This window comes from Capra hircus, chromosome 3 (assembly GCF_001704415.2).
Source record: "Capra hircus breed San Clemente chromosome 3, ASM170441v1, whole genome shotgun sequence".
NCBI classification, from domain to species: Eukaryota; Metazoa; Chordata; class Mammalia; order Artiodactyla; family Bovidae; genus Capra; species Capra hircus.
In genome coordinates, this window is record NC_030810.1 from 3,462,760 (window position 1) to 3,694,529 (window position 231,770).

General features: G+C 47.3%; 2 protein-coding genes and 1 non-coding gene across 35 annotated transcripts; all 3 read right to left on the reverse strand.

Moving 5' to 3' along the window:
* On the reverse strand, nucleotides 8,153-29,088 carry RBM44 (RNA binding motif protein 44). The gene is made up of 14 exons (XM_018046553.1): nucleotides 29,016-29,088; nucleotides 26,349-27,952; nucleotides 26,008-26,063; nucleotides 23,995-24,171; nucleotides 23,188-23,371; nucleotides 23,075-23,097; nucleotides 22,863-22,944; nucleotides 20,451-20,565; nucleotides 19,451-19,579; nucleotides 17,387-17,466; nucleotides 17,225-17,298; nucleotides 14,794-15,082; nucleotides 8,416-8,561; nucleotides 8,153-8,276 (listed from the first exon to the last, which is right to left on the reverse strand). The coding sequence occupies exons 1-14, from the start codon at nucleotides 29,086-29,088 to the stop codon at nucleotides 8,153-8,155; spliced, it is 3,156 nt and encodes a 1,051-aa protein (XP_017902042.1).
* On the reverse strand, nucleotides 40,450-199,881 carry LRRFIP1 (LRR binding FLII interacting protein 1). 33 transcript variants are annotated; one of them, XM_018040644.1, is made up of 26 exons: nucleotides 199,719-199,881; nucleotides 112,565-112,651; nucleotides 106,339-106,356; nucleotides 102,250-102,297; nucleotides 100,662-100,706; nucleotides 100,003-100,053; nucleotides 96,890-96,928; nucleotides 93,009-93,068; nucleotides 89,887-89,949; nucleotides 87,073-87,150; nucleotides 85,657-85,701; nucleotides 84,412-84,477; nucleotides 79,004-79,093; nucleotides 70,134-70,169; nucleotides 69,572-69,697; nucleotides 68,011-68,082; nucleotides 66,104-66,274; nucleotides 62,336-62,428; nucleotides 61,316-61,408; nucleotides 60,037-60,129; nucleotides 58,380-58,521; nucleotides 48,050-48,099; nucleotides 45,819-45,936; nucleotides 44,685-44,764; nucleotides 43,094-43,198; nucleotides 40,450-41,310 (listed from the first exon to the last, which is right to left on the reverse strand). In XM_018040644.1, exons 1-26 carry the CDS (start codon nucleotides 199,812-199,814, stop codon nucleotides 41,200-41,202), a joined length of 2,076 nt encoding a protein of 691 aa, XP_017896133.1. In that variant the 5' UTR covers nucleotides 199,815-199,881; the 3' UTR covers nucleotides 40,450-41,199. The 33 variants fall into 33 exon arrangements, with proteins under 33 accessions (XP_017896133.1, XP_017896144.1, XP_005678825.1 ...); XM_018040655.1 differs by lacking the exon at nucleotides 96,890-96,928; XM_018040411.1 differs by lacking the exons at nucleotides 40,450-41,310; nucleotides 43,094-43,198; nucleotides 44,685-44,764; nucleotides 45,819-45,936; nucleotides 48,050-48,099 and adding an exon at nucleotides 53,263-56,189.
* TRNAG-CCC lies at nucleotides 217,646-217,718 on the reverse strand. Its single transcript has one exon. It is a non-coding gene; the product is annotated as a tRNA-Gly (tRNA).

The window sequence follows — 231,770 nt, forward strand, 5'->3', positions numbered from 1 at the left end:
GTTTCTATGCAATATTGCTCTTTACAGCATCACCTTGCTTCTGTCACCGGTCACATCCACAGCTGGGTATTGTTTTTGCTTTGGCTCCATCCCTTCATTCTTTCTGGAGTTATTTCTCCACTGATCTCCAGTAGTATATTGGGCACCTACTGACCTGGGGAGTTCCTCTTTCAGTATTCTATCATTTTGCCTTTTCATACTGTTCATGGGGTTCTCAAGGCAAGAATACTGAAGTGGTTTGCCATTCCCTTCTCCAGTGGACCGCGTTCTACCAGACCTCTCCACCATGACCTACCCATCTTGGGTGGCCCCAAAGGGCATGGCTTAATTTCATTGAGTTAGACAAGGCTGTGGTCCTAGTGTGATTAGATTGACTAGTTTTCTGTGATTATGGTTTCAGTGTGTCTGCCCTCTGATGCCCTCTTGCAATACCTAGCGTCTTACTTGGGTTTCTCTTACCTCGGACGTGGGGTATCTCTTCACGGCTGCTCCAGCAAAGTGCAGCCGCTGCTCCTTACCTTGGACGAGGGGTATCTCCACACCGACACCCCTCCTGACCTTGAACGTGGAGTAGCTCCTCTAGGCCCTCCTGCGCCCACGCACGGGTAGCTAGTCAAAGCTATGGTTTTTCCAGTAGTCATGTATGGATGTGAGAGTTGAACCATAAAGAAGGCTGAACACTGTTTTGAACTGTGGTGTTGGAGAAGACCACTAAGAGCCCCTTGGACTGCAAGGAGATCAAACCAGTCTATCCTAAAGGAAATCAATCCTGAATATTCACTGGAAGGACTGATGCTGAAGATGAAGCTCCAATCCTTCGGCCACCTGATGTGAAGAGCCAACTCGTTGGAAAAGACCCTGATGGAGGGAAAGCTGAGGGCAGGAGGCTAAAGTGATGACAGAGGATGAGATGGTTTGATGCATCCCTGACTCAATGGACACGAGTTTGAGCAAACTCCAGGAGATAGTGAAGCACAGGGAACTCTGGGATGCTGCAGTCCATGTGGTTGCAAATAGGCAGACAAGACTTAGCACCTGAACAATAAAGCTAGAGGGTTATTTAATACTCACAGCTCATAACCGCTTTGTCCCCAAGAATCAATATTGAGGCAGGAATCTCATATTGTTCCCAGCAGCTCTTGAGAGATAACCCTTATAGCTGTATTAGTTTTCTATTGCTGATGTCACACACTACCACAAGTTTGGTGGCATAAACAACACAGACCTATTATCTTATAATTCTAGAAGTCAAAAGTTGGAGATGGGTTTCACCCGGCTAAAATTAAGATGTCCGCGGGGCTGCATTCCTGCTGGTAGCTCCAGTGGACCAGCACTTTCCAGCTTCCAGAAGCCACTTGCAATCCCTTGGCTCCTAGCCACCTTCCTCCATCTTCAAAGACAGTACAGTGGTGGAGCCCTTCTCGAGATGCCATTTCTCTGGTTCTCTCTTCTGCCTGCTCAGATAATCCAGGATCATCTTCCCATCTAAAGGTCAGCTGATTAGCAATCTTACTTGCTCCTGTAACCTTAACTCCCTTTTGCCATGTGACATATTCACTGGTTTGAGCATGAAGACTGGTCAGTTTGGAGGGCCATTACTTTACTGACCACAAGAGCTAACAGTATTAAACATTTTACTATTATGCCAGATAGATACTTTGTAATAAGTAACTTATCAATAATGAAAAAGAAGTTACGTCAACATATACAGAACTCTGGCTGAAATACTTTTTTTTTTTTTTTTTAAAAAAAGAAACTACCTGAAATATTGAGCTTCTCAGTTACACATATTATCTCTTTTGACCAGAATTAACACCGGCATTAGGCAGAGCCAATTTAGAATTTTTACTCCCACTTTTTGGGGGATAGTCTCAGGGCATTTTACAACATTCTAGGTCTTTGGTTATCTCTAAACATAACTATCTGTATATCGTAGCTGATATAGTTAAAGCACTCTTTGGTGACCCAGTAATACAGTATGAAATAAAAAAATGATTCTGAGCAACAATTAATCATATTGAAATTATCTGAAACTTTGCTGAAGATATTTACAAACCTGGACAATCTGACCAGTCTTTTAAATTCTTTAACAATTTTATATAATTAACCAATATCAAATTAGAGGTCTTAGAAAATAAACATTGCTTTTTCACTTGTAGTTCTAAAGATTCATGAATTATTCTAGTTTCTACATTTTACTTGGGAAGTTTAATAACAGGGATCAATTTACATGGTCATTGTTAAAAACCTGTTGATCTAAAAGTTGCCTGATCTTTCCTTTACGTTTTGAAGAGGACATCTTTTTCCAAAAAATCTCAAAGTTAGAATTTCAAGTGATCCTGTCTATATTTCCCCTCAAATGAATTCATTAATTTGGTCTCTATGTTTTTTAAAAGCGGATTCCACTTCATTAAATCCTTTTAGAAACAAATGACTAGAGGCAAAAACTCCATGGACAGAGAGGAGCTGGGTCAGCTACAGTCATGGGGTTGCAAACAGTCAGACACGACTGAGCACAGGAGCACATACATATACTCCTCACTGCCACTAGTATGTTAAAAATGTCTGATCCATGTTTCAACCTTATTTAAAAAGGTTACTTTGAATGTAGCCTTTTAATATAAATAATCATTATAGGAAGCAATTTGCGTAATTCTAGGATTCTACTAACTTGATGTACAGCCCAAAGAATCACTCACTAACCTGATGATTTTCAAGTTTCAGTTAATAGTGTGCTTTTAAATCATTATTATTACTTTCTACATCCTGGAACTCAATTTCTCGTAAACATTTGGAGTGGATCTGGTAATAACGAGACAAATTAATATATGAAATAAACCCAGAAATTCCATGAAGAGAAAAAATTTGAAACCCAATAGTTTGATATGTAGTTTTACTGTCCATGTGTATTTCATATAAACACTGGTAGTTTAATTTACACTTGGAATGCCATCAAACATGCAGAAAGTATTAAAGTTTACTATAGATTCTACCTTTATTAAATATAATACACCAAATGTAAATGTTAAATAGGTAACTTTTAATCAAGCAATACCAGCTACATGTTAATGCTATAAAGATTTTAAACATTTGAAGAAAATGCATATTTAAGTGTTCATCTTACTATTATTAGTAAGACTCTAAACAATATGTTACCTTTAAAAGTAAGCAATTAAAGGAATTTATGTTATCAGATAAAGCCAAAGAATAGGTCTTGAAAAGTGTTCCAATGTACACTCTAACCTAATATAACAGAACTTCTTATAAAATGAACATAATCAATACAGTGACCATTTTACATTTAAGTAAACGGTCTACCAGAGCACAAATGGGTTCACTGTTCCTAGTGAAAACAGGGTACATACATCTAAACCTATTAATGCATCACAACAGTAATTATTTTGGAAACTTAAAAACATACACATTACAAAATGAGTATCTGTAGATCCAGTTTATTTATCTGTTATCCTATGGTCCAATGTAAGAGTCTTAAGATAACTGAAAACTGAAACTAAGAACTTCAGGCAAATTATATTTTTCCCATATAAAATAATACTTTCTATTGGTCAATATTTTAAAAACTGACTTAACATAGATTTTTGAAATTGACACCATTTTTGTCTCTGCTCCAAAACATGCAGCTTCAAGTCTCTAAGTGACAAGTTTGAAATACAAAGTCTATAAACATTAAAAAGTATCTTTTAATTTATAGAGATCTTTATATTGTCGAAACAACAGTTGCTAGATTTTAAGAGACGGCTATATAAAGGAGAATATTATAAACAGATAACCCCATTTATCGAGCCTATTTAATTATATCGTTTTGCTGTTACCACAATTTTTTCCTAAGTGCTGGAGAACATTCTCTGCAGAAAGGAACTCATGCTTTCCAAGGAAATTCTAGAGGTCAAGAAAAGAAGGAAGAAACCAACAATAAAATGTTACACTAAATCCAAAATTCCGTAAAAGTACATAGTTATCAGTACACCCTATTACTAAACCAATCATTGTTAGTTAACTCATTTATCATATCAATTAAAACTATATGTACTTATATGCTTATATATGCTTGCCTGGTGGCTCAGGTGGTAAAGAATCCACTGGCAATGCAGACCTGGGTTCGATCCCTGGGTCAGGAAGATCCCCCAGAGAAGGGAATGGCAACCCACTCCAGTCTTCCTGCCTGGAGAACTCCATGGACAGAGGAGCCTGGTGGGCTACAACAGTCCATGGGGTCACAAAGAGCGGGACACAACTGAGTGACTAACACTTTCACTTTTCATACTTATTTGCCATTAATTTCTACGCCCTACTAGGCATATCACTAAACTCAGTAAATACTGAGACATGGAAATACTGGATCATATAATTCTATTTTAATATTTGGAGGAACAGTCATACCATTTTCCACAATGGCTGCACTATTTTACATTCCTATCAGCAACGCACAAAGTTTCCAATTTCTCCACATCCTCACCAACACTTGTTATCTTCTGGTTTTGGCAGGAGGATAACAGTCATTCTAATGGGTGTGGAACCCTATTGTGGTTTTGGTTGCATTTCCCTAATGATTAGTGATAATGAGCCCATTTTCATACGCTTATTGACTATTTGCATATCTTCTACAGAGAAACGTCTATTCAAATCCTTCGTGCGTTTTTAAACTGGGCTGTTGTTGAGTTGCAGGCGTTCTTTATTATGTTTTGGATGTTAGTCCTTGTCAGAGAAATGATGTACAGACACTCCCTCCTGTTCTGTAGGGTGCCTTTTTACCGCTGATAGTGATGCATGAAAGGTTTAAATTCTGATGCAGGTTATCTATCTTTTCTTGTCTGTGTTTTTGGTGTCATATCCAAGAAATCAATGCCAAATACAACAGTGTGAGGCTTTTCCTCTATCCTTAGATTTTACTTCTAGCTCTCGGGGGTGGTGCTGGGGACCGCCAACACAGTACATTTTACTCTCTTCCCAAGTTACAGTGCTTCGAACAGTTGCAGTACTTAATTCTCTCAACTTACATGCTATTATTGTCATACGTTAATTATATTAGACCCTATAAAATACCATTATTCTTGTTTTATATAGTATACATTTTATTCTTCAATTTGTCTGCATCTCTGACCTTTCATTTGAAATGTTTCCTTCTTTCTAGAAAACACTCTTTAGTATTTTCTTTACTACAATGGGTCTTCTAAGTAACAAATTATCTTAGCTTTTAATTGAGCAAAAATAAATTTATTTCACATTTACTCTTGAAGGCTCTTTTTGTGAGTACAGAATCCTAGGTTGGCAGACTTATTTGACAGCTTCTGTTGAAAATCACATGTCAGTTTAATTGTACTTTTTTTTCTCTAGTTGCTTTATAGCGTTTCTTTTTGTTTTCAGTTTTCCTATGTGTTTATGTCTGGGTGTGCAGGTGTGTACCGCTTTTTAAAATTTCTCTTGCTTATCCCCTTATTCATAAAGCTTTGGGGCTCATTAAATGGTTTCATTGACTTCCAGTAGCTTTGCACAATGGTTACCAGGATCACGTTCAGGCAGTTTTTCTGAGGTCTCTTTATTTTTCCTGCTTGGCATTTGAAAGTTTTACTAAATTTCTGACATGTTTTATCATCAAAAATTTTTTCAAATATTGTGTCTACTCTATTTCCTCCCTTTTTATTTTTTGGTTAAAATTCCAGTTGCACAAATTATTAGAGGTTTTCTTGGTATACCTTTGTTTCTTCTCTTTTGTGTTTTTCACCCCTTTATCTCTGTGCTTCATTCCATAATTTTTCTGACCTTTCCAACTGTCTAATATGCTATAGAACTTATTAATTGAATTATTCATCTAAGTTATTCTGTTTTTCATTAACGGAATTTCCTTTAAAATATTTCCAGTTCTACACTAAAATTTTTAACCCTGTTTTCTATCTCTTTGAACATAATACATCTGAATTAATTAATTTTGCTGTGCAACAAATAACTTTCACAGCTTAGTAGCTTAAAACAGTGAGCATCTGTTTAGCCTCTGATTCTGCACTTAGCAATGGGCTAGACTCCTCTGGGTGATTCAGCTCCCCTTGCTTGGGCTCACTCATGCATCTGTGGATAGCTGCCAGGTTGGTAGGTTATCTGCCGATCTGTGCTAGGTTCTGTCACGTGTTCAAGGGAAGCTGGATGCAGGATGGAATGCCTCGGCTAGCCTCCATGTACAGCTGGCCCTGCATATCTTCAAGTTCTGCACTTGCAGATTCAACCAACAATGGACTGAAAACATTTGAAAAAAATTCAAGGAGGCTCCAAAAAGCAAAACTTGAAATCTACTGTGCTCTGGTAACTATTTATAGCATTTATATTGTATTTACTATTCAGTTATTTACAATTGTATTACATATTAGAAATAATCTAGAGATGATCTAAAGTATACAGGAGGATGTGAGTAGGTTATATGCATGTCCCTTGGAAAGCAACGAGAGCAAACCAGTCAATCCTAAAGGAAACCAACCCTGAATACTCAATGGAAGGACTGATGCTGTAGTTGAAGCTCCAAGACCTTGGCCACTGATGTGAACAGCCGACTCACTGGAAAAGACTGGGATGCTTGGAAAAATTAAAAGCAGAAGAGGGCAATGGGACGAAATGGTTGGATGGTATCACTGATTCAACGGACATAAACTTGGGCAAACTCCGGGAGACGGTGAGGGACCGGGAGGCCTAGCATGCTGCAGTCCATGGGGTCACAAAGAGCTGGATATGACTTGATGACTGAATAATGCTATTTTATACAAGAGGTTTGGGTGACCTCTAATTTTGGTATCTGTGGGGGTTTCTGAAACCAATCTCCCATGGATGCTGAGGGGTGACTAGTCTCTTGTCCTCTAGCAGGCATCCTGGGTATCCCTACGTGGCTGCAGTAAATTTCTGAGAGAGCAGAGTGAGTGATCAAGGTCTCTTGAGGGCTAGGCTTGGAAATGGTACAAGCAACTGAAAAGGTCAGTCTAGATTCAAGCGGTGGGAAAAGAGACACCACTTCTTGATCAGAGGAGCTTCCAAGTCATACTGCAAAGGGGGCATGGTTATGGGGAAGGGAATAATTGTGGCTGTTTTTGCAAACCATCTATCACATGCTGTTAAGGTTCAGTCACTCAGTTGTGTCTGACTCTTTTCAACCCCATGGACTGCAGGATGCCAGGCCTCCTTGTGCATGGGATTTCCCAGGCCAGAATACCAGAGTGGGTTGCCCTTTCTTTCTCTAGGGATCTTCTTGACCCAGGAATCGAACCTATGCCTCCTGCATTGGCAGGCAAATTCTTTACCACTGAACCACCAGGGAAGCCCCAATTTTCTCTTACCCTGGCCCAATAACTCATAGTATCTTGATAGCTCTCTTGTGTCTTCAAGCAGGCACAGTCTTTATGTTTATTCAGCTTTTCTAACTATTTGCTGTGGAATGCTGGCTTTACTCACCCAGACAGCTATAAATAGGAACGAGACCTCATCCATTATTTTATAAACAGGGATTCTATGTTTGTATGTGGTAATTTAAAGTACATACACAAATTCCTTGTAACACCTTTCTTCAAGAGTGTGAATTCACATAGTGACTTGCATCGGACAGAATGTGGTAGAAATGATGGAGTATGACTCCTGAGGGTGGGGTCATAAAAGACACTGCAGCTTCCATCTCGCTCTCTCTCTGATGGCTCTTGCTCTGAAGAGGCCAGACGCCACGCTGCAAAGACACTCAAGCAGCCCTACAGCAAGGCCCATGTGGTGAGAAACAGAGGCCCCTGCCAACAGCCGTGGGAAGGAGCGGTCTCAGGAGCGGTCTCCAGTCTCGATCAAGCCCCCTGATGACCACAGCCCATGCCAGCACCTTGATGCAACATCACGAGAGTCACTAAGCTAAAAACACCCAGCTATGCCATTCCTGAATTCTGACCTGCAAACTAGGTGATGATAAAGGTTGCTTAAGTCAATAAATTTTGGGTTAACTAGTTTTGCATTAACAGTGAACCAAATCACTATGCTTGTTTTAGAGTTTGTAATATTATCTTATTATTTTCAATATAATTTTTATTTGAAAAGGAAATGGAATCCATCGCTTAAAATGTTTACTGTTTAAATATGAAAGATATGACTGACTTACCTTTTATTGCTTCTTTTATTCCTAACTGGAAGCAGAGTTTTCCAAAACAGAGGAAGTCATTTCCACAATAGAATTAATAGATAAGCCATTCAGAAAACCTTTATGATTTACTCTTACTTCCTGAAGAGCATCTATAATGTGATCTCTATGCCAAAGGAAAACATACATGAGCATTTGTCTTTTCCAAAGTAGCACATTCTAAGTATGGCTAAGTTATTTATTGAAAGGAACTCTATTTTTATACAAACTTTTAAAACCAGTTAAAATATAACTGTAGTCATTACCTGCTAACTTCTGGATGTAGTTCAGCCAGTCTCTTTATGATCTTGGTAAAACTACGCAGGTTCAATGTTTTTGGAGGTATGAATTGAATAGGTGTATCAGGTAATAATTTAGTAGACTCAATCTGTTTACAATTCTTCTTTACACCCTAAATAAACATTTTAAAGTTTTATTTAAATCAGTGATGATTACAGATACAATTCAGCCTATTCTAAATTAAAAAGTTACAAATAGTAAAATCAAAATTTCTAAAACATTTACTTCAAGATTATTTTTTTCCTACCAAGTAGACTTACTTGAGATGTATTCAGGGCCACTTATTTTTAAAAATGCCAAACACATGGCAAGTATATGGGCTATGTTGAAATTAGCCTTTCTCAAAAAGGATTACTCATCTGATCCACAGGACTCAGAAAATAATGTTAACTATTTTCTCAATTTTCCCTAAGATAGGACATAACCAGTTCTAGATGCACAGGAGAGAGGTTCATTCATTACATACAATGGATATCTTAGGCTTAGGGCATGAAGGCTTAATTCTTTTAGCCAACCTGATAGAGAAAGGCTAGTCTACATGGTAATTATATATACATATTTATATCTTACAATCTATGTCTTATTTACTAAACATTTAATGAACAACCTATATGCCCAGAACATGCTGGGGAGGGGGGAAACTAGTGCTATAAAATAGAACCATCAGTTATATATCTTATAATCAGACTGAAGAGACAAAATTAAAATGATCAATTAATTACTATTAACCATCCAAAATAATCATTTACTTCTGCTTCACTGACTATGCTAAAGCCTTTGACTGTGTGGATCACAACAAACTGTGTAATATCCTTAAAGAGATGGGAATACCAGACCACCTTACCTGCCTCCTGAGAAACTTGTATGCAGGACAAGAAGCAACAGTGAGAACCAGGCATGGAACAAGATGGGTTCAAACTTGGGAAAGGAGTAGGACAAGGCTGCGTATTGTCACCCTACTTACTTAACTTATATGCAGAGTACATCATGCAAAATGTTGGGCTGGATGAATCCCAAGCTGGAATTAGGATTACACAGAGAAATATCAACAACCTCAGATATGCAGATGACACCACCCTAATGGCAAAAAGTAAAGAGGAACTAAAGAGCTTCTGGATGAGGGTGAAAGAGTGAAAAAGCTGGCTTACAACTCCACATTCAAAAAACTAAGATCATGGCCTCTGGTTCCTATTACATCATGGCAAACAGATGGGGAAAATGTGGAAACAGTGTCAGATTTTATTTTGTTGGGTCCAAAATCAATGTGGATGGTGACTGCAGCCACGAAATGAAAAGACGTTTACTCCTTGGAAGAACAGCTTTGTCAATCCTAGACATTTTGCAGACAAAGGTCCATACAGTCAAGGCTATGTTTTTTCCAGTACTCATGTATGGATGTGAAAGCTGGATCATAAAGAAGGCTGAGCACTGAAGACTTGACGCTTTCAAACTGTGGTGCTAGAAAAGACTCTTGAGAGTCCCTTGGACTGCAAGGAGATCCAACCAGTTCATCGTAAAGGAAATCAACCCTGAATATTCATTGGAAAGACTGATGCTGAAGCTGAAGCTCCAATACTTTGGCCACTTGAGGTGTAGAGCCAATTCACTGGAAAGGACCCTGATGCTGGGAAAAATCGAGAGCATGAAAAGCGGGCAACAGAGGATGAGATGCTTGGATGGCATCACTGACTCAACGGACATGAGTTTGACGAAACTCAGGGAGATACTGAAGGACAGGGAAGCCTGGCATGCTGCAGTTCATGGGTTGCAGAGTCAGACACGCCTTAGTGACTGAACAATAACAACAATGCAAGTAGGCTATAAATTGTATGAAACCACTGTACATCCCATAAAAGTTCAACAAGGAAAGAGCTGGCACTTTCCTACCTAGAAGAAAATTCAAGGTAAGATATATAAAATATGAGATCTCCCAAATCAGAATGTTATATGTTTTAAACATTTGCCTATTTCCTTATCTCCTTCATTAGACTTAAGGTCTTTGAGTGAGTGAAGTTGATCAGTCCTGTCTGACTCTTTGTGACCAGGCTCTTTGTAGTCTACCAGGCTCCTCTGTCCATGGGATTTTCCAGGCAAGAATACTGGAGCGGGTTGCCATTTCCTTCTCCAGGGGATCTTCCTGACCCAGGGATCGAACCTGAGTCTCTAGCATTGCAGGCAGACACTTTACTGCCTGAGGCACCAGGGAATCACCTTAAGCTCTTTAACAGCACAGATTTTTGTCTGTTTTGTTCATTGCTACTTTCCTACTGCCTACAACAGTGTACACAGTTGGTATACTATTTGATAAATAAATAATTCTGATATAATAGTTTAGGTAGCAGTTGAAACCTCAGAGAAAATGGGTTTTCCAAGAAAGCCAAGTTACTCGTAAATAACAGTGTGTGTTGTCGTTGTGTGTTATTCAATATTGTGTCCGACTCTTTGCGAATCCGTGGACTGTAGCCTCTGTCCATGGGATTCTCCAGGCAAGAATACTGGAGTGGGTTGCCATTTCCTTATTCACTGAGTACACACTCCATGACAGGTATTGTTCTGAGGAATTTTCTGTATTAAACTCATTTAATGGCAGAAAGTGAAGAGGAACTAAAAAGCCTCTTGATGAAAGTGAAAGAGGAGAGTGAAAAAGTTGGCTTAAAGCTAAACATTCAGAAAATGAAGATCATGGCATCTGGTTCCATCACTTCATGGGAAATAGATGGGGAAACAGTGGAAACAGTGTCAGACTTTATTTTTTGGGGCTCCAAAATCACTGCAGATGGTGACTGCAGCCATGAAATTAAAAGATGCTTACTCCTTAGAAGGAAAGTTATGACCAATCTAGATAGCTGGAGAAAGCAATGGCACCCCACTCCAGTACTCCTGCCTAGAAAATCCCATGGACGGAGGAGCCTGCTAGACTGCAGTCCATGGGGTCTCTAAGAGTCAGGCATGACTGAGTGACTTCACTTTCACTTTTTACTTTCATGCACTGGAAAAGGAAATGGTAACCCACTCTAGTATTCTTGCCTGGAGAATCCCAGGGACAGAGGAGCCTAGTGGGCTGCCGTCTATGGGGTCGCATAGTCGGACACGACTGAAGTGACTTAGCAGCAGCAGATAGAATATTAAAAAGCAGAGACATTACTTTGCCAACAAAGGTCCGTCTAGTCAAGGCTATGGATTTTCCAGTAGTCATATATGGATGTGAGAGTTGGACTGTGAAGAAAGCTGAGCGCCGAAGAATTGATGCTTCTGAACTGTGGTGCTGGAGAAGACTCTTAAGAGTCCCTTGGACTGCAAGGAGATCCAACCAGTTCATTCTAAAGGAGATCAGCCCTGTGTATTCTTTGAAGGAATGATGCTAAAGCTCAAACTCCAGTAGTTTGGCCACCTCATGCGAAGAGTTGACTCATTGGAAAAGACTCTGATGCTGGGAGGGATTGGGGGCAGGAGGAGGAGGGGACGACAGAGGATGAGATGGCTGGATGGCATCACGGACTCGATGGACGTGAGTTTGAGTGAACTCCGGGAGTTGGTGATGGACAGGGAGGCCTGGCATGCTGCAATTCATGGGGTCGAAAAGAGTTGGACACGACTGAGCAACTGAACTGAACTGAACTGAAAGCTCCCAACATTCATGAGGCAGGAACACTTATCCCCATTTTAAAATAAGGATGCTCAGACACGGAGGGTGGTAACATGCCCAGCCCATGATGAGTAGGTAGCAAAGCTAGGTTATGAATCTGTTCTTCTTAATCATCACTCTCTAACTCTTGTTATAGACAATAAATACTTTATAAATGAATATAATGAAAAAATGTTAAGAATCTGAGAATAAAGGTGACAGGAAGCTGCTAGAAAAGTAAGAGTACAATTTAACGAAGATGCAACAAGAGCTGCCCTGTCCACAGACTACAGGACAGCAGACTCCTGGCCCAGCCCATGGCGCCCTGTTTACAACACATGACCTTCCCTCTACCAGCTCCATAGCCTGCTGCCTCTGCTGACAGGACCAAGAGTGCTGTTATTACCTGAACCCATGAACACCAAAATCAGGCTGGATCAGATTCCCTGTCTAAAGAATGTGGAACTGGAACACAGAGCAATGAGTTAGTCAAATGATGACAGGAGCTTGAACTGAAAAACTCTGTAGAGTCAGAATTAAGCAAAATAAAGCCTCCTGGAGGGTGAGAAGTCATGAGCAGACAGAGAAAGCCAGTGTGCAGAGAGAAGCAAAGGCACTTACAGGGATGTAGAGGCAAGAGACCAGGTGAGGGGCAGGGAGGAGCCAGAGCTCCAAAGCTCCAGGTCAAGTCCCCCTGTAACCCACTGTAGTTTTTGCTTCCTTCCTTCCTATTATGGATTCACGCTACACACCAAAAACCCACCCTAAACACCGAGTGTCACTGAGATGAATGGAAACGAGTTGAAAGAAAGGAATGACCAACATCCAATGGGCTCAATGGTCAAAATGGAGGGCGACAGGGAGAAAGACCAATGACAACGTCACTAGTGACTGCAGGAAGAGCACTGTAAGTAAAATTTTAAGAGACTGAAGTCAGATTATTAGGATGAAGAAAAGGAACAATTAAAGAAACCCAGACATTGGATATAACTACTTGTTTGGGAGGTTTGACAGGAAAAATCACAGAACAAATAAGGATGTTCATGTCAAAATGAAAAGTCAAGTGGAAATGTTGGCAGGATTAGGAAGAGCTGTGCATAACTCTAAGTGGAGAAAGGCCTGTGAGTAGAAACAGAGTCACTAATGGTACAGAAAAACAATGGGATAACTCCAGAATTAGTGGAAAGAATGGGATATGGACACAGGGAGAAGAGATCCCTTTATCTTACTTTCAAGGGAAAAAACCTCAATTCATTTATTCAACAAATATGTTTTCCTTTCATCCATTTATTACAAAGGGATTTTCTCTGATCTGTAGAATCCAACTAACTCCAGTAAAAATCCAAGTAGGATTTTTTAATAGACAGTGACAAGCAGAATTATGAGATTTATGGGCAAAGACAGTGGAATAGCCCAAACAATTCTGGAAAAGAATAAAGTTGGAGGACTAATTCTACTTGATTTCAAGGCTCACTGAAAGCTATAATAATCAAGATATGTAGTACTGGTGGAAAATCTGAGAGAGATAGAAGAGGACACTCTAGAAATAGATCCACACAAATATGGTCAATTGATTTTGGATGAAGGCACAAAGACAATTCAGTGGAGATTGGCTAGTCTTTTCAACAATGATGCTAGAACAATTCCACACACAAAACAAAAACACAAACCAAAAGCGTCCTCAATTTATATCTCACATATCATATAAAAATGAACTCAAAATCTTTGTGACCATGGGTTATGCAGAGGTTTATGTGTAGAAATGCAGAAACAACACTAAAAACACTCTTTAAAAAAATTGATAATTGCAATCTGTCAACATTTAAAACTTCTTCTCTGAGAATACACTATTAAAAGAATGCAAACTATAGGCTGGGAAAAGTATTTGAGAATTTCATATCTATCTGATAGATGATTTATCTTCAGAATATGAAAACCTCTTAGAACTCAGTAATAAAATGCATTAAGCTAAGTGAAAGAAGCCAGACTAATAAGGCTATATAATATTCTATTCATAGGACATTCTATAAAAGGTAAAATTAGATTAAAAGAAACAGGAAACAGAGCAGAGCACAAGAGAATGTTTTGAAATGATAGAACAGATCTATACCTTGATTGTGGTGGTGGTTACATGCCTATGTACATATGTCTAAACTCAAGACAGCAAAAAGAGCGAATTTTACTGCAGGTAACTTGAAAAAAAAAAACCTATGGCATGCCTATAGGATGCCAGCTATTTTGTTGAGCAGTACAGAGATAAGAATGAGTAAGTCAATTTTATCACCTTCCATGTGCCATTTAAAACCTCAATGAGGTAAAGAGGAGAGCATACAAAATAAAAATGACTATATTTTATGGTTTTAATAATTATGAGATAAGGTTAGCTGTGAAAAAAAGAGAATGATGAAAGTGTAAGTAGACACTTGCAGAGTAATACTGTCCAAGATAAAGAGATAAAAAGACTGCACAGAACTGGCCAAGAGCCTAGGTAAGGAGAAATGAATTTCTCTGCAGCAAGGTTTGCAAAGATCTGTTTCCTCCAGGAGCAACTGGAGTTGTACAGAAGTGGCCTAGTTTGGAGTCAATATTAGAAACTATTCAGGTTAATGTCCTTATTCCCATTTCATGATGCTATCCTAGAGTTATTTGTCCTACAGAGATACTTATTGAAATATAGCATATGAGAAGACCATTTAAGGGCTTGATCAAGAAAACTAACCTTTTGGTCAAAAGGGAAGAACTCACTGTCTTGCTCAGATCCCAGCTGTCTCGGCCGAGTTCTGGGCAGTCTAGAAATAGAGGAGGGTGGGCTGATTTCTTTGCTGGTACTTTTTTCCAAATTACTGAAACTAACTTTATTTCCATTTTTGGAGGAAAGTGGTGATGTATATTCTCCAGGAGTTTTGACAAGTCGCACATTTACTGATTTCCCTTTTATTTCTATACCATTCATTTCTTTCACAGCCATCTTTGCATCACTGTTTTTTTTAAAAGCAAGAGATGCATATCTAAAACATAAAAGCAGAAAACCAAAAGGTTCTTGTTAATGACTTTAAATGGCCTTAAACATCATTGTGTAACTATTGGCTAGCAGGTATCTTTCAGAAGAATAACTGCTCTTAAAAACAAAAGTCACTACACTTACCTTGGGATCAGGAAGAATACTTAAGACAACTAAAAAAACAACAACTCAAAGATGGGAAATAAAAGACAGCATTTCTCCTGAATTATCTATTAATTTTATATAAAAATTTAATGTAAAACATTTGCAAAGCTAATATTTGACAGTTATTACACAGATTAGTGTTCTCAGGACAATTAGCTATCCACATTAAAAAATTAAAATTAATCCCTATATACATAAATGTATCTGAAAGATACATTGAATACATTGAAGGCTTAAATGTGAAAGGAAAAATTCCAAAACATTTAGCAGAAAATAGAAGAGAAGGCAATGGCACCCCACTCCAGCGCTCTTTGCCTGGAAAATCCCATGGACGGAGGAGCCTGGTGGGCTGCAGTCCATGGGGTCTTGAAGAGTCGGACACGACTGAGTGACTTCACTTTCACTTTTCACTTTCATGCACTGGAGAAGGAAATGTCAACCCCCTCCAGTGTTCTTGCCTGGAGAATCCCAGGGACGGGGGAGCCGGGTGGGCTGCCGTCTATGGGGCCGCACAGAGTCAGACACGACTGAAGCGACTTAGCAGCAGCAGCAGTAGCAGCAGAAGAGAATGTCCTATGGTCTTGTACTGAAAAAATATGTAGTCCAAAAAGAGTTGGAAAATCTAACCAGAATTTTAACTTTTTAAGTGAGAAGGCTGGGCAAGAGCCCTCCTTGAAAGAGCCAGCTCTAGACAGTGTAAATAGACAGTGTAAATGGAAGAACATATCAACTCTGAAGGGCAGATGTCTTCAAAAGATGGGACCATGATAAATCTTTGTAACCTCCTTATATTTTTGTATTTAATTATATTTCCTAAATTTTCACATAGAATGTATAATACTTCAAGGAATAAAAATACATAGTTTCTCTTTTTCAAAGGATTCAATAAGACACTGAAAGAATCTTTCACATCAAGTATAACGGTAATAATACTCCTAGGAACACAACACCACTTTTAATATACTGAAATATATTAATGTATTAATGGGTCAAAAAAAGCATATGCTCTTTAAGTCTATATATTTAAGACAAAATGAAACACTTTCAATAAATTTCAACCCAACTACAAAAGGGATCCTTTTAAAATGTATTTTAATTTTTATATCTGAAATAAAAAGCTATACTTTTTTGTGATAAAACAGTAAAGGCATTTCTATTAAGCTATCACCATTCTTATTTGATACTTTTGAATGCTCTGATGATACCACAAAAAAGGACGTAGCAACATATGTATTAGAAATGACTGTCTGTAGATAATATAGCCATATACCTAAAAAATAAAGTATCAACTGAAAAGTAATTAAAATAAAAAATAATAAAACTGAATATAATTTCTGAGTGCCCATTACATGCCAGGCTTTATTTCTAAAGGCTTACTTATTTACCTCATAACAGTTTCACAGCAATGCTATGTAGGTATCATCATTATCCTCACTTAATCAATGAAGAGTCTGAGATACAGAAAGGTTAAGTAACTTGACCAAACTTATTCATCAAGTTGCTAATGGAGCTGGGAAGTGAGTCCAAGCCATCTAACTGAGGAGCTTGTTCTGTTAACTAATGTACTCTACTGCCCCCATGAAATGGTATGGAACAAGGTAACTGCAGAAAACTCAGAAATTCTCCTGTATCTCCTTAGTAACATGTTAAAAAGTATAATGAAAGAAAGACTTGATTAAGAACAGCACCAACTAATGACTGCAGCTATGTGTATTCCTCTTCTGGGCTAAGAAAGTGTTAGCAGTAATCGCTTGGTTGTGTCCAACTCTTTGTGACCCCATGGACTGTAGCCCACCAGGCTCCTCTGTCCATGGAATTCTCCAGGCAAGAATACCAGAGTGGGTTGACATTTCCTATTCTGGGCTGAAAAACTCCTGGCTTAATCACCAAAGTGGTTGACATTTAGTACAGAGCAGACCGCCAATTAGACCTACACACAGCAGATACCCAGCAAAGGTACATTTGTTGAATTTGGGAAACATACCTGTAATTAGGAGAAGAATCATAAATTGAAATGTCAGAAATTTCATATTTTTGGAAATAAGACCTTAAATCAGCCTAAAAGAAGATAAAGAAAGGCAGAACAATCAAAATATGAACATTGATAGATCTGAAAGTGAAGCTCAAAAAATAGACCCTGGCATACCTCAGACACTGAAGGGCAGAGGCCACCAACGTGCATCAAGTAACCTTTATCTCTTCGTAAGGGCTCCACATTCTTTATTTCTGCTTGTAGATAAACATGATATACAGCAGAACATAATCATTATTGTATCAATATTTTAAAGAGAGAATGTAAAAATTGTTAAAGATTTCATTTTTTATTACCATAAAGATGATTATAAAGCTATTAGCAAGTATCAGTACTAGGCTAAAGAGTAACAGCCTGAAGCACAGTTTCAAAATTTCTGGGATTTAATCATACCATGTTAAAAATAAAGAGGTTGGATTGGTTGATATTTAGTCCCTTATGGCTCAAAAATGGATCAATAACACCTAATTAATTACATCAACCACTAAAGAAAGTATCTCCATTTATCTCTGGTTCAGAGAGTGCTATCTAGGATGCTGGATGCACCCAGGATGCTGTCTGCATGCTGGTGAGGGCTCTCTTTACATACACTCCTTGCTAGGACAACATACCAAGGAAACCTTTAAATCAGGCAAAAATATCAACAGCAGGCATACTGCTTGTGGTAATGGTAACTGCATATAAGAAAAAAAGGGTGGACACATGACTCAGTATTATTTAAAAACCAAAATATCAGAATTATAGTTTTCTCATTTGATGAAAAAATTCAAAGTTATTAAGACGACATTTTCATGATCTCTGTTTTGAAGCAAACCTGGTCTGAAATCAAAAAGAATTTAGTGAACTGAGATTCTTTCAAGTTATCACCAAAATCTAAACCTGGCACATAGAGGGCGAACAATAAATATCTGAGGAATAAATCCTTAGAGTGGTTCTATTTACGTTTTATTATGAAATAGGGTATTTTTAAGTTTTATTTTTTTCATTAAGTATTACGAGTAGCATAACGCTTCTTGAGTGCTCTCCATGTTTGTGCAATGTGCTAACACTGGGTGTCTGTCATCTCTTGCAATGCGCACAGCCACCCTGTTAAGCTGCAACCATTGCCGTGTCCACTTCCCAGGTAAGGACACTGAGGTCTGGAGTTTACGCCACCAATCTAATAAGCCATGGTGCTGAAATTTAGGCAGAGTCCTTCATCTCTAGGCAATTAATACCTAACCTTCTTCATTAAGTTACTTTATTTAACTTGTTATAATCTCTTTGGTTTATAATGTACAGAGAGAAAATGTATAATGTATAATGTTTATAATGTATAGAGAGAATGAATTACTTATCTTTATAATTTTACATTGGGGTGTGGAGGGAGCAAGGAGCTACAATATTAGTAGAAAAGGCAATAAATAAGAATCAGGAGATATACATTGTACCCATCACCTCACCTTCATAAGTTTAGCATATCTACTAAATACCCCACGGGTAGAATGCTGTACCTGGCACTGGGTGTAGGCAGTGAACAAAACCTCACTGAGTTGATATTTTGAGTGTGGGAAGGCAGTTAAAATATCGAGTAAGCAAACTACACAGCATTTGATAAGTGATACAGAGAAAAATAATGCAAAGAAAGAAAAAAGCAGTTACAATAAAACTAGACAATATGATGCCATTTATTTTAAACTATATATGTATATTAAATATAAGTATAAAGAAACACATTGAAGAATGGTAATGAATATTAGTAGTTATTGCAGGTTAGAGACACTTCAGATAATTTTAACTTTTATATTTTGCTTAAAAATCTTAAACATTATATATCAAGCAGGGAAAAAATAAAAGTATCCTATTATGTTGAATAAAACAAAAATCCATAGAAATATATAAAATAAATAGGAGAAAACAGCATATCATTAGAAATGACAGAGGGGCAGTAATCTCAGATACTAGAGGAAATTCCAACCTTCATAAGCAATTAAATGCCATCTAAAGATGAAAACATTCTTGAAGCAGACTAAGTTATTAACATGTGGGAAAGCAAATAGGAATAAAATGTTACAACAGTACAGCACCTGCCCGCCGCCCCCCCCGCCCCACCGCCCACCCAAATACTACAGAAGAAGGTAAGCACTATTTTATGAATGAGCTAGGTTAGGGTTTCTTAGTAAACTTTTAAGAACCAACCGAGGGTAAACTTCGGGTCCCCTTTGTCTTGTTCTATCTGATTTTCTTGTATTCCTGAGAAGTCTGCTCCAGTCAGGTTCTCTTTAGCATCAAACCAGTCTTCACTTACTTCTCGGTAATTTTTGCAGTCTGAGAAATTGAAGAGAATTAGCAATGAGTTATGTACAGCGTTTAACATTGAGATGGTAGCTGTGTGATCTGCCTCCGTTTTAATTAACACAGATTCCTAGCTTATTAAGTCTTATTTCCTGATAAAAAAATCATTCATTTATGTTTGGCTGTACTGGGCCCCTGTTGCTGCATGCGGGCTTTTCCAGCTGCAGTGGGCAGGGCTCCTCTTCGCTGCGGTGAGTGAGCTGCTCATTGTGGTGGCTTCTCCTGCCGTGGTGCACGGGCTCTAGAGCTTGGGTCTCGGTGGCTGAGGCACACAGGTTCAGCTGCTCTGCAGCATGTGGGATCCTCCCAGACCAGGGAGCAAACCTCTGTCCCCTGCAGTGGCAGGCAGATTGTTAACCACCGGACAACCAGAAAATTTCCGTATTTTTCTGAATTATCCTTTACTGAAGAAGAAACATTATAGATAGAATAATAGTAAACATCTGTAAAAAGGGGTTAAGCAGTGCTACAGGTCTTTATTTCATTAAAAATTGAATTAATGATCTTCCTGGAATGATCATAATCTTTTCATAGAGAAAACTAAAGAAAAAAAAGAAAAACCACACAGTTTACAGAGATATAAACTGGACAGAAAAAAGAATTTTTTGAATTGGAAAACATGAACCAGAAGAAAAAATGTGTATTATTATTTGGCATTATCAGATATATTAAGTAACCTTAAAGGTATCAAGTAGATGTAACAAGAACATACCTAACACTCATAATCAGAATTGTGTCATTCAGTTAATTAAAAAGTTTAACTTAATAGATGGGCAGAAGGGATATTTTAAATTTTGTCATTTACTTTCTGGCAATAACACAAGACAAATATTTTTATACTAACCTTTATCATCAAGTTTTAGTTGACTCAAGTCTACATCTATATCATCATTTTGTAAACCACCCTCTCTGGGTGATTTATCTTGTTTAGGATGACCATTGTCAAGTAACAGAGATGTCTAAGGATTAATAACAAGAACAAAAATAATAAATAAGGACTAATAGTTATTATGCGCTCTTACTATGTGGCAGGTACGCTTTACTGGCATTATTTATCCTTCACAATAGCAAAGGCTATGAGACAAAATCATTACCAACCCAGTTTACAGACGAGCAAACTGAACCTAAGTAATCTGTTTATTCAGTGTCATGTCTGTCACACATGAGAATTATGATTTGAAACTAGCTATACAGTGACTGTATGTGAGGTGGTAGTGGTTTAGTCACTATGTTGTGCTCGACTCTTGCGATCCCATGAACTACAGCCTGCCAGACTCGTCTGTCCATGGGATTTTCCAGGCAAGAATACTGGAATGAGTTGCCATTTCCTTCTCCGGGGGATCTTCCTGACCCAGGGATGGAACCCAGGCCGCCTGCTCTGCGGGTGGTCTCTTGCACTGCAGGCGGATCCTTTACTGCCTGGGCCACCAGGGAAGCCCCTGTATGTGAACACCATCACTATTTAGCAAAGTGTGACAGCCACACACCAGAAGTACCTGAGAAGATTTCTGGAGGTATACATGTAAGTATTTTTCACATTAACATTTAAGTTATATGTTTAATGTATGCTTATTTATACCTTTTATTTATGGGGAGTCTAATATTTCTTTCCCACACATGTTACTCTTCACATATACTTTTTTTTAAAAAAGGAGAATCATTTAAAAAAATACAAAGCAAACAACATTATAGGTAGTACAAGACTAAGAAAAATTATAAAGAGGTACATAAGTAGCTGAAATACTTTCATGTGTAACTTAGTGAGACAGGTATTAAAAAGTAATCCTAACTTAAAGAAGATACTGTTTCAGAATCAAAATTAAGGTTATAAATATGTTATATCTGCATCTTGTACTTTTAAAGATTGTTCTGCCCAAATAAGCAGGTTACACCATTGCTACCTTTATAATGATGAAAAACAAAATCCCTCCAGAACATCACATATCATTAAATGGACAAGTTGTTCAAGCAAACTATGTAAGTTATAAAAATCTGATTTTAGACCTGTTAATTCTTTGTGGATAATTGAGACTTTCTCTTTTTAAAGAACAGAATGATGGAATAACTAATTTGCTAATTTATTTTTCATCATTTGTCTTAAGAGAAAGGAATATAAACCAATCAAGTATTTATTTCACTTCTGGCTTTGGGATGCATCTTACCGTTTATAACTACCCAAATAATAATATAACCACAGGGTTAAGACCAAAGTCGGAAAGCAGAAACAAACTTCAGTTTTCTAACTCTGTTGATAGTGAATATAACTCATGTTTCTCTATCACTTCAGTTTTCAAAGTACTCTTACACAGATTGTCATCTGACAAACATCAATTAAGAAAACCTATGAAAGGCATTTAAAAACTATCTTCATCATTTTAGCAAGGAAGCAATGAAACTTTGCTCCATCTAAAATGAACTAGATATTATACTACCTCATGAGATAAAGGCATAGCACATTAGTTTTCACTACACTGGATTAACATGATGGGGACCATAAACTATGATCTGCCAGAGACAGTCAAGTTTTATATTAATTGTCATGGTGAATTATTAAATCACTACCTTTCATCCTCATGGAGAAGGAAATGGCAACCCACTCCAGTGTTCTTGCCTGGAGAATCTCATGGATGGGGGAGCCTGGTAGGCTACAGTCCAAGGGGTTGCAAAGAGTTGGACACGACTGAGCGACTTCACTTTCATCCTCAAAGTCTCCTGATTTGATGACAATCTGTGTGGTCATCTTACTCAACATATGCTGTTGCTGCTGCTGCTAAGTCGCTTCAGTTGTGTCCGACTCTGTGCAACCCCATAGACGGCAGCCCACCAGGCTCCACCACCCCTGGGATTCTCCAGGCAAGAATACTAGAGTGGCTTGCCATTTCCTTCTCCAATGCATGAAAGTAAAGAGTGAAAGTGAAGTCACTCAGTCATGCCCGACTCTTAGCGACCCCATGGACTGCAGCCTACCAGGCTCCTCCTCCATGGGATTTTCCAGGCAGGAGTACTGGAGTGGGGTGTCATTGCCTTCTCTGCAACATACGCTACTGACATCCATTTGGTCAGGACACTATGTTCCTTCTAATCAGCCACAGTCCTCAAATGGTAGTATGATTCTTTACTATCTGAGCCAGCAGGGAAGCCCCAAAGCAAGCCAGCTGAATGAAAAGAAGGATGTGAGAGCTCCTAAAAATGAGTCTGTGCAAGCCATAAAATTAAAGACTTATACTTGATGAACGGCTTAAAAAAAAAATCTCACTTGAGAGAGTGTCTTCTTTAGGCTGGAAGAACCATCATCATGTGTACTTTGATGATCTAGTTCAGAATCTGCTCCTGAAAAGCTAAACAGATTAACATTTCATTAAAGCATTTATCAATATTCTGAATACAGAATAAAACAAAACAAAGTTAACTGAATTAACCAATTTTTAAAATTCAATAAATTTCAAACTAGATGAATACATAACTTACATATGTGACTCTTCTTTCATTAGCTGCAAAGAGAAAGAAGGGAAGAAAAAGCTTTTAAAGTGTTTCCTGTCCAAACGAAGTAAAAATTTCATTTGTAAAACATAAATACATACCCTGAAAGCAAAAGTAGAGAAGGCAGATAATAATCTTGATTCTATTGACAAGGGAGGCAGTTCTTCTAGTGGTATACCCTTGTTTATCTTTTCTTTCAAATTCATGTATCTAACTTTTAAGTCTCCTAAAACCGACAGTAGTGCTGATCCTAAATCCTTCTTAGTAGAATTACTTGATAAATTCCTGTTCAAAAGTTAAGTTCACAAAAACTAAATTATTTAGGCCCAAGCCACCCATTTAAAACTAATATCAAATTACACATCTATATACATTTACTTCTAATAGATCTCTAAAAAATTTTTTTAATGTTTAATAACAGAAAATGAATCACAGAAGATATGCTTTTCTTGGGGCAGTAAAAGCAAACCTCAGTATACAAATAAGCCAGAAAGAATGTGGTAGAATGTCATAAAAAACACTCCAACTGACTTTATCCATATTTGGACTTTATAAACACTGAATCTGTCTTTTTACTGGATCCATTATCCCAACATGCACTGTTGCCTGTCCATGAAATTAAAATATACTACATTCTAATTACCCTTAGGCTAGTTAAAAACCCAGTTACAATCTACCCTCTTTTTGCCCTTCAAAAATGAAAACTAAAGAAATTTTCTAGAGTAAATTTATAATGATAGGTTTCTAGGAAGATACAGATTTAAAATTAACAATCACCTATAACTATAAATGAAGTATAATCTTTAAAAACTGTGAATCACTATGATATATCCCTGAAACATATATTATAAATCAACTATACTTCAATTTAAAGAACAGGTAATAAACAAAAAAGCCTTAACAGTCACCTATTTAGTCCTTCTCTGTCTTCCATCACAAGTCTGTAAATGTCACTGCAATGGCGACGGCACAACTGATAGTGAACGTTTAAGAGATGCGACTCGGCTTGGATGGCTCTCTGCATTATCTGCTGACAGCACTTCGATGGCAAATTCTTCTCTACCTCTTTAGGAAGCTGAGATTCCCTTTGAAATAAAAAATCGGATTAGGTAAGATTCCAAATATTTTTCTGTGTTAATGACAAAGAAAGCCTCCAGAAACAGGTTTTAAATTTCTAACATTTCTCTGTTAAGTTTAAATCAATTTCCACTAAACAAATTGATTTAAAACAAGGATGTCAAGAGTCAAAGCTACATATATTCTTTTTCAAAGTTAAGAGAGTAAATAATTCTCAAATTCATACTTCTTTTTTTAACCAAGAAAAAAATTCTAAAATAAAGTACTAACATATATCCAGAATCAACAGATTTTCAACTTAAATCAAACACTGGTTTTTAAAAGTTATAAATATTCTGGAGGAAATGATTTTTACATATTACCATTTAAACAGAAAATATAATTTATACTTCAAAAATAATAATGCTTATGTTATTATAAGTAAATATTTTGCTGTTATCATATCAAAAAGCTAAAAAATCACTACTTCTTTTGAATGTTAATAGCTCTTCCCTTCCTACTAGCTGCCACTTCTAACTGTTCCCAAATACTTCTGTCTCTTGAAACCAACTATTTAATTGTATAGGACTGGACACCAGATTAAACTCATTAGGAGAATAAGGATAAATGAAGGAAAAAGTAAATGGCCTCAGAACATGAAAACTATTTGACTTCTGAGACCTCCCATTTTCTCTCCTCTTCCCCACCATCTAGTTCTCCATGATTGCAAAGTAAATTATACACTGAATTAAAATCAAGACTAAAATACTCCAGTATAAGTATTTATTTATCCAATATATGATTTTTTATCCAAATGTGCTATCTTGTTTTGGTCTACAGGGGATCCAATGAAAGAAAACAAAGTAATTAAATTAGTGTGAGTCTGGGTTGGATAAACAAAGATGACATTAGCTTTCTGAAGGAATTAGTCAGACTTAAATTTCAATAAGCGAAAAGCTTTAATGTTCTGTATTATTCTAATATTTATGTGTTTCAAGAAAAATGGCTGAAGTGGATGATCTCTTCGAATCCTTCTCAGCTATCATTCTATATGGTTAAGTACCCTTCGGGCTTTCCAGGTGGCACAGTGGTAAAGAATTTGCCTGCCAATGAAAGAGTCACAGGTTTAATCCTTGGGTTGGGAAGATCCCCTAGAGTAGGAAATGGCAACCTGCTCCAGTATTCTTGCCTGGAAAATTCCATGGACAGAGGATTTTGGTAGGCTACAGTCCATGGGGTCACAGAGTCAAATACAACTGAGTGACTGAGCATGAAAGTACCCTACACAAAAAGCAAATTACTACTTTATTTCCTCCTGTGTTTCTTGGGCCACCTGATGTGAAGAACTGACTCAATGGAAAAGACCCTGATGCTGGGAAAGATTGAAGGCAGGAGAAGGGGACGACAGAGGATGAGATGGTTGGATGGCATCACCAACTTGATGGATATGAGTCTGAACAAGCTCCAGGAGTTGGTGATGGACAGGGAAGCCTGGCATGCTGCAGTTCATGGGGTTGCAAAGAATTGGATACGACTGAGTGGATGACCTAAACTGATGTATCTGCAAGCATTTATCCATTGGAAGGACTGACCCTGAAGCTCCAATACTTTGGCCACCTGACACAAAGAGGTGACTCATTGGAAAAGACCCTGATGCCGACAAAGAATGAGGGTAAGAGAAGGGGGTGACAGAGGATGAGATGGTTGGATGGCATCACCAACACAATGGGCATGAGTTTGAGCAAACTCTGGGAGATAAGTGAAGGAAGAAAGCCTGGCATGCTGTAGTTCATGGGGTTGCAAAGAGTCAGACACAATTCAGTGACTGAACAACGACAATCTGGAAGTATATACATCTGACTTACCTTTCAGAATGTTTCTTTAAGTCTGTGAACTCAAATGTTTTTAACTCCAGGGAATCCTGAAAACATTATTTAAAATAAAATTAGACATATATGACAAACAATACATGTTGTATCTGTTAAGATGCAAAATCCAAACTCTAACTGATTTTGTGGTAATAACTGCCCCCAGAGAAGAACACAGTTGGTAACAATCTAGTCACCTTTTCCCTTCATCCAGCATTTTCTCACCAAAGCCTCAGAAATCCCTGATACAAATCAATAAACCAAAACGTTTACTTTAGCAAACAGTACCTTTATAAAGTCTATATATACATTTTTATTATTAATCATATTGGTTTTACCTTATTTAGGACATTTCCATTAGATTTTAAATTGTCAACAGAGAGAGATTTCCCTGCGGGCCCTTTTGTCATAGCCATCTGCGGATCTTCAGTATCTTGAATATATGACCAATCTGTGTTACAAGCCACACTTCTTTGTTTCTCACTTTGCCATTCACTAGGCCGTTTTTTATTCATCATTGTTATCTCTGTGTTGCTTGATGTGGATACTACAGAGGATCTTGCACTTGTTGCCTTGCTTGCTGTGAAACAAGCCCTAAAATCAGTGCTAACATCCACCATCTGATCAATTGTGACTGTACAACTTGCTGCATCTGTCACTGATTTGGGACACGGTCGTTCCATATTGTGAAAGTGTGCTTTACTGATGGTATTGCCATTAGCAACTTTTAGGGAGCCACTTTCTTCTACTGCCCGATTATCTCTGATTGCAGACCGTGGTAGAGTAATAGAAACATCCAAGGCTGGGTTAGGGGTGCTTTGTAGGCTTTCATAATGTGAATACCCACAGGCAGAAATTACTGAATCATCAAAAACAGAGGAAGTCTGACAATCTTTACAAGACTGGAGTAATGTCTCTAAATCTTTGTCCTGAGGCAATGTGCCTGGATTGTCAAGGTGCTGCAACATTTTGTCCTCAACAATTACATTTCCAATAGAATCTTTACTTTCAGTTAATTGAGGGTTCATTTTGCGAGTATAAATTTTAGTTTTTAATGCTTTTTGAGGGTTTAGGAAACCCTTAGATTGAGATTCCTTGTGTTCAAGATGACTACTCCTGAGTACAACTTCATCCAATACTGTGTGAAGCATTACACTAGTCTCTTGCTCCTTACGCTTTCCATATTTAGGTTCATGAAATGCTCTTAACATAACAGAATTCTGAAATGTGGAGACATGAGGTGAATCTTCTCGTCCATAAACATCAACTGAATCTAAAGAGATGCTGGAATTACTTTCCAGTTTAACATGACTGTCTTCTAGATTGCTAGCACATTTAACTTCACAGCCTGAATTTCTTAATCGCAAAACTTCCAGATTAGGTATGTCTAATGTTTTTGCCTGGTCAAATGATAAATGGTTATTTATACACTCTTGTTCTTCTGCACTGTGATATTCCTGCTGTGAGTCTTCATCTATATCAGGCTTTTGCACATCTTCAGCAGCTTTTTTATAATCATCATATGAAATCTTGTAGATTCTTTCCAAGTCAGTAGTCTTATTACCTTCATGTTCCAAAATATCAAAAAACACCTCTTCTCTTTTCTGCATTTCAGAATCTAACTCTGAATTTAAATGAATAAGACTTTCACTCTTTAGTTTTGACTCTGAATAATGTATAGTGTAGGTTTCATTCAGGAAAGCATAGTCAATACTATCTTCAAATTCACTTGACTGAGAGTGAGCACTCTCTATGTTAGTGTCTGAACTCATAGTAAAAGATGGCTCCAATAAATCTATTTTATCAATACTGCTGATTTCTTTATCATTAGCTCTTCTTTTGAATGCCAAGGAATCATAGTAATCATTAGGAAAAGTCAATTTGGCTTCTTTACAACCATTAGGAGATAACAAATTTTCTTTCTTATGTTGAGAAGGCTCATCTGATTAAAAAAAATGATAAAATGTTAGCAACATCACAGAATTTAAACATAAGACCTTAGATATAGTCTGGCCCAAGCTCTTCCCAATGGAGGAATACTTTTTATATTATTCATGACAAATATCCCTAAGTAATTGCTACTATGGACTGAATTATGTTTCCCTCAATTTCATATGTGTTCAAGCCCTAACTTCCTATGTAGAGATGGGACACTGGGAGGTAACTAGGCTAGATGAGGTCATGACCCTCAAAATAGGATAAGTGCACATAAGAGAGAAGAGACAGCAGACAGCTGCTTTCTTTTTCTCTCCACCATGTGAGGACATTGCAAGAAGGTGGTCGTCCACTGATACAAGGCTGGAGAGAGCCCTTATCAGATCTGACCATGCTGACACTCTGATTTGGACTTCCAGCTTCCAGAAGTGTGAAAAAATAAGTACCTGTTGTTAAAGGCACTTCAATGGTATTGTGCTATATGAGCCCCAGCTGACTAAGCAGAATGACTAAGGTTACTATTTGCTGAAAAATCCACTATTTCCCTTCTGACTTGAAAAAGAATTTTTATCATAAAGTCCTCTTAACTACATGTATTCATAAACACTTAAAGCTTAATCATCTTGCTTTTTATGCCCTTGTTATTTTCTCTTCTACCTTATGACAGAAAGAGAAATTTTAGATCAATATAAAGAAAAAATCTTTCCTTGGGTAGCTGAGGTCAACCTGCCCACTTTCCACTTATTACCCTGAAGGCAACTGTACCTGTCAGTAGTTCCTGAAAGCCTGGCTGGACATAAATCCTCTCTTCTAGCTCACTTCTATTTCTTAAATTTTCCATCTACCTGAGAGATCCTGTTTAGGCTGCTCACATTTGCCAGAAATCACCTGAGTGATCTGTCAAGTTAAAAACATGCTGCATCTCACCTTACTGGTAGGAAGGCTTAACATATAGCAACACTGAGGAGGGAACTATTAATATTAAGTCTGCTGCTGCTGCTAAGTCACTTTATACATTTAATTACTTCTGTCCATCCAGAATAAAGCCAACCAAAGGTAAGGCCTCTTACCTTTCTGAATGTTTCTTCCATTATTGTTGTAGCCTTTATCAGAAGCTGTTTCAACCACTGCAGTGGCTTGCATCACTCAAGGATGTATATCCTAGAAGAGGTATAAATATTGAACTATGATAATCAGCATATATTTTAAAAACTATTAGAAAAACAAGAATTTGACAGAGTAGTAATCATAGTCAAGGATTCTAATATCAGAGGGCTAATAAAACAGCAAGACATTTGAATAATTTTTTAAGATATGAACAGAGAGCTACAATAAAAGATTATATCATTTAAATATCGTGCATGCACGCGTGATCAGTCGCTCAGTCGTTTCTGACTCTGTGACCCCCATGGACTGTAGCCCGCCAGGCTCCTCTGTCCATTGGATTTCCCAAGCAAGAATACTGGAGTGGGTTGCCATTTCCTCCCCTAGGAGATCTTCCCGACCCAGGGATCAAATGCATGTCTCCTGCAGCTCCTGCATTGGCAGGTTGATTCTCTACCACTAAGCCAACTTGGAAGCCCATTATTTAAACAGATAAGACATATTCTTTCAGGATTTCCAAGGAACATTTGGAAAATGTATTAGGCTACCAAAAAAGAAATGTATTAGGCTACCAAAAGCAGAAAAGTTCTAGGTCAAGTGAACAAAACTCTAACCTGAATCATACAAATAAGAGTCATGGCTCCTCAATCAATTCCCAGACTTGTGTCAGAGTAGAGACCTAGAACTCCTTAAATGAAGGGGAGGCTGGGTCTTCTTAAGAACCCCAAATATGCTACTAAAAATACTCTTCCCTAAATGGTCTCTATAGCTTCTTCTAGGGTAACAGTACACTGAGGAAACGGTTGTTAAACTTTGGGGTTATAGACTTTCTGCAGATTTGATAAATTTTGAGAAAATGCACATACATACACAACACATATAATTAAAGGATTTATGGACGTCTATATTACATTTAAAAGCAGAAAGTTTATAATTCCTGGCTTAAGGGATTTTAATTAAGTCAGTAAAGACTCTACTCTAAGAATGCCAGGTAAATATTTAAAATAAAGAGTAGATGTAAAGAAAGCCAGTTTATCAAAATAATTAACATTAAATAAGAAAAGTGATTTCTTTTCCTACTTTGCATTCTCAGGAATTGTTCACATTATTAAAAAGTATTGAGAATCCCAAGGAGTATTTGTTTATGTGGGTAATATTTATTAACACTTATCATATTATAGAGTAAAACAAAAACTTTCAAAATTTCAAATACTTAAAATTTATTCATAAACAACCCACTACTTAATATAGTGTGTGCTCAGTTGCTTCAGTGGTATCTGACTCTGAGACCCTATGGACTGTGGCCCACCTGGCTCCTCTGTCCATGGGATTCTCCAGGCAAGAATACTGGTGTGGGTTGCCATTTCCTCCTCCAGGGAATCCTCCCTATCCAGGAATCGATCCCACGACTCTTACGTCTCCTATGTCTCCTGCATTGGCAGGCAGGGTCTTTACCACTAGCATCACCTGGGAAGCCCTCTACTTAATATAAGTAACATTTTAAATTAAAAAAAAAGTATATGTTAAATTATCAAGAAGAACATACTTATTTTGCAAATCTCTTTACTGTCTTTACAAGCTGGATTCTCATTCACATCTGATTCTGCACTCAGCTCTACGTTCAATGTTTTGTTTCATTCTTAAATGTTCACAGACATCCAAGTTCAAGAACTTTGAAAAAAGGAAAAATTCTAGTATGACAAAAACACTTGTAAATCATACATATGATATGGGTCTATCATCCAGAATATATAAACAACTCTTACAGGTCTAACTAAAAGACACATGACCCAATTTTTAGAATGATTAGAGGATGTGAATAAACATTTCTCCAAAGATTTACAAGTGGTTAATAAATTTATGAAAGCATGCTCAATCTATCACCATGCACTGAAGTAAAAGTGTTAGTAACTCAGTCGTGTCTGACTCTTTGCAACCCCCTGGACTGTAGCCCACCAGGCTCCTCTCTTCATGGGATTCTTCAGGCAAGAATACTGGAGTGGGTTGCCATTTCCTTCTCCAGGGGATCTTCCTAACCCAGGGATCAAACCTGTGTTTCCTGCATTGCAGGCAGATTCTTTACAGGCTGAGCCACCACCATGCATTAGGGAAAGGAAAATCAAAACCACAATGAGATAGCACTTTACACCTACTAGGATGGCTATTAAAAAAAAGAGAGAGAGAGAGAGAGTTAAGTATTGGCAAGGAATGGGGCTTCTCAGATGGCTCAGTGGTAAAGAATCCACCTGCCAAGCCAAGGCAGGTTTGATCCCTGGGTCGGGAAGATACCCTGGAGAAGGAAATGGCAACCCACTCCAGTATTCTTGCCTGGAGAATCCCATGGACAGAAGAGCCTGGCGGGCTACAGTCCATGGGATACAAGAGTGGACAGAACTGAGTAACTGAGCCTGTGCGTGCACACACACAGGCAAGGAAATGGAGAAACTGAACCCTCTTACATTGCTGGTGAGAATGTAAAATGGTACAGCCATTTTGGAAAACAATCTGGCAGTTCTTTAAAAAAAAAAAAAAAAAAAAAAAAAAAGAATAACTACATGATCCAACAACTCCACTCCTAGGCATATACTCCTTTTTATTCTGCTCTCCCAGCTCTTATTTACCAAACCATTCCCTCCTTCCTGTGTTTTCAATCCCAGAACCAAACCAGCAATTGCTCTCCTTTGATACTTCCCTCATCCATACCAGGTCCTGTCAGTGACCTACCAGAGCCTGACACCTTTTAGTCCAGGGACTGCTGATTCTTAACATGGATCTGGGCAACAACCTCTACCCGGCCAGAATAATCTTTCCTAAATGCAGATCCGATCAGTTCACCCTCCTACTTAAAGCCAAGCAACAGACTGGCATCATTCCTTGGAGAGTGAGTGAAATCTCAGTACCTTCTACGGCCCTCCACGGGCCTGGGCCCCGCATTCACCTTGGCACTTGTGGGTTACACACACACTTCCTCACACAGGCTGCGCCAAGCGCTTTCACCTTGGCACTTGTGGGTTTCACACACACACACACTTCCTTACACAGGCTGCGCCAAGCGCGTTCTTCTGCTGTGCCCCGGCCCCAACCACCTACAATTCTTGCTCAACCTTCCGATCTCACTCCCAGTAACCGTTTCTTAGGGAAAATTTCCTGGCCCTTCACACAGCATCAGGAACTTTTGTCAGTCTGGACAACACCCCCACGCTTTTGCCGTCCAACCCCCGTATTTCGGACACTAATTAACGTCCAGCGTCCACCTCTCGCTCTGGACAGTGTCTCCCTTGCCGCCGTACCCTGTCCGCCTGCTCTAGAGACCCTGCTCGTGTTTGTCACAACGATAAACACACGAGTGAATTTTCACCTTTTTCCGGAGAAATCAGCGTCCAGCCCCGCCACTCGGCTCTAAAAGAGCTTTGGGAGCGCAAGACGCCGTCTCGGGGCCTACGAAGTGAGGTTGGGGGACTCACTTGGAACCGAATGCAAAGGTACAAAATTGGGTGATTCTAGAACTCCAAGGCCATCCGACGGACTCGCAAACCCCGCGGACCACGGCAGCACCCCCGGACCTCAGCCGCTTCCCCTCAGGGCCCGCCCCTCACACCGCGCAACCCTGGGCGGGGACGCACCCTCGGCGGGGACCCGCCTCAACTAGGCTTCGCCTCCCCGTCTGTTCAAGCCCCAGCCTCCGCTCTGGCCGGCCGCAGCAACCCGCCGCGTCCACGCCCGTCGCACCTCAGAACCGCGCTGTTGTCGCCGCCACGCGTAAAGCCTCCAGTCGCGAGCGCCGCTTCAGAGCAAGTGGCGCTTCGCGTGCAGCCGCGGGGCCGGTCGGGTAACGGCCGGCTGCTCCAGCCCGCCTCCTGGTGGGGCGCTCCCATTGGTCATCGTGCACAGGGGCGGCGCCGTGATTGGCCGGGCGCGCGGGCAGGAAGGCGGGAACGGGGTCGCCCGCTGTGATGGTGCACTGGCTGGCGGCGGGAGAAGAGGTGCGGCCCGCGGGCTCAGCTCGCAGCGACGCCCAGCGGAACCTTAACTGCTCTGTAGCCCGTGACCCTTGACTCTCGTGTGCACGGCGCGGCTGTGCAAAGCCACCAGGGGAAAGAGCTGGGCGACGCCACACCCTCGCGCATAGGCCTCACGGCGGTCTCTGGTTTGGGCTCGGTACTGTCCGAGTCGCGCGCCCACAGAATCGGGACAGTCACGCCTGACCGCCGTCCTCGGGCAGCTGTCCCCACCGACCCCTGTCCTTTAGTGTCTAACTCAACCTGCTCTCCCACGAGCAGTCTTCATTAGCCGGAACAGGGTTGGGGTGAGAGAATTTACTTGGCCTCGGGCTCAAAATTTAGGGGGGGGCATCAAAACCCTCAATAATCAAGATAAATGATATTTTAACGCGTCGGTTAAGGAAATCAAACCTAATGAAAAATCCAAATTGGACGAAATAGCCATATCAGTACTCCTAATTTTTCCTTTTGCCTCCAGCTCTAATATGGCTCCTCAAGGGATCGTTACCCTGTCTTTAAAATGAGCATTTTCCCATCATTTTGTGTGTGTTGATTTTGACTTTTGGTTAAATCATTTCATTTAAAATCGTTTGATGTTGCAGTGGCTTCCCGGGTGGCGCTAGTGGTAAAGAATCTGCCCTCTTATGCAGGAGACGCCAAAGAGGTGGGTTGGGTCCCTGGGTCAGGAAGATCCCCTGGAGGAGGAAATGGCAACCCACTCCAGTATTGTTGCCTGGAAAATTTCATGGACAGAGGAGCCTGGCGGGCTACAGTCCGTGGGGTCGCAAAAAGACAGGACTGTACGCACAGCTCCCCACCCCCCACATAGATTTCATTAAAATCAGTTTTTTGATGCCATCTCCAGATATTCCCCTAGCCTTGGGGCAGCAGGATTCTTGCTCCTAGTAGTTTCTGGTGTCTGTGTGTGTAGCCTACAGCAGTGCCTTTCCTGTCAGGGAATTCTTATATAATCAATTTGGGGCTTCCATAATTTTCATGTGAAGTGTTACATTTTAATGAAATTTGTCAATCCGTTTGTGATTTAATGTAGTGATTTTACCCCATTCCAAGTACAGATAATGGTATTTGCAGAATAGTTTTTACTTGCCTTTTATGATTTGATTACTTTAACATTTCCTTTATTTCTTATAACTGAAACACTTAAACTTATTGAAGTTGCATGAATTTAATGCAGAAAAATGTAAAGAAGAGAATAGAAATTCCTTGTAATGTTGCTTCTCACGGAGCCTCCGTTTGATTGTTTTTCTGGAGTGCTACATAGAAAGCTATAATTGGAATCTTTTCCCATGTGGACTTTCCTGTCCTTATGCATATTTATCTCTCTATTCAGGAGCTGCTAACATTTTTTTTTCTTATTCCACAAACACCTGCTGAGGTCTCACTGTGTATCTGGCAGGCCAAGTAGTACGAAACTTAAGGCAGTTTGTCTGAAGGACCATACAGTCTAGCCGATACCAGAGAGAAGTCACTGGGAGCTGAAATGTGTGGAATAGACGGAGACACACAAGAGTGGGGCTAATTTGTAGAGTTCCTTTAATGGCATGGAAGCCACACTCTGGGAATTCTCAGGAAATGCAGTGGGAAAATATGGCAGAGAAAAACAGTGTGTGCCCTTGTGAGTTAGATTGGCTGTCCAGGGACCTGTCTGTCATTTCACTTTTGTATCCATAACACCTGGCATGGGCTACTCACTGCCCCAAACTGTCTCTTATCAAAATTATCTAGGTTTGCAGTATGACAGATGACAATTAGAATAATTTTGTGAGCTGCGCGCTGCTAAGTCGCTTCAGTCGTGTCCGACTCTGTGCGACCCCATCGACGGCAGCCCACCAGGCTCCCCTGTCCCTGGGATTCTCTAGGCAAGAACACTGGAGTGGGTTGCCATATTTTGTGAGAGTACCTCCCAAAAACTCAAAGTGATTTTCATAAGAAACATGTTAAATCTATAAATTTAGGAGAAAGTTACATCTTTATGATATTTATTCTTACTGTACATCTTTGTAGTTTTTCATGTCTTACATTTCTGAGCAGAATGTATAGATTTCCTTGGGCTTCCCAGGTGGTGCCATGGCAAAGAATCCTCCTGCCAATGCAGGAGATGCAGGAGACATGAATTCAGTCTCTGGGTTGGAAGATCCCCTGGAGCAGGAAATGGCAACCCACTCCAGTATTCTTGCCTGGAAAATTTCATGGACAGAGGAGCCTAGCAGGCTACAGTCTCTGGGGTTGAAAAGAGCTGGACATGACTGAGCACACACACACACACACACACACACACACACACACACACACACTCACACACAGATTTCCTTAATATAGGTCCTTATATTTTTAAGGCTATTACTGTTTTGTTGTGGGGAGAGTTACTTTTCACCATTATGAATGAGATCCCCAATGAAATTATCTAAATCAAACTAGTCAGTGGTGATATATAGGAAAGCTATTGATTTCTGTGCATGCATAACATATCTTAATATTTGAAAGAACTTAATTTTCTTGGGCTCCAAAACCACTGCAAATGGTGACTGCAGCTATGAAATTAAAAGGTGCTTGCTTTTTGAACAAAAAACTGACAAATGTAGACAGCATATTAAAAAGCAGAGACATTACTTTGGTGACAAAGGTCTGTCTAGTCAAAACTATGGTTTTGTCAATAATCACGTATGGACGTGAGAGTTGGACCATAAAGAAGGCTGAGCACCAAAGAATTGATGCTTTTGAACTGTGGTGTTGAAGAAGACTCTTGAGAGTCCCTTGGACTGCAAGGAGATCCAACCAGTCAATCCTAAAGGAAATCAGTCCTGAATATTCATTGGAAGGACTGATGCTGAAGCTGAAGTTTCAATACTTTTGCCACCTGATTCGAAGAACTGACTCATTTGAAAAGACCCTGATGCTGGGAAAAATTGAAGGCAAGAGAAGGGGATGACAGAAGATGAGATGAGATGGTTGGATGGCATCACTGACTCAATGGACATGAATTTGAGCAAACTCTAGGAGATGGTGAAGGACAGGGAAGCCTGGCGTGCTGCAGTCCATGGGGTCCCAAAGAGTTGGACATGACTGGGTGATTAAACAGCAACTACTCATTAAATTCTATAGTTTTGCAACTGAGGACAAATAATATTTTACCTCTTTTCCAATATATATACCTTATTAGTGCTTCATGTTTTACTGTATCGCCTAAACATTGCTGACTAAGCATCTTTGTTTTCTCCTGTTAAATGAAAATGCTTCTAATTGTGGTTTTACTATAGAATATGATGTTAACTGTTTGAAATAGTATTTTTAATGATGCTGAGGAATTATCCTATTCCTCAGTCTAAGAATTTTGTCATTAGACATCTTCAAAGGATCTAATGAGAGATCAAATGTTTTTTCATAATTGATCTAGTATTAGCTTTTGTAATATTAAAGTGAAAGTGAAAGTCACTCAATCATGTCCAACTCTTTACGACCCCATCAACTATACAGTCCACGGGATTCTCCAGGCCAGAATACTGGAGTGGGTAGCCGTTCCCTTCTCCAAGGAATCTTCCTAACCCAGGGATCGAACCCAGGTTTCCCACATTTCAGGCAGATTCTTTATCAACTGAGTCATTACACGGGAATCTGTGTAATGCTAGAAAAGTATTAGCTTTTCTAATATTAAGCCATCTACAAACTCTGTTTGTTGAATAGTCTTTTACTATGTTGCAGAATCTGACTTTAAAATTTTACTTACAATTTTCCATCTATACTGATAAATAAGATTGAACTGTAGCAGATAGTAGGCCATGAAATTGTATTCTCTGTTCTGTCCCCTGTTCTCATAAGCACTGTAATGAGTAGTCAAAAGCATTATGAAGGTTGTGATCAAAGTTTGTAACATAATGAGAATATTATTTTCATTAATGATTAGAAACAGTCTTGTTAATCTTTTAAAAGTGGGGAAAATTATCTATCGTCATAAATTTGGATAACTGGCCTTTAGGCTTCCTAGACGGTGCTAGTGGTAAAGAATCTGCCCACCAGTGAGACGAGAGTTGACCCCTGGGGAAGATCCCCTGGAGTAGGGAATGGCAACCCACTCCAGTAATCTTGCCTGGAAAATTCCATGTTCAGAGGAGGCTGGGAGAATACAGTCCATGGTGCCACAAAGAGTTGGAGACAATGGAGTGACTAAGCATAGGACTCTGAAAGAAAGAAGACTAGCGGAGCAAGAAAATTCTATGAATAAGATGGTGAGGAGTGAGCGGTTTGATGAATTAGGGTTTTGCTGATGGGCTCATAATGTGGTGACCACACTTGAAGAACACCTGGAGACGGTCTAGGTTGGTCCCCTCAAGCAGAAATGAGCCTCAAACACCCAAATTTGCAACTTCAAAGGCCTTCTGTAAAGATAAAAGCATGGAATCTTGCTCTCCGGACTGTGCAGGGTCAAGATATTGAAGAACATCGTGGAAAGGGATGCTGGGCTGCATCTGGAGGCAGGCTTGGAGGAGAGGACTCAGGCAAGGAACCCATACGCTTGTGCCTGGTCTTGTAGCTACAGCAGTCCTTTCGAAATTGTGCTCCGCGGAGTCCTTGTCCCGGAAGGTTCTGCAAAAAGCAGGGTTCCATGATCAAACAGTTCGGGAAACTGCACCTTGTCCATTTCTCTTTTAAGAACTCCCAATGACATTCACAAGTAAATGCTCCTCGACAAGCAAACTCTTTGACTGTTATCACTATTACTAAGGAATATTTATTTATAGAAGTCTCTGCATTTGGAGCCCTTGCTAACATTCCCAGGAATGAGTGGTTATGGCTCGGGAAACACGACTTAAAGGAATAGTTGTAGTCGGAATAATGAAGAAGCAACATGTACTACCATTTGTTGAATGCTGTGCAGCAGACACTTCTGAGCATCGGACCCCTGGTGCTGAACTAGCCTTGATCTCATGGCGGAGCAGAATGATTATGGGGAGGGGCTGGAGTCTACTTCTAATCCAGGGCCCTCCATTTCCTTGTTGTGTCCCTTTAAGGAAGGTACCTGATTTTTCTGTGCCTTGGTGCCCTTATTTACAAAATGGAGGCAGCAAGAGAACCCACCTCAGTGGATGATTGCAAAGACTAAATATGATTCTAGATGTGGTGGAGGTGGTGACATAATCAGACTTTTAAAAAATTTTAGCCTAATAGATTGGAAGTGTCAGGAAGACTGGAGCAGGGACCCGGGAAAGGGTAGGCTGCCTGTGACAATGGCTTGGCCCAGAGGAATAGCTTGGTCCAGATGGGAAAAGGATGGACTTGTGACAACCTTTATAAGCAGAATTGATAGAGCTGTGTGTCTGAGATGAGCATGGAGATGGGTGAGGAAGAAGGAGGGATCAAAAATGACACTTGGGTTTCTGACTAGAGTGGTGGCCTGGATAATGGTGCCGTTGCAGTGATTAGAACCTGGGGAAGAGAAGTGTGCGGGTGGAACTGGAAGTGGAGGGGGGAAAGGAATTCAGTTTATATCAGAAGACTTGGCTTTGCAGGGTGAACTAGGTTTTGTATTTCTAGACTCTGTTTATTGCCTTTTGTAATCTCTTCAGTAAGTAACCCTTTGGTGATCCTCCTTGGTGCACTCTGCTGGCCCCTTCTCCTCCACTCAATGCCCATCAGATTGTTCCCTCTAATTATTTACACTCTTTCCTGAGGCACGTCCATGAAGAAGGCTGAGCACCGAAGAATTGATGCTTTTGGATTGTGGTGCTGGAGAAGAGTCTTGAGAGTCCCTTGGACTGCAAGAAGATCAAACCAGTCAGTCCTAAAGGAAATCAACCTTGAATATTCATTGGAAGGACTGATACTGAAGTTGAAGCTCCAATACTTTGGTCACCTGATTTGAAGAGTCGACTCACTGGAAAAGATCCTGATGCTGGGACAGATTGAGGGCAAGAGGAAAAGGGGTAAGAGAGGAGGAGATGGTTGGATAGTATCATCGACTCAGTCTACAAGTTTGAGCGAACTCCGGGAGATAGTGAAGGATGGGGAAGTCTGCAGTGCTGCAGTCCATGGGGTTGCAAGGAGTTGGATATGACTTAGCAACTGAACAACAACTGGGCTAGTCCCAAGATTTGAAAAATCCCCTCCCTGCGGATGACTCCTAAATCTATACCTTCACCCAGGTCTCTTGCCTGAGTTCCACACAGTTCCCTGCCATCCTGGAGCTTACATTCCAGTGGGGGATGAAAGTAAAAGTGAAAGTTGCTCAGTCGTGTCCAACTCTTTGCGATTCTGTGGACTATACAGTCCATGGAATCCTCCGGGCCAGAATACTGGAGTGGGTAGCCTTTCCCTTCTCCAGAGGATCTTCCCAACCCAGGGATCAAACCCAGGTCTCCTGTATTGCAGGCAGATTCTTTACCAGCTGAGCCACAAGGGAAGCCCAGTGAGAGATGGTAAATAAAATGAGATATCTTGTTTCTTAGACAGTAAGTTGAGAAAAATGAGTCAGGAAAGGGAATGGGGATTGTTGAAAGCTGATTTTAAACAGAGTGGTCAGGAAGTACTCACTCCTCCACCACACAGCTGTTTTTACGTTTCTGTAGCTTCTCAAAATCTATGAGGCCTAAACGGAACCCCTTGGCCTTCCTCTTTGACGTCCTGTCTTGACCGCATTTCGCTTTCCCTGTTTCATCAGGCAAGATCTTACCGCTGTGCTGTGTGCGCGCCTCAGGCGTGGGGGTCACTTCTGTTACTACACATTAGCACATCTGCGTGGTGTCAACAGATTGATTCTGCTCAAATGATTTCTTCTATGTACTCCTATAATACCTCAATGTGTTTATTTGAATATTTCATGCAGATAGCACTGTAAAATATTCTCGGCACAAGGAGACCAAATTTCTCTTACCCAGTGAAATGCAGCCTTGTGTACCCCAGACCTCTAGCACCCTGTTCAGAATGTTTTCTTAATTATATACACACAACTTGTGTCTCCTACCTCAGCACTCTCCAACTGTCAACACTAGGGATACATACGGATGATATTATCTTGGTTTGCACTTGCTAATACCCTGAAGGCTGGCCTGCTAAACTAGCATTATCTGAAACCCAACATATACAAAGAATAACCCCAAATTAGCAAGTATCGAAATGACTTCTACTTTTGTCCTTGAAGATGTTAGAGTTGTCTCTACTCTAGTCTGTAACTTCTTCAGTTAACTCTTTATTCTAAGAGTGTTGATTCTTATTGTGTTCTATTCCTATTTACTGTGAATACACCTTCTTTATTAAAGAGGGAAAGAAATATGGGATGATTTGATAATGCTGAGAAAATGAAAAAGTGTCCCAAAATATACAGAAAAATTAGTATAAAATAGTTAAAGATCTTCTTTCTCAGTGGGAAAAATAAAAACCACATTGCTGAAGTCTTTCAACATTTCAATTTTTAATTTTTCTAATAGTACATTCTTTAAAAGAAGTTAACAACTTCAATTTTCCAAATATAAGGATTCAATAATGCGAATGAAAAGCTGTCATTTTTCAGTGAAGCTGTTGCCTAATTACCCTGGGAAGAAGTATTCTTTTGATTGAACTGATGCAAAAATCCCTTAGAAAAGCTTCATTGTTGCCTGGAAAGAGTCTTCTTAAGGTCACTTTTACTTCTAGACCATCCACTTGTTTCTAGTGAAAGAGTTTTGCTTGGTAATGGCTTGTGGTTCCACAGTGTTTTGTGTATGAAAAGCATAGACTAAGAGATACTACTGAAGTCACTCAAATTGCAGATTCTGCCACGAAAGGAAGTCCCAACACTGAAACATTTCCCCTTAATGTTCAGCAAGACACATGGAAAAAGAACTCGAGTCCCACATTTGTCTTTATTCCAATCACCATTTTAAACGGCGTGAAGAGGCTGCTGCATTGTCGGAAACAGAGCTCCATGGCCCAGTGTGCTAACTAAACGGCCTGCAGGTGCAGAGTGGCTGCCCCGGACCAGGTCTCAGTCTGCAGACAGAGGCATCTCATGGCTGCTTGGGCTCCAGGCAAAAGCAGGGTGCTCCCCGGGGTGTTCTCTGAGAAGCAGGGGAAGAAGCAGCGCTCCTGGGCAGCAACAGACCAGCCGACGAACCCATGCTCTCCACCCACCCATCCGTGTCCTGTTCAGAACCGGCCTTCACTGCTGGGACAAGAGGACGCTCCTGTTGGCTTTCATCTTCTCCAGACGCTTCACTAAGTGGCCGTTGCTCACCTCGAGCTCTTCTGTTTTGTCCAGTGCAGAGCGAAGCTGAAAACAAAGGTGAAAGTCAGCAAGCTTTGATTCCAACCCCACTGAAAATCATAATGATGACCCAGACCCACCAAGATCCTGAAAATATACACAGACCTACAGGTGTGTATATGTATATTTCTTAATTTAAGAAGTAACACACGGCACGAGATTCTAGCTTCATGAGTAACTTAGGGACCCTCCCTCGGGAACTAGACCCAGACATGGCACAGTCTTGGGGATCCTGGTGGTCTCACAGAAGGTGAGGCAAACACACACATAATCAAGAGCTGAGCCAGACCAGCTGGAAGGGGCACTCCCCACAGCCCTGTGCAGCTGGGTTTCTGGGTTCTGCAGCCAGAAACCAAAGCGAGAATGCCTGAGGCCAGGATGGTCGTACCCAGGAGCCAGGGCCACAGAGCCTGGGAGACAGAGCAGCGGCCACGTCAGTAGGGAGCTGCCTGGATCAGCAGGCAGCGTGCAGAGCGAGGGTGCCCCAAGGTGGGGGTTCACAGCCCTGTGACTGTGGAGACACGCATCGTCCGAACAGAGTCTGTGGTTCTGGTTCTGATCCAAAACCCTCCAGGTGGCTGGGTGGGGTTCTGAGACAGGTGAAACTCCCCTGCCCTGGCTTTCACCAGCAGACACAGAAGCAAGCCCCTCAGTGGAAATTTCCCCAAGGCGAGCCTGGAGTATTCCTATACATTCAAATCAAGCATGAGACAACCTCATGAGACACCAAAGACAGGATGGGACGAACCATTTGAGTCAACAGAAGCAATAAACAACAGAAACAGACCTCAAAGACTGAACATGCTTTGGTCATCAGTGTGGAAAACAGACCAGCTGCATACGAAATCTTTCATGAAATGAGGCTATGATCAACAAAGGAACTATCAGGAATGAGTCTACTTCAGAGCACAGAAGGAGGCGAACTGGAAGATCTCTAAAAATGGTACATTTTGCAACATTGGGAAGTAAGGAGACAGGAAATGGAAATGACAAATGGGGCAGAGATATACCAGAGGGTCCATGAGCAGGTCTGGTATCCTCTGATCAGAGTCCCAGGGGGAAGGTGGACTTGCGGCAAGAGGAGTCACTTAAGGAGATCATGGTTGAGTATTTTCCAACATTTATTTAGAAAAGAGATGTCACAGATGAAAAGAAACACAACACATCTCAAGCAGAATACATAGCAGTAAACCCACACGTATTTGTGTGAGATGTAGAAAATCAAAGGAAAGGGAACAGCAGAGCAGCTAGAGGGAAAAAAAAAAATCACCCAAAAGCCAAAAAATCCTGAGCTTCCTCGGTGGCTCAGTGGCAAAGAATCCACCTGCAATGCAGGAAAGGCAGGAGACATGGGTTTGATCCCTGGGTTGGGAAGATTCCCTGGAGAAGGAAATGGCAACCCACTCCAGTATTCTTGCAGGGGAAATCCCATGGGCAGAGGAGCCTGGTGGGCTATAGTCTATGGGGTCGCAAAAGAGTGGGAACGACTAAGCACACGTGTGAGCAAAAAACAGAATGAGAGATTCTTTAGGGGAACCCAGAGGATGGCAGCATGATAGCTGCAGTCACTGCAGACAGAAAAATGACTGATGGTTGATTCTGGCCCTAAGCGCCTAACTGACTGAACTACAGTTTCCTTTACGATGGGAGCAAGGCCCCTCAGAGTGGCCCGGAAGACGTGACAATGAATGGTTTAGCAGCAGACTTCCGGGCAGCACATCCTCACCCTGCTTTCCCAACCAGAATATTGTTACCCATTCTTTTCCTAGAAATAGCCTAGAAAATTTACCTCTCTTTGGAGTTTCCGTTTTTCAGCCTTAAGTTCATCTTCTATTTTTTCAGCATTTTCAGCAGCCTGTTTATAACGTGATACTTGACTTTCTAACCTTATGACCTGGAAGGAAAGGAAAAAAAAAAAAAATCACGTGTATAAACTGATAGGCCTGTTTTCTCTCCCTGACTGCTTGCTTATATTTGTGATCTGAGGGTGTAAAGTAATAAAAGGAAAGAAGACACTGCAGCAGGGTGTGGAGCTGTCCCGTAAGTTCTAGCCATGCAAGCTGTTTGTTCACACTTACGAGCAACCCAGTACTGGCACCTATCAGGGACTCATTTCCTCTCTGACCCTTGTCCCAAGTGCGGTTCCCACCGTGCTGACCCTGGGACACCGTCCTCTCTGATGAGGGTCGATCCTGCAGAACAGCCTGGCAAAGCAACGGCTCCCTCAGGACCTCAGCTCCTGTCCGATCTCTCCCAGAGGTGGTGGGGTGAGGAAGCAGGAAGGGAGGAGAGAGACAAGGGACACAGAGAGTGGGGGACAGGAGGCGGCTTCGGGTGGCATCTGGGGCTGGAGATGGATTCTGCTGCCCTCAAAGGCATGCTTCCAAACACACATTGCTTTGGAGGTGGGCTTCTCATTTTCGTTTCTACAAAAATTCTCAGAAGTTCCAGCCACGTATACCCCCGATGGAGGGGGCAAGAGGACCTGTTTTTATTTCTCCCTTCTGTTAGGACACAGTCTGTCCCAGGGCCCAGCACACTAGAGGTATGAATGCCCCAATCAGGAGATCAGAGCGAGCCCCGGGCTGGGAGGGAAAGAGGGAAAACCCAGGCAACAGGGAGACACCTGCATCAAGTGTTTGGTAATTAACCTTTTGTTTTTGTTTGTTTTTCTAAAGAACTTTCAAGAAAACTCCCCAGCCACATTAGGTACTTTCTTCAGCTAACCTTGTTTATAAAGGACTGTAAGTCATGCCTGACTCTTGCAACCCCGTGGACTGTAGCCCACCAGGCTTCTCTGACCATGGGATTTCTCAGGCAAGAATACAGGAGTGGGTTGCCAGTTCCTTCTCCAGGGGATTGTCGTGACCCTGGGATTAAACCCACATCTCCTGCACTCGCAGATGGATTCTTCACCTCTGAGTTACCAGGGAAGCCCTGTCAAGGATTGGCATCGATTGTAAGTGTCTGACTCTGGGACCCCATGGGCTGTAGCCCACAAGGCTCCTCCACCTGTGGCATTCTCCAGGCAAGACTACTGGAGTGGGTTGCCATTCCCTTCTCTAGGGGATCTTCCCGACCCAGAGATGGAACCAGGGTCTCCCACACTGCAGGCCGACTTTTTACAGTCGGAGCCATAGGGAAGGCCCGATAACAGCCCAGATCCTAGCAGTGACCTCTCCTCCCTATGTCCTCTCCTTGCGGGAAACGCTTGGAGAGACTTGCTGCCTTGTTTATCCTCCTTTGGACCTTTTTTGGTTCTAAAATTCTCTGCCTCTTTCTGTCCTCAGCCTTTGAAGGGTGAGTTCTTTCTAGCAAATAAAAAACTTCAGTTAATCACTGGCTGGGCTGCCCGTGATGGCTTAAAAGTGCGCACGTACATTTTGTTCTAATGCAGTTATCTCTTGCTCAGATTTTGCAAGTTTAAATTTGAGGTCGCTGATCTGTCTGTTGGCATCCCCTAAAGGTTGAAAGAGAAGGAAAATTTGTTAAGCTCTCGGGGCTTTTAAAATGTTAAAACAATAGTTACTGGGAACCAAGCCCTTAACCATGTAATCTTCTTGCCTGTGGCCCCACAACTCAGGAGGCGCTCTCACCCTGCAGGGAGAGCACCCTGGAGCAAAGAAGACAAAGAAACGGTGGGGGAACGGGGAGTAGGCAGAGAGACTGGGCACGCTTTTATCCCTTTAACGCTCTTTCTCATTTTGTTGTTGCTGTTGTTCAGCCGCTAAGTCGTGTCTGACTTTGCGACCTCATGGACTGCAGCCCTCCATTCTTCCCTGTCCTTCACTGTCTCCTGGAGTTTGCTCAAGCTCATGTTTATTGAGTCGGTGATGCTATCCAACCATCTCATCCTGTCACACCTTTTCCTCCTGCCCTCAATCTTTCCCAGCACTACGGTCTTTTCCAAAGAGTCAGCTCTTCACTGATATATTTACAGTATCAGGCATGCATTATTTTGTAACTCTGGGTGAAAAATTATCTCTAAGGTTGAAATTCCTCTTGAGTTCAGGAGATTTTTCCATAAATAGTTTTAGTGTTTATCTGTGGGAGCGTGCGTACTCAGTCACGTCCGACTCTTTGCAACACTTTGGACTGTAGCCCACCAGGCTCCTCTGTCCATGGGATTTCCCAGGCAAGAATACTGGAGCAGACTGCCATTTCTACTCAGTTTACTGACATGGAAAAATACCTTCTGACTTCCCCATACAGTCAGCAGATCCGAAGACTGTCCAGCATAGCAAATGTGGTTTCTAGCCACGAGTCATCTGGTGGTACCCTGGTGCTCATTCTGGGGCACCTGCTCTGTTTCCTAGGCTCAGACAGAGACATGCTTGTCCTGCCCACTTACCACCCTTGTCCTGCCCACAAAGAAACAGCTTTCTGCTTCTGAACTCAAGGGCTTCTGGGGAACACTGGCCACTCCTTGCCACAACAGTTTTCTCCACCTGCACTAGTACAATAGAAACCACACACGGCTAAGGGATTCCTTCCACACGAGGATTGACATTTACTCTGTAGATCCATCACGTGCACGTCCGTCCCATTTTGTAAGACACCGTCTTCCGGGTGCAGAGTGTCTAATCTGATATTCTTCTGTCTCTCTTCCAGCTGCCCCTTGAGTTTCTTAATCTGAAAACATCCACCAAAAAAGGACATTAATTTCTCTATTTTAAATGAAACTAGAGCCTATCAGAAAGGAAGGAACATGTTAGGTCAAACCCCATGCCCCACACGCACAGTCTGATGTTGTCCTGCCATGATTTCGCATTTCTCTAAGGTAAAGGGTTATGTAAAGAAGCAGGAGAGAAATTCAGTAAAATGCTACAACCCACCGGGAAGATGGGGAGTCTCTCTCGTTTGATTTGTTTGTCAAGAAACAAACCCAAATAATAAGTAAATGAAAAACCTTCCGCCAGCGAGCACTCTTCTTCGAAAGTAGTAGTACAATGGATGAAAATATATTCACTGTATATTCACTGTATATTCACAGTATGAAGCATGCATTATTGTGTTACTCTGGGTGAAAAATCATCTCTAAGGCTGAAATTCCTCCTGAGTTCAGGAGATCTTTCCATGAATAGTTTTAGTGTTTATCTGTGTATGCGTATGCACTCAGTCATGCTCTGACTCTTCGTGACACTTTGGACTGGAGCCCACCAGGCTCCTCTGTCCACCGGATTCCCCAGGCAAGAATACTGGAGCAGACTGCCATTTCCTACTCCAGGGGATCTTCCCAATGCAAGGATCGAACCTGCATCTCCTGCTTTGGCAGGCAGATTCTTTACCAGCTGAGCCACCAGGGAAATGTTTATCTACAAGTTAATAAATCTGTATACAATTATGTTTGCTTTATTCACTAGAAAGCCACATAGGCCACCAGGAGCCTTCCAGGCACAGAAGCACTGTCCCCAACAGAACCCCATCAGGTTGCAGGTTTGCCACCTGCAAGGGGTTGGCCTCTGCATGGCTTTCTTCCCTCTGAGAGAGACACACACACATAGCAGTTAGGACTGCAATGAACAGCTGTGCGTGTGTAGAATTTTCTGTTGTGCAATGGGGAGTCTCCCAGCCCTGGTCCTGTTAGCCTCCAATCTCTGTGGACTTGTTGGAAGTCCTCCCCACTGCCCCTGACAGGAGCAGAACAGACCCACATTGATATACAGACCATCGGTGCACACTACTTTGGAAAGTAAGTACAGAGTTACCATGGAGACAGGGTTACAGAAGATCACAGACACTTCAAGAGAATCCTCTCACCACATTTAGTGGTTTACCCAATTTTGAGAGAAATCTTCAAAACTTGAAAAAAGTGAGGCAGATACCTTTGATGAGGCTTACGAGGGAAAATGAGAAGAATCGAGTTTCCTTAGAAAGTGATTGTGGAATAATTTCTTAATAATACTACCTTGCATATGAAAAAGGGCTTCCCTGGTAGCTCAGTTGACAAAGAATCTGTCTGGAATGTGGGAGATCTGGGTTTGATCCCTGGGTTGGGAAGATCCCCTGGAGAAAGGAAGGCTACCCACTCCAGTATTCTGGCCTGGAGAATCCCATGGACTGTATAGTCCATGGGGCCACAAAGAGTCAGACACAACTGAGTGACTTTCACCATCCCACTATGAAAAAGACCAAAGTGTACAACTGTGTAGGATTTCTTGAGGCAGAAGAGATCAAGGTAGGTAAACAGCAGTGAAAATAAGTTGGATCAGCTATAAGCAAGAAATATCTGCAGGACAGGGGTGCTGATCACTGAGAGATTACAAAACTGACTTAAAAAAAATTTTTTTTTGCATGTGGGACCTTAATTCCCTGACCCTGGATTGATAGTGCACCCCTTGCATTAGAAGGTGGATTCTTAACCACTGGACCACCAGGGAAGCCCCTAAAGCTGACCTTTATGGGCAGGCAGATGAGAAAGGGTGTTGGAATGTCTCAGGAACACCCTCGCCTCTCAATGTTTATTCAAGGTCTTCTACCCAAATCTTTTATTTAAGCAGCAATTCATGTAGCGTGTGCCAAATTCAGAACTTGGCCTTGAACCTCTGGGACATCCTCTCTAAGTCCGATATGACTTCTGATGTCTTACTTGGATAAAAACATTAAGAACACTGGTTGGCTTAATGATTGTCTTCAGGCATGATGTATCAGGGGTTTCCTGATGAAGCAAAAAGCTAGAGTGGGAAGGGTCCCAGTTTCAGGTGCCCCATTCCAGAACTCGAAAAGTAATAAAAAAGATTGTTACCTGTTCCAATAAGCATTCCCGTTCATCAACAAGCTTTTTCAACCTAATATCTAAAGAAATCAGAAAGATAACAGGTTTAGGTGACTCAGTGAATGCCTCTTTCAGCAGATGGCTAAACCGCAGAATGAGCACTGGGGTTAGTGAAACTGATGATGGTATTACGCACGTACCACAGTGAATGAGGCCACAGACAGGATGGGGAGAAATTCAGCCAAGGGAGGGCTGAGCCGCGTCAACCTCCCACACATGCTTGTCTCGTAGGGCAGTATCCGGCTGCATGCAAGCAGGCTAATCTTCTACTTTGGGTTAGCATGCAAGAGCTCTAAGGCCAAACCACACTGCAACACAAGATCTCACAGGCTTCATGGTTTAACATCATTAGCAAGGTATTACAAACACACCAAGTATCATGACCAGATATAACCAGCATTTTCATTAGCCTTGACTCTCCGAGTTTCTACCCCAGATGTGTGTATCTTCTTCATTTCTCTCAAAGACTCACCCACGTCAGAGTTGTTTACGGGCCCTAAGTGTGCTGATGACACACCGGCTAACCAACTTGTGAGGAGCTGCTCTTCTTTTGAGGAAGAACGAAGCAATAGCTCAGGTTTCTGTCATTCCTCCCACCCCAGACACAGAAGTTTGCATGTACGTAAGCACCCAGAGTTGGAGCAAGCTCTGGGAGATGGTGGAGGACAGGGAAGCCTGGCGTGCTGCAGTCCATGGAGTTGCAAAGAGTCGGACTCGACTGAGCGACTGAGCTGAACGGAAGCACCCAGAAATCCCCCCAACGTCTCTGTGAAGGGGCATCGAGGAATACAGTCTCCAGAGTACAGAAGGGGAAACTAAGACTGGGGAGAATTTTAGGGGCAACATTCTACCCCAGTTTCCCAGGCAACATCAGGATGAGGTGGTGCTGATGGACGCCCGTGTGTGCTGTGGTGTGCCCCAGAGACTCACACCACCACCCAGAAGCCCCATGGGGGCCGTTGCTGCCACACTCCCCCTCTACAGATGAGGACCCCGGCCCAACAGGTTTCCTGAGGCCCCGGGCTACACCCCTGACCACTGCGCTCACTGTTTGCCTAGACCTGGCCGTCTGAGTCAGACCGACTCCTGGCCTGAGGCTCCTATTCCCAAGGGGCAGTGCTCTCACACTGCCCAGATTTTGATTAGATGTGTGAAACGGAAATAATGCATAAAAGAGACACCTTTGTTTTCATTCTTGCAAAGTCATCTATCCTCATTTTAATCCAAATTATACGCTTTCTCAATTGCTTTTCCCAACATCCTAAGTTGCTCTTTTGAAAGGCATAACAACAAAATAAATGAAAACAGAAAATGTTATGTGTAAGATACGTTTATCGTCCTTCTGAGTTCCATTTTAATTGACATACAAATTGCTTCTGACAGATGTTTTATTCTGTCCTTTCCATAAATGCACCCAACACTGAAACAAAAATTAAAAAAAATTAAAAACCTGGCTCTATCACTTTTCATTTTATCCTGTATATTTAATACTCCTATATACAATAACCATAGGCATAAGAGACACTGAATATAACAGAAAGGGATTTGAGGCTCATGGGTCCATTTACAATTTTATTATTATTTTTTCTATTAGAAGTTTTCAAATAGCAAGTAAAAAAATGCTAAAATGTAATAATATTGCTAGCAATAAAAACACAAGGGTAATGTGACCTTTAGTCTTACAGTGGAAACATGAAAAATAAAGAGAGAGAAATGTGGGAAATTTTAAAGCAGAATTGGAGAAGATTAAAATTAGATAGTTTTAGGAAACTGGAGAAGAGAAAGAAGCAAGATTGTCTGATATAAAGAAAATGAGCACTATAGTCAGAGAAAGACAAACAGTGTGTGTTATCACATATATGGGATCTGCAAGAACCAAGCAGATGAGTGAATTTAACAAAATGGAAACACTCACAGGTGGTTACCACTGGGGAGAGGGAAGGGAGAGGAGCAAGACGGAGAAGAAAAGAGGTACGAAATACTAGCATAAAAAGGCTTAAAGGATATACTGTATAGGTCAGGAAGTAAAGTGCAACCTATAAAATACTGAACTATGTTTTTATATATGTTATACATCTGGAACTAATATAATATTGTAACTCAACTGTACTTCAATAAACAAAGAAAAGGAGTACCGCTTTTTTACAGCTTTAAAAATCAGGGGAATAGCGAGGCCTGACTGGTAATCACTGATACTCAGCAAGAATGTCTCAGACTCATGCTCACTAAGCAATCCTACTCATCACTAGTCTCTGACACCCGAACGATGAGCATTTAAGAAAAGTAAGTCACAAAGTCTAAGACTCAAGAGTGTTCTTTTACATTAGGAAGTTAAAAATAACTGGAAATTAGAGTTATTTTTAGTAACACTGTCAACAGTTTACCTTTTAAAAAAGATCTGGTTTTTATATTGGGTTGGCCAAAAAGTTCGCTTGGGGTTTTCCGTACACAAATGAGATTTTTGGCCCACTCACCCGATATATTAAATCCCAACACACTTTCTGGTGTGAACTTTAGAGACCTGTGAAATGAGGAACAAAGTGGCGAGACCATATAGACAGTCAAGGGGGCAGGAAGCAAGCACTGGGCCCCCAGCCCTGCCCTGGGGGACCCGAGTGCTGTGACTGCGTCTGTCGGGGCTACAGCAAGGTCGACCACCAGCAACAGTCACTCCTCTCTTTCGTGCGTTACTTGGATCTAATCCCCATCACCACTCTAAAAGGCAGGTTCTAACCCCAATTTCAGACAGTACAGTGAGGCTCAGAGAGGGTAGATAGCTTACTTATAATAATATACACTCAGGAGGATAATCTTCATCCTTAGGCTAATTTCTCCCATCCTTAGGCCTCCCCGCCCCACCTCAGAGAAAAGTCATCTCCCCCCATATTTGTGAAGATAACGATCATAAGACAGGTCTCGAGAAATCCACTGAGTGTGGTCCTCTCTCTGCTTCCTTCTTGCACTGACTTAGTTTGATCTTAATCCATGTGGTCAGTTTCCATCTTGCCCGGGCCTGGCCTCCCACGCCAGGATCACCCCTCCTTCCTATAAAAGGGGGAACTGGGCAGGACAGGCTGCTGATGGCGATTCTTTTTTTCTCCTGCTTAGCAACTTCCCTTTCACTTTTCACTTTCATGCATTGGAGAAGGAAATGGCAACCCACTCCAGCGTTCTTGCCCGGAGAATCCCAGGGACGGGGGAGCCTGGTGGGCTGCCGTCTATGGGGTCACACAGAGTCGGACACGACTGAACTGACTTAGCAGCAGTAGCAGTACGGGGCCAAAGAGGTCTGTACAGATTCCTTGCATCGGCCGCTGTTTCAGTTCAGTTGAACAGCGGAAGCATTTCATGTCTTGAAAAATACACACGTCTTTGAAATAAGAGGGGCAGAAAGGGTGAAAGGGGTTTTTCTCCTGATAGTTTTCCCTATGTAAGATCACACCGAGTAAGTACGTTTTCCGAATGTAACACTCACAAACACCCCTTCCTTTCCTTTTGGGGCCAGCGCTTGGAATGAGTCTTACTGTTGTTTCGAATCTCGTTTCGACAGTCATGCTGGCATGTTGCACAAAGGGGTCTCCTGGGGAAGGAATCTATCAACAGAAAACAGGAACCCTAAACTAAGTACACCCCCAGAAGCGGCAGTCCAGGGTCCCAGTGACAGTGGAAATTTGAACGCTGAGGTCACTAGGTTTTCCACTAACTAGAAATACTCAAGTGTTACAGAAAGTAATTCTTGAACACTCTTTTCAAAAATTTTACTGCTTCCCAACCCTTGTATGTGATAAAATAGCCTATAATTCAAAATTCTCAGTACCTTTCTCTTTTAAAGTAAACTCAAAATTATACTTACTTATACTTTGAAAGGAAGATTAACATTTTACACACAGCCAATATATTCTGGTTTGAGGCTGAAAAATATTCCAGCTTTTTGATTTAAAGAATCAGTGACCCATGTTTTTCTCTGTCCACATTATAGTGAAACCTCAGCGGTCCAGGTTACTCTGGGGATGTGTTTGGCGGGTAACCTTTGGATTCTTTTCTGAGTGTGACTCATTTGACATTGCGATCTTTCCAAATTGCCTTATATATTAGGTTGGGCGAAAAGTTCATTCCAGTTTTTCCATAAGACGGTATAGAAAAACTCAAATGAACTTTTGGGCCAACTCACTACTCCCATGCCTTCCAACACCAAATATGCCAGAGGCAACCATTTCTTGGTAATTCAGGGGCCTTCACATCAATTACTGGGTGGGGCTGTAACATCATCTCGTCCTCGGAGTAGAGTCATTGATGTTCATAATGCATGCTCTTAGATGATCAAGACTCGTTTGACTCTTTAGAATCCTTGTCTTCTCTTTTGCTCCCTTTCAAATTCTCAGCTCCTGTACCCCTAGAGGCTGGTCCTATGTGCTTGCTCCCAGCACCTTCCATATAGGAGGTGATCTACATGTTCACTGATTAAATGCAGGAGTGAACAGTTGAGACAGATGCGGGATGGGAAGTGCATTGCAGTGCCCTTAAATGTGCTGTTGAATAACACGAGAAGCAGAGGAAAGACCTTAAAAGGCTTTTACGAGCTCACCATGGAGTGAGTTCAGCTCTTGAATCACTTCCCCAGAGGCCTTAAAAGGTAGGAAAGAGGGCTGCTTCACAGAGTGCATTCCAGTCCGAGCACAGCTTTGCTAAAGTTAGAGACACCAACTTGCAAGTCTGTGGCGGCCCTCGGTCCTGACAGTCTAGAAGGCCTCCTAGTTTCCTATGCATGCGGCCTAAGTGGACAGAACTGGTCCGTCCCATTGTCCCCTGCTTCAGGAGAGGATGCAGAAATAGTCAGTGTTTATTTGAAATTCCCATCACCCTCTTCGAAACAGTCTAAATGTCGGCACCTGTAAGCATCCCTAAGCACGGGATGGAGACTTTTCTCAACTGAGCTCTTCATCAGAACCACAGATCACAGGAGATGCTCTGAGGAAAAGATCTTGCTCAAGGACGGTCCAACACCGGCTCCAGGTTGGATGCCAGGAGCAGAGCTGTTCACTACCGGCAAAGGCCATGAAGCAGGAGTTCTCCACGGAACCCCGACTGGGAATTAGCAACCCAGAAATAGATAAAAGTAGGTTAAAGATAGCATTATGTAGCCACAACCAGAATTCAAGTAGCACAAGAGTGAAATCACAGGCTTGTAAAATTATAAAATGTCTTTATTTCAATGACATCGTAACACTTCCGTTTGCCTCAAGTTTTGTAGAGGGTTTTGGTCTTTTTTGCACTCAGTTATACCTTGTAACAACAATACGAAGTCATGTGATCTCATAAAGTGTCAACAGCATTCATACCGTACATCCCTTTGTAAAATTTTACAATGATTTTTATTTAACTTTACAATTATTTTTAAATGTTTCTTCATATAGAAAATATATATTTTGTTTAGGAGGATCAAAACAACAAATTTTCACTAAGAATATACTGAAAAACAACAAATGAAAATATTTATACCAAAATACCCAAAGTGATTCAACTATTGAAAATATCCTGTTAGACTCTACTCAGCAGTTTGCACAAGGGTCCTTTTGTGTTGCTCTACTGAATAATGATTAGACAAATACAAAGAGAACTAATTTTAAGGTTAAAAAAATAAATTTCAGAAATGATTCTCCCTGCCCAAATACTGCAGTAGGAAATGCAATTACAACATATAACTCTTCCAGAACAAAAAAAGTCTTTGTATAAAATAACTTTGGTACATAATTGGCACAAAGTCAAAATCTCCTACAAAATAAATTCAGGTATCCTCAAGAATGAAATCGAAAAGTATTGGTCCAATATAAGATACTTGTACGAGGTAAAGGCAAGTAAGCTATTTGTTATCCCTCATGTGATAAATTATTTTCCTAAGGTGCAAATCTCACGTCTCAGTGACCTATACACTGCTTTGCTGTTTATGTTTTTTTTAAATAAAATAGCATACAGGTTATATTATACATATCAAAATCAAATATGAACGCACATATGTTTAAACGAGACCACTTAAATTATAATGTGGAAATCTCAGGATACTATTTGGTCCTTTGAGTTAGATGCTGATACATTTGGTCAAGAATATGCACATTCACATCAGCTTAAGGCAAAAGCTAAATGTTTGGATTTTGATTTTAAGCAGAAACAGAACAGTATACATCTCTGTCTGACACTTCTGGAATGCTCCCCGTTAGAACTTGCTCTGATAACAGAAGAGTCCTTCTCATTGGGGTGATCATTTTAATGATGAAATAGAAATCTACAGGTAACAGTCTATATAGCTTGAAGGGGTGGATAACCTGGTGGCTGATTGTCATTCGGTGGATCTACACCGGTCTAGAACATTCTCCGAGTCTCTCCCAGCTGACTTGCTGTGCAGTCCTGGCCCCTCCCCAGGACCCTGCCCGGACCTACGACATGGTGCAGTCCTCTTTGCTTCTGCCCTTCCCGGTCCCACCTGTCTTCTCTTCCTTGCTTTCTGAATTAAAGTCCCCCACCTCGTCTGCTGCTGCCAGGCCATTGTTCTCTAGATCAATGCTGTCTGAAAACTCTCTGACTGTCTGACCTAGATTCTCTGACGTCACGTGCCCTTCTGCACTTTCTGTTTGAGAGGCATCGTTAATGTCCTTCGCGGGACTTCCATCTTCCAGCGGGGCGCTGCTGGGCACCTCTATATTCTCTGGACCTGGAGGACTGCTGGGAGCACTGTCATCTCCCTCAGCCTCATCTTTTACAGCACCTTCGTCTAATTCTTTATTACTGGTGCCTGACGACTGAATCATATTATCTTCAAAATCCAACGTGTCTCCACCAGCCTTAGTGTTCACAGCAGCATCGTCTTGGTCAAGTTTGCCATCCAATTCAACTTTAGGATTTTCTGGACCATCACTGTTTTCACTGCTCTCTGCTACACTGTTCTGGTTTGGGTTCTCAGTGACCTCGTTCTGGGCATCTACAACCGGTTTTTCATCAGTGTCTTTCTCCTGCTCTTCTTTTACTTCACTTAAACCCGGGTTCTGAAATGTTAACTCATTCTGAACATCTTTGATCTCTACAGGCGCCGGTGATTTTTTCTTCTTGTTTTTCTTTTTCTTGTTCTTTGTCTTCTTCTGCGACGAATCCGGTGCCTCTCCCCGTTGGTCATTCTCCTCGTTGGGGTCTTTCACATCCAGGGGCTCACTTTCAGCATCTTCCACCCTCGGGTCCGTCACCTCCTGGGGACTGCTTTCGGCTTCTGGAGAACGAGGGCTGGTTTGGACCTCTGGCTCAATTGGTTTCTCTTCCCTTAAGTTCCTTCCTTCATCCTCCTCCTCCTCCTTGTTCTCCCCGCCTGCCTCTGTGCTCTGAACTGGGGCCTCCCTGGGCTCAGCCACCTCCTGGTTGGCAAGTTCTTTCTCTACATCCTGCCCTGCGCTGGGGTCTGACCCCTCCAGGGCGTCTACCAGGCATTTTTCATGGTGACTCCCTGGGTCATCAGTACTGCTTAGAGGACTTGAGGCTGCAGTGCCCCCCTGCGCCCCCAGCCCAGTGAGCCCTGCCTCGGGCTCAGCCTTTGTGGGGCTCCCACTCTGCTTGCTAGGGTCTGCACTGCCCTCCCTTCCAGCCTCAGATATCTGCGGAGGAGCAGACTCCTGACATGGTTTTGTGCTCATCTCTTCCAAGTTGGCCTCCAAATCTTCCTGTTTTCCTTTTTCCTGTTCCTTAGCAGATTCTTCCCTTTGGTTTTCGATATCCAAAGCATTACCACTGCCCTGCCCGATCCCAGGATCTGGGATTTCACCAACTGGTTCGCGGTCTATGACCTCACTTGACTCAACCTGCTGGGTGTCTGCAGGAAAGGAAGCGGCTTCTAGAATTCGGCTTTGAGCCTCTCCCTCACTCTCGGAATTGACTAATGTTCCCGGGGAGGGGGCTCCGTCCGCAGAGGCGCTCTGGTCCTCGGCACTGTCACCAGGATGTGACGCCTCTGGGTCCGCACAGCTCTCTCCCGGGTCCTCCTTGTGCTGTCTTTGCTCAGTGCTCTGCAAGACTGCTCTTTTCCCCTCACGCTCCACCATTTCATTTTTCACCTCCACTTCATTGGCTCTTCCTAAAAGACCATTGAGAAAATTGAAGGGACCCCATGATGTGGTTGACCATACAATACAAATTACAGCGTAAACACACGTTCTCTTTCCCAGCCAACCCCGCTCCTAGAGAGAGAGCCATCAGAGAAGCACGTGGACAGAAGCCTTTGCCAGTTCTGGGCGGCAAAGCAGCCATCGCGTGAGCAAACGCTGGGTCAGCGGAGGCCACTGCCGCCACATCAGGGGCCAGAAGGGCTGCTGGTGCCATGTGGGGTGAACGGACTCTCGAAGGGGAACTTTTAACAGACAAGGAAGCGCTCCGGATCAGACAGCCCAGCTGTCCAAGATGAGGGGTTTCAGAATGACTCAAGGTTTGTGGTCCCTGTTCTCCTTTCTGGATGCACAAGGGGACCACGCCTACTCTTCCAGCTGTTGAACTGCACTGCACATCACCCAGCTCTAAGAGCAGCCTTCAGATCATTTCTAAAAGAAACGTTCAGTTCACCTGAAGAAACTCAGCCTCGAGGTCCATCTCCAGGGAGCCACTTTGGAAACAGCTCGTGGAGGTAAAGAGAACTCCACCTCTGCCCCTAATCCCTGTCTTCCTGGGGAAGCAGGCTGTGCCTCCCACATCTCTGCTCCTTTCCTGGGGGGCGGCAGCCAATGCCTCCAATCAAGAGACCACTTAGTCACACATAAACCATTCATCAATTAAAGACTTAGGAATGAAAGAATCTGTTACTGCTTTGAAATGAAGAATTACCTTTTGGGTTCCCAACACAAACAACACCCCAGTGTAGGAGCTGCCACGTCACTGAAAGTCACAGCTTGGTGACTTAGGACCAGCAGTCTCCAGGGAAAGTGGACAGACAAGCAGGATGCCATTTACAGTCACCTTTGCTTCACCCCTTAAAAATCTCTAGCATTGTGTCTGTTTTATAATGTACATTTTATGTTAATTAAATATTACACATAGAAATGAAAAATAAATGTTACATATTTGGGAGTTCCCACAATTCTTTACTAACAGGGATATACGATGCAAAACTATGTGGATACACAAAATAGATGTTTCTAGTTCTTTAAGTGTTTGTTACACAGCAGTTATCAAGGATTTATAAAATGTATAAGAGCAGCAGGATGAATCCTAGCTGCTCAGGTAGGAACGTAAAGGGAGGATGGACATTCATCAGTTTACTTTCTTTCAGTAACTTCAACACAATGAAAAGAGCGGTGGTTCTTGAATAGCCATCAGATAATGAAGCACCTTCTGGAAAGGCAGACCTGGGAAGCTGGGCCTACAGTTTTCTCCACTTCCATGGAGAACCTTCCAAATGGAAATGAAAGCCCTGGTCCCTGACCTTGTCCCAGCCTCACTGTGAGAAGCTGAAACGCAACTGATCACCGGTTGCAAGGGAGACCTTATTTGCCAGCTACAATTTCAGGCTGTCCATCAGATGCTGACCAAAGCCAGGTATTATGACAAATACTAACTGGTGAATCTTTCCAGATATCTGCAAACTGTATTACACATTCCTACCATCTGGTCCTCAGTTTAGACTCTTTCAGAAGTAAAAACAGGACATACAAAGGAACATCACCTCTGACAAACGGGCAGACAACTCAGAGACTCTTGTTTATAAGGAAAGCCGTCCGCACCGACCACACTGACACCCCAGGGCTCTCTTTCCACCTCTCCACCACCCAGGGCTCCCTGTCCATCTATACTGTCCACAGGCACCTCAGGCTCTCCAAACGCTTAACGGTGCGCAGGACTTGCAGCATCGGCTTGCAGACACGGTCAACTAACTCACTGTACAGCCGCTGCTATCTGCTCTTTTGAGAATTCTGTAACAGAGTAAGTCACAACGCCATATTCGGCACATAACCGAGGAGAACCTAGTAGAAATGTCAACACTGTCACTGAATTTTGAGATTATTTTCCGTGTATTCACAGTCTCACTGGTAGCTTTGAGAAGCAAAAGAAACATATTCTTGAGCCTTTGGTGGTGAGCAATGAACAGAAGTACACGCCAGACAGCACGCGTGGGTGGCAGCACTGGGTGGTGAGGAGGTTCCCGTGAAGGACAGAACGCAGGGCATGCTGGGTGACGGTTAATTGATCAGTGGTGACCGCGTCAGCTCCACCAGTGCACGGAGGTGGACCAGGGCTGACTGGAAGGCGGAAGGGTCAGAGGGAAGCACGAACTTACCGAGGGCCCCGTCCCCCGTCGCCGTGAGGGCGCTCAGCTCTTCCTTCGTCATTTTTGTGGAACCTTGCGAGGCAATGCTGTTCAGAGTGTCTGGCGTCTCTCCGTTGGTAGCTATTTCTGAATTTAGTATTATTCCATGTTTCTGGGAATAAAAACAGGCTCATCGTAATACTCACTAAGTGATACACAGTTAAACTTTATTTTATAAATAGTAATTGTAAGAAACCTCACTTTTCCCTAAGCAGAGAAAAATGCTACAGAAATAGAGAATTGCTAGGCTCCACCCCTGGAAATATTCCATCAACACACACAAGTCTGGGAAGTCTTCCTCCAAGGGCCCTTCTTTCTTACATGTTCCCATCCATGTCTTAATGGCCTGGTGACAAAACGCTTTCAGCCAGCATCCCTTTTTAACTGCAGGCGGCCAGAAAGTGGAACGTGAAGCACGTCGCCGTAAAAGGGTCTTGACCTCTAGAACCCCGGTTGTGTTCTTTAAAAGGAGGCACAGAGGTAAAGAAAGATATATGTACGTGTTTCGAAAGGAGTGGTGAACCTTGGCTGGAATGTCTGCTGTATTCCAAAGAAATACAATTTGTGCTCACTTCATAGCTTCCCTTGTGGCTCAGCTGGTAAAGAATCTGCCTGCAATGTGGGAGACCTGGGTTGGGAAGACCCCCTGGAGAAGGGAAAGGCTACCACTCCAGTATTCTGGCCTGGAGAATTCCACGGACTGTATCGTCCATGAGTCACAAAGAGTCAGACACTACTGAGTAACTTTCACTTTCACACTTTCTTTCACATAGCAAAGCACTTTAAACTCAGCTGCACTTCACAATGCCAGGATACCCGCTTTACCCTGAACCACCTTCTCCCTCCTGCCCTCCTGCCATCTACAGCACTTTCTCTTCTGCTTTGGAGGAATTCCCCAACCCTCCATGTGTATGCACACCCTGGTGAGGAGGAGCTCTGTGACTCTGAGCTCTGACCCTGCTGGCTTACAGTTCTGGCCTTGACCTTTGATTTTAAGTAGCTGACACTGATGTTTCTGTTGGCAACGCAGGAGCCAGTCCGTGACCACAACCCCTAGACTCAATACTGCCTCCTATGGTGCTGAGAGTCCACCCAGAGCTCTGACCCCACTGCTGCCTATTGGTTTATTTCACTCAGCATCCAGCCAGCAGCAGAAGACCCTAGACGTGGCCCAGACAGGATGTAGAGCTTCCAACAGTCCATGAGATCTCCCAGTCTGACTAGTGACACCTATACACTGTTCAGCTAGAAAGGTCCTTACGGTCCAGCCTTGATATGTGTATTTATATGGAACAAAGAGCTACTCTAACTTGGAGTAATGTTGTGGAGAATTTACTAATGAGTTTGAGAAAAAATTTAGACAGCTTATCAAAAGAAATTCTTGGAAATCAGAATTGCTTTGATATGCTTGTAAACATTGACAGGCAATGGGAATGCCCCCACAGGATGTACAGACTTCACTTGTCTCTCTGGAGTCAGTCAACCCACGATTTGATTTTACTAACGGAACAAAAATCAATGTTATAAAATTAATGAACACCACTGTCCACACACACTCATTCTTGAGAATCTTGGAGCTGCTGCTGTTGCCTTTTTTTTCTTTTTAAACCATACTTTGGCTTCATACCTTTAATTCCTCTTTCAGCGTGACTACTTCTTCTCTAAGATCGTCTCGTTCACTCCTTACGGAATCAAAGAACTCTTTCTGTCTCTCTAACGCCTGAGTGTGTAGCGGAGCAGAGAGAGGGAAGATAGATAGGCACAGGTGAGCAGATGACCTCAGAAGCAGGACTAGGAGGGAGGCTTCTATGAGCACTAAGGAAAACGCTGACATCGGCAAGACATTCCACAGACCATGCTTAGAGACACAAGCACAGTGCGAGCCTGAAGCTTTTCACGTAGTTTATGCCGGCCAAGCAATGTCGCTGTGCATGCTGCCCTGAAGGACATGAGTATTTTGAAGGATGCTCTCTTTTTCGCATCCTCTCCTGGCTCAGTCTGTGGTTTCACAGCATCGTCAGAGAAGTAACAGAAGCAACACACCCATTTCAGGGAGGGGTAAATGGAGACGTGCTTATGAACCCCCAGGGACAACTGTTTCATTTAATAGCAATTTGACTATTTTCGTATGTTGCTTCTCGGTGTCTGCTGTCACAGGTAAGCATAGCGTGGTCCTGAAGCAAGCACAGCACACACAGACACGCCCACAAAGTCCTCAGTGAGTGTCGGTGAGTGCATCAGAGTGAAGGCAAGGCGCAGCTTCACGACGGAGAAGCGCCGAGCTCTGCTCTAACGGCTAGAGATGGTTGTCAGAGCCGCGAGGTGTGAGTCGCTGTGGTCTGGAAGCTGCCTGGCATCACAGAGCACAGCCGTCCCTTAACTAAGTGGGCTCCTCTCTGCCCACCCAGCACTGCTGAAAAGAGGCAGATGGACTGCCTCTTTCCTTGGGGAGGGAGACGGTGACACCTCCCCGGGGAGACCCGAGGTGGGGCTTCGAGCGGCACCGTCCCTGCCGCCTTGCAGCTTCCTCAAAGCCCTTTGAGAAGGAGCCCAGGCGACACCGACAGGGCGTCCCAAGAGGTCTGAGCCCCACGTGGGCCCGCCAGGTGCACTTCCTCACCCCTCTGACCTCGTGCATCTGGCTGCTCACAGGCAGGCCGGAGGCCCAGAGTGTCAACAAAATGAGAATCTCCCAGCTGGAAGTCAGCTTCCAGTTTGGAGTTAATGTCCATTTGGGTGAGTTCGTGCAGTCTCTCTTTTATTCATTTCGTGTCACGTTGGGGGTCACGTTGGGGGTCGCATGCAAACTCAAACAAGCCTTTTTGGGAAACCAAAGAATCTGAGAGCGCTCAGTCTGCTGGGCAGACTGCCCACTTGCACAGATGCCAAAGGCTTGGGGGTCCTACCCCTATTTTTCTGTCTTTCCACTCTATTGTTTCCTGAAGATCAGAAATCTCCCTGATACAACTCGCCTGTTTCTGCTGTAGCTGTCGGATTTCCTGAAGAATAGGGACAGACAGAAAGAAAGCAGACACAGGGTTAGACAGGGAGGCACTCTGCGGCGCGGACAGCCCCGCAGCCAGCACGCACCCCAGCGAGCCCTGCGCCAGGCCTGCTCACTGGTCCCGAGTTTGTTCTCAGGATGCTCCCCAGCTCCCAGCGCAGGAAGAAAACCCGGAGTGAAATCCCCACTGACAGGTGCGAAAGTTCTAATCAAGTTAAAAAGATAAAAAAAAAAAAATCAAGCCTGGATTAATTTCCTATTGTCACTGCAACAAATAAGCACACATCCAGTGGCTTAGAACAACACAGATTTATTTTCTTACAGCTCTAGGGCTCGGAAGTTCAGAAGTCTTGCAGTGCCCTCAAGGTGTGGGCAGGCCTGGGGTCTTTGCTGGAGACCAGGGATGGGGCAGGGCGAGGACAGAATCTATTCCCCGCTTCCTTTCAGCTCCTAGGGGTGCCCACAGTTTGGCTTGTGGCCCCTCCCTCACATGGCTCTGACCTCCAACCCCGTGGTCACGTCTCCTAATATGCCTTTGACTCTGCTTCCCTCTTATAAGGACTCCCAGCATCACACTGGGCCCATCCGGACAACACGGGATCGACTCTCATCGCACGGTCCTCAATCACATCTACAAAGTCCTCTTTGCTGAGACTTACAGTTCCAGGGATTAGGACGCGGACAGCTTAGGGGGCCATTATTCTCTCTGCCACACATCCCCGAACAAACCCAAAACCACCAACGAAAGAGAATCTGCTCTAATGAAAGCAGCTGCCTCCTTATACGGGCATAGAGAATTCACCTGAAGTCAAGAAAACTGTCCAAGAAAACTGATTAACTTCAGTAGTAAACCAACAAAATGCTCCCAAGTTAAAAAAAAAAATAGGAAGGAAGGAAAAGAAAAAAAGGAAAAGCTACTCACCTCAAGCATTTCTTCTCTTTGCTTCAGGGCCTCTTTCACTTCAGCAAACTGAAACTGGAGTATACTGTGGGCATGCTTTTCCCTTTCAAATTCCTGTAAAAGAGGAGGGGAACATTCAAGTTGCAGTGGAATCACATTCTTCTGTCCCCCTAGTTCACATTCTTACCATTGACCTTCACCTGCTACTATGTCAACACAGTTTTCAAGGCTTTTTTTAACGACAGGAGCCCATTTCTCTGGATTTTCTAGGAGACACCCCTATGATTTACTGTAAAATTAACCTGAGGAGCTGATGCAACTGACAGTGTCTCCTGATTTCTTTAAGGTAAGCAGTGCCCTGGAAGGGGTCCCTCTCCAGGGTGTCTGCTGAAGTCCACAGGGTTGTCTGGGCTGAAGACCTGGAGGAGGCACCATTGCAAAAGACTGACAATTAAATTTGTAAAAGGCTGATGATAAAAATAAAAATCAGTGCAGATGGTGACTGCAGCCAACAAATTAAAAGAATGCTTGTTCCTTGGAAGAAAAGCTATGATAAACCTAGACAACATATTAAAAAGCAGAGGCATCACTTTGCCAACAAAGTCCCAAAAATCAAAGCTCTGGTTTCTCCAGCAGTCACATACAAATGTGAGAGGTGGACCATAAAGAAAGCTGAGCGCCAAAGAATTGACGCTTTCAAATTATGGTGCTGGAGAAGACTCTTGAGGGTCCCTTGGCTGAAAGGAGATCAAACCCATTGACTAAGGAGTCCCTTAGTCAATCCTAAAGGGAAGAAACCCCGAGTATTGGATGCTGAAGCTGAAGCTCCAATACTTTGGCCCCCTGATGCAAAGAACCAAAAAGACTCTGATGGAAAAGACCCTGATGCTGAGAAAGACTGAAGGCAGGAGGAGAAGAAGGTGACAGAGGATGAGATGGTTGGATGGCATCACAGACACAATGGACAGGAGTTTGAGCAAACTCTGGGAGATTGTGAAGGACAGGGAAGCCTGGCGTGCTGCAGTCCATGGGGTCACTGAAGAGTCTAACACAACTTATCGTTTGACTAAACAACAATAGATAATAAAATTATCCCTGATTTTGAAATATGCCAGTGAATACTCTTTGGGATAAAAAGGGGGTAAATGTGGTCTACTTTGGCAAGTTTATCTCACCAACAATAGATAGCCAGCTCTGTACCCTAGAGACAAAGTAGCGGCAAGGGGACATAGAACACTTGTCAACATGAAGCCACTCCCCCAGTGTGACTCTCGCCTGTACGAAACGCACCCCCACATCCAGGCACTATGGCTCTTGTGTCTTCTGCTCAGCCCAGCACAGCAGCACAGTCCCTGATGATGGTCTGGTACCCAACCAGCTGCGTGCCCAACTCTCGCAGCCCCATGGACCCGGCAGGCTCCTCTGTCCATGGTGTTTCCCAGGATTTCAGGGATAGCAGGGGACACCTTCCGTAGATGTGTTTACCTGGCTATTCTAGAAGGGACTGGACCTTAGCTCACTGTGGCATCCTGAGCACACTCATTTTCTGGAGTTCAGGGGTGACTGGACCCTCCAAACCATGACAAGGACCTGTCTGTTGGGTTTTGCTTGGTTTGTGATCCCCAGTTTGGGGCAATGTTCCAGGGTCATTCCACTTCTCTGGAATTAGATTTGGGGTCTCTTAGTCTACTTCCCGATGCCTAAGTGAGGGCATACTAGGAGTATTTGGAATGTGTTAAGTACTCGTCCACCTGAGTGGGGTTCAGAATATGCTCTCTGTTCCTAAATTGTCAGTCAGTTTCAAAGGAAGCTTTCATGACATCAGGTCTCATGGAAAGTTTCTCCTTCATTTCAGCACTCAGTTATCAGGGACTTCATAGGCAAAATTCTTCTTCAGCTTCTAACTCAACCACAGCAGTGAAATAAAGAGGCCTTGGAGCTGTTAACGGCACCTTGGGTTTAACTCCTGGATTTAGAGGATATTTTTGTTGTCATTTTGTCGCTAAGTCAGGTCTGAAGCTTTTGCAACCCTCTGGACTGTAGCCCACCAGGCTCCTCTGTCCACAGGATTTTCCAGGCAAGAGTACTGGAGTGGGTTGCCATTTCCTTCTGCAGGGGAACTTCCCGACCCAGGGATTGAACCCATATCTCCTGCATTGGCAGGCGGATTCTTTATAGCTGAGCCACTGGGGAAGCCCTTTAGAGGATATAACCAGTTAGAAAAAGATGGTGACACTCACAAACTAGATTTTCTATTTATCTCAGCAACTCTTAGAAGCTGGTCAATACTCTAGGATTTGAGAAGATAACTAATTCCTTAAAATATGAAAAACAAGTATTCGTATTCTCTGTCTCACAAAGAACAATTAAGTTTGGCCTTTACCAAGTCAAACCTGTTGTCATTAATTTCCACACATGCTTATGCCTTTTGTTGATGTCATAAATTAACTCATTAACTCCAGTGCCTCTTAATGAAAGCCCAAATAAGATTCTCCTCTTTTTTGAGATTGATGAAGGTGTTTAATTCTTAAATGGAGTACCTGTGTTTTTTTCCAATCAGCAGAAAATTAGTGAATATAATTTCCTTAAAATCCTTGATACCTGCAACTATTTCTCTCTGGTGTTGAGATAACAAAATAAAAATCCAGAAATAAATATTAACAGGAAAATCTTGAAGCATCTAATTATGCCTCATTCAAGCATTCTGGGTCTTTTGGAGGCAGGTTTTTTCCACGGTTATGATTTTACCTTACATGCAAAAAGCACAAGTGTCCTCCTAGTAAAATTGTTTCTAGTTTACATATAGAAATTTTGCATATCAATATATCAAGTACCTCAGCAAAGAGCATGGTATTCTTATTCTTAGATGTTTGAGCTTCCAGGGAAAGTAGAGAATGACTGTTTTTTAAAAAACTATATACACACAAATATATACATAAACATGTATATATACACACATAAAATATATGCATGTAGATTCATACTATATATCAAATATATACATGTACACACATATATCTTTTGATTCTTAAATATACCATATATATATATATTCTCCAATTCTTACATATATCATATATATATTCTCCCCTCCTTATATATATTAATACCATCAGTTCGGTTCAGTTCAGTCGCTCAGTCGTGTCCGATATGCATATATTCTACCATAATTACATACACCATATATATGTGTGTATATATATATTCTCCCATTCTTACATAGACCATTTACACATATACTCTATCCTCACATATATCATTTATATATATTCTACCATCCTTATATATGCCAAATATATGTATATATATTCTTGCTGTTGTTTAGTCGCTAAGTCATGTCCAACTCCTTGTGACCCCATGGACTGTAGTCTGCCAGGCTCCTCTGTCCCTGGGATTTCCCAGGCAAGAATACTGGAGTGGGCTGCCATTCATTCCCTTCTCCAGGGCATCTTCCTGATCCAGGGATCAAACTCCCATCTCCGGCACTGCAGGCAGATTCTTTACCACTGAGCCACTTGGAAAGCCTTATATTTATGTGTGTGTGTATACATATGTATTGGAGAAGGGAAAGGCTACCCACTCCAGTATTCTGGCCTGGAGAATTCCAGGGACTGTATATAGTCCATGGGGTCGCAAAGAGTCGGACACGACTGAGTGACTTTCACTATACATATACATGGACACACATATACATTCTCCCATCCTTGCGTGTATCACTTATGTGTATGCTCCCCCCCCACACAACATTTACACACACACAGTCACTCTTCCCTGCACGGGGGCACGTACTTTGCTCTTCTCCTCATACTGCCGCCTGGACTCGGCCAGCTGCTCTTCCAGCTCCAGCAGCATGTCCTTTAGCGTGTCGACCTGGTACATGAAGTTCGTCTTCTCATTGTCTAGCTGAGCGTTGGAAACCATAGCCTTCTTATATTTCTCCTCAACTTCTGCTAGTGAGTCCTGCAGAAACCAGGTCAGGTTTTGAAATTGTAGAAAGAAAACAAAAACACGGATCAGCTCAGCATTTTTAGCAACACCCCAAAAACTCAGCTCTAAATTTACATTTTATTTCTTAGAGCAAATGAATCAGAAGAAGAAACACAGCAAGTTTTGATTGCCCAGAAAGTCCTCCTTTTAATTTGCTCAAATTCTCGAGGCTTGGAAAATTAGTTATTAACTGTGTCTAGAGATGAAAGTAATTTACAGTCCTTAGGACAAGGGGGACCCCAGGTGGAAGGGGCGCTGGTCACAGAGGCAGCAGAGTCCAACTGTGGGTTCTGAACTGGGCTGGGCTGTTCAACAGGTGCCTGACGTGACCACTCCAGACACGTGATCAGCACCTGGGACAGCGCCAGTGTGAGGTGGGAGGGGCGAGAGAACCCCTGCCACCAGCTACCCACTGTCGCCATGGCGACTGAGGAACCAGGAGAGGCTTAAGGGCAATTTCACATCTGCAACGCAGAGGAAAACTCAACAAGCTCCTCAGGCCTCCCTGGGCAGGTCCTGGAAAGGCAAACGCCGTTCCTTTGAAACGACAATGAAGGAAAGAGCCTCCAAAATAAACAGGCTCACACCCTGGCAGGGCAGGCCACAGGGGCAGCGTGTGGGTCCCGGAACACAGATCAGGGGAAAGCGACCCCAGGAGACAGAGGGCAGCAAAGGACCCTGAGCTGCAGAAGGGCGGGCACCTCCGGGACTCCAGGAGACAGAGGGCAGCAAAGGACCCTGAGCTGCAGAAGGGCCGGCACCTCCGGGTGGGGCCTGTGATCCCTGGGCTGCTTCCCTGGCTCCCCTCTCAGCCCCACCAGGAGCTGAAAGCCAGAATCTTAATCCCCACCCTACAGAGAGGTCACAGGGCTTCCCAGGGGATGCTAGTGGTAAAGAGCCCGCCTGCAATGCAGGAGACATACTGAGATGTGGGTTCCATCCCTGGGTCGGGAAGATCCCCTGGAGGAGGGCCTGGCAACCCACTCTAGTATTCTTGCCTGCAGAATCCTGTCGACAGAGGAGCCTGGCATGCTACAATCCACGGGGTCACAAACAGCTGGACATAACTGAAGCGACTTAGTACACACACACAAAGAGAGGTCACAAACAAACAAGTGATAAGTCATGTGGTTTGGCCCCCCTGGGATACTGAACTCAGACTGTCTCAGGGGTACTTTCCTGGGCGTTGAAAAGGAAGGCACAGATTTACCCTCTCTCATTGCCCAGTGAAGTCAGAGAACAGCCCCTGACTCCCTACCTCACCTTCAGGGAGCCTGGCAACTCAATTTCCTGTTGGCACAACACAGTAACTCCACCTTCTAAAAGTATTGGGTATTTACTCAAACAAATTCAAGATGATACATATTCAGACATTGCTTCCATTAGTAAAATGGCTCAGGATGCAAATAATTTGTGTGGGAAATGAGAAGGTGGTTTTAACTCAGGTGGGAGGACAGTGAGTAAAGGACATGCATCAGGAAAACGAGTTAGTAAGTTTTTCTAGTGAGTTACGATTTTCAGGTCTTGGCCTAAAAGCTGCTTTTGGGTAAACGAGGAACACACACACCCAGGCTTCCAGCACTGCCGCCACCTTGAGGTCTGCAGTCTGGAGCCCCTTCAGAGCAAGCACGCAATCTGAAGGCTTTCTGGAGGGTTTTTACAGTTAAGTTGGGTTAATTCCATAAGCCCACACTTCTGTAAGCTGGTACCTTCATCTCTTTCAATCCCTGCATGTATTTGCCTTCTACATCCTGAATCTGGTCCTTTAACTCATTGAGTTCCTGGGGGAAATGGCAAAAAAGGCAAATGATGTCAAAGGGGAAAAAAAAAAAGGACAGAGACCACAGAGAAGGAGAGGCAGCTCCCTTAGTTGGGTAGTCTTAGCAGCAATCTTCTCTTCATCTTTTTAAATATTAAAAGAAAAATAAGATGAATTTCAATACTACAAAGATGAAAATTTCCATGTGCCTCATATAATGTTATGCAACTTTATCAGATGTAGATGTCTTCATATATTTTGACGCAACTTTATAAAACAGGCAAATGAGCTTCTGAGAATGGAACAAGTTAATTTGCTCATGTTTAACAGTTCATTCAAGCTCTTTTGAGATCTACTCTGTGCTACATACAGAGCAAGATACTGAAGATGGAAACCAGCAAAGCCTTGCCCCAATCCTTATGGAGTGCCAGGTCTCTGCCTTCCTGCCTGGTCCACCCCCACATTCCTGGGGGTTGGTGTCCGGTATGAGCTGGAATCTCAGTAAATCCTCGTTGATCAAGGGGATGAGGCTCGAGCCAAGCACAGAGACAGAGTGTGACTGCAGCAAACGCTGCCTCAGGGCAGGGAAGGACGCCCCAGGCTGCAGGAGCCAAGGAGGGGTGGTTCGGGGGTGGGGACATTTCAGGAAGAGCGATCGGAAACTTCTAGAAAGCAGGGGAGATGGAAGGGGTCTGCAGGGAAGCTGGTCCCCTGCCGGCCTCGATGCTCAGGCTCCCTGGCAAATGACACCCCGCAGTTCAGACAGCAGCAGGGGTGGCTGGTTCTCTCACAGCCAGCTTTCATTACTAGAGAGCGTGTCCATAACCGAGGCCAAGCCTGACCTGGAAGCACCTCGCTGGCCTTGGCTCTCTCTCCGGGGGACACGAGGTCTGGTGGCTCAGCCTTCCTTCGGCCCGGCCTCCTGTCTAGATGGGGCTTCCCCAGGTGCTCTGACAAGCAGAAGCCATTTCTCTGTCACATGCTCCGTTTTGAGATGTAACAGAGAACAGTGTACACATTCCAGTGGGAGCAGGAAAAAACCGCTAAAATGCCGTGCCGGGTAGGCTGGAAGTCAGTTACAGTGGGGGAGGGAGGGCGTGTTACAGGCAGAGGGCGCGGGTGCTCCAAGGGCAGGGTGGGGCCCCTGGGAGTGATGAGGACTCTGTGACCGGCATGTTCCAGCGCTGAAGACGGAGTGTCTGCGCCTGCCCTGCGTGCAGAGGGGGCTGAGCGCCTCTGGGCAGCGTGGTACGGCTCCCGCCCAGCTGTACCCGGGGAGCTGAGGAATCCCAGTGCAGGTGAGAGCTGCTGGGGCAGGAAATTCAGGGGCGGCTCCCTGCAGGACACCAGAACTGGGCTGGACCCTGCTGTTACTGGAACACGGAGCTTAGGAGAGCCAGGGAAGACCTAACCGAGAAGAGCTGGGAATTTACAAACTCGCTCTTGTTTTACTTCAAGACTGCTTTCCACAAATGGTTTCTCTGGCTCACGTGTTAAGCAGAGAGCCTTACCTTGATCTCCCGGATGGAAGCCTCGGTGTCAATGGAGATGGAGGTGTCCCCACTGCCCCTCCGAGAGGAAGTCCCACCCAGGGAGGCCAGCGTGGCTGCAGACAGGCCGGGCAGGCTACGAGACCCCTGCGACGTGGCAAAGAGCAAATGGGATTTCAGCCAAAACCAGAACAGCTTCTCAGTCTACCAGGATGGTTCCTTTACTTGGAGTCAATCTCCAAATTGGAAAATCTTTGCTGAGTTTATGGCGAGCCACAAAGAAAGGGGCCTCATCTCTAGGGGCCTCATGAATGCTGGAGGTTTGTCTGGATTAACTGTGAGCTTCACGCCTGGGCCCATGATTGAATTCCTTCACTGTTCTGCAAGATTTAAACACGCACTGGGAAGGGACCCCCAAAGGTGGTGATGCTGGTTGGGGAGTCACTCACTAGTCCACTTTACTCCGTGGTGAAATTCTTTACTCAAGATCAAGCAATATATTCTCTGGTCAGTTTCACGCATAAATTTGGGGGCCCTCTGGTTTCTACAGGACATCACAGAAAGCTCTACAGAAATTCTCTACCTTTTCAGTGAAGTCTTTTTCTGGTCTCTCTTCAACCTGGAGGAGAAAATGGACGCATGTTAAATATGGAAACACATTAAACGGAGAATCTGGATTTACGGGGAAAGAGAATAAGAAGATAAAGCACTGGCTTCTTTTGTGATTCAAACGCTAGGTGCTGTGGGACTCGCGGACACTCTCGGTGCTACACGGGTGCTCACAGTGCCTGGCTGAGGTCCGTTGTGTGGTGTTTCAACTTTCAGTTTCCACAGGAAGGTGGTTTGTGAATGATCTGAATCTGAACAGGTTGATTTGACAGGTTTTTTCCACACTGCGTACAGAACCGGGTGTAGACCGGACGACACCAGCCTCGTTCACCCACCACAGTAACTGTGACCAGAACGTGAGGGTACAACCAGGGCTCCAGGGGCTGGAAGGCGCAACCACGCAGGGTTTTACTTTTGCCTGTCACTAACCTTGAACTCTGGGAGTTGGTGATGGCCAGGGAGGCCTGGCGTGCTGCGATTCATGGGGTCGCAGAGTCAGACATGACTGAGCGACTGAACTGAACTGAACTGAACCTTGGCCTCCAAGCAAGAGAAAGCAGTAGAGACAATGGCTGTAATTTTTCCACCGCTCATGAGTAACTGAGTCATGTCCTACTCTTTGCAACTTTATAGACTATAGTCTACCAGGCTCCTCTGTCCTTGGAATTTTCCAGGCAAGAATACTGGAGTGCTTTGCCATTTCCTCCTCTAGGGTACCTTCTCAACCTAGAGATTGAACCCACATCTCCTGTGTCTCCTGCATTGGCAGGCAGGTTCTTTCCCAGTGAGCCAGCTGGGAAGCCCCTACTGTAGACAACTAAACTGCATTCAATAGTTTTGGAAAAGAACATGAAAAAGAATATATATATATATAAAATATAAAAGAATATATATATAATACACATATAAAACAATCACTTTTCTGTACAGCAGAAATTAACACAACAGTGTAAATCAACTACACTTCAATAAAATTTTTTTAAAAATGAGAAAACAATCTTATAGTTACCAAAAGGGAAATGTGGTGGGTAGGAATAAATTCGGAGGTTGGGATTAACATACACACATGCTACTATATACAAAATGGATAACAAGTATCTACTGCATAGCACAGGGACCTATTCTCAGCACCTTATAATAACAAGGGAAAAGAATCTGAAAAAAAATATATGCATATATAACTGAATCACTGTTGCTCAGCAGAAATTAACACAACAATGTAAATCAACTGTACATCAATTAAAGAGAGAAAAGTGGTGCTGATTTTTTCCAGGAGTCATGTATGGATGTGAGAGTTGGACCATAGGAAGGCTGAGCACTGAAGAATTGATGCTTTTGAACCGTGGTGTTGGAGAAAACCCTTGAGAGTATCTTGGACTGCAAGGAGATCCAACCAGTCCAACCTAAAGGAAATCAACCCTGAATCTTCACTGGGAGGACTGACGCTGAAGCTGAAGCTCCAATACTTTGGCCACCTGAATATGAAGAGCCAATTCATTAGAAAAGACCCTGATGCTGGGAAAGATTGAAGGCAGGAGGAGAAGGGGGTGCCAGAGGATGAGATGGCTGGATGGCATCACTGACTCCATGGACACGAGTCTGAGCAAGCTCCGGGAGACGGTGCAGGACAGGGAGGCCTGGCGTGCTGCAGTCCATGGGGTCACAAGCGACTGGACTAGTGTGCTGCCACTGCAGCCCCTCGAGTGGCCACCAGGTGGCAGCCTGTGTCGCACGGAGGAGGACGTGCCCAGGGAGGCTTGGCGGGGCAGGGCACCTCTGACCGCCCCTAAAAAAACGAACAGGCAAGCAAGGAACCCCAACAGTGAGTTTAAGTTGACATAAAGCATAGCACTTTATCTTTTAAAGCAATATACAAAGAAACAGAATAGATGGAGGGCTTTCAAATACCGCTGTGGCTGCTGCACACGGTGACCAGAGGATGTTGTGGGCAACACACACCCCAACATGCCTCAGCCATGGCCGCACGGAACCCGGGACAAGCCATGGGACCCTGCGGACTTCACCTCCTCGTCCCAGACAGGGTGGCGGCACCACGGATCTTGCAGCCTATTAACTCTCTTATTCTCATTTCCTGAGCAATACTAAACACCTTAGGCGGAGGTGAAAACGTCACAGGAACAGGCTTTGAAATATGCATATCACAATAGAGTGTATAGAAGGGCACCTTTTAAAATCTACGGGAGAGAACAAACATATGGGCACCAAGGAAGGAAAGGGGGGTGGGAAGAACTGGGAGATGAGGCTGACGTATATGCACTCACGCACACCACTAGGTCCCACCACTTCATGGGAAATAGGCAGGGAGACAGTGGAAACAGGGAGAGACTTTATTTTTGGGGTTTCAAAATCACTGCAGATGGTGACTGCAGCCATGAAATTAAAAGATGCTTGCTCCTTGGAAGGAAAGTTATGACCAACCTGCTGCTGCTGCCAAGTCGCTTTAGTCGTGTCCGACTCTGCGCAACGCCATAGACAAGACGGCAGCCCACCAGGCTTCCCCATCCCTGGGATTCTCCAGGCAAGAATACTGGAGTGGGTTGCCATTTCCTTCTCCTAGATAGCATATTAAAAAGCAGAGACATTACTTTGCCAACAAAGGTCCGTTTAGTCAAGGCTATGGTTTTTCCAGGGGTCATGTATGGATGTGAGAGTTGGACTGTGAAGAAAGCTGAGCGCCGAAGAATTGATGCTTTTGAACTGTGGTGCTGGAGAAGACTCTTGAGAGTCCCTTGGACTGCAAGGAGATCCAACCAGTCCATTCTAAAGGAGATCAGTCCTGGGTGCTCATTGGAAGGACTGATGTTGAAGCTGAAACTCCAACACTTTGGCCATCTGATGCAAAGAGCTGACTCATTGGAAAAGACAATGATGCTGGGAAAGACTGAAGGCAGGAAGAGAAGGGGATGACAGAGGATGAGATGGCTGGATGGCATCACTGACTCGATGGACATAGGTTTGGGTAGACTCCGGGACTTGGTGATGGACAGGGAGGCCTGGCGTGCTGTGGTTCATGGGGTTGCAAAGAGTCGGACACGACTGAGCGACTGAGCTGAACTGAACACTACTCTGTATAAAACAGAGAACTGATGAGAACCTATTGCAAAGAACAGAGAACTCTTCTCCATGCTGTGACCTAAACAGGAAGAAAACCCACCCCCCAAAAAGGAGCTATAGTCATAGCTGATTCACTATACTGTACAGCAGAAACTCATACAACATTGTAAAGCAACAGCATTTCAATAACAATTAAAAAAAATCTTTGGGAGATAATCACTTCGGAAAAATTTCTTTGACATTTTAAATTATGTCAACTCTCCCTTCCCTGGCAGCTCAGACAGTAAAGAGCCTGCCTGTAAGGCAGGAGACCTGGCTTCCATCCCTGAGTTGGGAAGATCTCCTGGAGAAGGGAATGTCTACCCACTCCAGTATTCTTGCCTGGAGAGTCCCACGGACAGAGGAGCCCAGCAAGCTACAGTCCACAGGGTCTCAAAGAGCTGGATGTGACTGAGCGACTAACACTTTCACTTTTTCCTTTCAAAAACAAAAGCTTAAAGTAGCACAGTAAATACTTTCTTAATTCCAACCTTCTAAAACGGTGTCTAGGGGACTTCCCTGGTGGCCCAGTGGCTAAGACTCTGTACTCCCAATGCAGGGGGCCCAGGTTCAATCCCTGCTCAGAGAACTAAACCCCACATGCTGCAACTGAGAGCTCCCATGCCACAATGAAGACTGAAGATTCCATGAGCTGCAACTAAGACCTGGTGCAGCCAAATAAATAAGTAACAATAAATAAATATTTTAAAAAAAATAAATAAAACGGTGTCTAAGTGAGCTTGCCATGTAGCCTCACTTAAGTATCGTGTCTGGTGAGGTTTTAAATTCCAGGTTTGGCATATCGCCACCTGACTTGCCCACCTTCCTGGAGACAGAGCCCAGTACGTGGGCGCAGGGCGACCCGAGTCAATAGTTTGGGGACAAAGGAACTTCTCCTCGTGGTGTCCAGCCCCCAGGCAGGAAATGGAACACAGACAGAAGCAGGTCACCACAGGTTCCCTCTCGAGAAACCAGCGGACAGCAGTGAACACCGCTCAGAAAACAGCCCGCAAACGTGAACAGCAGTGGAGCCTACCGCTAGACTGGAGACCTCTGGCTTTCAATCCAATAATATCGACCTCATCCGGATGACTCGTCCTTCAGCTATTGTGTTCATAACTCAAGACCTGTTTTTTCCACCCGGTTCCTGCCCTCACCTCTTTACGAGACTTGAACATGAGTCACTACAGCCTTTTGTTTTCCTGGCTCATGGGGGGCCGAGGTTCCCGTTCGCCACTCAGCTTCTCTGTGAGCACAGCGGCACGTGAAGCTGGGCTCCGTGCAGGACACCCCGAGGGTGCTTCAGAGCCCTGGCAGCCCCACGGGGTCCACGTGGGGCCCTGAGGCGCGGGGGACACAGCTGCACTGGCCCCTCCAGGCCTGGCTCATCCAGCCTCCTGAGTCCACGTCTCCAGAAGCACCCTCTCCCCGCCACCCCCACCTCGGAGCCTGTGCCCTGAGTCCTATAGTGCATCTCGCCCACGCGCTGAGGTCTGCCTCCCCGGCCTGTGCGTCCCTGCTGGGGACAGGCGTATGTCTTCCCCCTGCAGCCCTGTGCCTGGAACGTTCAATAAACACCGGCTGAATGAACAGACCCCAGCTTCCTCAAGAGGAAGAGTCCAGGCTCATCAGAGAAGGAAACACAGCTCGCCCACAGAATGTGACAGTGAGCGTGAGGTCCAGAAGCGGGTGCCCTCCTGAGACGGGGCGGGGGTCCTCTCTGCTCCCCCTGAGGCTGGAGGACCGGCGGGTGGGGCACCCTTGGGATGTGGACACATCTCTGTTTTCTCAAAGCGGGACAAGCCGTCGCCTCCCTCATTCTGGTTACTTTGCTTTCGGATGGTGCTCCCCTCGCCCACCCCCCAGGGCACCAGCCTGCCACCCACACTTAGAGCCGCCGAGAGCCGCCCCTACACGGCTCCTGCTTCCTTCCTGTCCCCTGCCCTGGCTCATGCCACCCTCCTGGGGCCATATTGCTGTGGATCACAGCTGGGGACATTCCCCATGAGCCATGGTGGACAGCACTCCCACCCCTGGAAAATTCACCCCAGGAGAAACAGGTTATCAGCTCAAATCTCTTCTTGTTTTTATGTTTCAAGCGTATCAATTACCCATCTTTCCAGGCGGAGCTCAGGCAGGTATGCCTGACCAGGTGTCCCCAGCCAGGAATGAGAGCTGTGAACTTCAGCCTGGGTTCCTGGAATCCCTCCTCCCTTCCTGCCCTGCGTCCCTCTGAGAGGCCAGGTGGGGACAGTCAGTCACCCCTAGGGTCCTCTCCCTGGGGCCCCGCCTGCCCCCGCGGCTCCTCCTTGCCAGGCAGAAGCGCCAGAGGAGTCTGAGCACAAGTTTCCTGGCCTCTTTCCAGTCAACGCAGCCAAGTACACCCACTTACACCCTGCCAGTCTCGCAAGCCCAAAATACAAACACCCACCCCTTTCCAGTGATGGGACCGCCCAGAACTCAGAAAATAGAAACGAGCCGATTCCAAGGAAGAGACTGAGCTCTGGAAACACAGAGCCAAGGGCTAGCTCAGCTGCATCCTCCGGACTCTGCAGAGGCCAAGGGTGCTGCCCATGTTCTGGCCTTCCCATGGCCAAGAGCCACTGTAACCACATGCCCTGGGGAACCGCCCCGCACAGCCAGAGTGTCTCTGCCGCCTGAGGGCCTCACACAGAGGCGTCCTCAGCTCTGAGGTCCCCCTGCATCGGGAGGGCCCAGATGCTGGCCTTTGCTCACTGACTGTGCCAACCTGAGTCAGTGACCTTTATAAGTGAGCAGATGACTCAGGGGAGAGCAGAGACTGGACCGATGACCTGTGTGCAGTGAACTCAAGGTTCAGCTCAGTCAAGTCCCTGGGAGTCTCGCAAACCCAGGGCTCTCAAAAGACCAAGAGGCGGTGGGGCAGGCGTGGCCAGGTCCCGCAGTTACCAAGAGACGCCCACCTCTCGTTATCAGGCCCCAGGGGCACCGGTGAGGTGAACGCTCACCTCTCTTGGGTCCACTAAACCCATATTCTGAGTAAACTGTTTTCAGGTTTAGGAAGCAGATGACAGAAGAACTTGTATCTGGTTTCCATCTCTTGGGGCTTCTGTGATAGCTCAGCTGGAAAAGAATCAGCCAGCTGTGCAGGAGACCTGAGTTCGATTCCTGGGTGGGGAAGCTCCCCTGGAGAAGGGAAAGGGTACCCACTCCAGTGTTCTGGCCTGGAGAATCCCATGGACTGTGTAGTCCACGGGATCACAAAGAGTTGGGCACGACCGAGCGGCTTTCACTGTTGTTCTCGGGTCTGGGGAGCTTGAATGAGCTGCTACTCTGTGGCTTCATCCTGAAGCCCGAATAAACCCGAAGTGGTCAGACCAGCACTGTTCACAGCCACCTGCCCCACCAAGCCGTGTCGGGCAGGCCAGACCTCAGCCTCTTCTGACAACCGGGAACTTACATTTTTCCCAAAAGGGGAGCACAAGGGAGTATCACACCCGGTGACAAGAGTCTCCACATTAGAGTCATCATGCAAAACGTGACTCCTGCCAGGTTGCAGGTTTCCGGCTGGGTGTGTCTGAAACGCGCGATCGCGGCCCGGAGGTGGAGGCGGGCCGGCGCTCAAAGGCACGGGCTGCTGCCGGTGGAGTCCTGAGCTCACAAACGCTGCCCTCCGCTCACGTCTGTCACATCAGGAGAAGCGACCCTCCATGTCTGACCACTGTACTCACATGTCACTGAGCAGCTCAAAGTCTTCCTGTCCCTGCCTGACGGGTCCTGGGCGCGGCAGTAAGCAGGGGGCTCTGGGGGTGTCCGTCACCCCACGTTCCCTCTGCCCCACCTCAGCACGGTCAGGACATGGCTTCTATTCCCCTCCCTGCTGGGGGTACGGGGGGCTCATAGGACTGTGAGGACGGTGGGGGCGTCTCACAGAGGGGGTGGCCTCACTGCTGGGGGGACGGGGGCTCACAGAGGGGGTAGCCTTCATTTCCACAGAGAAACAGGCTCTTCTGTTCTAACACTCAGGTTCCTTATCTGCCTTCTGCTTCTGCACCCTTGATATGCAAACGGTGGAGCGAACATTCCTATCAGGAAAGCACCCGTACAGCCCAGTGAGGGACGCCTCCAGCCTTGGCCTTGGCAGCAGGCAGAGCCGGGCAGGCGTGGGGGTATGGAGGTCCCCGACTCAGCAACATGCGCTCGGTCTGCAAAAGTGATCCCTTGGCCTGCTCCCCCAGGAGCTGCAGATAAGCTGCATGGGGTGAGAAACCTCCTGGCTTTCAAAGGCAGCATCTAGTTTAAAAAACAAAGCAGCAAAGCCCACAGGCACACCTGGGCAAGGAGGTGACTCGCCCCCACGTCTTTTCTTGATGACCAGGAAGACTCCGTAAACTTTAGACAGGTAACAGCAGGGTTGTGTGAGTCTTAAGAGCCTCAGTCAAGCTCCTCCAGGATGCAGGGGTGAGGAAAGAGACCAGCTTTGCCAATCTGCGCCTCTTCCGCCTAGGATCTGTTGGGAGGGGCCCTGGCCCTCAGTGTGGCAGCCCCAAGGTGTGGCTCAGCAGGCAGCCCTGGCCGCTGCCCACGGAGCGCCCCTCCCCTGGTCACTGCGTCAGCCCCCACCCTACGTGTCCCTCGCACAAAACTGGCCTGCCAATCGCTTGTGGTCAAAAGAACAACACAGTTGCCTCCTACAAACCATCAGATGCAGTGACACTGTCTAAAATTCCCAAGACTCGGGGAAACACACACAACAGCGAGACTTAAGTGATGGGGGACTAGATGGCAGGGCCCCTGTTCTCTGATGGGGCCCTGGGCTCATCTCGTGCCGAGTGACAGACAGCAGAGCAGCTCTGAGGTCGGTTTCCCAGGCTCTGAACAGAGGACCCAGGGTGTCGAGGGGGATGGAGCAGGGCCAGGGTGCGCGGCACTCACTCTACCCTAAAAACCGCCAGGTCCAAGAATGGACAACGTTCCAAACAGAGGTTAAAGGTGAATCCTCCAATCTAAAAAAGTGGTACAAACAAACTTATGTACAAAGCAGAAACAGACTCACAGATGTGGAATACAAACCTTGGGTTACTGGCGGGGAAAGCTGGGCAGAGGGAGAAACTGAGAGTTTGAGATTGACATACACACACCACTACCTATAAAACGGATGACTAATAAGGGCCTCCCGCGTAGCACAGGGAGCGCCACTCAGCACTGTGTAATGACCTGTATGGAAACAAATCTAACCAAGAATAGATACAGGTACATGCATAACTGATTCACTTTGCTGTACAGCAGAAACTGACACCACATTGTAAAAAATCAACTATAATAAAAGTTAAAAAAAAAGTTAACTTGGACAAATACAAAAAAAATAAAAAAGTGAATCCTTCCCATTTTTAAATCATAAAAAACAACACATCCATGCACACGGCTGCCTTTCTTCCCCACCACACAAAGCTCCCCCTTCCCAGGAAGGCCCGTCAGAGGCTTCCGAGATGGTCCTTCAGAAGCCTGAGCAGGGCAGTTCTGATCTCACTGAACCGTCCTTTTCTAAATTTGGAAGGATCTTCCCCGATCCCACGTTTTAAACTGAGACCTGGACTAAATCATGGAACGCCTTCCGGCTTGCTCACGGGTTCAGGTGTCTGGAGGCTGGGGTGGAGGGGTCTTCTTGGGGGTCAGAGGATGAGGGTCTGAGGGCAGGAGGCAGGGAAGGAAGGGAGGGGACAGGGGCCAGAGAGAGAGAGACCCACTCACCACTGGGCTGGCCCGTGCAGAGCTGGCTCTGGAGGAGGCGCGGGAGCTGGACTTGAAGTGGCCGCTGAGCTCTGAAGCCTGCCCACCCAGCTGGCCGTGGGACACAGAGACAGAAACAGAGGAACAGGTCAGCGAGGAGAAGGGGGGCCACATGACAGACGCCCCGGTTAGTGGCGAGGTCAGCCGGGTGCAGCTCAGGGAGGAAGGAGAGGTTAGTGCGGCCAGCGGCGGCCCCCCTGCAAGAAGGCAGTGTTGTCCCAGCTCCCGACCCGTGGCCACTCAGAACACACAACTTAATCATCCTCTGGAGGAACATGGGGTTCCTGCTCGGTCGGGTGCGGGTCACACACAGCACCTGCTCGGCCGGGGGTTGGGGGGACGCCCAGTTTCTATGCAGAGAACCCTGGATGACATGGAAGAGGCTGGTGGGGGCCCGGGACTGTGAGCTGCCTCCCAGCATGGTCACAGGAAAGCGGGGGACAGGGGCCTGACTTCAGGGCAACGGAGAAGTCTGCTTCTCTACTATCTCTGCAAATGGATACAAAACAAGACCAGGGCCGACACAGAACCAGCCCTGGCTTGTTCCAGCTCCGGGGCCCTCGGTCTGGATGCCTGCAAGTGCATACAAAACAAGACCCAGGGCCGACACAGAATCAGCCGTGGCTTGTTCCAGCTCCGGGACCCTCGGTCTGGTTGCCTGCGTATGTGTCTATGTTGCTGCTCGTCAGTCGCTCAGTCATGTCCGATTCTTTGCGACCCCATGGACTGTAGCCCAAGCTCCTCTGTCCGTGGGATTTTCCAGGCAAGAAGACCGGAGTGGGTTGCCATTTCCTTCTCCAGCAGATCTTCCTGGCCCAGGGACTGAACTCGAGTCTCCTGCGCTTCCTGCATTGCAGGCGAATTCTTAACCACTGAGACACAAGGGAAGCCTGTATCCATCAACACGTATCCATCTTCCCTAAACTTTCTCTCTTCAGGTACAGGAAAACACCAGGAACTCCTTTATTCAGAGGTTCTGCCCTCCTAATTTTGACCTGTATTCACATTTGTTCCAGCCCTACAACAAGATCTTACCTGCCTCTTAAACAAGGCAGGGTAGGGGTGGGCGGGAGGGAAGGCAGGATTTGAACACCATTTAGGACCCAGGGCGTCAGCAGACCGGGCAGTGGTCAAGAGACCTCCGCTGACTGTCCCCTCCCTGCCCCTCACCCCACCCCCACTCTGAGACCCGCAGGCATGATCCCAACTGCAGGCTACGAGGAGCCATGGCTTCAGGGCTTCTCCTGATCCTTATCGCAAATACCATTGCTCCCTCTGCCTGTTTTCCATCAGCGTGGAATTCTCGAGGGCAGAGTCTGTGTGTGTTTTGTTCCCTGCTGAGTCCCTGGCCAGAAGAGGAGGCCTGGCAGACAGGAGGTTCTTGAGAAATACCTGCTGAACGAACCACTTCAACGTTAGACTGTAAATAGCCTTGATCGAGACGAGGGAGTTCCCCAGAGTGGTTCTGCCTGGGCTCACCCCTCAGCTGCATAAACACTTCAGGTGTATTTACACGGAGGTGAAAGATGCTTTCTCAGACGCACAGACACAATATGGCTGCACGTACACCATGTGTAAGAATTACTGCCACATAGGGCACATACAAGAAATTCACCAGTATCACTAGCCTTACTTTTCAGCTTTCTTGTTCAAAACAAAGAAAAACTCTTGACATCAGCACTGTAAAGCGTATTTTGCCTTTTGGGTTTTGCTGATGTACAAATGAGGAAAACTTTCTCGTGTAGATAAATCCTACTATATTCTACGTCATTCACATCCCGGTTTATGGTGCAGAGATGTGATGGGTTATTGTTAATAAGGCTTCTTTCTGATCCAAGTTTCCCCAATTCCTGAGTCAAAAACTGCTCTCATATCATCTGATCTGAGCTGGTGAGGAAAAGAATGAAGTTTAAAGTCTGTGTCATGTGGACCATGCGGCACCTTTGGAGCCACCTGTGCTCTGGAGTCAATGTGGTTAATTGCGGGCTGACGTAAGGTAGACAGATCTGAGTCCACGGTCCATTTCTAATCAGCCGGGAGACCTTGGGAAAGTTACGTGTCACTGGTGGCATCAAGTAGGGCGGCTGACCACACGGGTGGGGAGGATGACGCAGAGAATGCAAGCTGGGTTTTCCCCTGCTGTCTCTTCCTGATAAAACAATTTGCATGGCTCCTGGACAGGGTGGTATTGGTGGTGATGACCGAGGGTCAGAACAACTTAGAAGGTCATGTCACACAGGGCCAGGAGCCCTCCCTACAACATACAAACAGCTTACGAATGGTAAGGAAGGTACAAAATAGAAAGGTTTCAAGGGATGGGATGGGGAGAGAGGTGGGAGGGGGTTCTGGATGGGGAAGAGATGGACACCCATGGCTGATTCATGTCAATGTGTAGCAAAAGCCACGACAATATTGTAAAGTAATTAGCCTCCAATTAAAATAAATAAATTTAAAAAACCTGTTAATACTTTTAAGAACTAGTCATTAAAAAAAGAATCATTTAACTGTAACTGTGATGAGTCATTTATGAATAAGCGGGGTTTCCCAGTTGGTGCCAGTGGTAAAGAACACGCCTGTCAGTGCAGGAGACACAAGAGATGTGAATTCGATCCCTGGTTCGGGAAGATCCCCTGGAGGAGGGCATGTCAACCCGTTCCAGAATTCTTGCCCGGAGAATCCCATGGACAGAGGAGCTGGGCAGACTATGGTCCATAGGGTTGCAAAGAGTCGGACATGACTGAAGCGACTTATTTAGCTGCAAACACATCCTGTGTCTGAGGCAAACTTTCTGGGAGAAGGAAGACGGGGGCATGTCTTTCAAAGGGGATTCAGGGCTGGCTTATGCGGGCTTGGGGTCAGCCTGGACTCTGAGGTCAGAGCACTACGGGTCAGGACAGGAGGGACCCCAGAGGTGCAGTGTCCTCACATCTTTGTATGTGTATTTATCAGCGGCCACAGCTCCTATCTGGAGGGAGAACCTGGGAAGCTGCATTCCTGGGCGTGGGGAACTCCGTACCCTGGAGTGCTATTGTGATGGTGTGAGCGGAGCTGGCGGAGAACAAGAGGTCAGTGAACTCCCCTCCCGCTCAGCCCACTGACCTGCAGCCAGCCGGCACAGAAGTCTCTCCTGAGGGATTGTGTCCCAGGGTTCAATCTGTCCCATTTAACCTAGCAAACACGTGCAGTGCTCTTTCTGCATAGGAATACAGCGTTAGGTGCAGAAAAACGTTCTCTTATTGCCGCAGGAGCCCTATTCTAGGCTTTCTGCTGCCAGGACCAGATCTTTCACCTCCTTAACTCCCTAAAGCCATCCCTCCCTAGTGGTTCCTCCAGGAGGCTGAAAGCATGAAAGAACTGCCGCACACAAGAGTAATCGGCAATGCTGATCGCCGCACTCTGAAGGCCAGGAATCAGCTACGGGGAAAGTCCATCTACAGAGGTAACATCAAAGAGAATCTATGAGACGAACATCCCGCCAGACAGTAAGAGTTCTGCCTTGGTGTTTCAGAAGTTTCCTTCTCTTAAAGAGTTAGGATGCTGTCTCTTACTGATGAAAGAAAAGCATTTAGTTGCATTTTATCTGTCAGACAGGCCAGAGCTATTTTATCCAGCATGCATAGTTTGTGAGCTTTGTAAGGGCCTACAAAAATATTTAAGAACTGGGGAAAAGACTTAGTATAGTGTGCTCCACTGCATCAAAATTTTATGCAGTATAAAAGTGTTCAATGCAAGTGTTTAATCAGATGTCAGCAAAAACTCATGCTGCATGGGACTGACATATACACACTGCTGTATATAAAACAGAAAACGGATGAGGACCTCCTGCAGGGCACAGGAAGCTCTGCTCAACACTCTGTAACAACCTACATGGGAAAAGAATCTAAAAAAGAGTGTATGTGTGTGTGTGTGTGTGTGTATTAGATTCCTTTTGCTATACCTCTGAAACTATCACAACATCGTAAATCAACTGTGTTGCTGGGGTTTAGTTGCTAAGTCATGTCCGACTCTTTTGTGACCCCTCCCCCCATGGACTGTAGCCCACCAGGCTCCTCTGTCCATGGGACTGCTATACTCCGATAAAAAAATTTTAAAAACTCATGCTATCTCTATTAGATTTAATATTTTAAAAATTACGTTCTGAAGAAAACTGTAAGTTATGCTGGCTTTCTTCACAGGAATTCCTGAATATTCATGATGATTAGAGAAATATAATAAATCATAAAGTTGGATCGTTTGGCCAGTCAACCAAGTAGTGAAAGTGTTAGTCGTTCAGTTGTGTCGAACTCTTTGTGACCCCACGGACTGTAGCCTGTCAGGCTCCTCTGTCCATGGAATTCTCCAGGCAAGAATACTGGAGTGGGGTGCCATTTCTTTCTCCTGGGGATCTTCCCAATCCAGGGATCGAACCCGAGTCTCCCGCTTTGCAGGCAGATTCTTTACCATCTGAGCCACCAGAGAAGCCCCTAATTAAGTAGTCAATTATTTCCCAAAGCAAAATTATAAGAGCACGTTCAAGTATTTCCTACGCCATCATATTTCACGTGAGGCTTGAATGCATCTTTCCAGGATTTGTGGAGGAAACCCGGGAGGCAGAAACTTTTGCCCCTGGGGAGGGCCGAGCTGGGGCTCATGCTCAGTTTCAGCCAGTCTCAGGGCAGGCCACCAGCCTCCTCACTGCCATGGGCTGGTCTCATCTTTCCATTTTGTCTACCTTTATCCTTCACTCATTCACTCATATTTTCCATGCAACAAGTATTTCTTATACAACTACTACACCTTTATCGAGGAAGCCCGTCACTTCAAATCCTTTGAAAACGTGAAAGGACAATAAAATAAGGAGATTCCATATGTGTAATATTCCAAGTCCTTAACTTTGTCCATCTTCCTCGAGTATCGAGAGGCGAGAATATTTTGCGGCCTGCGGAATTCCCTTCTGTCTTCTTTTATTATTTTAAGATCACTCCAGCTTTGTTGCAGGAAAAGAGCGGGTGCAACTCAGTGAAGGTCGGTCTTTCTCCCCTTGACGTCAACATACATTGATGAATGAGGACATTAATATAAACTGATGAGTGAGGACTCCAGGAGTTGGTGATGGAGGGGGAAGCCTGGCGGGCTGCAGTCCATGGGGTGGGCTCACCAAGAGCTGGACGTGACTGAGCAACTGAACTGACCGTCTGAGGACATGAAACTAACCACTAAAGGCTACGTGACTCATGTTGTCCATGACCCTTACTAGCATGGAAACCTGGGATGAGATAGTGCTTCCTCCCTATAACTCTGGTTAGTTATGTCCCAGGACTGGAGCTGCGCAGAGTGAGTCACCCTGGGTCATGCAGCAGAAAGCTCGGGAAACACAGAAAGTGCCTTACAGCCTGAGAACCGCAGGCGCCGCCCCGCCGAGCCCCACCGAGACTGCTCTCGTCGGACACAGACGCCTGTGACGGAAACACACTGTCAGGACAGGGTGCCTTCCTCTCCATCAGCACCCGGGAAACATTGAAACGTAAGCTAGGGAAGAGTGACACGTGCGGGGAACAAGTCCTGAAAACATCATGATGGCAGACGTGCAGCAAAGGCTCAAAACTGCCTCCACAGGCAAAGACGGCAGCCAAAGAGGGTCATGCAGACATCTGGGAGAGAGGAGTTTCAGTTGCTGTCAACTGGCATGTGACAGAGTTTCCAACAGATCCTTTAAACAGGATTCTGAAAAATATTCCTTGCTAAGTAAAAAGTTGTTAATACAGACTTAAAATGAGCAGATAGTTCAAACACGCTGAATTTTATCAAGGCATCCTCATACTTGACCCTTAGAAAGTTACTCCAATATCGGAATAAAAACAGCATGGTGATTAGAGCTCAGCATTTTATCATTCTTTAAGAAGTGCTAACTAAGGGACAGAACATTTCATCAACTGGAAAATCCTGTGTAATTAACCACTGAGGGCAAACAGGAGTTTACAATAGGATAAATGGAACTTTAATTTCTCCCATTTTCCCTGGAGGACCCAGTGGGTTTGCTGGGCCAGTTATACATCTAATTCATAAATGTGCAATCAGATGGTGATTCAGAAAGTTATTAACAAGAAGAACATAGCTACTTTGAATACTTAAGTTTCCTGCAGGGTACTAATACCTTGTATTTAAAACTGCAAATTTCCCAAAGTAATGCAGAATAATGGATTCATATCTGTTAAGGTTACCAAAGGAATAAAGAGCTTTGTTTTTGCCCACTGATTAAGTAAACGTTGCCAATGATTTTTTTCATGCCTACCCATCCTATGCAGACACGTGTCTTCCCCAGCTATTGCCGCCTGTCAAGAGAAATAAACCCCGGATCTGGACAGTGGGGACTCCGTGTAAAGCTCCCAGTGTAAGCTCCGAGTAAAGGGGTGAGTCACCCTCCGAAGGGAGGCAAACAGGTCAGTCGAGGCACTCAGAGCAGGCCCTCGGCCGGGGGAGGGGGGTGGGGAGAGGGGGGGTGGATGGGGGGAGGAGTGCGCATGCGCAGTGAGGGCACGGAGTTGGGGGGGGCAGGGGTGCTTAAGCAGGACTGAGTGGGGTCTGGGGAGAGGCCAAGGGGGCGGCAGAAAGGCCGGGATGGGAGAAACACGCACCAGGTTACTCCCCGCCGGCCGGGCAGCGCTGTACAGGTAGGAGGGCTGGAGGATGAAAGCAAATGGCAGGTTTTTAAACCCTTGAAAAAACAGCAACAGATAATAGTGACAAGGTCGTCACGATGTTTCCAGTGATCGTCACAGCCAAGCAGCTGCACAACTGTCAGAAGGAAGAGAGTCCCAGGAGGCACCCTGTTTTCAGCAAATCTGACAGAGGGAAATCCACATTTACAAGGAAAATAAATGAGAGGATTTCTGGCTTTAAAAATAGTACACTTCCTCCAGAACCTTTGAAACTATGGCTGTTTTCTCATCACTTCATTTCAGGCATTCCTGGAAGAAAGGGTCGGGGAAGGAGACAGAATGGTGACAAGGTCAACAGCACCCACAAGAGCCCAACCCCGCAACCCAAAGTCCCCGGGGAAGAAAGCATGTCGGGTGCTTGATACACAGACGTCCCCGGAGGAGGAGCGGGGTGGTGGGAGGAAGGTGCTTCTTTGTGTTGGAGGATCCGAGTGACGGGCTCCAAGATACAGAAGGAGCTGTGAAGCTCTCCGCTGCTCCGGCGTGGGGGGTGGGGGGCACGTCCTTGTCACAGGGGAGCCCACACCTGCAGCAGAGACAAAGTCCGCGGGGTGCGCTGGGACACACAGGTGGTGTGCTGGTGTGGCCTGAGCCTCGCCTCTGAAGGGCATGCTGACCCGTTTGCAGGCAGAGAGGACCGGGAGAGCCCGAGGCTCGGGGCCACCGGTGGGTCAGGGGATGTGCAGGACCAGGGAGGAATCACTCAGGGGACACGGCAATGTGAGGACAGGGCAGCTCAACCTCTGTGACGTGATCTGTTCCTGGGGCCCTGACTCTGACATCCTCCCAGAGCGCCGGCCTCCTGTACCTGGGGCTGAAAACGCCGAGCACCTCAGCCAGCCTTGTACAAACAGGAAACACGGCCTGGAGCCAGCCAGAGAAATAAGGCCGCTCTCCCCACTATCCGGGACGGAGGAGTCCGATTATGTACAGAAACCTTCCAAATTGCTTCCTGGACACATTTACAAGAGAAAAATGTTTTTTTAAAAAAAAACAAAGGAAACCCTAAATGGGGAACAATTGCTGGAAAAGGAGGAGAGACCCAAGAGACCAATTTTTTGGACTAGAGCTCTTGAAAATATACATTCAGTAGATCCTCCTTTTTCCTAAGCTTCTTAAAAAAAAAGAAATGTAAGGCCTTAAATTATTTTTGATAATGTTTTAAATGGTTTGAGAAAAGTCTTCGGCAGTTAGGCCAGTGGAAACACACTATTAAGCTTGGCTCCTTGGACATCACATGGAAGAGGTTGAAGCGTCCATGTCCATTCACTCAGAATTAAAGTCACAACAGAAGGGAGAAGAGGGAAGAGTGAGGTCAAAAGCAGAACAGACCCGGTTTCCATTCTGGGCAGACAGGGGTTTGGGAGCCAGGCCAAGACTGCGAAGCCCGAGGTCTGAGCAGGAAAGTCCCTGGAATCAGAGAAAATGGGCTGGAGGTGGGGAAAAAGCTTACAGCTTCATTTCATCTCAAAGGCATCATCAAGGCACACAAAACCGGCTTCCGCAACAACATCGGGAAAGGACATGTGCTTGGGTGGTGGGCGAGAGAGCGGGGAGAACACGGGGACAGTTCAGTGAGGTGGCAGCTGTGCCAAGGGCCCAAATCAGGACTTCGGAGTCTATGCACAGGCAAAAGCAGAGCTCACCACTCTGAACTGACAGCTAGGCCCTAGGGGCTCTGAAGGTCTGTTTTAATGCAAACTCTAATATTCAACATTTGGTGGGAAAAACTCAAAATCAGGAGTTTACAGAGACAGTAATCTCCGTTCTATGCAGCCAGTGGGAGACGATCTGCAGCTTGGAGTGCTTGGTTAGGTACGGACATGCTGCAAGTGCTCAGGACTCGCAGAAGACATGACTGACTCAGTGGCACAGTTCTGAGGCCAGCAGTCTATACAGCATTTCTGGGGAATATTACTAGATAGATGAATAGTTTCTATCCAAAGCATTCTATCCAAAAGGAAGGATCCTTGACGAGGCTGCCAGCGGTTTCTGATCCCCACGTCAGCAGTATTCTCCTGATGGTACAAACCCAGGGCAGTGCTTGAAGGGGATGAAGCGATGCTGTTGAAATAGCCTGATGGTCCCTAAGATATTCCACTGGGCCTTGGGGATCCCATAACTGGAGCCTGTCACGTGTGCGCCTTGAAGGAACTACCCTAGAATGACTGGAAGGACAGGCGAGTGGAATTCTGGGGTGGGCCGGTAGAAAGTTTCTAACATTGAACATGAATCAGAAAACCTGTTCCAGAGGTTGAGAGAATGCCCTTTGTGGAAGCCACCCTGTCAGCCCGTCTGGGTCACAGAAAGAGCCCAAGGCCTCCACCTGACACGGCACGGCCACGCCCAGGGCTTGCTTCTGGCAAGTCTAAGGCGAGAGAGGGTCTTCAGAAGGGAAGACAGTACCGCACACCGCATGGTTCCTTCCCAGCGTTTGAGTGAAGTCAAATCAAACCGGCCAGTATGTTCGCAGGAACAGCTATTGCTGGAGCTCAGGAATTACCAGAAGCCTCCGAGGCTGCTGAGTAAATCGTGATCTCAGGCAGCTGCATGGTGGGGACACACGGCCTTCGGGAAGTTCTGATGTTTTGGGTTTTGAACGGGCCAGCTCTACTTTTTATATGAGTAAGTGTGTCAGTCGCTCAGTCGTGTCCGACTCTGTGATCTCATGGACTTTAGCCCACCAGGCGCCTTTGTCCGTGAAATTCTCTAGGCAAGCATACTCAAGTGGGTTTCCCTTTCCTTCTCTAGAAGATCTTCCCGACCCAGGGTTTGAACCCAGTTCTCCCCCGTTGCAGGCAGATTCTTTACCATCTGAGCTACCAGGGAAACCCCTTATATGAGTAAACTTTTTATTTAATTAATTTATTTTTGGACAGCTCTACTTTTGACCTTAATATTTTGGATGTGGGTTATTTCAACTGAGTTTAAAGGAGTCAGATATATGCTGAACTTTGGTGACTAAATCACATCTGAGTATTAAGATTTATCTCATTGTCTTCTATTTTACAGAAAGTATTTAAGCTTGGAAAGTGTGGAGAAGTTAAGTTTTCTGAATGACAAAGTGCTCTTTTTGGAAGCAAAATCTCCCACTGAATTAAGAAAATGCCCCCAATACACAAAAAACTCATGGTGTCAAACCCCACCAGTCCTTGGGTATTGACAGTTGATCCTGTACTCAGTCGGAATTCACCTCCTTGGGGAAGGAAAGGATGGATATCCATCATTAGAGAGGGCTCGGGGGCAGCAGTGGGGGACTGGGAAATGGGCAAGCTGATGGGATGATGGAGGAGCTGGAGGCCCTGCCTCCCTCACAGCAGGAGCAGAAAGTGGGAGGGGCTGAGGACAGCGATGAGGACCATGGTTAGAATGCTGTGGCTCTGCCAAGTTAGTTTCTATTTATTTTCCCCCTCCCCATGTATTCTTTAAGAGTCAGTTGACATCCTTGTGTTATGACACTTCCTGGCAAAACTAGTTTCTGCTCCAGTGTATCCCATACAGGGATCTGTCCTCTGTTATAGAAGTAAATGCTTCCAGAGGACCTAACGCACCTGCTTGTCTCTGTGACTGTCCCACTTAAGCTAGTCCCCTAATGCTGAGTGAATACAAGCCTTACCCAGGATAAACGAGCCTTACTCATTAGGGCTCTTCAATAATTGAGAAATACATGTGTATCAAGGCTGATTGTGCTCTGAAAGTATGGGAAGGAACGCTCCTGTGCAGACACTGGGATTGGATTTTCATTTCAAGTCTAGTCTGTTCCTGTAAAATTACTCCGTGCGTGCCTGTACCCTGCAAGGTCAGTCTGCTTTCAGGAAAGAATTTCAAGGCTTCTTCTTTTTTTCCCCTTTGATTAATTCTGACTACTAAATATCCACCTATTTTCTTTCACTGTACCTCGCCTGACACCACAATGCGTATTCCAACATTCGAATCTGAAATCAAAGGCAAGATAGTGAGGTAAATCTGAATTAAATATATCATGTTAATTACTGCTCCTCAATGGACCTTGACAGTTATCCGAATGAAACTTCATAGAACAGACATTAAAAGAGAAAGAGAGCTGAGTTTACACATACAAGAGCGCATGCTACAAAACCTGCAGTTTCTGAAGCGAGGATGGGAAAGATTCAAGGGGAAACCAACCAAGGTGTCCTCTCTGGATGATGACAAAGTGGAGAATCGGCCGTCACCGCTGTAGCTGGAATTCTGAGCGGCAAAGAAGACAGTGTAAGCGATGAGCCCTTTCTCACTCCCCACAAAGCACCACCAGTCTCGGTTAAAAGGCAACTATGCGATCACACAGCCAGACCAGTGTTAGTACTCCCGGGCTGATGGGCAGCGAGAGAACAGACATGCTCCATGACAGCAGAAGCCCTTAACCATTAGGCGCCCAAGCTTTGTTTTACATTCCAGGGTTTATGTCTCAGTGACGTCGTGTGATTTAACTATTATCATTAGGGTTTCACTCTTTATATTTCAGTGTACCTGTTTATTATTATTTGTAACTACCAACTAAATCTCATGGTGGACTGTCTATAACCTCTTAGTCCAGACTTTCTGTGTTACTGGGTTGGCCAAAAAGTTCACTTGGGTTTTTCTGTCAGATGGTACGAACTTTTTGGCCAACCCAATGCACCTCTTTGTCGATAACTGAAATTCCACTTATTGCAGAGTTTTCACTCTTTGCTCAGCTCAGCACATCTGAGGGCTACAGCTCAAGCTCTAAAGCTCCAGGGAGGCTTTGGAGGGAGGCGAGTGGAGCCTGAGGGAAGCGGCACCCTCTTGCAGCTGAGAACCATCCACAGGAGGCTGGGCCCTGTTGTCGCCCTGTGGGGTCTCAACACACACTTTTTAAACAGAAGATCCTGCCAAGATTGTGGCTGGTGTGTGTGCTTACAACGCTTGCAGGCTTGGTTGCTTCGGGCGTGTCAGACTCTTGGTGACCCCACAGACTGCAGCCCGCCAGGCTCCTCTGTCCATGGGATTCTCCAGGCAAGAATACTGGAGTGGGTTGCCGTGCCTCCTCCAGGGGGTCTTCCTGACCCAGGGATTGAACCCAGGTCTCTTACGTCTCCTGCATGGCAGGTGGGTTCTTTACCACTAGTGCCCCCTGGGAAGCCCAAGATGCTGCTTAAGATGTAGGCTATTTGGTAGTTGGGTCATTCTATTTCATGATTATTAAATCAATTTTATACTCAGTTTTGCTCTGCAGTGAACAGTTTGACAGTCAAGTTCTTTCTATTTAATTTCTAGAGGCATTACTTAATCATGAAAGCACAAGGCACACTTGTATTGTTTCAATATAAAAATCAAAGATTAAAATATGTGGATATATGCAAGCTAGAGCTTGATGCCACCTGTACATTCACAAACATGCTGCCAACTACGCGTTTGGGATGTTCTAGAGAAGACTGTAATATTGGGTAGAAGCCGGACTAAGGAACTTCTAAAGTAACTTTCAACTCTAAACTATGAATCTTTGTGATCAACACAGTGGAATACGCATCTAGGGTGTTAAGTTACTAACTAGTCAATTTAACCCCAACAAGCAGTCTGGGGCCATCAGAGTTCCTGTCCTGGGATGCCAGCACTAGACAGCCTGCAGGGATGCTGAGCACAGAAAGCAAAATTGTCAACGTCAACAGAACACGAGAACAGAATGGCTGCAACCTGCTTCTGTCTCCTGAGTGCTGTATTATTACCTAAAAGGAAAACAGAGCTCGAGAAAGTCCAAAGGCTGTCAGTGCAAAAAGCAACATAAACAGGAAGACAGAACCTTTAAAGTGGGAGGATCTTTTAGCTTGGAATGAGAAAAACTTAGATAAAACAGAAGTGTATGCAATCCTTAATAGGGATGAGGCAGTAAAACCTGATCAGCCAGTTTCAGAAAGCTAAGAGGGTGTTGAGTTACTACTCCTTTGGAACCTGAAAATGTGATTTTAAAAAGTAAAATATTTCCTAATAAAATATAACTAAGATAAATTTAAAAAATACTATTTTACACAACTAGTAAAATTTATTGCTGTTAATTCACTTTAGTCGTGTCCAGCTTTTTGTGACCCTACGGACCGTAGCCCACTAGGCTCCTCTATACATGGGATTCTCCAGGCAAGAACACTGAAGTGTGTTGTTGCCATGCCCTCCTCCAGAGGGTCTTCCTGACCCAGGGAATGAACCGGAGTATCTTAGGTCTCCTGTATTGGCAGGTGGGTTCTTTACCACCAGTGCCACCTGGGAAGCCCCAAAAGCCCCCTGGACTGCAAGGAGACCCAACCAGTCCATCCTAAAGGAGACCAGTCCTGAGTGTTCATTGGAGCGACTGATGTTGAAGCTGAAACTCCAGTACTGTGGCCACCTGATGCGAAGAGCTGACTCATTTGAAAAGACCCTGATGCTGGGAAAGATTGAAGGCAGGAGGAGAAGGGGACGACAGAGGATGAGATGGTTGGATGGCATCACTGACTCAATGGACATGAGTTTGAGTAAACTCTGGGAGTTGGTGATGGACAGAGAGGCCTGGTGTGCTGCGGTCCATGGGGTCACAAAGAGTTGGACACGACTGAGTGACTGAACTGAACTGAACAAGAAAATAAATGAAGTCAAGAAGAACAGGAAGATTTTAGATAATTTAATGTATAAGAGATGTGCAGCAGGTCAGGAAAACTAAATTCAAATGTGCCCAGTTTAAGCACCTGAATTCCCCATGGTCTCCTTGACCAGTCCCGAGGCCTCCCCCACTTCTTTCTGCCTGCTCTGCTCTCGATGCCTTCCTTCTCTCTCCTCATGTACAGCCTTTCTCTGCTGCTCTCCCGCTTCCTACCCCAGAGCTGTGAGCACTGCAAGCATCAGTGTTTAGCAAAACACAGGCTCCAGTACCTGTGTCTTTGAAATTACAAAGGACTGATGTGGAGAACTGTGAAAATGTCGGATTGAAGTGTCTTAGAGAGCTGAATATGTTCACATGCACATCACACACATATACCCAGGGCAATAAAATAGAGAGCTAATATTTAATTCGACCTTTTAGTACCTAAGAGATTCCTTTCAATATTGATCTCTCAAACTAACATTTTGAATGTTAGAAGACAAACAAAGACCGTTAATCAGTTGAAAAACATTAGCTTTCATTCCGTCATGCACGCACACACAAAAGAGGACTACTATAACACAGAAAAGAACCAAAGAAGCTAAATTTAGCAGACTTTTAAAAAAGGCTTCGCAGCAACCTGTTTGAGTCTTGCGTCACGCACATTTACTATACGAACCCTGCCAGATCGTCTACTCAGGGACTGTGATCCGTATAAGTCTCCATCATATCCATTTGTCTGTGTCAAGGAAGAAAAGGAGAGAAGCTGACATCAGTACCCAAATGAAGAGACAGGGACAGATTGGCAAGGAAGAACTAGCCAGGTGCAGGCTGAGTTTTTGGAGTGGAGTGGATGGGCATGCCTGGCAGAGCACGTGTCCCAGCAGGCACCCCACTGGCTCCATGCTTCTGAGCTGTAGCTCAGGAGAAGCCAGCCCTGTTCGAGAGTCAAAGCTGTCCTCTTAGTATCCCTGGAGACTACAAGGCACTCACTCAGGGATAGGAAGCAACGCCACGTCTTAGTGGAGTGAGTTGCACTGGCGGGACGCACTTGTGTTCCAGTTTTGCGGTGGTACTGCGGGAATCCCAGCCTTGGAGAAGCCTGAATGCCAGCCAAGCGGGCTGATGCCTCCGTCTGAGTCAACTAGTTTTCAGCTCTTGGTTTGGCATGACACCCTTAAAACTACGGTTCATTATGAAGCTGTGTTCAGAAGATTCAAAGAGAGCGGTCTACTCAATTTGTAATTAAATGCAAACGTTCATCATGGGAAAACTAATCTATATTAGGCTTTCATTCATCCAGTTTTCCTACTTTTCCAAAGTGAAATCTGAGGGCGTATTTCATAACTTGTTCTCCAGGAAAGAAAAGAGAGAATGATTAAGAGTGTGTCTGTCTCCCTTTTCCTCCCACGTCCTAGTCAAAGCTCGCTTGGGCTTCTATAGCTGCTCTCATTCACCTATAAGGAAATTTCTGCTGCTTCAGGATGAGAGCTGTCAGCTGTCAGGACACAGCCAGCTCTCGAGTGGGAAAAAGGAGGCGCAGCGGCTAAAAGTGGAAGGAGATGCCGGGGGGTCCCACGCGAGTCCAGACTCCAAGTAGAAGCTCTGTCACGTGACCTTAAGTAAGTTACTTCATCCACTGGAATTCCACCGCTGTGGCTGTGAAAATGTGCAGAGTAATAAATACTTTACAAGGCCCTTGTAAGGATTAAATCTGATTAAAATGAGGGCCTTGATAAATCTGATCAGGGCTGACTGTGAAGGATGTGCTGACCAGATGGGGAAGCGCCCAGCACACAGGAAAAACCAGAATATGTTTCCTTGTTGGAAGGGTGGGGGTAGGCAGACATACTATGCAGCTGTGATGCTGATGAACAAAAATACACGGATTTCCAGATATTATAAAGCCAGGGTCAGGAAACCTTGACTATAAAACTATGTATTTACTTGTGTTACAACTCAAAAGCAAGTCAATATGAGGTTTCCGAATGAGGAGGAGTGTGTAGAAATCCTTCAAAAGGAAAATTTAAAACTATGAGTACGTTAAAACATTTCTGAAATAAATTTGATAATAAAAAACCTTTGGAGGTTGGCAGACATCTTATTCAGTCTCCTTTTTTTCTCTTGACTGATGAGATTATTTGAAACAATCTTAAATGTCAAGGACTTTACATTTCAGATCGCAATCTTATTCCTTTGATATCTGTTTAGAAAGTAGTTTCTGGAAAAAAAATTAATATAATATTGAAGGCTGCTGCTGCTGCTGCTGAGTCGCTTCAGTCGTGTCCGACTCTGTGTGACCCCATAGACGGCAGCCCACCAGGCTCCTCCGTCCCTGGGATTCTCCAGGCAAGAACACTGGAGTGGGTTGCCATTTCCTTCTCCAATGCATGAAAGTGAAAAGGGAAAGTGAAGTCGCTCAGCATCAATCAATTTTAGGTGACTTTTACTTTGCTAATAAACAAGGAAGAAAACGTACTGCACACATAAACCCGCTGGCTGTCCACTCTTGTTTATAACACACATAGTGCTTTAGATGAACCTTTCCTTTCCTCTTCTCTGTCTCCTGTCTAGCCTGCAGCATGAAGCAGAGGGCGGGTGGGGCCTGGGAGGGCAAATGCGCTCCTTCGGGTGTCCCTGTCTACTCTGGCTTTCCATGAAAATGCGGGGAAAACCCTTCTTTTGAAGGCTTTGCGGAATATCCACACTTCTCTGTTGTAATGAAATTCTGTCACAGAGAATGTATCCCTACAACATATCCTCCACCCAGAGACCTCACTGACAACATCTCTAGAGAGGATCTCTCTGACCTTCTTAGCAAACACACCACCTTTCTCCTCTTGGGTAGTTTTTCCGTGTTGAATTCAGCTTGGTGGAACCGTTTCTAGCGGCATAAGAGGATAATAAGAAGAGTTGAAAATTAACGGTCACGGCATTAGAACAAAAAGCCCACGGGAGGCATGTCAGCCTCATCGGGCCTCTGATGTTCACCTAGCTTTGCTCTACAGCAATTGTTTTCAGCTCTCCTCACTGCATCCTGGTCGCCCCTAAGACATCGGAATCCCCAGAGGCCTGGGAATTAGCATCTTAACAAGTTCGGGTGAATCTTTCATACAGTAGCATTGGGAAGCACTGCTCTTAAGAGAGAACAGAGTAGAGAGACATTTACCAACCTGCATTTTCTGGAAAAGGACGAGCGAGATACAAAAACAGATGCCCCATCAAAACCAATGAGTCTGATGGTAACTTCTAATTAGTCATCTAATAACATGCAGTGCTGTCAAAGCATCAACCAATTCCACACGAGACCGTGCAAAAGGCAACTGTTATTAGACAGCTTTTTAAAAATCAATGTGCATGTGTGTTTAGTTGGTCATTCACGTCTGGCTCTTTGTGATCCCATGGACGGTAGCCCGCCAGGCTCCCTCTGTCCATGGGATTTCCCAGGCAAAGAATATTGGAGTGGGTAGCCAGTCCCTTTTCCAGGGGCTCTTCCCAACCCAAGGATTGAACCAGGGTCGCCTGCATTCCAGGCTGATTCTTGACCATCTGTTTCTACTAAGTCAGAAGATAGAGCACCTTCAAGGGCATCAGAGATGGGAAACAAACAACGAAAGGCAAAATCCAGCTCTGAGGGGCACTGGACGCACTCAACTGAGTTTTGAAGTGGAGAACAGCCGCCCCACGGGAGGCTCTGGGGACAAATGTCTGTGCAGATGAGCTGTGCTGTGCCCTGTTAATCATCACCTTAAGGGTATACGTGTATTTTAAAAACAGGAGTTTGCTAAATAATTTTTCAGCACAATGGGATGAATGAAGCACAAAATCCTTTTGGAGAAAAAATCCTTCAAGCAGAGAAGTGTATAATCCGATTTAATTTCAGTGCTGAGTCACTTTAATGCTGAGTGTGAATGATGCTGATGAGATTACATTTTTCTACCTTGGAGTGTAATTTAAATGTATAGGTTTAAAGATGCAGAAACTCTTCTAGACAGACGTTAGAAGGGAAACGCTGAATTTCAAGGCTTCGTTTTTGTTACTGGATTTGGGGTCTTTCTCAAAGAGCACTCTCTAGCCAAAGAGCCATCTGGGATATTTAATTTGAAAGGATACAGATTAGGAAATAATAGATTTTTCATTAGATAAAATGACTTTAAATTTAATCTGTTACAGGAAATGTAGAGGCTTGGGAATTCTTGATCTGATTTTGGGTTTCCTGCAAGAAGACCCTGTCTCTTCCATCTGGTGCCACGGCTGCTGCCCCAGAGCCTGGCAAGCAGTGGTGCTCACAGGCTGCCAGGTGAGGGAGATGGTCAAGTACCCACACCTGGACTCCGAACACAGGAGGAGGGTCAGAGCTGCAAGGAGCCTCTGGGAAGCACAGCTGCGGGCATGCCTGCCCTCTGGCCTCAGTCTCCAGGAAAGGACTAGAGGGCGGCACATGTGTCTCTTCACACCAAGATGAACTTGGCTTTTTTAGACAAACACCCGCAATATTAGTGGACACACCACAGGTTATTATCTGCCAGGCAACACTATCAGGATCAGAGCACATCTCACCCAGGCGTAGGGACCCCCGTACTCCAAGTCAGGCTGCGACTGTCGGAGGAAGGATGGAAGAGAAAAACAACAGAAAAGAGTTGCCCAAAATCAGGTAAAAAGCTAAGTACAATATAACAGAAACATAAAGCAAGCGATCTCGAAAATCTTAAAATTAATTTTCTTCATGACTTCTAGGATCTCACATGTCTTTATAAACGCAACTACAATAGCATGGCAGCTGCCATAAAATCCATTAACAAATAAAACCTCCATGGTAGAAGTTGCTGTAATTCATGAAATCTGAAGCAGTCTGAACAATCCTGCTTCCTCCCCCACCTAGTGCACGCCATTTACATTAGACAGAGCGTCAGCAGATGCAGCACTATCCATTTTTAAATAAAGAAAACTTAGACTTACAATATCTAAATCTAGATTTTCTGAGGATGTCCATACAAACACTAGAAAAAAAATTTATTCCATTTTTAAGGGCTTATCATCACTGTGAATGGAATGAAGATGGCCTGTGTTTTGAGAAAGTCAGGAGATAAAAGATATGGTTTTTGAACTTTGCAAACTATAAAGATGTTCAAATATTAAAATATGCAAAACAGCAGAAATTGGTCCTACCCAGAGATGGACTGAGACGAGCCGCCCTCAGGGGGCAGTGGGGAGCCTTGCTCGCCCACCAACCTGGAGAGACCAGAGCTTCTGGGCCCCCGCGGGGCTTGAGGGGTGATGCTGTCACAAAGCCCTAGCCCTGAGCGGCCTCCTCAATTGCTCTGGGCTTTTTCTATAGTGATAGAAATTAGAAGGTTTGACTCTTATTCCCAGGATCCAGGTTCTCAAGGTCTTCGGTTTTTATCTTTAAAATCTTTAAGCTATTCCTTTAGATCAAGAGCATCATGGGAAAGCGTCAGGGAACATACACCCCGGCTAATGACAACCACCACCCACCACCAGCTTTCCACCTTCTCCCCTCTCGTACTCAGCGTCCTAACTGTGGAGGTCCTCTAAAATTTTATATCCTAAAACAAACACGTTTGATATCTTGGCAGAGACAGGTGTTCAGCATAAAAGCTTAGCTCATTTCTGGTTAAAATCCTTAAAAGTGAAATAAATGCTGTAAACAGCCAAACAGTAACTAACAGTACAACAGTTTTTAAGGGGGTCAGGAAACCCTCTGAGAATCTTAAAGTGAACTGATTATTTCCCCAGAAAAATGCAAGTACATAAAAAATCTTGAATACAAGTTCAAGGAGTATCACAGATGGAAAACGCTATTTTGATAGAGAGATTTGAGCCCCCAAATAATCAGGTTTTGCTCTATTTCCATCAGAAGCTCCCTTGTGGACCTCCTCATGGTGTGGAGGTCATGTGAGTCCTATGCTCACGTGCTCACCCCTCTCCTCCTTGAGAAAGTATCCTCTTCTCTTGGTTTTAAGGACCTGATCTCCTGGGTCTGCTCAACAGCTGTAATTTCTGTCCCGTGTCTGCAGATTCTATAAACAGTTCTGCGCTGATACTGTTTGTGTTACATGAATCTTACTTCCTCTTGCATGAATCATGTCACAGCACAGATGAGGAATTTACAAATAGGTGGCTAAGGAGAAAGTTTCAAAATGAAAGGAAGCTCTTTGACTTCACCTTGAAACTGTAACTTTCTGGCAAGGTCACCATGTATCTGCTTTTAAGGACAATGACCACTGCTAACCCCAGAGCAACAATATACAGCTGTCCTTCAGCATCTGGGCGGGAGGTGGTGGGGGCGGGGTCGGTTTCAGGACCCCACAGACACCAGCATCTGCACACGCTCCAGTTCCTAATTCAAAATTGCCTGGCTTTTGCACACAACCCATGTGCACCTCCTGTATACACTCAGTCGTCTCTAGAGTCCCTACAACACCGCACACACTGTGAATGCTATGCTGTTGTCGTTCAGATGCAAAGTCGCAAAGTCGCAAAGTCACGTCTGACTCTTCGCTATGTGAACAGTTGTAAATACAATGTCAAATGCTATATAAATAGTTGCCAGTGCGGCAAATTCAAGCTTTGTGTTTTTGTAACTCTCTGGAAAATTTTCTCCTTGACTATTTTTAATCTGTGGTTGGTTGGATCATGCAGAACTTGGGGATAAGAAAGGCTAACTGTTATCACCTTTGTAGCTTTCTGTTACAAACAGCCAAATTAAATGCACATTTAGTGGGAATATAAGAAGGCTAGGAGTGATATCACAACTTAGTCGCCACAGAGATTAAGAGCGAGCCTTCTGCTCCATACAGCCCTTCAGTAAAATGAGAGGCTGTGTTGAGACTGAATTACCAGGGAGATGCAGCTTTAACCCAGTGGCAAATGACACTGACTCCATGTCGGAGCAAATTCCAGGAGATGGCGAAGGACAGGGAAGCCTGGCGTGCTGCAGCCTATGGGGTCGCAAAGAGCCGAGCACGAATGAACCACTGGGCAACAAATGACACTGCACGCTGCGTTTACTCGCTGAGTTGTAGACCCATAAGCCAAACACATTTTCTCTGCTTAACTTCCCAAAGCACACCATGTTTTCAAGTATAATTAAGATTTCTGGAATGTTTAAGGAAGGATGTGTATTTGTGTTTATCAACCATCAAGCTGTCCGTGATGCAGAGATTTCATTACAGTTGATGAAAGGGGAGGCTGCCGAAGGCCCCGGGCTGGATAGACTCAATGTGCTCCAACTTTTTACCAGGCAGCCCACAGCAGCTTTCAAGGAGCCATGCAAAGCGTCACTGCATAACAGTTACTCTAACTCGTAGTTACTTCACTGAGATTCCAACTGGATGGGAGCCTGCACTTCTGTAAGGACAGAATGTGTCTTCATGCTCCTCTCATCATACTAGCGATGAGACGGCCTGATCTAAATGGGGCGGTTTGGTGACGTGGACCCAACATGAAAAAACGATGACGTCCACGTTGGGGAGAAAGACACAGCGAAAGTGCACGTCAATCAACTCTGCGTCACAAAGAAACATCCCGCCGTTGGACAGATTTTAAACAAGCATCTTGACAATGAACGAGGACTTTGAACGCAGGGGTGGGAGGGCACGGACCACGGATGCAGACTCTACCATGCAAACCCAACCGTCCTGGTTACTGACCCTCAGGCTTCCGCGGCTACCCACTGACATGCGCTCATCTTCATCAGACGCCTAGTGAAAGAAAGACGGAAACAGCCGTGAGATGCGGTAACAGACTCGACGCGCCCAGCTCTCAGAGGAAACCGGCTGACCTGACACACGGCCGGGGGAGGTCAGGCCCCTCTGGGAATCTCAGTGCCCGTGAACCCGTGCATTCCCCAAAAGGGCTCTGTTTGTGGGAAGTATCAGAGGACTGTTTCTGGATGACATGGCTTTACATTAACTTCATTAAAGTGGTGGTGTCCACTTTGGTGGTCATGTACAAATATAGAGCTTAATGCACATGACAGCAAATTATTCACGAACATTCAACAGCAAAGAAAGCACTAAAACTGTAATGAACATATTAATACTCGTTAAAACGCTCATAAATACTGAGGAAATTCTCAAAGTTTCCTCTCACTAAAGTCAAGTCAAAATGCTAAATGCTGAGTTCACAGTCTGTATAGCTAATAGTATCAGTGTTAATTTCTTAGATAAAGACACAGATCTGTAGACAGATATATACACTTATAGGAAGGTGGGCGGATAGAGAGTTAATTAATGTTATTTCAGCCACTAGAACGGCCAAGCAGACTTCAGCCGAAATGCCGCGGTAACAGGAGGGAGACAGTACTAACCGACGTGTTTCTTCTGGATCTGTGAGAGTAGCGCTCACTGTCTTCCTACCAAAGCAATGAGGAGACAGCACAGAAAGGTTAGAGGCAGACAGGAGAAGCCTTAAGACCGTCCAACCGCATCTCAATACAGTATTTCTGATATAAATGTCAAACAAATATTTACTTTGCTTACAGGCCTCAATTAAACCACTAGGGGAAAATGCTTTCTTCTAAAGCAGGTGGGGGTGGAGGGTGGAACTTCAGCACACAAATCATTGGGATGTTTCATTCTGGCTTTAAAAACAAGCCTGTGTTCGGTGAAAAGCAGGCTCTTACTTTTTTTTTTTTCTAATTGAATCTGGTGCATTTAAATCAAACTACTTCTGACATTCAAAACCTACTTACTTCTGTTCAGGAATCAGAGAAGAAACCATTTCTGGAAGAGATCCAACATGGATGCCACCCTGTATACGATGTTCTGTGCATCCTAAGATGCTTCATTTTGCGTCTGGACTTCTCTGAAGTCGGGGCAAATCTTATAATCAAAGTTGCTCACAATTATAATTAGCATTTTCTTTCTCAGTGGTATATAAAACACTGACGTCTCTTTTAACTGTGTCTTAAGATTTGGCAAATTTATATCTATGCCATATAAGCGTTAAAATGATGGTTTACACATAACAGAGGTTGAAGTTAACTGTTTAAATAGAGGAATTGTGTGCTCTTGGTATTTCAACAACTGTTTTCTTTTATATTGTACACAGATCTCTAAGATGTAGGTAATTTCCTGTTTCCTTGGGTCATTTTATGTATAAGGGACATTTAATGGGACAGCTGCATACTGGCCTGGTTCTCAAATGCTGGAAGGATGCGATGACATCTGTGAGGCCAGTGAGCAATGTGACAGGGACAAAGGGGGTGGGGGCACTCGGGGGTGGACCGATGACCAGTGGGTGGCTCTCAGAGCCCACTCCCCTTCCAAGCCTCCCACTGTGGGGCAACATCTCCACTCAAAAGGCTTGTAGGACGGGGGGTGGTATGGTGAAGGGCAGGCCAGCTCTTAAATGACGAAGGACAGATAAGTTGTGCCAGGAAACAGGGTGAGAAGGTAAAGGAATTTTCTCCTCCAAGAACCATGGTTTCTCAGGGACAGGGCACAAGGTAAGCAGGGCCCAGCAGTGAAGGATAAAGGTCGGAAGCAGAGTGGCCAGGCAGCTGACCGCAGCTGGGAACTGAGACCATACAGCACAGTGTCCTCTGGCTTCCGGCTAGAGCTGCTGGCTAGGCGGGCCGTTCTGGGAAGGTTCTCACGCTGGGGGGCCCTGGCCCAGCCTGAGTGTCCCCAGGGGGGGATCCTGCTGAGAGGAGACCCCCCCCCATGCTAGCCTGGGGGGCTCCAGGAGCCAGCCGCCTCACCAGACTCCTGGCCGGACCGTTTCTAAGCAGCCTTCCCGGGGGCTGTAAACAAGCAGACCAGATGGAAACATCCCCGGAAGGCAGCCTCTCAGTATTAAATTAGGGGTGGCCGGGACCTAGCTATGCAATTACAGTGTGGGAGAATGAAATCACAAACCATTTCAAGCTTTGAAAAATCATATTGGAGGCCTACCATCCATTGCTCGATGTCGCCCCATTTTGTATCCAGCCCATAATATTTCTGTAGACAGAAGGGAAAGAAGATGAGGCAAGAAGTGACACGCGCTCTGCGTAGGACACTGTTCCGACATGCATTTCCAAGCTGCTGCCCAAGCCCCAGGGTCAAGGGAACATGCCAAGGCAAAGCGAGGAGGAACAGGCGGGGCTCTGCGGGGGGCTGCAGACCCCCACGCCACCTGTGAGCCCGGGAAGACAACCCTCCCCACCCAGGCGAGACAGGTCAGGAGAAAGCACTGCTGGGGTGAGGGGAAGACCTCCGTAGAGACCAGGAATTTCAACAGGCCGGCAGCATGTCAAGCCCCTCTGTCAAGATGGTTGTGCCCTCAGAGAAAATGTACTGCAGCAATAAAGCACTGTGTGTGTGCGTCTGTCTGCAGGTGTGCGTGCGCTCAGTGGCACAGGCGTGTCCGGCTCTTTTCGATCCCTGTTTAAGAGAAGCCAAACCGGAGAGCCATTTCTGTGTTGCTACAACAGGGATGAGGAAACCAGAGGCAAGGGGCAGAAAGGATGTCCTGACCCCTAGATTTCTGATACACTTGCTCCAGCCATCTGATATCTATGCTAAATTTAGGCCCTCGAGAATTTCTGGGCTGTGGACGTCTTTATCATATGCTGCTAATGGCAGGATGGCCAAGCAGCCTGTTGTAGAAGTGGTCTTGATACAGGGAAAAAACAAACAAACAAACAAACAACTGTTTGGCTTTTTCTTTAGCCAATATCGCTATGCTTTCACCTCGCCTATCTATTTAGCAACTGCCCAAGTTAGAATTACAAAAGCAGATTCAGGATGGCTATTATTGCCACCAAAATACAGCAATTCCTAATTTAGGTGGGAACCCCGGTGGAGTCTTAAATAAAGGGGCTTTGCTTTTCTCCTCACTTTTCCCTCGATTTCCAATAAGAAAACCAAGAAACTGCCATGTAAACCTCTGTATCATATAACACAGAGATGATTTTCCTTTTGCACACGAAAAACTTAAAGTCAGAGGGAAAAAACCGCGTGTGAGAAGAGCACGGCAGCACTTGAAGTTGTCGTACAACGACCCAAACAGGCTGCTGCTGTTACGTTTGGTTTTATATTTGATTTAGTTTCTGTTTATTTTGAAAGTCGGCCAGATTTAAAACATATGGCTCTTCAGTGGTCTCGCCCCTTTCTCTTAGGAATGGTGGTAAGCGGAAAACTTGAAGAAGAAAATTAGGAGAGAACTTACCAGTGTTTAAAAATTCAACCAATATAGAACCTGAGCAGCTAAAGCACATGAGCCAAACACTTTTCTGTAAGTTCCTTACCTGAGTCTATAAATTGAGAAGGGAAATAAAAGGGAATACTTCCCACAGTCATGCTGCAACAACAGCATAAATCAAACACAGCAGCGTAAATTAAATACAACAGCTTAAGGCTATTTTGCGTTCAATTCATGCTAGCCCCACTTTCACTGTCAAACTCCAGGTATAAAAAGTTCGATGCCATCAACCCTTCTTTATCTCATGCCTTGACTACAAAGATAGAAAATGTGGCTTTTAAAAAGGAATGGGCCTATAGAAACTGACAAAAAGTAGATTCCAAAAGAGGTCTGGGTTATCCGTTTTTCTATGTCCGCCTTTTCCTTTTTGGCCAATTCTATACCCGTATCAAATACCGCATTCTACCTGTTGCACTTTTTAGGACAAAAATAAGAACCAGTATTTAAAATCTTCCGCTGAGTTCACAGGTGGCCTTATAAACAGCTACAGTAACTCTAGCTACGCTTCCAAGCCATCCGTGGGGAGAGGACACCCCTGACAAAGCGCGGTTAAGGAGTTGTCCTGGTGTTAGTAGCAGGGGCGGCACAGCAAACTCTAGAAAGGGCACAACGCCGCACACGCAGGCTGTGAGGAGCCGGTGAGCCATGCAGAGGGAAGCGAGAGCCAGGCGGGCGCACATGTGCTCGACTTTCAGAAACAGCTTTGATTCAACACAAGAGACCCTGCTGGAGACAGCCCGCGGGCTGGCAGCAAGCCTTACTGCCTCCTTCTCCTGCGCCCCGGGTCACATCTGGGTGATAATAATGGACACCTGCTTTTCCGTGGGGGGCTCCCTGAGCTCCCTTTAGTTGTGTGTGCTGGGTGTGCGTGCTGTGCTAAGTCGCCTCAGTCGTGTCTGACTCTTGGTGACCCCACGGACTGTAACCCTCCAGGCTCCTCTGTCCATGGGATTCTCCAGGCAAGAACACTGGAGTGGGTTGCTGTGCCCTCCTCCAGGGGACCTTCCCGACCCCGGGCTCGAACCCAGGTCTCTTGTATCTCCTGCATCGGCAGGTGGGTTCTTTACCACTAAGGGCCACCTGGGACGCCTGTACGGTGTGCAGACATGACCACCTGACAAGGTTCTAACAGCGCGTCCCTGGTAGTGAGGAGGGATATTCTTGATCCAGCACCAGATGGGAATGAGTCAAGTAGAAACGACTGGAGAGGAGTCCCTGGCTAGGTTTTAGTTGACCGTGTCCTATTCTGCCGGTTACTGTGATGGTTCCCAGCCTTGCCTTTCGCCTGTGAAATTCTGACCTGGATTCTCTATGTGTGGTTTGGAACTCTAGCCTCAGTATACAGGTCCAAGTGGACTCTGCAAAAACTAACAAAGTTCAAATAGATCCTGGCACCTTCTTAACTGGTTTCTTGACACTTTGGGGGATAATATTTATGCAGAGTGAGGGGGGCAGGGGGAAAGGCCATTTGGAACTGCACCTGGTAAAGGAATCCAGAAACAATTTTATTGTTTTTCAAAATTAACACTGCATTTGATATTCTTATAAAGTGCCAGGTGGCTCCTGGAGGGCTAGTGAAGGCTGAGGAGACAAGTGCGGAAGGAAACGGAGATGTTACTCATTTTGTTTGTCGGGTGTACGCTTCTTAGAACTCTAAATCCTGGTGAACGGGCATTTTCATTGAAGAATACCAAATGGAAATTTGGGAAATTGCTATTTGAGGCAATTCAGACTCTCCAGCCTGGAGAATCCCAGGGACGACGGAGCCTGGTGGGCTGCATCTGTGGGGTCGCACAGAGTCAGACACGACTGAATGACTTAGCAGCAGACTCTCTAGAGGTTATGATTCTAAAGAAGTCAGAAGTGGCTCCAGGTTGGGGTCTAACCAGACAGCAGCACCAGGAGCTGGAGCCTCTGGAAATGTAAACATACTGATGTTCTGTAAGGGCTTGCATTTTCTAACCCATGAGATTAGGTCACCTTGTTTTGATTCTCTTAGCTGCTCTCAAAGACAACGATAACTCTTCCTTATAAACTAAATAGGTTTGTAAACAAGAAATTATTTCAATTTGTTTATGGGAAAGACTCCCTGTAAACACTTTTCTATAAATTCTCAGGGAACTGTTCGCACCCTCCTTCATTACTGCTGGATCAGGAGTCACTGAACTGGCTGCTCTTATTTTCTGTATTGGGACAGCTCAGCGCATTTATTTCTAAACCTCACTGCCTTTACAAAATACCCTTAGAAAACAGAGATGCATGTTAGCAATCTGAATATTAGGGATGGAAGGCGGGTTTGTTTTAAGCTACTGGGTTTTATTGTTATACCATCATTTTCTTGTTTTACTCAGTTTTAATTCTGTATGTAATCATCTCAATGTATGGTAATATGTACTGAAATTTTCAACACTTACTATTAATAATACAATTACATGCAAGGATGCTCTTTCTTTTCAAATGTCTGATTCTAAATGGTTTTCCAGACTCTGAAGTGTGATTTTATTTTGTCTTAGAGTTAATTTTTTTCTTAAAGGAACAATTTTCCAATTTCTTGAGAAAAATGGAGATAGGAAAAGCATTCAGTACTCAGAAATGTGTGCTGACGGCTGCCTTTCGTGGGGGCTAACGTGAACCCCTGAGCGTTCGTGCTCAAACCAACTCGCAAACACGACAGCAAAAGCGGCAGCAGGAACTTTAGTGAGTTCTCAGTCAAAGGCATTATTTCTGAAAGGTGACCAGGTCCTTGGCAAGGGAAAAAGAGTACATGCAAACCAGAAAATAAATACGGAAGAGCCTACCTTTTGAACCTGATAGATCTTCAGAGAAGGGCAAAAGAAATCGGGAAAGAAATACAAAATCCAATTACAGAAGTAGAAAAATCAGAAAGAAAGGTTCTATAAGGACCTAGAAATATGAATAAAAGCCATATTGAAACAAAGCAAAAACTGGTAAAATGGGAATGAAAAAAACTCTCTTGTAGTCTCATTGAAAAAATCAGTAATTTCGTAACAGATCTTACATTCTATTTTAGTTACATTGATGAAATATAGGCACGTCCACACGAGTCTATGAGAATCCTGCTATTGGTCTAATGCAAAAGTTTGTGTTAACTAATACCACTAATGGGAAAAAGAACTTCATCCTCAATATAAAATTTCTTTTCACATGACCAAAATGTAGCAAAGAAGTGCAGAAGTTTAATTGGAAAGTCAGCTGGTCAAAGTCACAAAGAGTTAAAAAACATTCTTTCATGTTTGGATTCATGCAGATATAGATCAGGAAAACTTCAGCCAAACAGGCAAATCACGAGGGTCTAACTGGAACAAATTTTGAAACGCTTATTATCATACCGGGACACACTGGTTTGCTCTAGAGGTTCCTCCTGATTTTGTAGTAATCCCTAGGTAAGACCGAGATGCCTATTCTATCACTCAATCACTCATTCATTCTTCATTCATCCAACAAAACTAGTGAGGCATGGTCCAAGGCATCGCTACAGCTGTAAGACTTCAGACCCCATGCTTCTATTCCTACAGAGGTGAGCAGATACCAATATATCCAACACCGGTACTACATCAAACGTTAGTCTCCAATAGAAATGTTGATCAGGTCAGTAACAGGAGACACACCCTGATCATCAGATCGCCCGGTCATCACACCAGAATTTTTTTCCCATTAGTATAGGCTCTCAGACAGAGTTAAAGTTTCACTCAGATTTCCCAAAGAACATCTGCATATTCTCCCTAATAAATCCATTAAGAAGGAGCTCATAGTCCTCTGAGACAGCCCCAAAGCATAGCCACGCAGTCAGTTCTCAGCATCCGCAGGGGTGAAGAGAACCTCTGAACCATTTGGCTGCAAGGCTGGGGCTGTGACCTAGATGGATCGCCAGCCTGCTCCCAGCCCCCGTGTCCTCAGGGTCTGCTAGGTCTTGCTGACGGCGGAGGGGGTGGGGGGGGGAACACTTGGCTCACCTCTCCTCTGTGGGCACTCTCCATGCTGGCCTTGGAGGGGCCCAGGCACCAGCGTGGCTTCAGCCACCACCCACCTCTGACACCCTCCGGTGGTGTCGTCAGCTTCGAGCTCTCATGAGCTTCCAGGGACCTCACTGCTCTCCAGGCATTCACAGGCTCCGTCCACCTGCTGCCAAGCCCACCTCCGTGTCAAGGAAGGCCTTGGCCCTGCTCAGAAGCAGTGGTGTGGTAGCTCGCCACCACATGGAAAGAGGGGTCACGTTTCTCAATTTTTATATCGAAATACCAACACTACAGGTTAAACACGGGTCTCCAAAGCATATTCATTTCCACTTCATCAACAACTTAAAATGCCAGTGTGCCGGGCTGTCAGATTGTGTAACACAGATTGTGAGGCTGGATCTAATTATAGGCAGGCCCAGAGACGTGATATGTGAAGGGGAGACCCAGGAGTATGCCTGCATGCCACCCCTGCCACTAAGAGTACGGCCCCAAACCTGAAAGCCGTTTGCCTCCTCTCTCCAGATGGGCACACACCGTGGGCACCCCTGTGCACACCCCCCAGCCCTGGACTTGGGTCACATTAAGAATCAGCCAGACCAACAGCTGCTGTTCGTGTCTCTGTAACACACGGGCGGACACCATGGTCTGTTCCCATGATGTGCCTTGAATCAGCACCAAGTAAAAAAAAATGGTTTTTCAAGGTGTGCTTCCGCTTGTGAACCACTGAGGATCACGCGGGTGTTGGCACTCCCGAGCGCATGAGCGCCAGTGTGCGCCCTGCTGGTGTTAATCCCAAGGTTAACACACTGGCGAGGCCCTTTGTTTTCACCGGTGATGACACGCCTGCTTTGGAGGCAGAGGGGTGAGGATTACCGGCTCTGCAGCTTTTTCGGTTCTAGGTTTGAATCTTGGCTTGGCCACCTTCGCAGCTTCTGTCTAATTAACTGTCTAATTAAGGCCTGCTTTCCTCACCTGTCAATAAAACCTGGAGAGACCCTGTTCCAGATGGTGAGGGCACCCAGTCCCAGCACCGCCACACGCTGGGGGGCTCCGGGAGGTCCCTGCCGACCCCCTGCCCCAACCCAGTCCGCTTTGACTATTAATACATATCCACATGTTTTATCTTAAACCTTCCAAATCCCTTAGTTGAGGAAGTCGACAGAAACGGTCCCTGGCAATGCTCTCCTGCCCCAAGGACGCTGGATTTACGTGAGCGAAGCTGTCCTTGGTGTGAGTGACCACTGGAGGGCTCACAGGTCAATACAAACCTTGGGCCAAGCCAGAGCCCCCCCGTCCGCCCTCACCGCCATCCAGCTCTCTGCCCACAAAGCCTCCTTGCCTGTCCTGCCTTTCTCCACTGGCAGCTTCTTCACTCGGTGACCACACTCGCTGTGCTGGCCAGAGTTAGTGCCTCTGCTTCCTCCCTGACACATGCAGGGCCCCCCACTCAGGGTGTCCTTCTGCACCCAGATAATTCGCAGTGTGGGGTGCAGTCGCCAGGCACGTGGTCTGACCCCGAGAAAGGCGTGCGTTCAGCAGAGAAGGCGCCCTCGCAGTCTACTTGGCCTGTCCCTGAGCTCATGGCAGGGAGAAGGGTCCCGCAGAGGAGATCCACACAGGGCTCATTTTAAAAGCTGACGTTTACCAAAGGCACCTTCCAGGCAATGAAGGTACCCTTTCCTCTGGGTCCTTGCACTCAGACCCACACGCCCTGGAAACCTGTTCCCACACGTGAAAGCATCCCTGTGGGGGCCGCATGCTAAGAACCCCCTGGTCAGCACACTGCTTTTGTGCAAGACCTTCCCCGGAACCTGAATCACAACACAGTTTCACCCTGTGACCACGTATGCGTCTCTACTGTAAGAATACAGAGTTTCAGTAGAAACTGCCACATAAAGAATGGATAAACAAGGTCCTACTGTGTACCATAGGGAGCTATAATCAGATCCTAATCACTATGGGGAAAAAGACAAAAAAGAATGTATAGATAAAACAGAATCTCTGCCATACAGCAGAAATTTAATACAATGTTATTAATCAACTGTACCTCAATAAAATTAAAAAAATTTTTTTGAAATTCTAATGGGATCTACTAACCAACGGCACTTGTGTGTCCGACTGAGGGAGGCAAACTGTGGCATTTTTAAACCAGGTTTCCCAGGTTTTAATCAAATTTTCTCTGCAAAGCCTGAGGTCCTTAGCAGTCACCAGACACCCGAGGGCAGGCCACGCTGCACAGGAGCTGGACAGGTTGCTCAAGTCCTCGGGCTCCTCTGTCCTGGGAGCACTGTGCCTGGCGGGGGTGGGATGGGGGAAGACTCCACAAGGTCACTCCCCTGCTGGCACCCAAGGCCCATTTAATGATACTGAGATCAAATGGCCCAGGTAGCAGCTGCAGTTTTGCAGCTTGAGGTATTGCAACTGCAGTGCAGGAGTTCAGCAAGAGATCACTCTGCAGAATTAACGTGGAATGGAAGGGGACTGCCCTTGACTCAAAAGAGAAAGGGGTGCTTTGCTTTTAAAAGAGGCACTTCAAATAATTTCTTACTTAGCTTAATTCCTCTTAACCTTTACTTTCTAAAACAAGAACTTCTGCCAAAGAACTTCGTGAATAACACGCTGCTCATATGATCCAGTAGGGCTAGCCAAAAACTTCGTTTGGGAGCACCCAGGGAAACTGGGATGACCTTTCTGGCCAGACTAACATATATTTAATTCAATTCTGCCCATAATTAAGGATAGAATATATTATAATTTGGAGGATAGATATGTACACACATACTATGTAATTCACTTTCACCTTGATTTTGTAGAAATTTTCCCTTTGTGTTCTCGGTGAGAGTAACTTTCTCTTACTTTGTGAGACAAATGGTAAAATGATTTCCAGCATGGAAACCAAAGGGAGTCCCCCTGTCAGGTTCAAGGTCATCTTTCCTGAGTCCAGTGGTTTCAGGGGAGAGGGGACAGCCACAGGCCACCAAAAACACTTACTACCAGCAGAGGAGGGTGCAGTGTGGACAACCAGTCAAAGGTGGAAAGACCTGGATGGGGCAACAGAACATTGTGGAAAATCCTTCCTACAGCCCTCTTAAGGCCTTAATACAAAAAGACTGGGGGCTGGAGGAGAAGCGGGGGAAGCAGACAGAGCAACGAGCCACCACTCCTGCTGGAGGCTGGGGAAGGCAGCCCCCGCCCCAGACACTGTGAGGAAGCTGCTGCACCAACCCCTGACGCCCCTGCCCGTGGGCTTCCGAAGCACAGGGAAGGGGCTGCCAGTGTCCTGCACTCAGGGTTTGCAAGTAGTCACTGCATGAACAGCAACATTCTAAACAGACATCAACACCAGGCAGTCGAACAATCAACCCGTCACTTAAAATCTCGGGGAGGGGAACTGCCTGGGGGTCCAGTGGCTGGGACTCGGCACTCTCACTGGCGGGGCCTGAGTTCATCCCTGGTTGGGGAGCTGAGGTCCCATAAACTGTGGGGCAGCCGATAAACAATAATGACTAAAATTAAATCTAAAATAAATAAATAAAATCCCTAACCTAAAAACCAAGGTGGCCTCCAATGCATACGCTTCATGTCAGCCTAGTGCCAGCTCTTGGTGTCAGGGTGATTCCTGAAGCCCAGGTGACATGTCTCAGACAGGTGACAAAGGCCCACCAAACAATAAGGCTATGCCTTCTCCCCACCTCCCAGTTCAAATACTTCTCCCTGAAGCCTCTCCTGGAAATGCCTCTTTGAATGTACTTTAACAATTAGTCTGGGTCAGGTCCAGTCCCCAGAGTTTGTTTACAAAAGAATATGAGTCAGGCTCCCACCCTTGCCCTTAACCGACCTCATGGCAGGGGAGGGGCTGCAGGTGACCCCAGCCTTAAGCAGTTTCAGCTCAACTGCAGAGTTCAAATAATTAACTTGAGAATTCAGGAGGGTCTATTTCCATTTTTTAAAATGGTAAATGTGATTCTAGGTGGGAGAGGCACAGAGAAAATGTCAAACCCATGCTTCTCTGAGTAAATCAAAAGAAAAGCCCCCAAATTAAAATACTAAATTAACTCTAGAGGCAAAATATCATAAAAGCTAGAGCGAACTTACAATCACATTTGTATTCACTCAGAGCGGCTGACCCTGCAGCCGGGGAAGGGGCTGAGAGTTCGAGTGAGTGACTCACCCCCAGGGGAACGTGACCTTGGGAACCTGGCAGAAACTGCAGTTTCACGAGAAGCTGGAAATCTAGAGTTTTATCTGAAGCCTGAGGAGTTTTAAAACACTGGTTCAACTTAGAAAATGTGACTACGTGAACCAGACCAGACTCTGTATGAAAATCAGCTGTGAGAAGGCATCTGGCCCCCTCTCCAACACAACAACGTTCACATCTTCCCAATAGAGGGAGCCCTCTGGGGGGGCCTGACGTGGCTGCTCCCCAGACCCCCAGAGGCCGAGGCCCACAGGAGAAGGCGGAGCCCCGGGAAAGGGACTCCTTCACCCACTGAGCTTTAAGGTCAGGGGAAAGCCCACCCCTCAAACTGCGAGTGAGCGAGCCCTCGTGCCGCCCACGTGGCTTCTGGCTCCGGCTCGCGGTGGTGAAAGAAAGAAGCAAATAGCATTAACAGGTGTGTGAACACAACGCTACCCACTTCCCAGGAGGGCCATTCCTCCCCCTGGCGATTCCATCCGGTGTTCATCCTGTTCCCTGCATCACTTAACGGGGCTTCAGGTCTCAGGAAACCTATTACAAAGTGTAAAAACCGCAAGGGAAGTATTTTTAAACGGGACTGTTTGGATAGCCTCAAAAAGTAATAATCGGTTCTTTCATGTTTTAATTCAGAGGACGGGAACTGTGGCTCCACAGTTCGAAGCAGCACCTCCTGGTTCCTTTGGGCCGGGAGGCTGGTCCGGTGCGATCCACGCAGGCAAGCGTGCTGTGCGGATCCGACCGGTCGAGTGTCCAGGACGCCGCGCCTGGACTGACCCAGACCAGAGTCACAGGAGGGACAGGGGCCTGGAAGGGACCCTCCCTGGAGCCCGCCGACCAGCCCGGGCTTACCTCCTTCTGCTGCCGCTCCAGCTCCTTCATCCTGATCTCTCGGGCCTCCGCGCGAGCCGCACGCTTTGCCGCCAACCTGGCCTCCGCCTGCAACAGACCCGGAGACTGTGTTAGGAGACGGACCAGCGGCTCCTTTCCAGGCTACAGTCAACCATGATGCTCTGGTTCGGAGGTTACCAAACACACAGTAACACAGACTCACACGTGTTAAAAAGGGCCCAGGAATCACAATACTTTCAGCAGTCGGGATTGCTTCCTCTGCTAAAAGCCAAGTGGGCGCTGTTCTGAGGGCTTCACGTACATGAAGCTGTGGGCTCATCAGAGCAGCGTTGTTGCGACGATCATGTTACCACACCCAGTTATCAAGTAAGAGACCTAGCGCACAGAGAGGGCAACGCGCCCAAGGTCACACAGCCCATCAAGTGGCAGGACTGGGCGGCCTGCATTCCTCTGGAGAGACGACAGATTAATGCAGGAACAGAGCATCAGCGCTGGACAAGACCCTGGGGTCACCGGTTCAAGTGCTCCCTTTACAGAGCAGGGAGCAGAGACCTGGAGAGGCCGCCAGACCCATCCGAGGTCATGGGGCTGGGACTCTGCCCCTGCTTCCCAGAGCTCCACTCTGGTCACCCCTCACTGTTCCCCGATGCCTCCAGGCTCAGCACCGGAGCCTGGGCAAGCCCCACCTTCTCTTAAAGCATCTCAGACCAGAGCTGAGTGGCTCCAGTTGTTTGGAAAAAGTACATTAAGACAAAACCCGCCTCCATTTAACTACTTGTCAACTTGCAGCTGATTTCGCCCTATTCTGTTTAAAAGCTTTCTAAAATGCTTGACCAGGACTAACCAGTGCCGTGGGACTTGGCACCTGAACCCTGTTTCCTCTTCTACAAATCTCGAGCTTATGCATTGCTGCAGGGGATAGACCCGCCCAGTGAGCTAAACGGTGCAAAGGTGCCAGGATCCAGGTTTCCTGCTGTTAAAACAAATCCGTTTTCCTTTCCACTTAAATTTTTATGGGAATTCACTTGTAATGTTTCCAGCAGTTCTGACCCAGCTTTCACTGCTCCTTAGCTCATCCTAAAATGAGGCCACTGAGATGGCTGGCCTGCTTCTGGTGTGATCACTGGGTCCAGCTAGCTGTGAGGTGGCCCGAGTGCTCTTGTCCAGATTTGAGGGTGGGGCGCCCTGCACCCCAGACTCCCATCGGGATGGTGGGTCCTGATGTCCACGGTGCCCCTCACTTCCACCCTATAATTACATTGCATGTGCGTGTGTGTTAGTCGCTCAGTTGTGTCCGACTCTTTGCGACCCCATGGACTGCAGCCCGCCAGGCTCCTCTGTCCATGGGAGTCTCCAGGCAAGAATACTGGAGTGGACTGCCATTTCCTTCTCTAAATTATATTGCATAGCACTACAAATTCATCTTCCTTCTAAACTCTAATCTAAGTTGAAGACTGACCTTAGTTGGCCTGCCACAGATTGGCTGGCTAATGTCTTTACAGTGAATTTATTCTATAACCTGCTTTGTCCATGTGGTTTTTTGATCGACCTACCCAAGTCCAAGTCCTTCAAATCAACGATGTCACGGATCACAGCTGCATCAGAACTTTGATACCTCGTTGCCATTTTCAGCTTTCTAAACCATGTTACACTGTGTGATGAGGTAAACTAGAGAGCTGGGGTGCTGTGCGGTGGGGGGAAGGAGGGAGGGGAGGTCCAACAGGCTGACGCCTGGCCACACGGAGTCCCCACAGCCCCGTGGACAGGCCAGCAAGAGATCTGCACCCACGCTGAGTGCAGCGGCCTCTGCAGCCCTGCCTGGGGAGCTGTGGACTCCAGATCTGCTGGCTCAGGGTCTAGGCCAGTGGAGAACCAGGCAGTTAGAGCCCATCAGCTAGGAGGAGGGCAGTTGGGAAAAAAAGAAAGGAAGCCAAGGAGGAAGAGAAGGGGGATGAGGAGTGAGGATGTAAGAAAGAGGCCAGGGGCTGGAGAAGGAGGGGCTGCCGGCGGGGGACAGCGAGAGAGGTGAGCCTCGGGCAGGACTCCAGGTGGTCCCCGAGATGCCTGTCACCAGTGTACACACTGCACACACGCCTCACCCCTGAGTGTGGGCAGAGTACTGTCCGACGGATGTCACCCTGGGACTGGGTTACACCACACTGCAGAGACAAATGCCCCGGTGAGCAAGGTCCCCTCATCTGCTGACTTGAGTTCTGGGTGGGCCTGACCTCACCAGGGGAGGCCTGGAAAGGTGGGTCTAGAGATCAGAGTCTCCTGCCCATGAGGGGCCACGCAACAAGGAGTGTGGGGGCCTCTGAGAGCTGAGAAAGGCCCCAGTGGATGGGAACGTGGCACCCTGGTCCCACACCAGCAGGACGAGACCACCACCAACACCCATGGGAGCTGGGCTCAGGACCCTGCGCTCCAGAAAGGATGCAGCCTGGCCGACACCCTGACCGCAGCCTCTTTGAGACCATGAGCAAAGGAGCCGGGAGGCTGCGGCCAGACTCCTGACCCTCGAAATCTGTGAGCTGATAAACGTGTGCTGTTCCAAGCTGCCATGCTTGTGGGCATTGGTTACACAGAACTGGCCCAAGGCGGTGAGGCCTGGATGACTCCTGCTCACACAGCGTGGGAGCCTCTGTGATCCAAGTGAGCCCGAGCCCTTGGTCACCCAGCTCCTCCCCGGCCTGTCTGTCCTGCCCTGCTTGGGACAGGAGCAAAGATCCTCAAAGGGACCTGTCTGAGCAGGTAGCCCCTGCCTCCTGGGGTGATCTCCCCACCAGACTGGCAGGTCTCCCAAATCATGGCCCATCATCAGACCCCAGCTACTCTGGTGGGTCACCCTCTCCCCAGGAAAGGGCCCACCCCCTCTCTGGTCCTTAAGTCCATCCAGCCTGTCTGTCCCATCCATGATCTCAGGGACCTGGGCCTGTGTTGCTAAAGGGACCACATGGATGAACCAAGTCCTAGGACAAACTCCCTGCGAGGACACGAGCTAGTCAACCTTGCGGACAGATCAACACGGCCATGCTTCACCTTAGATCAGAAGGCGGGAGGGAGGGAGAGGATTCAGCACAGTTTCAAATGCTTGCAGTCACCACCATACAAAGTCCTTTCATCTCAGGGATTCGACATGACTCATACGTGGAGAACAGGCTCTCACGACACAGGAAGTGGTAACAACCATGCTTGCCTCTGGGACTCTGGCTAGAAGCTGACAGATACACGAGCCAACGTTTCAAGTGGCCCAGAACCTACGCACAGCTAACTTCACCAGCACGAAACGAGTACCAGCAGAACAACCCAGAACCTACGCACAGCTAACTTCACCAGCACGAAACGAGTACCAGCAGAACAACCCCGACTCAGCCCGAGATGCCTGAAAAAAGCCACACAGGTCCCCGATAACACGGTGCATCCTGAAACACTGATGTTGCCAAGAACACGAAATGGACACAGAGCAACCCAAACACCCATCCTTCAAGACAGCAGCAGAGGAAATCTTCGGTAAGAACAAGTTGCCCAGTGAACTAAAAAGTACCAAATAGCGATGGTCCACCCTGGTGGCCTGCAGGCATGAGGTCACTCACCCAGCATTTCCAGGGGGACCCAGCCCTGCCCTCTAGCTGGCAACCATCGGGTAGCAGTTCTGGGGGTCGGTGTGCCCCCAGCCAAAGCCTCCATGGTGCAGGACAAACCCACTGCAGACTGACACTTTATAAAATATCAACTCACATGCCGGGGGTCACAGCCACTTCCGACTGTTAAAGTTTCCTGATGCCCTTTCACTTTCTGCCCTGCGCCTGTAGGGGACTGGCTGCAGGATCCTCGCCACCACCAGCCCAGGCCACGCAGCACTGCTGAGCCAGCCAGGGAAGGGCTTTCCCAGTGCAGGCTGGGGCCCAGTCTCAGGGGTGCACACAAAGCAATGGGGGGCTGTGGACAAGTGACAAGCGCTACAGTGGGTGAGAAAAAAAACATGCTGGGCTGCTCTGGAGGAGAACACAACCCACCCGGGGATCAGGAGCCCTGAGCCCACCCTGAGGAGCAAAGGGGAGAAAGCCGGGGCGAGGGGGCGGGTGGCGAGGTGCCAGGATGGGGCCGGGGGGCGGGTCCCCCAGGGCCTGGGCATCCCCCGCAGCTGCAGCCCTGGTGTCTGGAACCTCATCTCCAGGAAGGAATGCGGAAGCACTGACAGGTTTGAGGAGGAGGAACACAGTGGGGTCTGACTTCTGCTTTAGAAACACCGCGCTGGATGAGGCTAGGGAGCGGCAGTGGGGGTGGGAGGAGGGGCTCGAGACCCAGGAGGCGAGGAGGGGACGCTTCCGGTCAGGGGGCCTGAGAGCACGAACCATGTGCCAATGATGACGCCGAGCGGAGAGGGGAGAGGATTCCGGAAGGAGGTCAGGAGCCCGAAGCTCCCAGGGAGGCCCCCGAGGCCCCAGGAACCTGAGAGCCATGGACAAGAGCCCAGACCCCAGGCCCATGCAGCACACCCACCCAGATTCACATGGTCTGCTGACGCCCCTGGCCTCGAAGACGGCTTATTTCTCCACCTTGACTCCCTGCCCACCCAGCTCCCAGCCTCAAAGGAGATGATGACCAAGGCCGAAGGGGAAGGATGCAGAGGGGCTGACAGACCCACGGAATTCAGAGTGCAAGCTACGACCTTCGCAGGGCTTTGGAACAAAGCACGTGTACACACCGCGATAATGCAAATGGGCAACCCACGAGGACCCACTGTGCCGTACAAGGAGCTCTGCTCAGTGTTATGAGGCAGCCTGGATGCAAGGGGAGTGTGGAGGGGGATGGACACGTGTATATCGTGGCTGTGTCCCTGGCCTGTCCACCCGGGACTACCACAACATTGTTCATGGGCTATGTGAAGTGAAGTGAAGTCGCTCGGTCGTGTCCGACTCTTTGAGACCCCATGGATCGTAGCCTACCAGGCTCCTCCATCCATGGGATTTTCCAGTCAAGAGTACTGGAACGGGTTGCTATTTCCTTCTCCAGGGGGATCTTCCTGACTCAGGGATTGAACCCAGATCTCCCACATTGCGGGCAAATGGTTTACCGTCTGAGCTACCAGGGAAGCCGTTGGCTATATTCCAGTACAAAATAAAAATTTAAACACACACACACATAGAAAAGCAATCAAACAAAATCCCTAAAAAACGAGTCTGCACAGGCTTCCTCTCCCACCACCGTCCCCAGCTGCCAGTGGTAGTCCTTTTGTACTCACTGGAGGTCAAGGTCCGCAGGTCTCCCACTGGTCACTGAGGCCCAGGCCTGCTGGCTGTGATGCCAGGGCACCACAGGGCTGAGGTCCACCCCTTGCCCACCCCCGCCAGAGCTTTGCCATCGGGCCCCACTGGTCCTGCGGCTCGTCCCTCAGTCCACTGTCCCTGGAAGGGGTTCCAGACCCCAAACCCTCCTTCCTTTGCCCAGGATCATCTCTGTCGAGATATAAAGGAGACATTCAGGGCCTTAGGCAGGCTGACAGCTGTGGGGGCTGGTGGTAGGATAGGGGAAGGCTCTTGCTCCCTAGCAGCAGCAGCAGCAGCAGCAGCAGCAGGGGCGGCCCCCCACCCCCTGGGGCTTGTTAAAGATGCAGAATGCCCAGCTCCACCCAAGACCGCTGAGTCAGAGCCTTGGGCGTGGCCCGTCTGGGCTGCAACATGCCCGGGTGCTGGCTGCTCCTCCAGGGCGACGACCTCTGCTTTCTGTTATTCCATCTCAGCTTGGGTATGTTTGACGTTTTTCATAACAAAGAGCAAACATTTTTGAAGGAAGGAAGGAAAGGGTGGGGGAAGGGAGCAGAGGCTGAGAGGGAGAGAGAGAAGGAAGGAAGGAAGTGAAGGAGCCTTGAAACCAAAACCAAGCTCCCTGCTGCGAGAAGGTGGCCTCGGTTCTGCCACTAAACAACCCTGCATCCAGTGTTGCCCCCACCCCCAGGCGGCCACCCCTCCCCGTCCCACCGAGACTCCAGGATCAGGGAGGAGTGGGGGAGGAGCTGACCTGGCCAGGCTTCCTCTGGTGAGATCCAGGCTCCCTGGCTTTCTCAGGACAGTCCAGGGCTGGAGGGGAACAAGAGCCAGAGGCCCAGCCCCTCTCAGGAGACACAGCTCCCCCATCCCCGGGTCCCACCTGACCTGGAACCCCACAAACAGATCCTTACGGATGCTAGGCTTTAAAGTGAGGCAGCCTTTGACAACTGAGATGGTTGGGATGAGAAAGTTTCTTTTATCGCCCCAGTGGCCTCAAAACAATCCTCAAAAGCTGAACCCCTGATTCCAAAGTTCCACTTTCAACATTTTATTGGCGATAAACAAGATAACACTGACACTGAGGCGACCTGTATGGTTTGAGAGATGCTAAAAAAATACACAAAGCGGCACAAGCCTGAGTTCCGGGGACTTCTGAACAAAGGGTTAATTAAAAACAGCCGGGCCCACCCAGTCAGAGCCTGGGATGCCAGCCCCGCAGTGCCACCCATGGTCTGGAATGGAGGCACAGAGACCTCCGGCCAGCAGCCCGGCCACAAGGGCACACAGGCGGGCTGGAGAGACAGACAGCCAAAGTGTTGCTGATAGGGTCAGAGAAAGGGACAAAGTAGGTGATTAAACAGTTAATTTCATCAGGGGACTGTAAGTAGAAAAACTATGGGAGACCCTTGTAAGTTAATGACCACTCAGGAAAGCAGGTTTGCTTAACCACAAAACCAAGCAGGCTTGCTTAGCAACAGAATCACACAGCGGAAGCATGAGACATGTATGTGCCCAAACAATAAAACAATGGTGGCGTGAGACCCACATCCCGCCCAGCGAGCTCAGTAAGCTGGTGATCCCTAGGATATGCTCAGGCTTCACAGGTGGTAAAGAACACGCCTGGCAATGCAGGAGATATGAGATGTGGGTTCAACCCCTGGGATGGGAAGACTCCCTGGAGAAGGGATAGGCTGCCCACTGCAGTATTCTTGGGCTTCCCTGGTGACTCAGATGGCACAGAATCTGCCTGCAATGCGGGAAGCCTGGGTTTGATCCCTGGTTGGGAAGATCCCCTGGAGGAGGGCATGGCAACCCACTCCAGTATTTTTTCCTGGAGAATCCCACGGACTGAGGAGCCTGGAGGGCTACAGTCCATAGGGTCCCACAGTCAGATACGACTGAAGTGACTTAGCACATGTGCATGCAAGACATGCTCTCTGCACACATAAAAAAACAATAATCTGTGAACCTGGTTTGACCATGTAGGGACAAGAAAACTCCGCTGCTCAACCTGGAGGAGGAGCTGATAGTGGAGGCATGACATCTACTCAAAAAAGACAAAGATGGTCTCCTTTTCCCACTTTTTGTTTGATTATAAAACTGTAGCCCAGTAAGTTTTCATTAAGTCATATGATACCATCTTGCCTGCCTGCTTGTAAGCCTCACAAGCACCCTATTCTAATAAATCATTTTTTTTTATTGAAGCTTAATAACTTGGTTACAGCATTGCACTGGTTTCTACCAAATAACAAATCACTTCTTATCCATAACTTTTCTCTCACTGAATTCTTTCTTTGCTGAAACAGAAAGGACTACGGTACCTGAGCTCTTTGGAGCCCCTGAAATGACACCCAGTGGTTTCAATGCTTCTCTGTCCGAAATGCCCTCGAGGCAGGTGCAGACCCAGACCGGGCTGGAGAAAGGCTGGTGGGCTATGTGAAGATGTCACCAGCAAAAGCAGGAGTTACTTTGGTGACGGGTCACTGTGCCAAGGGCTCGATGGGCTCTGGTTCTAGATCAGACCACAGAGCAAAAGTGGGTTCTACCAGGATGAGACACGGGAGTCAGTGGATAAACAGTCAGACGCACCCCCGTTCTATCAGGGACCCTGACAGGCCTCCTGCTCGGAGCACCAGGAATCCCAGCTGTAACAAAACTGCTCCAAGGACATCAGCTGCTCCTCTCTTCAGGGAACTCAGGGACAGCCCAGCCTGGCCTGGGGACTGAGCAAAACTAAAGCAGAAGTGATTCACCAGGGCAGGAGGAGAAAGCCCTGCCTGGGCGAGGTGTGCCCTGCCCTCTTAGCCCGGCCCCTGCACAGCTTCCTTCCTCTCCCCGACCTCCTGTCTGTGGTGGGGGTTTCGTAAGCAGGAAGGGGAGACCCTGCCCAAGGGTGGAGTGACCACACACCCCAGTACCCTGCACCCCAATTACAGTGGCATCTGGGGGGCTCTAAGAGTTCTAATACTCTTTGTAGCCTTTTGTGGCTCCTACCAATTCAACCCCCCGTCTTTTAAAAACAGAAATGTGGTAACGCCAGTGGAACCCAAGTCCTGCCTGCTTGGAGAGGACAGAGGTGCCTGGAGGCAGACTCAGTATTTTTCTAAAAAGCCCCACATGAAGTCCAGAGTCCTGACTCTGCACACTTTCTTCTGAGCTCCAAAGCTTTGCTGGCATTCAAGCAAAGTGTGGAATTCTATATCCCCACATCCCTTATCCCATGTCACAGAAAAAGCTCCTCCTCTGTTCTTAGACTCTCCTGGGGCTCCAGAATTCTACATGGAAAGGGGCAGGGATTTATGAGCCATAACTCTGGGGTGACTCTTGGGAAATGAGCTTGGCGGCTTTGTCATCTCCTCCCCCTCCGCAGAGAAGCCCTGGGGCCTGGAAAGGGGTGCTGCTGCTGGAAGCAGCTCCCAACCAACCCCGCAGAGCCCAGGAGACTTATGCTCTCTTGGCTGACGTGAGGATCAGTGACCCCAAAGCTCTGTGATGGGAGAGTTTTCTTCCAGCCACGGGACATGTTACCACCGTATTTATCACCTCCTGGGAAAAGTTAAAGGACTAAAGCGCACGCATGTGAGTGTACGAGGAGTACCAGGCGGTCGAAGCCTGAAGTGGGACAAAGAGCCGGTTCCGTTTAGAAACAAGGAGGGGCCCTCCCTCCATCCACGTGTGACTGGTCCCTGGAATGAGGAAAGAACAGAGGAGCAAGTTCGCAGACTCACCGGAGCACACACAGGGCCCCAGGCTGAAGGGACTTACAACGCTGCCCTTTGTGCAGAGCCACCGTGAGGCTCTGACACAGAAGCCCTTTCCTGACCTGCCTTTAAAAAAAAAATTCTTTTTTTTTCTCGAAGTAGAATTGATTGTGTTAGTTTCCGGTGTATAGCAAAGTGATTCAGCTATTTTTCATACTCTATGCTATTATATTAACAGGTCACTACAAGGTATTGAATACAATCCCCTGTGCTGTAGAGTATAGCCTTGTGTGTCTAGCTTATGTACGGTACTTTGGCTGTGTTAATCCCTAACTCCTCATTTGTCCTGCCTCCCTCCCTTTCCCTTTGCGTAACCAGAAGTTCGTCTTGAGGTCTTCGAGTCTGTTTCTGTTTTGCGTACAAATTCTTTTGTATTTTTTTAGATTCCACACATAAGTGGCTATGTCTAGGAGTGGGATTGCTGGATCCCATGGTAACTCTATTTTCCATTTTTAAAGGCGCCTCCACATTGCTTTCCATAGTGGCTGCACCAATTTACCTTCCTACCAACAGTGTAGGAGGGCTTCCTTTTCTCCACACCCTAATCAGCATTTATTATTTGTAGACTTTTTAATGATGGCCATTCTGACTGGTGGGAGGTGATACCCCACTGGGCTTTGAATTTGCATTTCTCTAATAATTAGTAATGTTGAACATCTTTCCATCTGCCTGTTGGCCATCTGTACGTCTCCTTTGGAGAACGTCTATTTAGGTCTTGTCTGTGTTTTGATTGGGTTGTTTGTTTTATTGAGATTGAGTTGTATGTAGAAGCTGTTTGTACATTTTAGATATGAACTGTTTGCTGGTCATATCCTTTGCAAATATTTTCTCCCAGTCTTTTCCTTTTGTTTATGGTTTTGTTTGCTATACAAAAGGTTTTGAATTTAATTAGGTCCCATTTTATGTTTGCTTTTATTTCTTTTGCTTTGGGAGACTGATCTAAGAAAATATTGCTATAACTTATGTCAGAGAATGTTTTGCCTATGTTCTCTTCTAGGAGTTCTATGGTGTCATGTCTTATATTTATGTCTTTAGACTATTTTGAGTTTATGTTTTACGTGGTGTGAGGGAGTGTCCTAACTTCATTAATCTACATGCAGCAGCCCAGTACTCACACCACCACCTGCTGAAGAGACTGTTTTGCCATGTTACATCCTTGCCTCCTTTGCTGAAGTTTGACCATAGGTATGTGGATTCATTTCTGGGCTCTCTGTTCTGTTGATCTGCGTTGCTGTTCAGTTGCTAAGACGTGCCTGACTCGTGCAATTCCATGGGCTGCAGCAGGCCAGGCTTGCCTGTCTTCACTGTCTCCCGGAGCTTGCTCAAACTCCTGTCCAGCGAGTCGGTGATGCCATCCAACCATCTCATCCTCTGCTGCCCCCTTCTCCTTTTGCTTTCAATCTTTCTCAGCATCAGGGTCTTTTCCAGTGGGTCAGCTCTTCGTGTCAGGTGGCCAAAGTACTGGAGCTTCAGCTTCAGCATCAGTCCCTCCAATGAATATTCAGGCCTGATTTCCTTTAGGATGGACTGGTTGGATCTCCTTGCAGTCCAAGGGACTCTCAAGAGTCTTCTCCAACACCACCACTGGAAAGCATCAATTTTTCAGCACTCAGCCTTCTTTACGGTTCAACTCTCACATCCATACGTGACTACTGGAAAAACCATAGCTTTGACTATATGGACCTTTGTCGGCAAGAGCATGGGATATCTTTCCATTCCTTTGAATTGTCTGCAGTTTCCTTCAGTTCAGTTAGTTCAGTTGCTCAGCTGTGTCTGACACTTTGGGACCCCGTGGATTTCCTCAATCAGCATTTAATAATTTTCAGCACACAGCTCTTTTACCACCATGGTGAAGTTTAGTCCTAGGTTTGTTTGTTTGTTTGTTTTTTCTGATGTGATCTTAAACAGGATTTTTTTAAAACGTTATTTTCCTGATATTTTCTTATTAAAGAAATGCAACAGGTTCAGGTTTCTAAATATTAACCTTGTATCCGGCTATCTTGCTGAATTCATTTATTAGTGCTTAACAGGTTTTGTGTGGCCACTTCAGGCTTCTCTACATCATCATCTTAAGTACAAACAGTAGCAGCTTTGCCTCTTCTCTTCCAGTTTAGATGCCCTGTATTTCTTATTTATCTATTTTTATTTTGTTGTGCTGGGTCTTCACTGCGGCCTGTGTGTTCTTTGTTGCTTTCCAGTTGTGGCGCACAGGCTCCAGAGTGCACGGGCTCTCTAGTTGTGGCGCGTGGGCTTAGCTGCTGAGTGGCACGTGGGATCTTCGTTCCCCGATCAGGAACCAAATCCACGTCCTGTGCATTGGAAGGAAGACTCTTAACCACTGAACCACCAGGTAAGTTCTGTATTTCTTTTCCTTGTCTGATTGCTACGACTAGGACTTCCAATATTAGGTTGAATAGAAGCAATGAGAGTGGGCAACCGTGTCTTACTCCTGAATTTAGCAGGAAGGCTTTCAGCTTTTTACCATTGAGTATTATGTTGAATGTGGGTTTATCATAAATGGCTTTTATTACGTTGAGATAGGTTCCCTCTATAACCATTCTGGTGAGAGTTTTCACCATAAATGAAGGTTGAATTTTGTCAAATGCTTTTTCCACGTCTACTGAAGTGATCATGTGGTTTCCATCTTTGCTTTTGTTGACGTGGGATATCACAGTGGTCGGTTTGCTGATGTGGAACCATCCTTGTGACCCTGGACCGAATCCCACTGGATTGTGTGTACGGCCCTTTTTATGTACCGCTGTATGTGGTTTGCTAACATTTTGCATCTACATTCACGAGCGATACTGGCCTGGAACTTTCATTTTTTTGTAGTGTCTGTGTCTGGTGTTGGTGGCTTCACAGAATGAGTCTGGGAGTGTGCCCTCTTCTTCAGTTTTTGGAACAGTTTAAGAAGGATACATAAAAGTTCTTCCTTTGTTAGAATTCCCAAGTGAAGTTGTTTAGTCCCAGACTTCTCTTCGCAGGGAGGTTCTTTTCTTTCCTCCCTAAATTTCAGATTCTATTTAACTTCTAGTGATCAGTCTGTTCAAATTAGTCATTTCATCCTGACTGAGTTTTGGCAGGCTGTGTTTCTAGAAACTTGCCCATTTCTCCTAGATTGTCCAATTTTTTGGCATACGGCTATCCACAGTATTCTCTATGATTCTACGTATTTCTGGGGTCTCAGTTGTTATTTCTGCTCTTTCATTTCCTCTTTGATTTGGGTCCTTTCCCTTTTCTTCCTTGGGGAGCCTGCCTAGAGGTTTGCTGATTTTGCTCATCCTTTTAAAACACTAGCTCTTGGTTTCATAGATCTTTTCTGATTTTTTAATCTCTCTTTTATTTATGTACTCTCTTGATCTTTCTTATTTTGCTGAGTTGACTTGGCTATAGGAACTGACAACAGCCACCAACTTTTGTTTTCTACATAGACCCCCAACTCCTCATATCCAGTAGATTCTAAAAATAGTGTGCTATTCAAAGCAACCAAGTAGATGGCACCATGTGTTCTCCCACACAGGCGGGAACAGGAGCGGGAACATTCCGGCTGGCAGCCCAGAATCAGTGGCCATCAGGTCTCTGTATGTGTATCCCATGCCCCTCAGCTGCCACGGGCACTGTACTCCAGTCTCGAAGTTTCATCTTTCCAACCCCCTCAATCATGGTAAGTCCCTCCACAAGGGGGCTGCTCTTTCCAGCCACGACTCTAATTATGCTCGCCAGGGAGGAGAAGGCACTTTGGAATGACGCTGTCAGGGAGCATGCACCAGCTCTCAGAGGGCATTTAGGAAATGCTCGGGGGAGGGGGCAGGTGTTGGGAAGTCACAGTGATTGGAGGAGAGACATGGCATTTGGGGGCCGGGCATGGCATGCCAACCATCCTGTCCTTGGGCAGACCTGTACAATAAGGAACTTTCCTACTGGCTACTCAAGCAGATCCAAAAACCACATTCATAGCTTTCAGACCTACAAACTGATTTCAACTCACATGTAAATTCAAAATGTTATGAGTAGTTTCAGCATACATTGACTATTCCAGGAATGCAATCTGCATGGAAATCAGGAAAGATTATACACGGCTTTGTTCAGAACCTTCCCAAGAGTTAGTCACAATATCCACATTCTGTTCCTGCACTTTGCTCTCATTTGATCTCTTTTTAATGTGACTATTCAAACATTATATTGACTTGAAATATGTGTGAAGGTAGCGTCTACCACCTAGGAATTTCATTTCAGGTTTAGTAACAAGGATATTAAAAACTTGTTATAAAAAGAGACATTGGGTCTGACATGACTGGGAACCACTTTTTTAAAACTCTGGGGTGCAATGGGGGTGCTGAACGCCTCTATTGCATGTCCACGCTTGTTGAAACAGCCTGACCACAGGTTCAGGGCACAGGTCTGGGGGCCAGTGCTGAAGCCACAAGATAAACAAGTTATCGATTTAACTTGATGATATGGAGGACATACAGTTAAGGACTAGTCAGGCTAAAGTTTAATCGGTTATTTAAAACACTATGTTTCCATCAAAATCAAATCAGATGAGTTATGGACTATAATGATCATGGAATTTAATGATAAAACAGCAGCCTTCAAAGAAGCCTTGACCTCACAAGGCCACCCATGTCTGTGCCCAGAGGTCAAGTCCTGGTGCCGCATCCTCTGGTCTCGGGGGACCAGGCGTAGAAACCACCTCTCCAGGTGATGGTGTTCTCAGCAGGGTCTGGGGTTCCCAAAGACTGAGACGATCCTGAGAGGGGTCTCAAGACCAAGCTGTGAGTGCTGGCTCTGCCGCTCGCCCATTATGTGAACTTGGAGAAATTACGTCACTTTGGAAACCCGGTGACATGATCTCTGGGAGCTTGCTTTGCCTCTGAAATGTTTGGTCTCCAAAGAGGTGAATTATCTGTTACACTGAGACTGTCCACAGAGTTCTCTTTCCCCGTTTTGCTACTGGAAATCTCCTGACTTTTCTTCTCAGAGAAACATACCAAAAGAGCAAACATTTTAATCACGAACAAAAGTGTTCATGTTACTTAATGGAGAGCAGACTAATAGCAATTACCTATTCGAACTTCACAAAACAATCTTCAGCTTAGCAGCGCCCGGCACTCAAGCCGATGAATGAAAAGAGTGTGTGCTTGGGGCCTCCCTGGTGGCTCAGCGGTAAGGAACCCGCCTGCCAGTGCAGGACACGGGTGCGGTCCCTGGTCCAGGAAGATCCCCGATGCCGCGGAGCAGCTAAGCCCTGTGCCACAACAGCGGAGCCTGTGTTCCGGAGTCTGAAAACCGCACCCACTGAGCCCCCAGGCCGCACGACTGCAGCACGTGCGCCTGGAGCCCGGGCTCTGCAGCAAGAGAAGCCACCGTAATGAGAAGCCTGTGCACCGCAACAAAGAGCAGCCCCGCTCGCTGCAGCTAGACAAAGCCTGCGTGCAGCAACGAAGACCCAGCACAGCCAAAACTAAAACCGAATAAATAAAAGCTAAAAACAAACCAGTGCACAGTATTTTCCGTGCAAAAAGTTCTCCTCTTGCTGTTAATACATTTTAAGTGTTTTTCTGAGATGAGGGATGTTCACACTTCCTTCAGTGGTCTCAGCATATTGGAGTGACAAGCAAGCAATGGCTGCAAATAGCCTCATGTGTGACTGACAAGTGGCAGGTGAGAGCAGCCTGGCCTCACCTGAGCAGCGCTCCCTGTGACAGGTTCCCTCCGGGCAGCGCATCTGGGCTCCGTGCCCTTTGCTTCGCCTGCTTTGCTCAGGTTCTTCCTTGTAAGCCACATACTTTCCTTGCTGTTCAGTCACTGAGCTGTATTTGACCCTTTGTGACCTCCATGGACTCCAGCCCAGGCTCCTCTGTCCACGGGATTCTCCGGGCAAGAATACTGGAGTGGTTACCATGTCCTTCTCCGGGAGATCTTCCTGACCCAGGGATCGAACCTGTCTCTCCTGCGCTGCAGGCAGATTCTTTACCAATGAGCCATCTGGGAAGCCGCCCCACCCCCCACGCCCTTAAGATGACACAAAACACTGACATTGTTCCTTCTCAAAAAAAAGACTTGATGCTCCAGTAGCCCCATGCTTTCCCACGCAGGCAGCACACAGCTACTGACACCCTTTCCTCTGTCCAGGTGATCCTCCTGGAACCAGCCAGGAAAGGGCCAGGCGCCCTCAAACATTGTCAGCAGACTCGTCTGTTTGGATGGTGGGGAGGAGCTTTACAATACATGGGAATGAGGCTGGTACCCAGCAGTTCCCGCTGTGGGTTGACCCAAGTGACAGCTAAAACGTGGGTACGGTATGAACTACAGAAAAATAAAAATGCTGGCAGCTATGTGGTTTCTATTCATGTCCTTATTTAGAAAAAATAACTCATTGAGTGTTCTTTTGTCTGAAAAACTACCAGAAATAGAAAGGAAATGTTCATCAAATCAAGACCTCAGTCGCAAGGACGTGTGTCCTAAGAGGCTGCCTTGGCAGAAAGACGTCCTTCGGCCTGAGCCTGGGGCTGTGAGGGCCCAGGGCTCAGGAGACAGGCTGACAACAGCAAGGATGCTCTCCCAACACCTTGCCAGACCTTGCCCGGGCAGACTGGACGGGGGTGGCAATGACCATCACCAGCTCTGAACCATCCTGCCTGGGGCCCAACGGGCCCCGTGGCCTGTGGCTGTGCAGTCTTGGGAAAGTCCCCTGAACCTTCTGAGCCCATCTTCTCTTTATGTGTAAGTGGAGATAACCAAACCGCCTCTGAGATACACCAGGGCAAGGGAAGACTTCTACAGGAAACACTCAAGATCGCTGACGCAGCAGGGCTTTGGGAAACGCTACCAACTGTGTCTACCTACATGGTGCCTCTGTCCCAGCAGTGTGAACTCGGCTCAGAGGACGTTTAGAAGACAAGAGAGAAGACGAGCGTGCCGAAGCACCCACCAGGAGTAAGAGTGCTGGGGAGACAGCCCACCCACAGCAAAAGCCCACTCCTCTTTCTCCCCCTGCCACCGGCCAGACATAAAAAAGACCTGAGGATCAGAAACGATGTTGCTCGCATAAGCTCTAGGACACAAACACATAAATGAAACATTTTAGTTAAAAGGAAAAGTAAATCTTTATAGCAATTTAAACTACAAAGTAGCTTTCCTTCAGAGTCCAGATCAAAGTATTTACACAGGTTTTAAAGTTGTCAACTTATAGCATGAAGGAGAAAAACCACTTGAAACTCCCGCCCTCTCCTACACAAAAACATCAGTCTCAGAGAGGGGATTTAAGTAGTGGTCCACCATCAAACGCGCAGGAATTCTGAATCCGTGAATCTTGGATGTAGTCAAAACAGTGCTTTGTTTACATTAGAAGTTCACTTTCTTTTTCTAGATAGTCTGAACAGTAAAAGTCCTGGTAAATCCAATCCATGAAAATATGGAAATAACCTGCTTTAACACACACACACACACACACGAGTGCACGGGCGCTAAAATTGGGGTGCCCCAGAGTAAAAGCAGTGAAGTAACAAAAATTCCTCTCTCTCTGACCCTTGTCTCACATACAGTGAGATACAGCAGCCTTCCTGCTGTGACAGGTTATAACCCGAGCCCTATGGCCAATGGGGCTCCGAGGTCAAAACTTTTAAGTATGATCAGATATTCTGGAAATACTGGCATATGAGTAACCAACCGGTCATAAACATTTCCTTTGCTGAGTCACACAGCCTGATTTTTCAAGGATAAGAATTTCCTCCTGAACATTGCCTTTTGAGGAGCAAACATATCACACCAACATGCGACCTCGTAATTCTGTAGGAACTAGATAAGAACCTCACTCTTAATCAGGTAATACTCGGATCAACTTTGAAAACACTTGAGCCGCTATAAATAACGCGATTTCCTGTGCTCAGTGTAAGTGGCAGTTTAGACTGCAGGATCTGAAAAAAAAAAAAGTGTGCGAATGAGGCTTCCGCTCCGTTGACATTAGTTCAGGCTGAACAGAAACTAATTCTTAAAGAAAAGGGGAAATTGAGTCTCCATCTTTGCCCTACTGGGACACTTTTACTACTAAAAGACCTAACTTACTGCTTTTATATCTTAAGTGCTTGGGGAAATGATCCATCTAAAACAAACCAGGATTCCAACACCCAGAGTCTCAGGCTAAGCCTAGCAAGGCCAGGCACCCCAGCACTATGTGTTTCTGCTCGCCAGGACCAGGGGACCTGGGCACAGGTAACTACAATGAGATGAGACTTGGGGGGAAGGTCCACGTTCCCCCTGACAGCCTCTCTCAGGATGGGGCTGGCTGTTTGTGAGGACTCCGTGCTTTACTCTGTATGTGGGAAGCAGCCAGCTGACACAACCCGGCGCGCACAGGGGGAAGTTACCCAAGTGAACGAAACGCGGTTTCTACACCGTCTGCTCCTGCAAGGAGCCTGGACTTCCTCCTCAGATCCTGCTTTTTTGCTTTGAGGTGGAGCTAGACAAATCCATGTCCTCCTGCCAATCCAAGCTCTGGCCTCACACCCATGGGGCTCCAGCCCTCCTCCTCCTCTACTGGGGACCCCTGTTCCCAGGACACAGGGTCATTTAGCACTGAACACAAGCTGGCACAAACCAGTCTGAAGTGCCCACCCTTCTCTGGCTGGAATACTAACGCCCAGGATGGCCTCTGGGTAAGTCCTTCGGACATAGCCCACCCAACACCCCACCCCCACCCCATCCCATCCCACGCCACCCCGCCCCACCCCACCCCACCCCACCCCACTTGTTTCCTTTCAACCACTAACATCATAAAACAAGGACTGTGTTTTACCTCTGTTCCCCATGTTCTGGTTTAAAAAAAAAATTTTTTTTTTGCTGTTTTTTTTACTAAAAACAAACAAACCCCTCCCTAACAAGCCCTCTCCCAAACAAACAAAAACTCTAACAAGTTCACAACTGATTACTAAAAACCCCTGGGACCAAGGATGTTTCAGAATTCAGCATTTTTGGGTTTTAGAAGGGTAATAAGAGGCATACACTGTCTGTTCTATAACGACTCAGAGTAACAGTCCTTAATCAAGTACCTTAACAGGGCTGCAGAGAAATGTATGCGCATTCACACTAAAAAGAATAAAGACTGAAAATAGCCTTCCATCAGCCAAATAAATGGGACCTGGGGACCTTGGCACAGGACCCCACAATATGATGAGACTTGGGAGGGGACATAAAGAGCCTCCCATCACTGCCAAATGAATTCTGCTCACAACTTACAAAAAAAGAGAAACAGCCTTAGTTTTCTGACTATACTGGATCCTGGAATCGCGGGCTGGAGGGGTTGGGCACCTTCTCAGTGAGCAGCTGTTCCAGTCTCTCCTGGCACCGGCTCCCGGCAGCATCTCTGTGAGGCACACATCTCCACCAGACCCGATCCCGGGGTAAGTTAAGGCTTAAGGAGACGCTGCATCGACTGCCATCGAACAAGAGGTGCTGTTTCTACTCCTGCCTCAGATCCTGCTCCCCATGGTCACTCCATTCTTCTCCGGGCCCAGCAGTTCATTCCTCTGAGCTCGAATCTTGCCCAGGACTAACATCAGTCTGTTCTTGCCATCTATGGCTTGCCTAGGCGACTCCTGGGAGCACCAGCCTTTCTCAGAGCATTCCGGTCCTTCTTTCTTCCAAGGGCCCTTCCCTGATGCTGACGCAAGGCTCTCTCTGCAGGTTCCCAATTAGGCGAAGGGGTAGGAACCAGCTCCAAGGGTCTGGTTCAAGGCTGGAACCTTAAGTGAGGCCAGAGGAGCACACTGGATGTGGACATTAAAAATAATACCCACCTGACAGTCCTCAAGTAAGGAATGTGATTTTCAAGTGTGTGTTCATCAGAATCTATTTCTACATTTCTTTCTGGGGTTGACCAGGAAACTGAGGGCAGAGCAGTCTTATTCTTCTTGAACCTTCCAGAAACACTCAGTAGAGGGTTAATTCCTGTCTGGTGAAGGGCTCACACTTTATTTAAGGTTCCACAAAGGCCCGATAAAGTGGAAATCTAGGGTCTCTCTCTCTACAGTATTAACTTAATAATGTATGTCTTCCAAATTGCACCCTTTCACTTTTAAATATTCGCATTCATGATCAGCCACAAGCCACACGAAAATGGGTAATTACAAACCTTCCCCAATTCACCCCCTGCTGGACTCTTAATGCCTCACATCCATAGTCCCAATACTGGGTGTTGAGCTGGATAACTGCAAAATCCCACAGATGAAATCCCTCCAGACGCAGAGACCCCAGGAGACCAGCCAAAAAGGATTTGGGAACTGGAGTCTTGGGGAACTAGAGAAGGCTCTAAGGCCCGGAGAAGGATAAGCTCTCCAAACCACCCAGCCGCTGGGGGCGCCAGTCTCAGGCTGAAGGCACCGCCCCTGGGCGCCAGTGCCCAGGTGCTGTGTTTTGTAAAACACCAAACTAGCAGTTCAGAGTGAAACTCTAGACCACGCGCAGGTCTCAGATCTCGGCTGGATCCGCGGACGAAGCACCCAACTGGGCAGAGCCCGTCAATGCGGCCAGAGCCGACTAGACCGAGGTTCTTTCCGCGGTGGCGGTGAACGCCGTCCGGGGAAACGTGTTTTCCGGGGCGCAAGGCGGGCAGCACAAACGAAACCGAGAACCGAACCGAGAACACCCTATCCCCGCCCCGCCGCACGTCCTCGCGTGGGGACGGACTTTCGCTTAAGGGGGTCGCCAGCCAGGCGGGGCCCACCCACACCTCACCAGGCAGATGGCTGCGGTGGAAGGTGGCGCCCGCCTCCGGCCGGCCCCAGCACATCCACAAGGTCCAAACATTCGCAGTCAGAACCAAACGTTTCGGAGATGTTCCCTCTTACCAGTCTCTGAGCTTCCGGGCTCAGGCAGTCTATCTCCTGGTTCTGCGCGGCCGCAGGGTTGGTCATCCTGCCGGCTAAAGGCCACCTTCTCACACAGCCAGCAGAGATCCTTAGTGGACGTAGGGCTCCCGGGATCCGCGGGCGGGCTCAGCGCAGCCGCATGCCGAGAACAGCGGGATCGCGGCGCGCGTCGGGACGGCAACCTCGCCCTCGCCCTCGCCCGGGCGGAGCGCGCCTCCGCGGTTCCGGGGCTCGGGCGCGGCCGCAGGGGCGGGGTGCAGGTGGCCGGGGCTGGCGGGCCGGGGCGGGGGCGGCGCGGGGAGCCGAGGAGACGGGGCCGCCCCCCCGCGAGCTCCGCCCCTGCGCTCCGCCCCCTCCGCCCTCCGGGTCCACCGGGCTTGCTCCGCCCCCACGCTGCTCCCCCCGGCGCGGACGTTAATCACCAGGCAGCCCCCTTCGGTCCCCACCCGAGGAGGAGACCCCCGGCCGGTCCTGGTCACCCACCACCCGCGGAGGGAGGGCGAACTGAGGGGCTTTGGAAGATGCGGGAGCGGGGAGGTGCGCACGGGGCCCGGCTCCCCTTGGGGAGGGGTCGGTGAGGGGGAGGGTTCTGCACGGGGGCGGGGTCCTGGGGGCGGGGTCCTCTGGGGGCGGGGTCCTCTGGGGGCGGGGTCCTGGGGGCAGAGCGCACAGTCTCTCCAGGCCCCGCCTGTGTCGCCGCCCGCCTCCGCCTCCCTCACCCCTCGCCGCCTCCACCGCCCCCGCGCCGTCGGTGCTGGGCTGCGGCCCCAAATTCAGGCCAAATTGAGCTTCTACGGACACGACAGCCTCGCCCGAGCTCCGCAGCGTCTGCTGGCCGGGTACCCCGTTAACACGTCCCCCGGAGAAAGGGCCGCCTTCTAGGGCGACCAGAATGCGCGGCCCGCGGAGGTGAGAACACGCGTCCGGTGGCGGGTGCGCCCCCCGCCCGGCTCTCGCTCAGCAAGCCGCGGCAGAAGAATGAGGTTCGGCGCGGATTCGGGGTCTCAGGGCCGGGGTTGGTGGGGGCGGAGGGGTTGGCCGCACCGTCCAGGGTCCTGCGGGAGGTCGTGCGAGGCCGGGGCCGCGCGGAGGGGAGTGTCCGCGGCGGGACGGGGACCCCCGCGGTTCCGCACGCGCCTCCTACAGCCCCAGAACATGCGTGACTTGTTCTTTAAAAGTCCTACAAGCGAATCATGGAAACGTGTCCCAACCTCGCCAGGCCGGGGCGAGAGCGACGGGAAGGAAGGACGCAGATTTTTATCAGAATGCCAGCCTGCCCAGGCCATGCCCCACGTCCGCGCGGCCCCCTGCTCCTACGCCGCGTCCAGGCGGCCCGGCCCCTGCTCATCTCGCCCTGAGGGCACGTGTTCGGAAGCCCTTCTCAGAAAGACCACCTCCCCGCCTCAAAATCAAAACTTCCAACGGGAAGGCTGGGCCGAGGTGTATGCAAAGGCGGCTCCAGCACGCGTCTTGAGAGACCGCCAATGCGCACTAAAATGTACGGTCCCCGATCTCCGCCACCCTAACCTAGCTCCCAGTAAAGTGTCAGCGCAGCGGACTGTGTGCGCTCACCTTGCCGCTCTGGCTTCAGGGGAGGAGGCTCTGGAAGGAAGGGTGTGTGTGTGTGTGTGTGTGTGTGTGTGTGTGAAGGACGGGGTGGGGTGGACAGAGGACGTTCTGGGCGGCCGGGAGGTTCTAACCTAGGAGGGAATAGGGGCAGCAGAAAAGCAAGGCCGAGTAAAGACCCAGAGTGGCCGCCGCGGGAGAAACAGCAGGGGTCAGCTTTGATGAAGGTGCACACAGCCGCCAAGCTTTAATGCACAGCACCTTCGGATTCGCAAGAATAACTTTCAGAAAGACTGAAATGCATACCTTTGTCTTCTTGCTATAGCGCTTTTAAAGTCCGTTAGTGTGTTAACAGTTCTTGATTAAACACGTTGGAGAAAATTTTAAGTTATTTTATGTAAATACCTATGGGATTTGGGGAATCTCTGGTGGAAAGCAAAGATAATTTGAGTAACAGCTCCACGATGAGAAGGATAGCCCGTTAATAAAATCGCCTTCTGGGAGCCTTCAGTTGGAATATTCTGATGTAGATCAGCAGATTCTAGAGCTACTTGCCACCTGGAACCCTGTGACCACATCTCCCTGAGCAGGGGGAAGACAGGGGGCCAAGAGGCAGCCAGGCGGCTCCACCGACTGTGCTTGGTTGAGGGGGGGGGCTCCCCTTCACCCTGGGCACTTTCATTATTACTGGCAGGTTTCAGATGAAACCCGAGATACAGGGTAAGACACTGAGTAACTTGGTCACAGTCCTACAGTCAGTGACAGGGCCAAGAACTGAGCCAGAGGGTTTAACTGCAGGGCCCACTTCCCCATACGGTTTTCATAAAGCTGACAACTAGCAACTGGAAGGCCACCCAGGAGGTGGTGCGGAGGGGGTGCCCGTGTCTACGAGCATTGCCCTGAGACCCGCAGGACCAATGAAGCCTGTTCCCTGCCTCCAGAAACCACCCACAAGGCACCCGGGCCTGCCTGCCTTGCTCTGCCGCAGGAGGGAAGCGGGGCAACAACAGTTTAACATGGCTGAGAACTGGGAAAGATGGTGAGTAGCCCCAGAGAAGACAGCAAACCCACAGCCCCCACAGGAGCTCCGGGAGGGCCCAGCTGCAGAACCCGCAGGTGGCACGACACTGTCCCAGAAGAGGCAACTGGCTGATTAATTTTAGCCCCAGGAACAAACTAACAACACCAACAGTAAGATAATAATAGTAAAGGCACAAGAGATTTCTGACTCCACCCAGTAGCAGCAGCAGCTGTACCAACATCCTTCTGGACGAGAGGCCAGGACATTCTGACATGTGTTCCAGCCAGCCACCCTGGGGGAACAGCTCAGACCGGTCCCAGCTGTAGGGCAAATGTCAGTCTGTGTTTTAAGTGCTGCAGAATTCACACTTCCCTGTGTTATTTAGACCCCGGGGTCCCAGAAGACAGTGTAGAGGGTCTAGTTGCCTTCATTTTGATATAAGCAGCTCTCTGATGAAAAGGCGCCCTCCTGGGGCCCTCTCCCGGCAGTACCCACCCTGCTCTTGTTTTTTAAACTCACCGTGGACACTTGTGAGGATGACTACTGAGAGGCGCCTACACACTTGGTGCTGGGGAAGTCCACACAGAAGTCAAAGAAAGTGGCATTCTGCAGAAGAGAAACCATGGATGTGCGCTACATTTCTGCCCCGGTGCTCACAGCTTTCGGTCGCTAGGCATGTGTGCTCAGTCACGGCCGACTCTGCGACCCTACGTACTGCAGCCCACCAGGCTCCTCTGTCCATGGGATTTTCCTGGTAAGAATACTGCAGTGGGTTACCATTCCCTCCTCCACTAGGCAGAGTAATCTAAATCCTGTAGATTGGGGAAGACAAAACCAGAATCACCTAAGAGTGTCAGGTAAGAAGAAATCAAACAAAAAGCCCCCAGGTTCCATTCTCAGGGAGGCTGGCAGAAGAAACCCAGAGCACCTTTGAAAGATCTGAGCCACAAAATGGGGGGTGGGGCTGGGGGTGGGGGGCGGGGAGGAGTCAGGAAGAGGGTGGCCATGCATCCTGACTGCTCCAGTGCGGGCCCAGGGTCTTTACATACAGAGCTGTGAGGTCAGTGACACAGGCTCCATTTTCCCTTCTTTTGGTCAAGACCCCCACCTCTAGCAGGTTGACTATGTTCACTCCTTCCAAGCTGTGGACAGTCACTCACCTATAAGCACCCAGACACTGTCTAAACTCAGGGACTCTGTCCAGAGAGGGGCCTCAGGTTTTGTGAAAGCTCCGATTGTTCCGGGCATTCCTGAAAGTCACCATGCTTATGCTGCTTGGAGCCCTCCTCCCCACAAGTGTAATGTCCCAGATCTCAAAAGCAGTTCTCCAACATGCAAGATTACATGCAGGAACTTAACTTCTTAAGGGACGCCTAATAAGGACAAAAAGGTAAGTAGAATGATCTAATTTTGTTCTGGGAACATCAGACTTCATAGCTCACCAGCAAATGCCACAACATTCAACCACTTTGGGGCCACACCCTAACTCGTTTACTGGTCTCCATGGTGTTGGGCTGTTGCTAGGTTTACCAGCATTGCCTGCTTCTGTGGTTTGGTTCTGAAAGCTACAGCAACCAAGACAAACCCTTCCAGGTTTGCAGGACAAGGCAAAGGGCCGGCAGGGGAGAGCAGGGTGGTTCTTGGCCGTCCCGCTCTTCAGATAACTCGCACAAAACCATTTTTCCAAATCATAGCCATCACAGCTGTTTTTCATGAACATGAATCACCAGTCATTGGTTTCAGCAGAATAAACATTTCTATATTACTTCTACAAACAGTGAGCTTTACATGTATGTTATAACTTCCCATGGATCCCTTTGACTAAAATAAAAAAAACACTCCATATAGTAAAGCTGGTTCATGAAGCGATTACTCAGATTTGCACCACACCTTTCAGTTTACAAAGCATTTAACACAGGCATGCCTTAGAAATACTGTGGGTTTGGTTCCAGACCACTGCAATAAAGTGAGTGTCATAATAAAGAGAGTCACATGAAGTTTTTGATGTTCACACTACACTGTAGTCTATTAAGCATGCAAGAGCATTATGTTTAAAAAAATGTATATACCTTAGTTTAAAAATTGTCATTGTTGTTCAGTCGCTCAGTGACATCTGACTCTTTGCGACCCCATGGACTGCAGCATGCCAGGCTTCCCTGTCGTTCACTATCTCCCAGAGCTTGCTCAAACTCATGTCCATTGAATCGGTGATGCCATCCAACCACCTCATCCTCTGTCGTCCCCTTTTCCTCCTGCCTTCAATCTTTCCCAGCATCAGAGACTTTTCTAACGAGTCAGCTCTTCGCATCAGGTGGCCAAAGTATTGGAGCTTCAGCTTCAGCATCAGTCCTTCCAATGAATATTCAGGACTGGCTTCCTTTAAGATGGACCGGTTGGATCTCCTTGCAGTCCAAGGGACTCTCAAGAGTCTTCTCCAACACCACAGTTCAAAAGCATCAGTTCTTTGGTGCTCAGCTTTCTTTGTGATCCAACTCTCACATCCATACACGACTACTGGAAAAACCATAATTTTGACTATATGGACCTCTGTCAGCAAAGTGATGTCTCTATTTTTTAATAAGCTGTCTAGGTTTGGCATAGCTTTTCTTCCAAGGAGCAAGTGTCTTTTAATTTCATGGCTGCAGTCACCATCTGCAGTGATTTTGGAGCCCAAGAAAATAAAATCTGTCACTCTTTCCACTGTTTCCCCATCTATTTGCCATGAAGTGATGGGGCCGGATGCCATGATATTAGTTTTTTGAATGTTGAGTTTTAAGCCAGCTTTTTCACTCCCCTCTCTTATCTTCAAGAGGCCCTTTATTTAAAAACACTTTATTGCTAAAGAAATGCTAATCATCATCCGTGCGTGTGCACAGTCCCTCAGGCATGTCTGACTCTTTGTGACCCATGGACTGTAGCCTGTCAGGCCCCTGTGTCCCTGGGATGCTCCAGGCAAGAATCCTGAGTGGGCTGCCATGCCCTCCTCCAGGGGATCTTCCCGACCTAGAGGGGTTGACCCCTAGTCTCCTGCATCACAGACAGATTCTTCACCGCTGAGCCACTAGGGAAGCCCCAACCACCATCTGAACCTTTGGCAAGTCATCATCTTTTCAGTGGAGGAGGGTCTTGCCTCTGTGTTGAGGTTGCTGAAGGCTAAGACCTGCTGTGGCAATTTCTTAAAATAAGAAGACAGTGAAGCTTGCCACAGTGATTGAGCCTTCCTTTCACAAACGATTTCTCTGTAGCATGCAATGCTGTTTGATAGCATTTTTGCCCACAGCAGCACTTCTTTCACGACTGGAGTCCCTCCTCTCAAACCCTCTTTATCAACTAAGTTTATGGAATATTCCACATCCTTTGTTGACATTTCAACAGGAGTAGATTACATCTCAAGAAACCATTAGCATTGCTTGTCCACAAGAAGCAAACTCTCAGTCAGAAGTCCTGTCATTTTTGCTGTTCAGTTGCTAAGTCGTGTCTGACTCTTTGCAACCCCCGTGGACGACAGCACGCCGAGCTTCCCTGTCCTTCACCACCTCCCAAAGTTTGCTCAAACTCATGTCCGATGAGTCAGTGAATGCCACTGAGCCATGAGATTGCAGCAATTCAGGCTCACCTTCAGGCTCCATGTCTAACCCTAGTTCTCCTGTGGTTTCCGCCGCGTCTGAAGTTACTTCCTCCACGGAGCTCTCAAAGTCAACCATGACGGCTGGAATTAACTTCTTCCAGACTTCGGTCAATGTTGATATCCTGAGCTCTTCCAATGGACTGCAAATGTTCTTAATGGCATGAAGCATAGGGAATACTTTTTAGAAGGCTTTTCATTTACTTTGTCCAAGTCCATCAGAGGAATCACTATCTATGGCAGCGATAACTTAATGAAACCTATTTCTTGAATACAGGGTTGCCACAAACCTTCTATTTGTTAAGCAAACAAACAAACAAACAAACAAAAAACCCACAGTATCTCTGACGTGCAGTAAAGTGAAGTACAATGAAAAGAGGTCTGCCTGTACACACACCGAGGCCCACAAAGGTTGTATCACGTGTCCACACAGATGAACGTTGGAAGAGGAGCCGAGCTTTCAACCCAAGTCCAAGCCCTTAGTGTCCAGTGCACTGTCTGACACAGAGGTGCTCCCTGCCCGAGCCAGCCAGGGATGCTCACTGGGACAGACAGTCAGCAGGTAGGCCGCCTCCCTGGGCTCAGTCTAGACCAGTAGCCCCATCTCCCGCAGGTACCGACAAAGTAATGTAGCCAGATCAAGGTCAAGGGTGTAGCCGGCTCTTCTGGTAAGACCAGGGCACTGGTAGGAGTGTCAGGTGAGGGCGTCAGACCCTGCCTGTCATTCACCTCCCAGTCAGCTGGCCCAGCTCAGGCCACAGTGGACTTGGCCCTTGAGCCAAGATCCTGACAGCTTCCGGTGGACACAGATATTGGGGGCAAGTGACTGGGAAGCGAGGGAGCTCGTTTCTAGCGCACAAACAGCTCCTGCTTACCACGCACCCACCCCGGGCCGGGTGTCCTATGACCACATCCTTCAGCCTCCCAGCTCCCTGTGTGGCCCTCATTGCCCCCCAGGACTGAGTGGGCTCTTCAGGGATGGGTGCACGTGCTCACCTCGGGAAACAGGGCAGTTCATAAACGACGGACGCACGGGTGATTCTCCCAGGAAAACGAGGGACTTCGATAGCTTCTCATCAACTCTTATTGATCTGGTGTATTTTATATTTTTGTAGCAATGGAGAATAGAAACTGTCTTCTAAAAGTGGGATGACTTTAGGAATGTTTTTTTCTGCATAGCTACCTAGCACCCAGCAATTCCCCACACTTCTTTTTCATTTAATATACATGTTTAAAATCCCTTTGGATTTTCTAAGCAAGGTGATGAGTTCAAGTTTTGGTTGGACTGAACTAGAAGCAGGGGCAGAAAGCCTTATTGGAGGTGTCCAACAGGTGCTTTGGCAACAGAAGTATGAACTGGTTTAAGGTGATGAGAAAAATGGTAGCACACACATAACAGAAACTAGTCTGAAGGCAGGAATCTGGGGATCCCTACATTTCATGAATAAGAGGAGTGACAAGAACAAGCCAACACAGGGACTTCCCCGGTGGTCCAGTGGTCAGGCCCCCACACTGCCGATGTAGGGGGCCCAGGTCTGATCCCGGGTCAGGGAACTAGATCCTGCAAGCTGCGACTTAGACCCAGAACAGCCAGATCACCATCATCGTCGCACAAGAACAAGTCAACACAGAAGATGGGTAGGTAGAGAAACGGAAAACAGAGGTGCCTTCTGGAAGCCACTATTCAGAAGGCTGGTGTGAATACCGGTGTTAAGCAAGGCAGATGTAGTGCTGACAACAGGGTCCGGAAAGCCTTTAATTTGCAACTCGATAAACACTGGCTATTGTGTTATCTTGTTGAAATTCTACATTCCAGCATTCTCAGTGGTTTCTGCTCAAATAGTACATGACACATGGCAGCCTGGGAGGAAGACAGAAGCAAGAAGAGGGTTTGGGTGGGGAGAGACGTGTTCACTTGCCCATCTGTTTTGAAGCATGGAAGAGACTTGAGCCAGTTTGGAGACTGAACAGTGGGAGAGTCAACAGGAGAGGGAGGAAAGACAGAGGGGGCATGGGCAAGAGGGCTGACTAGGGGTGGTGGGGGTGGGCCAGGGGTTTCTCTGGACTTTCAGCATTTGGCCTGATTCTGAGCTAAGATGGGGATGAGAAAGCCACAGTGTCCAGGAGAGGACAGGCCACGAGAAGCACAGGCCTGGTGCAGAGACTGTGGACACAGAGCTGGGGAGGGGAAGGGCGGGTGGGGCAGAAACTACGGGACGTGCGGGAGAGCTGCCTCTGGCTCAGCCTGGGTGATGCTGGTCTCAGGACCTGCGCCTGGAGCTCTTCCACGGGGCTCCAGACAGCCCAGTAATGCTGGCGCAGGGTAAACGCTACCCACATGTAAAGCAATTTCTAGCTTATTTTACTCTGGGATTAAGTTCATCTCCAAGAGTGTCCGGGAATAAGTCCACAGCAGTCTTGGGGGGGAAATGTATCAGTTTTTTCAATCCATTCCTCAAAACGGTTGATCCTTAAGACCAACACGAGAGTGATCACGGGAACACTCCTCATGTATTGTGGCCAAGGAAATGGCCACAAACGCCTGTAATAAAGCATCTCTTAGCAAAACCAATTCTGTTTTTCCTGAAAACAACACACTGCAAGTATCAGCCAATTATTTTCTAAAAATATTGAGGACAAAACACTGAAATCCATTAATATTTCTCCACAATATAGGAAAAGGCCCCTCTAAGTCAACCCTAATTCAAAGAAAAAAAATATCTCTACATGCACTTGGAAAAGTACATTTAAAATACTTTTGATCAGAGTAGACAGAAAAAATATGCTTTACTTTCAACAACTGCATTTACTAGCTAACAGAACGCTTTCTGGTAAGAAATAAAGGAAATGTTTCAACATATATTTAGGAAAATAAAATGATTAAAAATAAAATCAATATTTCTTCTAGATGCTCACTGATTTATTTGGCTCTGGCCTCAGTAATCTTGCCTATGAGTTTAACATCTAGGAGAGATAAAAAGTGCTAAATAGTCAGAACCATGAAACAAACATTTACCCTGCTAACTAAAAAATCCAGAAATCAGTCAGGCTACAAATACTATTAACAAATGTCATGCATAGAAAGGAAGTATGGGAAACATAGGAGTTTATAATCTAAATTTAAACAGTACCCACAGCAAATAGGGAAATTTGAGGGCATGTAGGATGAATTCAAAGGTTTAAAATCAGGCATTCCTGATAAACAGCTTGACTTGAAGACGACCCAACTTCAGGACAAACAGAAACATCAGAAGTAAGCAACCTTCTCACCTATGGTAGAGAAATGTCTAAAACAGTATCCCTAAAATAATCTTCCTAAGAAAATACATATTTCTAAAGGGAAACGAAGACTCTAACACTGTGTGTGCGCTCAGTCGCTCAGTCAGTCCAGCTCTTTTGTGCCCCCATGGACTGTAGCCGTCCAGGCTCCTCTGTCCATGGGATTCTCCAGGCAAGAATCCTGGAGGGGGTTGCCATTTCCTCCTCCACGGCATCTTCCCTCCCAGGGATCGAACCCACATCTCTTGTGTCTCCTGAATTCTTTACCCTGCGCCACCTGGGAAACACTAACAAGACATGTCCACAGCCTAAAATAAGGGTTTTCCCTTCTGCATTTTAGCCCCTGAAATACAGTGCAAAGAAAAACCATCAACTATTAGCCTCCAGAAAGGTACAAGATTATGGGCACCTCCTTTATCACCAATTTGTACAAACCAGACATCTTTCCAGAAGACTTAACACAGAATGTAAAAACCTCACCTCTGAAAAATGAAGACTTCAGACGAACTTCAAGAGAAGTTTAAGGAAGAGCGAAGAACAGCCGTCTGGAGAGACATGTTTGGCATGAGAGTGGAAATTCTGGAATAACTAGAGATCAAATAGCACTCCTGACCACGTCAGCTCTGAGTACCAGCCGGCAGGTCAATTACAGGCACCTTTATACCCGCCACCTCACCAGGCAGCTTCGACCTGCCTTCGGTAATGGAAGGGCGTGGCTCCCTAAGCCCATTGCAGGATTTCCAAATGCCTCTTCTGACCTGTGGGTTTGATTTTTAGTTACTCAGATTACACTGAAGTCCCTTCCTCTTATCCTCACTTCCACTGAGACATGTGTATTAAATATGGGATTAGACCACGAGGGAACTTTTCTTTATCTATTTATTTTATTTTTAATTGAAGGATAATTGCTTTACAGAATTTGGTTGTTTTCTGTCAAACATCAACATGAATCAGACATAGGTATACATATGTCCCCTCCCTCTTGAACTTCCTTCCCACCTCCCTCCCCAGAGGGAACTTTAATACAAATACAGGGCAGGGTTTCATAACCGTGGCTCTCCTGACATCTGGGGTGAAGTAATTCCTTGCTGGGTGCTGTCCTGTGCATCAGAGGATGACCAGCAGCATTCCTGGCCTCTACACACTAGGCGCCATAGCACTCTCCTCCCTGCCTGTATATTGCCACCCTGCTGATTTGACTTCTATGCAGAGTACATCATGCGAAATGCCGGGGTGGGTGAAGCACAAGCTGGAATCAAGACTGCCGGGAGAAATATCAATAACCTCAGAAATGCAGATGACACCACCCTTATGGCAGAAAGCAAAGAGGAACTAAAGAGCCTCTTGATGAAAGTGAAAGAGGAGAGTGAAAAAGTTGGCTTAAACCTCAACATTCAAAAAAGGAAGTACATGGCATCTGGCCCCATCACTTCATGGCAAATAGATGGGGAAACAATGGAAACAGTGACAGACTTTATTTTCTTGGGCTCCAAAATCACTGCAGAAGGTGACTGCAGCCATGAAATTAAAAGATGCTTCCTCCTTGGAAGAAAATCTATGACTAACCTAGACAGCATATTAAAAAGCAGAGACATCACTTTGCCGACAAAGGTCCATCTAGTCAAAGCTGTGGTTTTTCCTGTGGTCATGTATGGATGTGAGAGTTGGACCATAAAGAAAGTTGGACGCCAAAGCATTGATGCTTTTGAACTGTGGTGTCGGAGAAACTCTTGAGAGTCTCTCGGCTGTGAGGAGATCCAACCAGTCCATCCTAAAGGAAATCAGTCCTGAATATTCTTTGGAAGGACTGATGTTGAAGCTGAAATTCCAATACTTTGGCCACCTGATGCGAAGAGCTGACTCATTAGAAAAGACCCTGATGCTGGGAAAGATTGAAGGCAGGAGGAGAAGGGGATGACAGAGGATGAGATGGCTGGATGGCATCACCGACTCAATGGACATGAGTTTGGGTAAACTCTGGGAGATGGGAGAGGAAGGGAAGCCTGGAGTGCTGCCGTCCATGGGGCTGCAGTCGGACGTGACTGTGACTGAACAGCAACACAGTGGGTGCTAGCAGCAGTCTGCTCCCTGCCTGCGGTCGCCAGAGGTGTCTCCAGACACTGACAGATGTCCCCTGGGAGGCAGAGAGAACCTGTTGAGGACCCTCGATCTAGGGAGCTTGTGCCTTCATCCAAGACACCCACACTGTAGAAGGACTTACTAACTCACACAGAGGGGCCACACCCGAGCAGATCCAAGCTGACCGTGCACAGAGGTAACGGTCGTGACAGACGTATTTCACCATGTCCTCCAATGTCTGTGGCCCTCTGGTTTTCAAGTGAAAACTCAAAGGTGGGGCTGGATGTTACGGTCAGGAGCAGCGAGAAAGTCAGAACTGACGCTGAAAAGTAGCAAGCGGGGGCCACAGGGCGGGAAGAGAGAGACGGAGCTCTCAGAGGTGGTGCAGTCAGGCCAAGCGCGAGGGGGTGACGATGGAGGTGGGCTGGAAGGAAGAACACAGGAAGTGAGAAGGTCAAAGAACTGAGTTTGGTTTCCTGGACCCTCTGGGAAGGCCTGATCCAAAAGGGGGCTGTGATGGAGAACACAGCCAGGGCAGGGGTGGGGGCCCGCAGGTGGCTGGCAGAGTCCACACAGTGCAGGGGCCCTCACAGCTCCAAAGCCTCTGGAGTGAAGTGAGCAGCAGAGAAAGACAAATATCATATATATATGTGGAATCTAAAATAAACTATCCGAGATTCCCTGGTGGCTTAGGTGGTTAGGAATCTGCCTGCAAGGTGGAAGACCCGGGTTCAGTCCCTGGGTGGGGAAGATCCCCTGGAGAAGGGAATGGTAACCCACCCCAGTGTTCTCGCTTGGAGAATCCCATGGACAGAGGAGCCTGACGGGCTATAGACCACAGTGTTGCAAAGAGTCAAACACGACTGAGCGACAAACTATACACATGAACTTATTTACGAAACAGAAATAGACTCACAGACACAGAAAATAAACTTATGGTAAGCAAAGAGGAAAGGTGGGGAGGAGGGCTAAATGAGGAGAGTGGGCTTAAGAGATACACATTATTATAGATAAAATAGATAACCAGCAAGGACCTACTGCATAGCACAGGAAACCATATTTTGTAATACCCTATAATGGAAAAGAATCTGAACAGAATCTACATATATGCACATTTATGTCTCACGTAGTCACTGAGCTCTATACCTGAAACTAACAAGATACTGTAAATCAACTGAAGAGTTCAAGAACAAAGAAAACAAAGTGAAAAACCTCCAAAGCAGGGGTTTGGGAGAAAAGCTGAATAGAATTCTTGCTCCGTTGCTGGCGGGGCTGCAGTTTCGGGCCTCTGCTGTGACCTCCACGGCTTCCTGTGTGACACGGCCAGCAGGCAGGCAGCGGGTGAGTGGCGAGACCCCAGGCTGGTGCCTGCTGCCCACTCTGGCTGCCATTCTGAAGTACACGGGTCATTCTTCCTGCGGGTGAGGGACTCGGGAGCTCACAGTTTGTACGTAGGCAGAGAGGAGCTGCAGGTAGAGCCCCATGTCACTCAGTGGGCGGCAGCAGGCTGAGGCTCTGGTCAGCATTTCTGAGCGCCTGGTGCTCTGCCCTTTTTCTGGAACCTCCCCCTTCCAAGTCCAGAATTTTGGCTTTACTGCTTCCCCAAAGCCAAGCTTTCGGCGTTCTTGATGTATTATGAACAGGGCTCTGCGAAAACGTAGACAATGACTGGAAGGAAACACAGTAAACAGAAGAGCTGCTCTATTTAAGTGAGAGAATTGTATTGCTGTTCAGAATATCCTCAGATATTGTTAGAACGCTCTTTTTATATAATAGCTTAAGGAACTTGCACTTTATTCAGGAGGCAGTGTTTGAATAGGGAAGTAGAATTTTGTTTGAACAAAGAACTTGTAGGCAACAAAAAAAGGTTGAAAATCACCTTTGTTAAACTTTTCCAAAAGTTTCTTGGCTGATTTCACTATTTATTCTTCCAGATCAGCTTCAGAGTCTACTTTTTTAACTTTAAGCCAACCTTGTCCCCTAAACTGGGATATTATTGGAATTACTTTATGGATGTATTAACATCTTTTCAATACAGAGTCTTCTAATTCAGAACAAGGTACCTCTCTCTCCATTTTTTAAATCTATGTCCTTTGGTATATTGTTATAGTTGTCTTCATATAGGCCTTGCATATTTCTTTATTCCTAAATGCTACTTTGAATGAAATCTTATCTTCTTGCCATCATTCAAAAAAAAAAAAACAAAAACAAAAAAACCTACTGTGGTGTACGAGAATGCTATGGTTTTTTCGGGGGAGGGGAGAAGTAGAGACACTTGTTCCCTGAGCACATTTAATTAATCAACTGACTTTGTATTGGAGTACAGCTGATTGCCAATGTTGTGTTAGTTTCAGGGGCATAGCAAAGTGATTCAGTTATTTACATGCATGTAGCTATTCTTTTTCAAATTCTTTTCCCCACTAGGTTGTTATAGAATATTGAGCAGAGTTCCTTGTGCTATACAGCAGGTCCTTGCTGGTTATCCATTTTAAATTTAGCAGAGTGTACATGTCCACCCCCAACTGCCTAACCATCCCTTCTCCCTCACCCTTCCCCTCTACTATGGATGTCTGTTTATATCATTACAAACACGGGACTCAGTTTTGGGCTGAATTTTTGGATTAGTGTGCAGGTAGTTACACACTCTATTTCTTTTCAGTAGCTACACTGCGGATCTCTTTATCCTGTCTGACCAGCGGCACTCCCACCATCGTAACGCCACACCAGCCCCGGCCTGCCGTTTCCTCCTCCGTCGGACGCTCTGCAGCTGGGGAAGCAGTAAGGACTCGGCAGCTTTGTGAGTGTGTGCTTGCGCTGCAGAAACACAGGACAGGACAGCAGGCCTATTAGAGCAGAGACAGCACCGCAGTGCCTAGGAAGTAAACAGAGGCTCTGCTGACGGCCACCCGACAGAGCCCCTGAAAGGAAAGAAATTATAAGGCTCAGAAAAAAGACACTCTTGCCTAAAGGCCAGAATCTAATTTTAAGCAATAAAAGATAAACAGGCAAAGCGACTTGAAGGAGGATTAGCACTGAAGTCAGTGAAAAGCTAATCACTGTTGTCAGCATCACCGTCTGATTTTTTCTGCAGGGACAGGCACCGAGGAGGAACGACGCTCAGTTCTGGGGCCGACACTGCCCATGCGGGGAGCTGTGCTCCACCAAGCATGTGGTGGCGGCCTTGGCCAGCCCCATAGCCTCTGTGCCCGTGCGGGGAGCTGCGCTCTGCCACGCACGTGGTGCCAGCCTTGGCCAGCCCCATAGCCTCTGTCCCCGTGCGGGGAGCTGTGCTCCACCAAGCATGTGGTGGCGGCCTTGGCCAGTCCCATAGCCTCTGTCTGCCCCTCGGTTTCCTCATCCGTAGGAGAGGAGTGACAGCGGCAGTAACCCAGTGCCCGCGGTTTATAAGGTTCCATCCATGATTCCTTGAAGTCAGTATTTAAATGAATAAAATGCGGGGCAGGTGTTTTGTTCACACAGGTAATGTTACAAAGTACTTCAAGGCACACGCAACCCAAATCTAATGGAACCGTCACTATTCACAAAGGGATGTGAGAGTCAGCTTTGTCCCAGACCAGCCGCCCCTCCCTCTTGCCTTCCGGCCTCACCCCACTCTGGCTTCTATCTCTGCCTGTATCTCCGTGGCTCAGAAGCCACAGCCTGCTGGGTAGCTCTGGTGCAGGGGAAATACACAGGCTTGGTAAGCCCCTGCAACCCGAAGACGAACTGGAACTCTAAGTCGTGAGCTGGAGTAGGGGGAACCATGATTACTGTTTAGAACGAGTGGCCTGAACTTCGGGAACGTTATTTTCCTTCAGACACTCTGAAGGAAGTTCTGGTCAGATGACTGGACTTGAACTTCACAGCCCAGATAAGGAGATATGACTGTGTCTCCCAAGAAGGGGATTAGGCAACAGAAGCCCACAAACTTCTCTTTTTGGGTAAAGAGACTCTCCTTTGGTACAATTTTTGAAAAAGAAGAAATTGTCCCACAGTGAAGCAACTAAGAGTTTTGAATAAAGATATTCAAAGTTTTCAGTTTGAATATTTTATGATTATTTAGAACATGTGTCCTCCATGTAGCATAAAATATAATAAAACTGGGGCTTCCCTTGCGGCTTAGCTGGTAAAGAATCCACCTGCAATGTGGGAGACCTGGGTTCGATCCCTGGGTTGGGAAGATCCCCTGGAGAAGGGAAAGGCTACCCAGTGCAGTATTTTGGCCTGTAGAATTCCATTAACTATAGTCCATGGGGTTGATAAGAGTCAGACACTACTGAGCGACTTTCCCTTACTTGGTTACTTACTTACAATAACACTGTATCTTCTAGCATCTTTATCTCTGGAAGGAGGCAAAAGGATGTGTAGATAGGGAGTGCACACGTGCTAAGTCGTTTCAGTTGTGTCCGACTCTTTGTGATGCCATGAACTGTCGCCCACCAGGCTCCTCTGTCCATGGAATTCTCCAGGCAACAATACTGTAGTGGGTTGCCATGCCCTCCTCCATGGGATCTTCCCAGCCCAGGGAGCAAACCCGCGTCTCTTAGATCTGAATTGGCAAGTGGGTTCTTTACCACCAGCACTACCTGGGAAGCTCGTAAGTAGGGAAGAACAGGAGAAATTAAGGAGAAACAGATTTACAGTTGGGAGGGGTGGTGAAATTTCAGTGGCTGCCTCCCGGTGGCCACAGGTGTGTTCCCAAGGGGACTGCACTAAAGATTTCTTATTGGCTAGTAATGTCAGACTGGAGAAGGCAACGGCAACCCACTCCAGTACTCTTGCCTGGAAAATCCCGTGGACGGAGGAGCCTGGTAGGCTGCAGTCCATGGGGTCACTAGGAGTCGGACATGACTGAAGCGACTTAGCAGCAGCAGAAATGTCAGACACCTCAAGTGTTCACTGATACGTGAATGGATAAATACATGTGGTATATCCATACAATGGAATATTATTGGGCCTTTAAGAAAAGGAAATTCAGATACATGCTGCCATATGAATAAAACCCTGAAAACATTGTGCAAAGTGAAATAAGCACAGTGCAAAAGGACAAATATTACATGATTTCACTTACATGAGATACCTAGAATTGTCAAATTTATAGAGAAAGTAGAAGGTGGTTGCCAAACGGAGGGGACACAGGAGTGAGTGAGTGCCAAGTCCCTCCAGTCGTGTCCAGCTCTGCTCGACCCCATGGACAGCTGCCCACCAGGCTCCTCTGTCCTTGGGATTCTCCAGGCAAGAATACTGGAGTGGGTTGCCATGCCCTCCTCCAGGGGGTCTTCCCGACCCAGGGATCAAACCCCCGCCTCTTATGTCTCCGGCATTGGCAGGCAGGTTCTTTACCACTAGCGCCACCTGGGAAGCCCATAGGAATGAGGGTTAGTGTTTAATAGACACAAAGTTTCAGTCTGGGAAGATGAGAAGGGCTCTGGAGAAGGTGGTGATGGTTGCTTAACAGTGTGAACGTACTTAATACTACTGAGTTGTATACCTAAAATGGGTAAGATGGGAAATTTTATGTTATGTGTGTTTTACCACACTAAAAATTAAATTATGTTGAAAGTTTTAGACCATAAGAAATAGCCAAATTGATCTTGGGATATCTCCTTTATGGCATTCTGTCTGGCCATAAAAATGCATGTTTGATGAGTATGTAATAGAATGCGGAGCGCTTATGCCCATGCTGAGTGCACATACCCTCAACGTACACACTCCAACAACATCTATGAAAAAATAAGTAACAAAGACCCTAATGAAACAGGGCTTCCCTGATAGCTCAGGAAGAGCCCCTGGAGAAGGGATAGGCTACTCACTTCAGCATTCTTCCCTTGTGACTCAGATGGTAAAGAATCCGCCTACAGTGTGGGAGACCTGGGTTCAATCCCGGGGTTGGGAAGATCCCCTGGAGAAGGGAAAGGCTACCCACTCCAGTCTCCTGGCCTGGAGAGTTCAGTCCATGGGGTTGCAAAGAGTCGGACATGACTGATCAGCTTTCACTACCAGACCCAAGGAAATGAACTGAAATAGTGCCATGGTTGTTTTTATGTTATAATGAGAGTATGGATAGCTTTCTGTTTCCTTCTATTTTCCACTTTCTTTTTTTATACACATGTACTACTTTTAAAGGGGGGAAATAACACAGCGTTTCATTTTCCTCTGTAACTTTATTTGAAAAGCAAAGAAGAACGAAAAGAAAGACCTTTCTGTACTTATTTCCTAGAGGCTTTTAAACCTAAAAGGAAACTGCAATTAATTAGGCTGCTTCTACCATGTTCGCTCCTTTCCTGCTTTTGTACCACACCACCTTGGGTGCCCCTGGTGAGGCAGGCTGGTGAAGCCTGTGGCCATCCTCAGAATGGTATTTGTAAGTGCGTAAAACAAAGTACAGTGTTAGTCGCTCTGTCGTATCGGACTCTTTGCGACCTCATGGACTGTGGCCCACCAGGCTCCTCTGTCCATGGGATTGTCCAGGCAAGAATACTGGAGTGGATTGCCATTCCCTTCTCCAGAGGATCTTTTCAACCCAGGGATGGAACCCAGGTCTCCCTCATTGCAGGCAGATTCGTTACCATCTGAGCTACAGGGAAGATCTGTAAAACAGAGTATACACCGTTACAAAGGAAAGTGATTATTATGAAATGTATTGAGAAAATATATTTTTAAATTGTGATACAGTATCAATCATGGGCTTCTCTGGTGGCTCAGAGGTAAAGAAACCACCTGGAAAGCAGGAGACGTGTGCTCAACCCCTCGGTGGGGAAGATCCCTTGGAGAAGGAGACGCTACTCACTCCCGTATTCTGGCCTGGGAACTGTATGGACGGAGGAGTCTGGCAGTCTGCATACAGTCCATCGGGTCGCAAAAGAGTCAGGCACGACTTATTGACAACAACAACAGCAATCAATCAATCACAATACAGACAGGAAAAAAAAAAGAAATTATACCTGTTATGTTAATAGGAGTAATTTAATACAGGAGACCCACTAAGCAAGTGTTGCATGACTTAGAAGGCAGAAGAGACTCAGGTAACAGAGGCAATAATTTGGGGAACATTAGGGCTGGGGGAACAGAGGGGTGAGTTAGTGTACCCCAAAGACTCAGAAGGCACTGTGCTCCAGAACCTCCACAGGCTCCGCGGCAGTGGTTTCTGAGAGCGCGAAGGATGCTAGAAACAGAACTAGCCGGCTGCCGGTGAAGGCGGTTGCTGGGGCGACGGCTCACAGAAACAGGAAGCAGGCGGGGCGGAGCAGACGAGTCTCCCTCCTCCGCCTCACAGTCGCCCCCTAGCGCCTGTGGGCAGAGCCCTGGGGAGATGAGGGGCGCAGAGCCACGGCCGGGAATAACTGGCCCCGGTACCGGCTTCTTTCCTGGTGCCCTGAGTAACCAGAGCTCACATCTACCTTAATATCCACACGACCATGTGAACTTCCCCAGCTGTCTGCAACCACCGAAAAGTTACACAAAAACAGTACTCGGTGATGAAGCCACGCGCACTTCTAACTCTGCTCAGGTTTGGGGCTGACGCTCATAACGGGAGGTAATGTTGCTCTGTTTTTTCTGACCCAATTTCAGGGATCCTTTGAAATCTAACCAAAGGCCTTTGGAGGGTGAGGGGACCCAAAGTTAAGAATCCTTCTGGGTGTTAAAGTGCTTTTTCTTCTTCCTTAAATTTTGCTTTAAAAAGTCACAGGCTTGATTGCATGATCACAGGGTGGGTTGCGGATGCCAGGTTTCTCTTTGCAAGAGAAAATAAGTGCTGCGAGGTCTTGTCTTTGGTGCATGTCTCTCTTTCACTGATACGGTCACCCCATCTTGCAAGCAGTAAGCAGTAACTTGCATCTTTATCCATCATATTGTACCTACTTCTGAATGCCACAGAAAGTAAAGAAAGCGAACACACAGCTGCACCAGCATCCTCATCCCATGCTCCTGGGGGCACGGATTTTAGGATTCCCGGGAAGTCTTCAGAGTTCTTTTCCGTAAGGCCCCTGGCCGGCCCCACCCCGTTGACCGTGACCCAGACGTCCCCCAGTCCAGATCTGTATTTCTTTTCTCTTGATTTGTCCAAGGTTCAGCCCACCGGCCAGGTGGACATCTCTGCCTGGAGGGCCCAGTCACCTCAAGCTCGAGATGCATTCAAAATGGAATTCCTGTCGCCTCCAGCGGTCTGTCCTCTGCACTTTCTCTTCCGAGGGTGGCGCTTCCTACCAGCGCCTCTGGGGAAGACTTCATTTACAGTCTCTGGGTCTCAGCTGCCGCATCAGCGAAGGAGAGGCAGTGGCAGACACAGCCTTCTGGGCTGGTGGGAGGACTAAATGATCCCCCGGGCCCGGACGTCAGCAAACGCCCGCCCGAGTGAGGCTGGTGCTCCTCCCCGCCCTGCGCCCTCCACCAGCAGGCTGGCTGCCCTTCTCAGAGTCACGCCACGGTGCCCCGGGGCCACCGCCTTGGCCCGGCCTCAGCGAGTCTCCTGAGTTACCACAGCTGTCCCCGGTGCCGCCCCCCCCACCTGTTATCGTCACGCCACCCACTCCTGTCACTCACTCTGCCATCACACGGGGTGGGGCTGCCACGGGCCAGAGACCGCGGATGCAACAGGGGGCACGAGCAGTCCTGCCTCTGGGGGAGACTGATGTCAGATAATTGCACAGAGAAGTAACCACTTACAACTGTGACAGGCGCCATGCCACTCAAAATGTCCCCAGGCTGCGCCAGCCGTGGGGTGCGCGCACAGAACACACAGCTTTGTGTTTCTGAGAAAACAAGAAGTCATTCTAGGTGGGGGAGACGGAGAGCCCTCCTGCGAGGCTGCTGGGGCTTCCCTCCGAGAGCCGGACGAAGGGCGACACTCTGAGTCACCAAGCCTACTGGCGGCCTCCTGGCGCCCTGCCATGGCTGACCGTCGCCCTGCAGTCTCAGGCAGGCAACAGAGGACTGCCTCCTGGTGGTGACTTCAAACCTTGGAGGCTGAATCCCCACGCTTCTTTTTTTCCACGAACTCGGTTTATGTGTGGGCTTAGTCACTTAGTCTGGAGAAGGCAATGGCACCCCACTCCAGTACTCTTGCCTGGAAAATCCCATGGATGGAGGAGCCTGGTGGGCTGTCGTCTATGGGGTCCCACAGAGTCGGACACGACTGAGCGACTTCACTTTCACTTTTCACTTTCATGCATTGGAGAAGGAAATGGCAACCCCCTCCAGTGTTCTTGCCTGGAGAATCCCTGGGATGGGGGAGCCTGGTGGGCTGCCATCTATGGGGTGGCACAGAGTCGGACACGACTGAAGTGACTTAGCAGCAGCAGCAGCAGTCACTTAGTCGTGTCTGACTCTTTGTGACCCCATGGATTGTAGCCCGCCAGGCTCCTCTGTCCATGAGACAGTTTATAACAGTGTTTATAACACTATTTGTAATAAAAGAGGACCCAGCTCTCAGCTGAGGAACTTCGGTAACAAGCTCATCTATGTCAGAGTTTCATTTAACACAGAAAGATCACTTTTCTGTCTCACAGATGGAATATACACACATTGATAAGTCTACTCTTAATCTATAAAGTTTGAACAGTGCTACCGACTATAAACACATTTCATTATGCTCTGTGAAAAACTGAAAAACTGTAACAATTTATTAAAGACACTGAAAGTCAGCATTTTGTAGCTTATAGCAATATTTGAAAAATACAAGGTGAATCACATTGAAAGATTTGTTTAGCACTTCAAGCTAAGAGAAATATTTCAAAATATGTATCATCCATTCTAAGATATTTGTAAGCTATATCACAGTAATCCAAGTCTATGACCCAACCAGTAACGCTGAAGAAGCTGAAGTTGAATGGTTCTATGAAGACCTACAAGACCTTTAAGAACTAACACCCAAAAAAGATGTCCTTTCGTTATAGGGGACTGGAATGCAAAAATAGAAAGTCAAAAACACCTGGGGTAACAGGCAAATTTGGCCTTGGAATACAGAATGAAGCAGGGCAAAGGCTAATAGAGTTTTGCCAAGAAAATGCACTGGTCATAGCAAACACCCTCTTCCAACAACACAAGAGAAGACTCTACACACGGACATCACCAGATGGTCAACACCAAAATCAGACAGATTATATTCTTTGCAGCCAAAGATGGAGAAGCTCTATACAGTCAACAAAAACAAGACCAGGAGTTGACTGTGGCTCAGATCATGAACTCCTTATTACCAAATTCAGACTCAAATTGAAGAAAGTAGGGAAAACCACTAGACCATTCAGGTATGACCTAAATCAAATCCCTTATGCTTATACAGTGGAAGTGAGAAATAGATTTAAGGGTCTACTGATAGATAGGGTGCCTGATGAACTATGGAATGAGGTTCATGACATTGTACAGGAGACAGGGATCAAGACCATCCCCATGGAAAATGCAAAAAAGCTAAAATGGCTGTCTGGGGAGGCCTTACAAATAGCTGTGAAAAGAAGAGAGGCGAAAAACAAAGGAGAAAAGGAAAGATATAAGCATCTGAATGCAGAGTTCCAAAGAATAGCAAGAAGAGATAAGAAAGCCTTCTTCAGTGATCAATGCAAGGAAATAGAGGAAAAGAACAGAATGGGAAAGACGAGAGATCTCTTCCAGAAAATTAGAGATACCAAGGGAATATTTCATGCAAAGATGGGTTCGATAAAGGACAGAAATGATATGGACCTAAAAGAAGCAGAAGATATTAAGAAGAGGTGGCAAGAATACACAGAAGAACTGTACAAAAAAGATCTTCATGACCCAGATAATCACGATGGTGTGATCACTCACCTAGAGCCAAACATCCTGGAATGTGAAGTCAAGTGGGCCTTAGAAAGCATCACTACGAACAAAGCTAGTGGAGGTGATGGAATTCCAGTTGAGCTGTTTCAAATCCTGAAAGATGATGCTGTGAAAGTGCTGCACTCATTATGCCAGCAAATTTGGAAAACTCAGCAGTGGCCACAGGACTGGAAAAGGTCAGTTTTCATTCCAATCCCAAAGAAAGGCAATGCCAAAGAATGCTCAAACTACCACACAATTGCACTCATCTCACATGCTAGTAAATTAATGCTCAAAATTCTCCAAGCCAGGCTTCAGCAATACATGAACCGTGAACTTCCAGATGTTCAAGCTGGTTTTAGAAAAGGCAGAGGAACCAGAGATCAAATTGCCAACATCCACTGGATCATGGGAAAAGCAAGAGAGTTCCAGAAAAACATCTATTTCTGCTTTATTGACTATGCCAAAGCCTTTGACTGTGTGGATCACAATAAACTGTGGAAAATTCTGAAAGAGATGGGAATACCAGACCACCTGACCTGCCTCTTGAGAAATCTGTATGCAGGTCAGGAAGCAACAGTTAGAACTGGACATGGAACAACAGACTGGTTTCAAATAGGAAAAGGAGTACATCAAGGCTGTTTATTGTCACCCTGCTTATTTAACTTCTATGCAGAGGACATCATGAGAAACGCTGGGCTGGAAGAAGCACAAGCTGGAATCAAGATTGCCGGGAGAAATATCAATAACCTCAGATATGCAGATGACACCACCCTTATGGCACAAAGTGAAGAGGAACTCAAAAGCCTCTTGATGAAAGTGAAAGTGGAGAGTGAAAAAGTTGGCTTAAAGCTCAACATTCAGAAGATGAAGATCATGGCATCCAGTCCCATCACTTCATGGGAAATAGATGGGGAAACAGTGGAAATAGTGTCAGACTTTATTTTTTTGGGCTCCTAAATCACTGCAGATGGTGACTGCAGCTATGAAATTAAAAGACACTTACTCCTTGGAAGGAAAGTTATGACCAACCTAGACAGCATATTATAAAACAGAGACATTATTTTCCCAACTAAGGTGTGTCTAGTCAAGGCTATGGTTTTTCCTGTGGTCATGTGTGGATGTGAGAGTTGGATTGTGAAGAAAGCTGAGCGCCGAAGAATTGATGCTTTTGAAGTGTGGTGTTGGAGAAGACTCTTGAGAGTCCCTTGGACTGCAAGGAGATCCACCCAGTCCATTCTGAAGGAGATCAGCCCTGGGATTTCTTTGGAAGGAATGATGCTAAAGCTGAAGCTTCAGTACTTTGGCCACCTCATGCGAAGAGCTGACTCATTGGAAAAGACTCTGATGCTGGGAGGGATTGGGGGCAGGAGGAGAAGGGGACGACAGAGGATGAGATGGCTGGATGGCATCACTGATGGGATGGATGTGAGTCTGAGTGAACTCCGGGAGTTGGTGATGAACAGGGAGGCCTGGCGTGCTGCGATTCATGGGTCGCAGAGTCAGACACGACTGAGCGACTGAACTGAACTGAAAGTATACATTCTTTCAGAATAACCAGAATAATAAACCAAGTATAGAACAAACTTATATTTAGGTCAATATTTTTTAAGGCAAGATAAAATTTGTGTTATTTGGGTACAGAAAAACTTCTGCTTTCCAGTTTGAACAAGTAATATGATCCTAATGGCTATCTAAGAATTTTTGAATATCTTATTTGTATTCAATTTTTAACTTTTCAAATATTAAAGTCTCATTGAACACAAAAGTATAACTCTCTTGCCTATGAACCATGTTTTCTGTCTCTCCTTTAAGAAGCTCTCTGTTGTCTGCACATTTAAAGTCATTAACAGGACAAGAAATGGGGGGCACTGACCCTTCATCTCTAAGGATCTATCAGTGACTCTATGTCCTGAGACTGACTTGCTCATTGTGTGCTTCCGTAGACTTCTAGAAACCTGAGGACCTAATATAGTACTGTTCATTTCATTTAGTAAAAGATGCAGAGATTAGAATGAGGAAAAGAAACTCAACCTCATGAACAACGAAAAAGCTGTAAGAAGTATGTTGCCAGACTGGTTATGCACGTCTCTTAATTTACTTAGAGAGGTGGTCTGAGACATTTCACGAGGGAAACATGCACGCACGTGCATAGTCACACACAACGCCAGTGCTGGTCGTGGGCCCTGGGCCCGGGCTGGTTTCTCGGGGACCACGGAAGTGGGGAAAGGGAGTGAGGAGCTGGTGGGCTGCCCGCCACAGCCCCTCCGCCGTCGCAGAGCCCCCTGGCCCCCAGCTATCCTCTGTAGCTGTCCTAAGAATACAAAAGACCGCTGCCCGCCGCAGCCCCTCCGCCGTCGCAGAGCCCCCTGGCCCCCAGCTATCCTCTGCAGCTGTCCTAAGAATACAAAAGACCCAACACAAATGTCATCACTATAGTGTGCGTAATTCGCTCAGTCGTGTCTGACTCTTTGCAACCCCATGGACTGTAGCCGGCCAGGCTCCTCTGTCCATGGATTTTCCAGGCAAGAATACTGGAGTGGGTTGCCATTTCTTTTCTGCAGGAGAGATTCCCAACCCAGGGATTGAATCTGGGTCTCCTGCATTGCAGGAGGATTCTTTATTGTCTGAGGCACCAGGAAAGCAATGGTTTACCCTTAATTGGAAAATGTCTGACTTAGATGTCCAACAGCAAGAGAGAATCTATTTTGTGCTGTCCTGGGTGTCTGACGTGTGACAGATGAATTAGCTTTTGTGGGACCATTTGTTTTCACCGGTTCGGATTAAGTGTTTGGGGACCTGACTTGCTGTGGAAAGCCTCTGGCTCTCGGATCTGAGCCTCTAGAGCTGCTGAGAACTACCCACTACTGCTTGTCGAGTGTCTGCGTGCTGCACGTTGTCACACGATCCATGACTGACGCCACGAGCCAACACAAGGCCACTGCTTGTCCCTTGCAAAGGGGGAGACCGATGTTATAGCACTAACTACCACATGAACTTGAAAGGGTTCCCTTAATTCAGGATCCCAGGACCCTTTTAAAATGCAATAGAATAGACTGGTTCTCTATTGTGAGTTCAGATAAAACAAGGGGTGGATGAGAACCTTGTGGGGGGAGGTTTCCCTGTGAGAACCCCCCGCCCCCAAGCCCCATGTGCTGACTCAGCATCTCTGCTCAACTCTCAAGGGAAACATTTCCCCATGAGGCTGATGACAAAAACAGTCATTAACTCTGTGTCCCAGAGGCTGTCGAAGTGCCTGACATGCTTGGTTATTTCTCACGGAAGCCCCATCAGGAGAAAGGACCCCACTCTCTGATTTAGGATGGAGGTAGAGACAGAGAGAGAGGCTCGTTGAGGTCCTGGAAACAGCAGGCAGTAGGGCCATGTGAGCCCAGGACCGGTGTGAAGGGGTCCCCAAACCATCACAAGACGGCCACTGAACCCTGTATCACACACTGTGTTGGCACTTTCTGGGTTTATCTCATTTAGGCCTCGACAGCCCTGAAAGGTGGGTATTATTATTCCCTGGCATCTTTTTGGAAATCATGGCTCGGGGTTGAGTGACTGATTCCAGCTAATGCAGGTTTGAGAAGGCGCGGACACACCAGGAGCTCCACAGCTCCCTCCCTAGCCCCGGCTCTCTCCTACCCCACCCCTGCCTCCACCGGACAAAAGTTCTCTTTCTCCCTCTTAAAACCACAGCTGGAAGGGCCTCCGGACATGATCTGGCCTGGCCACTGCTCCCAGTGGACGTCACTTTTCCAGCCTTGACCAAGTGACCTGTCCAAGACTTCATGGCCGAGCACCACACCTAGGACAGAGCCACCTCCGCTTCAGCCTCCGCGTTCCGCCCCGCCAACTGTGTTATAACATGGCAAACAGCTTTATTGGGGACATTTCAGGCTTTTTCCTCTCCATGAAAAAAACCCAGTTGACAAATTGTCCTTAGATAATGTGTTATTTTTTCCCCTTTCGGAATTACAACCATTACCACCATTTGTTGAGTGTCCAAGAACACACGAAACCTACTCCTCCCAGCTGGTTTTTGTTAAATGGCTTGGTGTCTAACATTCAGAGTTGTCCAGACTGTCCTGATCTCCTGCCAGAAGCTGACTCAAGCCCACTCTCTGGGCGATGTGGGAGACTTTGTGTCCAATGGACACATCTCAGCTGGGTGGAAGCTAAGGAGACCTTGCAGGCTTCTGCTCGTCAGCGACTGTTGCCTAGGGAACAGTGTGATGGAACAACCAGTCGGCGTTTAAGGAGATCATGTTCTTTTTAATGAGAGGAGTGCGTGTACGCCTTTACCCGAGCTGGAGTCCTTTTTTTGGTCCCACTTAAGTCCAAGTTTCTGCTCTCGTTCATCGGCCTAACACGCTGTGTCGGCTTTAACATCTTACAAGATACGCCCAGTGGAGAACCTATTTTAGGGTTATCAAGCACCTGGGTAGGCGTGTTTCTTGCAGGCAAGGAGGAAGATGTTCAGCTCCTGATTTTGGACTTCCCTGTTGTCCAGTGGTTAGGAGTCCCGATGCAGGGGACCTGGGTTTGATCCCTGGTGTGGGAAGATTTCATACAGCTTGGGGCAACTAAGCCCGTGTACCACACTACTGAGGCCCATGCGCTCGAGAGCCTGCGCTTGGCAACAAGAGGAGCCACCGCAGCGAGAAGCCCACACGCGGCAACTACGGAGCGGCCCCAGCTCGCCGCAGGCAGAGAAAGCCTGCGCGCAGCAGCAGAGACAGCGTGGCCTAGGACGCTCTCCCAGTCTCAGCCAAGGAAACGGATTTGCAACAGGCAATGCAAGCGGGTTAATAAGCAATCTCTAAGTCACCAAGAAAGAAAAAAAATACTAACACTGCAAGACAGGCTTTGACAGTTTGAAAAAGAGCTTTCAAGACTGGCAAATCAACGCATCACCAGTTTTTAGCTCCCAGATTTACAAAGGCACCTCCTCTTGTGGTGAGATCCTTCCAGACGACACAGACACCAACGTAAACTGACACAGCCTCTCAGGCAGGCAGTTCGAAAACAAGTATTGGGACCCTCACAGGTGTTTAAGCATTTAAAATCTTTATTTGCACTTCCAATTTCTCATTTAAGGAAATCAGCTTCCCTGCTGGCGCAGATGGTAAAGAATTTGCCTGCAATGCCAGAGACCTGGGTTCGATCCCTGGGTTGGGAAGGTCCCCTGGAGAAGGAAATGGCAACCCACTCCAGTACTCTGGCCTGGGAAATCCCATGGACAGAGGAGCCTGGTGGGCTACAGCCCATGGGGTCGCAAAGTTGGACGTGAATGAACCACTAACACTTTCCTACAAAACACGATTTATTCTTAAAGACATTCAGCTGCCGTGTTATTCACAACTGAGAAAAGAGACACCTGTAAAACACCTTTTCACATCCAACAAGAGGGAAACACAGACACAATGTAACAATCTCAGTGCTGTAGTCAGGGGCCATTTAAAGGGTTACAGAGCATTTGGTACCAAGGCTGTGCTGATTTCTTTCCTTAAAGAGGAGAACAAAAGATGCAGTATTCCTAAACATATAATTGAAGCCATCTTCAGAAACAGCATTGATAAAATAGAGGCGAATAGAGCAACATGTTAACAGGTCTTACGCTTGGTCACAGTATAGGGCATCATTTTTATTTCCTATGTTTGAATTCTCCTATTTTCTACAATGAATATGTACTACAGTTAATGTAATAAATATTTCCTGTCATCAGCAATTATTACCTTTGTTGGCAATTTCTTCATTTATTCAGCCAAAAACTTGTTGTAAACCAAATTTTAGGATAAATGCTCTCAGGAGAATATGCAGTGAGTGTGAATGCTCTTACCTCAGCCTGTGGAAGTCAGGGAGGACTCCCTGGAGGAAGGGCAAACTGAGTTTAGAAGGATGGACAGTGATGGGAGAGGCTGTTGGGTAGCTCAGCACGTCTGCAGTGGGAGATGCTGTGGGACAGAGAGGAGATAGGAAGGGGAGCTAAGGGGCCCCTGGCGTTATCCTAAGAGCTTTAAATTGGTCCTGGATGCTATCAGTTCAGTTTAGTTGCTCAGTCATGTCTGACTCTTTGCAACCCTATGGACTGCAGCTGGAAGCTGTAGGGAGACCCCATGGACTGTGACCCTGGAAGCTATAGGGAGTCATTAAGGATGGTGAAGGCGCTTCCCTGGTGGGTTAGACGGTAAAAAATCTGCCTGTAATGTGGCAGACCTGGGTTTGATCCCTGGGTCGGGAAGAACCCCTGGAGAAGGGAACAGCTACCCACTCCAGTATTCTGGCCTGGAGAATTCCACGGACAGAGGAGCCTGGTGGGCTACAGTGCATGGGGTCGCAAAGAGCAGGACACGACTGAGCGACTTTCACTTTCACAAGGATAGTAACAGAGGGAAACTGGCATGAGGTCTGTGTTTGCTGGGACTCCCTGGGACACCACGGTGAAGACAGGTTTGAGGGGAGCCGGTCTTGGAAGCCCACAGGCTAGGAAGCTACCGAGGCAACCACGTGAGCCATGCTCACAGCCCCACAGAGGGAGGGGTGTGGAGGGGGTCGGGGTTAGGATGAGGGATCCTGGCTCAGGTGGCCATGGCGGGGTGGGGACGGGAGATACAGGGGGGCAGTGGCCGGTTAGGGGTGAAGATGCTCAGTGTTGGGGATGTAGCATCATCAAACCAAATTTGAAGGAGAGGGGTTCAGGGCAGGACGTGGAGAGGTCGTGAGGGGGTTAAAGCCGCGGGAGCGGCTGCACAGAGAACAGCCCGGGGCATGACAGAGGAGAGAGAGGGGGGCAGGCGAGAAACTCGTGGTCTGAGGGTCACCCGGCAGGAAGGGAGGCCGAGGGGCCGCCCTGTGTCAGAGCGTGGCTCCCCAGCCCCTGGGTAGGTGGCTTCTGGTCTGTGTCCATCCCAGATGGAAGCTGCGGGTACCACACTGCAGATGGTGATGGGCGGATGAGTGAGCCGTGCTCCCATTCATGAAGACAGGACGACAGCTTCTGGCCTCCGCAGTGGCAGGGCCAGCCTCTCACCCCGGCACCCTCCCTGCCTCCTGCTCCATCTCCAGGGAAGAGAAAAATCCCAGTCTCTGAGAGGAGGGGCAAGAAGAGTGAAATGCCAGTCCACAGGGGCTGCCTGGCAACTGGACAGCAGGAACACGGCTGAGAGGCGCCCAACCTGCTTCGCGGCTGTGTCCATGTCCCTCCACAGACAGCCACATGCTCCGGGGGGGACAGGAGCCTGACTCCAGGGCCTGCGGAGTGCCTGGGTTCTCTTATTTAATTTCTACCCCAGCCATTTTTCAAGGAAGGTTATGGAGGCAAAAAAAAAAAAAGGTGAACTATTGAATAAATTGCCCAAGTCATGTGGCTGGTGGGTGGTGTGTCCAGGACCCAGGGGCTCCTCCAAGGGGAAGGTCTGGGAGCCTGGGTGTTTTGAATCAATGATCCTCGGGGTCAGGAGCCTGGAAAGCAGCAGGGAGTTGCCATGGAAACCCTCTGTCCTGCAAATCCAGCCAGTGAGGAATAGCTGGCCCCAATGCACCTAGTGTTGACCTCAATCCCAGCCCTTCCGCCCAGTAAAGAATGCCCGTCATGCTTTCCACATGGGGGTGGGGGGGTGTCACCCACCTGGGTAGCGGGGGGGCGGGGTGCTTCTCTCTGCTACACCAGCCAACTCAGCTGTGCTGAAATTGTCAAATACCCTCTTCCACAAACACACAAGATTGCTTCTACAGAGCGTCCAGTTTTCATACTAATGAAGCTTATAACGAGCACATATTTGTTTCTATATACCTGAAACTAACACAACATTGTATATCAACCATAGTGAAGTGAACTCGCTCAGTTGTGTCCAACTCTTTGCGACTCCGTGGACTGTAGCCTTCTCTGTCCGTGGGATTCTCCAGGCAAGAATACTGGAGTGGGTTACCATTTCCTTCTCCAGGGGATCTTCCTGACTCAGGGATCGAACCCGGGTCTCCCACACTGGATGCAGATGCTTTAACCTCTGAGCCAATCAACCATAGGCCAATATAAAATAAATTTTTTTAAAAAAAGAGCATATTATTGCTTTATTTTTGTAGTGCCTTTTGGTAGTTTATGGCAGGAAATGAGTTAGGGTAAAAATTCACTTTGAAATATTGTGCTGATAATCAGGAGAAGGCAATGACACCCCACTCCAGTACTCTTGCCGGGAAAATCCCATGGATGGAGAAGCCTGGTAGGCTGCAGTCCATGGGGTAGCTAAGAGTCGGACATGACTGAGCGATTTCACTTTCACTTTTCTCTTTCATGCATTGGAGAAGGAAATGGCAACCCACTCCAGTGTTCTTGCCTGGAGAATCCCAGGGACGGCGGAGCCTGGTGGGCTGCTGTCTATGGGGTCGCACAGAGTCGGACACGACTGAAGCAACTTAGCAGCAGCAGCAGCAGCTGATAATCAATAAGGCCTCAGACTATGATATCTTGCATTGTAGCTATCTCTGGGAACCAACTCAGTCTCACGGGCAAACTGGATTCCCATGCTGACTCTCAAATCTGGGAGAAATATCAGGATTCTTGTGTTTCACAGATCACAGGTTATTTACACATGTTTTATTCAAAATTGCAGGCTATTAAATTAAATCATTTCAAAATATAAATATGTCAGAACAATTCACTCCAGTAAATAACAAAATCAACATTTCTTTCTTTTTAAACAAAATTCCTGTTGTGTTTTACATTAACCTTTATTTGAAACCCTTAGACTTTAGTTTCGTTAACTTCAAAAAGCATCAGTAAATAGTTTATTCCACCATAAGACCTCCTGCATTATTTAACAGTAAGAAGCTTATTTAAATGTTTCATGAATTATTAAAATTGTACGCGTTCTTTAAGATACGTGAGAAACTCAAAAATCTTTCAGAGTCAGCACAGTGCAGCGGGCCGATAACAAGCCTGAAGTCGTTTATTAGCTTCCAGAAAACACTCTACGTGCAGTTTCGTGAATGGAAATTCTTGGCCGTCATGAAATTCTGCAACGTAGTGGAAAATTAACTCAAGGGGGCATGAGACGCAGTATGCCCAAGAAGTCTTCACAAAAGCTCACATCCTCTGAACTGAGCGACTTCACCTCCAGCCACGCCAGAGATGCAGGCAGAGATGGTTAAACATGGCTGTTCGTCTCCATGTTATTTAGAGCAGAGGGAACAAGGGGCTTACGTGAACAGACTGCAGTAAATATCGGTAGAGCATTGTGTAGCCAGCAGATAGAAAAATGTACATTTACAGTGATTATTTTAAAAAATGATACTTGCTCAAAATTCTAGTATTCAAACAAAAAATTCAAAGAAGGCACCAAAAACACACTTCCAGATACCAGAGCTCACATATTCAAGGAAGTCCATTCAGTTTCTGAGCAGCGTCATTTTCCATTTTGTATAGAATGGAGACTTGCCAAAAGCCCCCCTGATCATCACCAGCAGGCTTCCTGACCCCAAACTAGGCAAAAATACCCACCCCGGTACTCTTCCGACAGTGCCCAGCGCCAAGTCACTTCAGTCATGTCCAGCTCCTGCGACCCCAAGGACTGTAGCCCGTCAGACTCCTCTGTCCATGGGATTCTCCAGGCAAGAACACTGGAGTGGGTTGCCATGCCCTCCTCCAGGAGATCTTCCTGGCCCAGGGATCGAACTCACATCTCCTGCAGTGGCAGGCAGGTTCTTTGCCACTAGTGCCACCTGAGAATAGTGCCTGACGCCACTCTTCTAGCAGGAGTTTTGTCTTGAGGCTATAACAGTTGGCTACTAACGCACGAAAACTGTCCACTCTCCTCGGCCTTCAGGAGGTCGGCCCACCACGCTCGCGATGCCCACAAGCTCTCCGCTCTCTGTTCTTAATAAACTCACTCCTGAGATACTCTGTGTCTGGAAATTCTTTTGCAACCCGTGTTCGGACTGCCACAACGCCCATGCCACAAACCCTACCTCCATCTGCAGTCCTACCACTGAGGTTCAGTCCATCGTGGTCCTTCCTGAAGCCCTAGGCTAGGCCCCCTGACATCCTCTAATTATGCCCCTCTGGGTCTTCCCGAGGCATGAGGTGCTGCCAGGCTCCCCCAAGTCTGGGTGGCTCTTCTCTGGCCCTGTCTGTCTACCCTCTGCACCCCACTCTCCCCATCTCCTTAGGAGATTTCATGGACCATTCCCGAATGAGACGATTCCCAATTCCAGGTCACCATGTCTGAACATTTGCTAGACCTTTCCATCTGGGCAGCCCTCAGCTACCTCAAACACAACGCTTTCAGATGGACTCTTAACTCTTTCCTGTGTGCCACCCCGCCCCGCCAGCCTCCTGGCTCCCCAGTCTGGATAAACGGTACCACGACAGCGGACCCTCCTTCCCCACGCCCGGAAATCTAGCTGTTCACCTCTTTCCCTCCTTGTCTTACAGAACAGGCACAGTCTTCATCCATCATGTTTTAAGACTGTCGTATCAGGATGGTCAAGTGGTCTGGGGTGACAGAATCAAACTGAAAAATCGAGTCCTTTTAGTTAAGCCAGTGCCAGCTGTTAATGGTAACCAGTGCACTTTAACTCAGAGAAAATAGGTTTCACTATAAATAGCCAGATTGAGAAAGGGAGCATAAAACTGTCCTAGTTATCAGGTGTTATTAATGGATTTTACTGCAGAACAAACAGGTATTTCAGGTCAGTTTATCACATATCGTTATACGTCTTCAAGTCCCAAGATAAAGGGAAAAAATACATTCAGTGGCTAGGCCTGAAAAAAAAAACAGTGGTTTTCCTGATCTTGTTGAAGGGCTTCAGAGCACAGGACACACGCCACACACTTCCACCCTGAGGGACACAAGCACACTCGTGAGCTTAGGAGCACCGTCCCTGGTTGTGCACTATCCTCCCAGCGATCATGTCCACCCAGAACCTGTGACCGTGACCTTCCTTGGAAACAGGGTCTCTGCAGATGCAGTCAAGCTGAGCTGAGGTCATCCTAGATGAGGATGGACCCTCATCCTTGTAAGGAGAGAGACGCCTGGACACAGAGACACAGACAGTCAGGGAGAAAGCAGTGGAGACAAAGGCAGAGCTTGGAGGCGTGTGTGTACATGACAAAGTTTCAGCAACTCCCAGAAGCTGGAGAGAGGCAACAGACAGACTCTCCCCAAGACCCTCCAGAAGGAACTGACCTGAATGACACCTTCCAGCCTCCAGAGCTATGAGAGAATGAATTTACATTGTTTTCAGCCCCCCAGTTTGCAGCAATTTGTTACAGCCGCCTCAGGACATAATACAAGCTTGCTGTCATAGGTTGCCAGGTTGTACATCTTACTCAAAGGAATCCTGGTGACTCCTCTTCTGGGGGCTCATGGGTACCTGGTTGGCACAGCCTCTGCCAGGCAGTCTGGCCACATAACTGCAGGCGGGGGACGCGGGAGACAAAGAAGTGCTGCCATCGTCTTTCTGGAGCTGTCCCCGTGCAGGGCAAGCGGATGTATTTGCCATGACTGGCATGTGCCCGTCACAGACCTCAGCTTCATTTTAAAATCCCACTGACAGCAATGAGGCCATCGGGATCATCTTTACTCTTTTGCTTCTGCCTGAGAGGATCAGCACCGAGGACGGAGCTGGCCCCACGCTGAGGACAGGGGCATCCACACAGCCCCGGGCCCCGGGCAGGGACAGCAGGTGGACCAAGCCCAGAGCAAGGTGGGGGGTGGGGTAAGCAAGAGCGAGTGCCAGCCAAGTCCCAGACTCAACTGGGATCCAGAGGCGGGAGGGGTGCTGGGGAGGGCAGCCTGCCAGCCGGAGGGCTTCAAAGAAGCAATGCTCCTGCTGCCCGCCCTCCCGGGAGCGTGGGGGAACCTGCAGGCAGAGGAGGAGAGGGCTCCAGGAGTGGTGCCTTCCGGGCCGGCTGGACACGTGGTCCACTGTGTCCCCCACAACCAGCAGAGGCTGGGGAAGCAGACTCTCCATCCGACGGGAAACTCCTGGGGGCCCGAGAATGGAAACAGCTCTTCCTGTTGGTTGGCTGTCTTCTGACCCATTTTTAATGTTGGCTTTTGCCATAACGACTTCCCTGGTGGCTCAGAGGGTGAAGCGTCCGCCTGCGATGGGGGAGACCCGGGTTCGGTCCCCAGGTCGGGAAGATCCCTTGGAGAAAGAAACAGCACCCACTCCAGGACTCCTGCCTGTAAAATCCGATGGGCAGAGGAGCCTGGTGGGCTGCAGTCCATGGGGTCGCAAAGAGTCGGACAACTGAGGGACTTTACTTTCCCTTTTGCCATAATAAATATATTCATGTTTACTTTAAGTCAAATGTAAGCATCTGTTGACAATATGGGGTCACACAGAATTGGACATGACTGAGTGACTGTACTGAACTGACCTGAAGCATCTCTTGTAACTTCTATGTTTCATATCTTACTTTGAAAGGCTTTCCAATATTATTTCAAGATTCTCTCATTTCTTCTTCTAATTCTATGGCTTCATTGTTTTTCTATTTAAGTCATTGATATTCTTATTATTTTTGATATGTTGCGAAGCATTTACTGACCTAACTTTATTCCATACAATTTGCTATCCGTCCCCAAACAATCATTTAATAATTTATTTTTCCCCACTGGTTTGAAATGCTGCTTTAACCATAAATAACAGCTCTTTCTTTATTTCTGCATTTCCTACCTTGTACCTGACCTGCCTATTCTGAGATGTGCTTGTACTATACAGCCTTATTTATTACAGATTTATAATGTAGTTAATATTTTAAGGATAATCTGCCTATGAATGTTACTTTTTTGGAATTTCCTGGTTATTATTGCTTCTTAATTTTCCCATATGTATCTTAGAATCAGGCTGTCAATCAGGTATCAAAAGAAATCTTATTGCTATTTTGATTGGAACTGGCATTCTGCAGACTGATGCGGGAGGCTTGATACTTTTCTGATATTAAGTCATCCTATTTGAGACTATAGTATGCCTGTCCTACTATTGAAGTCTTTGCATCTCCAAGTGGTGTTTTAAAGGTTACTTTACATAAACTGTGCTGCTGTTGAGCTTATTTCTTGTTTTTATTTTTTATTTTTGCAGTTATTAAATGGGACTCTTTTTTTCCATCATAGCTGCTAAACTGGTCACTGCATGTGTGTATGGAGGCTATAGGTCTTCACAGCCCGCTGCCCTACTGGATTCCTGCCTTGTTTGTAAACCCTTTCCCGGGCGGCCTCTGGGTCACAGCACTTCTACGCTGGTTTTACCCTTAGACCTACAGCTCAACAGGCACAACGCTCACGTCCAGGCCTTTCGCGTGGTGTTTTACTCTCTTGGCTGCACTGATGCTCAAACTCGGGATTTTAAAAACTACTGGTCCCCCGGTGCGGACAGCAGAGCACCTGCCTTAATGAGCGTGGGGTGTGGCTTGGGAATGGGGAAAGGACCTCTTATTGGTTCCGCTGAGCAACACTACATGGGGAACACCGTCCCTGGTAATTTATTCAGGAACGGGTAACTGGAGTGATATTCCTGAATTCTTGTACTTTCAAAAATGGAATTTTGTTTCCATACACATCTCTTCAGAGAAACTCTATGCACATACCAGTTCAGTTCAGTTCAGTCTCTCAGTCGTGTACGACTCTTTGCGACCCCATGAATCGCAGCACGCCAGGCCTCCCTGTCCATCACCAACTCCTAGAGTTCACTCAGACTCACGTCCATCGAGTCGGTGATGCCATCCAGCCATCTCATCCCTTCTCCTCCTGCCCCCAATCCCTCCCAGCATCAGAGTCTTTTCCAATGAGTCAACTCTTCGCATCAGGTGGCCAAAGGACTGGAGTTTCAGCTTTAGCATCAGTCCTTCCAAAGAAATCCCAGGGCTGATCTCCTTTAGGATGGACTAGTTGGGTCTCCTTGCAGTCCAAGGGACTCTCAAGGTCTTCTCCAACACCACAGTTCAAAAGCACCAATTCTTCGGTGCTCAGCTTTCTTCACAGTCCAACTCTCACATCCATACACGACCACAGGAAAAACCATAGCCTTGACTAGACGGACTTTTGTTGGCAAAGTAATTGCATACAATTTTTCTCCTCTTTAAATTTGATTGTTTGGAGTATACCATCCTGGGACATCCTGCCTGTCCTTGGCTTTGTGGCCATTGCTCCAACTGTCTTACTTTGAATGTTACCATGGAGAAGTCAGGCCAGCGTGAATGGTTTTCCTTTCATGTGTGACTAGATCTTTTTGCTTAGCTTCCATGGGAATCTTTATTATGGCATCTAGTAACTCGATTAGACTGTGCCTTGGTATTGACTATGCTGTGACTGTTTTCTGGGTAACAGGGTAAATTCAAATCTTCTTTTTAAGGGGTTCTATTAATTTGTATTTTGAAATTTTTTTTTGCATTCCATTCATTTTGACTTCTTCTTTGAGGATTCCAATTTTGCATATGTTGAGTCTTCATTGCCTGCTTTATTAAGGACAATGGCATCTACAAATGCTTGAAAAGTAAAAGTCTGCTCAGGTATAAGGCAGATTTACCTTTGTCCGGTAGGCCTACTTCTCCAAAGTGAAATGTGTGCTCTTCAAAGGATGCTTTTTCTCATCTTTTTTAGTTTCTGCTTCTATTTCTCTTCACTGTGCTGTACAGTGAAGTAACTGCATTGTGGTGGTTGCTGTTCAGTCGCTAAGTTGTGTCTGACTCTTGGGAGCACCATGGACTGCAGCACACCAGGCTTCCCTGTCCGTCACAGTCTCCTGGAGTTTACTCATGTCCATCGAGTCGGTGAGGCCATCCAACCACCTCATCTTCTGTCGTCTCCTTCTCCTCCTGCCCTCCGTCTTTCCCAGAATCAGAGTCTTCTCCAATGAGTTGGCTCTTCGCATCAGATGGCCAGAGTATTGGAGGGAGTGCACATATAATTTATGAATAAGTAACCACACGTGTGTTGGATAGATATTCTACTTGAAATCTGCTGCTGTGCTTAACAGAGATTGATGTGACTACAAGAGTACCAGGCACTGTGACTTTGAGGGGTCTGTGGCCCACAAGAACCACTGCTTTCAAAATCTAGCTGAAGACTTGTACATTGCTCAATAAATATTAGTTGTTTAACTGACCTTGAAAGGTATTTAAATAACATAATAAACCATGTACCTCAACTTGGCCCAAAAAGGAGCATATATGTAATTTGAGTAAATCTATTCAAAGATTTAAAAATCCATGTCTCATTCCTGCCTAGTAAGTACCTTTTCTTTAATTACTCTTACTTTAACCCTTAACTGCATAAAAAAGAGGCTTCAATCACAAACAAGCAAAAGGGAAATATATAGGTAGCACTGATTTGCTTAAGGGATTTTCGCTTCAATTTATTTGGTTTTTAATACATAATAGTGCTGTTGCTATTTAGTCGCTAAGTCGTGTCTGATCTTTTGCGACCCCATGGACTGTAGCCTGCCAGGCTCTTCTATCTATGGGATTTCCCACATAAGCATATTTGAGTGGGTTGCCATTCCTTTCTCCAGAGGATCTTCCTGACCCAGGGATCAAACCTGGGTCTCCTTCACTGAAGGCAAATTCTTTACCCCTGAGCCACCAGGGAAGCCCAAATATATAGCACAATTGCCACAAAAGATTTTGTCTTCTTTTTTTTTTTTTTAAAGGCTACATAGGTAAGTTCCTGGTGGCTCAGCCATGAAGAATTAGCCTGCAATGCAGGAGACCCAGGTTCGATCCCTGGGTCAGGAAGATTCCCTGGAGAAGGAAATGGCAACCTACTCCAGTGTTCTTGTCTGGAGAATCCCGTGGACAGAGGAACCTGACAGGCAATAGTCCCTGAGGTTGCAAGGAGTTGGGTTGGACACGACTGAGCAACTAACCCTTTCACTTTCGGGTAATTCCTGCCAGGTAGGTCCCCATCCTTTCCATCCTCTCAATCCCTTCACCCAGATTACAGGCCCAGAGAGTCAAGGTCAAAACCAAATGAAATAAAAGAGAAACAACTTCAATAACAAAACTGACAGTTTACTATATGAATAAATTTGAGACTGGGAACCAAGAGTTCACATTTCAGAAAACAAGATGAGACCAGAAAGGGATGCCTGTCCTGTTGGTGGAATTATGCATCTTTTTCAATAGCAAAAAAGCAGTTTTTCTCTTGTTTTGTCTTTGATTATTTCAACTGAGGGTCTGGATGTTTTTGGATTCAATGGTGAAAACCTGAAAGCATTTCTTCTAAGATCAGGAACAAGATAAGGATGTCCACTTTCGCCACTATTATTCAGCATAGTTTTGGAAGTCCTGGCCACAGCAATCAGAGAGGAAAAAATAAATAAAAGGAATCCAAATTGGAAAACAGGAAGTAAAACTTTAAGCCACTTTTGCAGATGACATGACACTATAAACGGAAAATCCTAAAGATGCTACCAGAAAACTATTAGAGCTAATTAATGAATTTGGTGGCTTCCCAGGTGGCTCAGGGGCAAAGAATCTCCCTGACAATGCAGGAGACACAGGAGATGCTGGTTCGACCCCTGGGTGGGGAAGATCTCCTGCAGGAGGAAACGGCAACCTGCTCCAGTATTCTTGCCTGGAAAATTCCATGGACAAAGGAGTCTTGTGGGCTATAGTTCATGGGGTCACAAAGAGTCAGACATGACTTAGTACTCATGCAATGAATTTTTTAAAGTTGCTGGATACAAAATTAATACTCAGAAATCCCTTGCATTGCTATACTCTATAGAAAGATCAGAAAGAAAAATTAAGGAAACAATCCCATTAACCATCACAACAAATAGAATAAAATACCGAGAAATAAGCTCAACATTCAGAAAATGAAGATCATGGCATCTGGTCCCATCACTTCATGGGAAATAGATGGGGAAACAGTGGAAACAGTGTCAGACTTTATTTTTGGGGGCTCCTAAATCACTGCAGATGGTGACTGAAGCCATGAAATTAAAAGACGCTTACTCCTTGGAAGAAAAGTTATAACCACTCTAGATAGCATACTGAAAAGCAGACATTACTTTGCCAACAAGGGTCCTTTTAGTCAAGGCTATGGTTTTTCCAGTGGTCATGTATGGATGTGAGAGTTGGACTGTGAAGAAAGAATTGATGCTTTTGAACTGTGGTGTTGGAGAAGACTCTTGAGAGTCCCTTGGACTGCAAGGAGATCCAACCAGTTCATTCTAAAGGAGATCAGTCCTGGGTGTTCTTTGGAAGGAATGATACTGAAGCTGAAACTCCAGTACTTTGGCCACCTGATGCGAAGAGCTGACTCATTGGAAAAGACTCTGATGCTGGGAGGGACTGGGGGCAGAAGGAAAAGGGGATGACAGAGGACGAGATGGCTGGATGGCATCACCGACTCGATGGATGTGAGTTTGAGTGAACTCTGGGAGTTGGTGATGGACAGGGAGGCCTGGCATGCTGCGATTCAAGGGGTCGCAAAGAGTCAGACATGACTGAGCAACTGAACTGAACTGAACTGAAGGAGGCAAAAGACCTGTACTCAGAAAACTCTAAGATAGTGATGAAAGAAATCAAAGATGAAACAAACAGATGGAGAGATATATCATGTTCTTAGATAGGAAGAATCAATATTGTGAAAATGATTATACTACCCAAAGCAATCTATAGATTCAATGGATATTTTTGGATATAAAAAGACATGAAAATATCTTCAGATACTTTTCCTTTTGTCTACATGATTGGATGTCAGTCAACACTGAGCTGGCATGTTTTCTACAGTGAGTACACAGACTGTTTTGAGTTAAATCATAAGCTGTACTGTATACACCCAAACACAATGCAAGGGGGCAGAGCAGCTTCTGTGAATGTAGGAGGTTTAGACAACCTGCCCTGCGTGCTTTCTCGCTCTGCCAACAGATCTGTACGGGACTTAGAGATCACCAGGAATCCCATTTAGCACCCAGCAGTGGGGGATTTTAGAGACATCTGTGTTGCCTCCGTGAATTCAGTTTCCTAGAAAAACTGGTAGGCATCTGTCTTCCTTTTAAACACAAAACCCTTCTCCCTTAGAATGTGAGTGATGCTGAGTTGGCCTTGAGAGTCTTTTAAAATCACTGTGACCTTGCTATGCAATTGTGATTTCAAAAAATTATTTTTGATTGCTGTGTCCTAGAAGAGTAGTTCCTAAGCCAATCTGGGCACAAGAAGAGTCTCTTCAGTCATCGAGATGTCCAACTGGGGCTCACCCCAGCTCTGAGTGACCCCTTGGCTGAGTGACCCTCCCAGAGGGGCCACCCCTCAAAGCCTCCACGTCCTGGTTTCTAAGCTAGTGACTCACATCATAAAAGAATAGTGAACAGTTTCAAAATGCCTTTTAGGTGCCAGACAGCCTTGACATTGAAAAAAATCACTTGTAAACTGACACCAACTAAATACCTAAATAAACTGATAAAACATTACAGTCATGTGGGTGACAACCTAGTCCACCACTGGGGCTGACACAGTTGGACTTGAAGTAATTTCGCTCCAGATTAAGGCTTTACTGCCATCGTGGGTCACAGCCATTTGTCCATTTCCTAGCACTGTCAGGTTGCTCTAATTACGGATGTGTACGTCATCTCGTCCTGAACAGATGGGCCTTGTTGGAGCTAAAGAGCTGTAAGCACCTCCTTACTGAAGCATTTAAATATAGTAAGGGGGGCTGGGGGTCATCGGGCCTGAGGGAGTGAAGTCAGCCCAGCCAGGGACGGGGCAGAAAGTCTGAGTCCTCACCCTGGCTGGCTGTGTATCCTCAGGACAGTCCCAGGCCCTCTGAGTCTCGTTACTCAGGTAAGGGTGATGGGATAGAAACGAACAATCTCTAAGGCCCCTTCCAGCTCTCATTCACTGTGATCGCTTGATTTAGTGCCGGGAAGCTCCCGAGAGCCTTTAGCAACGGTCCCGCTGAGTCTGAGCAGAGAGCTCGGGTATGCCTTATGCTCCTTTTGTAGACTCAGACCCCTGGTGGGAACAGCTGCCCTCCGAGTCACCCGCCCGAATGCCTCCCCGCTAGCAGATACCAAGGGCTTGGCCCTGCCCCTGTGGAGTCTGGAGGGGGCGCGGGGGCTGGTGATAGCAAGGGAAAGAATGAGGTGGTGAATGGCTTGTGGACAGAGAGCTGTGCCCAGAGCCGTCTGCAGCCACTGCAGGAAAGCCTGGGGCCTCCGGCCGGCTCTGCTGACCCAGCTGCTGCCGCCTGGGGAGGTGCCTGGCACAGTGGCAGGGACAGCAGAGGGCAGGCTGAGGGACCGCAGTGGGGGGGCAGTGCAGAGAAGCGGGCACAACCTCACACCTCTCAAGGGCTCACCACCCCACGACTGATGAGCGTGGCTGGCACCCGAGAGCTGGCCTCGTCCTGGTGACGCCCCCCACTCCCACCATGGCGAGGAAGTCTTCACCATGGGCACCCGGGAGCAGACTGCTGAGTTGCCTGGCCACTAAGGAGCCGCCCATGATGAGGTCACACATCCAGATTAGAACGCTTTCCAGGCGTAAAACCGTGAAGGGTCTCGACAGCTGGGACAGCCCACTGCCCGCCACCACCCTCCTCTCCTAGTGAAATGGACAACGGACAGAGCGCCTCTGGCTAAGGGATCGGGAGGATTACAGGGACTCACGATCATTTCTGCCTGTGCATGTGTTTTAACAGCTTTACTGGGTACAATTTCCATACCGGTCATCTCCTTCAAGTGTACAATTCAAGGATTTTCAGCACACTTACAGGGCAATGCAAACATTACTGCAATCTAATTTTAGAACTTTTCCATCACCCCAAAGATATCTGTTTTATATAATCTATTTGGTATGATCTGTTTTTGAGGACACACTCCCTGGAAGCACATTTAGCCTGGCCTGAAAATTATATCAAGAGTTTACTGGATTTTGTTTTTCGGTTTTTTTTTTTTTTTACTGCCTCCAAGGTCACCATTGAGAGAGAAGTGGCCCAAAGTGGCTACTTCCTTTCCTTAACTTTGAAACATTCTTTATGTATTGCCCTTGAAAGTCTAAACTCCTGTGCAGAAGACCGCCCAGTTTTTCTTAATTCCATTCTCATCTCCACCCGCCATCTGACTCCCCTACTCCACACCTCACCCCTACAGTGTAGACCCCACCTCAACTTCCCCCTCTCCCCACCCCCTTTTCTTTCATGGTAAAATATACATAACATAAACTTTACCATTTTAACCATTTTTTAAGTGTATACTTTACGGACATTAAGTACAACACGTTGTATAACCATCACCACCATCCCACTCCAGACCTTTTTTCATCTTCCAAAACTCTATTAAAAATTCCCCACCCCTCTCTCCCAGCCCAGGCCCCCACCACCTGCTTCCTGTCTGTAGCTCTCCCCCCCCATATAAGTGGAATTGTGTGGTCCTTTTGTGATTGCCTCAGTTCCTTAGCATCATGTCATCAAGGTTCATCTGTGTCTTAGCCTGAGACAGAAATCTCTTCCTTTTTTTCACACTTAAGACTATATTCATCATTTGAAAAGACCCTGATGCTGGGAAAGAATGAAGGTGGGAGAAGAAGGGGATGACAGAGGATGAGATGGTTGGATGGCATCTCTGACTCAATGGACATGAGTGGGTAACCACCATGAGTTGGTGATGGACAGGGAGGCCTGGCGTGCTGCAGTCCACGGGGTCGCAAAGAGTCAGACACAACTGAGTGACTGAACTGAACTGAAGACTACATTCCCCACACCGTACATTTCGTCCCCATGACTCATTTACGGTGTAACTGGAAGTTTCCACCGCTTAACCTCCCTTCCCTGTTTCGCTTGCCCCTCCATGACCCTCCCCTCTGGAGAGCACCTGTCTGTTCTCTGCACCTGTGACCCTGTTTCTATTTCGCTATGTTTGCTCACTTGCTTTTTAGATTCCACATTCAAGTGAAATCACACAGGACTTGTCTTCCTCTCACTGACTTAGCCTAATACCCTCTATGTCCATCCATCATCCATGTTATCTGCCCACAGACACTTAGGTTATTTCTGTATCTTGGCTCTTGTAAATAATGCTGTAAAGAGCACTGGTGTGCACAGGTCTTCTTCAGTTAGTGTTTTTCTCTGGAAAAATACCCGAAGTGGAATTGCTAGACTGCATGGTAGCTCTATTTCTAATTTTTTTTTTAAAGAAACTCCATATGGTTTTCCATAGTAGTTGCACTAGTTTGTGCAATGGTTCCTTTTCCTCCACATCTTTACCAGCTCGTGTCGTTTGTGGTCTTTTTGGTAGTAGCCATTCTGACAGGTGTGAGATGATATATCATTGTGGTTTTGACGTGCATTTCCCTGATGATTAGCAATGTTGAGCATTTTTTCATGTGTCTGGGACCATCTTATATATTCTTTGGGAAAAATATCTATTCAGGCCATCTGCCCATTTTTGAATTAGGTTGTTTGCTTTCGTATATTGAGTGGTAAGATTTCTTCATGTATCTTGGATATTAACCCCTCATTGGACACTTGTTGTTGTTCAGTTGCTCAGTCATGTAGAACTCTTTGCAACCCCATGGACTGCAGCACGCCAGGCTTCCCTTTCTTTCACCATCTCCTGGAGCTTGCTCAAACTAGTATCCAAACTGTTCAAATTACGTCCAGTTCTAACTGTTGCTTCCTGACCTGAAAAGGCAGAGGAACCAGAGATCAAATTGCCAACATCCGCTGGATCACTGAACAAGCAAGAAAGTTCCAGAAAAATCTCTATGTCTGCTTTATTGACTATGTCAAAGCCTTTGACTGTGTGGATCACAATAAACTGTGGAAAATTCTGAAAGACCACCTGGCCTGCCTCTTGAGAAATCTGTATGCAGGTTAGGAAGCAACAGTTAGAACTGGACATGGACATGCAAACACACAGAATTTGAAAGGTCACAATTTGAAGGTTCATGTGTAGGGGACTTACTGTATTTGGTGTAACCGCTGAACCCAAGAATAGAGCTTGGTCAGGGGTTGTGGCCCCTGACCCGGCCTCTTCCTGGCCCGGCCCTGCGGCCTTCTCTGCTTCTCCTTGCTGTACGGACACCGGCTGTTGGGGGTGGGGGGCCCTCTGGGTCCCACCAACCCCTTGAGCATTCTGCTTGCCCACTGCTGTGGACTGGATACTCCAACACCTCCCTGCCCTGCATCTGGTCCCCTTTCTCCCAGCTTCCATCAGCAGGTACGTGCTCTGAGCAGCAGCTCCATTCCCCAGTTTCCTCGTGGTGCAGCCAAGAGAGGCCACGCTCCCATCCCGGGGGGACGAGACTTGCTTGGGAGGATAATTCTCTCTTTTTCGGAGGGCATTCCAAGGAGACTAAACAGTGGATCACCACTGAATGTAGGTTATATAACGCATCCCTGGAGTAGGGAATGGCAACCCAGCCCAGTATTCTTGCCCGGGAAATCCCATGGACAGAGGAGCGTGGGGGCTACAGTCCAGGGGGTCAGAGAGAGTCGGACACGACTGAGCACACACACATAAGATGGATAGCATAATGACTTTTCTCATCTTCACTCACTGTCACTTTTCATAGTTGAGACATTCACTGCCTCAGTTTGAGATGAGATCTCATGTTTTAAAAGCACAGGTCTGCCATAGACATGCTCTTGAACATGTCACCATGTAAAGAAATTCTTTGGCAGAAAACAATCACCTTTAGTCAGCTGAAGCTCGCTTTGCAGTTAAATCTAAATATTAATAGCTGTTGTTCAGTGCACATATTTTTTGCTAATTTTGTTCCCTGCTTTTTTACCAATAAAGTGAGTGAAGACTTAAGGGGAAAAATCTAGTGGAAAGAAGGGCAAATACAACACCTGCCCTTTAGAAATTATCCTAAATAACAGTGAGCCATAGAATGTGAGAAAAATCGGGGGGGGGGGGGGGAAATGCAGACCAGACTACTAGAAGACAAAATGTCTAAACTGCAGAGAATTATAAACCTTTCCCTAGAAAGGCCAACCTGAAATCCACACAAAGCAGCACTCACCAGATTCTAGGGAGCTCTCAGAATTGCAGCTCTCCATAAGCTCAGGCCTAGCTCTTCATCCCGTCATACGTCATACGGGTCTTTTCTTTTTTCCTGAGATTGATTATCCACTGTGGGTGCCCTTGGTAATAAGATCAGGATAACAACGGAGGGAGTGGTAGCGGCTTTTACTGAGTGGTTACTATCCTTTGATTAACTCACTAAATCTTCCTGGTGACACTATAAGGCAGTGTATGGCCTGAATGACCTTCCTCCCCACCCCACTCATATGCTGAAGCCGTGCCCCCCAGCATGGCTGTGTTTGGAGGTGGGGCCTGAAAGGAAGTAGTTAAGGATAAATGAGACCCTTCAAGATGAGACCCTGACCCGACGGGACTGGTGTCCTAAGTGAAGAGCTCTCGCCCCCCATGAGCACACAGCAGAGGGTAGCCATCCACAAGCGGGAGGGGCACCTTTGCCAATACCCGCGCCTGCTGGCATCTTGATCTTGGACTTCCAGCCTCCATGACTGTCATTTAAACTGCTGTTTAAGTCGTTTATGTGACTTCTGCTCTCAGCAGCAGTGAGCAGAGGCCAGAGAGACTTGTTCACTGGCTCTGAACGCCTCTCCCCTGAAATGGCACGCGTTTCAGACACGGGTGGCAGGGAACACGCTGACTGGCCCCCTGGCCGATGGGAGACCCTCTGTGCAAAGGGGCAAAGGGAGGAAGAACCACCCCACAGGTACCCCTTAGGTGGGGCAGCCCCAGGGTGTGTGGCTGCGAGGGCGGGGGCAGGTTCTGAGCATGTTTTGTCTCTTCAGCCAGTGTTTAGTTAGCGGGAGGCCCCCCACCCCAGGCCCTGGCCCTTGGCTGTGTTACTTTTGAAAGACCTACGAACAAAGCTAGTGGAGGTTATGGAATTCCAGTTGAGCTATTTCAAATCCTAAAATATGACACTGTAAAAGCGCTTCACTCAATATGCCAGCAAATATGGAAAACTCAGCAGTGGCCACAGGACTGGAAAAGGTCAGTTTTCATTCTGGTCCCAAAGAAGGCCAATGCCAAAGAATGCTCAAACTACCACACAAGTGCACTCATCTCACACGCTAGCAAAGTAATGCCCCAAATTCTCCAAGCCAGGCTTCAACAGTGCATAAACCAAGAACTTTCAGGTGTTCAAGCTGGACTTAGAAAAGGCAGAGGAACCAGAGATCAAATTGCCAACATCTGTTGGATCATAGAAAAAGCAAGACAATTCCAGAAAAACATCTACTTCTGCTTGATTGATGCTAAAGCCTTTGATGGTGTGGATCACAACAAACTGTGATACATTCTGAAAGAGATGGGAATACCAGACCACCTGACCTGCCTCTTGAGAAACCTGTATGCAGGTCAGAAAACAATAGTCAGAACCAGACATGGAACAACGGACTGGTTCCAAATAGGAAAAGGAGTATTTCAAGGCTGTATATTGTCACCCTGCTTATTTAACTTACATGCAGAGTACATCATGAGAAACGCTGGGCTGGAAGAAGCACAAGCTGGAATCAAGATTGCCGGGAGAAATATCAATAACCTCAGATACGCAGATGACACCACCCTTATGGCAGACAGTGAAGAAGAATTAAAGAGCCTCTTGATGAAAGTGAAGGAAGAGAGTGAAAAAGTTGACTTAAAACTCAACATTCAGAAAACTTAAGGTCATGGCATCCGGTCCCATCACTTCATGGCAAATAGATGGGGAAACAATGGAAACAGTGACAGACTTTATTTTCTTAGGCTCCAAAATCACTGCAGATGGTGACTGCAGCCATGAAATTAAAAGATGCTTACTCCTTGGAAGGAAAGTTATGACCAACCCAGACAGCATATTAAAAAGCAGAGACATTACTTTGCCAACAAAGGTCCGTCTAGTCAAGGCTATGGTTTTTCCAGTAGTCGTGTATGGATGTGAGAGTTGGACTGTGAAGAAAGCTGAGCACTGAAGAATTGATGCTTTTGAACTGTGGTGTTGGAGAAGACTCTTGAGAGTCCCTTGGACTGCAAGGAGATCCAACCAGTCCATCCTAAAGGAGATCAGTCCTGGGTGTTCATTGGAAAGACTGATGTTGAAGCTGAAACTCCAATATTTTGGCCACATGATGCAAAGAACTGATTCGTTAGAAAAGACCCTGATGCTAGAAAAAACTGAAGGCAGGAGGAGAAGGGGATGACAGAGGATGAGATGGTTGGATGGCATCACCGACTTGATGGACATGGGTTTGAGAAACTCCAGGAGCTGGTATTGGCAGGGAGGCCTAGCGTGCTGCAGTCCATGGGGTCGCAAAGAGTCGGATATGACTGAGTGACTGGCCTGAACTGAACTCGCATGTGCAATCATGTTAGGCATTCATGTGTCTGGCGTACATTGTCCTGTGTGCGGACCCTCCGCAGGTGGCTGTGCTTTTGTGTACTTTACCGTGGAGTGCTGTCCAGACGACACAGCAGTACGGCGTCTTTATTTCAAGCCCGGGTTGTCAGGGAACAAGGGTGAAAGCAGCGATAATGTAGCTGGAACTGCTGTACTTTTCAAGGTAACGCAGCGTAAGATTAAAAACGTTTTCTTTCTTTTCTTGTGTTTAGTTGTTAATGTTATGCATTATTTGTGTGAAAAGTACTATAAACCTATTACAGTACAGTACTAGATAGCTGATTGTGTTATTGGGGTAGGCTAAATTTGTTGGACTTTTGCTATTGTTTAGTCATTAGAAAGTGAAAGAAAGAAACTGAAGTTGCTCAGTCGTGTCTGACTCCTTGCGACCCCGTGGACTGTAGCCCACCCGGCTTTTCCGTCCATGGGCTTCTCCAGGCAAGAATACTGGAGTGGGTTGACATTTCCTTCTCCAGGGGATCTTCCTGACCCAGGTCCTTCCAAACCCAGGTCTCCCACATTGTAGGCAAACGCTTTACCCTCTGAGCCGCTAGGGAAGTTGCTAAGTCATGTCCAACTCCTTGAGACCCCATAGACTGCAGCAAGCCAGGCTTCCCTGTCCTTCACCATTTCCTGGAGTTCACTCTAATTCATGTCCATTGAGTCGGTGATGCCATCCAGGACTTAAGAACAAGCTTTCAGGATGGAACTTGTTTCTATTGTAGGGGAATTACTAACTCAATTTCGACACTCACATTTAAGAAAGAATGCCTTATCCACTGAAAAACTTCAGGGCAGCACAGGATATCTGCATAACCTGAAAATATCTCCCCTCAAATTTGCTAATTACAGTGATGGTTCCAACCTAGGACCACACATTCTTTGATACTCCTCCCTCTAAGATGTGGAACAGATGTCCCCTCCGCTGAGATGCACTGGGTTTAGGGACGCGCCTCTTGAGGACAAAGCAGGGAAATGGAAAACCAGTAACACTGCCATGGAGGAACCTGGCAGACCCCTCCTTAGCCCGGGGGTCAGGGGGGACGTTGTCAAGGATGTCATGCTGACATCAGGCGCCCCTGATGTGATTCGAGCAAAAGGGCACTGCACCTCTGAATTCTCCCCCAAGTCCACAGCTCAGTCTAATCAGGCAGATCCAAACTGAGGAACATTCTACTGCATACATAGCTGACACTCTTCAAAAGTCCCTGGAAACCATGACAGGCTGGAAGAGACAAGGGCAACACAATGACAAAATGCAATGTGGGATCCTGAAACAGAAAGCAGACTTTATTAAAACAAAAAACCCAACAGACAAAACAACACAGCTGGGAAATCTGTCTGAAGTCTGTAGTTTAGCAAACAAAAATCACTTAGAACAGGTTATGCCTTCTTTTAATGATCAGCCTAGCTAAGTTTTTGGTTTTACAAGGCGTATCTCCAACATTTAATCATTTCAGTTTCCATCTGTGTGCCCAACATGCTTCTGATGTGTTACACTAGCATCAGCCTGCTCCTAAAGTGTTCAGCTCCTCCTGGTGTGCACAGGGCTTTTTAGAACTTACGTGGGGGGTAAGGTCAGGCAAAGACAGCTATTTATTGCACCTGGCAGGATACAGGAATACACCTAAATTCCTCCAGTCCAAACCCTGCTCCCCAAAGGGAAAGCATAGAGGAGAATGTTCTATAAACCCGGTCCAAGTTACTTCAGCCCCTGGTAGGGTGCCACCAGCCTTAGCAGTTTCCCTGGACACAATGAATGCCTTTTTAGGGACTGTGAGCTCGGGGCACTGGCGACATGCTGTGGAACCTGATCGCCCACACCCTGTCCAAATGGCCATCACTGGGATAATTTAAAGATTTTTTCCCAAGTGCCAACATCACAAAACAACACAGTGGAGAAACACGAGGGGGCAAAGTCTGAAAAGGAAGAGTTGGGAAGAGGGAACAATTGTATGCATCACCGGAAAGAATGGAAATTTTCCTGCTTTATTTCTCCTTCCGTCTCCTATGGCATGAAAGGCGGACAAGGTCACTGACCAGACTGCCCAAGGTGGGGCTGCAGAGGGGAAACAGAACGGACATTTCAAGAGTAAAGAGCTTGCCAAGTTAGATCCTGCGAGCAACAGCTTTCATTCAGTAAATGAAAATCTTCATTTATACCCAAGTAACCACCAAAAACCTTTGAAAATCTTGTTCTAGTTTCAAAAGAATCTGTGTTTTCAAATGTTACTTTGAAGTTGGGCTAATTCCGTCTATCCATCCATGCATCCAATCATCCATCCACTCAAACATTCAAACATCCATCCATCCATCCATCCACCATCCATCCAATCATTCATTCAGCCATTCACTCACCATTAATCCTACTAACTGAGCACCTGTTATGTGCCAGGAGGCTGACCATCAGGGCTGGCAGCCACACCAGGATCTCATGGAGAGGGGAGACAGGGTGGGGAAAACTTGTGAGAAGGGTCAGCTCCTCAACAAGCAGGTTTACCCAGCCTGATTGACTCCTCAGGCATTTGAGCAGGAAAAGGTCCTACTATTTTAATCAGGAGTATTAGTATAAAGGCTATTCTTCATCTTTATGGGATTTCCTGGTAGCTCAGATGGGAAAGAATCTGCCTGCAATGCAGGAGACTCGGGTTCAATCCCTGGGTCAGGAAGATCCCTGGGAGAAGGAAATGGCAACCCACAGCAGTATTATTGCTTAGAGAATTCCAAGGATAGACCATGGTGTTGCAAAGAGCTGGACATGACTGGGTCATTTCACTCACTCCCTCACTTCATCAGTATAATCAGACTCACCCATAGCATCATTTAGTCTAAGGCAGAGCTTCTCAAACTTCAGAGTGTATCCGAACCACCGGGATGGCTTTCAGGACAAGAGGCTGGGCCCCACCCCAAGGCTCTGATTCAGTTGGGTGGGTGGACTGAAAACCAGCATTGCTAAAGAGTTCAAGGTGTGTGGATACTGTGTTTGGAGGCCACATTTTGAGAACCAGTGATCTAGGATGCTGCCCACCACCTTCAATTCCAGCCCAGTGTGCTTTGTGTACTCAGAGTCAGTTTGAGTGACTTAACAGCTACTGTTTCAGAGAAGCTCTGTGAACATCCCTCTCTGAGGGACCAGAACTCGTTGGGGTGACAGGCTGACTTGACTCCACCCCATGAGGACTGGTGGTTTTTGCTGGTTTGCTGTACAGGTGATTCTGCAAAATGTAAAAGAGGCCACAAAGCCAAAAGGACGTCATTTACTGCAAAATCCAAATAAAGGTCTGAGAGTCCAGCGCCCTCCTTTGTCCTTGAGACAAGGCTTGATTCAGTAACACTGTGTAATTGACAGGACACACGTGTGCAGAGAACAGGGGCTGCTTCCTTATATGAGATCGGATCTTCTAGCACTTACTTCCCTCCTGTTCTATGCAGATGGCACGCAGGGCCAGGCTGCAGGGAATCAAGGCAGACAGAGATTTCAAGAGAGACTAGAAAAGGTTAGGAGGGTGCCCTCGCCGGCCCCTCTGACACCCCTCCCTGAGCCAGGGCTGGGGGGGGGTGGTCTGTGGTTGTCATGGTGATAGCAACTTGGTCCATTTCCTCCTCCCCTCCCAACAGACCTGAAAGGAGCAGAGGCCTCCAAGGCCAGACCAGGGCTGCGTGTGGGCCACTTCTGGACCACAGCTCCTGCACTTCCCGCCCTACCTCCACCCCGCTTCTTTCCTGATGGACACGCCAGGCACTCAGGGCTTCCTCCTCCAATCTTAGAAGAAAGCAACATCACCACCACAAGAGACAGTCACACAACACTGTAAATCAACTACACCCCAGTAACATTAAAGAAATGGAAAAGAGACAGGGCCCCACGTGAAGAGAAACGCACCACTCTTGCCAGTGAGCACTCCGCTCCCAGCCCCGGGAGCAGCTGCAAGACAGCCTGAGACACCCAGGTGCTAAGAATTATTTCCAACTTTTCGGTAATACCACCGTCTTACGTGTGCAGAGCCCTTGAGGGCTTGTGAGCACACGCTCTCATGTGTTTTCCCACCTGGGCCTCACGTGAAACCTGTGAGGCTGGCGGGTGGGGGTCATCCCTCCTTACAGTAGTTAAGGAGGCCGAAGCCGAGGGGGACTCGTCCCAGGCACACCCCCTACCATGCACACCCCCACCGCCGCTCCCCCCCCATGCCTCCCACTTCCCCAGCAGGCAGCCTGGAGCAGTGCCTGGAGCTGGGGACAGGAGCCAGGCTTGTCTCAGTCCGCATCTCATCTAATGTGGGTGGCAGGGGCCCCGTGACCCCCGACCCGGTTTCAGGGCATCTATGCATGAGGAGACCTGATGCCCGATGGAGGGCAGGGGCGCTCTGTCCAGAGGCCCTCACCTGGTGCTCACCCCAGTTATCACCTCACCTTACAGGTGGGCACAGCCGGGCTCAGACAGGCTGGGTGGCGTGTGCAAAGTGGCGAAGCCAGGAGATGGCGCCCTGGGGACTCAGAGCCGGGTCTCCTGATCCTGACGTCCATGCGCACCTTCTCTGCAGGGCTCCTAAAGATGATCTCATGTCTCTAACCACGGGAATTAGGAGGACAAGTGCATTGCCCACAACGCTGTCCACCACACTAACGGTGGACAAAAAGAGCCGGAAACGAGCTAACACGGACCTGGCCTCGGGGGCAGAGCTGAGTGTGGTTCTGGGGTGCCGGCTCCTCACCGATGAATGCCGATGACGCTGCCAGCACGCGGACAGAGCGACTCCAGCTCCTGACCTATGCTGGCGCCTGCGGAGGTTGTCAGGACGTAGAATGTGTGGCCAAGAAACCCACTGTGTGTAGTAAAGGCAGTTCAAACTCCTTGGAAGAAAACCACCACATTCAAAGGCTTTCCTTTTAATCGGAGGATACTAGTCCCCAGCCACCTGAAGAGGAACGCTGGCTTATGCTTTGAGCTGCATTCAGTCACCAGGTGGTCTGTGAGGGCCTCCCGTGTGCCCGGTGCACGGGTCTCCCGGGCACTGGACGTGGCACAGCCCCCAGACAGGAGAGCACACAGCCTGCCGGGGTTGCGGGGGCGGAGAGGGCGGAGACAAGAGGCAGCAGCCGGCCCACAGCTGCGGGGACGGGAGGAGCTGGCCTAGGGGTGGGAGACGCGTGGCCCATGGCCTCCCAGAGGAAGTGACCTCCGGGAGGGTGAGGTCGAAGGGAAGCCCAGACCCCGGCCACCAACAGGCGTCTTCTCCTGAGTCCTCCCAACACCACGTCCTAACCCTACCGCCCAGGCCCTGGAGCTGCAAGAACAGTGAAGGATCCTCATCCCAGATTCAGGGGGCAGCAGGGCTGGGCCAGCTTATACCGGAAGAAATGGACCATCTACCAAGGAACGTGGCCAGGGCCTGAGACAGGGGGCATGACGACCCTCTAAAGGATGCCCGTGAAACCCACCAACAGGCCAGGCGTGTCCTCACCCGACAGGATTCAACATTTGAAAGGCTGGACAGAGAGCAGCAGAGTGAACTGTAACCGCACAGTATACGATGCATGTTATGTGCGTTGTGCTTTTCACCTGCTGTATTTTTCTATATTTAATCATATTTGAAAAGCAGGCGGTTGGCTAGTGTTGGACACAACACCAAATTGCACGGCAACCCGCCCACGGTACCCGGTATTCAGGGTAATTTATTATCTGCCTCATCACGTTTAGGGAAAGTTGGAAAAGATGTTTAGGAAAGATTAAAAAAAATAGAAGAAAACTGTGGCACTGTTCACCAAGCAAAAGTCTAAGTGAAAGGAATCTTAAAGCTGAATTTTCTAAGCATGAGAGGGATGCTGTACGTCTGTGTTTTTCTTTGGAAACTGTACATTAAAACAGAAGCCAGAGCTCTAAACCTCGGAGGGCAATACGACAGAACAGAGAGCATCCCCACGGCTAATGGTCACTTCCTGCCTTGTCTCTGCAGCCTCCGGGGTGACTCACAGGCCTCTGGGCCCCAGGGAATCCAGAGGGAAGCGAGGCCCTGGACTGGCGGGGGCGGTGAGCCCTTGGGATGGCTGATTCTCCCGGTTCTCGCCCTGGAAGAACAGGGAGACAGGGGCTGCACAGAAGTTCCTAAAGAACAAGACAAGCAAAGACCCCGGCACACAGAGGGGTCCTCACAGGGCCCAGGACTGGTCATCTGTTTTAGGAAGTTCAGCGACAAATGACAAAAGCAGCCGTCCCTCTCGGGAGACACGGGGACAGTTTTAGCCCTGTGGAAGTGTGCTGGTCACCCAGCTTCACCCAGCCTCCTCCTGATCTGGGGGGCGGGCCTCCCTGGGGATCTGGAATATTAATGGGCTGCCAGCACCGCCCCCGCTGCTGATGCTGAAGTTGGGGAGGGTCCTCCCTGCCCACAACACACCTGGGATTTCGAATGAGCAGTGATTGCTGGCAGGCGTGCTAGGGTCATACCCAGCCACGGAGGCCTCCTGACTCTAAAAGGATAAGGCGGCAGCTTAGGCTCTCTCCCTTGGCCAGATACACTGTCCGGTCCCTGCCCTTTTGGGGACATCAAGTCAACCAGCAGTGTCATCCCAGGCCCGGCCACTTACTGGACTGGTGCTATCCCAGGCTGCTTCCCTTGTCCGGGAGGATGGGTGGCTGTAAGGAGATTGCCCCCTCGGGGTGGGGGTCGCAGGTGGCTATGCTTAGCTGTGTCCGGGCAGCATCCAGCAGCACCTCTCCGTCTTCATCTCTTGCTGAATCCCCAGCGTGGAGCCGGAGGGCTCTGGGCAGAGGCTGTGGGCTGGGAGGACAGGACCCCGGCTGGCTGGGAAGGTCAACCCTGCAGTGCCCCTGCCCCCGAGGCAGAGCCGACTCTCTGCAGCGCTCACCGTGGTGACCGCGTGGACAATGCCACCTTGTCTCTGCTGTCCCCAGAGTGTATCTGAGCCGTGGGCCTGGGGCTTTTCCCAGAGAGAAAGACAGGCAGACACGGCCTGGTGGCCTGCAGCTCTGCTCTGCGGTCCTGCCGAACTGGGCCTATGTTGGCCTGGCTGCCCTCAAGCACATCCAGGGGGCAAAGGGTGTCTCCAGTGGGCAGAAAGGAGACACTCTGTCCAGTAGGATGTAACACAAAAGACCACCTCTCGCCAGCCCCCACTTTCGTGCCAGCCTACCTTCCGTGGAGGCAGCCAGAGTTATTGCTGTACCTGCCTCTCAGGGTCCATTCCAGCCCCCCTTAGCCTCTCCCCACACCCCTCACACCCCACCATTGACTCAAGGGCCCCCCTGGCACTCAGCAAAGCCTCATCGAATTTGCTGTGAACCTCCCAACTTCCTGAGTCTGCACGGCTACTCCTAGAACAGCTCCACCACAGCTTTCCAGAGTAGGCGGGCCCCTCCGAGTAACTTCTAGGAGGTTTAATTGGGAAAACTCCCAGGACCATGTGGTTTGGTCAGCTGGTGCTTTCTGCCCTCCTGGGGAGCAGCTGCAGCCACCGATCAGAGGTGAGAGCAAAGGAACCAGGTTTCTGCAGACGAGGCGTATGGTCCAGAGCTAAGGTACACAGCCAGCGGAGACAGGAAATATACAATGGTTCTCCACGGGCCGTTTTGCCCCCTGGGGCCCTTGTGGTCATCATTCCCGGGTGGAAGCCAGGGATGCTGCTAAACATTCCTCTCTGTCCAGAAACCCTCCCCCGACCGCCGCATCCGGCCCAATGTCAGTAATCCCAAGGGTGACAAACCCCGACACAAAAGTAAGAGGAAAAGCCCGAGAAAGTAGAGTGAAGATATGGAAGGCTGTGTGGTCACCACCTCATCGCGGCTCATGTGGCCACTTCATTCCGGAGCTGGCTCCAGACACAGGTTAAAAATAGGCAGGTAACTTAGTAGCTTCTGAGAGGTCAGATAAACCCAAAGATAAATGGCGCGGGACATGGCCTGGGTGAAGTGGGCCGTCATCTCCGGGACGTTAACCAGAGGCCCGACACCAGGGCTTGGCTGCCTGACAGTAAAGAGGCTCGAAAAATCTGACGGCATCTTATTACTGGTTCTTCAGTTCAAGGCCAAGAAGCAAAAAACGATCGAAAGCGGAGGGTCCCTTCCATCTCAAGGCCAAAGAACTGAACACAAGCTCTAAACTATGAGAGAGCACATGGGGTTCTGATACTAAACAAAGTTTATGGGGTTGGCGTATTTAAAGGGGCAGCAGTGAGGGCTTTTCCCCTGAGTTCACTGACCCAGAGCCAAGGGCTGTCTGCTTCCCCCACAACACACAGGAGATCGTCTCTCCTGTATTTTTCTCACACTTTTCCTGTAGGCCACTCTCTTTCCTTATCTTGATCCTGGTCTCTCATTCCAGCCCTCATCTTATGAGGGAGGGTGGCTCGGTGGTAAAGAACCCACCTGCCAATCAGCCCTGTCTCTGCATCAGTGATGCCTGGGGCACATCCTGGCCAGTCCAGCAGTATTGCTGTCCCTTGGTGGAGTGGAACTCAGCCGGCAGGAGGGAGAAAATAACCACTATCCAGTTAGCGCCCGCCAGGTACCCAGGCGCCCACCAGAACCATCATGTACTTCCTGCCTCCAGCAGACGCTCTCCATTTCCTGGCACAACTCATTACCAGGTGCACGCTCAGTCGCTCAGTCGTGTCCAGCTCTTTGCGACCCCATGGACTGTAGCCCTCCAGGCTCCTCTGTCCATGGGATTCTCCAGGCAAGAACACTGGAGTGGGCTGCCATTTCCTCCTCCAGGGGATCTTGATCCAGGGATCGAATGTGAGTCTCCTGCTTCCTGCCCTGGCAGGTGGATTCTTCACCACTGGGACACCAGGGAAGTTCCACTCATCACCACAACCACATGGAAAACGTTGCTCCTCTGTCACAGACAGAGGGAAGGAGACTCGGACACACTAACTTGCCTATCGACACACGACTTCAAAAGGCGGACTGTGCTTCTCCCACTGCCCGGCACGTTCTCCCTGGGCTGGACTCACTTCCGGCCTGTGGGACGCCAGGCCTGTCCACCTGTCACCCCTCTCCTGATGAGAATCAACAGCTTCTGCAATAGAGAACACACCTCCAGGACAGCAGATTTCAACAAAGAATAAATCATTGCTCAAGAGCTGTGCTGTCCAATACGGTAGCCACCAACCAGGGGTGTCTATTTATATTTAAAGGAAGTAAAATGAAGTATGAATTAAAATGCAGTTCCTTAGCTGAACTAGCTACTAGCTGCATTTCAAGTGCTCGACAGCAACGCAGCATAGACACAGAGCATCTCCATCATCACAGAAAGTCCTACTGGCCAGCTCTGCTCTGAGGGTTTCAGGGGTGACTTCAAGCTATATTTTAGGGCATCCAGGGTGGGGTCATGTTAGTTGTTCAATCAACACGTAAATTCCATCTCTCCCAGTGTCAACTTGGAAAACTCCGCATATTCTCATGTGCCTGAAATGGTTGGAGAGAATAACTGACTCAATAGATATGAATTTGAGTAAACTCCGGGAGATAGTGAAGGACAGGGGAGCCTGGCATGCTGCAGTCCACGGTGTCACAAAGAGTCAGACATAACTTAGCAACTGCACAACAAGTTCAGTTCAGTTCAGTTGCTCAGGTGTGTCTGACTCTTTGCAACCCCATGGACTGCAGCACGTCAGGCCTCCCTGTGCATCACCAACTCCCGAAGCTTGCTCAAACTCATGTCCATAGAGTTGGTGATGCCATCCAACCATCTCATCCTCTGTCGTCCCCTTCTCCTCCTGCCTTCAATCTTTCCCAGCATCAGGGTCTTTTCCAAAAAGTTGGCTCTTCGTATAGGGTGGTCAAAGTATTGGAGTTTCAGCTTCAGCATCAGTCCTTCCAATGAATATTCAGGACTGATTTCCTTTAGCATTGATGGTTTGGTCTCCTTGCAGTCCAAGGGACTCTCAAGAGTCTTCTCCAACACCACAGTGCTGGATGAAGCACAAGCTGGAATCAAGATTGCTGGAAGAAATATCAATGACCTCAGATATGCAGATGACATTGCCCTTATGGCAGAAAGTGAAGAACTAAAGAGCCTTTTGATGAAAGTGAAAGAGGAGAGTGAAAAAGGTGGCTTAAAGCTCAACATTCAAAAAACTAAGATCATGGCATCTGGTCCCATCACTTCACGCCAAATAGATGGGGAAACAATGGAAACAGTGAGAGACTATTTTCTTGGCCTCCAAAATCACAGCATGCAGCCATGAAATCAGAAGACTCTTGCTCCTTGGAAGAAAAGCTATGACCAACCTAGACAGCACATTAAAAAGCACAACAACAACAGACATCACAAAAGAAGATAAGAAGTAAAAAGCAATCAAGGGTAAGGGTGGAAAAATGGACAAACTTATGTGAGGGAGGTCAAAAGCCTAACGAACAAGTTTAGATCTCCTGGTTTCTGCTTGCTGAAACACTACTGTGACCACTGCGGGATTTTTCATCTGCTCCCCTGAGCCAAGGAGTGGGTGGGGACATCGCAACTTAATCCGCCAGGGGAGGCACTGGACGGCTCTGGCTCTGGCTCTTGCTGATCCAGGGGCTCACCCACTGCCAAGACCATATCACATTCTGCCTACCTAACCTCTCCAGGTATTTTCTATTTGTTTTATGGAAAGTATCTCTCAGATCTTAGAGAATTTTCCAAACCAACAAATGAATTCCTCTTGATGCCTGAAGCTATGAAAATCTTATTTTTTAAAATAACGTTCTCTGTTTGCTCAGCTAATTTGACATTTACTCCACTCTGAGTAAAAGCACACTGCCGTGACTAGTTCTCTAGTTTGGGCTGTGTGGACATAACCTCTTCCTTGGTATAAGTCTCAGATTATTTTTCAACTTTCTTCTCAATTTCTTCTACCCCCTTCATCAAAAACAAAACTCCATCTCTAGGTAACCAAATTAGAGAGGCTTGGTTTGTTTGCATTAAGCAGCATTTCCTCTGAAAAGTGAGCCTGTGGTCAAGGTGCTGGCCTTGAAGATAGGGGGACTCAGGTTCAAATCCTGACTGTGTGCTGGTGCCCTGAGGAGCTACTCAGTGTCTGGTGCCAACACCTCCGCCACCCCACGTCACCCCAGGAGGTGTCTTGGCTGGATCTTGTGGTATTTACCCTCCAAGGTACTCAGCTGTGTCTGACTCTTGGCGATCTCATAGACTGCTGCCCACCAGCCTCCTCTGCGGCTCTCCTCCTCTGGACTCTCCAGGCCAGAATACTGGAGTGGGCTGCCACTTCCTTCTCCCACGTCTTCTGCACTGGCAGGCGGACTCTTTACCACTAGTGCCGCCTGGGAAGCCCTCTGAGCCTTCCGTCAAATTGTCTCACAGGTTTTAGTGCCTCATCCTCATATACGCATGGGTCCAAGGATCAGCACACCTCTGGGAAGAGCTCTAAGGTTAAAGACAGAGGCCAAATCACACAAAGGACGGAAAGGGATAGACCATCACACAGGGAACAAAAGCAATTTTCAGGGAAAATCAGAAAACCAAAATGAATAATCCTCAGAATGACAGAAAAAGGTACTGCATTAGTGACTCAAAAAGGATGCTATAAAAATGGGCCACAGAACCAAAACAAACAAACAAATACTCTTAGAAATGAAATATAGGACAAATAAGTTTAGTAGAAGGAATGGAAGACAAAGCTGAGTAATTAGCCATAAAGTATCACCAAAATACAAAAAGCTAGAAAATGAGAGGAAAAAGGAAGTTACTTCTAACACCAGGAGTTTCTTTAAAAGAACAGAGCAAACGGTGGGAAGGGGAAATTCTTCAGAAAATATCCCAGAATTTTAGGATATACATTTCCAGATTGAATGAATGTAAAAATAAAATCCAGAATACTGAGAATCAAGAGAGGATCCTGAAAGCTTGTGGACTGTAAAAATAGATGTTACACAAGATACTGAGAATATGAAAGGCATCGAAATGAGCAGAGCAATCCTGGAAGCTAGAATAAAATGGAAAAAAATGTCTTCAAAATTATGGGAGGAAACAGGTAATGATACGTTTTTGGCATTTATTATTTTATCATATTAAATAGGTAATACAGAGCTTCCCTGGTGGCTCAGTGGTAAAGAGTCCACCTGCTAATACAGGAGACACGAGTTCGATCCCTGATTGGGAAGATTCCACACGCCATGGAGCAACTACACCTGTGCACCATAGGCACTGAAGCCGCGTGCCTAGAGCCCTAGCTCCGCACCAAGGGAAGCCACTGCAATCAGAAGTCTGCACGTTGCAACTAGAGAGTCGTCCGCACTTGCCACAACTACAGAAAAGGCTGCGCAGCAGGGAAGACCCAAAAATAAAGAGAGAATTTTACATAAAAATAATACAGTCACAGGGCTCAAATATCAAAAGAGCATAAAGCTACACCTAACAAATCTACGTTTCCACTGACATCTCCACGTTGCTTTCACCGTACTTTCTGCCAGTGTTTCCTTATGCAAATGCAGGCAAGTCACAGACTTCCTCACCCGAGTGATGGCATGCTATCTTCATTTTCTGCACGTTGCTTTTTTTCAGTTAACAATATACACTGGAAGTAAGTTCAAAGTATATACAGAAATCTCTGTCATCCTTTGGAAAAAAAAGATTCTAACCTAGAACTCTATACTCAGCTGAACTATCAAGTGTGAGGGTACAATAAAGACATTATCAGACATGCAAGCGCTTAGAAAAGGCATTCTCTCTGAGAAAGCTACTGAAGGGTGTGTTCCAACAAAATGAGTTAGTAGCTCACGAAAGAAGACAGTAGAGAATCCAGCATGCATGGCTGCAACGACAGCAACGGAGACGCGGCAAAGGGAAGGGCAGCTGACAACAGCCCCGAGAGCACTCAGTGCAGAGGTCTCGGGGGCAGATTTCCAGAAGGGAACAAAGCGGAATAGATAGATTCATTTAATCACATAGAAAATAATATTACGGAGGTTTCTACTCAAAAGCTTGTGAGAAATTAGGCATGAGAGATACGCAAAGAGATGAGCAATTGGGGGAAAAAAGGAAATAATGAACTCCAAAAACAGCAGAAAGTTGTATAAAGAAAAACATTATCGTATACTTGTTGGCTCTGCAGTTGACAATATCACCCTACGTCATCATCACCACTGATGTTTGCTGAGCATGTGTTGGTCATCCTTCTGAGGTCTTTTCATGAAATACTTCATTTACCCCCATGAAACCCGGGAAGAAGCATACTCTTGAAATGTTCCCATCTTACAGATGAGGGAATGGAGACACAAAGTCACAAAGTGGTTAAGGAACTTGCCTGAGGTCATGGAGTAAGTGGAAGGATCGGGAACTGAACCCAGGAAAAAGGAAAACAGACTCGGGCCCCCACACTCTTAACCAGTCTATTGTTCTGCTCGCAATCATTTATGAATCTATAAACACAATGTCACTATGATGTGAAGAAGAGGGGAGAGAAGGTGGGGGAGTGAACCTGAGCTAGACCGACAGATCCAAGTCCTCCCCCTCCAATCAGGAGGCCAGCACATGGTGCCTACAGTTGAATAATCAATGAATAGTGCACATGTATATTACTTACAAATGGGGAGCCCATTACCAGGTCATTAGGGTCTTATAAGGCCGTTAACCAGTCCATCCTAAAGGAAATCAGCTTTGAACACTCATTGGAAGGACTGTTGCTGAAGCTGAAGCTCCAATATTTTGGCTGCCTGATGTGAAGAGCTGACTCATTGGAAAAGACCCTGATGCTGGGAAAGATTGAAGGCAGGAGGAGAAGGGGGCGACAGAGGATGAGACGGTTGGATGGCATCACTGACTCAATGGACATGAGTTTGAGCAAGCTCTGGGAGACAGTGGAGGACAGAAGAGCCTGGGTGCTCCCATCCATGGGGTTGTTGAATGAACAACAACAAAGGCCATTAAGAGCTTGGCTTTTACTGAGGGATATGAAAAGCCATTATGACACAATCTGACATGTTTTCAAAGGACCACCCAGCTGTTGTGTGGAGAATGGCCTGAGACTATGGGACCAGGGTGAAAACAAGCATTACTTTGATGACATAAAACTAATTTTTAAAGATGAAAGCATGAAAAAAAAAAAAAAGAGGAGGAGGAGAAACAGTAAGGGAGAGATGAATATGAGGTTCTTTCATGCAATGTTAAGCCTGATGGTTCAGAGGGAAGTTGAGGACGACAGTGCCTGAGATGGGAAGCAAGTCAGCTTAACTGCAGGGCACCGCCTGGAATAGGGCCTTGCGTGGAGCCAAGACTCTGATCCAGGAAACAGCCTGGACGATGACCCGGCACCTCTGAGTTACTAGATGACCTCAGACAAGGCGCCGAGCATCTCAGAGCGGTTTCTCCATGTCCAACAGGGATGCTCTAAACTCTTCCGATGGGATGGCATACACTTACAGGGGAGAAGTTTCTGGGAGTCCCTGACACACCTCAGACCTTAAAAGCACCCTCAGTCGCCACCTCTCCCCTTTGTCCCTCCTGAACCCTGACAAGGTTCGCAGGTGACAGGCTCAATGAGAACCCAGGTCCCTGACGGTCACTCTATGGAGCAGACGCTTGAGACCCTCCACACGCATTCACAGCCCCGACTGCTAAACCCGTGAGTCATCACAGAGTCGCCCAGAAAAGGGACAGGGAGACAGCTGGCCCTCTGACAGAAATAGCCGTGGGGCGGGGCCCACAGATCATGGGAGCCCAGCAGGACTGCCCACCCCCAATCCAGAGCCATCTTGTCGGGAATCAGCCCCAGGTCACAGGCAGGGTGCGGGCCATTCCCCTGATGGCTCAGACCAGGACACACATCCACTCGGAAGGCTCGTCTTGTCATATTCCTAATGCCTGTTACTGATGCACCAAGCTGTGTGCGTGTGTCTCAGGACGACGAGCCGGGGCGGGGCCCGGGGTCACCCCACGGTGGCTGTGTTAGAACTGGGGGTGGGGGTGGGGGTGTCTGAAGGCCCTCACCTCTTCCCACCCTGGAAGGAAGGGCTCTGACACCACCGCAGTCCCAAACCACTGGCCACACTGGAAAGATTTCACCCTCCGGTCCAAACGGTCTGCATCCACCGGCCAGCCTCAGACAAGCAAACTCACTGGGGAGAAATGAGTGAAGGTGATGGTTCAAACGGAGGGAAACCAGCTGCAGGAAGCCCATGTTGTAGACGCTGCCCCCGTGTGACCTCACCCGAGGGCACAGGCCATGCCTGGACACCAGCAGCCTGCATCGTGCCATTGGGGCTCACCTCTGACTCCAGAGGAGCCAGACCTGCCTGCCGAGAGCCGGAAGAAGGGGAAGCAGGGGTCCAACGGAACCAGACTTCGGGGCGACTCTGCACAGAGGCCCACGCCCAGACTGGGCCCTCGAATGGCCTCAAGGCTGGACCGGAAAAGCAGTCAGGGGCCTTCAGGACAGGGTGATCTCTGGGGCTATTTGGGAAGGATGAGGGGTGGGAGGACAGCAAGTGACCAGGGGCTTTAGGACAGACCGTCTTGAATTTGTGGGACCACCCAGAGCGAGGCATGGAGGCTGTCCTAAGCTGGGTGCCCAGAAGCGGAGCCCGGGGCTGGGGTTTGGAGGTGAGTGTTCAGTCCAGGGAGCACTGTCAGTGGGGGGCGATGAGGGGCTGGGGGGAGGGAGGTGGCCTCAGTGGAGCCTGCCCTGGGGCCCTCCCTCAGGGGCCCTGGAGGGTGACCTGTACCCCTTTGTCAGTTCCTTCAGGAGGCAAGCGGGTGGGGTGGGGCTTCCTGTGTCCTCACTCCCCTGGGTCAGTCGCTGCCCCTGGGGTGCGAGGTCTTAACCCCCCTCCGCTGAAAGGTGACCCTCATGGGGCCATGGGCGCTTCTCTAGTGAAGCTGCACTCACAGGTCAGGGGTCAATAGGGGGGAACCTGGGAGGCACCCTGGGGGGTACCCCGAGGGCAGCGTCCCAGCGAGACCACCTTGGAGAGGAGGCCACAGTGGTGGGGGTCACCGCACTGTGAGAGAGGAAGGAAACCCCACCAGCGTTCACTGGACGATGAGCTCACCCAAGGGCCGGTCTCCTGCAGCCTGTAGAGCCGACTTCCTCGTACTGGAAATGCAAATGGCCGGGTGTTCCGAGAGAACACGCTGGCAGTCCCAGCGGAGCATGGGATGAGAGGTTTGGACGCTCCCAGAATCCTGAGCAGAACGCTCAAGGCGGTGGGAGAGAAAAACAGCTCTGCTTTCAGACACCCCTCCTGGGGGTGAGAGACATGCTGCTCCAGCATCTCAAGGTAGCTTACTGGACCTTCTTCCTGACAACATCTTGCCTGAATCCCACCTCGGACAGCGAGAAATAAGCCACTCCTGCAAACGCATCTGCAGCGTTTTCAAGTTACAGCTCCATTTACCATCAACTTGCCCAGAGTGAGACCATAAAGGAACTGCGGAAATATAAAAGCAGAGCTTCCACTGGGTCCCTGCTTCCCGTTCCTCCACAAAGAGAGTCCGAAGCCATTGAGGGGGGTGCAGCCGGCTCTCCACCATGGTCCTGCCCCCACTCCCCGCCTCCCCTTCCCCATTGCTCCCGGTCCCGCCCAACTCCATCATCGCAGCCTGGAATTCTCCACTTATCCTCTGAGTGCACATTCCTGGGGGCCTGCCTGACCCAAGCCTGCCCCACCCCCTGCCACGTTCCTGAGGCCTCTTGATTTTTTCCTTCAGGCCCCCTTCATGTCCCCAAGAGCTTCAGGGGAGGCCACGTCCCCCTATTTGCCATTTCCAGGAGGGGCCTGATCGATCACCGGGTAACCTCCCCTGCCCTGTCCCCATGCCACGGAGTCCACTATCCTGGTCAGAGAGCTTGGCTCAGGAGCGGCAGGGGAGACTTGCAAGATCTGTCAGGGAAGATGCTTCTAGCTCTCAGGACAGAGCCACCAGAAGAGATGGGGCATGTGGGTTCAAGGGGGGCAGTGTCTGCCAAAGCAAGGCAGCCTGAGGACGAGGCCACCTGCAGAGGCACCCAGCAGAGCCGGCTGCAGAGACGCTGTGGAGACCAGGGGCCACTGCCCTGGGGACGCTGCCCAGAGAGTCTGTCCTCCAGCCAGAACATTCCCCCTCGCGGAGGCCAGTCCAGGTCAGGGTTTCTTCAAGAATAACTCAAAATGCCACTTCCTCCAGGGAGCCGCCTCTGATTGCTATTCTTAGTCTCATCGATGAATTGCTACTCTCTCATTTCCAAACCTCCAGGGCCCAATATCCTTCTAATCTCGGATCTCTTCCTGCCTTCTTTTATTGTCATGCTCTAAGTCAGACCCCAACTCCTCAAGGGCAGATGCTCTTTAAGTCCATCCCTGAATCCCAGTCTCCCTAGGACAGGGCTTCAGAAAGAGCAGCATGTATCTGCTGAGTCAATTAGCAAATGAGAAAGTATTCATATCATATGAAACTTTAAGATAATTTTGTTGATTTTTATAAGAACTCTAGAACTCCATGGTGAATAGATATTTGCCATTTGAATAGTGATACTAATTTTCACAGCTGGGAGACAGAATTCATTTTGCAGTAAAATGTATCTGCACTGGCTCCTTCCAACATGACAGATAGCTGCCACTCAGCACTCAGAGCAGCCACATGGCCGGGGTCACTGGGACGGTGCGCACGCCTGTAGTCCTTACATCTAGCCAGTAACTCACTTTACATCTGCTGCTCACTTTCATTACTCCTGACAGCCTCAGGGGAGGTCTCCTCCTCATTTTAAAGATGAAAAAAACAGAGACCGGGAAGGGGCTCACTAGGATAGCACAGCCTGCTGTCACAGACAGCACAGAGGAGCTGTGTGTAGCTCCAGTCCTGGGTCTGACGCCTGTGTCTGAATTTGTCGCTGCCAACTGTGTCCCCAGGCTGGGAGGCAGGCCAGTGGGTTCCCGGTTACTCTGCACCTCAGGGCTCTCGTACCAGGAGTATCCCTTGGCCTTTCCTTTCAGTCTGTTATAATAAAATCCAGCACACCCGAGGTGGACTTGGGGACCCTCAATCTCCTTCCTCTATCTGCAACCACTGCTGGAAAGACAAGGCCCACGGATCATGTCACCTCAGGCCTCCCGGAGAACACCTGTTTGGTTTTATGTTTAAACACTTACTTACATGACCGTCTTCACAGGGGTGGGGATTATGTTCAAGCTGCTACATTTAGCAAGCACCTATATTTAGCCACATGTACTGTAAGTGCCTCGTACCCCTTCTGTTTTTTAGGCAATATAACAGAGACTTAGCAGCACTCACTATGCGCCCGGCTCTGTGTTGATCGCTGGGGATGAGAAATGAGTAAGACGGTGCCTGCTTGGTGGCCGCCTTCCACGGGGGTCGGATAGGTGAACAGATATGGCTGAGGCCACGTGACCACCACGGCAGGTGTAGGGAGCAAAAGCTAGAGGAACCCAAGTGCAGGCAGGGAGACATTAGCCTGGGCTGATGGGGGAGGTCCCACACGGGACACAAATCTACCGTGGGTTTTAAGAGATGAATAGGGGTTTTCCTGGAAAGCCCAGTTTCTTCCCACATGGAGAAAAATAAATGCTTTTATTCATTCAATATTCAACAAATACTGAGCGACAGCCACGAGTCCATAAAAGCCAGCCATCTAAGAAGTGGTACTAGAGTGGGCCTCCATAAATAGCTGAGTGAGGCAACCAGACACCACCGTCTACACCGCCTGGAGGTTTTTCCACGTGATGATAATGACATGTAGACAGCCTCTCCATCACACTCCAACACTTGGAAGAGAGTGGATGGGGAGGGGGCCCTGTCTACAGTTAGCACGCTGGCTAGGCAATCCAGAAGGCGTACAAAGGTGTCCTGTGACATGACAAGCCAAGCTCTGTCCCCTGTGGGCCCCAGGAATCTCACCCCTTCCCAGGGAACCTGCTGCCCCCGTCTCCCTGCGGTTTGTTTAGCCCAAAGGTTGAATTCTTGTGGGAGGAAAAAGCGTTTGTAAAAGTCACCCTAGAGGGGCTCCTTTAATTTGCACACTTCAAGTTCATCATCAATCGTTATAATAAACTCTGCCCTGGAAACTTTGATGAGAACCTCTCAGCGTGCCTGGGCCCGCTCTAAGCCTCGGTCCAGAAACGAGATCCAGGGAGACCCCGGTTCGCGCCCCAGAGGCGCCCTGTGTGACAATCGAGACGACAGCGGGTCACACACAGGAGCCGGGTCATTTCGCCAGGGCCATGTGGCCTCCAGGGACTGTCCGCAGGCCTCCGGGGGTCGGGCCTACGTCACCCCCACGATGCGGCGCACAACCTAGTCAGGCGCTCGGCCCCCACCAGGCCGGCCCGAGGCCGAGGTGCGCAGGGGGGCGGCACCCCAGTCCCGCTCGGCGAGGGCGCGGCGGCCGGGCGGGCCGGGGGCCTGGGGGGAGGGCTCGGGGTCGCCTGCCCGTCCCCGCGAAGGAGGACCCGCGCCCGGCCCACCGAGGTGCCGGCCCGGCCCGCGCCCCGCCCGCCGAGCCGGCGGACGGACGCCCGACAGCTGCGGGGGAGCCCGGCGCCCGCGCCCCGCTCCGCCCGCGCCCCGCTCCGCCCGCGCCCCGCGCTCACCTCGCGCGCGATCTGGTTCAGCGCGTCGTCCTCCGCCGTCAGCCGCTCCCGGTTGGGGAGCCGCTTGCGCCCCGAGCCCTGCGTGCCCATGTCCATCGGCCGCGTCGCCCGCTGCGCCGCGGGACCCCGGCTCCGCCGCCCGCGCCCCTCTGGCCGCCCGGCCCCGCTGCGCCCCGCCCTCCGCCGGCGTCATGGCGTCAGCGGGCGCGGGCCGGGGACGCGGGGACGCGGGGACAGGGGCTGGGGACGCCCGGGGAGGGGGACGCGGGGACCGGGGCTGCGGGGACTGCAGGGACTCGGGGGACAGGGGCTGGGGAGCCTGAAGCGGGGTGGGGGGACATGGGGACCGGGGCGCGCCAGATGCGGACCCGGGCCCTGGGGGCTGGAGTCTGGGGATTCCCGGGGAGAGGGGCACGGGACCCGGGCTGCGGGGATGCGCCGGAGAGGGACCCGGGAGCCAGATGCGCTGGGACTCCAGGGGCCAGGGATCTGGGCGCTGGGGGCTGGGGGCTGGGGCGCGGGGGACGCCTGGGGACCATGAGCGTGGAGATGCGGGAAGTTTGGGAAGTCTGGGAGTCAGGGCAGCGGCATGAGGATGCGTGGGGCAAGGGGACTGGGGGAGTGAAAGCAAGGCGGAGGTGCAGGGACACTGAGACTAAGAGGGCTGGGGATTCCAGTGGGAGGCAGAGATGGGGGTGTGGGGACGACGGGACAGTGAACAGGAAAATGGCAGGAGGCCTGGGATGGCTCGGGGTGGGGAGCTTGTGGGCGCCAGAGGGGGCGGGGGTGATGGGGGCTCGGGTCCTTGGTGGGGACTGGGAACAAGCCATGGCAGAGAATTCAGAGAAAGGAGGCGGAGCCGGAGATGCCTGGTGCCCCCAGGGTTTCCGTTGGCGGCGGTGGGGAACCCTGGAGGGTGGACTTCCCTGGCAATCCTGGGCTGACCTCCCCAGGGCAGGCGCTACCTCTTGAGTCTGGACCTCAACGAGGACAGGGGAGGACTCGAAGTGACTGGGTTGCAGAAAGGGGTTTGTACTAAAGGGTGGGTGTAGGGTTCTGGTTCAAACCTGCACCCCAGGTGAGATGAGGTCTGACCTCACAGGTGGAGTCAGGTCTCAGTTCAGTTCAGTCACTCAGTCATGTCTGACTCCTTGCGACCCCGTGGACTGCAGCATACAAGGCCTTCCTGTCCATTGCCAACCACTGGAGTTTACTCAGACTCATGTCCACTGAGTTGGTGATGCCACCCAACCATCTCCTCTGCCGTCCCCTTCTCCTGCCTTCAGTCTTTCCCAGCATCAGGGTCTTTTCCAATGAGTCAGTTCTGTGCATTGGAGTTTCAGCTTCAGCATCAGTCCTTCCAATGAACACCCAGGATTGATCTCCTTTAGGATGGACTGGTTGGATCTCCCTGCAGTCCAAGGGACCCTCAAGAATCTTCTCCAACACCACAGTTCAAAAGCATCTATTTTTCAGCACTCAGCTTTCTTTATAGTCCAGCTCTCACATCCATACATGACTACTGGAAAAACCATAGCTTGACTAGATGGACTTTTGTCGGCAAAGCAATGTTTCTGCTTTTTATCGTGCTGTCTAGGTTGGTCCTAACTTTTCTTCCAAGGAGTAAGAGTCTTTTAATTTCATGGCTGCAGTCACCATTTGCATGGATTTTGGAGCCCCCCAAAATAAAGTTTGTCACAGTTTCCCCGTCTATTTGCCATGAAGTGATGGACCGGATGCCATGATCTTAGTTTTCTGAATGTTGAGCTTTAAGCCAACTTTTTCACTCTCCTCTTTCACCTTCATTAAGAGGCTCAAGAGGCTCTTTAGTTCTTCTTCGCTTTCTGCCATAAGGGTGGTGTCATCTGCATATCTGAGGTTATTGATATTTCTCCCAGCAATCTTGATTCCAGCTTGTGCTTCATCCAGCCCAGCATTTCACATGATGTACTCTGCATATAAGTTAAATAAGCAGGGCGTTCAGCTCTGGCTCTAGTCTACCAGGCTGCAGGATCTGGCCACCACCAACCCCCCATCCCACCCCCTCCGCTGAGCCGTAGAGACATTCAGAAACCCTGTGTTGATGGTGCTTCCTTTTTCAGGGGCATGTTTCCTGGGACCTGTCACTTCATTCCTGTGTCCCCAGCTTCTAGGAAAAGACCTGACAGATCGGCTATTCTCAGGAAGTAGATGTTGAAAAAGGAATGACTCTATCTGAGCTTTACCTTCCACACTCTAAAGGTGGGTTTAAAGATAACTCAGATCGCTTTTCACTTTCCTGCATTGGAGAAGGAAATGGCAACCCACTCCAGTGTTCTTGCCTGGAGAATCCCAGGGATGGGATTCCATCTATGGCTGACGGTGGGCTGCCGTCTATGGGGTTGCACAGAGTCGGACACGACTGAAGCGACTTAGCAGCAGCAGCAGCAGCAGCAGCATAGCATAGTTTATTTATGGGCTTCCCTAGTAGCTCAGAAGGTAAAGAATCTGCCTGCAATGCAGGAAACCCGTGTTCAATTCCTGGGTCAGGAAGATCCCCTGGAGAAGGGAATGGTAACCCAGTCCAGCATTCTTGCCTGGAGAATTCCATGGCCAGAGGAACCTGAAAGGCTATAGTCCATGGCATCACAAAGAGCCACACACCATTGAGCAACTAACACAACTAGAGTTTATTTGGCACTTAGCAGGTGGCACGGTGGCATAGGGTTTGCCCTGCCGATGCAGGAGACACAAGTGACTCCGGTTCCATGTCTGGGTTGGGAAGATCCTCTGGAGGAGGAAATGGCAACCTGCTCCAGTATTCTTGCCTGGGAAATCCCATGAAGAGAGGAGCCTGTGGGCTGTAGTCCACGGGGTCGCAAAGTGTCAGACACAACTGCGGGACTGAACATGCATATCATACTATTCTATACATCGTGTATCAACTGTACTTCAAGTTTAAAAACAAAATAACCTGGAGGATCAGATAAGATTTACAAAGCCATTGCCTTCTCACTCAGGGTAAAGACCCAACTACCTGTCAGTATTGGGTTAGGGAGGAAGAAGTGTGCTGGTAGAAACGCAGGGTCCAGAAGTTACCACTATTCTGGGCTGTGGAGAGAACTTTAACGCTCAAGGGAAGAAGGGAGGGCAGGCCCACCCTGAAGTCACCCGTGATTCCTGACCCCCTCCCCTTCAGGGATAAGTATGGTTAGCAGTTTGGTATGTTTCTGACCAAGTGATGTGTCCAGGTAGGTTTAGGCTCTTAGGAAGTAGCCTGGGGGTTGGCTGGAAGAGGGGACAGAAAGGGGACCCGGCAGTGGCCGGGAAAGGTGCTGGAGGTTTATTGCAGTGGGAGGATGGTGCGGTAGCGACCCAGGAGGTGCCGGTGCTCAGGACAACTTAGTGGACTGCCGTGGGGTGGGTCAGCAGGGCAGAGGGGCAGGGACCTCGTTCCTTGTTGTACTCTGGGAGCTTGCATCTGCTTGTCACAGTGGAGGGACTGGGCAAGTGTCTGTGGACTGAGTTTCCTACATCACACTTTACACCGCTTAGGGCCCCAGAGTCCTTAGATGACGCTGTCCTGGTGGAAGAGCATCCCTAGGTCTCTCTTCAGTCCTGCTGGAGGCTCACTGCTCCCCCAGCGCCTGATGCCTTGTGAAGGCTCTGTCTTTGCTCAGGCTGGTGCCCATGGCTTCCCTCACTCACTCACCCACACCTGCTGCCCAGCAGGTGCTGTGCTAGAGGCTGGGGCAAACCCACCTAGGACTCAGTTCTCTTGGGACTTACCCAAGACACCCAGAGCTGCTCATCCAACGACACATCCAAGCTCCAACATCTCCTTTGTTTTATTGTAATCTTTTAATTAAAATTTTTAACTTATAATTTTTTTAACTTTTAAGAAATTAAAACTGTTTTTCTTTTTGCCATGCTGCATGGCATATTGGGATCTCAGTTCCCCAACCAGGGGTCAGACCTGTGTCCCCTGCAGGGAAAGTATGTGGTCTTAACTCCTGGACCACCAGGGAAGTCCCCAACAGCTCCCTTCTTGAAGAATTCTTTCCAGCTCTTCAAGGCTGCTCCTGCTTCCCTCAGCCGTTTTCATCAGGATGTCAAGCCGCTCTGTATGCCAGCACTGAAATTCTTCTGTGCTGACCTTATCTTGCTCAGCTGTCTGCCCTCACTGGGGACTGGATGTTTCACTGCTTCAATCATAATGAGAGCATCTGGCTGAAACTGGGGACTGAGTACAGGTTCCGAGCCCTCTCCTGACTGTCCCAATTGGGTTTTGTCCAGAGACAGGAGGACTCGCTGCCTCAGGGACTGCCTGGAGGTATTTCTGAATAGTTCAGTCCAGACACTGCGGTGAATTCTGTCTGCCACCTCTCCTCCATCAACCACCCTCATCTGGGAAAGGGCCGCTTCTTGGGAATCATCGGAACCAAGGTTGCTAGTCCTCACGTGGTCCCATAAGGTCATGACCTCCTGGACCACCATCCATGTGCTTCCTCCTTCTTTGGTGGTGTGCTCTGCAACTGACTGCTTCTCCCTTGGGGACCAGTTCTGGCCTGTGAATGACACCTGCCTTGTCTGGGAGCAGGCAATCCATGTAACAGGTATTTCAGGGCTTGACGCACTGCAGTCAATAAGTGGTCCTTGAGCTCCTGTCCCCAAAGGGCCTGGATCTGGGATGAATCTGCCTCTGCTGAGGAGTGAGGGGGTGGGCAAGGGCATTGGATAGCTTTGTGGGTACCCCCTGTTCTTGGGGTGCCCCTTGAGAGATACAGAAACCCACAAGACTCCGTCCATCCTGAGCCATGGCTCACCAAGGAGCTGTGGCTTTCTCTTTGCTCTGGTTGCCCATGAAGCTGCTTCTACCTGGAAGACTGCCCCTGGCACTACAAAGCCCCTTCCCACGTGGCCTTTTTCCTGTTCCAGGTGACTACACTACCCATGCGAGGTTATTTCTGAGCAGGAGACAGAGATGCTACGCCACTCACTTGGGTCCACTGAGAAGGCCTTCTCTGTGCTTCAAACACCATTCACTCGTGTTCCAGTCTTGCTGTTTGTTGCAGCGTGCTCAGTCGTGTCTGACTCTTTGTGACCCCACGGACTATAGCCCGCCAGGCTCCTCTGTCAATGGAATTTTCCAGGCAAGAATGCTGGGGTGGGTTGCCATTTCCTTCTCCAGGGGATCTTCCCAACCCAGGGATAGAACCCACGTCTTTTACATCTCCTGAATTGCAGGCAGGTTCTTTACCACTAGTGTCACCTGGGAAGCAAGACTGGGAAGTTCCAGTCTTGCTCTTCCAATTAACAGAGGATGGGTAAAGCTCACTTGGATTACAGCTGGAGGAAGGCTGGGGAGGATCACAGCCCTTCACAGGGATGGCTTGAAAGGCAGTGGGCGGATCGCAGAGGCGAAATCATGCCCAGAGCGGGGCTGGCTGAGGTCAGTGTCTCTGCCATGCCTGAGAGGCTAACGTCTCCGATGGCCCGATGGCCTTTGTCAGTTGCCTCGTTCAGCATCTCAAAGTAGCGAATGGATGGATCCTCCGCCCAACCCAGTTTTGCCATTCTAAAATGCCTCTTCTCTCCCAGGATAGAAACACGTGCAGTTATTTTTCTATGTCTCTTGGAGTTAAAACTTTGGAATCATGTTGGATATTTAAATCTATCTTATCCTTCATCTCTGATTGAGTCTATTCCCCTTCCACATCTTTGCTGACTCCACAGTGATCTGTAACTGTTTCACCTTGTCACACCTGTGAATGGCTTGCAGGATCTCCTGGACCTGGGGTCTCCAGGGTGGGGTGCATGAGATAACTGGGTACAGGAAGAACATACTAGAACTTCTATTAACATGTATTTTAAACTAAAAATAAGAGTGTTATATATCAAATGTCAGTATTTGATCTATAACGTCACTGTAAGTGGTTGTAGGTCATGTCACAGTGTATTCCGAGGGCCCTTTCTCTCATTAGATCATTTTCAGAACACATTGATACATTTGCATGAACAACATTAAATGGATTTATGGTTTACGTAATCTAGTTTCAACTAAAACTCAAAAGTGGACAAATGGCTTTCAAGAATTTAAAAGCTTCTCAAACAAGAGAACAAGAGACATATTCCTAATTTGGAGGGGCTCTTCAATTTCCTTAATGTCAGGATGTTAGATACAAGGGGAGCAATTAATAATCATCCTAAATAATTTGAAACATGAATTAAATTTCCTATTATTAATGACTGACCTCATTTTAAGTGGTTATTGTGACCTTGTATGTTAATAGATGACTATATATGAACATAATTTGTGGATAAGTAAATAAAATTTGGGGGATATTTAAAAATACTTGGTGATTGAGTTCACAGGAAAACGTCTGCTTTCTAGGATCAATAATTCTTAAATTTGGGGAGACTATGAACTCCTTTGAAAATCTGATGTAGGCTGGATTCCTCTCTCCCACCAAAAAAGAAAGAAAGAAAGAAAGAAAAAGACATTTAAGTAGGAAATCTTAGCACAGTTTTATAGCATGATACTTTGAAGTCCATCCACGGGCCGTCTGAGTTCCCATTCAGGGCTGCCCCCATTTGAGGCCTTCTAACCACCAAAGCCAGAATAACCATGCAAACTACACTTTATTGTGTTGCACACTCCAGACTCAAGAATGGCTCCACTGTGGCAACTGCAGCAATTCTGGAGGGACTCAGTGGATGTCAAATGAGTTAGCTACTGATGATTTGCGATTAGTGACAGTTAAAATGCTGAAATTCATGAAATTATTGGCAACAATATTGTGAACAGCCAACTTATTGGAAAAGACCCTGATACTGGGAAAGACTGAAGGAAGAAGGGAAAGAGGGTGACAGAGGGTGAGATGGTTGGACGGCATCACCAACGCCCTGGACAGTAACCTGGACAAACTCTGGGAGATAGTGAAGGACAGGGACTACTGCAGTCCATGGGGTTGCAAAGAGTCGGACACGACTTGGCGACTGAACAATAACAAAAACTCTTACTGAATGGCAGGAATTTTGCACAAATCAGGTGTTTCAGCAGGAGGATGTCACCTTTGGGATAATTATATGCCATGTTTGTCTCCTGAGAGAAAAGCTGAGGGTGGCGGTCCTCTTGCACACAGAGCCAGCTCCTCAGCCGGTCCCCTCAGTCAGCTCTCAGCAGCTCTCTCCTGACACCTCAAAACCAAGATTGCATTTCATCCCCCAGAGAATCCTAATCAGGATCATGAGCCCATGGGTGTTTAAAAAATGTCTGTGGCTTGACTAACTAGAGTCCTTTCATTTGGTGAAAATATATAAAATAGGATGTGAAGAACAATTTTCTTCTTTTTCTTTTTCCTTGTGCAAGAGAAATGCTACCAATACTCACTGACTGGCTATAATATCGTTTTTTCCCTCACATCAGATTTATTAACTATTAACTCGGTTGGTTTTAAAAATAAGTTACAGAGGACTTTTCACTTCTAGGGATGGAGGGGAAGCTTACATCAAACAAATCCTCCTGTCAACAGCAATTACAAACCTCAAAAAAAATGCCCACTCATGAGTAATAAAAGAAGATACAGTCTGGAATGGACACAACCTTTGAATTAAGGGAAGTAAAGGAGGAGACATCTTCTTTCCCGGAGGACATTCCCCAGTCCTCAAGGTGCACTGGGAAGGGAATTCGAGAGTTATTGGACTGGGAATAGGTGGTAGGGTCTGAGACTGCAAGTACACCTGGCAAATGAGGAGGAGATTCCAGAAAACGGGATGTAGAGAAAGTGGAGCCTCAAGGTCTGCATCCTAACTTATGCAGAATCCGTGTATGAGTCCTGAAGGAGGTGAGTGCGGACTGAAACTCCAAGAAACCCAGAGGAAGCTGGAAGCCTGGAAAAGCGGTGCAGAGAGCTGCACAGTGCTGGGAAGATAAAGCTAGCAATTCAGGTCCCACCAAGTCAGAGGACTTGGCGAACACCATGAACCTGCCACTGAAATTCCAGAAAGACTGTGCCTTCCGAGCAAGACGACATTAGAGAACCAAGGGCTATGACAAGAAAATCAAAACACACAAACTGTAGCAGAACCCAGAGCCAGGTTTCCACAAGATCATGGGGCTATGCAGGGTTCGGGTAACTTCACTGCCTGATAGAACCAACTCGACACTCTTCAAACAGCAGATGTGGGCATTAGCAGAGGCGTGGCATACAGTAACTGTGATAAAGAGCCCGCCTGCCAGTGTAGGAGACACAAGAGACCCCGGCTCGATCCCTGGGCCGGGAAGACCCCTGGAGGAGGAAATGGCACCCACTCCAGGATTCTTGCCTGGAGAATCCCATGGACAGAGGAGCCTGGCGGGCTATGGTCCACAGAGTTGCAAAGAGTTGGACACGACTGAAGCAACTGAGCATGCGCGCATACATGATTCCGTTCAGTTCAGCCGCTCAGTCGTGTCCGACTCTTTGGGACCCCGTGAACCGCAGCACACCAGGCCTCCCTGTCCATCACCAGCTCCTGGAGTTTACCCAAACTCACGTCCATTGAGTCGGCGATGCCATCCAACCATCTCATCCTCTGTTGTCCCCTTCTCCTCCCGCCCCCAGTCTTTCCCAACATCAGGCTTAGACGTGGATATAATGGATGAAGAGACAGGGAATTTAAAAAAGATCCGGGGACTCTAAAGATGAATGCCATGGAAATTATACAACTGAAAACACAATGGTTGCTAATTTAAAAGAATCAAGGAATAATATTAGCAATACGTTGGATAATGTGGAAGAAAGGATTAGTGAGCCTGAGGAATGGTCAATAAAATTACCCAAACTGAAGGAAAGAGAGAAAAAGATATTTAAAAACCCCAGGTTCTGGGGATCCAGGCTATCACAGTGGTCACTTGATGTTAACAAAGGCACCAAGGCAATTCAATGGAGAAAGGAAAATATGTTTTTTGGCAAGTGGAGCTGACATCAATAGAAAAAATATCGATAAAGATATAAAATATCCATAGGGAAAATAAAGTTTGACCCTTAACTAACAGCTTACAGAATAATTAAATTGTGGAAGATATTAGACCTAAACGTAACTAACACTGTAAACTTTCTAGAAGAAAATGTAGAAGAATGTTTTGAAACCTTGCAGCAGGCAAAGATTTCTTGGACAGTATATGAAAAGCTCAGTCGTGTCAGATTTTTTGCAACCCTGTGGAGTGTAGCCTAGTAGGCTCCTCCGTCCATGGGATTATCCAGGCAAGAGTACTGGAGTGGGTTGCCGTTTCCTTCTCAGGGCATCTTCCTGACCCGGGGATCAAACCCAGGTCTCCTGCATTGCAGGCAGACGCTTTACCCTCTGAGCCTCCAGGGAAGCCCCTAGAAAAAAGCACTAATCATCAAATAAGAAATTGATAGGTTAGATTTTGTCACAATTAAAAAGGTCTTCTTATTTAAAAACTTCATTATAAAAATGAAACCACAAGCCGCAGACCATGAGAAAATATTCCCAATTCATAGATGTGACAGAGCACTGCATCCAGAGTGACGGAAGACTTGCTACCAATCAGCAAGGAGAGGTCAACAAGCGTCTAGATAATGCAGAGGAGATCTGAAGACTGAACAGACCCTTCATATAAAATGGTATACAGAGGGTGTGCAGAGAACGGAATGCTCCTACATTGGTGACAGGAAGGCAGAATGGTGCAGCCACTATGGAGAATGAAGTTTCCTTAAAAAGCGAAAAGTAGGGCTACCACATGATCCAGCAATCCCACTCCTGGGCCTATTTCTAGGAAAGAACAAACTCTAATTAGAAAAGATACAGGCATCCCAAAGTTCGTAGCATCACAATTGACAATAGCCAAGGCATAGAAGCAACCTAAAAATGTCTACTGACAAATGAATGGATAAAGACGATGTGCTGTATCTATACAATGGACTATTACTCAGCCACGAAAAAGAATGAAATAGTGCCATTTGCAGCAACATGGATGGACCTAGAGATTATCATACTGAGTAAAGCAAGACGGAGAAGGACAAATGTCGTATATCACTTATATGTGGAATCTTAAAATACAAATGAACTTACGTACAAAACAGAAATAGACTCACAGACAGAGAAAACAAATTTGTGTTTACCAAGGGGGAAGGGGAGGAGAGGGGTAAATTAGTTTGAAGTTAACAGATATGCACTAATATATATAAAATAAACAACAAGGATGTACTGTATGGCCCAGGGAACTATATCCACTATCTTGTAATAACTTGCAATGGGAAAGTATGGGAAAGGAATATATATATATACACACATGTTATATATATCATATAAAGCTGAATTACTTAGCTGTACACCTGAAACTAACACACTGTAAATCAACTATACTTCAGTAAAACGTTCTTTGAAAAAATATACACAAATGACCAAAAAGTGCAGGAAAGACGTTCAACATCCTGTCGTTAGGAATATGTAAAGTGAAACCACAGTGAGACCCCAGTTTGCATCTGCCAGGTTGCCCACTGCTGGAAAGACGGACAAGGCCAAATGTGGGTGATGTGTAGCAGCTGGGACTCTCGCACGCTGGTGGTGGCAGAATGGCAGTGTACACCCAGTTTGGAATGCTGTTTGGGAGTTTCTCAGAGACATAACCTACCCTGTGATCTGGTCATTCGACTCAGTGGTATTTGCCCAAAAGAAATGAAAAACATGTCCACAGAAAGACATGTGCAAGAATGTTCAGAGTAGCCCAAAGCCAAAATCAACCCAATGTCCATCAATAGGTGAATAGATAAGCAAATTATAGAGCTATAGTATTTGGCAATATAGACTAACAAACCCCTAAGGCAGACAACAATGTGGATGAATCTCCGAAAAACGATGTTGAGTGAAAGAAGTCAGACACAAAAATGTGCGTATCGAATGGCTCTGTTTCTATGAAATCTAGAACAGGCAACACTAAGCTGTGCAGGTAGAAAGAGACTAGTGATAGCCTCTGTAGGACTCATCTCACACGCTAGCAGAGGAATGCTCAAATTCTCCAAGCCAAACAGAACATGGACCGCAGACTTCCAGATGTTCAAGCTGGATTTGAAAAGGCAGAGGAACCAGAGACAAAATTGCCAGCATCCACTAGATCATCAAGAAAGCAAGAGAGTTTCAGAAAAACATCTGCTTCTGCTTTATTGACTAAGTCAAAGCCTTTGACTGTGGATCACAACAAACTGTGGAAAATTCTTCATGAGATGGGAATACCAGACCATCTGACCTGTATGCAGGTCAAGAAGCAACAGTTAGAACTGGACATGGGAAAACCGACTGGTTCCAAATTGGGAAAGGAGTATGTCAAGGCTGTATATTGTTACCCTGCTTATTTAACTTAAATGCAGAGTACATCACGTGAAATGCTGGGCTGGATGAAGCACAAGCTGGAATCAAGATTGCCGGGAGAAATATCAATAACCTCAGATATGCAGATGACACCACCCTTATGGTAGAAAGCAAAGAAGAACTAAAGAGCCTCTTATTGAAAGTGAAAGAGGAGAGTGAAAAAGTTGGCTTAAAGCTCAACATTCAGAAAACTAAGATTGTAGTACTCTGTGCTATCACTTCATGGCAAATAGATGGAGAGACAACGGAAACAGTGGGAGACTTTATTTTTTTGGTCTCCCAAATCATTGCAGATGGTGACTGCAGCCATGAAATTAAAAGACGCTTGCTCCTTGGAAGAAAAGCTATGACAAACCTAGACAGCATATTACAAAGCAGAGACATTACTTTGCCAACAAAGGTCTGTCCGGTCAAAGCTATGATTTTTCCAGTAGTCCTGTATGGATGTGAGAGTTGGACTACAAAGAAAGCTGAGCACTGGAGAACTGATGCTTTTGAACTGTGGTGTTGGAGAAGACTCTTGAGAGTCCCCTTGGACAGCAAGGAGATCCAATCAGACAATCCTAAAGGAAATCAGTCCTGATATTCATTGGAAAGATTGATGCTGAAGCTGAAACTCCAATACTTTGGCCACCTGATGTGAAGAATTGACTCCTTAGAAAAGACTCTGATGCTGGGAAAGATTGAAGGCAGGAGGAGAAGGGGATGACAGAGGATGAGATGGTTGGGTGGCATCACTGACTCTATGGACATGAATTTGAACAAGCTCCGGGAGTTGGTGATGGACAGGGAAGCCTGGTGTGCTGCAGTCCATGGGGTTGCAAAGAGTCAGACATGACTGAGCGACTGAACGGAGCTGCAGGATGAGTGGACTGACTATAAAAGGGCACAGGGAAGCTTCTGAGTGAGGCAGATGCTCCTTCCATGAGGTGGCTGCTGCATAGGGAAAATAACTGTCCAAGTTAATCTGGGTATTATGGACAGCATTCTGTAATACTGTATAGGAGGTGGTAACCAGAATCATTCCCAAGAAAAAGAAATGCAAGAAGGCAAAAATGGTTGTCTGAGGAAGCCTTAAAAATAGCTGAGAAAAGAAGAGAAGTCAAAGGCAAAGGAGAAAAGGAAAGACATAAGCATCTGAATGCAGAGTTCCAGAGAATAGCAAGGAGAGATAAGAAAGCCTTCCTCAGCGATCAGTGCAAAGAAATAGAGGAAAACAATAGAATGGGAAAGACTAGAGACCTCTTCAAGAAAATTAGAGATATCAAGGGAACATTTCATGCACAGATGGGTACAATAAAGGACATAAACGATATGGACCTAACAGAAGCAGAAGATACTAAGAAGAGGTGGCAAGAATACACAGAATTAGTGTGCAAAGAAGATCTTCATGACCCAGATAACCACGATGGTGTGATCACTCACCTAGAGCCAGACATCCTGGAATGGGAAGTCAAGTGGGCCTTAGGAAGTATCACTACAAACAAAGCTAGTGGAGGTGATGGAATTCCAGCTGAACTATTTCAAATCCTAAAAGATGATGCTGTGAAAGTGCTGCACTCAATATGCCAGCAAATATGGAAGACTCAGCAGTGGCCAGTTTTCATTCCAATCCCAAAGAAGGCAATGCCAAAGAATGTTCACACTATGGCACCATTGCCCTCATTTCACATGCTAGCAAGGTAATCCTCTAAATCCTTCAAGCTAGGCTTCAACATTACATGAACTGAGAAATTCCAGATGTTCAAGCTGGATTTAGAAAAAGCAGAGGAACCAAAGATCAAAGTGCCAATATCCTTTGGATCATAGAAAAAGCAAGAGAATTCCAGAAAAACATCTATGTCTGCTTCATTGACTATACTAAAGCCTTTGACTATGTGGATCACAACAAACTGTGGAAAATCCTTAAAGAGATGGGAATACCAGACCACCTTACTTGCCTTCTGAAAAATCTGTATGCAGGTCAAGGAGCAACAGTTAGAACTGGACATGGAACAACAAACTGGTTCCAAATTGGAAAAGTGGTACATCAAGGCTGCGTACTGTCATCCTACTTATTCAACGTATATGCAGAGTAGATTATGTGAATTGCCAGGCTGGTTGAAGCACAAGCTGGAATCAGGATTTCAGGGAGAAGTATCAACAACCTCAGATGTGCAGATGATACCACCCTAATGGCAGAAAGTGAAGAGGAACAAAGGAGCTCTTGATGAGGTGAAAGAAGAGAGTGAAAAAGTTGGCTTAAAGCTCAACATTAAAAAACCACAGATCATGGCATCCGGTCCTATCACTTCCTGGCAAATAGATGGGGAAACAATGGAAACAGTGACAGACTTTATTTTTTTGGTTCCAAAATTACTGTGGATTGTGACTGCAACCATGAAATTCGAAGATGCTTGCTCCTTGGAAGAAAAGCTATGACCAACCTAGACAGCATATTTAATAACAGAGACATTACTTTGCCAACAAAGATCCATAGAGTCAAAGCTATGGTTTTTCCAGTAGTCATGTATAGGTGTAAGTGTTGGACCATAAAGAAGGCTGAGAGCCAAAGAACTGATGCCTTCGAACTGTGGTGCTGGAGAAGACTCTTGAGAGTCCCTTGGACTGCAAGGAGATCCAACCAGTCCATCCTAAAGGAAATCAGTCCTGCATATTCATTGGAAGTACTGATGCTGAAGCTGAAGCTCCAATACTTTGGCCACCTGATGCGAAGAGCTGACTCATTGGAAAAGACCCTGATGTTGGGAAAGACTGAAGGCAGGAAAAGAAGGGGGCCACAGAGGATGGGGTGGTTGGATGACATCACCGACTCAATGGCCATGAGTTTGAGCAAGCTCTGGGAGATTGGGAAGGACAGGGAAGCCTGGCGTGCTGCAGTCCATGGGGTTGCAAAGAGTCAGACACAACTGAGAGACTGAACAAAGAAAACAACAAAGGGCTTTCTGAGACCTGCTCCTTTCAGACAAAGATGGACAGTCCCAGGGAAAGTGGAGCCAGCTGGCCACAGGGCAAGGACGCATGTCCACATTGGTCACAGTTCACAGAAATTCTGCATGTGTATCTACACGCATGTCCAGGCACACGCACACTACTGTGTATAAATTATACAATTTTTAAAAAAGTACTTAAAAGTGAGGATGAAGGTCTTCTTTGAAGGTCTGTTGGGTAAAACTCTGGGCTCCCAATGCAGGGCACCCGAGTTAGATCCCTGGTTGGGGAAACTAGACCCCACGTGGGTGGGGCACCTGAGAATCCTCCTGCCACAACTAAGAAGTTCTTCAGCTGCAGTGAAGACCCCCTGGGCCGCAGCTAAGACCCAGCTCAGCCAAAATAATACATAGGTAAACATATTTTTAAAAAGTGATGAGAAGACGAAACCGATGGAAACATAAGGAGGCAACAGGAGAGAGCATGGGCCCCCTCTGAGCATCGTATGAGACTGATGGTTATAGTGTAATGACTTTCGAAACCCCGTAACCTGACACACAGCTGACTACACATCACCTCCTCCAGGATGAGGAGACCTGGATGCATAGATGCCGTGAAGGGGTATTTGGTGTCAGCCTGTTTGACCCCCGTCTCCTGGGAGTGTCAGGAGGTTGGGGTGGTTCCACCTACTCCTCCCCTATCATTTGTAGTGGGGTCTCAGATGGCATGCTGCCTTGCTGCAGAAGCACCACGGGTAGCATCCGGACATGGAAACAAAGAGGTGATTTTCCTACCATCCCGTTCAGCCCATCGTGGCCGTTGCGAAAGGAATCCCGAAGCTCACTTCTTTTCTTCCCCTCCTGCCAGTTCATCAGGTCTTCTGTGGCCCTGTCTCCCTGTGGGCTTTGCTGTGCTCGTGGTCACTGAGCATCTGGAAGCTGGAGGGCAGGGCCAGGGGACCCCGGCTGTTTGATCTGCCCTGTTTTCTGTCTGGTACTGCAAGGTGATCTGAGTAGTGGGCTGGTTCCTGTGGTGTGTTTGACAGTTTGTATATATCTGTGCATCTGGTGAGGCTTTTTCTTTTCTGGTTTGCAGCCAAGCTTATTTTTTTAACTGAAGCATGTGGCAACCCTGGGCTTCCCAGGTGGCAATAGTAGTAAAGAATCCACCTGTCAATGCAGGAGACATAAGAGACGTGGGTTCGATCCCTGGGTCAGGAAGATCCCTGGAGGAGGAAGTGGCAAGCCAGTATTCTTGCCTGGAGAATCCCATGGACAAAGGAGCCTGGTGGGCTGTGGTCCACAGGGTTGAAAAGATTCGGACACGTCTGAAGCAACTGAGCATACATAGTTGATCTACAATATTAGATTAGTTTCAGGCACACGACACAGTGATTCAATGTGTTTAAAGGTTATACTCCATTTAAAGTTATAACATATTGACTCTACACTCCTTGTTGTACAACATATCCTTGTAGCTTTTCTTTGGTGAGTGTGGAGTCCAGCCCCAAGGTCGCAGGGGCAAGGCCATGCACCAAGGCCACAGAGGCAGAGCCCAGAGCCAAGGTCACCTCTGAAACTGACTGAGCCCCATTATAACATTGCCAGATCTTCACCAGCAGGCTTCCTGAACCTAAATTCGGCAAAAACGCCCACCTCAGTGATCACCATACAGTCCCCTAACCAATCACCTAATGCCAACCTTCCGGCAGGAATTTCCTTTGTCTTGAGGCTATAAAAATTGGCTACAAACCCACAAAGAGTGTTGCCCCTCGCTGGCCTGTTGGAAGGTCGGCCCACTGTACTTGCTGCACCCTGATTATCTCTGCTCTTTGTTCGTAATAAACTCACCCCCTTCTGAAATACTGTGTCGGGAGATTCTTTTCCAACCCGCAGGGACGGCAGGGCAGGGAGGCACCTTGAGTAGGAGGTCACTGGGTTTCTCCAGCCCTTACATGGACCAGTTAGGAAATGGAGCTTTCCCCTTGAGGAATCGCTGTATTTATGAGCAAACAGCATCCTTATCGGCTGCTCAACACCACTCCTCCCAGGCAGGGGCTGAATGCATGTTTCAGGTCTTTCTCATTATTTTAGGAAGATGCTCGCTGTATTTTTGGCAGTAGCTTTGAAGAGTGCTCTGTGTGCTGAATTTGCCAATTTTAAAATAGCACAAACATTTCCCCATGTTTTGGTTCTACTGAAGAGCGCTCTGAAGACTTTCTCGTGAGAAGTTCACTGGAAATTTTTTCTACATTAAGATAGCGCCAACCAATTGAGACCAGCCTGGAGGGGCCTGAGCTTTGCCTTGTGTGACTGTCTACTGTGACATCGCCCAAGGGTTCTGGGCTAAGATGAAGCGCTCAGTGCCAGCACTCAGGCTATTTTAGGAACATAATAGAGAAATACTTCGCCACTTACTCATTTGCAGTCTGTGTTCAAGTTGGAGCTCTTGATATCCATACCCCCAGACAAAGAGCAGTTTGTAAAATTTGTTACAAGCAGTGTCTAAAATTCAGCTTTGCCTCAAGCATAACAAAGGTTATATGGTTTTCTTCTTAGGAAACTTTTTTTTTTTTGGTTTGTTTATTCACAGTAAAATCTAATCACTATGCAAGTTAGCATCACTGGGATGATTAAATGAAATCACAACTTATGCCAAGTGGCCGGCAGAGTCCAGCCCACTGGAAATGTACATTAGTGCACTTACTATGTGCAAGGCGGTCAGGGAGAAAGGACGATGAGCATGAGCTGGTTCCTGTCCCCCGTGGGTCTCAAGGCAGCGAACGGAGGCCTGGACTGGCTCTGCTCCAGCGGAGCTTCTCGCTGGGACAATCAGGCAGGTGTGGCGCAGGGAGAAGTGGAAACCTCAGAAAGCCCAGGCAGCGAGGCGACGAGCTGCAGCCTTGCATTCGCATGGGCATCATGGCCACGGCTCAGACAGTGCAATGCGGGAGACCCGGGTTCAGTCCCTGGGTTGGAAGATCTCCTGGAGAAGGAAATGGCAACCCGCTCCAGTACTCTTGCCTAGAGAAGCCCATGGACAGAGGAGCCAGGTTGGCTACAGTCCATGGGGTCGAAAAGAGTGGGACATGACTGAGTGACTTCACTTTTCAGTCCACAGGCACAGTTTCACTGCTCAAAGGGCACAAGTGCTAAGCCCCAAAGGGTAGCAGGATGCGCTATTCCAAAATATGGCTTTTTGGTGTGAGGCTTATTCTGAGCTGATTGTTTTGAGAAACGGCGGACACAGGCTTCCCAGGTGGCTCAGTGGTAAAAAAAAACCTGCCTGCCAATGCAGGAGATGCAAGAGACGCAGGTTCGATCCCTGGGTTCAGAGGAGCCCCTGGAGGAGGAAATGGCAGCCCACTCCAGTGCTCTTGCCTGGAGACTCCCACGGACAGAGGAGCCTGGCGGGCTACAGTCCACGGGGTCGCACAGAGTCAGACTGCACACACATGCACCCAAACACAGGAAACGCCCAGCAAATAGAGTAGACGCTGCCCTCCTCCTTTCTTAAAATACTCGGACTGCCTAATTTAAAATATTTATTTTTATTTATTTGGCTGCACCAGACCTTCGTCGCAGCGTGTGGGATCGTTAGTTGCGGCGTGTAAACCCCTAACTGTGTCATGTGGCATCTAGCTCCCTGACCAGGGATTGAACCTGAGGCCCCTGCATTGGGAGCGCAGAGTCTTAGCCACTGGACCACCAGGGAAGTCCCAAAGTGGCCCTTTGGTAAGAGAAATCTGCACATCTTCAGGGTGTCTCCATGTATAAGGGGGTCTCCCTCTGCACCAGGAGTAGAAGACGGCTGTAAATCACAAGAAACCCTTATCAGTGGCTAAGGCACCATTTAGATCTGCAAGTAAACCTCACCCCTGCTTATCTGCTAACATCCCATGATCGAATCCCCACCTTTCAGTTTTGTCATTAGTTAAGATGGGATTTGGGACTTCCCAGGTGGCGCTAGTGGTAAGGAACCCGCCTGTCAATGCAGGAGACGTAAGAGATGCGGATTTGATCCCTGGGCCGGGAAGATCCCCTGCAGGAGGGCACGGACCCACTGCAGTGTGCTTGCCTGGAGAACCGCATGGACAGAGGAGCCTGGCGGGCTACAGTCCATGGGGTCAGAAAGAGTCGGACACGACTGAGCGACTAAGCATAGCACAGATATGTTACTAAACTTCAGTTGGCTTTTTTCTTGTTACTCTGTGTCTTTTATTTCAGAGATTTTAGCCAAGAACTGGGAAGGGTAGAGAGAAAACTGTGCTTTCTCTCCTGCAACCATCTGTCTCTCTCCGGGGAAACCCTCATCCTGTTACGCTGAGAAGGGGACTCAGGACCTTTGCTCAGCCCCAGACCTTAGCTGTTGACCAAAGCCGCTGTCTGTCCTGACGCAACAGAGATGAGCTGCCCGCTCCCAGGAGGAGGGCCTCTGGGCTTGAGGAAGAGGAGGATGTGGGAGGCAGGGACAGGGCTGAGGTTGGGCCGGGGCCAGTCCCGGAAGGATGGATGGACAGCCTCCAGAACAAGCCCAGATAAGGGGACACAGACATGTCTGTGCGCGGCTGAGAGGGAGCAAAGACGAGACTGACAGGGCCACCATGCACAGGTCTGCTCGTGTGAGTATAAGTGTGTATACGTTTGTGTGTGTGTTCGAGTAAAGTACCTTCCTAACTCTCCGCTTCCCAGTCTTGAGCAAGACCTTGCTTTTGTCTGATGGTTGATAAGTGTAGGGAAAACCATCCATTCAGATTACTGCAACATATTCAACGTTTGAATGATTCCGTTCCTAAAGGAAATGGGGCGTTTATTCACTCACCGATTCCTTTGTTCACGTGGCCCTTTCATTCTGTGAGAAGCCTCGCTTCAGATGAAAAGCCTGACTTGTTTTCGTTCACTCGCTGGTCACTCGCTCACTCACCAGTTCAGTGAGTGTCCCCTGAGTGTCCTCCGGGGACAAGGCGAGTGGGCCTCCTCCACCCTTTGGAGGCGTCCGGGGTGAAGCCTTTTTTGGGGTCCTCGAGATGCCCTCTCTCACGTTCGATTGCAGCATTTCCTGTGCTTATTGCGGCTTCCCAGGTTCCATTCTTGCTGCAAAGAATCTCCCCGCAGACTTGCTCCCCCGTTCAGGTCCTGGGAAGGCGACTTGCACTCTGCTGTGCTTGGGGAGGACCGCTGTGTCTTCAGGCCGCAGGACTTAGGGAGGAGGGTCCCCTACAGCACACCTGGAGAAGGGAGACGGGGTCCGGTCAGACACCTGTCTTCACCGGCGTGACCCTCCAGGCTGGCGGCTCTTCAGTGCGTCGGTACACGTTTCTGGGTGGGCGAGGGTGGGCGCTGCGTGTTTGTAATGACTCTGAGTGTCTTTCATACTCTCGGGGGCTGACCCGTATACTCTTATTGTGCAGCTGACATGAATCATTTAATGTTTATATTGGTACTGAATTTGTGAAGTTTTCTTTGGCATTCCTCATTCCGCAGTAAGCTCCCTGAGGGCATTTCTAGGGGCCTTTGTAGGTCTTGGCACAGTTCTGGGGACATGGGACGGGTTCTGATAGGCGCCGAGTGGAGGGTAAGTTTTGAGATCTATTGTGTAAGAGAAAGGATGTGTCTGTTCCATCTTGTGCTGGTCAGACTGCTCTTGGGAGTGTGGTCTGGCTCTGGGAGGAAATGTGGATTGAACACAGACACAGTGTCCAGAAGGACAACCGGGAGGCCTGGGCTCTGTGGGGGAGCCCAGAGTGGACCGTGGTGGTGCTGAGGGCTGGGGGGCAGGCGTGGGTGCAGGTCACAGGGCAAGTGGAGGAAGGGGCTTCTCAGCATCAGGTCCCGAGGGAGGCCCGGGACGCCCGTGGCAGATGCAGAGAGCCTCAGACTAACCTCCTGCCAGAGAGACCCCTGAGAGGGGCTAGCCTCAAGCTGGGCGGGTTTCCCCCACGTCCATTTCCTGGCCCACCAATTCCAGAACATGCTAACAGGTAGTCCGTGAAAATGCGTCTGGGCTTCAGCAAATGGGGAAAGAGCTGATTTCAATAAAGCTGAACAGGTTGCAATGTGGGGGCTTCTGTGTACAAATGTGCGTTGACTCTCCGAGAAGGTCAGACCCATCTGACCTCAGACCTTGTCCTGGAAACACATCACACATCGAGAATCCACAGAGCCCACTTTGGAGATAACAGAGAACAGTGTGTCTGATAAGACCGAGGCCAAGGGCCCTTCCCGCTGTGAGATTGCAACAGGGAGGTTCATCCACTGAGTGGGGTGCTTTACTGGAGCTTTGCATGGCTGCCCTGTCCACTCGGGCTGTTTCAGAACACCACAGATTGGGTGACTTATGAACAATAGCGATTTACTCCTCACTGTCCTGGTGGCTGGGAAGGCCAAGATCATGGGCAGTTTCAGTGTCTGGTGGGGTCTGCTTCCTGGTTCACTGTGCGCTCTCAGGGTGGAGGCAATGGGAGATCTCTCTGCAGTCCCTTTTATAAGAACCCGAATCCTAATCGTAAGGGCTCTGCCCTCATCATCTATTCCCTTCCCAAAGACCCCAGTCCTAAAGCTATCACACTGAGGGTTAGGTTTCAACATGTGAATTTTGGGGGGGTACAAATATTTTAAAAACTTAAGATTATGGCATCCAGTCCCATCACTTCATGGCAAGTAGAAGGGGAAAAGGTGGAAGCAGTGAGGAACTTTATTTTCATGGGCTCCAAAATCACTGTGAATGGTGACGGCAGCCATGAAACTAACAGACACTTGCTCCTTGGAAGGAAAGCTATGAGAAACGTAGACAGCATATTAAAAAGCAGAGACATCACCTTGCCAACAAAGTTGCATATAGTCAAAGCTATAGTTTTTCCAGCAGTCATGTAGGGATGTGGGAGTTGGACCATTGAGAAGACTGAACACTGAAGAATTGATGCTTTTGAACTGTGGTGTTGGAGAAGATTCTTGAGAGTCCCTTGGACTGCAAGGAGATCAAACCAGTCAATCCTCAAGGAAATCAGTCCTGAATATTCATTGGAAGGACTGATGCTGAAGCTGAAGCTCCAATACTTTGGCCACCTGATGCAAAGAACCGACTCATTTGAAAAGACCCTGATGCTGGGAAAGATTCAAGGCAGGAGGAGCAGGGGCCAACAGAGGATGAGATGGTTGGTGGCATCACCGACTCAATGGACATGAACTTGGGCAAACTCTGGGAGATGGTGATGGACAGGGAAGCCTGTTGTGCTGCAGTCCACGGGGCTGCAACGAGTCTGAGAGGACTGAATGACAACAACAGCAAGAAGCATTCAGTCCATCAAAGTGGCTTTCTCAACAACCTGGAATCAGGATGCATTTTAGGTATATCTACCCTGAGGAACTGAAACAATACAAGACAGACTGGTTTTGAGTTCTGGAGTTTGTAGGCAGTTTAATGATAATTATTAAAGTAGCAGGCATCGCTCTGCAGAGAACCCACATGGCTCAGGAGGCTCCCTTCTGCTCAGAGCTTCCTCTTTCCACCGTTTGTCATGGTCCCCCCACCTCCCCCCACCTCCTCCAGCTTCCTCAGCAGCTGATGGGCCGTGGGTGACCATGTGGGAAGTCAGGGTGGGGGCCGGGGCAGGACTGATGGTCAGGCGGGGCTGCTCCCTTGTCAGCACCAGAACCATGGGCTGCTGTGAGTGCTGAGAGGCGGAGCAGCAGACAAGAGATGGGGACACACAGAGGACCCCTGAGGCTGACAGCTCTTCCCTCCCCGGTCTGGCTGCCCTCTGTTTTGTCAGACAGGAGTAGATGTCTAACAAAATCCCTTTTACTCCAATAAGCTTGAGTTGGTTTGGTGACTTGCAACCAAAAGAATGTTTTCAAAGTCTCCTTGTGAGTGCCTGCCATTTCAGGCTCCATTCTGGGTCTTGTCCACACCTGACATTTTTGTCCTCACAACTTCACGTGGCTAAGGCCCAATTTTATTCATCGTTTACAGATGAAGTGAGGTTCAGAGAGGTCATGTGACCTGCGAAGGTCACATAGCCAGCAAAGCTCAGAGCAATCTCCAAAACCCAGTCCGTCTGACACCACGGCCGTGGCTCAGCCTCTATCTGCACTTGGCGAGCTGTACTCTTCTCTCTGCAGTGGGGAGGGCAGGGTAGGGGCCCGGTGGGCCCCAGACTGGCCCCTAGGGGTAGCATGTGATGGGGGGTTCCAGCTTCAGGCAAGAGCCCTGTTGCTCTGAGGGTTCCCCCAGATGGCATCCAGTCTGCAGAGTGGGTGGAGGGGGCTGGGTGGCAGCGAGGAGCCCTGCCCCCACTGGGGGGTGGGAAGGTGGTCTCCAGGTGAGGCCTCCTGCCTGGTCTCCGGGCTCTGCACCCACGGGTGACAGCACCAGCTCAGCCCCTCGTTCCCTGGCTGCACCGCCCCATCTCCACTGCCCCACCCCTCCCCCGCCCCTCCCCACCTCCACCCCCTTCTCATCACCCCCCACGTCCACCCCCCACCCCCAACCCCTCCCCTGCCCCTTCTCCACCTCCACACCCTTCTCACCACCACCCACTTCCGCCCCCCCCACCCCCGCCCAGGCCCAGTCCAGCAGGGCAGGGACACTGTGTTGCCAATCCTTCAGTTGTCAAGAGTGACAAGGACGCCAGCCGCAGGGAATTCTGACCACACAGCAGATCTCACAGGAGCTAGATTGAAGCGATTCAAGACTGCAGTCGTAGGGACCAAATTATAAACTGCCACCCCTCTAGAGGGCCACTGCTGCCACAGCCCCACGGTCCTGTTCCGTCTCTCCGTCTGCCTCCTTCGTTCCCGCTGTCGTGGCCAAATGCTTAACCGGAGAAGGTAACTGTCCCTTGGAACTAACAGGCGACACGCACGTGTGCACTCATGTTCCCAGCATTACCTCTGCTGGGGAAACCCTGTGCACAGCTCCTGCCGCCTGGGGCCCAGGCGGGGCTCCAGCGTGCTCCCTGTGCAGACATGCAGGGCCATGCCCAGGGGGCCCTAGACTCAGGCTGGTGCTCCGTGTCGGTCTACTAACCTCCCTGAGGCCCAGGCGGGGCTCCAGCATGCTCCCCGTGCAGACATGCAGGGCCATGCTCAGGAGGGCCCTGGACTCGGGCTGGTGCTCCGGGTCGGTCCACTAACCTCCCGAAGGGCACGGGTGGGTCTAAGTTCTGTACTAGTGTCCTGGGAGAGATGTGGTAAGTCACCACAGCCTGGAGGGCTTAAACCAACAGGCGTGTGTAGTCTCATGGTCCTGGAGGCTTGGAAGTCAAGCTGTGGGTGGTGTTGGTCCCTTCTGGAAGCTCTGAGGGCATCCATGCCTCTGTCCTGGCTTCCGGGGGTTACTGGAAGCCCATGGTGTTTCTTGGATGTGAATCTGGGGGACACTCTTCAGTCACATGGAGTCCAAAGGCCTCCTCTTGGTTCAAGAACCCCCAAATCACCAAGCCTGAGACAAATGCCCGATCTGCTCCTCACAGAGACAGATCTACACAGAAGCACGTGGGCTGACCTTCTCATGAGTATTTATGACATCCGCGGTATCATGAGTTGAATTGTGTCCCCCCAGAACTTGAATGTTGAAGTCCTAAGCTCCAGCCCCCTAAATGTGACCGTATTTGGAGTTCAGTTCAGTTCAGTCACTCAGTGATGTCTGACATTTTGTGACCCCACGGACTGCAGCACGCCAGGCTTCCCTGTCCATCACCAAATCCCAGAGCTTGTTCAAACCCATGTCCATTGAGTCGGTGATGCCATCCAACCATCTCATCCTCTGTCGTCCCTTTCTCTTCCCGCTTTCAGTCTTTCCCAGCATCGGAGTCTTTTCAATGATTCTGTTCTTTGCATCAGGTGGCCAAAGTACTGGAGTTTCAGCTTCAGCATCAGTCCTTCCAAATTGGAGAGAGGGTCTTTACAGAGGTCATCAAATTGCAGTGAGGTCATTAGGGTGGGCCCTGGTCCTATATGACTGGTGCGCTTATCAAAGGAGAAGGATGGACACAGACACACACTCAGGGGAGAACACCTTGTGAAGAGATGGAGGCGGTGCTTTTATGAGGTGAAGAGTGGCGAAGGCCACAGCAAACCCTGCAAAGCAGGGCAGAGGCTTCAAGCAGCTTCCTTCTCTTAGCCGCAGGGGAACCAACGTGCCCACACAGTGTTGTGGGAGAAAGCGTTGTTTCTCCACTTTTTAAGGAGATGGGTTTTCCATACGTCTGGATCTTCCCATAGTCCTGCCTGGCTCCCTCTGAACATCACCGAGAGCATCCCTGGCTGGGTCCCCCTTGCCCCCTACTCCCTTGACCTGGCTGAGGATGTGGATACAGCAGTCTGCAGCCTCTGTGGTGGTCATGCCACCCAAAGCTTCTCAGGTGTGGACAGTGACCCCTCCAATGAGCCTCGGGGCTTGGGAGGGTCTGGGTGTGTGGTTGCTGGGGGAGGTCTACTCCAGTGCCTCTTCCTTAGGGAGGGAAGCCAGGGAACCTCAGTGGAAGCTGAGGAACCACTGGGAAAGGAGAGAATCCAACGGTCTGTGGCTCAGACAACTCTTAGATTTAAGTATCCCACATCTCAGCCTCAGAAGTTTATCTAAATCGAGCTGAAGTCCCCCCTCCTGCCACCGTCCCAGTTTCACATTTCCCCAAGGCTGCCTCGTGTGGCCCACGGCCGGCTGGGCAGGAGGCTGAGTAATTTCACTGTCAGCATGAAGTGTAGCTAAAAGTAGCTGATGAGCTCAAGAACTGAATCATTTCCTCAGTTCTGCCCTCTGGATTATAGGTGCTTTCTGCATGTGGAGCTGCAGCTGAGTCAAAGGCCGTATTATCATCAAGCCCATTGAGAAGCATTCCCAGTTTGTCTTCCAGAAAAATAAACATTCTTAGTAGCAGTTTCTAGAAGTGTCTTGACTCTCCTTAAGTGAAGGAGCCTGTATATGGAGCTAAGCTCCCAACTGATAAATTGATGTTGAACCTGTGTAAACTCCAGCACCCCATGGCCCAGCCACAGCTTGGCTTTACCCTTAAACACAATTCAACAACTGAAGGTAATGTAAGAAGTGATTCCAGCGGTGTCTGAGTTCTAGTAAAGGTGCAGGAGCTTGTACTGGACTAATCTTCCCACAAAGAACAAAGATAAAATGTAAAATGGGTTTCCCTGGTGACTCAGATGGTAAAGAATCTGCCTGCAATGCAGGAGATCTGGGTTCGACCTGTGGGTGGGAAGATCCCCTGGAGAAGGAAATGGCAACCCACTGCAGTCGTCTTGCCTGCGAGGTCCCATGGACAGAGGAGCCTGGTGGGCTACAGTCCATGGGGTCGCTGAGAGCTGGGCATGACAGAGTGAGTAACAGCACAAAATGTAACCACTGCTTCAGGGCATTGGAGAGTGACTTGAGGAGCAAAGAGTGGAGGGGACTTGGCCCTTGAAAGAAGGGGAGCTGCTTTGGGTGAAATGCCCATGAGTGTGAATCCTCAGAGGGCTCTTCTCGGTCTGCTCAGGGCGGAGCAGCTAGAACTTACAGGTCTGAGAAGTCGGAGGGTGGAGTTCGGTGGCCAGGGTGGCTGGAGAAGGAGGGTAAAACCGTAGTTACTGAGGGTTTCTGTTATGAAGGGGTATTGGATTTTGCAAATGCTTTTTCTTCATCTACTGATAATCATGATTATCCTCTTTTAGCTTCTGATGTGGTGGATTGCGTTAACTAATCCTTGAATATTGAACCAGCCTTGCATACCTGGGGACAAATCCCACTTGGTCATGGTGTACAATTCTTTCTATACTTTGCTGGATTTGATTTGAGGATATTTTGTTGAGGATTTTTGCATCCATGTTCAAAAGAGTTATTGGTCTGTAGTTTTCTTTTTTTAAAAAAATTAATTTATTTATTTTAATTGGAGGCTTATTACGTACAATATTGTAGGGGTTTTTGCCACACATTGACATGAATCAGCCATGGGTGTACATGTAGTTTTCTTATACTGTCTTTGGTTTTCGTATTAGGATAATGCTGGCCCCATAGGATGCATTAGGAAATATTTCCTCTGATTCTATCCTCTGAAAGAGATTGTAGAAAACTGGTGTAATTTATTTCTTAAATGTTTGGTAGAATTTACAAGTGAACCCATTTGGGCCTGGAGCTTACTGTTTTGGAAGATTATTAATTATGGATGCAATTTTTAAAATAATAAATATAGGTTTATTCAGATTGTCTGTTTCTTTTTGTGTGAGTTTTGGCAAATCGTGTCTTTCGAGGAATTGGTGCTTTTCATCTAGGTTACCAAATACGTGGGCAAAGAGTTGTTCATAGCAGCATTTTATTATTGTTTAATGCCCATGGGACCTGAACTATGTTCTATTTTCATTTCCAATATTAGTAATTTGTTTCTTCTTTCCATTTTTCTTAGCCAAGCTAGAGGTTTATTAATTTTATTAATCTTTTCAAAGAACCAGCTTTTGGTTTCTTTGACTTTTCTATTGAATTCTTATTTTCAATTGCGTTGACTTCTACTCGAATTCTTGCCAATTTTTCTGCTATCTTCGGATTTAATTTGTTCTTCTTTTTCTAGTTTCCTAAGGCGGAAACTTAAGGTTATTGATTTCAGATCTTCTTTTCTAATATATATATTCAATACTACAAATTTTCCTCTGAGCACTGCTTTTACCACATCCCACAATTTTGATAAGTTGTGTTTTCATTTTCAGTTAAAATATTTTCAAATTTCTCTTGAGGGTTCGTCTTTGACTCATGTTATTTACAAGTGTGTTGTTCAATCTTCATAAATTCAGAGATTTTCCAGTTATCTTTCTGTTATTGATTTCTAATGTAATTCCACTGTGGTCAGAGAGCAGACATTGTATAATTTCTATCATTTTACGTCTGTTAAGGTGTGTCTTATGGCCAAGAAAGTGGTCTGTCTCAGTGAATGCTCCACGTGAGCTTGAGGAACGGTGTGCTTGCTGTTGTTGAATGGAGAGGTGAAATCTTGAAAAACAAGGGAGCCCCCAAACATTGTACATTGAAAGTGAAAGTGAAGTCGCTCAGTCGTGTCCGACGCTTTGGGACCCCATGGACTGTAGCCTACCAGGCTCCTCCCTCCATGGGATTCTCCAGGCAAGAGTACTGGAGTGGATTGCCATTTCCTTCTCCAGGGGAATCTTCCCGACCCAGGGATCGAACCCTGGTCTCCTGCATTCCAGGCAGACACTTTAACCTCTGAGCCACCAGTGAAGTCCTAACATTGTACATTAATGATCCTCAAATCCATAGCGGTCCCTTCAAGAGCTCATTGACAGGTGAGGTTGCCAGAAGCCCAGAGGAAGGCAATGCCTGAAGGTTTAAAGAGCTGAGCAGGGATTTTCACTGCTGCCCACTCACTGCAGGGAACAGTGAGTTTGGGGTCTAATTTCTGCTGTGTAGAGGGGCCTGGTGGACCCCTCAGACTTTCCACTGAAGCCCCAGAAGGTCTTGAGCTTAGGAGCAAAGACTGTGTCCCAGGACTAAGGTTCACCTTAGGACTGAAGGCAAACAAAAACAGTTTCCACCCTAACAAAGTGTAAGCACACTTTCCGAAATTTAAAGAGGACCCACCAGTAATTTAACTGCCTTCTAGAATCAACTCAGCACTTTTCACAGGGAAAGAAACCAGAGTCTCAGCAACACACCATTCACAATGTCTGATACACAGTGATTCCCAGATGTACGGAGAATCAGGAAAATGTGACCTGTGGTGAAGAAAAACACAGAAAAGTCAGTCAACAGACCCACAAACCAGAACTGGTAAATAAGGACCTTAAAATACTATGATAAATAAAATAGACAATCTATAGGAAAAGGTGCATATCATGGCAAAAGAAGTGGCAAATTTCAGGAGAGATTTAGAGATTCTAAAACAGAACCAAATGGAAATCATAGAACTGAAACATACAATAAGGTACTTAAAAAAGCAGTAAAGAAGAGAGACTTTAAAAGTACTTCATTAAATCAAAAGAAGGACAGAGGAACAGAGAGAACAAATAGAAAACAAACAAGATGGTAGAAAAGAGAAAGTGAAAGTTGCTTGGATGTGTCTGACTCTTTGTGACCCCAAGGACTATGTAGTCCATGGAATTCTCCAGGCCAGAATACTGGAATGGGTAGCCTTTCTCTTCTCCAGGGAATCTTCCTCACCCTGGGATCAAACCCTGGTTTCCTGCACTGCGGGCAGATTCTAACTGTATCAATAATTGTATTAATGGTAAACAGGCCAGAGAGTAAATTGGAAGGCAGACAGGATGAAAAAGTTAGCACTCAACTCTGCATACTGTTTACAAGAGACACACATTAAGCATAAAGGCAGGCTGAAAATTGAAGTATGGAAGAGATATATTGGCTCATTTGCCCTGGTGGGGGGTCCTTACCCATTTCCTTCCTGTCCAGTCGCATACCTCGCTATCCACCTCCCAGGCCAGCCCATGAGGCTGGCCTGGAGAGATGCCCCGTGGATGAAGACAGTTCTTCATTTATCAAGCCTTTTTGTGTCTCCGCCTTCCCTGGTGACTCAGCTGGTAAAGAATCTGCCCACATTAAAAAAAAAAAAAAGAAAAATCTGCCCACAATGCAGGAGACCTGGGTTTGATCCCTGGATTGGGAAGATCCCTTGGAGAAGGGAAAAGCTACCCACTCCGGTGTTCTGGCCTGGAGAATTCCGTGGACCGTATAGTCCATGGGGCCGAAAAGAGCTGGACACGCCTGAGAACTTTCACTTTCACTTTCCTGCGTCTCCAACCACACTGCCTCCTGGCCTGGCTGCACACACTGGTGGCATGGTTTGCTTTGGTGGGGGGCGGGGGTACAGGCCAGCTCAGAGGCCTGCGGGGAGGTAGGCTTGGGGCTACTGGGGAATTCTCAGGTTCTAGAAGTCGGGGGTGGCACAGGTTTTAAGTAGTTGCGTCCCTTGGCCCCATGGACTCTTCCTCTGTGATGGCAGGCTGGAAGGAGGCCAACAGAAGGCCCTTGGGGAGTGACCCACAAGCTGGGGTTGCTGAGGACAGGGATGAAATCAAAGATTTCGAGTTAAGGGCTTAGCAGAGGGCCTGGTGAATAGTAGGTGCTCAGTAAAAGGAAGCTGTGCTGGTTTGTTACGTCTTCTAGTCTTTGTGGAATTGGACAAGGCTTCTCCCCTCTCACCCTGCCACCCACTGAAGGCCCTACACTCACTGGCACTCCCTAGCCCACAGTTCCAGGCCCTCACGATGTGCGCACAGTACTCCTGGAGCTCAGAAAGCCCTTCCTCCTCTTGGCTGCAAGTTTCTCATCCATCTGTCCATCCATGTGTCCGTATTTCCTCCTGCAGATACCCTTCCCGCTTCACTGTGGTCAAGCGAGGGGCTCTCCTCTGCCTGCGCCCTCTGCCCCTCTTGGACCTGGTCTGAGCCAGGGTGGCCTCTCTCTGGATGCCGCCCTCCTCCCATCCTGCAGCCCCGGGTGCCCCATGACAGCGCTTTGCTTCATCTGCGCCTTTCCCCTCTGCTCTGCCCAGCCTGGCAGGCGGCCACGCACCGAACTGATTGTTGAGCTGAGGAATTTAACTTGGTGCTCAGAAACCCCTGTTGGAATTTTCCATTGAGATAAGTGAGGGTGAAGGTTTCAAGGTGAGGCTGGAGGTCATGCCTGCTTATCTCAAGGTCCTTGGGAGGTAAGAACAGTCTGGAAGATCTGTGTCTCAGATCTCTATCACACTATGAGGTTGATTCTTACCTAGAGCCCTGCCAGGAGGCTCCATGGAAGAATGGGAGGCTCCTCTCCCCTGCAGATATCTAGAGCAGATCACTAGGCATGTCTACCAGAGGGTAGTGTGGATAATCTGGGCCACGGGGTCCTTTCACAGGGAGCAGGGGCTGGGGCAGGCAGTTGGCAGCATTTGCTACAAGCCCTGAAAACTTCTTCAAAAATCTCAGAAATGTTTATTCAGAAGTGGGTCAGGCATTTGCCAAGTGACCCCAGGAGGACACGAAGGTGGAAAGTTACAAAAAGCTGATGTTTGAACCATCTCAGGATGTTGAATCCTACAATCTAGAATCCACATGGATATTTGAGCAGAGACTGGAAAATCAGTGGGCAGTGCTAATGGTGTGTTCTTCAGCCAGTGGGTGCTTAGGCCAGATGGTCCCCAGGGGCCCCTTCAACTCCAAAATCCTGTAATTTTGCATTTCTTTTGAAAGGGGAATGTGCCCATGCATGCCTGTATCGGTGGCCTGATTAATCGGCGTGGCGGAAAAATTTCCCTGTTAATGTCCATACAGGAAAGTTGATAAATGCAAAGACAGAAAGTTAAAAGTTTGTATGGCCATATAAAAATAACATTAATTATGGTCACATAAGTAAATTTGTTGGGCTTCCCAGGTGGGATAAGAATCCACCTGCAATGCAGGAGATGAGAGTTCGATCCCTGGGTCAGGAAGATCCCCTGGAGACGGGCATGGCAACCCACTCCAGAATTCTTGCCTGGAGAATCCCATGGACAGAGGAGCCTGGAGGGCTATAGTCCATGGGGTTGCATAGAGTCGGACATGACAAGCAACTGAGCACGCATGCGTGCAATTGCTTACATACAAGTTTTGACTAATTTCCACCACAAGCAGTGATGACTGGCCTGCAGGTCTCAGAGAGGTTAGCGGTCAGAAGGTCTGTGTTCTAATTCTCCATCCGCCCACCAGGGACTTTACTTGTGCCCAGGCCTGACTCCCCACACCCTCACTGGAAGGCCTCCCCTGGTTTAAGTGTGGCTGCTGGGGGCTGAGATCAAGTCACAGAGGCCAGAGGTGAAGGCAGATCTGGAGCCATCTGATCCAACCCCTCACCTTAGAGATGAGGACTCGGCCATCGAGAGGGGGAGTGACTTGTCGAGGTCTATGTGCGAGGAACCCACAGGTTTCAGGGAAAAGACCCACCGAAATGACAGCCGTGCACCCCAAGACCACAGAAGCGATGAGCCCCCAGGCCCTCCTGAGCATGTGAGTCTTGGCCTCTCGTGGCCTTTCGAGGTGAGAACAGGTCGGTTGTTTGGGGCTGGTTCTTCGACACCCGCCAGTGGCTCGCTTTCACTCAGCGTCACCTGGGGGGTGGGGGTGCCCCACCGCCATGTGCTTTGGCTCAAGTCCTGAGACAACCAGGACTCTAGGTGATTCCTGAGATTCCCATCCCAGGTGTCCACATTCCGGATAATCCCCTCCCTTGAGGGTGCCCAGGGCCTGGACGCAACGATGCCACCCTTGAGATCAGGTTGTACCACATGGCAAAGGTGGAGGCATTCTCACTGATGGAACCAGGGTCCTTCATCAGCTGACTCCGAGTTAGGGAAAGGGAGAGTGTGCCTGGTGGGCCTGGCCTAATCAGACGAGATGGGTCGGCGTCTGGAAGTCAGAGAGAGGTCCCGATGGCCTTGAGAAAGCAGCCATGTGTGAGAGGGCCTGGGGTTCTGGCCAGGAGCCTTCTGCGGGGGCTTCTGAGAGTGAGACTGGCCCTGATAGGGAGCTGGTAGCAAAAGGGGACCCCAGTTCTGCACCGGGAAAGACTGGATTCCACCAAGACTACACGAGCATGGGGGGACCGTGAGTTTCAGAAAGGACGGAACCTGGCCAGCATCTTAACCGCAGCCTGTGAGACGCTGGGCGGAGGACCCCGGAGGCTGCGCCCAGGCTCCTGACCCTCGGAATCTGTGAGGCTATAAACGTGTTCCGTAAGCCTCCGAGTTGAGAGTTGCTTGTTACACAGCGACAGACAGACACACAGGCCCTGAGC

Excerpts from the sequence above, each read along its gene's own strand:
- RBM44 (XM_018046553.1), bottom strand. The coding sequence starts at position 29,088 with ATGCAAGCCACTGCAGTGGTTGAAACAGCTTCTGATAAAGGCTACAAC. Across the intron at positions 23,372-23,994 it reads GACAGAGAAGGACTAAATAG|GAATTTATCAAGTAATTCTA; the intron begins GTGACTGTTAAG and ends ACTTTTGAACAG. Across the intron at positions 17,467-19,450 it reads GGACCCGAAGTTTACCCTCG|AAATAAAGAATGTGGAGCCC; the intron begins GTTGGTTCTTAA and ends ATCTACAAGCAG.
- LRRFIP1 (XM_018040411.1), bottom strand. The coding sequence starts at position 199,814 with ATGGACATGGGCACGCAGGGCTCGGGGCGCAAGCGGCTCCCCAACCGG. Across the intron at positions 112,652-199,718 it reads TGAACCAGATCGCGCGCGAG|GCGGAGGCCAGGTTGGCGGC; the intron begins GTGAGCGCGGGG and ends GGTCTGTTGCAG. Across the intron at positions 70,170-79,003 it reads CTGCACGGGCCAGCCCAGTG|GTTGAAGAGAGACCAGAAAA; the intron begins GTGAGTGGGTCT and ends TTTCTCCTCCAG.